Below are 288,358 nucleotides of genomic sequence, written 5' to 3' on the forward strand. Positions count from 1 at the left end.
CTTTGGGAGGCCAAGGCAGGCGGATCACGAGGTCAGGAGTTTGAGACCAGCCTAGCCAATGTGGTGAAACCCCATCTCTACTAAAAAATCCAAAAATTAGCCGGGTGTGGTGGTGGATGCCTGTAATCCTAGCTACTTGGGAGGCTGAGACAGGAGAATTGCTTGAACCGGGGAGGCAGAGGTTGCGGTGAGCTGAGATCGCACCATTGCACTCCAGCATGGGCGACAGAGTAAGACTCCATCAAAAAAAACAAAAAGCAAAAAACAAACAAAAGCCAGGCACTTCTCTGAGGGAAGAAATGATCTGTGCCATGGTAATTCCTGAAGGAGCACTTTATCATATTTATCCAACTGTTTATTGGAAGAGAAAGATATTCTATTAACCCTTCAAGAACAAAGAAAGTGTCTATTAGGCTTCTGTAATCCAGCATGGAGGATACTTAAAAAAAAAATACTGAAAAACCAATTATCTGACTAATTATAACTTTAGATTAAAATGTTTGCTGACCGGCATCCCATGGAGCTGGTTCTCTACATCCCAGCTTTTTGGCTTATCCCCTGTTGTGGGAGGGGTCAAATTAGGGTTTCCAACAGCTCTCTCAGGCAACCTCATAGGCTGGGGAAGAGATAGAGGAGAGGCCTCTCCAGGCTGGCCTCAAAGGGCATTTGCAGCATGGAGGGCATGGAATAGAAGGAGTTCAGGAAAGGCCACTTCAAAATATGACACTTTGGTGTGCTGATTACATTGAACTAAGGGCACTTTGGGAACAGCAGATTCAGACAGAGGCTTTTTCTGAGCTCCCCTTAGCTGCCTAAAGACAATCCTCCAAATAGAACTCAACTGTCCTGAATCCCCTTCATGGGAATCTCATCCACCAGGGAAGATTAACTGGGATCATAGGAGAAAGCCCGGAGGTGGAGACCACGTGATATGGTTTAGCTGTATCCCCCAGCAGATCTCATCTTGAATTGTAGCTCCCATAATCCCCATGTGTCATGGGAGGGACCTGGCTGGAGGTAATTGAATCATGGAGGTGGGACTTTCCTGTGCTGTTCTCATGATAGTGAATAAGTCTCATGAGATCTGATGGTTTTATTTATTTATTATTATTATTATTTTGAGATTGAGTCTCGCTCTGTTGCCAGGCTGGAGTTCAGATCTTGGCTCACTGCAACCTCTGTCTCCCAGGTTCAAGCGATTCTCAGCCTCCCGAGTAGCTGGGACTACAGGCGCATGCCACCATGCCCAGCTAATTTTTATATTTTTAGTAGAGACATGTTGGCCAGGATGGTCTCAATCTCTTGACCTCATGATCCACCAACCTTAGCCTCCCAAAGTGCTAGGATTACAGACGTGAGCAGCTGCACATGGCCTGATCTGATGGTTTCATAAAGGGGAGTTCGCCTGCACAAGCTCTCTTGCCTACTGCCATGTAAGATGTGCCTTTGCTCCTCATTTGCCTACTGCCATGTAAGATGTGACTTTGCTCCTCATTTGCCTCCTGCCATGATTGTGAGGCTTCCCCAGCCATGTGGAACTGTGAGTCAGTTAAACCCCTTTCCTTTGTAAATTACTCAGTTTTGGGTATGTCTTTATTAGCAGCATGAGAACAGACTAATACACCATGCCCAGGAAGATATTCTCCTGAGGGTTTCTCCAGGCAACTTTTATTACCTGGGAGACTTTTATCTGCCTAACGAGAAGACCTTTATTCACCATACATTTCCTCCCCTCACCCTCCCATAACTTGTGTGGCCACCACCTCCCAGAAGCCTCAAGTCCCCATTCCTTTCTGTAGCTCAAAATACTACATAGGTTGCATATCCCTAATCCAAAAACTCGAAATACTCTAAAATCCAAAATTTTTTTGAGTGTTGACATGAGCCTTCATGTCATGAGTGGAAAATTCCACACCTGAACTCATGTGATGTGTCACAGTCAAAACACATTAAAAACTTTGTTTCATGCTCAAAATCATTAAAAATGTTATATAAAATTACCTTCAGTTTGTGTGTATAAGGTGTATATGTAACATAAATGAATTTTGTGTTTATACTTGAGTCTTAGCCCCAAGATCTCTCATTATATATGTGTAAATATTTCAAAATTGGAGAAGATTCCCAATCTGAAACATTTCTGGTCCCAAGCATTTTGGATGAGAGATACTCAATCTGTATAGGCTTCAATCATCTGGCCCTCCTTTGAGTCTTATATTTTGAAGGACTCCTGTGCCTATGTATGTAACTAAAGATGGTTTTTCTCCTGTTAATCTGTCTTATGTCAGTTTAATTTGTAGCCCAGGCAAGGAGCCTAGAAGGGCAAAGGGAAGCCATTTTTCACTCACTTTCAATGTGGAAGACTTGGTCACATGGCTGACCTCAGGACAGTCATATAAGGCAGCTCTCTTGACTGGGGATTGAGAAGAACACAGCCATACTCTGGTTGGTTCCCAGGAGCATTGGCTTCTTTGATGTCACAATAAAGCAAACATTGGACTTTCTCAAAAGTTAGAAGGCAGGTGGCTAGGCACAGGGGCTCACGCCTATAATCCCAGCACCTTGGGAGGCTGAGGCGGGTGGATCACCTGAGGTCAGGAGTTCGAGACCAGCCTGGCCAACATGATGAAAGCCCATCTCTACTAAAAATACAAAAAATTAGCTGGGCATGGTGATGGGCGCATGTAATACCAGCTACTCAGGAGGCTGAGGCAGGAGAATCACTTGAACCAAGGAGGCGGAGGTTGCAGTGAGCCGAGATCGTGCCACTGCACTCCAGCCTGGGGAATAAGAATACAACTCAGCCTCAAAAAAAAAAGAAAAAAAAATATATATAGAGAGAGGCAGGTCCAATTCAGTTTGCTGACCTTGGAAGCCATCTGATTTCTTTGGGATTTGGGTCTGACCATGGAAAGTTCTTAATACTTGTGGTAGCATCTGCGATTGAAGGAGTTTTTCATCACAGCAGCTGTGAAACAGTCCCCTCCCACCACCCCGCCAGTTTGGGAAGGGCGTCTGTGTTGTGTTGGCCGTCGCAACACCCTCAGATCCTACCCTCTGCCTCCTGGACAGATCTCCTGCTGGCACCTAATGTTGAAGCAACCTACTGGCTCCTAGCACTCTCTCTCATTTTTTTCCCTTGAGACAGGGTCTCTGTCACCCAGGCTGGAGTGCAGTGGCGTGATCATGGCTCACTGCAGCCTCCGCCTCCAGGCTCAAGGAATCCTCCCACCTCAGTCTCAGCATTCTGAGTAGCTGGGACTATATCACGTCTTGCTAATTTTTGTATTTTTTGTAAAGATGGGGTCTCACCATGTTGTCCAGGCTGATCTCAAACTCCTGGGATCAAGTTATCTGCCCTCGGCCTCCCAAAGTGCTGGGATTACAGGAGTGACCCACTGTGCCCAACAGGCTCCTAGCACTCTCAATGCCTACGGAGAAGTCTTTTAGGAAAAAAAATAGAAAAGGAAACAATGATTTTATTGTTTTTGTTCAAATAACACATATTTATCATAAAAATTTAAGTAATATAGAAAAGCATAACGAAGAAAGTTAAAAAAAAAAAAATACACACACACACACACTATAAATCCCATTGCTCCGAGATAACCATCCCCCAACATTTGTAAAAAATATGATTCAGGAATCTATAGGTAGGTGAGTAGACAGAACAACAGAAACAATTTTATAAAAATAAAATCATTCTCTGCATACTATTTTAGATGTAAAAAGTTTAATATCATTTAACTTAAATTTAACAGTACAAAAACTGAAGCAAAACTTTTTTTTTTTTTTTTCCTAGATGAGGTTGCTCTGTCACCCAGGCTGGAGTATAGTGGTGTGATCGCAGCTCACTGTGGCCTCCACCTCCCAACCTCTGGAGTACCTGGGACTCTAGGTGCTCACCACCATGCCTGGCTAATTTTTTTTTTTTTTTTTTTTTTTGAGATGGAGTTTCGTTCTTGTTGCCCAGGCTGGAATGCAATGGTGCGAACTCGGCTCACTGCAACCTCTGCCTCCCAGGTTCAAGCAATTCTCCTGCCTCAGCCTCCCGAGTAGCTGGGATTACAGGCATGCGCCACCATGCCCAGCTAATTTTGTATTTTTAATGGAGACAGGGTTTCTCCATGTTGGTCAGGCCGGTCTCGAACTCCCGACCTCAGGTGATCCGCCTGCCTCAGCCTCCCCAAGTGCTGGGATTATAGGTGTGAGCCACTGCACCCGGCCTTTATTTTGTTTTATTTTTTGTAGAAATGAGCCCTGGCTATGTTGCCTGGGCTGATCTGCATCTCCAGGGCTCAAGCAATCCTCCTGCCTGGAATTACAGGCATGAGCCACTGTGTCCAGCCAGCAAAACTTAAAAATTACTAAATTGGCCAGGTGCTGTGGCTCACGCCTATAATCTCAGCACTTTGGGAGGCCGAGGCGGGCGGATCACCTGAAGTCAGGAGTCCAAGACCAGCCTTGCCAACATGGTGAAACATCATCTCTACTAAAAATACAAAAATTAGCTGGGTGTAGTGGCGGGCGCTTGTAATCCTAGCTACTGGGGGACTGAGGCAGGAGAATTGCTTGAACCCGGGAAGCGGAGGTTGCAGTGAGCCAAGATGGCGCCATTGCACTCCAGCCTGGGCAACAAGAGCAAAACTCCATCTCAAAAAAAAAAAAAAAATTACTAAATTGGCTGCTGCTTTATCACAAGATATAATAATTCTTAAGAGATTGATCTAGAAAAAAGACAATGCAAAACATTAGGAGATTAAATTTGCTTTTTTAAAAAAAGCCATGTTTCAATTTTAAGTGGTATCTATTGACTTCCTGCTACAAAAGATGAGGAATTACCCGCAATTGTACTTTAGCCCAATGCCTGACTCTACCTCTTGATTTTTACTACAGTTGACCCTTGAACAACACAGGTGGAAATTTATGAATCCACTTATTCATGGGTTTTCTTGCACCTCTGCCACCCTTGAGACAAGAAGTCTAACCCCTCCTCTTACTCCTCTTCCTCAGACTGCTCAAGGGGAAGATTACGAAGATGGAGACCATTATGATTTACTTCAACTTAATGAATAGTGAATATATTTTCTCTTCCTGATGATTTTCTTTCTGTTTTTTTGAGACAGAGTCTCTCTCTGTCACCCAGGCTGGAGTGCAGTGGCACGATTTTGGCTTACTGCAACCTCCGCCTCCTGGGTTCAAGCAATTCTCCTGCCTCAGCCTCCTGAGTAGCTGGGATTACAGGTGCGGGCCACCACACCCAGCTAATTTTTTATATTTTTGGTAGAGACGAGGTTTCACCATGTTGGCCAGGCTGGTCTCAAACTCCTGACCTCAAGTAATCCGCCCGCCTCGGTGTCCCAAAGTGTTGGGATTACAGGCGTGAACCACCATTCCTGGCCAATGATTTTCTTTTTCTTTTTTTTGAGACAGGGTCTTGCTCTGTCACCAGGCCGGAGTGCAGTGGCATGATGTTGGCTCACTGCAACCTCCGCCTCCCGGGTTCAAGTGATTCCTCTGTCTCAGCCTGCCAAGTAGCTGGGATTACAGGCACGTGCCACCACACCTGGCTAATTTTTTGTATTTTAGTAGACACAGGGTTTCACCATGTTGGTCAAGATGGTCTCTATCTCATGACCTCATGATCCAGCCGCCTCTGCCTCCCAAAGTGCTGGGATTACAGGCATGAGCCACTGCAGATTTTCTTAATAACATTTTCTTTTTCTAGCTTACTTTATTGTAAGAACACATAATATAATACATATAACCTCCAAAATATGTGTTAACCAACTGTTTATGTTATCAGTAAGGCTTCTGGTCAACAGTAGGCTATTAGTAGTTAAGTTTTGGGGGAATCAAAGGCTATATGTAGATTTTCAACTGTGCAGGGAGATCAGCACCCCTAATCCCCCCAATGTGCAAAGGTCGAGTGTATATTCCATTGTCAATGTTCCCCTCATTTCATTTTTTTCTAATTTTTATTAAAAAAATTTTTACAACATGCTATTAGTTACATATTTTATTATTTTTATTTAAAAATATTTTTAAATTATTTAAAAAATTTCTTGTAGGTACATAGTAGTTGTATATATTTAGGGGGTACATGAAAGGTTTTGATACAGGCATGCAATGTGAAATAAGCATATCATGGATAATGGGGTATGTATTCCCTCAGGCATTTATCCTTTGAGTTACAAATAATCCAGTTCCATTCTTTAAATTATTTTAAAAGTATACAATTACATTATTATTATATAGTTCCCATATTGTGCTATCAAGTCGTAGGTCTTATTCATTTTTTCTAATTTTTTTCTTTACCCATTAACCATCCCTGCCTCCCCCTCAACCCCTCACAACCCTTCCCAGACTCTGATAACCATCCTTCTACTCTCTATGTCCATGAGTTCAATTTATTTTGATTTTTAGATCCCACAAATAAATGAGAACATGTGATGTTTGTCTTTCTGTGCCTGACTTATTTCACTTCACATAATGATCTCCAGTTCCATCCATGTTGCAAATGACTGAACCTCATTCTTTTTATGGCTGAATACTACTCCATTGTGTATATGTACCATATTTTCTTTATCCAGTCATTTATTAATGGACACTTAGGTTGCTTCCAAATTTTAGCTATTGTAAACAGTACTGCAACAAACATAGGAGTGCAGATATCCTATGATTTCCTTTCTGTAGCAGTCTCACTGCTGGATCATAGAGTGGCTCAATTTTTAGTTTTTTGAGGAACCTCCAAATTGTTCTCCATAGTGGTTTTAGTAATTTACATTCCCACCAACAGTATACAAGGGTTCCCCTTTCTCCACATCCTGGCCAACATTTGTTATTGCTTGTCTTTTCCCTATAAGCCGTTTTAACTGGGGTGAGATGATATCTCATTGTAATTTTGATTTGCTTTTCTCTGATGATCAGTGATGTTGAGCACCTTTTCCTATGCCTGTTTGCCATTTGTATGTCTTCTTTTGAGAAATGTCTGTTCAAATCTTTTGCCCATTTTGGATCAGATTATTATATTTTTTCTTATGGAGTTGTTTGAGCTCCTTGTATATTCTGGTGATTAATCCCCTGTCTGATGGGTAGTTTGCAAATATTTTCTCCCATTCTGTGGGTTGTCTCTTCACTTTGTTGACTGTATACTTTGCTGTTCAGAAGCTTTTTAACTTGATGTGATCCCATTTGTCCATTTTTGCTTAGGTTGCCTGTGTTTGTGGGGTATTACTCAAGAAATCTTTGCCCAGACCTATGTCCTAGAGATGTTCCCCAATGTTTTGTTGTAGTAGTTTTGTAGTTTGAGGTCTTAGGCTTAGGTCTTTAATCCATTTTGATTTGATTTTTGTATATGATGAGAGATACGGGTCTAGTTTCATTCTTCTGCATATGAATATCCAGTTTTCCCAGCACCATTTATTTAAGAGATTGTCTTTTCCCCAGTGTATGTTATTGGCATCTTTGTCAAAAATGAGTTCGCTGTAGGTGTGTGGATTCGTTTCTCTCATCTCATTTTGTTCCCTACCCACACTTCTCACTGTTGTTTAGTTTTGGCTATATATATATATATTTGTTTTGTTTTTTGAGATGGGGTTTTTGCTCTGTCACCCAGGCTGGAGTGCAGTAGTGTGGTCTCGGCTCACTGCAACCTCCGCCTCCCAGGTTCAAGCAATTCTCCTGCCTCAGTCTCCCAAGTAGCTGGGATTACAGGCACCTGCCACCATGCCTGGGTACTTTTTTGTATTTTTAGTAGAGACAGGGTTTCACCATGTTGGCCAGGCTGGTCTTGAACTCCTGACCTCAGGTGATCCACCCACCTTGGCCTCCCAAATGCTGGGATGATAGGCGTGAGCCACCACACCTGGCTTGGCCCTATGTTTAATGGACTCAGTGCTCACCACCTCTATGTTACCCAGTGGTATGGATTAAATTGTGTGCTGTATCCCCACAACTGAGAAAAAGGTATGTTGAAGTCCTTACCCTCAGTACCTCAGAATAGGACCTTATTTTAGAAACAGGATTTTTACAGAGGTGATCAGATTAAAATGAGCTTAGTAGGGTGGGCCCTAATCTAATATGACTGGAAATTCGAACACAGGCATGCATGGAGGAAAGACTCTGAGAAGAGGCATAGGGAGGACACTGTGTGAAGATTGCAATTATGCTGCTGCAAGCCGAGGCCTGTCTGGGGCTGCAGAATCTGGAAGAGGCAAGAAAGGATTCTCCTTCATGATCCTCAGAGGGAGCGTGTCCCTGCTAACACCTTGATTTCTTACTTCTAGCTCCCAGCACTGTGAGACAATGACTCTGTTGTTCTAAGTCATCCAGTTTGTGGTCTTTTGTTATAGCAGCCCCAGGAAACTAATACACCCAGGTCCTGTACTGTAGAATCCATTTTGACTCATCTCTGGTTGGATAGATTTCATTCATAAGTTGTTTTTCAAGAAACGTTCATGGGTCCTTTATTCCCTGAGGTTTAGCATGCCTGAGAGTGTCTGTTTATTGCCTTTATACTTGAAGGATAACTAGGTGTGTAGAAAATCCTTGTGTCAATCAGAAATGACAAAGGAGATGTTACCACTGACCCCAGAGAAATAAAAATAACCATCAGAGACTACTACGAACACCTCTATGCACACAAACTAGAAAATGTGAAAGAGATGGATCCATTCCTGGGCACAAAAACCCTCCCAAGACTGAACTAGGAAGAAACTGATTCCCTGAACAGACCAATAATGAGCTCCAAAACTGAATCTGTAACAAATAACCTACCAACAAAAAAAATCCTAGGACCAGATAGATTCACAGCCAAATTCTACCAGATGCACAAAGAAAATCTGGTACCATTCCTACTGAAACTATTCCAAAAAACTGAGGAGGGACTCTTCCTCCACTCATTCTGTGAGGCCAGCATTATCCTGATACCAAAACCTGGCAGAGATATAACAACAAATAATAAACTTCAGGCCAGTATCCTTGATGAATATTGAATAAAGATCCTCAATAAAACATTGCACACTGAATCCAGCGGCACATCAAAAAGCTAATCCACAATGATCAGGCAGAAATAAAGCCTACTTGATCATGAATACCCCTACTTGTATACCCCTGTGTTACAAGGTTAGTTCAACATATGCAAATCAATAAATGTGACTCATCACATAAACAGAACTAGAGACAAAAATTACATGATAATCTCAATAGACGCAGAAGAGTCTTTCAATAAAATTCAACATCCCTTCATGTTAAAAACTCCCAATAAACTAGGTAATGAAGGAACATACCTCAAAATAATAAGAGCTATCTATGACAAACCCACAGCCAACATCATACTGAATGGGCAAAACCTGGAAGCATTCCCCTTGAAAACCAGCACAAGACAAGGGTGCCCTCTCTCCCCATTCCTAGTCAACATAGTATTGGAAGTCCTGGTCAGGGCAATCAGGCAAGAGAAAGAAAGAAACTGCATCTAAATAGGAAGAGAGGAAGTCAAACTATCCTCTTTGCAGATGACATGATTCTATATCTAGAAACCCCATAGTTGCAGCCCCAAAACTCCTTCAGCTGATAAATAACTTTAGCAAAGTTTTAGGATACAAGATTCATGTACAAAAATTACTAGCATTGCTATACACTAACAACAGCCAAACCGAGAGCCAAATCAGGAATGCAATCCCATTCACAATTGTGACGAAAATAATAAAATACCTAGGAATACAGCTAACTAGGGAGGTGAAAGATCTCTATAATGAGAACTACAAAACACTGCTCAAAGAAGTCAGAGATGACACAAACAAATGGAAAAACATTCCAGTTCTCATGGATAGGAAGAATCAATATCATTAAAATGGTCATACTGCCCAAAACAATTTATAGATTCAATGCTATTCCTATCAAACTACCAATGACATTTTTCACAAAACTAGAAAAAAACTGTTTTAAAATTCATATGGAACCAAAAAATAGCCCAAATAGCCAAGGCAATCCTAAGCAGAAAGAACGAAGCTGGAGGTATCACATTACCCAACTTCAAACTATACTACTGGTATAAACTATTTCTGGTTAATGGCTACATTAACCAGAAAAACATGGCGCTGATACAAAAACAGACATATAGGCCAATGGAACAGAATAGAGAGCCCAGAAATAAGGCCACACACCTACAACCATCTGATCTTCAACAAAACCGACAAAAGCAACAAGGAAAGGATTTCCTATTCAATAAATGGTGCTGGGATAACTGGTTAGCCATATGCAGAAGATTAAAACTGGCCCCTTCCTTACACCGCATACAAGAATCAACTCAATATCGATTAAAGACTTAAATGTAAAACCCAAAACTATAAAAACCCTGGAAGACAACCTAGGCAATGCCATTCTGGACACAGGAACAGGTAAAGATTTCGTGACAAAGATGCCAAAAGCAATCACAACAAAAGCAAAAATTGATGAATCTAATTAAATTGACGATCTAATTAAATGTAAGAGCTTCCGCACAGCAAAAGAAACTGTCAGCAGAGTAAACGGACAACCTACAGAATAAGAGAAAATTTTTGCCAACTATGCCTCCCACAAAGGTCTAATATCCAGCATCTATAAGGAACTTAAACAAATTTACAAGAAAAAAAACAACCTCATTAAAAAGTAGGCAAAGGACATTAACAGACACTTTTCAAAGGAAGACATACGTGGGGCCAACAAGCATGTGAAAAAAAAGTTCAGTATTACTGATCATTAGAGAAATGCAAATAAAAACGGCAATGAGATACCATCTTACACCAGTCAGAATGGCTGTTATTAAAAAGTTAATGCTGGGCGCAGTGGCTCACACCTGTAATCCCAGTATTTTGGGAGGCCAAGGCGGGTGGATCATGAGGTCAGGAGATCGAGACCATCCTGGCTAACATGGTGAAACCCCATCTCTACTAAAAATACAAAAAATTAGCTGGGCATGGTGGCAAGCGCCTGTAGTCCCAGCTACTTGGGAGGCTGAGGCAGGAGAATAGCTTGAACCTGGGAGGCGGAGGTTGCAGTGAGCTGAGATCTCACCACTGAACTCCAGCCTGGGCAACAGAGCAAGACTCCGTCTCAAAAAAAAAAAAAAGCAAAAAACGGTTAAAAAATAACAGATGCTGTTGAGGTTATGGAGAAAAAGGAACAGTTATACACTGTTAATGGGAATGTAAATTAGTTCAACCATTGTGGAAAGCAGTGTGGTGATTCCACAAAGAGCTAAAAACAGAACTATCATTCGACCCAGCAATCCCATTACTGGGTATACACCCAAAGGAATATAAATGGCTCTACCATAAAAAGACATGCATGCATATGTTCATTGCAGCACCATTCACAATAGCAAAGACATGGAATCAACCTAAATGCTCATTAATGGTAGACTCAATAAAGAAAATGTGGTACATATGCATCATGGAATACTACATAGCCACAAAAAAGAACAAGGTCATGTTCTTTGGAGAAACATGGATGGAGCAGGAGGCCATCATCTTTAGCAAACTAATGCAGGAGCAGAAAACCAAATACTGCATGTTCTCACTTATAAGTGGGAGCTAAATGATGAGAACACGTGGACACATAGAGGGGAACAATACACACTGGGGTCTACTTGAGGGTGAAGGGTGGAGGAGGGAGAGGAACAGAAAAAATAACTATTGGGTACTAGGCTTAGTGCCTGGGTGACAAAATAATCTGTACAGCAAAGCCCCATGACATGAGTTTACCTATATGACAAACTTGCACGTGTACCCCTGAACCTAAAATAAAAAGTTTTTAAAAAAGAAAATTCTTGTGCCATGTTTTCTTTCCTTTGGCACTTTAAAAATGTGGGTCCTCTGTCTTTTGGCATTGTGAAAAAACCTGAGGAAATTTGATCTGGTTTTTCCTTCGGTAAATGCTTTTCTACATGGTTAACCACATGAGATTTTCTTTGTCCTTGATGTTTCATAACTGCAGCAGGATATATCTTGATGTTGAACAGTCTATGTCAATTTTTCTTGGAACATCTATGCCCTTTTGATCAGCAGATTGAAATCATCCTTATTTCAAGAAAGTTTTATTATTTTTGAAATAATTTACACTTAATTTCTTTTATTCTCTTTTTTTCTGGAAGTGTTTATTCTCTGTCAGAAATGCTGGAGATCTCTTTTTTTTTTTTTTTTTTTTTTTGAGATGGAATCTCGCTCTGTCGCCCAGGCTGGAGTGCAGTGGCGTGATCTCAGCTCACTGCAAGCTGCTGGAGATCTCTTTTACCGGGCTCCCATAAGAATAGTAATTTTCTCTAGAATCATTAACAAGTCTTGAGATTTAGCTGTTGTTGTTTTTGTTGTTTTTTTTGTTTTTTTGTTTTTTTGTTTTTTGTTTTTGAGACAAGGTCTTGCCCTGCTACCTAGGCTGGAGTGCAGTAGGATTGACTCCCAAGTAGCTGGGACCACAGGCGTGTGCCTCCATACCCAGCTATTCATTTCGTTTTGTGTGATTTCCTGGTTTCTGCCCAACAGATATTGAACTAGAGTCAGTTTTTTTTTTTTTTTTTTAATTTGACAGTGTTTTGCTCTTGTTGCCCAGGCTGGAGTGCAATAGTGCCATCTCAGCTCACTGCAACCTCAGCCTCCTAGGTTCAAGCAATTCTCCTGCCTCAGCCTCCCGAGTAGCTGGGATTACAGGCATGTGTCACCACACCCGCTAATTTTGTATTTTTAGTAGAGACAGGGTTTCTCCATGTTGGTCAGGCTGGTCTCGAACTCCCGACCTCAAGTGATCTGCCCACCTCAGCTTCCCAAAGTGCTGGGATTACAGGCGTAAGCCACTGCACCTGCTGTCAGTTTTTTTAAATGGTTTTTTTTTTTTTTGTCTTCTAATGTAGCTTCCATCTCTTGTCACATTTTATTCTTCCATTTTTATCCTGAATTTATTAGCTTGCTTTTTATCTTCTGTCATTTTAGAATCTCTTCTTTGAATTCTTATGTCTTGTCTTTGCAGGCTTTTTCTAGAAATAGTGTTGTCTGAAATTTCTTTGAGAACATGGAGAATTTATCTGAACATATTTTCTGTTTCCTTGGGTAATTATTCTTGCGGTGTTTATTTTTTTATCAGCCTTTTGTGTATATTTCCTTCCTCTGCAATTTCTATGTGTAAGTCCAATATGGTTCCCTGTTGGTTATTGTTTGTCTTTGAATGGGATCCACTACTGGCTGAATAGCAGTATGAGGAGTGGAGAAAGAGCTAGGGGTGTTGGAGAGAATCTAGGATCCTTCAGCTTCAATAGGTTTTGTTATCTCAAACACCCTTTCAGTTACTTCCTTTTTCTTGGGGGTCATCTCCCCACAGCTTTTGGTGTTCAGGAAGTCCATGTGACCTAGACTTACAGGTCCATGGGTGCAACCTGGTGGTCCCACCTCCACATCCTCCTTCCCCACTCATCCTTCCCCATGACTGCCTTTCTGGAGGCGAGGTTAGCAAGGTAGTTCCTGCAGGCCCCCCTTCCCTGCCATTCTGCAGTGCCTGTCAGCTCTCTACAGGACTTCCCCAGTCTCTGGGGACCAGCCTGTGCTACCGTATTGCTGAGATATTAATAGATTCCAAGCATTATCAGCGAAGCTTCTATCACAGATTTTTGGAGTAATCTGTGTCCTACCCTGGGTCCAAGGAGGCACCTGGCATCTCTTTCCTGTTACAGTTCCCATCTTACAGTAACAGCAGGTTTGCTTCATGGGCTCTGGTTTGGTGCTGTAGTTATTTGTCTCATTGAAAATGGAGGCCTTGGCCAGGCGCAGTGGCTCACGCCTGTAATCCCAGCACTTTGGGAGGCCGAGGTGGGTGGATCACGAGGTCAGGAGTTCGAGACCAGTCTGGCCAGCATGGTGAAATCCTGTCTCTACTAAAAATACAAAAAATTAGCCGGGCATAGTGATGCACGCCTGTAGTCCCAGCTACTCGGGAGGCTGAGGCAGGAGAATTACTTGAACCCAGCAGGCGGAGGTTGCAGTGAGCCGAGGTCACGCCACTACACTCCAGCCTGGGTGCCAGAGTGAGACTCCATCTCAAAAAAAAAAAAAAAAAGAAAAAGAAAGAAAACGAGGCCTCTTCCCCTATTTTTCATTTGTAGTGCTGTGATCAGTAGGCTTCATAATGGGAGAGTGGAGTAAATATTTTAACAGGAAGTCTTTTGTTTTGAAAGGCTAATTGATATTAATTAATCTATTTATGGCCTGGGAATATTTACCTTTGTTATGTTTTTATGTGAATATACTATAAATTATAAATAGGAACATTATTTTTGTGCTTGTTTATATTCTATTTCTCCTACTTTCTTTCTTTTTTTGTTTTTTTTTTTGAGATGGAGTTTTGCTCTTGTTGCCCAGGCTGGAATACAACGGCACAATCTTGGCTCACTACAACCTCTGCCTCCTGGGTTCAAGCGATTCTCCTACCTCATCCTCCTGAGTAGCTGGGATTACAAGCATGCGCCACCATGCCCAGCTAATTTTGTATTTTTAGTAGTGACGGGGTTTTTCCATGTTGGTCAGGCTGGTCTCAAACTCCCAACCTCAGGTGATCCGCTCACCTCAGCCTCCCAAAGTGCTGGGATTACAGACATGAGCTACCGCACCCAGCCTTCTACTTTAGTTTTAAAAGTGTAGTTGGTCATGAACTGCACTCCTTAGTTTCTGTTTGTTTCTTTTCAAAATAAGAATGTCTTCATAACTTTTTATTTATTTATTTATTTATTTATTTATTTATTTATTTATTTAGTTTTTTGAGACAGGGTCTCACTCTGTCACCCAAGCTGGAGTGCAGTGGCGCGATCTCGGCTCACTGCAACCTCTGCCTCCTGGATTCAAGCGATCCTGCCACCTCAGCCTCCCAAGTAGCTGGGATTACAGGTGCATCCCACCACATCTGGCTAATTTTTGTATGTTTTGGTAGAGACGGGTTTCACCATGTTGGCCACGCTGGTCTTGAACTCTTGACCTCAGGTAATCTGCCTGCCTCCCTAGAATGCTGGGATTACAGGCGTGAGGCATCACCCCTGGCCATAACTTTTTTATTATAAAAATAACACGTGCTCATTATAAAACAGTGAGCAACACTAAAAAGAAAAATCACAGTGAAAGCCATTGAAATGCCACCATCTGTACATAATTGCTATTAAGTTTGTGTGATAATCTTTTGAGACATTTTCTATGTATACAACAATGTGTCAATAATTTGAGAAAATGAAATCATATATGCTTCTTTGTAAAGGTTTTGTTTTATTATATAAGTACTACATGAACACATTAGCATTGAAAAAAATTCAAAGGAGGCAGACAAGCTCTCGCTTAATTTCCCTTCATCCTCTTTCCTTTCTTTGGGAAAATCACTTGTCTCAGATTTCCAGGCCTTTTTTCTATTCATTTACATACACATTTGTAAACACATAGAAACATATACAATTTTTTTTTAACATTTTTGAGACACAGTCTTGCTTTGTCACTCAGGCTGGAGTGCAGTGGCACAATCATGGTTCACCGCTGCCTTGACCTCCCAGGCTTAAGTGATCCTCCCACTTCAGCCTCCTAAGTAACTGGGATCACAGGCACACACCACCATGCCCAACTAATTTTTAAATTTTTTGTAGAAACAGGGGTTTCACTATGTTACCCACGGTGGTCTCGAACTCCTGGGATCAATGTTTCTCCTGCCTAGGCCTCTGAAAGAGCTGGGATTACAGGCATGAGCTACTGTGCCTAACCACATATACAGTTTTTTAAAAAAACATATATTAGATCACTGAATATGATTGAATTTCTTATTCAGTATATTTTTGGTTACTATTGAGAAGGGGATCTAATTTTATTTATTTATTTTTGAGACAGAGTCTCGGTCTGTCGCCCAGGCTGGAGTGCAATGGTGCAATCTCTGCTCACTGCAACCTCCACCTCTCGGGCTCAAGTGATTCTCCTGACTGAGCCTCCCAAGTGTCTGGGATTACAGGCACATGCCACCACACCCAGCTAATTTTTTTTGTATTTTTAGTAGAGATGGGGTTTCACCATGTTGGCCAGTCAGGTCTCAATCTCCTGACTTCAGGTGATCCACCCGCCTCGGCCTCCCAAAGTGCTGGGATTACAGGCATGAGCCACTGGGCCCAGCAGGGATCTTATTTTTAATTAAAATTTCTAATCATTTTAAAGGAATTGAATTGTGTTTTGAGTATACACTATCTTATATTCATCTACTTTGCTCAACTGTTTTATTAATTCATATGAATTACAACCTCTGCCTTGGATTTTTAAAGTTCCCAATTATGCTTTTAATACTGATATTTCTTGCATATTTTGTTCTAATATTTATTTTCCAGCACCATATTTAAGTAACAGGGGTGATGTAGAGATGTGATTTTCAACTTTAAGATGTGAGTGCATCAAACTCACCTGGAGAGCTGGTTTGGGATAAACTTGACCAAAGATGGGCAAGACCTGTACATTGAAAACTACAAAACATTGCTGAGAGAAATTAAAGAACCAATATGTGAAAAAATACTATGAATTCATGGATCAAAAGACTCAGTATTGTTATGATGTCAGTTGTCTCCATATTCATCTGCTGTTTCAGTGCAATCCCAATCAAAATCCCAGAAGTTTCTTTGTAGAAATTGAAAAACTGATGCTAACATTTGTCCGTAAATTCAAAGAACCTGGAATAGCCAAAACAACTTTGGAAAAAAAAAAGTTGGAGGACTAACACTACCTGATTTCAGACTAAAAATCAAGCTACAGAAATCAAGACAGTGTTGTATTGCTGTAAAAACTGACAAATAGATACCACAACAGAACAGAACAGAGTCCAAAAATAGACTCATACATATATGGTCAATTGATTTTCAACAAAGTTGTCAAGGCAATTCAATGAAAAAAAGGATAATTTTTTTAAACAAATGGTGCCAGAAAAATTGAAGAGATATATGCAAAAAACAAATCTCAATCTTTACCCTACACTATACATAAAAATTAAGATGAAAGACAGGATAGACTGGGGAACTGGTTGAAGAAGACTAAGGAGACACAGCAGTGGATGCAATATGAGATCCTGGATTGGCTCTTGGAACAGAAAAGTACATTGTGGGGAAACTGGCAAAATTTAAATTAAGTCTGTAGCTTAGTTAATAAATGTTGATTTCTCGGTTTTGATAATTGTACTATGGTTATATAAGTTGTTAACATTAGGGGAAGCAGGATGAAGGGTATATGTGAATACTTGGTACTGTATTTGTGGCTTCTTTTCAAAGCTAAATTTATTTCAACATAAAGCTTCTTAAAAATTAATTTTAAGGCTGGGCACAGTAGCTCTCACCCATAATCCCAGCATATTGGGAGACCAAAGTGGGTGGATCACCTGAGCTCCGGAGTTCGAGACCAGCCTGGGCAACATGGCAAGACCCTGTCTCTACAAAAAATACAAAAAATTAGCTGAGCATAGTGGCATGTGCCTGTGGTCCCAGCTACTTGAGAGGCTGAGGTGGGAGGACTGCTTGAGCTTAGGAGACAGAGGTGGCAGTGAGCCACGATTGCACCACTGCGCTCCAGCCTGGGTGACAGAGCAAGACCCCATCTCAAAAATAATAATAATAATTAATTTTAAGTGGAAAATAGACCTAAATTCAAAAATTAAAATTTCTAAAATAAAATTTAGTAGAAAATCTTAGTAGCCTTGAGTTTGGCAAGACTTCTTAAATATGATGTACAAGAGGCATAAATTACAAAATAGACAAACTGGACTTCATCAAAATTTAAGACTTTTGCTCTTCAAAACACATGGCTACAAAAATAAAAAGGCAAGCCAATGACTGGGAGAAAATATTTGCCAAGTATATATCTGACAAAAGACTAGAATATTTGAAGAGCTAGAACATATGTATTTTGTTTGGCTCAGACAGTATTTAAAGATTATTTTGAAAAGATTATGAGCTTTCTCTTTTTAAGGATAAGAGCTTTAGCTTTTTATTTTTTATTTATTTAATTTATTTATTTATTTTTATTTTTTTAATTTTTATGTATGTATGTATTTATTTATTCCTGAGATGGGGTCTCCCTTTGTCACCCAGGCTAGCATCTTGGCTCACTGCAACACTTGCCCCCAGGGCTCAAGCAGTCCTCCCACCTCAGCCTCACAAGTAGCTGGGATTATAGGCACGTGCCACCATACCTGGCTAAGTTTTGCATTTTTTGTAGAGATGGAGTTTTGCCCAGGCTGGTCTCAAACTTCTGGACTTAAGCAATCCACCCACCTCAGCCTCCCAAAGTGCTGGGATTGCAGGTGTGAGCCACCACACCTGGCCTATTTATTTATTTTTTTGAGGCAAGGTCTTGCTCTGTTGTCCAGGCTGGAGTGTACTGGTATGATCATGACTCAGTGCAGCCTCCACCTCCTGGGCTGAAACAATCCTCCCACCTCAGCCTCCTAAGTAACTAGGCCTACAGGTGTATGCCACTCACCCAGCTAATAGTTTTATTTTTATTTTGTAGAAATGGAGTCTCACTATGTTGCCCAGGCTGGCTTTAGCTTTTTAGATCCAAATATGAATGTACAGGAAATACAGAAGACAGGAGAGCATGTTAAATGTCACCAGCAAAATCCAGACCGTGGAAAACTCTGTAGGACAAAAGGCCTAGCTTCTTTAACAAATACATTGCAAGGGAAAAAATGGTGGGAGCACAGACCTACAGGTTAAAGAAGACTTAAAAATATACCAGTCACTCTCAAGGTGTGGGCTGGGTTTAGATCCTGTTTCAGACACACTATACAAAGTAAAATAATATTAAATAAACATTTTTTGAGAAAATTATAAATTTTAACACTACAGGCTATTTGATGGTAAGAAATTATTGAAATTTTATTTAGTTATTATATGTGTCATGGTTAGAAATAAGAGTTCTATGCTGGGCGTGGTGGCTCACGCCTGTAATCCCAGCACTTTGGGAGGCTGAGGCGGGTGGATCACCTGAGGTCAGGAGTTTGAGACCAGCCTGGCCAATGTGGTGAAACCCCATCTCTACTAAAAATACAAAAATTAGTTGGGTGTGATGGTGGGTGCCTGTAATCCCAGCTACTCAGGAGGCTGAGGTAGGAGAATTGCTTGAACCCAGGAGGCAGAGGTTGCAGTGAGCCGAGATTGTGCTACCACACTTATGCCTGGACGACAGAGCAAGACTCCATCTCAAAAAAAAAAAAAAAAAAAAAAAAAAAAAAGATAAAGAAAAAGAAAGAAAAGAAAGAAGAGTTCTTTAGCTGGGCATGGTGGCTTGTGGCTCACGTCTGTAAACCCAGCACTTTGGGAGGCCAAGGTAGGCAGATCATGAGGTCAGGAGATTGAGACCATCCTGGCCAACATGGTGAAACTGCATATCTACTAAAAATGCAAAAATTAGCTGGGAGTGGTGGTGCGTGCCTGTAATCCCAGCTACTGAGGAGGCTGAGGCAGGAGAATCACGTGAACCCGGGAGGCGGAGGTTGCAGTGAGCTGAGACCGCACCATTGCACTCCAGCCTGGCAACAGAGAGAGAGACTCCATCTCAAAAAAAAAAAAAAAAAAGAAAAGAAAAAAGAAAAGAAATATGAGTTCTTATCTTTACAAGAAAATGATGAATTGGATTTACTTCAACATAATTCTTAATGAAGGGAAGTAGGTGGGGTTGTAGATGAAACAAAATCGGCCATAGTTGACAATTGTTGAAACTTGGTGGTGGATGCACGGGGATTCATTATATTCTTTTGCTTATTTTTAAATATGTTTGAAGTTTTCATTAATTTTGTTTTTTGTAAGCCTTTAGCAGCTAATAATAACTTATTTTTTAAGGGGAACTTCCTCAAAAAAATTCTGATTTTAGATTCTCTTGAAAAAAATGGAAAGATGTGGTAACGCTAGGCCAGCTTCCACAGTGCAACAACCAGCCAGAGTTGAAAAGGATCACGAGGAAGGCCTGATGCAGCCACAATCCTGACCACTCCCGGGGGCACTTCCACCTGGCCCGCTCCTGTGTCTACACTACCCACCTCAGCCTTTAAGTGTTGGGGTCCCAATCCTGATATGGACTGCCTCACATTCCTCCTAGCACTCTCCTAAACCCAGCCCAAGCCCTGTCGTTCAAGTGGGGCTAGCACAAGGAGGGTTGCCTGCTCTTCCTCAATTTTTCATGCTTTTTCCCAGATCTTTTCTTCTGTGCCATGGATCCTTTTTGGTCCCCCAAGAATCTAGGGTTTTAAAACTCAAAAGCCAGAAAGAAACACTTCTCTCTCCTGCCTCCTGCTCTCTGCCATTATGTGCCTTCCCTGAGGGAGTGAGAACAGAACAGGCTGAGACTTTGGGGAAACAGGCAGGGATGGGAAGGAAAACCAGGAGAGTGTGGTTAAGATGTAGCTGTAGAGCTTATACCTATCAGATTGGCAAATATTAAAAACTTGGATAATATCAAGTACTGCCAAAGGTGAAGGAAAACAGAAACCCTCTGGGAATGTCATCCAGTATAACCTTTCTGGGAAGAAGTTTAGAAATAGTAAGAGAAACTAAATACAGACAGATCTTCCCACCCAGCAGTTCCATCCACTCCTAGATACTGAGCCCAGAGAAACTCTTACAAAACATGTAAGAGGATGTCCATTGCAGAATTGTTTGTAATAGGGACGATTTGAAAATACCTAGAAATTTACTAATAGGAAAATAGATAAAATGTGTTATATGCAAATGATGATAATAATTCAGCAGATAAAAGGAATGCTCTGGTCACATCCACTTGGATCAATCTCAAAAACATAACTTTGACTGGAAAAGGGTGAGAAGCAGAATGAGATGTATACCAAAGACCACTTACACATATTTTTATTTATTTTATTTATTTTATTTTATTTTTTTTTGAGACGGAGTCTCGCTCTGTCACCCAGGCTGGAGTGCAGTGGTGCGATCTTGGCTCACTGCAACCTCTGCCTCCCAGGTTCAAGCGATTCTCCTGCCTCAGCCTTCCGAGTAGCTGGGATTACAGACGTGTGTCACCACGCCTGGCTAATTTTTTGTATTTTTAGTAGGGACGGGGTTTCACCATTTTAGCCAGGATGGTCTCGATCTCCTGACCTCGTGATCTGCCCGCTTTGGCCTCCCAAAGTGCTGGGATTACAGGCATGAGCCACGGTGCCCGGCCCACATATTTTAAAAATATGCGCAAAATAACACCAATCTCAGACCTGCGTGCAAATCAAACTACAGATTGGGAGGGAAGACACACAAAAATCACGGGAATGGGTCCTGTGGTAAGAGGAGAAAAACGAGATTGGGGATGGGCTGAAGGGGGCCAAAAAATAAGGTTAACTAAAATACAATTGAGTCCAGCGCATACCAACAAAGACGCCATGCCTTGAACCAAGAAGTATGGCTAATTCATTTTGGGCACATGAAGTCTTTGCAAGCAGAAAAAAACTAAACCAAAACAATACATCAGTTAATGTTTAACAGAAGTGGAAACAGAACTCAAGGGAGTGGCTGTGGCTACCCAGAGGTCTAATATGCACCCAGAGGTGGCAGAGGTTGGTCACTGTGAGGTTTGGATAGTGAGGGCAGAGGGTGGCCTCAGGCAACTCCAGGGGAAATCAGGTGACCCGGAACCTTCAGTCCCTGGTGATTACTTCTAAAAGACTGATCTCATTCTGGGGTGACCCCATGTCATGGCCTTGAGTCACTTTACTCACAGAAATTCGGTCTTCCTGAGGCACTGCTGACTGCTTTCAGGGAACTTGATGGTCACAAGATTTTCCCACAAAGATTGTTACCATGGGGTGCTTTCCATCTGTTATTAACCTCAGGTTTCTCCAGCAAAGTCAGCATATCCTGGGAACACAGACTCCTCCCGTCCACTTTTGTTGCCTGCTTTCAGTAACCAAAAGCTGTTTCTCAAACGGCATGTTATAGAACTCAGACTAGGACTGTGCAGCTTATTTTTCACATGGCGGGGACGGGGGAAGTGGTTCTAGCTAACAGCTCTGGTAATGCTTGAAGTCCCACTCTTGGGGAATGAAGGGGAGAAAGATAGATGATGAGTTATTTTCTGTCTCCTGAATCCATCCTTCTCTTCCTTCCTCTTCTCCCTCCTTTCCTTCTCAAACATATATTTACTGCTGAGTACACAACAGGCACTGTGCTAGGCACCATGTGATTTGAGTCTGACATTATCACCTGCCCTCAAGGAGGTTAAAATCTAGTGGGGAGGAAGCAATGATATCAAGCATGATGGAAGCGTAAGGATGCTTTGAGACACGGAGGCAGACAGCTGCATCTGATGGGAAGGTGTCAGAGACAGCTTGGAGGTGGAGCACCTTGAGCTGAGTCTGGAGGAACATAATGGAGTCAAGAAGAATGGGAGGAACCGGGAGAGGTATTCCTGCTGGAGAGGACAGCGTGGGCACTGGCTGGGAGCATGAAACAGCGTGAATCACTGGGAGGCTGACTGTAGTTCATCATGTCTAGGTTTGGTGCTCAGGACTGAACTCAGGCCCTATCTTCTCCCTGAAGCCTGCAGCAGGTGCCCCACCCCATCAAGTTCCAGCCCCCACCGCCCCCCAGCTCCACCTACTGACAGTCGCTTGTTTCCCTTCTGTTCTTTCTCTTAGGAATTTTTTTGGTGTGAAGTCTTCCTTTCCCAGTCTTAGAGAGGGTCCCAAGAGGCCAATGCTTCTCCCACCCAGTGCTCAGAGCTCTTATTCCACCATGGGGATGTCTTGCCCGATTCTGAGTGGGTACAGTGTTCACCGAGGAGGCAGGCTGAGGCAGTTGGTAGCAGCACTGAATCCCACCCCAGCCCATTGGGTTTTCAGTCTGAGGGGCTTCTCCAGTGTGTGCCTGAGCCTGGCTGACACCTGGGCCAGTACGCAGGTGAACATTCTTCTGGGAGGGGAACTGAAAGCCTGTTGTAGCCAGTTTCTCAGTGATCCTGATCTCCTGGTTTTCAGGCCCTTGAATGGTCTCCTGCCACATTGCATCAGGGTCGGTCTGCATGGCCCACAAGTACAGCAGAAGTGATGGCATATGCCTTCGAGGCTAGCTTAAGAAAGACACGGTGATTAGCCTGCATTAGTTTCTGCCTTGGGCTGCTCACTATGGAAGCCAGCTGCTGTGTTGTAAGGATGTTCACGCAGCCCTCTCAGAGGTCCCAGAGGTGAGGAACTGACGCCTCCTGCCAACAGCCATGTGAGGACCCATCTTGGACGTGAATCCTCCCGCCTCATATCAAGCCCTCACGTGACAGCAGCTCTGCTTAATATCTTGACCGCAACCTCATGAGAGACCCTGAACCAGAACAACTCACCTTAGTCGCGTCCAAATTCCTGACTCTAAGTTACCATTAGAGATGACACACGTTTTGCTGTTGAGGCTGCTGTTTCAGGGCAATTTGTTACATAGCAATAGATAACTCATGCAAAGCACTTGGCAACTCTAAGTGGTTTTTCCCACTGCGTGTTTGGGGAGGCTTCTGGACTGGGGTTTTGCCTCCTCTGCCAGACAGGAAATATTAGGGTTCCCAAAAGATCACAGCAGCTCACTCAACAGCTCCTTCCCTCGCTCCTTCTCTCTTCCCAGCAAATTGAAGGTACTTCCCTTTAAGCAACCAAAATCCAACAACAGATGCTTCAACAATAGATGCAAAAAGAAATCTGAATTGGGGGAGGGTGAGAAAAGAAAAATAAGAAAAAAGGGAAGAAAAAGATCCATCCCTGTGAGGTCTGAGAATAAAAGAAGGAAAAGGAAAAGAAAAAAAAAAAAAAAGAAATCACCAGTGAACCCCTACCTGGCTAAAACAGAGTTTTCTCCTCATCTCCACCCCCAGAGGTCTCCAGTCAGGGAGGTGACTGGCCTTGGGCACTGGTACATTCCCAAACACTATGTAAACAAGCCCCATCAGACCCTTCCAGCCTCCGAAGCTGTCATTGCCTCCCTTTTGCTAAGTTGGTATTTAAACCTTTACCTCTGGCTGTACAGCAAGGTACTTATTACCGAGTGCTCCCACATATGAATAGACCTCGTCTTTTTTCCCGTTCGTATGTCTATTGTGAGTCATTTCACAAACCCCCTCCTCAAACCTAAGTTGGTAGAGGAAAAGACTTTTCTCCCAGCACCCTCAAGTCAAAGAAATTCCCAGGGGCTGTCAAGTGAGAAGTTCTGGAGCCCACTGCACTGAGTATTCTCTCTGGTCAAAATGAACTTTCCTAAGAACAACCACCTCCAATAGGGGAGATGCTGCAGGGACCCCAGATACACCCACCACACCCAGATACAAATGGCCAGAGGCCCTTGGAAACACAGCTCCTGGACCTTAGGTCATAGCTGAGGCACCCTCTGACATACACAACGCTGCATCATCGCCTGGTCTGCAGCAGCTTCTTTTTGGGTTTTGGCTTCTTTAACAAACACTTAGTGCTTGCTATGAGTCAGGCTCTCTTCTAAGTATGTTAGAAATATGAAGTCATTTAATCCTCACAACAACCTGCCTAGGAAGGTATTTTTACAGATAAGGATCCTGGGGCACAGAGAGGTGAAACAATTTGCCCAAGGCCACACAGTGCATGAGTGGCAGGGCCAGCCTGGCTCCATGCTCTGCCCTGAGATGAGAATGGACCCAGGGTCCATTTAGTGAGCATTCTGTGCCACCAGGGCACTGTTTCTTGGCCAGCACTCCTGGGGCTGGACAGGGTTGTGTATGTTGGTTTGGGCTGGGGGGAATCCAGGGGTCCATGTCCAAGCAGGGCATCAGCTCTTGAGGAAGCAAGGCCATGGCCTTACTAGAGAGAACTTCGTCTTCCAGGGCCAATCTCCACAGTCAGCTGAGGGTCTGCCTGAGCCCTGCCCAGGGTAGGAGGGGCTCTTGTGCGCAGGCTCATACCTGCTTCCTCACCCCTGCCAGGTTTGCCCCTATGTTTCCCACCTTCCTGGACCAGTGCCCCTCAACTAAGGGCAGTTTTGTCCCCCAGAAGACATCTGACAATGTCTAAAGGCATTTTTGATAGTCATGACTAGAAGGCTGCTACTGGCATCTAGTGAACAGAGGCCGGAGATGCTGCGAAACAGCCTACAATGCACAGAACAAAGCCTCACCACAAAGAATGGTCTGTCAGTAGTGCGGCGGTGAGAAGCCATGATCTAGGCCCACCTCACGGCATCCTTAAGGCTGAGAACCCCTCCCGTGTGATCTGTGTCTTGTTACAGCAGGGGTCCAGCGTCCTTGGAGGGCCACACCCATCCTCACTTTGGCGTCTCCCAGAGGCTACAACAGAAAGTGAAGGACTCAGTTTGTACTGCAGCCTCAAGTTCTTGGAAATAAAATAAGGATGTTGAGGTCCTGGTAAATGTGGTGGCCATTATTTTGCATCAGGCTCTGTGCTGAGCACTTTATATATTTTATCTTATGTCATTCTCATAAGCCAGTCTGTGATGCTATTATTATCCTTCTTTTATAGATTGGGAAACTGAGGCTTTAAAAAAGTAGCTTGCTCAAGGTCACACAGCTAATAAACCTGGTGACAGTCTGCTTTCTAGCCTAACCAGGCCCTGGTATACATACTTAGGAAAGTAAACATGGTAAATGCCCAGGGAGAGCCCACTCTTGGCCTGGCTTATGTCCTCCCCTGGGATCAGCACCCCTCACTCCACAGCACAGTTGCAGCTGAAGCTCTCAGGGCCAGCTAATTCTCTTCCCCTCTCTGGTTCTTACAGAAGGAAGGGGAAGAGTACAGAGAAGCAAGAGTAGGGTTAATTTTTGTGCAGGGACAGTTAAGACAGAGAGGAAGGGGCAGGGAAGAGATGGACAAGGGAGGGAGGCCTGGGAGCTTTTTATTATTTATTATAGCAGGGGAAAGAATGGGAGGTTTGTTTCTAAGCCATAAATACTCTCCTTTGATCCCTGTGTCTATCAGAGATAAATTAGTCACTCTTAGGCCTCAGAAATTAATGACTGTCCTAATGATCACCCTAAGTGACCTTGCAGCATTCCTAATTCTCACCACTCCCTGCAAAGTAGCTGTGTCAGGGTTTGGCAAGGTTTGGGGATGAGGCAGGACTGAGCGGGATGAAGGTGTAATTTCATTCCTCAGCCCCAGCCTCACTTTGCAGAGATGAAATTGGCCTCTACTCCTAAGGCCAGAGAACAGTCAGAACCAGATCCCAACTTCTGGGCTCTGCCCTCCCTGGCTTTGCTTCAAGCACAGGGATGGGGAGCACTGCGTAAGGAAGCTTCAGGGCCCTGTGGAATTCTGACCTGGGAGAGGGTGGATCCCCTAGGGGTGTGCAGGCCTGCGAGGGGCACCTGAAAGCAAGAGGGCATTTGGATCAGGTTAACATCTGACCTCTCAGCAGGCCCTGCCCATTCAGACTGGGGAAGAGCTTTGAAGTTTCCTTTGTGTGATGTTTTCATGGCCCTGATCCTACTGTACTGGAATTAGCCCGAGGCCCTGCCCCTTCCCTGGAGATTTGTTCCCCAACTGCAAAAGTCTTAGAAAAATACCGCAAGCTCCACCCACCATCCCCACACCACTGAATGCTTTTTCCTTAGGCTAAAATACCAGGGAGGAAAAGGCCTCAGAACCCCCACCAGGAGACATTCTGTGCGTGTTTACAGTTTCTCAAGTGGAAAGCAAGGACCCCTGGAACCAGATCTGAGGGCAGGTGCTTCCCAGATAAGCATGTTATGGGGTGGGGAGGATGGAGTAAGGGAGGGAGAAGCAAGATTGTCCCTGGAGGCTTCCCAAGCCACGGGCCAGGTCCAGAACAGCAAGGCTGTGGGTTCTGGCCAGAGAGAAGAGGAAGCTGGTGAAGCCAGGCCTTCCGGCCGTGCTCAGTGAGCAAACCATTGTGCCTAGTGTGGCCAAATATCCATCTCGGGGATCTCTCTCTGAGCACCAATGGCTTCTCCTATACTATTGCTCAAGTCCACCATAAAAGCAGTGTTTAAAAACGAAGGGAGAGGAAGACAAAAGAGAGGAAAGCGGAGAGAGAAACGGGAGGAGACGGAGAGAAGCAAGGAATCCCAAACTAGACTGCTAGATTCTGCTAGATTCGGCTTTTCAGAGTAAAGACTCTGAGCAATAGTGCCATCTTGTGGCTATGAGTAGGAATTACAATTAGTTTTCTCTCTCTCTCTCTCTCTCTCTCTCTCTCTCTCTCTCTCTCTCTCTCTCTCTCAATCTCTCTCCCCCCCTCCCTCCCTCCCTCTCTCTCTCTCTCTCTCTCTCTTTCTCTCCCCCTCCCTCCCTCCCTCTCTCTCTCTCTCTCTCTCTCTCTCTGTCGTCTACTCATGGTGTTTGCAACTGCAGGGGCACAAGCCATGGATTTTGTTTCCACCCGAGACAATTGCCTCTCCCCCGACACCTACACCCCAAACTACTCCAGACTCTGCACCCTCTTCTACACACCTCTGGGGTGAGTCCACATTTGCCCAGTAGAAATACCTGCTATCTGATGTTTGACTCAACTCTAAGACTCATTCAACAAATATTTATTGTGCTTTTATTATGTGCCAGGCACTGTCCTAAGATCTGCGGACCTGACTATAAATAAAAATGTCTCCTTTCATGCACTTTACATTTTAACTAGGGAGGCAAATATTAAACACATACATGTAAAATATAATGGGATGTAGTAACAAGTGCAATAAAGGAAAATAAGGCAGGGGATTCAGGGCTATTTCAGATAGGGTAATTGATGAGCTACAACTTTTTTTTTTTTTTTCAGAGATAAGGTCTTGGTGTGTTGCCCAGGCTGGTCTTGAACCCCTAGCCTTAAGCAGTCCTCCTGCCTCAGCCTTCCAAAGTGCTGGGATTACAGGTGTGAGCCACTGTGCCTGGTGCAGTCGCAACTTTTATCAGCACAGATATCTGCTAATATCTGTGCAAAGGCATAGATGAGGTGAGGGAGTAGGGCAGGTGAGTATCTGAGGGAAAAAGGACCTACAAACACAAAGACCAAAGCCGTCTGTCTGGATCTTCCCTGAGATGTGACTCCAGAGTAGCAGCCAAAGAATATGACACTCAGGAAGTCATCTAGGGTTCGAGGTGCTAAAGCCAACTTTTTTCTTTTTCCTTTTTTGAGACAAGGTCTTTCTCTGTTACCCAGGCTGGAATGCAGTGGCGCAAACACGGCTCACTGCAGCCTTGATCTCATGGACTCAATTGATCCTCCCACCTCAGCCTCCCTAGTAGCTGGGACTACAGGTGGGTGACCCCATGCCCGACTAATTTTTGTATTTTTTGTAGAGATGATTTTGCCATGTTGCCCAGCCTGGTCTTGAACTCCTGGACTCAAGTGATTCACCCGCCTTGGCCTCCCAAAGTGCTGGGATTGCAGGTGTGAGCCACCATACCCAGCCTAGAGCCAACATTTCTCTTTTTTTCTATGCTTAGCATCCAAAGCTATCTTTATCAAAATCCACCTGCTAAAGCCCCCGCTAGGACAGCATGTGGGGAGGCTCTAGGCCATTCTGGATTCAGGACCTTCTGGCTCCATTCTGAATACAAAAGCTGACTTTTGACGTGAGAAATCTGACACACTCTTCACTCTCTGAGCCCAGGATTTTCTTTGCCAAAGAGCTGGGCTTCTTTCTGTAGCCAGTGGTGATCCCACAAGCTTGCCTTTGCTTATATCAAAGACTCCAGATCTCCAGTTGAATGTCTCCACCAAGACATCAGAGTTGAAATTAAAAAGAGCATTTCTTTCAGAGAATAAGCCCAAGCTTTGGAGATCTGGTTTGTACCCAGTCCCTGTTCCAGGCCAGCCTGCTCTGTCCCTTGCTCATTTAATTTTCTAGGTTAACAAACAGAGCAAAGTTTCCAGGTGTGCTTGCAGAATATCACCTGGAACATTATTTGGAGGAGAGAGGCAGGGTGCTGAGCTTTTTCTGAAGCTTTTTCTGAAGGCTTATATTCTGTAGGTCAGGGAGCCAGTTACTTACAAGTAAAACTGTCCCCAACAAGATTGCTCTATCAGGGCCCATTTGGGGTTGGCTTTTCTAGCATATGAGTCTAGCATATGAATCAGGCCAGGTGTGGTGGCTCACACCGGTAATCCTAGTGCTTAGGGAGGCTAAAGGGAGCCGGTTGCTTGAGACCAGGGGTTTGAGATCAGCCTGGTCAACATAGTGAGACTCCATTGCTACAAAAAATTAAAAAATTACCCAGGCATGGTGGCACGTGCCTGTAGTCCTAGCTAATTGGGAGGCTGAGGCAGGAGGATTGCTTGAGCCCAGTAGTTCGAGGTTGCAGTGAGCCGTGATTGTGCCACTGTACTCCAGCCTGGGTGACAGAATGAGACCCTGTCTCTAAAAAAAATATAAAAATTAAAAAAAAAGTATGAATCAAGTATAGCCTGAGTGGACTCTGGGTGGACAAGGGGACTGGTTTCATCTGGTTACTTGACTCAGAAAGTCAAAAATAGGCTGGGCATGGTGGCTCACGCCTGTAATCCCAGCACTTTGGGAAGTCAGGGTGGATGGATCACTTGAGGTCAGGAGTTCAAGGCCAGCCTGGCCAACATGGTGAAACCCCATCTCTACTAGAAATACAAAAATTAGCTGGGTGTGGTGGCACGCCCCTGTAATCCCAGCTACTCAGGAGGCTGATGTGGGAGAATTGCTTGAACCTGGGAGGCAGAGGTTGCAGTGAGCCTAGATCGTGCCATTGCACTACAGCTTGGGTGACAGATTGAGACCCTGTCTCAAAAAAAAAAAAAAAAAAAAAGTCAAAGATACCTGAGGTCTTTTCTTCAGTGTCTGCATTCTCAATGTTCATTTCATACCCGAGAAGCAAAGCCAGGCAAGGCAGCCTGGTAAATGGGCCCGGATCTTTTCCCAGAGAGCACTTTGTAACCTTGATAACAAGACTCAAATGACCTCCACCAAAATCAAAAACAAAACTAACAAAAGCCCATTTGAATGTTAGAAAACATCTTCACAATGAATCTAGTCTTTCTGTTTTTGTGGTTTCGGCAGCTGCTTTATTTGGGTGTGTTCTTGACAGTCATGGTTTCAGAGGGTTCTTCTATCCAAGAGGAAGTCAGTCCTCTGAAGACCAAGTTTGCGTACTGGACAATTTGAGCTGACAGCAGCTGCCAACTCATGCTCGGCTCTTCACGGTGGACTGTCTCTTGTGCAGGTCAGCTTGTCCTGGCAGATGCTATCCATGGCAGTGCTTCCCTGCCTGGGCCTGGGGAGAGGCCCTCCTGGGAGATTCCTCTTCTGGCTGAGCCTGTACCTGGGCCTGTGTGCAGGTAAGGAAGGCAGGTCATTGCTGCCTTGAAACTAATCCAGTGGATGTACCTGGATCAGAAGACAAAATGAACTCACCAAATGTCAAATCATTGTTAACCAGGGCAAAGACTTACTTGTCCTCTCCCTGCCATGAGAAACAGCTCTGCCAACCACTGTCACATCTCCAGTGAGGGCTCTCATGGTATTTGCAGTGTGTGTGGTTGTTGTTTTTTGGAAGATGGGATCTAGAGAGTAAGAGGGTGTAGGGGTATAGGACTGGCAGCATTGGCAAGGGCTTAGAGCAAGGACATTTGGTAGCTGCCCGTGGGAGTGTAAACATTTCAGGAGGCCAATCTGGCAATGTGTGTCACGCCCAGAACAGTCCTGGCTTATTGTTATTTATTAATTACTATGGATTTTTAATATTATCTTTTTTCACTCTCAAAGAATCCTGCTTTGTAGAATAAATGATATAATCACCCAACCTTTGGTGTGCCTTTAGGGAATGTATCCTAAGAATATGTACAAAGATGTAGATTTAGGGATGTTTACCACAGGGGTACCAGGCTTAAAGAAAAGCTAGAGATAAGTTATGTGGTTAATAACAGAGAATTAACTAAATTAGTTAAATAAATTATAGTACATTCCACACAGTAGAATGCTAGATAGCCATTAAAATGAAATGTGGAAAAATATATAGTTCCATGGGAATATATGCATATTATTAAGGAAAATTACTAAACATTTTTTATATATAACACTATTATATATAGTGTTTAGTAATATATATAGTGTTTAGTAATTTAATATTAAATACTATATATATTTAGTAATTCACTATATATAGTAATTTAACATTAATGATTATATATTATCATGCAAACCTAGTTTACAAAGAAAAAAACATATGCACTGAACAAAAGACTTGAAGAATATACACTAAGCCATCATCAGTGGTTATCTCCAGGAAGTGGAATTAGAAGTGTCATGTACTTTCTTTTATGCCTTTTCTGTATTCCTACATTTTCTACAAGGAATGTGTATGTTGTAGGCAGAATAATAACATCAAAGATGTCCACCTCGTAATCCTCAGAACCTGTGAATATGCTAGCTTACATGGCAAAAGGGAACTACGTCTACAGATAGAATGAAGGTTGCTGATCAGCTGCCTTTGAGAAGGGGAGTGTATCCTGGATCATCCAGGGGAGTCCAGTGCAATGTCAAAGGTCCTTAAAACAGGGAAGAGGGGCCTGGCATGGTGGCTCACGCCTATAATCCCAGTACTTTGGGAGGCCGAGGCGGGCAGATCACGAGGTCAGGAGATTGAGACAATCCTGGCTAACACGATGAGACCCCGTCTCTACTAAAAATACAAAAAAAAAAAAAAATTAGCTGGATGTGTTGGTGGGCGATTGTGGTCCCAGCTACTCAGGAGGATAAGGCAGGAGAATGGCGTGAATCCGGGAGGTGGAGCTTGCAGTGAGCTGAGATCGCGCCACTGCACTCCAGCCTGGGTGACAGAGCAAGACTTTGTCTCAAAATAAATACATAAATAAATAAAATGGGGAAGAGGGAGGCAGAAGAGTGAATGTCAGAGTGATGTGATATGATGTGAGGAAGGCTTGACCAGCCATGGCTGGCTTTGAAGAAGGGGCCATGAGCCAAGGCATGTGGAAGCCTCTAGGAGGTGCAAAAGGTGAATGGATTCCAAAAGGAATACAGTCCTGTTGCACCTTGATTTTAGCCCAGAGAGACCCATTTTGGACTTCTGACCTCCAGAACTATGAGATAATAAATCTGTGCTGTTTTAAGCCACTAAGTGTATGATAATTTGTTATAGCAGCAATAGGAAACTAACACAAGAAATTTCCTTTTTAGTCAGAAAAAAAAGATAATAAGAAAAGTCATTTTTAAAGAGAGGATTGGGCTGGGCTCGGTGGCTCATGTCTGTAATCCCAGCACTTCGGGAGGCCAAGGCAGATGGATCACTTGAGGTCAGAAGTTTGAGGCCAGTCTGGGCAACACAGCAAGGCCCTGTCTCTACAAAAAAATGAAAAAATTAGCCAGCCATGGTGGAGTGCACCTGTAGTCTCAGCTACTTGGGAAGCTGAGGCAGGAGGATTGCCTGAGCCCAGGAGTTTGAGGCTACAGTGAGCTGTAATGGCACCACTGCACTCCAACCTGTGTGATAGAGCAGCATCTTGTCTCAAAATAATAATAATAATAATAATAATAAAATAGAGGATTAGAAATCATTCTTTGTAATCTAACCCAACAGCCATCCAGGGAGGAGGCCTATAATCTGCATGAGGAGCTTCTAGAACTAGCTGGCTGTTGTTTTGTTATTAGCAGAAAACAATAATATTGTCAATAAGTAAATAATCAAGAACCCCAAGCAGATTTAACCCAAAGAAGACTACCTTAAGGCATTTAATAATCAAACTCCCAAAAGTCAAGGATAAAAAAAAGACTCTAAAAGCAGCAAGAGAAAAGAAACAAATAACATGCAATGGAGCCCAAATATATCTGGCAGCAGGCTTTTCAGTAGAAAACTTTACAGGCCAAGAAAGAGTGGCATGACATATTAAAAATACTGAAGGAAACAAAACTACCCTGGAATAGTATATCCGGTGAAATATCCTTCAAACATGAAGAAGAAATAAAGACTTTCCCAGACAAACAAAAGCTGAAGGATTTAATCAACTCCAGACCTATCCTACCAGAAATGCTAAAGGGAGATTTCAATTGGAAAGAAAAGGACATTAATGAGCAATAAGAAATTATCTGAAGGTACAAAGCTCACTGCCAATAGTAAATACACAGAAAAACACAGAATATGATAACACTGTAACTGTAGTTTGTAAACTACTTTTATCCTAAGTAGAAAGAATAAACGATGAACCAGTCAAAAATAATAACTACAACAACCTTTCAAGACATAGTCAGTAAAATAAGATAAAAATAGGCCAGGTGCAGTGGCACACACATGTAACCCCAGCACTTTGGGAAGCTGAGGCGGGTGGATCACTTGAGGTCAGGAGTTCAAGACCAGCCTGGCCAACATGGTGAAATCCTGTCTCTAGTAAAAATACAAAAATTAGCTGGGTGTGGTGGTGCATTCCTGTAATCCCAGCTACTCAGGAGGCAAGGCAGGAGAATTGCTTTAAGATCATGCCACTGTACTCCAGCCTAGGTGATAGAGCGAGACTCTGTCTCAAAAAAAAAAAAAAAAAAAAAGATATATAAATAGAAACAACAAAAATTTAAAAAGCTGGGGGATGAAGTTAAGCCATAGAGATTTTATTAGTTTTCTTTTTGCTTGTTTGTTTATGCAGAGTGTTAAGTTGTTATCAGGTTAAAATAATGTGTTATGGCCAGGCGCGGTGGCTCACGCCTGTAATCCCAGCACTTTGGGAGGCCAAGGCAGGCAGATCACGAGGTCAGGAGATGGAGACCATCTTGGCTAACACAGTGAAACTCCGTCTCTACTAAATATACAAAAAATTAGCTGGGCGTGGTGGCAGGAGCCCATAGTCCCAGCTACTCAGGAGGCTGAACCAGGAGAATGGCATGAACCCAGGAGGCGGAGCTTGCAGTGAGCCGAGATCATGCCACTGCACTCCATCCTGGGGGACAGAGCGAGACTCCGTCTCAAAAAAAAATGTGCTATAAGATAGCATTTGCAAGCCTCATGGTAACCTCATACAATTAATACACAAAAAATAAAAAGCAAGAAACTAAATCATATCACCAGAGGAAACCATTTTCACTAAAGGGAAACAGGAAGGAGACAAAAAAGACCAGAAAATAAATAACAAAGTGGCAGGAATAAGTCCTTACTTATCAATAATAACATTGAATGTAAATGGACTAAATTCTCCAATCAAAAGACATAGAATGACTGGCTGAATGGATGAAAAAATAAGACCTATTGATCTGTTGCCTACAAGAAACACACTTCACCTATAAAGACACATATACACTGAAAATAAAGGGATGGAAAAAGATATTCCATGCCAACAGAAACCAAAAAAGAGCAGGAGTAGCTATGCTTATATCAGACAAAATATATTTTGAAACAAAAACCTATAAGAAGAGACAAAGATCGCTATATAATGATAAAGGGGTCAATTCAGCAAAAGGATATAACAATGTTAAATATATATGTACCCAACACTGGAATACCCAGATATATAAAGCAAATATTAATTAGAGATAAGGAGAGAGATAGGCCCCAGTGCAATAACAGCTGGAGACTTCAACACCGCACCTTCGGCATTGGACAGATCTTCCAGACAGAAAATCAACAAAGAAACATCAGATTAATCTGCACTATAGGCCAAATGGATCTAATTGGTATTTACAGAACATTTCATCCAATGGCTGCAGAATACACATTCCTTTCCTCAGCACATGGCTCGTTCTCAAGGATAGACCATGTTAGGTCACAAAACAGGTCTTAAAACATCCAAAAAAATCAAAATAATATCCAGCATCTTCTCTGACCACAATGGAATAAAACTAGAAATTAATAACAAGAGGAATTTTGGGAACTATACAAATACATAGAAATTAATATGTTCCTGAATGACCAATGAGTCAATGAAGAAATTGAGAGGGAATTTGAAAAATTTCTTGACATGAATGACAATGGAAACACAACATGCCAAAACCCATGGAATACAGCAAAAGCAGTACTCAGAGGGACATTTATAGCTTTAAGTGCCTACAACAAAAAAGAGGAAAAACTTCAAATAAACAATCAATGATGCGTCTTAAAGAACTAGAAAAGCAAGAGCAAACCAAAACCAAAATTAGTAGAAGAAAAAAAAAATAAAGATCAGAGAAAAAATAAATGACATTGAAATGAAAAAAATTATATAAAAGATCAACAAGACAAAAAGTTAGTGTTTTGAAAAGTTAAACAAAATTGACAAACCTTTAGCTAGACTAAGAAAAAAAGAGAGAAGATCCAAATAAATAAAATCAGAAATGAAAAAGGAGATATTACAACTGATACTGAAGAAATGCAAAGAATCATTAGTAGCTACTATAAGCAATTATATGCCAATAAATTGGAAAATCTAGAAGAAATGGACAAATTCCTAGACACATACAACCTACCAAGATTGAACCATGATGAAATCCAAAACTTGGACAGACCAATAACAAGTAATGAGATTAAAGCTGTAATAAAAAGCCTTCCACTAAAGAAAACCCTGGGACCCTATGACTTCACTGCTAAATTCTACCAAACATTTAAAGAAGAACTAATACCAATCCTAGTCAAACTATTCCAAAAAGTAGAGGAAGAGGGAATACTTCCAAACTCATTCTACGAGGCCAGTACTACCCTGATACCAAAACCAAAGACACATCCGAAAAAGAAAACTACAGGCCAATATCTCTGATTGAAGCAAAAATCAACAACAAAATACTAGCAAACTGAATTCAGTAATACATTAGAAAGACCATTCAGCATGACCAAGTGGGATTTATCTCTGGGATGCAAGGATAGTTTAACATACATAAATCAAACAATGTGATACATCGTATCAACAGAATGAAGGATAAAAACCATATAATCATTTCAATTGATGCTGAAAAAGCATTTGATAAAATTCAACATCTTTTCATGATAAAATCCCTAAAAAAACTGGGTATAGAGGGAACATACCTCAACATAATAAAAGCCATATACAACAGACCCACAACCAGTATCATACTGAATGGGGAAAAACTAAAAACCTCTCCTCTAAGATCTGGACAAGGATGCCCAGTGTCACCACTGTTATTCACCATAGTACTGGAAGTCCTAGCTAGAGCAATCAGACAAGAGAAAGATATAAAGGGCATCCAAATTGGAAAGGAAGAAGTCAAATTATCTTTGTTTGCAGATGACGTGATCTTATATTTGGAAAAACCTAATGACTCCGCCAGAAAACTGTTAGAAGTGATAAACAAATTCAGCAAATTTGCAGGATACCAAGTCAGCATACAAAAATCAGTAGCATTTCTATATGCCAACAGTGAACAATGTGAAAAAGAAATTTAGCAAGTAATCCCATTTATAATAGCCACACAAAAATACCTAGGAATTAGCTTAACCAAAGAAGTGAAATATTTGTATAATGAACACTGTAAAACACTGATGAAAGATTGAAGATGAAAGATGAAAGATTGAAGAGGACATCAAAAATTGAAAAATATTTTGTGTTTATGAATTGGAAGAATTAATATCGATAACATGTCCATACTACTCAAAGCAATCTACAGATTCAGTGCAATCCTTACCAAAATACCAATGACATTTTTCACAGAAATAGAAAAAACTACCGCAAAATTTATATGAAACTACAAAAGGCCCAATTGCCAAAGCTATCCTCAGCAAAAAGAACAAAACTGGAGGAATCCACATTACCTGACTTCGAATTATATTACAGAGCTACAGCAACCAAAACAGCATGGTACTGGCATAAAAACAGACACATAGACCAATGGAACAGAATAGAGAACCCAGAAACAAATCCACACAGCTCCAGTGAACTTATTTTCAACAAAGGTGCCAAGAATATACAGTGGGGAAAAGACGGTCTTCAATAAATGCTGCTGGGAAAACTGGATATTCATATGCAAAAGAATGAAGCTAGGCTGCTACCTCTCATCATATACAAAATTCAAATAAAAATGGATTAAAGATGTAAGTCTAAGACCTCAAACTATGAAACTACTTCAAGAGAACATTGGGGAAAATCTCCAGGACATTGGTCTGGACAAAAATTTCATGAGCAGTACCCCACAAGCACAGGCAACCTAAGCAAAAATGAACAAATGGAATCATATCAAGTTAAAAGGCTGCTGCACAGCAAAGGATACAGTCAACAAAGTGAAGAGACAACTCACAGAATGGGAGAAAATATTTGCAAACTACCCATCTGACAAGGGATTAATCACCAGAATATATAAGGAGCTGAAACAACTATATAGGGAAAAAATAAAATAATCCAATCAAAAAATGAGCAAAAGATTTGAATTGACATTTCTCAAAAGAAGACCTATGGCACACAGGCATATGAGATGGTACTTAACATTATCAATCATCAGAGAAATGCAAATCAAAAGTACAATGAGATATCATCTCACCCCAGTTAAAATGGCTTTTATACAAAAGACAAACAATAACAAATGCTGGCCAGGATGTAGAGAAAAGGGAACCCTTGTACACTGTTGGTGGGAATGTAAATTAGGACAACCACTATGGAGAATAGTTTGGAGGTTCCTCAAAAAACTAAAAATTGAGCTACCCTATGATTCAGCAATTCTACTGGTAGGTATACACCCTAAAGAAAGGAAATCATAGGATATCCGCACTCCTATGTTTGTTGCAGCACTGTTTACAATAGCCAAAATTTGGAAGCAACCTAACTGTCCATTAACAGATGACTGGATAAAGAAAATATGGTACCTATACACAATAGAGTAGTATTCAGCCATAAAAAGAATGAGGTTTAGTCATTTGCAACAACATGGATGGAACTGGAGATCATTATATGAAGTGAAATAAGCCAGGCACAGAAAGACAAACATCACATGTTCTCACTAATTTGTGGGATCTAAAAATCAAAACAATTGAACACATGGACATAGAGAGTAGAAAGATGGTTATCAGAGGCTGGGAAGAGTAGTGGGGGGTTGGGGGAATGGCTAATGGGTACAAAATTAGAAAGAATAAGACCCACTATTTGATGGCAGAACATTATGACTATAGTCAATAATAACTTAATTACACCTTTAAAAATAACTTAAAAGAGTGTATTGGATTGTTTGTAACTGAAAGGATAAATGCTCAAGGGAATGGATTAAAAAATATACAAGTAAATAACCAGAATGGCCCACAGCTGAGAACTGTCCTAAAGCCAGGCACAGTTAATGGGGTGAAAGCAACCTGCGCTATGTGACCAGAAGAGGGAGAACAAGGAGAGTGGCTGCTTTTGAGAGTTCTGGGACTAGGCAAGGACAAGAACCCTTTTCAAGTGAGTGGAAATTACCAGGTCGTCCTACTGGTTTGTGCTGGCGAATCTTGTTCTGGCATCAACAAGTAGAAGGGTGACAAGCACACCCGTGGGGAACTTTCCAACCCCACACAGGGGCATGGAGCTGAGCATGTTTGGAGTCTTTACCTTTCCGGATTGCTCGTTAAAACAACATGTTCAGGGTGGAAAGTTGCAGGAGATTCTCTCAAAATTCTTTTTTATTTGTTTTGAAGGAACTCTTAGGGAAACCTTAGACCCTTAGCATTGGCTGCAGTGAACAAGTTATCTGCAAATGGAAACAGCAGTTTCTTTGCTAGTGGGTCTAAAACTACCTCCTGTTTGGTTTAATCTGTTGTAAGACTCCCCTTCCACAGGATCCAGGGCTCTCTGGAAGCAGGTGCTGAGATGGAGTTTGGTGTGGATGGTATTAATTAGGGGTAAACACCTATGAAGGTCAGGCAGCCGCAGTAGGACTGGGCAGAGAGAGGGGTCACACTGTGATTCAAGCTGGATAAAGCCCATCCCATAGGCATGTATGGCCCATTGGTGTTGTTTATGGGTGGGCAGAAGTGTCCAGGCATTTAGATGCCCTTCCCATGATCAGTCACTGGATGTGGGCATGGTCTTGGTGAGGCAGCTCTCAGCCAACCCTGAGGGAGCTGGAGGTTGTCCACTGGCTGTGGCAAGTCCTTCTTTGAGGGGCAGCTGAGTTGGCATATCTCTGTGTCTACCACACTATCCCCCTAGTGGACCTTGTCCCACTTGCTGGCTTGGACCCACAGACCTGCTAATGTGGTGTGTGCAAGAGGGACTTGGCTCATTTTGCACTGCCCCTGAAAGCAGACATGTGACCATCAGGGAAATGCGCCAAGGAGGCCAACCTCAGCTCAGAACAAAAGGCTTAATCATAAATGTCTCTTTACAATGGGACAGAGCGATAGCAACCAAAACAGCATGGTACTGGCATAAAAACAGACACTTAGACCAATGGAACAGAATAGAGAACCCAGGAACAAATCCACACAGCTACAGTGAACTTATTTTCACTTATATTTTCACTTATTTCACCTTATAAAAAGAGGTGCAGACGTCCTGCACCACTGGAATACTCACACAGAGCTTGGGGACCTGTGTGACAAGATGGAGAAGGGATTTCTACATTGAGCCTGAGAGTGGACTGGTGCCTTCTGGGGCTCCTTATGTCTCTGGGAGTGTGTGGCTAATGGGGCCATCTCAGGCTGTACTTCCAGGTGGCTACTCTTGGCCTCTGGGGCTCTGTCTGCTGTTGTCACCTCTAGAGGTGATGTCCATTTCAGGTGAGTCCATTGGCTACTTCCAGCATCTTGCCACAGGCCAGGTCCCACTTAGCCCAGACAAGGTCCAAATCTGGTTCAGATAATTCTACAGGCTGTCCCTGTCAGATACCCCACCTCAGAGAATTCTACAGGCATCCCTGTCAGATGCCCCACCCATCACACCACTTGCCTGGCTGCCAGTCTTGGTTCCCCTTCCCATTTGGCCACTTTTGGATTTACCAGCTCCAGCATGGGCCCACACACCCCACGGGACACTGCCCCCACTGGCTGGCCCTCAGCCCTCTGCCTGAAGCCTTGGGCGTGCCACACTGTACTTCCTCTCCCGGGCAGGTCCTGGTGACTTCACCAGCTGGTGATGGCACCTCCTGCCCATCCCTGTCCTGGAGGCAAGAACAGACAGTAACGAGTCCTGAACGTTCATAATCCCCTTGGTACATGAGGTTGCCTTTTATTTGCTCAAGCTGTACTTACACAAATTCCAGAGGTTGCCGCCTTTTCCTTGTATTTCAGAAATTGATAAACAGTCATGTTTATTTTATTCATGCTGCTCATTATTTCATATATATGTTTAAAAATCTTAGTGTATCCTACACATAAAATGATATGCGTTATGTACGTGTTACCATGTCTGAGCACCTACCGTCTGGTGTAAGACATGGAAATTTATCAGTACTTTTGAAATTCCCTGCAGTCTTTTCTCTCCCAGAAGTAGAAGGGGGGCCTGTCCTGAATTTCAGGCGCATCATTCCTTTGCCTTCCTTTACAGCCTACCTCCTATAGCATATGCGATTTGCTTTTGCTAATTTAAAAAATTTATATAAATAGATTCTACTATATTATTCTTTGTGATGCGTTTTTCCCTCCTACTCAGTCGTATGTGTTTGAGATCCAGCCATGCTATAGGGGAATGTGGTTTGTGATTTTATACTTCAGTCAGGCACCTCCTTAGTCTTCCTCTTTCCCATGATCCTGTGGGTTGGAGGGTCCTGGGCTTTCGGCTCATCTTTGTACAACAGTCCCGCAGGAGATCGCCTTTCTTTCTTTGCCTCTTTCTTATTATTCCCCTCTTGTCTCCTTTGCATCTTCCACTATAACCTCCTTCAAGTGCTAGACTATCCCTCCCTCACCACACACATGCACATATGCACAGGGTTTCTGGAGACAAATATAAAACCATGGAGTTCATATGGACGTTGAGGATTGCAAATCTTTTACTTTGCTGAAATCTGGACCCTGGGGCAGAAATGAGTTTTCTCTTCCTGCTTTAGCAGAGTGAAGCACGTTGACTTACTGCAACTGGACTGGGCAGGCAATGTTTTGCAAACTTTAGTGAGCACCAGAATTCCTGGGTCTGGGGCTGAGGGCTTGTTAATTAGGCAGATCATGGGACCCCCTTCCCCAGAGGCTCAGAAACAGAAGACGTGGGGTGGGGCCCAGGAATATGCATTTTAACGGATATACTCTTCTCCATCCAGCGATTCTGATGCAGAACGTCCTCCGGCCACTCTTTTAACAGACACCGGCCTCTGCCTGGGCCAGAACAAGAGGCACCTGACCTGAAATGTGGTCAATCTCCAAGCATGTCTCTTGGCCAGACATTAAATGAAAGCCTGTCCCCTGAGCTTTCAACACTAAGTCTGAGTAAAAATAAATCTTCACTGAGGCTTGAAGTCCTGGCAATGACTGTACCCCCGGAGAGAAAGGTCAGGCAGCCTTCAGACCTGGTGCTCTAAAACTTGGCCACTCTGTCCACGGTTGAGTGGAGTGGAGCTTGCTACCTTTCCACACACACAGCTGGGAGAAGGAGCGGATGCTTGCTGCAGGTGTATGAAATGGCTAAGCCCCCAGGCCGACGCCAGCGGTCCACGGGGCTGGCTCATGACTTGGGGAGCCATAGCAGCAGCAGCAACTGCTGGAGGCACAGAGCCTGGCCCGCAGGCACTTGGGAGCCCTCAGATGTGAGTAGGCCCGCTCTGGCGGCAGGCCTTCCTCAGGCATTTTGCAGGCTGGCCAACTTGGTTTGGCTGGGGAGAAGAATTAGCACTAGACATCTTTGGCAGGATCTATTGACATGGGCACCTGTCTGCACTGCCCCCGTGGGACAAAGATCTTAGTGGTCACACTGGGGTCACCAGTCACTGGGGCCACTGGGGCATGTTGGCAGCGATACCCAGGGAAGCAGCTAAACCATTCTTTTTCAGCCTAATGGAATGAAAAACAAACATTTTGAGCCAAGGGCAGTGGAGAGGCACTGGGTGGTACAGGGGAGCCTGGGACATCTGTTCATCCGTGGTCGATGGGGCTGGGGGAGACATGGGGACATCATTCAGTGAGTGAGCCTGGCTCTACATGGTGCTGGCACCTCAGTGATGAACAAGAGACGGGGTCCCTGGCCTCACTGAGCTTTGTCTAGGTCAGTGATCATCACAGATGTTTACAAACTGAAGTATCTGCTAGGTCAGTGGGGACACACAGAGGAGAGATGAACTTGATTTTAGTAGTCAAGGAATGCTCCACAGAGGAAGAGATGGTTACGCCGGGCCCTAAAGGCGTGGTGGGAATCAGAAAGTTAGGAGAGGGCACTCCAGGCGGAGAAAACGTCAAGGACAAAGGCCTGGATGGGATTCAGCGGGTCGCAAACTTTGCTTCTGAGAATTCTCCTAGAATGCACGTTAAGGTGCCTGGGCTCAGGTGCGGCATGGAGTGGGCTCTTTGGAGAACTGTGGGGAGTTCAGTGCAGCTGGGACCTGGTGGAGGGGGCCTGAGACACAGACCTGGGAAAAGGGCAGTGGGCCGTGAGCCAGGCTTTTCATGCCAGGCTAGGGAGTGAGAAAGAAAAGAAACTTTTCAATCTGAGGAACGTCAGCCCTTTTAAAATACCAGGCCCAGAGAGACATTTAAAATGTGGCTGTAGTTATGTCTCACTCTCCGCATGAGATCAATAATTCCCTCTTGAAGCCACTTGCCATGTGGGCTCTAGACTAACTGACACTCAGTAGCTATAAAATGCCACACTCTGGACACCATAACTCATACCCTATAGTTTAACAATGGTCAACAATGTATAGCCAATCACTAATCAGTGTTATTTCTGAAAACCAATGAGAACTGTCAAAGAACTTCATATCATCCCACTCCTTGTTCCCTTTTGCCTTTGAAAATTTGCTTGTAACAAAGGTGGAACGGAACACTCCCCAGGGCAACTTGGAAGTATGTCCTGGGCAGCTGCCCTCACTTTGGCTCAAATAAACTCTTTAAGGCCAGGCATAGTGGCTCATCCTTGTAATCCCAACACTTTGGGTAGGCCAAGGCAGGAGGACTGCTTGAGGTCAGGAGTTCAAGACCAGCTCTGGGCAACATTGCAAGAACCTGTCTCTGCAACAACAACAAAAAATACATAAAAATTTAAAAATCAAGTAAACTCTTTAAAATGGTGTTTCATGCCTTCTTCCTCTAGGTCAATAGGACCTTGGCAGTGGCAGCCAGGGGAGGGTTTAGTAGGGTGTGCCCTTTTCTTGCATCTTGGGAAGATCACATAGGAGCCCTGTGGAGGGGGCAAGGCCAGAATCAGGGTGCTTCTTAGGAGCCTGTCAGTCTCTAAAGATATGTGGTCCTGAGAGCCTGAAGAGAGAAGAATTTTTTAAAAGTTCTTCAGAGATAGAAAGAGAAGATATTGACATTATCTATACAGCCAGAGAGTGATGAGGCCCCAGGCTGTACTCTGATTTGAAAACTGAATAATGATGTGATACACATCAAAAGAAGGTGAGCCACCTCCTTTAACTTACAACAACCCTGAAATGAAAGATAAAAAAGGGGTAGGGGATCCTTTCAGAGTTACCCACAAGAATCTATTCAGAGCCTGGCCAAAATCTGGTCCATAGATGACTGAGAAGCAATTTTCCCCTAAGTAAAGTGTTTCCAAACTTCCACAGTGATAAGATAAAACTGGGGCTGTTAGGCCAGGTGTGGTGGCTCACGTCTGTAATCCCAGCACTTTGGGAGGCCGAGGTGGGCGGATCACGAGGTCAGGAGATCGAGACCATCCTGATTAACATGGTGAAACCCCATCTCTACTAAACATACAAAAAAAATTAGCTGGGCATGGTGGTAGGTGCCTGTAGTCCCAGTTACTGGGGAGACGGAGGCAGGAGAATGGCGTGAACCTGGGAGGTGGAGCTTGTAGTGAGCCGAGATGGCACCACTACACTCCAGTCTGGGCGACAGAGCAAGACTCCTTCTCAAAAAAACAAAACAAAACAAAACAACAACAACAACAAAAAATCTGGGGCTGTTATAATCATGCAGATTACCTGGTCTTTTTCCTGGAAATGCAGATTCAGGGATTGTATGGCCTAGGAATCTGTGTATTTGACAAATGCCCAGGTGGTTCTTATTTTCTGGTAAGTCTGGAAAACTCTCCTCTCTGGGAAAACATCTTTAGGCCCATGAAAATTAAAGATTAAGTACAGTATAGAAATTAGAAAGTATTTCAAATACATTGGATAGTATTAATTCTTTTTTTTTTTTTTTTTTTGAGATGGAGTCTTGCTCTGTCACCCAGTCTGGAGTGCAGTGGTGCGATCTCGGCTCACTGCAACCTCTACCTCCCGGGTTCAAGCAATTCTTCTGCCTCAGCCTCCCGAGTAGCTGGGACTACAGGCATGTGTTACCATGCCCAGCTAATTTTTGTATTTTTAGTAGAGGCGGGGTTTTGGCATATTGGCCAGGCTGGTCTCGAACTCCTGACTTCGTGATCTGCCCACTTTGGCCTCCCAAAGTGCTGAGATTACAGGTGTGAGCCACCGCGCCTGGCCAGTATTAATTCTTTTGTTTTAGGAATACTCTACACATAGTTGGCATTTTAAGTACTTATGATGTTTAAGAGAATTTGGTCTATGAGAGGAACAGCTGAGGCTTATAATTTGAATTTTTTTTTTTTTTTGGAAATAGGGTCTTGCTCTGCCACTCAGGCTGGAGTGCAGCCCCCCAGGTTCAAACAATTCTCCTACCTCAGCCTCCTGGGTAGGTACAGGCATGCATCACTACACCTGGTTAATCTTTTTGTGTTTTTTGTAGAAATGGGGTTTCTCCATGTTGCCCAGGCTGGTTTCAAATTCTGGGACTCAAATGATCTGCCTACCTCGGCCTCCCAAAGTGCTGGGATTACAGGCGTGAGCCACTGTGCCAGGCCTATAATTTGAATTTAAAAGTGTAACTGAAGAAGTTAGACTTGTGATTTTAAGTTGAAAGTTTAATAAATTTCTATGTTGGAAGACTTAGAATAATTTAAGTATTGCTATATTTATCAGTTTATTATATTTAGATTTTCAAAAAGTTATTAAGATTTTGTTTAAGTCAGATAATTGAGGTATTTAAAAAGAAATTGCATATATTAAATTTATAAAAGTAGTTTAAAATGTTTGAATGTATATACATAAGCTTATAAATAGGACCAAATATTAACCAACAACATTCTAAAGATGTTTGCTATAATTTGCTACAGTTATAAATGGGGGGAAAATCTTTCAAAGAACTTAAAATCTAAAGGAAGGTTTTTTACAGATGAATGGATAAACAAAATGTGGTATAGCCATACAGTGGAATATTATGCATCCTTAAAAAGGAAGAAAATTCTGTCACATGCTTCAACATGGATGAACCTGCAGGACACTCTGCTAAGTGAAATAAGCCAGTCATGAAATAACAAATACAATATGATTTTACCTATGTAAGGTTAGATTAGTCAAATTCATAAAGACAGAAGCAGGATGGTGGTGCCAGGGGCTGGGGCAGGGGAAGGAGAATGGGGAGTTAGTGTTTAACGTGTACCGAGTTTCAGTTTTGCAGATGAAAAGAATTCTGTGGATGGATGTTAGCAGTGGTAGAACAACATGAATATACTTAATGTCACTGAACAATGTGCCACTTAAAAATGGTTAAGATGGTAAAAATATATATATATATATATATCGAGGGAGAGAGAGAGACAGAGAAATGACACCTGAAAGTGCTCAATCCTTAGAACTTTAAAAGCTCTACTTACTGAAAATGTTGCCCAGTAAAGTATAATTATAATTATTGGTGATACAGTCAACAAATGTATGCCTAGTTAATTCTTTATAGTAAATTATTACTGTTGGAAAAAAAGCTAAAGGAAGATTTTTTAAATTGATCATGCCAAAAACTTATATATTTTTTTTTAAAAACCAAAGTTATCTTTAATCTTTTCCATGCAGAAAAACCACCTACAAGGACTCCTCAAACTCACAATAAACATAGACTGTTCTCATAGGTAAGTGAGGGTTCTAGGGCTCTAACCAAGGAAGTGGAATGATGGATGGAGAGGAGAGGGGCTTATGTGGCAGGTGTCACCCAAGTAGAATGGTACCACTGATGAAGCTATGGAAGAAGGATCAGATGGCATCTGGGGAAGGGGACACCACATGTTCAGGTAGAAACTGAGCATTCAGTAGCCAGCCTGATCCCAAGGCAGGGCACTCAGAGACACCGGGTAGAGGTAAGGATTTGAGGGCATCGGGAATGGGTGGTGGTGGAAGTCCTGTGTGCTGCAGAGAGGACCCGAGAGAAGTGTGGAGGGACCTTGGCCAAGGACATAACTCTGAGAAGTGCCAACACTTTCGGAGTGGCGGGGCCTGAGATGGCAAGATTCACTTAAATGGTCTAATTTCAGGACCCAGAATTCCTCTGCATCCCTCCTCCACCCCATATCTCTTCCAGGGCTTTGCCATGCCTGGAGTTCTTCAACCCAGGAAAAGTGGCTACAAGACCTTGATGTTCCACTCAGAGGACCAGGGATTATGGTGGGAGAGATGACATAAGGACTGAAATCACACAAAGGTGCAAATGACTAATGCCAGTAGGTTTCTGGAAGCAGGTTCCGTAGACTTGAGGGTGCACTCCGAGGAAAGCTGAGTGATGAGGAAGCACCAGGAAGGAAGTGCTCAGAAAAGGGGAGGCCGGTGGCTGGAGTGACTCCTGGTCTAGCAGTTCTTCATGTCCATCTTGTTTTCATGCCAAGGGAATTTCAGCCTTACCTTTGCCCAGGTTTGGGTGGCAATGATAGGGACAGGAGAAGGGAAATTCTGGGCAGAAGTGGGTGGGTCTCCAGCAAGGGCCTCACCCTCAAGCCTAAAACTATGGCCCAAAGTGAGAACATTCCTGTTTTCCTGCTTGACTGTTGCCTTTTCCAAAACCACCCATGGCCCGCCCCACTCCTAACCTGTGCCCAAGAAAGCCCCAGGCTCCACTAGCAGAGAGAGAAGAGAAGAAGCAGTTGGATGTCAGAGACTATGGTTGAATGTCGGAGAGAAGGGGCTTGACTTCAGAGGGACAGCTTGATGGCATAGCTTTGGAGAGGAGTCTGGCCAGGGATGGCCAGACTCCGGGGGAAGATTACCTACCCACTCCCTCCCCTTCTCAGCTCCCCTTCTCACTGAGAGCCACTTTCATCAGCAATAAAATCCCCTGCATTTATCATCTCCAATTTGTTTGTGTGACCTCATTCCTCCTAGACCTCAGATAAGAATTTGAGTGTGGGTGCAAAGGGCTGTCACACTGACCCTCCACTGAGCTGTTAACACTTAAGCCATCTGCAGATGGCAAAGCTAAAAGAGCATTGACTGAAACACTCCTTCTGGGGCTTTAGGGGTTGTGGGCACCCCCCTAGACACTGCTGCAGGGCCAGTACAGAGTTTGTTCCGGCTGTCACCCAAAAGCGCTCTCTCTGGCTCCTGCACCCGCTCACCTGCATGCTCCATCCCTGGAGGGGTTGAGTGTGGTGGATTCCAGTGAGTGGGGTTTGCCCCAGCTAGCACTGAAGTAGCTAGTTCAAACACCCACACTCCAGTTCCCACCCACAAGGGGTCAGGGAAATTTCCTGCTTCAGCAAGATCCCCTGAGAAATAAGTGAGGAGGAATCTCTTTCAGTCTCTGGTAAGGGCTGGTGGGGTGGAGGTGGGGGGTGAGTGGGAAGAAGCCACTCCATCAGCTTTGTCTTGGCCTTTGGTGTTTTTTGATCTTTAATTCCCCCAGTATTGGTTCCATCCCAGCTGTGGTTGGGCATCCCTGCTTCACTGGTTAATGAAGAACAGGTGCATCATTAGTTAATTACATCCTCAGGCCTCAGAGCTGCCCAAAAGGAGGAGGCAGTGGAAGCTTTGTACCACCTCAGACCACTGCTGCTGGAAGAGGGAAGGGAGCTGTGGTCAGAATGGGGCCCCTGCTCTCCACGAGGCTTTTCTTCCTCCTGGTCTCCTTCTCTTGCCTGATGGCTGGAATGGAAGCTCCCTGAGGGCCAGGCCCAGGCCCACCTCCATGACTAGCTTGCAGGCCTAGCCCCAAGCCTGGCTTGGCTCTCGGGCCCTGAGCCAAAGAGGTGAGTAATCAGGGGCTGCCCAGGCTCCATGCAGAGAGTGCCTGGCCTGCCACCCCGTTGCTCTTGGGGAGCCCTGGGTTGAGGGGACCTTCCAGGAGTGGGTGATGCATGGCTGTGCACCTCAGGCCCCCAAATTGCATATCAGCATATTATTCGAGCCCCTTTGGATGCCCTCGGGCAAGGGGGAGATGTAGAGGGGTAGCTCCTGGGGCCATTTGCTAGATAAATTAGACAGGCGGTAGTTGAGAAAAGGCCTCTGTGCACAACAGGCACCTCCTATTCCTAGAAGGAAGCATGTTTTTTGCCAGACATCAGGTGGACATTGGGATATCGGGCCCTGGGGTAGTGATGAGTGAAGTTCTTGACAACTCCCCCAAGGTGAGCTTTAGCTACCTGCTGCCCACTGTGCCCTTAATCACATTTAATTCTCAAGAGAGCCTGCCCAGGGGGAAGAACAGCTTCCTCTTCTACAAATGTGGCCTCCCATATTTTCTACCAACCAATCAATGCTTTTGGAACCCCTGCATGGGGGCAACCACAGGAGATAGAGACCCATAAAGCTTAGCTCCTGACCTCGGGAAATCCGTCATCTTGGGGGATGCCAGGCAAACGCCTCAGGCCCAGAAACCCAGTGACCCAGGCAGAGGAGCTCTTGAAGAGGTGGATGACACTGTAGGGACACAGACAAGTCAGGTACTCATGTTTGTAAAACGGGTAAAAAATCTACATTATTATCAACATTTTGGGACTTTGGCCTTTGAGGAAATGAGTGAGGAGGGGGTCATCAAATTGTGACACCTCTAAGACCAGGACTACTAATTCTATTCTGGCGTCTTCTTCTTCTTTTTTTTTTTTGGAAATGGAGTCTTGCTCTGTTGCCCAGGCTGGAGTACAGTGGTGCAATCTCGGCTCACTGCAAGCTCCGCCTCCTGGGTTCATTCAAGCAATTCTGCCTCAGCCTCTCGAGTAGCTGCGACTACAGGTGCCTGCCACCACGCTCGGCTAATTTTTTGTATTTTAGTAGAGATGGGGTTTCACCGTGTTGCCCAGGCTGGTCTCGAACTACTGAGCTCAGGCAATCCACCTGCCTTAGCCTCCCAAAGTGCTGGGATTATAGGCGTGAGCCACTGTGCCCAACCATCTGGTGTCATCTTCTATGTTTACTCCAAAACTCTGGAAAATCGAGAGGAAATAGAAGTCAGAGTGCTGCAGGCACTGAAGCTGATTGCTCTGTCCTGAGAGGGGCTCTTGCCAGCCTCCCACAATGTTGCCTCCATCCAGACAATGAGACCAGGGTTATGGCTGAGAGGCACCGCCTTTGGCCTTTGTAGGAACTCAAAACTGACAACACTATTAAGTGGAGAGATGTAACCTTGAGGTTGGGCCTATGGAGAAGGCTTTGCTCTGGCATTTGATTCTGTTTAAGTGTTTCTTGTCCCTGTATGAGGTTATGTCTCAGAGCTGAGTGATATGCAACAGCCAAGAACCAGGATCATCCTAAGGGCCAGAATGAATGATCCACTAAGGTGGACAACACTGCCAAGTCTACACTGGCATTTCTGAGGGCCTGTTGGAAAAAAAACAAAGCAGCTTTTCTCAATTTTGGCTGAACATGAGAATTAACTGAAGATCTTTTAAAATTGTGAGGCCTGAGTCCCACCCCTAGAGAGTCTGACTTAATTGGTTTTGAGTGGAACCCGGCCGTCTGGATGTTTACAAGCTTCCCAACCAGTTCCAATATGCAGCCGGTGCTGAATACCACCACAGTAACACCTGCGTGGGCACCTGGAGTCTCCATGTGGGGCTGAACCCTGTCTGTGCAGGATTCTAGAGCAGGCTGTGCTTTTGACATCTGTTGTATTGGCCAGAGGAGAAGGGACGAAGGAGAAGTCTCCTCCTGGTGTGTTTCTGAGTGGTGTATTTCTGTCAGGCCTGGATTTAGATGCTTTGGAGGTGAAGAATGAATTGAATGAATTTTCTACTATTGTTTCCTCCTGTATCCACCTGTATCTGGTGTGTGTGTGTGTGTGTGTGTGTGTGTGTGTGTGTGTGAGAGAGAGAGAGAGAGAGAGAAAGAAAGAGAGAAAGTCTTGCTCTGTCACTCAGGCTGGAGCATGGTGGTGCAATCACAGCTCACTGCAGCCTTGCCCTCCCAGTCTCAAGTGATCTTCCCACCTCAGCCTCCTGAGTAGCTGGGACCACAGGTGCATGTCACCACACCCAAATGATGTTTAAATTTTTTTGTGGAGATGGAGTCTATGTTGCCCTAGCTGGTCTCAAACTCCTGGGCTCAAGTGATCCTTCTTCCTTGGCCTCCCAAAGTGTTGGGATTACAGGCATCATGGACTAGCGAAGGCAGGGAATGCTCCATAAGGGAAGAAATACTTGATTTTTGGAAGAATTTAGGTAAGAAGGTTTTTCCCTGAAGGTTAGTGACATGAGGATAACAACAGTAAAGATCAGCTATTAGATCCATGTGATACTTGAAGGCCAACATGCCCATACTCTTTCTGAGTCTACTCCCTGGGTTTCTGTCGATGGAAAGGTGATTATATAGTCCAAACTTCTATAACAAATGGCTCTCCAAGTGAGGTCCTCAGACCAATAACGCCCCATCCCTGGGAACTTGTTAGACATGCATAGGCCCCACCTAGACCTAAGGAATCAGAAATTCTGAGCCCAGCAGTTTCTATTTTTGACAAGTCCTCTCTGTGGTTCTGATGCTCACTCAAGTATGAGAACCACTGTCCTGCTTTGCATCCACGTCTGCTAAGTAGACTCTAGTTATTAGGAACAAGAGACATGTTTGTTCTCAGTTACATTTAACTTATATTGGGTTGAAACCTCTCCCTCTAACTACCCCCACTGGTCCTGTGGCCTTATTACTGGACTTATGATTATTTACGTCCATCCAAGTGACACAGTGTCAAATAGCTGACAGGCTCTTATGTGTTCAGCCAACATTTACTGAGTAGCTCTCATTTGCTAGGTACTATACTAAGCCCTGGGAATGTAGCAATGAACAAAATCAAAGTATGTTCTTCCATGCAGCGTATGTTCTAGTGGGGGAGATGGTCCATTGATAGAACTACCATATTTTTATGTTTAGGTGATAGGAAGAAAAACATAAGGTTGGGAGGCTACTTTTGATAGTGGTTAGAGGAGGCTTCTTTGAGGTGATGTTTGAGTAGAAAGCTGGTTGAAATGAGAAAGCCAAATGAAGAGAGCGTATCCTGGGAAGTGGGAACAGTAGTGTCACATCCTAAGGTAGGAATGAGCTTCACGTATTCTTAAGAACAGAAAGGAAGTTAGTATAGCCAGAAGGGAACGAGCAAGGAGGAGAGATGCAGGAAGTAAGGTCCAGGAGGCAGTGGCCAGATCAAGAGAAGCCTTAGAGGTCCTGCATAGGTGTGTAGGGGAAGATAATTGTTTTTTCTACCCTTTTAGGTTCTCCAGCTGGTGTCCTGTAAATGAGACTGGCCAGAGAGACATTAACAGAAGAAAAATAGTTTCCTAACATGTGCATCACACATGCACATATAAGAGCACTCAGTGATAAGTAACCCAAAGGGGTAGTTAGAACTTGGGTTTAAATACCTGTCAACTCAAGAATCATGAGGTCCATACATTTGGAAAAGAGAGCTTTATTTCTTATAAAGGGTTGCAGCCTGCAGGCTGGCCACCCTCAGGCTGGGGCGTACTTCAAAGGAGGAAAGGTGAAATGAGAATTTATGCTGAAGGGTTAGCTAAGTATACATATTCAACAGGTTATCGGAGGAGCTGTGAATATTCAGAAGGGGGATGTATACATACATACTAAGCAAACATGCATGTTACATACATCCCATGTTCACTCTGGGGGTGGAGACTGAACACTTAAATGCATTAGAATCAGGCTCTCTATCAAAGAGTGAAACAGAGGTCACAGAGGCATCCTGTGCACAGCCTCTGTAAACCAGCCACCACCAGTTCCTGGCTGGTGGCCCCCTATCAGGAGGGAATACTGGCTAGTATTTGTATCAAACTGCAAAAGGGGAGAGGAGTCCTGCTAAAATCAGTGGTGGAGCAAGTCTTTTGATAGGGATGGCTTTGGTCAAGGTTGGTAGCCCATGCCTGTAATCCCAGCACTTTGGGAGGCTAAGGGAGGAGGATCACTTGAGGCCAGCAGTTCAAGACCAGTCTGGGCAACATTGTGAGACCTTGTCTCTACTTAAAAAAGAGCTAGTTTCTGTTTAGCCCTTAGGAAACTAGGCCTAATGGCAATTAGGGAGGGAAGAGTATAATGGGGTCTGTCTGACCTCCCATCTGGTCATGGTGGGGAACTCAGGTTTTAAGTTTCCTCTGGGGTATGCTTGGCAAAGAGGGGGTCCATCCAGTCAGTTGGGAGCCTTAAGATTTTAGTTTTATTTCTCTTAACGACAACAACAACAACAACAACAACAACAGGGTTTTAGGCTCTTAGAGAAGGCAGGTTATGGGAAGACGATCCTGAAAAGTACCGTAAGCAAGGGTTGTGTATCAAGGTTTGTTACACAGATTGATGCCTTCTCCATCGAGAAGAGTTAAGAATCCTTCCTTTCCTGGAGGGGGAAACACCTCTACGATGGGAAATTTCCTTTATAAATATAAATTTTCTTTACGATATAAAAACTTGTTTTTAGAGCTTTTTCTGAATCTGCTCGTTCTCAATGACGTTTAGCTGAAAATAATTTATACGCCAATGGTGCACATTTTGGGGTGGCATATTCTGGTACCCCTCAGGTGTCAGTATGGTTTTATGTCACTTTATGACAGGAATATGTTCTGAGAAATGCATCACGTGATTTCTTTCTTGTGTGCATATCATAGACCTACATAAACCTAGATGGTACAGACTACTAGGCACCTCAGCTGTATGGTACAGCCTCTTGTTCCTAGGCTACAAACTTGTATAGCATGTTACTGTACTGAATGCTGTAGGCAACTGTAACACATTGTTCAGTACTTATGTATCAAAGCATACCTAAACATAGAAGAGGTACAGTAAAAATATAGTATAAAAAATTAAAATGGTACACTTGTATAGTGCACTTACCATGAATGAATCTTGTAGGACTAGAAGTTGTTCTGGGTGAGGCAGTGAGTGGTGAGTGAATTTGAAGCCCTAGGACATTACTGTACACTACTGTAGGCTTTATAAACACTGTACACTTAGGCTACACTACATTCAAAATTTTGTTTTCTTCAATTACTAACTTTAGCTTACTAAAACTTTTTTACTTTATAAATTTTTTAGTTTTCTTTTTGATTTTTTGTAATAATACTTAGTTTAAAACAAGTACATACAGCTGTACCAAAATAGCTTGTTTTTTAGAGACAGGTCTTGCTTTGTCACTCAGGCTAGAGTGCAGTGGTGCAATCTAGTCTCACTGCAGCCTTGACATCCTGGGCTCAGGTGATCCTCATGCCTCAGCCTCCTGAGTAGGACAACGGGTGTGTGCCACTATGCCTATTTTTTTTTTTTTCTTTTTGGTAGAGATGGGGCCCAAGCAATCCTCTTGCCTTGGCCTCATAAAGTGTTGGGATGACAGGCATAAGCCCCCACACCCAGCCAATGTTTTCCTTATATTCTTCTATAAGCCTTTTTCTATTAATTTTTGTTTTTTTTTTACTTTGTAAACTTTTTTTGTTGGAAATGTGGACACAAACATATTTGTCTAGGCCTACACGAGGCTAGTTCATCAAGACTTCACTAGGTGATGGGAATCTTTTAGCTCCATTATAATTTTATGGGACTACCATTGTGTATGCGGTTCATCGTTGACCAAGATGTCATTATGACATGCAAGAGTGTATTTCATTTTGAATGATGGGCCAGCTACTAAAAGGTATTGATATGAGCACGGTGGTATCTATCTTTGAACAAAAATCACTTTATATAATGGACCATTCCATGAGTATAAGCAGGGAGATGAGTTAGGGAGATGCCAAGTGTGAGACATGGCAGTATGGAGGTAAGGGTGAAAACTAGTTGGATTCTAGATACTTTGGAGGAGGAGTCAACAGGACATGCTCATGGATTAGTCTGGGGTGGAGAAGAGTTAAGCAACTGACTGGAGCCTTTTTTTTTGTAGTCTAAAGTCTTCCCCAAAGCCCCACGTCAATAGAGAGGATAGGAACAACATGGAGGGATTCACAGGATTCACTCTCCTCTGAGTGCCTCCACTGGCCATCATAGGCTGGCTTGTGTACTTCTCCACAAACATGATTTTGTCCATAACTGGACCATGTCCTCAAGGGCCATATCTTAGGCTTTTCTGAATCTTCCACCCCTACCCACTCCCAATAGAATAAAAACAGTTGTGAGAACATAGGAAAGCATGCTATGGACTAAACCTGGGCTAAAACCCTTTCAGGTAGTGATGACAGCCTTAGAGATGAGGAAACAGACTCGGGGAGTAAAGGTACTTTCCTGATAGTAGCGACCATTTGAGACAACTTCCTGCCTGCCCAACATTGTGCTGGGAATTTGGGCGGCAAATGGCTGATCTGGGTGTTACACCAGCAGCTTCTCAATTTATGTTGCTGCTGAGCAAATGATGCCTCATTGTGATCTGTCTGCTGAAGGAGTTCAGAAAATGCCACCCCAAAATATGCTTTGGTGTGCTGATTGCTTTGAACTGAGGGCATTTTGAGAGACAGTGGATGAAGGCAGAGGCTAGCTTTGAGCTCACCTTATCTGCCTAAAGACAATCCTCCAAAAGGAACTCAACTGTCAAGACTTCCCCAGGAACCTCGTCAACCAAGACCAACTCATAACACAGGAGAGGAGACTGAGGTTTGACTCCGTGCCCAGACAGACTTCGTCATAGGCTGTCACCTTTTCTTCTGAGGGCCCACTCATCTTTCCCAGCATCAAATGAAGAATCACGAGGTTCGTACATTTGGAAAGGAGGGTACCACGACCTGCAGGCAGGACGTGGAGCTACTAGCTGAAACTGAAAAGCAAGTGCTCTGAGGGAAAGAAGGATGAGATGGGAATTTATGCTGAAGGGCTAAATACACATATTCAACAGGTTATGGGAGGAGCTATAAATATTAATGAAGGGGAGTGAGTGCATGTGTAGTAGGCTAACATGTATGTAACGTGCATTCCATGTTCGCTTTGGGGTAAAGACTTAACATTCAGTTAGACTCTACAACAAAAAGTGAAGTAAAGGACAGGAAGGCCCTCAGTGCACAGCCTCTGTAGACTGACCAGAATCACTTCATGATTGGTGGTCTCTATTAGGAAAGAATGCTGGTCTGTTGCTGTGTCAAAACAGCAAAAGGGAGGGACGGCATTAGGTGATTGGTTGAAATTGGTGAAGCAAGTCTGTCGAAAGCTGGTTTCTGTTTAACCCTTAGGGAAGAAGGCCTAATGGGGGTTGGGTGAAGGAAGGGGTAGATGACAAGACCTATCTAACCTCCCAGCCCATCATGGCCTGGAACTCAGGTTTGTTTTTTGGTTCCCTTGGCGAGAGGGGGTCTATTCACACCAAAACTCATTTACAGTTCCCTAAGTTGCTTACATCACCCTCCAGCCTCCCCTATGAAGAGAGTAAATATGCTTCTAGATCTCACCAGGTTTTGGGGGATATACACTTTTCTTTTATGTGATGTCCCCATGCATGTAATAAATTCGTATTCTCATTTTTACTGTGAATCTGTCTACTGCCAGTTTGTTTCATAGACTCAGCCATCAAAGCCTCAGAGGACAGAGGGAAAGCTCTCCTTCCCCATACTATTCTCAGCAGGTGCCAGAGCTACCTTTTCAATGGCTTCCATGAAGATGACTTCCCTCTGTGAGTGACTTCAGGTGGTTGGACACTAAAATATGCCACCACAAAAATATGACTGAAAAGTTACAATTTTAAGAGAAAGTTATATTAATAAAGGAAGTCTCTGCCTGTAAGAGTGTCTCCCTCTCTGTCCCAGGAGGAGAAGGATGGCTAAATCACCAGACACTTAATGGAGGAGGCATGACTTAAACCTGCAGAACAACCTTACCTTTGTCTAAGGTGCTTTTCCTGGTCTTCTGGTCTTAACAGGGTCTTTCCCCATACACTTCTTTCTTCATTTCAGAGAACTGATGGTATTTAAACCTCAAGTTTAAACTTTTTCTTTGAAATCTCATTTCTCTGGGTTATCTCCCATATATACAGGAGATATACACATTATCAAACTTCTTTTTGTGTTTTTGCTTGTTAACCTGTCTTTGTTACAGGGAGTCCTGGTTAAGAATTATGAAGGGTAGAAAGGATTATTTTTCTTCCCCTACAAGGTCCTACCCCATTCCCCCTACTCTTTTGAGGGAGCCGGTCCTAGATGTCAGCTGAAGGGAATACCATATCCTATGAATCACTTGTTATGTCTTTTTGCTCTTATTCTTTAAGCCTCTTTCTTCATACCTTCCCCTCAACAACTTGAACGTGCTTGTTTTCTGGCCCAGGCATAGGAAATGTATGCAAAGGGCAAAACAGAAGCTTTGCTGTTGACAGCACTCATATAAACAGATTTTCTTCCCAGTGCCTCCACCTAGTTCTTTCCTTCCTACAGGACTCAGACTCTCTTGGACAGAAATCTTCGTCCCCGTGAAATGCTGCCATGTCCCGAGAGACAAGGTGGGTGAGTTCTCTAACCTGATGATGTGAAGTTGGTTTCCTCTGAACATCTGGTACAAGGGGACCATCTGGGCCGGCCCCCAAAGCCACGTTGTTATTTATGCCCGTGGACTTAGGGCCACAGGAATCAATGATTATGAGGCAAACCCTGACAAGATCATGTTTCAGGGTGTCTCCCCTGTGATAGAAAGAACATGACCCCATGTTCTTTCCATGCCTGTTGGAACAAGAGAGTACACGTTTCTGCCACCCAGGCTCTGGCTGTGCATGTGGTCTTGCTAGCTGAGAACTATGCTTGACACCGGAGATAAAGCACTGCAGGGGAAGTATCGTGTCTTCTGGGATCCTAGAGCAGATTCAAGGGAAAAGATCATGAAGTCCTGTATTACAAAGTCTCCAGTTCCATTTCAAAGAACCTCCTCCAAACCTGTTAAAAGCATCACTGGTCCAAAAACTGAAATGGAGAAGAGACTTGGGATCTCAGGAACTTCGGTGCCCCACGTGGTTCAGCCAATCTCTCATGTTATTCAGCAAGCACGCACAGAGAGCATCCTGGCCACCAAGTTGCCAGAGACAAGTGAGAAGAATCTTTTGAAAATAGCCTCTTCTTCAACCTCTGTAGAAACATCAGTCTTTGATACAAGGTGGTCAGAAAACTCAGAAAAGAGTACTTTTGCCTGGGCCTCAGCAGAGAGGTCCCTTCCAGCATTGCAAGTTCCATAACAAGTTCCATGGTGACCACCAAACTGGCAGCTTGGTCCTCACTTGTAGGATGGAGAAGGCAGGAGAACACTTCAGAAGATGGGCCAGCCTCTGTGGACTCACCAGGCGTGATGGCAGGTACCTATAATTCTAATTCTAATTCAATTAACCACTCAGATTTGGGCTTATGGGAAAGAATGACATCTTGGGAAAGGGAGCTGCTTTCTCTCAGCCCCTCTCAGGAAGTGGAATGCTTCCCAGAAGGTAAAAGCAGCTTCCTGTACAGGCGAGCATCTTGCCTGGTGACACGCCATGTTTCCTATGGGGAGAGCCTGGGGCAGGCTTGGCCACTGAGGCCTGATTGTCTCTGGAAGGCAGGCCAGATCCTACTTCTGTTACCACACAGCCTTCTCCTATCTCCAGTTCTGCTCTTCCTGTGTTCCCAGCTGAGTGCTTTCTGACTGACTTGGCTTTGGTGAATTCCTACAGACATCCCAAATTCTACCATCAAGGGGCTTGCTTGCTCAAGAGCCAAGCTCATCTGCAGTGAGGCAAGAGTCACCTTGGCAGATGCATCTCTGGGTGGCAAAGTGTTAATACCTCTTGCTCTCTCCCATGGCCTTTGAGTGGCTACCTCTGAGGTGAAGTCATATCTTCTCCCTTGGATGGCCTTATCCTCAGCCTTCCCTGAGCCAGGACAGACAGCTAGCCTGCCCCGTGGTGTGATCTCAGAGGGTGTCTCCTCAAAGCACCATAGGAATTTTACAAGAAGAGACTCAATACACACTTCTTGGAGTCCAAAGGGGCTGGCCACAGAATTGCTGGAGAACCTGGCCAGGGTGATGCTGACAATGGCCCCTCAACAAGCTCCTGTAGCCACAACTGCCCCCCAATATGTTTCCCAACCTACACTGGTGTTCCCACCCTCTGCCTACCACAGAGAACCCGGAACACTAGAGGGGGGACCATGGGAATGTCTACAATAGCTTCGTGGTTGCTGTCAGGTTCACAGTTGCTTTCGGATGTCCTATCTGAGACTAGAGGGGAGGTAGATCCCTCCCTCAGCTCTTTAAGTCCAGCCATGCCCCAGGGCTTGTTCAGTCAAGGAGAGAGAGAGGCTGCTGGCAGCTTTTCTGCTGAACTCCTTGGGAGCTGCGATCCAAGCTTTCTGCAGACTGACATGGAGTGCCTTCTGCAGAGCTCAGTGGCTTCTCTGGCTCACTCCCAAAGCCAGGGTGAAACGGAGCTGGCATCTAGAAGTCTAGTGAGTACCTCCTGCCCTGGGCCCAAGGAAGCTGTTCCTAGTGGGACAATAGCTGGTCCTCACTACTTGAGGTCAAGTGGGAAACTGTTCCCAGCTACTTCATACAGCAGAGGCAGCACAGAAGGAGCAGCCTCCTTGAAGGAGGAAGATTGGGTGATGCACTGCATCCCTTTGCTCCTGGGCTAGTTCCTGGGTTCTGGCTTTCTCACACTCCGGCACCCTCCCCTGGATGTGAAGCTCCTTCAGGGCCAAAGACATGTGCGACCGCATGTGGCTGCTGCATTGGTCTTGGAGCTGTAAACTGGCTGGGCAGTGACCTCCTCTGGAGAGTCCCTTGAAGAGCATACTGACGTGGCCATTCACCCTCCAAAGGGGTTGCTCTAAAGGAAGCTAAGATCTGGAAATCCACCCACTCCCTGGAACAGGTATGGAGAGACTTCACCTGGGATCTGCCAGGTTCCCTTCCTAGCTTTCCAGAGAACCCCCACTGGCAAAAGGACCCAGGGTGTGGGGGCTCCTGCTATTCCACCCACCCGTCCCCTGGGAAGAGAGTGAATCCTCTCTGGAGACTGTGACACCCCAGAACTACACTGGTGGGTACTGCTTTTTTTCTTATCTGTAAAGAAAGCTTAGTATTTTATTTGTCCACATTCTTCTCTATATTTCAAACCATCCTTCTCTAAATGAACTTTAGAAGTTTCATTACAGTTTCTTGAAGGCAGACTCTGATTTTATTTATCTAGTATCTTTCACCCTCTTTCATGATAATTTGTTTCGTTTTGTTTTTTTGAGACAGTCTCACTCTGTCACGCAGGCTGGAGTGCAGTGGCACCATTTCGGCTTACTGCAACCTCCACCTCCCGGGTTCAAGCAATTCTCCTGCCTCAGCTTCCTGAGTAACTAGAATTACAGGTACCTGCCATCATGCTGGCTAATTTTTGTATTTTTAGTAGAGACAGGGTTTTGCCATGTTGACCAGGCTGATCTTGAACTCCTGACCTCAGGTGATCCAACTGCCTTGGCCTCCTAAAGTGTTGGGATTACAGGCATGAACCACCGCACCTAGCCTCATTATAACTGTATTGGGTACATGATTCTAAGTTGAAAACTTTTTCTCTCAACATCTGCCAGAAATTATTCCACTGTCTCTTGTTTCTATTTTGGCTATGGAATCTAACTGACATTTCTTCAAGGTGATCAATCCTGTCTCTGACTTTATTTTAAGATCTTTTTGTCTTTAAAGTTTTGCAATTTCATTATGTCTGTGTCAATTCCTTTTTTATTTTAAATTTTGCTTGAGCATACTAAGTTCTAGGTATTTGTTGGATAGCAAACTGCCCCAAAACTTAGTGGCTTAAAGAAATAACCATTTTATTACCTCTTTTGTGGTTCAGAAATTTAAGCAAGTATCAGCTGGGCAATTCTTCCACCCCACACGAGATTGGCCGCAGTATCTTTGTGGTGTTTCGCTGAAATCTGGGCTGGTCTGGAAGGTCCAAAATAGCTTTGCTCACATGCGTTTACAACATGAACATCAGTGGGGACAGCTGGGAGGCTGGACTCAGACGTGTCCCTCTTCCTTTTTCAAAGTCTTGAGATTTATCTATTCAGATTTCTTACAAGGCCTCTGGCTTTGTAAGAAACAAGAGACAAAGATGGAAACTAAGGCTGGTTCTGACTTAGCTTTGGGAGTCTTAAAGCGTGACTTTTAGGTCCCATTTATTAAGCAAGTTGCTGAGGCCATCCCAGATACAAGGGGAGAAGGATTAGACACTACCCCACAAGGGGTGGTGTAGGGAAATTTTTATGGCCATCTTTAATTACTACATTGTACATCCTGGACCTGTGAATTCATGTTGTTCATCAGTTCTGGAAAACTTGTAGCCATCAGATGTTGCTCTTTCTTCCATTTTTTCTGCTTTTTCTCTCTGGGACTTCAGTTAGATATCTAAGACTTTCTGATTTGAGCCTTCAAATCTCTTCTTTCATGTTTTTATCTCCTTGTCTTTGTGTTAAATTATGGGTGAGTTTGTTGGTTCATGAGTTTTTCTTTTCTCTGACATTTTACCACAAAATTTCAAACGTATGGCTAAGTTGAAAGACCTTTAAAATGAACAACCAATATCTACTACCTACATTCTACCATTAGTATTTTACTATACTTTGTATCTATATATTCATCTTATTTTTGATGTATTTCAAGTAAATTGCTGACATCAGTATCCATTGGGCTTTATTTCAATTTCGCATTTCTAGAAGTTCATTTATTTTCTAATCTGCCTATTCCTAGTAGTGTTTTTTATTTTGATTATGTTCTTTATTTCTTTAAACATTTCCCACATAACCATCTTCTTTATCTTAAAATTCTGGTAAGTTCTTGGATATAAATTGTTTTTTGTTTTTTGCTAAAAATGCTTTGCTTTTGATCTTAATCTATACTCCACTGTGTGTTTGGGAGATATAAAGGAAGAGAGTGAGAGAGAGGAGGCAACTTAGTGGTTTCTGAGAGCACAGTCGTCAAGGTTGTAAAATGGCATCATTATTATTAGTCCTTATACTGTCTACTAGCTATTTAAACGAGAATAGAAATAAAGTTAGAAATTCAGTTTCTCAGTTGCACTAGCCACATATCATGTTCTCAGTAGCCACATGTGTCTAGTGGCTACTGTATTGAGCAGGGCAGATTAGAATAACTTCCATCATTTATATACACAGCATGACTATATTTAAATAAAACTGTAGTTCCAAAAAACAGGCAGCAGCTGGATTTGTTTCATGAGATATAGTTTGCAGATCCCAGCTCTAGGCCTAAACTGTCATGCTTTCCTTTGCAGAGGACTTGCTTTTGCTTGTAGCTTGGTGAGCACCAACCTAGAAGCATACCAGCCCTCCAGGGCTCTCCTCAGGGCAAGAGTCCCAGACTTGTGTCCTAATTTTCCTGCTGTCCCAGGGCTTAGTGTCTGCAAGTACCCTCAGGGCAACGGGGCTGTTAGCAAGTTTTTGCTGTTCTAATCCCATCCTGGTTTTCTCTGGAGGGTAAGGTGGGGAGAGGGTCCATAGAGACCTCTTATTTGCAAATAAAACATTTTGGGTACCAGAGGTAAATGTTCTCTCTTACTTTATTTTCCTTCTCACCTCTGGTGAAACTTGGCAATTATGACTTCTACAGGGGAATTGAATAAAACTTTCAGTCTCTTTAGGAAGTTAAAGCTGTGGGCAGCTTTCTTCATGGTGTTCCAATTCAGCACTGTATCTGATGTCTGGGGATTCCTTCATGGAGTGTTGAGATCTGTAATCACTGGAGGGCAGAGATGAGATCATACAGAGCCTAGATGTGGGCCTTGCCTGTTCTCTCCAAGCTGCCGATGCCAGGATTAGTAGCACTGAAAGCCAAGGTGAGAGGCTTCAGAGAACTCAGATGGGGAAGGGTTAAGAAGGATGGCAAATGATAGATGGATGAGGGGGTCTCTATTGACCCACACGCCACCCTCTGAGAGCTCTGCATCAGGATGGCAGAAGGCCCCTTAAGAGCCTGTTGGGGACCCTGCCATGTGTTCCAAGTGTCATTCATTTTCCTGCTTGCTGACAAGCCATGAGTTGGATTAGCCTTCTCCTCTTATCACCTTCCCAGGTCTGGGTCAGTGAAGGAAATGAGATCTTGGCCCCGAGATCTCTGCCCCTGTGTTCTAGAGCAGAGGCTGGAGATGCTGTAAGATCACTTCCCATCCAGCAGGCACTTGAAAGTGCTTGTTGGCAAGTGGAAGACAAGAGCCGGTCCCTGCCATCAAGAAGTGGAGGGTTAGAGACAAATCAATGACAGCCAAATGTAGCATGACTAATGCCATGTGTGACAACAGTCAGCATACAAGTATTTGCAGGGTACTGAGGGCAATCAGAGAAGGGAGGAATTATGGGGAAGTAGAAGAGAAGCTTCTAGGGCTGGTGACATGAGCTGAGAGCCTTCTGAGAAGCCAGTAGCTCTGTTCCATAAGTGTAACTTAAGGCGAGTCTTATGCTAACTTGGGGTTGAATAGGTGGCATTTATAATGCACTTCTATGACTCAACTGAGTCTTGTACTAACCTGGTTCCTTCATCTTTCTCCTGTCTGTTCCATCCTTCACCCACAGAGGTGAGACAAAACCTCAGGGTAGTGTATATTCCAATCAGAAGGTGCCGTGTGGTTTTGAAGGATCCATTAGAGGAGCTCTCGCTGCCACAGAATCTATCCAGCCACCTGCCAAACATCTGGTACAACTGGGTCATCTGAGATGGGCCGAGAAACATATTGTCATTTATATCCAAGGGTTTGGTGGCCATAAGGACTGTGCCAAGAGCTCATCTTCCATGGGGTTTCCCCGACTGTGGAGAGGAAGGTCTTACATGCATGTGGACACTTGGGAATCAGGTGTTTGCTGCAGGGCCACTGGCTGGCAACGTGGTGCTGCTTTCCAGGAGATTGACCCCAAGACCCACCAGTGCTGCATTCCAAGGCCAGTACTATGCCTTTGCTGAGCCCAAGAGAGAATCCCCCGTGAGCTTTGGTATAAGCAGCTTCTCTCTGCTCTGGCCCCACAGTTTCCATTAGGAACCATCTCAGATCCAAGTGTCGTCCATGTGGGAAACAGAAGGGCAGAGGCTGGGGGGCCCTCTCAAATGGGAAATGAGGAAGCCTCAGAGGATAGAGGGGAGGCCCCCAGCATATGATCCCTCTCTTCCTTCTACCCACTGGAAAAGAAGATCCTTTGTTAATGGATGAAACCTTAGTAGCCCCAAGGCTGCAGCTAAGCAAGACATGGGATGGAGTACAAGGTCTAACAAAAACCCTGCTCGCTACTACTTTCCCCAGACTGAAGGCTAAACCCATGCAGGATGGCTTGGTGAACCATCTGCTGCCAGCCCCTTCAGAATGGCCCTCCATGTCCTCTCTGCTCTTTACACATAAACAGGAGAGAGTGCTGGGGTCCAGAGTTGCCCTTGAAGAGAGGGATGGAAAAGTGGCTCAGACACGGGAAGGGGTGACCAAAAGAGAAAGCCTGGACTCCTCACCTGCCCCATGGGACATCAGTTCTCTCCAAGAGGAGCCTCTGGATTTGGAAAGTGCTCAGGAAGGCAGGATTGAGCACCAGACTGCCCAGAACCCTCCACCTGCTGGCAGCATCTAGGCCAAACTCTTGGGTTTGAAGAGTGAGAGTGCTGAGCACTAGGCTGCTCTCTGGCTTTGGAGCCAACCCACTGGGCCACAGATAATCCCTCAGCAGGTACTGTTGGAGACCATACCCTTGTCCCAGCACCAGAGCTCCAGGAACACCAGGACATGAGACATAAATCCACGGTGCTTCATCTCTCTACTGGGGCACTGAAGATCATGACCATTCATCTCAACCTCAGGTCTCAACCTCAGGTATGGGCAATGGCCAGTGGGAAGGCCTGGACACAAGGAGCTGGCATTCTGTTAAGCATGAATGTGGAAAGGTTACCCAAGTGCATAAGGCTGTTCTTGTGTTGCTATAAAGAAATACATGTCTGGGCACAGTGGCTCACACCTGTAATCCCAGCACTTTGGGAGGCTGAGACAGGAGGATCTTCTGAGAACAGGAGTTCAAGACCAGCCTGGGCAACATAGACTGTCTCTACAAAAAATACAAAAAAGTTAGCCAAGCGTGGTGGCGCATGCCTTTAGTCTCAGTTACTCAGGAGGCTGAGGCAGGAGAGGATCACTTGAGCCCAGAAGTTCAAGGCTGCAGTGAGCTATGATTGTGCCACTGCACTCCAGCCTGGATGACAGAGAGAGACACTGTCTCTTAAAAAACAAACAAAAACACTCCCTGTGCTAAACCTGCATGTGAAAAGTCAGCTTTTTTTCTACAGAGATGAACTAAGAAATTACTTGATGGAAAAGAATCCTGAATTTAAGTAAGCTAAATTAATGAACGCAATAGTCCACAATATAGTTTCCTAACTTTACTGTCTAATCTCAGAATCTTTAAAAACAATGTAACATTTCTTTACCAAGTGGTGTTTAGATTGTTTCCTTCTCCTCCCTTTCAAAACATTCCTAGAAAAGATGCTTGTTTTTTTCTCCTCCCTTCCTAAACATTCCTAGAAAAGATGCTGTGAATGTCACGTATGCTTCCTGGCTACACTCAAGTTCTCAAGGAATGGATGTGCCTGATCCCCTGTCTTACCAGATAAGGGCCCTCACTGAGGATGCTCTAGGAACCCACAAGGTGAAGAAGAGGTGCCCCTTCCTTGAAGGTATGGATAGGTCTCTTGGCTGCTGGTGACCAATGGCACGTGCCACACTTGGATTAGGCATGATTCAGCCAGGATCAAGTTGAACTAGGCAAAGTCTCCCGATGCTAGGCCATGTCATTTCCCATGGAGAGCAGACCCTTTCTCAGTCTGCATCATGGGAATGTTATGCTTGTCCCCCAACCCGAGGAAGAATTGGCTATTAATTCATCCATGTATGCAATATATTGTATTGCATTTTACTATGGGTTAGGCGTTGTTTGGGATACTGGGGATTCAATAGCAAACCTAAAAGGCAAATCCCTTCCCTCGTGTACTTCACAGTCTAATCAGGAGATAGACTGGATAAACTACAGAGTATCTGAGTTGATATGCTCTACGAATAACAATCAGATAAAGGGGATAAATAGGGCTTTGTGTATGCACATGTATGTGATAAGGCTTCAAAAGGTGGTGAAGGAAGGCCTCCTTGAGAAGATGATGAGGGACAGCCATGTAGCCCTCGAGGGAACAGGCTTCTGGATGGTGCTGAGGCCCTGCAGCAGGGTTGTGTGTGGTGTGTTCAAGGAACAGGTGGAGGTCAGCAACAGAGGGGAAGAGCCGCAGAGGAGCCTTTGGGACACCCTGGGAGACTGTCCAGAACAGCCTATTTCTTCTGTCTTTAGATGTGAATGAGTGTGAGACAGGCCTAAAGCTCTGTGGTGATCCTCGCTGCCAAGAGGACTGAAGTCCATGCCCCCACGCAGCCTGGCATGCTGTATGTGCATGCTCCCTGCCCAGGTATCGGTTGCCCAGGCACCCTGCCACTGGCTGTGTTTATCAACTGCTGGGATCTCCTGGAAACCCTGTACCCTGAGCAGGTCAGGGTGGAGCTCTTATTCTGATGCCTTTGGCCACAAATACCAGAGAAAACATTTTCCGAAGGATACGGACAAAGTCCAGGAACTGTTCTAGAACTTGGAACATGTTATAAGGTCGTTTACTATGAGGATGTTCATTGTACTGATTTTTCTTTCGCAACTTTGCCTTTGGAATACTTCCATAGGATGCTATTCCTGACTCTGATCAAAGTAGACGTGAGTAGGAATTAACCTGAACATCCAGTTGTTTCCCCAAGGCTCCTTCGTGACCCTTGCTTTTGTCTTGCTTTTTTTCTTCTTATCAAAGATTATATTGGGCAGGGACTTGCACCGGAAAATCGATGTGAGCTCCTTGTGAGCGGGTCCAGCATAGAGCAGTTGGTAATGAATTAACAGATGCCCTTAGCCTTTTTAAGGACTTACTGCTGGTGATGGTAATTCATTTGGTACAGTTACCTCTGAAATAATGTAACCTGCCTGTGCTGCCACAGGCAGATCAATAGACATGATTTTTATTTCCCATCTTGCTAACTTGCTGTGTGACCTTGGTGCTCAGGTCTTGCATATCCCTGTGAAACAAAGGATTAGACTAGATGTCGAAGGCTTTGTTTAGATCTTTGAATGTTAGATGCTGAAATCCCAGCAAAGATGCCATTTAGCACAATCTTTTTCCACTGAACTCTAAGGGCAGATAGGTAATCTTGCCATGCTATTTGCAAGTTTTTTTCTTGAGGTGGGGGTTTCTTAGTTCGTATATGTCAAGAGAAGATTGAGTTTGGCATAAAATAGAAGCTCAGTATATAGTAATTCAATTTCTTATGGCTAGAAATCTACATGTAACTGACTATTTAAAATATTTCCATGTTTTTTTTCTTCCCCTGCCCTCCCAAGTGTCCAGATAAGACACTTGACAAGAGTTAAGTTGGAACGGGGTCTGTGAGGCGACTAGTCATCTGGAGGTTGCAGTCATCTAGCTTCTGTGGATTTTGCTTTAAAGATAGTTTCTAGTTCTTTGCATCCATATAAGCTATCTGATGGTAGAGTACATTCTGAAATACGACTGGCCCTGTGCTTCTCTGGGTACATGGTCTCAAATGTAACAGAATCTTTTTAAAAATAAACAATTTTTGATATGCATAAAATGAAAAATAATTATCAGCTCTCAGGCAATTTAGATTCAGCATCACAAAGGGATGTTAAGCCTTTTCCAAAGTTAACTCTGTGTGCATGCATAGGGTTCTTGAGGGAGCTATAGAGCAAAAATAGGTGGCGAGCCCTTATATTACCAGGTTCATTTGTTCCAAGTCTGGCTTTGGCTTTTAATCAAATGTTAGCATTTGTTTATTTTCTCAAAAAATACTTACCTATGATGTGCCTGACAATATGCTAGGGATGGGTATAAGAGCATAAATCTCTGAAGGTGCTTTTGAGGGCCCATTAGGAAGGGGCGTGTTACTTAGTTCCCTTTAAAAAAAAAATTCCTTTGTGTTTCAGGAGTTGGATTATCCTTTAACTACCTGGGCCTGCTGATTGGAGTTGCTGTGCTTACTGCAATCTTGCATATGTTAGCATTGGTCTTGTGTGACTCGTAACTAGAACGTACGTGAGGAAGGCAAATTCTCTGGGTCAGAACACAGCATCACTGGAGTTCCCACTTACAGCACCTACTTTTGACCTGAGGAATTTCTTTTTTTTCTCTCTCTGAGACAGCGTCTCGCTCTGTTGCCCAGGCTGGAGTGCAGTGGCAAGACCTCAGCTCACTGCAACCTCCGCCTCCTGGGTTCAAGTGATTCTCCTGCCTCAGCCTTCTGAGTAGCTGGGACTACAGGTGCGCACCACCACACCTGGCTAATTTTTTGTATTTTTAGTAGAGATGGGGTTTCGCCATGTTGGCCAGGCTGGTCTGGAACCCCTGACGTCAGGTGATCCACCTGCCTGGGCCTCCCAAAGTGCTGGGATTCCAGGCATGAGTCAGTATGCCCGGCTGACTTGAGGAACTTCTGTAAGCTCCCTCCCTTCATCTCCTGCCAACCTAAGCTGCATGCCAAGGTTCCAGATGGTGCTCAGGGCAAGAAGGTTCATCAGAGTTAGGAACCACAGGTGTGGAGGGAGCAATCAGAGGCCTGCTGCCTCCCTGATGTCTGTCCATAAAGCAGGGTGGGAGAGAGGACCACCTTGTCTCCTGTTGGAGGTGCCATCAAGTCACATAGATTCTCTGCGAACTTAGGAAGAAGCAGCTTGAGTCCCATCCTGTGCATCATCCTTGTTGTCTGTGATGTAAATTATGCTGGGCTCCTGACTCTTTCCCTGGGAGAAGGCCTGTATGCTGTATGTTCTGCATCAAGACCCAGCCTGTAGTCCCAACAATGGGCTGAGGTAGATCTCTGGTGACTCAGATACTCCAGTGATGAGTGTGGTCTGCAGGAGGTGTCCAGGGGAGCAGGAGGCACACGGCACCAACTTGGAAAGTTAATGAATGAGTTTAGTGATGGACACACAAGGAACTGTTAACATGTTTTAGAAAACTTACTTGGCCTCAGCACTTTCTTCTCCTTTTAGGCTGGGTGCGGGGTGAGACCTCCTCCTCCTTTTTCCTTCACCCTCAGTTGTATTTTATTGGATTACAAGTTTGTATTTATTTTGTATTACAAGATCCTGTCTTCTGTTCCTGTTTTGGCCACTGTCTATGCCAGGCTGCTATTAGAGCCTGACAGCTTCACCCTAAATAAAAGAAAACCTTTTATGTGTAGTTTAAAAAAATAAACAAAAACCTCTGTAGACCTTTTTAAAATCTACCAGCAATGTTTGACTCCTTTACTCTTAAAAGTGGGGCTATTCCCATTCCTCTGTTTTAGGCCTACACTTGTCATTTTGCAGGGGAGACCATTGGAGAGGATGCTAGAGGTCTTAAATATGGTTCTCACCCACGGTTTGCTTGCTTTTATTAGACTGAGCTAAAGGGTGGGGGAATTCACATGCCATGAGAGAATAGATACTTGCCTGTGCTTGCATCTCATGGAGGTAAGAGTGGGAGAAATTTGTAAAGTAGATCAAGAAGAAAAACTTTGAGTTAGGCAGGGTGGGTCCTGAGTTTCTGGAAGCAGGGCCACATTCTCTGCAGTGCCAGGCATGGGCCTGTTTTCTAGAAGGAACTCTTTTACTTAAAGGAAAGCTTCAGGATGAGGGGTGCCTGTAAGCTGGCCTTAGCGTTTTGAGAGATGCAGAGCTAAATGGGATTGGCAGCTCTGATCTTGCTGCAGCAGCCTCCTGGCCCAGCTCCCACATCTTAACCTCCCTGGAGAGCAGCCTAGTCGGCAGAGTGGAGCTGGGGAGAGCTGGATGGGATGAGGTGCAGGACCCTACTGAGAGGAGGGGAATGCAGTGTCTCCACAGACCCAGCTCTGGGGGTGGGAGGAGCAGATTCCATGCCTCCCTCGTGGAAAGCAGAGGCATCAGGCATGGGGTGCTTTTGTGTGAATCGTGGCTGCATGAAGCATGTACTGGCTTCCATGTTGAGCCCTGGTAAAGGTATGAGGCAAACAGTGTGCAGCTCTGTTCCCACTGCTCCCCAGAATGTAAAAGGTGGCACAATATAGCTGCGGTACAGGATGGTAGGGCTGCCCACTGGGATGATCCAGAGAAGTGCTGGGCCATAGTCCCCAGGTGTGGTCTGTCACCAGGCTTTCCATCATACTGTAGGTTTTGAAATCTTTAAGGTCCCGCTCTTAAAATGCAAATACTCCTGTGAGGTTTGAGGTTTTATTATCCTATATCCTAGATTTGCCTTTAATAAAACAAAAAACCCAGCTTTATTTATTTATGTATGTATTTATTTATTTATTTTGAGATGGAGTCTCACTCTGTCGCCCAGGCTGGAGTGCAGTGGCACGATCTCAGCTCACTGCAAGCTCCGCCTCCTGGGTTCACGCCATTCTCCTGCCTCAGCCTCCTGAGTAGCTGGGACTACAGGCACCTGCCACCACGCCTGGATAACTTTTTTGTATTTTTAATGGAGACAGGGTTTCACTGTGTTAGCCCAGGATGGTCTCGATCTCCTGACCTAGTGATTTGCCCGCCTTGGCCTTCCAAAGTGCTGGGATTACAGGCGTGAGCCACTGTGCCCAGCCGAGACCCAGCTTTATTGAAGGTCCAATTTGCATATCATAAAATTCATTTTGAGTTGTGCCACCATCACAATCCAACCTTAAAATGCTATCACTCCAAAGATACTCCTACTTGTAGCATTCCCATTCCCATTCCCACCCTGTCCCTGTCCCAGGCAACCACTAATCTTTCTGTCTCTATGGATTTGCCTCTTGACATTTCATATAAATAATACAATATGTGGTCTTCTGTGTCTTGCTTCTTTTGCTTAGTGTAATGTTCTTGAGACTCCTCCATATTGTAGCATAACAGTAATCTGTTCCTTTATATTGCTGAGTAATATTCCACTGCAAATACCACATTTTCATTCACTGATGGTGAACATTTATTTCTAGGTTTGGGCAGCTATGAATAATGCAGCTATGAACATTCATAGCTTCTGTTCTTATATGCACATATATTTGGAGTATGTGCTTATTTTGGGTAAATTACTTCTAAAAACTGGCCGGGCACAGTGGCTCACGCCTGTAATCCCAGCACTTTGGGAGGCCAAGGCGGGTGGATCACCAGAGGTCAGGAGTTCAAGACCAGCCTGGCCAACATTGTGAAAACCCGTCTTTACTAAAAATACAAAAATTAGCTGGGTGTGGTGGTGGGTGCCTGTAATCCCAGCTACTCGGGAGGCTGAGGCAGGAGAATTGCTTGAACCTGAAAGGCAGAGGTTGCAGTGAGCCGAAATTGCACCACTGCACGCCAGCCTGGCCGACAGAGCAAGACTCCGTCTCAAAAAACCAAACAAACTACCAAACTATTTTCCAAGTCAGTTGTACCATGTTACAATCTCATCAGCAATATATGAAAATTATAGTTCTTCCACACTTTTGACATTTGTTATTGTCTTTTATTATAGCCATCCTAGTGAGTATGAAGTGGTATCTCATTGTGGTTTTAATTTTCATTGCCCTAATGCTAATGATTTTGTGCATTTTCTTTTCATGTGTTTATTGACCATTCATATATCTTTGATAAAATGTCTACGTGGCTGTTCCTTTTTAAAATCCAGAGACAGAGAGATGGTCAATTTCCCTGGGAGGTGTAGAGGTTTATCGGGTTCACTGTTTGATCCCAAGTGCTGAGTACAAGAGTCAGAGAGTAAAGGGTCATGTATTAGCGTCCTGTGGCTGCTGTAACAAATTGCCACAAACTTGGTGGCTGAAAGCAACACACATTTATTCTCTTTCAGTTCTGCAGATCAGAAATCTGAAATCAGTTTCACTGGGCCAAAATTAAGGGGTAAGCAGAGCCTGCAGGGGCTCTACATTTCCTTGCCCTTTCTAGCATCCAGAGCTGCAGTGTTTGCATTCTTTGGCTCTTGGCCTCTTACCCATCTTCAAAGCCAGCAGCATAGCATTTCCAAATCTCTCTCTCTGTCTGCTTCCTTTGTCATATGGCTTTGTTTGTCTTCTGTAGTAAAATCTTCCTCTGCCTCTCTTTTAGAAGGACCCTTGTGATTACATTTAAGATCCATCTGAATAATCCGGGATAATCTCCCCACTCAAGGGCTTTCAGTCACACCAGCAAAGTCCGTTTTGCCATGTAGGGTAATATTCACAGGTTCCAGGGGTTAGGACCTGGCTGTCTTTGGGGGCCATCATTCAGCCCACCCAGTCAGTAACCTGTGAAATGCACGTGGCCCCATCAGCTCATGGTTCGGGGTTGGCTGGTCTTGAGGAAGACATCAGGCTGAAGGAAGTCTTCTGGAGGTAGGCCCTGGAGGGAGACCAGAGCCAGTCATGCTAGAGACCTCTCACCTCTTTCTTCTGACTCATCTCCTTTCTAGAAACTATGATATGAGGCGTTTGATAGCACGTGTGAGCCTGGAGGTGCTGAGGCAGCTAGCACTGTTACCAGGGTGGCGGCGGGGACAGGACCAGAACTTGGGGCCTCGCGCCCAGGTCCTCCCGTCCTTGCCTTCTCCCAGCTCCCCTCCAGGCTAACCACCTCCACGCGGGGGCCGGGTGCTGCTGCTGCCCTGAGAGCTCAGCCCCTTTCCCGGGGCGGGCACCGCTTCCCGGTCCCGGGCCTCTCTGCTCTCCCGAGGCGATAGCCACCCTGCGATCTCTCGCGCGGCCAGCAGGGGCCAGCATCCCCCGCGGAAAGGGTCGCTGGGCTGGGCTGGCCGAGAGCCGGGGATCGGCGACCCCGGGCGCCGCTGCCAAGCCCCCTGCCGTGCGGGCTGCTGCTTCGCCGTCCCAGCCCCGCAGCCTTTTGTGTCTTTCCACTTCTCCCCTGGCCCGCTGCGCTCTCGCTCTAGAGAAGGCAGAGACTGCCTTGGGTGTGGCAGCCAGGAGTGGACGGTTGCGGGCTGGGAGGCTGGCCGGGTTTCCTCCCCGTCGCGGACCTGGAGGAAGGGCTGGGTGCGGCGGGAAGGCCCCGGAGGGAGAGCTGAGCCTGGGTTGGTAGCATGGTGAGGAATAGCGGCCTCAGGGGCAGAGATGTCCGTTTCTTTGTGCACCGAAAGCTCTGAGAAGGACATCCCGATACCAGTGAACTTCTAGATTTGGAATGAGCTTCTTACCGAGCATCTCACATTCCAAAGTGCATCTGATTCGGAAGTCCTCGTGGTTCTACCTTCGGAAGGTGGGGGTGGGGTGGGCTGCCTGGGTGCAGAGGGCTGAGCCAGGCTGGTGGGAACTCCTCAGCGTCCAGCACCTGTGGGGCTGCAGCAAGCTTTTGCTGCTAGGCTCTAAACGAAGCCTGTAATTAAGGCCTTAGTTTAACTGGGTGCGCTCTCACTTTTATCTGTGGCCTGGCCTGAGCGGTTGCCTCCAGCAGCCTCAGCTACCCTCACTGCTTTGCCGCTGAACCCAGGAACGGCTATTCCACTGCAAGGGAGCTAAGACCTTCATTTGTTGCACCAACGTTTTCCTCATGGCTTATGTCTCTAGCCTCAGAGAAATCAGAGATTAGAGCCCAGATCTGGGGTCAGAAAAAGACCCGGGTGTTAGATCTGACTTTGCTACTAGCTGGGTGGCAGAAGATGGGGGAACACTTCGCTCCTTTCTACCTGTTTCCTCCCCTTGTTAAATGCGGAGGCTAATGACACTTACTGCAGATGGGGAAGCTAACAGCACTTACTGCAGAGGGTGTTGTGAGGAATCACTCAGCAAATTCTTGTAAAGGGCCAAGGTTAGAACTCAAGCCTTTTAAAATCCCATCTCTTAGTCTGGGCGGATCCCAGGAAGGTGTCAAGTCCAGCTGATGGGCATAGGTGTGTCCGTGAGGCAAGCCTGCTCTTGATGGAGCACGACAGGAAATGCAGCCTGGCCCAGCTGACAGACCTATCTACAGCGCATGTCCTCACAGGACCAGACCCTTCTGCTCCCCTTGGCTCCAGCTCCTAGATCATTCTCAGCAGTTCATTCCACGTGTAAGTGCACGCCCTCAGTTACTGTAGGAGCCAGACCACGTGGGTTCAATGTCAGCCCAAGATCCACCAGCCATGAGGCTTTGGGAAAGTCACTTCACCTCTGTAGGGACTGATTTCCCCATCTGCAAAATGGGCAGAGCGTGACCCATCTCGAAGCATTGTGGTAACGCATGGGGTGCTGCTGAATGGGACTCATTGCACTCTGCAACCTGGCTCTGGCGATTCAGACCGTGAATGCTTGGATTTTGATGGTAAGGCCAGAAAATGTTTAAAGGAGAGAACCCAGGATAAGTTGGGCCTTCTGGTGAGGTTCTTGCTACTCCTGGACAGCGTGCCCGTGTCTGTAGCAACTCAGGGCGAGGCAATGCTCTGGGGTTCCCAGACATCTGTGAGCGTGACAGCTGGTCCAAAGCTGTCTTGGATGTGTTTGTCCTCTCTAATCAAAAGAGTCCCTCGTGATGCCAAGATGGAACTCTGCAGACAGTTTGAGGAGAAACTAAATTCTGGTTTTGAAGTAAACTTGGCCTCAGTCTTTAAGGCAGATTCACAATCTATTATGAATAAAGCTGCTAGGAACATTTGTGTACGACTTCATATGGACATATGTTTTCACTTCTCTTGGATAAATATCCAGGAGTATAATTTTTGGGTCATGTGGTTTCCTTGCTTGTAGAATTTCTGACTGAAAATTGTAAGATAGTTGGATAATTGTTCCCTGGAGGGAGACATTTCAGATATGACAGGGAGAATGCCACAGGTATTGGGAGTCAGAGGTGGTTTTCATGAATATCAGGCAGCATTTCTGTAGTTGAGGGGTCTGCCTTCCACCTTGACTCAGCTCTTGAGGGCAGCAGCTGCAGCTGCAAAGAGGCAGGCCTTGTTGTGACCCTCAGGGGCCCCTTACTTACGTCACTGAAATCCACATCACTTGTTTCTTCGGAATGTCCTGATTATCAGCATGGTTCAAGGAATAGTTGAGGCCTTTGTCCTCAGGTTGGCCTGGGTCATGGTGACTTGCTGCTCGGGCAGGGCCCATGTTTCTGACCTCCTGACCAAGTTTCTTGACCAACTGATTTGATAGAGCATCAGAATTTTCATTAACTCACTTTCCCGGCTGTCACAACAAGGGATTTTACAAGAAGCTTAACCAGGGCTAATGCTTTTAATCACTACAAACTAACTTATTTTACACACTAACTTATTTTACAAACAAACTGTAATACTTAATTTTCATGTAGTCTGCATAAGCTCCTAACCTGAGAGAAAAAGAGAATGCATACAATCAACCCAAATGCCATTGTATATTGTTTTGAAATATTGTTTTGCTATGATCATTTTAAATGAATTTATATTTATTCTGTAAAAATAGAGATGGGGACTTGCTATGTTGCCCAGGCTGGAGTATGGTTGCTGTTCACAGGTGTGATCATAGCACACTGTAGCCTCTAACTCCTGGACTCAGCTGATCCTCCCACCTTGGCCTCCAAGTAGTTGGGACTGCAGGTGGGCACCACCGTGCCCCACTCATAATCATTTTTGAATACTAGATTTTTCTCAGGTCCTGATGAAATGGTTTTCCTTATGCAAGCAAAGTAAGGTAAACGTTTCATAAAACCAGAACATGATGAAAATAGGGGAGAGTGGGGCTCATGCCTGTTACTGTGAGTAACTGAATAGTGCCTCTGTCTTCTACATCAGCCTGTAGATAGTTACATATAATTAATCAGGCCAAGGTACTGTGTACTCTGGTCTCAGGAAAAGCATCTACCAGCGCTGCTGTGACCTTATTTAATCCTCACAACAAACCAATGGGTAGGAATGACTGCTGCACACATTTTACAGATGATGGAATTGAGGCTCCATGAGTTGATCAGTTTTCCCTCCTCCCTTTGCAGCAGTTGAGTAGCTGAGATGAGCCATCATAGGGAGCCATGGAGCGCCATGCCCACCCAAGCGTGGCTGCTGGGTCTTTGTCTCAGTCATTGAGCTTCTAGTTTTCTTTCTGCCACGGTGCTCCCACGTTTTTGTCATAAATGTCTCAGGGCCATTAGTCACTCTCACCCACAAACCTTTTACTCCCTTTTTAAAATTCAACATTTCACCATTATGTTCCCTCTCCTGGAAGCCAGTTATCAGAGCTGGGCATCCACCTGAATAGCAGACCATATTTGTATTTTTAAAAAAATTTTTATCCACTGTATGTATAAAAGGTTGCTCAGAGGCTATCAGATAAACTTAAGAACAGGCATTTTAGTCCTGAAGGTCGCATTTTTTCCCAGTCATTATTTTTATAAATAGTGAAATAAACTCTGAGATAAAGTCCTTTTAATATGGGCTGCACATGTCCCCTCCTTAGCACTTTTGTCTCCAGACAAAACCTTTTGAACTGGAACCCTTGCCTCATTCAATGCTATTTTCGATTTGATGAACACCTGCTGTGTGCCAGGCACTCCGGAGAACAAAGGTGGAACAGCCCCTACTTCTGTCTAGTGCAGGAGATGGACATTCAAATGGCTGGCTAACAAGGTTGTAGAGGAAAAAGCAGGTGATTGTGGCTGGGGAGATGAGGACAGATTTTGGAGGAAGGAACCCTTGAAAGATGGGGATTTGGAAGGCCCATACCCAGTGAGACAGACTGGGACCCAGAGCTATAACTTACAGAGTGTGTGTGCCTTCCCACAGAGGAACTGAGTCCTGGGCTCTCTGGCCAGCCTCTTGGGCTCCTGTGACGTTTCTTCAACTTGTCCATCTTCTGGAATTTGAGAAAACACAAAGTGCTTTTAGGGTTCAGGTCCTGAACTCTGCTCCCTGATTACCAATATGTTCAAATGAGCTTTGGCTTGGTTGGGATTTAACGTAAACAGGCCAGGCCAAGGAACGGGGGTTGGAGATGAGTGGGACCTCAAAGACCTAAACAGATAGTGCAGCTTGCCCTCAGCCGCAGGCTCTGCACCTCCAGTTCAGTCCCCCCAGTCTTGACTGCCAGGGCTGGTTTTCTGGTTCCCTGCTAGTGTCCTGCTTGGCCATTCCTGCCTGGTCAGTGGAGGATGCCCAGTCTCTTCTCCCACTGGCCCATCCCACACTGACTGGCAGGGGGTACCAGGAAAATAGCTGTCTTCCTCTCCTTGGCCCAAGGTACCTGGTTTTTTGCAGGGAAACTTAAGAGACCCCGGAGATGGCCAAGTTCCTGTTGGTTAAAATGTGGCCCAGGACTAAGGATGGCCCAGAACCCTCTGGGGGCGTCTATTAACAAGGCATGTCCCTGAGCCTCATTCCAGACCCCCTGAACCTGATCTCAGGTGGGCCTGGAATTTACCATCTCATTAGCTGTCCCGGTGATTCAGACTGAAAACCTCGGAAGCAGCCCCACACCTTCATTTTGCATCCAGTGAGTAAACCAGAGCCTGACAGGTGAAGATACTGCCTGTAATGGCCGAGCTGGGCTGAGAGCCCAGGATCACTGCTAATCCAGAGTTAGTCACTCCACTCAACACTGCTGCCCTGCTCTCTTTCCTCTGACTGTGCAGACCAAAGTCTAGGTCCTGGGCATTCGGCCCTGGCAGTCAGGCCAGTGGGCTGGCATTACTGTAGAAGAGGTGAATTCAGGAATTGGAAACTGAAGTCTGCAGCTGGCCCCTGGAGGCTGTTTCTCAGTGTTTTCAGCCTGTGGCTTCCTTGTGAACAATTCTCTCCTCCATCCAGTACCCCTCCGGTAGGCCTAGCTGTCACCCTTAGCCCTGGTCCCAGCCCGTGCCCCAGTCCTGCACTCAAGTGCATCTCCATAAACACCCACATCACACTCTCTGACCTCCCTTTGCCGCCATAGGGGTCTCAGGCCACCCCACCCTCCACTCCCTGCATCAAAAAGTAAGTAAAGATGAATGAGGAACATGTTTGAGCACAGGAAGAGCCCTGAAACCAGCACTGCAGGACCCAAGTTCCAGCCTTGTGTGACTTTGAACAAGTCACTGACCCTCTCTGGACTGTGCACTTGTCCCTTTGGCTTCCCATTCTGGCTTGGTCTACCCCACCCATAGGCCGCAGGGAAGACAGATGAGAAGAAAAATCCACCCCTCCCCACTGGGCTAAGGTGACCTCTGCTTTTGCTTACAATTTCATTCCCAGTACAGTGCTACCCCATGGAAGGTACTCAGTATTTGAATTATAGATAAATGTGAATTTAGAGACACAGAAACACTGGTAATCAGGGGAAGCACTTGAGCTGAAAAGGCCCCTCGAGGCTACATTTCCTACCAATGAGTTGCAGTGAACTCCTTCCCTGAATACTTTCAATAAACCCTACTTTGCACTTGAGGGTCTGATTATAATCAATAAAGCCCTAGAACGTGGTCTTGGCCTCCTCACCTGTAAAATGATAAACTAGATAAGATGGTCCCTCCTCCTTTCTCTACCTTTTCTCTGAAACTTTCTCCCACCCATTCCCACTCGTTATCCAGCTGGTATCTGCCCTCCTGAGCCCTCTGCCCCTCTGCAGAGGCCCTGCCCACATTTTTCCTCTGTCCGGACTTGGGTATGTCCCCACCTCTTTCCTTGTGACCTTGTGGGCTGGGAAAAAGGAAAGAAGCTGGATATTCTTTAGTTTCTACCTCCTCCTCTCAACACAGGTGGCCTTTTCAATCCTTCCAGCTACCAGTCAGTCCACAAGCACTTATGGGACACCAGACCTTGCCTGGAGCAGCCTTGGGGAATCAAATAGGAGCCAGTCCCTGCCCTCCAGAAACTGTGTGTCTGGGGGAGAAGATCACACACAGGAAAATCAAGTGGTGACAAGAGGTGCCATGAGACAGTATATAGTTCATTTCCCCACCGCAAGAGTAAAGGGCTTAGGGTCAGAGGCTTTGGTGCCTGAGTTCTGACTCTGCCAATTATTAGCATTGGGACCTCAGGTAAGTTACAGATCTGAGCTGTAGTATCTTGTCTATAAAGTGGGGAAAACAGGGACCCTCGTAAAATACAAAATCACCATTAGACCAACATTATAGTAATAACTACTGCAGGCAAGATCTGCTGGTGGATCTAAATTCAGTGGACAGGAGTTAGAGAAGAAATAGGCTATTCATAGTCTCAAAGTATCTCCCTCAGGGTGCTTACCAGTTATGAAAAGAAAAACAATAATTTTACTATGGAGAATCCTACCAGATACCACCTTAATCAAGTGATCAAGGTTGACACAACCTGTAGTAAGACAAATCAGCATGAGGTACCTGCTAGTGATAGGGACAGGAGGCAGAGAAATTCTAGGCAGAAAAGAGCGGGTCCCAGCGAAAACCCCACCCTCAAGCTGAAAAGCCTGAAACCATGGCCCAAAGTGAGAATTTCTATTCCTGTTTTCCCACTCAAATGTTGCGTTTTCCTAAATCACCCATGGCCCTGCCCCACCCCATCCTGTGCCTATAAAAACTCCAGACTCAGCTGGCAGAGAGGAGAAGCAGCGGGACATCAGGACTATGGCTGGACGTCAGAGAGAAGCAGCTTAACTTCAGAGGTGCAGCTTGATGGTGTAACTTAGGAGAAGAATCTGACTGGAGACGGCCAGACTTCAGAAGAAGATGACCTACCCCCCCATCCCCTTTTCAGCTTCCCTTCCCGCTGAGAGCCACTTTTATTGGCAATAAAATCCTCCACATTTACCACCTTTCAATGTGTTCATGTGACTTCATTATTCCTGGACACCGGACAAGAGCTCAGGGGCCACAGGTGTGGATATGAAAGGCTGCCACACTGGCCCTTTGCCCTCACTGGTGGAGGGCAGCTGCCCCATGCGACGAGGTAAAGGGCCCACTGAGCTGTTAAAACTTAAGCTGTCTGTGGACAGCAGAGCTAAAAGAGCACTGTAACACGCCCTGTGGGGCTTTTGGGGGTCACAGCCCCCATCTGGATGCTGCTGCAGGGCCCTCCTACTGGCACCAAAGCAGCCGGCAGTTCCAGCACTCGTGCACTCCAGTTCCCACCTCATTCACTTGTGTGCTACCTCCTGTGAGGAGTTGAGCGCAGCGGGCTGAGTAAACAAGGCACCCCTGTCACGAGTCCCACAGAGGGGTCAGGGAAGTATCCTGCTTCATCAGTATGACATACCGAGAAAGACAAAACTTCACTTCTGTGGTATTCTTGCCAAAAGTGCATAACCTCCATCTAACTGTAACTGCCCAATGGGTTCACCTTGCCTGCTGCCTAGACAGAGCCGATTTATCAAGACAGGGAAATTGCAACAGAGAAAGTGTAATTCACGTACAGCCGGCTGTGTGGGAGACTGGAGTTTTATTATTATTCAAATCCGTCTCCCGGAGCATTCAGGGATCGGAGTTTTTAAGGATAATTTGGTGGACAGGGGTCAGTGAGTCAGGAGTGTTAATTGGTTGGGCCAGAGATGAAATCATAGGGAGTTGAAGCTATCTTCTTGTGCTGAGTCAGTTCCTGAGTGGGGTAGATCAAGTGAGGCAGTTTATTGATCTGGGTGGTGCCAGCTGATCCATCAAGGGCAGGGTCTGCAAATATCTCAAGCGCTGATCTTGGGTTTTACAATAGATATGTTATCCCTATGAACAATTTGGGGAGGGTCAGAATCTTGTAGCCTCCAGCTGAATGACTCTTAAGCCATAATTTCTAATCTTTTGGCTAATTTGTTAGTCCTACAAGGGCAGTCTAGTCCCCAGGCAGGGAGGGGATTTGTTTTGGGAAAGGGCTGTTATGGGTCTTTGTTTCAGAGTTAAACTATAAACTAAGTTCCTCCCAAAGTCGGTGAGGCCTACAATTAGGAATGAACAAGGACAGCTTGGAAGTGAGAAGCAAGATGGAGTTGGTTAGGTCAGATCTCTTTCACCGCCTCAGTTATAATTTTGCAATGGCAGTTTCATAATCATGAGAAAAACATCAGAAATTTGTGGAGGTATGAGTTAATAGTATTGTACCAATATTAATTTCCTGGTGTTGATAATTGTGCTATATTTGTGTAAGATGTTAACATTAGGGGAATGGTACACAGAACTCTGTACTATTTTTCCAACTTTTCTGTAAGTCTAAAACTTCAAAATGAAAAGTTTCTTAAAAAGTGACTCAGCAACCGGGTACAGTAGCTCAGGCCTGTAATCCTAGCACTTTGGGAGGCTGAGACAGGAGGATCGCTTGAGCTCAGGATGGGCAGCATAGTGAGACCTTGTCTATATTAAAAAAAAAAAAGACTCAGCATTTTGTGAGGAGTAAAAGAGATGACACATATAAATAAGGTGCTTAGCACTGACACAGTAAGTGCTCAAGAAGTTTGTTTTAAAGCCCCATAAATGCTCAAGAAGTTTGACCCTCTATTATTTTTGTTATTTGACTTGAAAAATAGTAAGGGTGGCAGGTAAAGTAAAGGGCAATCCATTCAAAAACAGGAGGACTAGCAACAGCAGATACTTAGATGTGGAAAGGTACCCAGTACGTTTAGGTGGGTAGGGGGCGTAAGTTGACCAGACAGGCAAAAGCAGAAGTCTTTTAATTTTTTTAAAATAGGGAAATAATGGGACATGAGGCAGGAAAGGCCTCAAATGCCAAACTGGAGAGCCAGTTTTAGTTGGAGAAAGGCAGTAGGAAGTACCTTTGTTCAAAAGGGACAACAGAACTCAAGAAGTTCCTGCCTTTCAGAAAGGCCCAAATCAGGAGGGGTCCCCACTACCCTGCAGAGCTCCCTTGTCATTGATAAAGGACAAAGGATCTGAGAGAGAGGAAACCTTCTGAAAAGTTTTCTAGGAGTTTGGAATGTAAAGTTCTTCACCAATGAGTGAAGGATAAACTCCAGCCAGTAGGGTTTGATTCTGCAGGGTGGTAGTGGTGGGGGAGGGGTTCTGTGGCTGGTGCTCTGGGGTGGGAGGCAGTGAAAGCGGAACCTTCCTGCAGGGGCCCCTGGAAGCTGAGCATCCTTGGTGGAAATCCAAGCTCAGCCTGCTTCCTGCCTGCTGGTCCCAGACGCTGAAGCGCAAAAGGGAGAAAATGGATGTTGGGAAACAGTCCAGGAACATTCAACGTCGGCTGGGAAGTTAAACCAAATGCGATGTGAGTGTGACTTGCTATGTTCAGAGAGGTGGGAGGCCTACTTGGCCACATGAGGAGACAGAAAATGAGGCTAAGTTCAAGCTCACCATATGGGGGAGAGGGACTGGTCCTGTCTGGAACTTTCTGGATGTGCAGATGCCACCCTCCCTGAGCTGGCACACTTGGCCCTGGAAGCCTTAGGAAGCAGCTTATTTGAGGGTTCCACCTTTCCAGGCAGAATAGACCAACTGGAGGACCTGGGACTGCAGCCTGGCAGGGCTTTGCGCTGACCCCGCCCATCATCTCCCCTCTGAGAGGGGGAGCTACAGCAGTAGAAGGTCAAAGCAAGTGGGACCTGAATTTGACTTGCTATGTTTGGTGGAAGGTGTGGGTGGCTCAACTGCTCAGCTGCATGCGGGGCCATGGAGAGTGTTTCGTCCAACATTCTCAGTCCTGGCTGCATATTGGCATCACCTGGGGACTCCTTTTTCGAAACACTAATTCCATGGCCCCGAGCCCTTAGACATTCCATTTTATTTAATTTATTTATTTATTTGAGATGGAGTCTCGCTCTGTTGCCCAGGTTAATAGGTTCCAGGTGAGACCCAGGAATCAGTGGTTTGGTTTTTCTTTTTTTTAAGCTTTTTATTCTGAAAAACAGGGAATGGAATGACCCCACCCTCTTACCCCCAATTTACGTATTATCCCATTTAAACAATTTCAACACTTAGCCAGTCCTGTTGCAGCATTTCCCCCCGCCCACGCCTCCCCACCCCTGCACCTGCCCCTTGTTTACTTTGAAGCTATCACAGACATTCCCTGCCCATGATTGCAGGATCCCCAGGTGGTTCTCTTGTGCAGACAGGATTGAGACCCACGGATCTAGTCCAATCCCTTCATTGTGTAGATAAGCAAACTGCAGCCCAGAAAGGAGAAAGGACTTGCGAAAGTCCCACAAAAAGTCCCTTCCTACTTTAACATTCGATGAACATGTGAACTTGGAAGCACTATAGAGACTTCTGAAGTGTCTTTGTCAAAACACTTCTGGGAAAGTTCACCCAGGAGCCAAGGCCTCATAGAGATAGAGTGGGCTCTGCCTCAGGTGCCAACTGAGCACTTGTCTCTTCTGGTTCAGTCCTGCTTTGTTCTGCTTAGTCTCATTGAAAGACTGAGCAGTAATGACCCTGTTTGAATCCTCCCAAACTGCGTGTCCCTTTGGTTGAAAGTCAGCGGCTCTGTTTTCTGGCTGCAGGGCCAGGTGGAGCTGTGATGATTCAGGGCTGGGAAAGTCAGGGTTTCTGGCCTAAGGAGCTCCTCTAAGCTCCAGAGACATGGAGGCCAAGTAGTCTCAGAGGTTCACACAGTCTGCAAAGGCCAGGTGGCAGGGCCTGGGGTGGTGGGTGAGCTTCCCTGCAGGAGCATGTGGGCATGCCATCTCTCCTTTTTTTTTTTTTTTTTTCTAATCAGAAAACAGATGCGAATTGTGAAACCAAGTGTTTGTTGACTCAGGACTCAGGACGTCTTTCAGAGGAAGCAAATCCTCGGGGTACTCAGCATGCCCTCTGCTGGGTCTGGTTAGGAAGGCTTGGGGTTGAGGAGTTGTTAGTGGTATAACAGTAGCCCCAGAGTTTGATGTGGCTTTGGCAAATGTGCAGGGGGCTGGAGTGATTCCCTTTCCCTCCTCTAGGAAAGCCCCTTTCCACTTCACCCCTGCTGGGTGAGCCCTGTCCTGGTGCTCTTCCACGTGACTCTACAGAGGCAGCCAGCAGCCTTACTGGCTGGCTCTTAAAGAGGCTGCGGTTTGGCCCAGGGCTGAGCAAAGAGAGAAGGCCGTGTGTTCTCTAGCCTCAGGAGAGCTGGGGGCAGGGTATGCCAGCACATCCCTGGACTAGCCTACACCCTGTCAGGTTTTCAAAGCATGGAAAAGACCCTAAAAATTAGAAGATTGGGACCCCACATCTTCGTTTGACATTTAGCCTGAAGTCCAAGGGACAGTCATCTTTGGCCCCTTAAAATATCAGTGACTTCCAGTGGAATTACAGTTGGGGTCCTGACTTGAGCTGTTGATGTTTTTGTCACATCTACGTTTAACCTCTAGATTGCTAGATAGAACTGTGTGTATGTGGGTGCATGTGGGTGTTGGGGGAGAGGGTTGTCACAGTGGACTGAGTGTTCACCATAGAGAGAACTTGGAGACACAGGGGAGAACCAAAGAGTAAAGTCCCAGACTGCAAGACCCTTATGGTTCAGCTGATAAGCAGACAGTCCCATATATGTGCAAGAAACCAAGGATGCTTGTATTTGTGTTTGCCAGCAAGGCCGATTCAGGGGGCTGAAGCCCATCAAGTGTGGCTGTCAGAGAACTGGGGGATGGCTCAGAGGTGGGAGGGGACTAGCTAGAGGCATGGTAGCTAGAGCTAGCAGAGTTTGACAGAGCCAAGTGTTGTCCTTGGAACAAGAACCAAAGGTAACCTAGAAGCCCACATACCCCATTTCTGAATGCAGACCATGGGGTCAATTAGGGTCTATGTCATGTCAGGCCCAGCAATGGCAGCCACCCACCTCTTTTACCCTCTGTCATTGCATCCCCAGATGGCCAAGCCAAACAATACCTTTACTGTTCCAGGAAATGTACAAATGCATTTGATGATATTTCAGGTACACATTTAATTTTTAGTTAGCATAAATGTGTACACTATACAGGCAACACTTAGTACAGAAGAAGGTACATACCTAAATTGGCTAGTGGCATATTCCAACCTCAGGTTCAGGCCAAATAGAACTGGTTGGGCTTGTGGAGATTGCTAACCTCTTCCCTCAAAGAGGACCCAGGATGGGATCAGGGTGGGATGGGACATGTTATGCAAGGCTGGGAGGTCACCTGACCCCGTCACATGTGTGATCTTGGGGAAGTACAAACTTTGCTGAGACTTTTTACCTTCATTTTCAAACTGCATGGGCTCATTTAGCTTCTTGCCAAGATCTTTTCAGCTAATTCTTTTCTTTTTTCTTTAATTAAAAATCCAGAGATTGAATTGCCCTAGAAAATGCAAACATTCAATGGTGTTGCCAAATTAGGATTTCTTCTCCTCACTTTCAGAGCTCTTTCCAAGGAATTTTATTTAAAGAAAACAAACATTTACAGTTGTTGGTTCATCAGTCTGCCTGTTGCCTGTTGCCAGGTGTTGGGAGGCAAACAGCAGTTTGAAGACTATCTGGCTGTTCTTCTGAGTATAGTTGCTGAGGTCAGGAAGATAGAAGGACAGAAGGAGGCACATTCTTGGCTCCTGAGCATAGGAAAGTGTGCAAGGAGGCCCAGGTGGCTTTTCTGTTGGCTGACACTTTGCAGTCTTTGAGAAGACGCAGTGTCTGGTGCTCTAGAAGCAGGCTGTCTCCTGGCCATTGGCTGCCTGGGCAGCCTGGGTCCTGCTGGCTGGCTGCAAGTTTGTCTCAGGTTGTCTGATCTCTTTCCTTTCCGCAGTCCCTGAGAGAGTCCATCCCCACTCCAGTCCCAGGGCCTCTGCCTTTGTATCCCCATGTTCCCCGGGCCTTGATCCACATGTCCAGCATGTCCTCTCATTTTCCTGGCCCCTAAAGAAAAGTTCACCCCTGAGCCAGCAAGCTGCTCCTTCCTTCAGGTCTTGGAGCTCTAAGAAGACACCCATTAGTTGGTTTGTTTCCCTTTGGCATAATTACATCTTGATTAGTCTGCTTCCTCCACTACACTGATTAATCCTTGGCTGGGGGCACCTTTCCTCTGTATTATGAGCACTTCTCTCTCAATCTCTCCACCCCTAGGGTATAATTCCAAGGTCCTAAAGTTCCTCTTCCAAATCACAGGATCCTGGGGCTGGCTCTGGAGAGAGTTAAATGGGACATTGCACTCAAAGACAAATCTACTGTAAGGTTCTGATCTGAATCCCGAAATCTACATGTTCCCATGCAGAGTTCTCAATTCCTGCTTCCTCAATTCCCCTGCCTGGTGTGGCTGCCCTCAGAGGGATAAACATTCATGAGCAGATTTGGGCTCATGCCACAGCCTGTAGTATTTCAGGTGAGTGCAGTGTCGATAGATGAACATTTTCACAAGTGCAGCTGCCTTCAGCTGGATGACAACCAGCCCTCACCTCCTTGGCCAGAGGCCCAGGCACACAGGGTCCTCAGTCACTCACTGTGGCTGGCCCACCACTGGGGGTGGGGTCCACCTTGAAGCAGCCTGCACAATCCCACCAGCTTCTCTTCACCTTCTTGCATTCTCCCAGCAAGACCACAGCCCCTCACAAAGAGCTCCCAAAGAACGGTCCAGGGGAAAATTCAGCTGTCTTTATTATCTCCTGTTCTCCAAATGGCTCATGGGAAAGAGATCAGGTCAACTTCATTTTCTCTCAGGAGGAACACTGCAACCAACACCCTTATTTAACTTAACCACTCCAGTTCCAAGGGCTGCTTACTTGAGCCTGTCTTGAGAACAGAGCCTTTGGAGCAAGCAAAGCCTGTTTGCAAACAGTGAGATGTAGGTCCTCTCCTGGGGGCTACAGGCTGCTGCTTCTCAAAAAGAGGCCACACCAAGGGAATGTGAGCAATGGAGAGGAAGCTCAGCCTCTCTCCAGATGCAGGGTCTGGACTGCGGGTTCCAGGTAGTGCCCTTGGGCCCCGTGACCTGAGGAGCTGAGAGAGGCCCACGAGCAATCAGCAAGTCACTAGTCTTTATTAGGCACTTAATGCGTGTGGAGGGTTGGCAGAAAGGCTGTAGGTAGGGAAGCTAAAATGTCCTGGCCCGTCTTGGGAAGCTTAGAACCAATTGGGGAAGTAAGACCAACACAGAGAGCAGTTAGAGTACATAAAGGCCACTAGCTCACTCTGTGACTCTGGGCAATGCTCTTAACCTCTCAGAGGCTCCATTAACTCGTCTGTAAGTTGGGGATAATATTAACAATAGCCAAGCCAAGGCTGGACCAATCAGGTGAATTTTTTGAGCTTCCTTCTGTTTCTAAGACTGATGACTCTGTGAGATCTACACTGTACTTCAAACTTCTTGTTCAAAGGAGTTCAAAGAACGGTAGCACTTGTGGGCTAAAATGGTCAGAGATTGCTTCCTAGATTGGGAATTCCTTGCAGGTAGGGCTGGGGAGTTTAATCTTTGTGTCTCAATCCCTAGTCCACTCCTGGAATTCAGCAGGTGCTCAATAAATGCACCTATCCTGAAGGAGTGCTGGGGAGGGGGAGGAGCTTGGTCTGAATCTTGAAAGATTAGAATTTGTCCGGTGCCTAGGAGAAGGGAGGGCCTTTTGGGCAGGGGGCAAGGCTGAGGCTGGAAGCCAGGGTAGAAACATGGCATGGATAATGGCTGTGGGCTGGTGTGCCTTGCTGTTTGTTGACAACTTCTGCACAGCAAAGCATTTAATGTCTGAACTCTTCTCCACGGGCTGCTGACTATAGTCGTCTATGGTGTTTCAGCCCATCTGGCAGAGGGACTCTTGGCCCCATTAACGTGCCTTTATCTATATTGGAAGAGCAAGAACTCAGATGCGGAGTCAAGGACCCTGGCTGGAGTGGGGAGCAGCCCAAAGCCCCAGGAGCAGTAGTGCTGAAGCCAACCTTGGCGGGGTTTCAGCCTCGGCAGCAGGTTGCTGAGAGTGTGGGTGGGAATACAGATATTTTGTTCAGGGAAGTGGGAGGAATTTCGAGTTCTTTTTGGAAAATAGGATAGGTTAGCTCATTTATTACTCATCCAGTCTTTTAAAGGATAACACAGACTTAATGCTAATCTAAAAGTATTTTCCAACAAAAGCTCTGAAATGTGAGAGGGACACAAGAAATGTCACAAACAGCTCCCTTTCCAGCAAAAGAAGGGTGGGCATGAAGAACCATAGCAGAGTCTTGGGGCTTTCCCTGCAGCCTGGAATGAGAAGCCCTTCATGGTCCATGTCTATTTGATTACTGCAGACTCTAGGCTTTCCATGCACCACTGAGGAAGTAAAATCGAGGGAGAGAAGGATATTTATTTATTGGCTCTGGCTGGCGTCTCCCCTGTCTGTCTCCCAAATGAAGCTATTTGGGCTCACTCCAAACCTTAGGGAGTGGACAGAGGCTAGTCTGCTGGGGATGGAAGTTTTGCTGGCTGTCATTCCACTCTCCCAACTACCCAAAATCCAAAACAGATGTATTTCCCAACCTTCCTGATCCAGACTCAGATGCTCAAGGTCAAGGGGATCTCCTCAGTATTATTTCTGGTCTCATGGACACTGGGCAATGGGGTGGTAGATTGCTTTTGGGTTCTCCCAGGTTTTAATGTGTCTCTCAACCAATGCCTAGAACTATGTTAGGCATAGTTGGGAGATAAAGAAAATGCACAAGACAGAATTGCTTGCCTCAGGAAGCACATGGAGGTTTAAGATATCAAGATCAACACATTCAAAACAATTAGAAGTAGACTGTGTCAAGGTGGCAATTAAAGGCAACTTTCTTAGAGCTCAGCCGTGGCTGGCCTATTTTGGAGACACAACACACACAGAAAGAAACTCAGGAGTGTCTGGGCTGAGAGATTCTTCAGGAGGCCAGAACTGCCTCTAGCAATAAGAACCAAACTCAGAGATGGGAAAACTTCAGGATGCAGGAATCACAAAAATCAGGTGGCTTCTCACCTAGAGATGATTTACTATCCCCTCCCTCTCCTCCATTAAGAGAATGTTAAATAATAGCCAACATTTATTATGCATCAGGCACTGTTCTAATTGCTTTAACAGAAGTAGGTCAATTGATCCTCTGAATACCAGTGAAGTAGGTACTATTATTAACCCCTATTTCTGGATAAGAAAACTAAGGTACTGGGAGGACCCAACCACACCGCCAAAACCCAGAATCCAGAGTAAGGTTCCTGATCCCAGGCTCAGCTGCTCCCTGTGGGCCAAGCTGAGGATCTGGCCAGGACTTAGGAGGTGAGAACATAGTAGAGACTGCAGCAGAGATGGTAGCCTGAAGCAGAGATGGCCCCTTGGAAGTTCTGGAGGGATGCAGAGATGTCCTTTCCTGGGAAAGTAGCCAAATCAAAGAACTCCCACCCAAGGCCTCTTGGCTGCAGAACCAGCTTTACCCCTCTCCTCCCCACTCCCTGCTTCAGCTGCTGGGAGTGAGGGAAGCAGCAGAGGATTGCAGCTTCCCCAGGCTTCTTGCTGATGAAATATCTCATCTACACACTTTCCTACTGTTTACACATCATGGTGAGCAGGTGGGCAGACCACAGCCATGCAGATTTTCAGACAGCCTCAGGAATACCAGGACTGGGGCTGGTAGGCAGAGACTGTATCAGCAAAGGACATGTTGGTGGAACTAATGACCTGGTAATTTCCACAAGGGATCACAGAGGGATGCTGGACAATGTGGCAGAGACTCTGCTTGCTTTGGAAACTTTCAGAAGAGAAAGGAGGAAGTAGGTCTTCTTGGAGGATCCCAAGCTTGAACTGATCATTGCAGAAAGAGTGGAAGTAAGAGGGGCTGGGTGTGAGTCTCCTGAACAGAGACGAGAAGGACTCTGCACAGCCACAGGACCATCCATGCAGGGACCCAGGGAGGCCACACTGAGGATGGGGAGGGGCCAGAGTGGTGGGGTGGAGAGGCCTTCACTGTGAGCTTCAGGAGGGCCTGCTTGTCAGGCTTTGGGAGTCCTCAAAGAGCCTAAGAAGGGAGCTGCTGCGTTCTCCACAAACCCTTATTTTACTTGTTTTGAATAAAACTGAAGCAAAAAAGGAGAGAGAATCCTGATTTTCCTTTTATAAGAGACAAAACTTCCAAAATAGTTCAGTTTTGCAGTCCAGTTGCTTTGATAGGAAAATTGTGTGGAGAGGGATATTTAAATGAGATCTATATCTGTGGTGAGAATAGCTCCATTTCCCTGAAATGTTTGCAGCCACAGCATTCCATGTCCACAGGCTTGCAAATCTCTCCCAAAGCTCAGCCCACAACCTGCTCTTCAACCCACGCTGAAGCTGCGTCTGTCTCCAGAACAAATAATACTATGTCTTTCTTCAGGCCATGAAAGCACGGTAACGTTCCTACATAAAATAGCAGCAGCTAAGGGGTCTTTGTTGAATTAAACAGGAGGCAGCAAATTCAGGACTAGATAATGAACACCTACTGTATGGCAGCTACTGGGGAATACAAACATGAATAAGACCTTACCCCTTGAAGAGGATCAGAGGGCCGGTGAACCCATGGGAGACACAGCCCAGGGTGCCCTGGGGGCTGGTAGCATGACAGACTTTTCTAGTTTTGGCTCTGAAAATTCCACATCCCAGGAAAACTACCCTAAACCCATATCCCCAGTCCCAGTTAAACTGGGGCTATTATTCATCTTCCGAGGGTCTCTGACTGTTGGAATCTGTTTCCTCATCTCGTTCCTTGCCTCTATCCCACCCCTGCAAATAGGCTTTTGAAATAAGCCAGCATTTAACTTCAGATAATAATAATGATTGATAATGAAACTAAAAACAGCAACAGCAATCTACCCTTGATGATAGTTCACCACCCCGGCTGCCTATTGGAATCACTTGGGACGCTTTTTAAAAAGATCAGCACCCAGGTCCTATCTTAGAACAATTAAACCTGATGTTCTCCAGGTGCTTTCCATGTGCAAGCAGCAGGAGAAACACTGCCTAGGGTTTAGGATGCTGCAGGAGAAGCTCCAGGAGAAGCAGCAGGAAGGGGGCTGCCCAACCCTGGTGTATTTCCTGGGGTGTTTTCAGCTTCTGAGCCAGACCAAGGCCACTCAAGGATGGTGAGGACAGACCCGGCAGGTCCTAGCACAGATGCTAATTTGGGAAGCAGCCTCTGAGCCGCACCACAGGCACTCCACTGTGTCTGTCCTGTCTTGGGGCACAGCGGCAGAGGCATGCCCACGCAGCCGGGCTCAGCGCCTCTTCGAGAGGGACCGCTGAGTGCGGCTGTCCTCTCCAGTGGGCCCGGGAACCTACGAGAGTCCCTGCCCACCCATTTCCAGCCCCCTGGCCTTGCTTCAACAAGTCACGCCTGGGCTGTTTTCTAGGCTGCTGCTCCCTGGCGGTTCTGGGTTTCCCATTTGTCACCTCCGTGAGAGAAATTAACAGTTTTGCCAGACCCCATATAAACAGGAAGGCAAGCTGTTAACAAGAGCCTCCTGCCCTGCTGCCAAGCCCAGAGCTCACGTTTCCTTTCTCAGAGCCTGTCAATTGTAAAGAGGAGAAAAGAAAAGAATGGGCTCTCTCTGGGCACTGTATGGGTTCTCTTGCGGCCACTTGAATGCCAGTGTCGGGCTCGCTGACAGCTGGGTCTGCAGCTGGCTGGTTTTGTCTGTTTTTTGAGGGACAGTCAGGGATAGCCACTGATTAAATCAGGAACAAAACATGACTACACTTGCGGCTGTGCAGACCAATGCTGCTGAACAGCAGAGAACAATTAATTGCCATGTTGTGGAATGTGTGGATGGGGGCGGGGAGGCAGTTGGCAAATGTAAGAATGTGCAGGAAAATGTCAAGCAAATGCTCGTGTTCATTAGAAGCTGAGGGAGAGGGAGCCAGCTCAGTGTGTTCCCAGGACCTACCACGGTGTCAGAGCTCTGGCCACTGCCTGCGTGCCCAGCAAGCAGCCTTCCCACTGGGGGCGGTCAGCCCACTGATGTGCTGCAAGGGGGTCATGCTTTGTCAAATAAGATAGGGAGCCCCTCAGCTCTTGGGGTGGCAGTTGTATCCATTTTCTTGAATATAGGGCACAAAAATGCCCATTTTCTATGTATGTTGTTGCAGAAAAAGGCTGGCTCCCTGCAGGTTTGCTGTGGGCTTCACTCTAGGCACTATGCAGCATCTACTGTGATGCTCTGGAAGCTTGCAGCCTGACTCTTATCCAAAAACCAGACAGGGAGGGCATTGGTGGGAGGCAGCAGTCCCTCAGCCTTCCACTACCACCAGGTAAGAAGATGGCTGCTCTTCAGTGATGCAGATTCACAACAGCTTCTGCAGAAAGACAGGAGCGGGAGGCTATGTGGATACAGGCACTCTTCAGCTTATGATGGAGCTACACCCTGATAAACCCATTGTAAGTAAAAAATATTGAAGTAAAAAATGCATCTGATACCCTGATAAACCCATTGTAAAGTTGAAAAATCCTAAGTTGCACCATCATAAATCAGGGACTATCTGTATGTATTTAAGCTAGGGAAGTGAAATGCATTCATATATTAAAAGAGATGGAAAAGAAGAAGAGCAAGAATGGTATCCAAAGGGGTCTGGAATAGCTGTGAGATGGTTTGGGGCCTGGACAAGGGGAATTTAGAAATTGTTGGATGCTTTTTGACATATCTCTATGAATGTTAAAGACTGAAATTCCTTTTTATAAAAGCTTTATTGCTTGCTGAGCTGTGTATTGGACTTCCTGCTGAGACTGAGCCCCACAAGGCCCTGGCATTTATTGGGGTTACAGAAGAATGTTATCTTTCCTATCCTGTGTCCTCCCTGGAGAGTTGAGCCCCAGATAAGGGATGGTGTGCAGGTGGTTTATTTGGAAGTTCTTTGGGAGGTGATCCTAGGGGGCAGAAGTGAGGGACTGGGGAGAGAGAGGGAAGGAGGGATAGTCAACATACGGTGTGTTATTGAGGCCATTGCCGAGCAACTGCAGCTTAATCCCTCCCAGGACCTTCTCTCACAGCCGGGAGCAGTGGCTCACGCCTGTAATCCCAGCACTTTGGGAGGCTGAGGCGGGAAGATCACCTGAGGTCGGGAGTTTGAGACCAGCCTGGCCAACATAGTGAAACCCCATCTCTACTAAAAATACAAAAATTAGCCTGGCGTAGTGGCAGGCACCTGTAATCCCAGCTACTTGAGAGGCTGAGGCAGGAGAATTGCTTGAACCCAGGAGGCGGAGGTTGCAGTGAGCTAGGATCGCACCACTGTACTCCAGCCTGGGCGACAGAGCGAGACTCCGTCTCAAAACAAACAAAAAAATCTCTCAGGGTTGTCTATCTGATGGTCAACCAGAAGAGGCATTCATCTGCAGCTCCCACTGGCCCCTGTTTGAGGGTTACACTGGAGCCATTAACTCCCTCACAGTCAGAGCTGTACATATGCGAGTGCTAAGTGGGCTCCCATTAGTGTCCACAGCATTGTAGAGATCCCAAAATAGAGAAAGCAAAAGACATGGGCTGGCTCTTAAGGCAAGAGGCTGTCAGGATGAGGCCAGCATAGACTGCAGTTAGAATCAGGGGTGAGGCTGAGATGGGAGGCAGAACACCAGAGGTATCTGATCTATTATCACACAGAATGTGGGCCAGGCCCCTTCCTGACTTGACCCTTGGAATGACTGAGATACAAACACAGGAAGGGTACGTGGCCTTAGGCCAAGCTGTGGCAGAGAAAACTTCAGAGCATCTCTACATTCCTTTATCTGCTGTCTCCTACCTTGAGGGGCCGCCTGACCTGCAGACTTTAAGGCACTCATGTAGTGGCAGCTCCTGGAACTCCCACTGCTTCACCGCCTTTCTGCGGGGCTCCCCTGCCCTACTGCCTGGATCCTACAGCTCCCCAGTAGTCCCACCAATTGCCATTAAACCTCCCAATCTTTACTGGGAGGATCTCTACTTACTGTTTCAAGGCAAAAAGATGATTAAACTATCTCACATGGTTGTAATTTGGGCCTAAAATAAATGACTCTAGTGGTAGCATTTCATGTAGGCAGGTCCAAGGAAGACAGATTTGTAGACAGAGTTGGGAAAAGGGTCAAAGAGCCAATGAGTCTCCCTATCCTGAGGGATGCCTTGACGGAGCCACAGCATGAACTCATGTTTTCCTGAATCCATCTCAGTTCATGTGACAGGATGGAAATGCTTCCTTTCTTAGCCAGTGTTGCTTGTAACGAGTTCCCTGCAGCTCAGGGAAGGGAGCAACATGTACTGCTTTGTTGCTTCCTGTATAGAGAAGGCAGGAATGAGGAAGTTCAGAGAACACTGTCCTGAGCAGCTGCCACAGGAGACCCAGCCCAAGCTCTGCATGCAGAAAGGCACATGGCAAGAAATTCCCATCCTGCACACGTGGATGTGATGGACACCCTCACTCCTTAAATTTTGAGGCAACTAGACTGAAAAGGGCTCTTGCTTGATTTAAACAATTGAACTCTTCCTTTTGGCTCAGGCATCTTGTTGCTTCTTGCACTGGCTTTGCCACTGACCTTGGGTAAGTCTGAGCCAATGCTGGATGAATAACAGAAGATGCTGGTCCCATTTATTTCATGTACTATGCTTCTGGTAGGTTGTGGTTAGTGCTGTGGTATTTTTATTTTTCTAGCTTTCTTTATTTAAAAAAAAAAATTAAAAGATAAGTTTTAAAAATTATTATTTTGAAGTTTACCGTAACTATTAGCTCTAGTTCTATCCTAATTTATGCTTCCTTTGAAACAATTCCCAAAGGGTCTTCTTTCCCAAAAAGGAGCCCAAAAGGGAGATTGGGGGGAGTTTAGAAAACTTAGATTCTGGGCTTTTAAAAAATTGACATATAATGATTATACATATTTCTGGGGTACATAGTGATGTTTTGATACATATAATGTATAGTGATCAGGGTAATTAGCATATGCGTCATCTCAAACATGTATCATTTCTTCGTGTTGGGAACATTCACTATTCTCCTTCTAGCTGTTTGAAACTATATATTATTGTTAACTATAGTCATTCGGCACTGGCAGAGAACACTAGAACTTAGTCCTCCTATCTAGCTGTAATTTTGTATCCTTTAACAAATCTCTGCTTATCACTGTCTTTCCCCTACCCTTCTCAGCCTCTGGTATCCTTCCTTCCACTTTTTACTTCTATGAGATCAACTTTTTCTTAGCTTCCAATATGAAGGGGGACATGCAGGGAGAGTGTTTAACTTTCTGTGCCTGGCTTATTCACTAAACACAATGTCCTCCAGTTCCATCCATGTTGCTGTGAATGACAGAATTTCATTCTTTTTTTTGTAGCTAACTAGTATTCCTGATGTATATATACCACATTTTCTTTACCCATTCATCCGTTGTTGGACACCTAGGTTGATTCCATATCTTCATATCTTGGCTATTGTGAATAGTGCTGCAATAAACATGGGGGTGTGGATGTCTCTGATATACTGATTTCCTTTCCTTTGTATAAATTCCCAGTAGTGGGGCCGGGCACAGTGGCTCATGCCTGTAATCCCTGCAGTTTGGGAGGCCGAGGCCAGCAGACTGCTTGAGCCCAGGAGTTCGAGACCAGCCTGGGCAACATGGCAAAACCCCATCTCTACAAAAAATAAAAATAATTAGCCATGTGTGGTGGCAAATGCCTATAATCCCAGCTACTTGGGAAGCTGAGGTAGGAGTATCGCTTGAGCACAGGCTGTTGAGGCTGTAGTGAGCTGAGGTCATGCCACTGCACTCCACCGTGAGTTAGTGACAGAGTGAGACCTGTCTCAAAAAAAAAAAAAAAAAAAAAAAAGATAAATTTCCAGTAATGGGATGGGATTGCTGGATCATATGATAGTTTTATTTGTAGTTTTTTGAGGAATCTCCATACTATTCTGCATAGTAGTTTTATTAGTTTACCCACTGACAGTGTATAAGGGTTCTCTTTTCTCTGCATCTTTGCCAGCATTTGCTATTTTTTGTCTTTTTGATAATAGCCACTCTAACCGGAGTGAGATGATATCTCATTGTGGTTTTGATTTTTATTTCCCTGATGATTAGTGACGTTGAACATTTTTTTCATGTCTTTCTTTGTTGGCTATTTGTAAGTCTTCTTTTGAGAAATGTCTACTCAGATCATTTGCCCATTTTTTAATGAAAAAAAATTTTTTTTTTCCGTTGAGATATTTGAGTTTCTTGTGTATTCTGGATATTACTTCTCCTCCATTGTGAATAGTTTGGAAATATTTTCTCCCATTCTTTAGATTGTCCTTTCAGTCTGTCGTTTTCTTTGCTGTACAGAAGCCTTTTCAACTTGATGTGATCCCATTTGTTACTTTTTACTTTGGTTATCTGTTCTTTTTGAGGTTTTACTTAAGAAATCTTTGCCCAGATCAATGTTCTAAGTTGTTTCCTCTATGTTTTCTTCTAGTAGTTTTATAGTTTCAGGTTTTAGATTTAGGTCTCAGATCCACTTTTTGATTAAGGGTGAGATGTAGGGGTCTAGTTTCATTCTTCTGCATATGGATATCTGGTTTTACCAGCACATTTTATTGAAAAGACTGTCCTTTCCCCAGTAAGTGTTCTTGGCCCCTTCGTAAAAAAAAATCTACTGGCTATAGATACATGGACTCATTTCTAGGTTCTCTATTCTGTGCCATGGATCTATGTCTGTTTTTATGCCAATACCATTCTGTTTTGGTTACTACAGCTTTGAATATTTGCAGGACTGGTAGTATTATGCTTCCAGCTTTGTTCTTTTTGTTGAGGATTACTTTTCCCTGAGGAGGCTATTCAGGGTTTTTTGTGGCTCCATACAAATTGTAAGATTTTTTTTTCCATTTCTGTGGAGTATGTCATTGGTATTTTGATAGGGATTGCATTGAATCTATAGGTGGCTTGGAGTAGTATGGTCATTTTAACAATATTAATTCCAATATTCTTCTAAACCGTGATCATGAGATGTCTTTTGATTTTTTATTTTTTGTATTCTCTTTAATTTATTTCATCAGTTTTGTAGTTTTCCCTGTAGAAGTCTTTCACCTCCTTGGTTAACTTTATTCCCAGGTTTTGTGTTTTTTTGTTGTTGTTTTTTGTTTTGTAACTATTGTAAATGGATTGCTTTCCTGATTTCTTTTTCAGCTTGTTCATTGCATATAGAAACATTAGTGATTTTTGTATATTTATTTTGTGCCCTGCAACTTTACTGAATTATTTCATCAGTTCTGAGAGGTTTTTGGCAGAGTCTACAGGTTTTTCTATATGTAAGATCACGTTGTCTGCAACTGACTTCCTCCTCTCTAATTTGGATGCCCTTTATTATTTTTTTTCTCTTGACTAATTGCTCAGCTAGGACTTCCAGTACTATGTTGAATAAGAGTGGTGAGAGTAGGCATCCTTGTCTTGTTCTAGTTCTTAGCAAAAAAACTTGCCGCTATTCCTGGTTCAATATAATGTTAGCTGTGGGTTTGTCACACATGGCCTTTATTGTGTTGAGGCACTTTCCCTCTATACATAATTTACTGAGAGTTTCTGTCATGAAGGGATAGGTCTGGTTTTATTAGTCAGAGTCTAATGAGAAAAACAGAACCCCTTAAAGGTGTGTGTGTGTGTGTGTGTGTGTGTGTGTGTGTGTGTAAGGGGGGAGCATTTAACCTTCTACAATTATGGGAGCTGGTTAAAGAGTCTGCGAGGCTATCGTCTTTGTGTCTAGTGATGGAGTTTGAAGTCCTTGGAAAAGATAGTTGGCAAGTGCAGGTGAGAAAAAGGACAAGCTGGAACCTACAAGCATAAAGTGGAACCTATGAGGAAGGATAGAAATCAGTGTCAGTTCCACCACTGCTGACTGGATGGTTTGTGTGTCCTTCAGAAAAGCTGGCATCCTCTGTCATGGAACTAAACACACATTTAGCCTGGAAGTTGGAGAAGCTGAAGAAGGATCCAGGGGAAGGTAGAACTGCTGTAGACTTGACCACTACTCCTTACCAACAAAGTGAACCAGTGGATAAAGGATAACCTTTGTGAGTGACAAAATGGCTGCTGCTTAACTTCCAAATCTCACACACGAGTTTCTCTATTGGCACAGCCTAACCAGAAACATATAGGAAAGGGAATTCTGTGAAATGTAGTTCAGCCTAGCCAAGCTGACATATTACAAAGCCACCACATGTCCTAAACAAAATAATAGTAAATTATTGTTCTGCAAAATATTAGCTACCATCATTTGAGCAGTGTTCCAGATGCCTTTATATAAGTTATTTAATCTCATCCTCATCCTGTGAGAAAAGTATTCTATCCCTGTTTGACAGGTGAGGAAATGGAGACTGAGAAGTTGTAGTGAGCATGTTGTTATGTACCATCTGGAACCCAAAACCCCTTTCCTGTGGGGAACTCATCCAGTGCAGTTTAAATTATTCAGTCTACCCTTAGTCAGAGGGATGAACATGTATCCAGGCTTGGTCAGTCAGAACATCTTATTCTGTTGGTCACAATGAATGGTCCATCGATAGGCCTTGACCCAGGCTGGGTCAAACAGAAACTTCCCTAGAGCTTTTCTACCAGGGAAGATGTGATCCTTGTCTCCTGAAAGTTGTGAGGTAAGTCTGGGGCTTCTGGTGGTCACCATTCTCAACATGTCGAGCACGCTCATCTGAAGGGTAGAAAAGAAAGATCATTTGGGACCCTTGATGCAGCCATGCCTGAAGTTTTCTGTGCTCTTGAATCACCCAGGTTGCATAAGCCTATAAACTTTATATTTGCTGAAGCTAGTTTGGGTTGGAGTTTCGTCAGTTGCTAAAAAGAGACTAATAAACAAATTGGTATCAGAAGAGGAGTATTGTAAGGGATCCCAAAATGTAGATTCCTTATGCATGGGGAGCAGACCCCTTGGGTTTTCCAAGTACATAAACCAATCAACTTTCAATTCTTCTGAAGAAAATGTAACTTGAAATCAAGAGAGTTATGTCTAATACGAAGGTTAAGTGACTTGCCCAAGGTTACCCAGCTAGTTAAGAGGAAGTACTGGAACTCAAATCCAGGGCTGTCTGATTCCAAAGTGTAGGCTCTTAACTGCTGCATCATGCCATAACCATGCTAATTTAGTCAACACATCTGGGCTTACAGCAGGCTCTGTCTCTGGAGCTTCTCAATAAAGATGGAAAAAGCTGCTTGAAGGAAAGTTTGAGGGGAGCTTTTCTAATTCCCTTTGGAAACAAAGGAAATTGTGGGGTGAAGCAAAAGTCGCTAGATTTTGAGGTCAAGAGCGAAGGCTTTGTTTTGGGATTACAGGCTCTGTAGGAAAAGGCAAGCAAAGCAAAAACCTCTGGGATTCATGCAGCAGTCCTTCCTTATTTATGCCTGTCATTTGCATTCTCCGTATGGAGGCCTTGAACAGACAAAGCAAATAGATGATTAAGGTGAAGTTCATTCTAGTCAGTCCCCCAAATCCTAAACCCTAGATATTAAGTTGCTACCTTATTTTTATGTATTTCCCAGGATACATTTTTTTTTTTTTTTTTTTGAGACAAGTTCACTCTTGTCACCCAGGCTAGAATGCAATGGCAGGATCTCAGCTCACTGCAACCTCCGCCTCCTGGGTTCAAGTAATTTTCCTGCCTCAGCCTCCTGAGTAGCTGGGATTACAGGCACGTGCCACCGCGCCCGGCTAATTTTTGTATTTTTAGGAGAGACAGGGGTTTCACCACGTTGGCCAGGCTGGTCTTGATCTCCTGACCTCAGATGATCCACCTGCCTCGGCCTCCCAAAGCACTGGGATTACAGGTGTGAGCCACCACACCCGGCCTACGATACAGATTTGAAAGTGTTCCTTCCCATTCCAGCATCCAGTCACCTCACAAGGAAAGGAGAGTTTCTCTATGACTAAGTTAAAATTTCCTGCCTTAGCTCTTCAAACAAGTGGAAAAAATCTGGTCTTCACTCAACAGTTATCACCATTTTAAAGCCTAAAGCCACTCTTCACCATTTTCCCTTCAAAGCTTAAGAAAGTTAATTTCACTTTTATTGCATTTTTCAAAGTTTCATTTCCCAATGATTTGGTTGGTGTCTTTCCAGACCATCTGCAGGGCCCTCTTTCTCTAGAGCAGCACCATCCATTAGAACTTTCTGCAATGGTGGGAACCTATATCTGCGCTTTCCTGTTCCAGGGGTTAGGGGATGTTCCCATTGAACAGTTGGGATGCATATGAGCCTCCTGTCATTTTTAGCATGGGCCCCTTCTCAGGGTTCCTGGGAGCAGCTCCGATTCCAGCTATGCCACACTCTGATTGGCTGCCATGTTCCTGCTGGACCTACTGTCTTGCTGTCTTTCTCTTATCAGCCACTATCAGCCACAGGAGACTGCTGAGCATTTGAAATGTGGTGTGTGTGACCAAGGAACTGAATTTAAACTTTTATTTACATTTAATTAATTTTTAAATTAAAAATGGTCACATGGAGCTAGCAGCTAACTTCCCCAATTACATGCAGTGCACCCATGTTCTGGTCTTGTTTCTAGCCTCCCAAGGATTATCCTTGCTCTTCTAAGACCTGCTGACTTTCGTTCAGTTTGTGGCCCACTAAGACCCTTTACGTTATGTAAACTCTTCATGGTTTCCAGCTTCTATTTGAGGGTTTTGATATGTTCTCATGGCTTCAAGTCTGTATTTGTCACTACTGAAATCCTGTTTTTACTCCTGTTTTCCATATTGTTTGGAATAGTTCAGCTTTGACCAAAATGGATGGTCATACTATAGAGTGAGCTGGTGGAGAATTACATAAAAATTCCTCAGACAAGCAGAATGAGATATAAATGAAGAGCAGTCATGGCTTTCCCAACTAATTCATAATTTTTTTGTTTTTTGAGACAGGGTTTCACCTGTCACCCAGGCTGGAGAGCAATGGCATGATCTCAGCTTACTGCAACCTCCGCCTCCCAGGCTCAAGGAATCCTCCCACCCTAGCCTCCTGAGTAGCTGGGACTACAGGTGTGTGCCAACACGCCCGGCTAATTTTTTGGGTAATTTTTGTAGAGATGGGGTTTCACCATGTTGTGCAGGCTGGTCTTGAACTCCTGGCTCAAGTGATCCTCCTGCCTTGGCCTCCCAAAGTGCTAGGATTATAGGCATAAGCTACCACGCCCAGCTTGATTCATAATGTCTATTGCATCAGAGGATGCCATTGCTGTAAAAGTGGGGAAATGATAACATTGATTAGACTTCTACATTCCCTTATTTCTTCCCCCACTTCTTTCTCCCGAAAACCTACTTCCCTGATTGTCCTGCTTGTATATGTATTATCTTACTCTAGTCTTTGGAAATATTATCTCAAACTGGCCTTTCTAATTCTCAGAGGAGATGATAAAACTTCAACAAAAATATTCATGCAATGGAAGTAGCTCAAAAGGTCTAATAATGAGTATATTTTCCACCACGACTTTGCCCTTTTATAGTCTTATTGGCCTGTGCTTTTGACCTTGCTTTATACAACAGAAGAGTGGGACGCAGCTTTTAATATAAGATACAGGTTCTAAGACCCAAGAGATCAGGAAGTATACCTTTAATTTGATTAACACAATGTATCCTTTTAGCAGTTTTACTGCTCAAACTTAGTAAAATGTGAAAACCTACTGAAAGTTGATTTTGGAGACACCAACAGAAGACAACTGGTTATTTGCTGTCATTCTTTGGCACCGCTGAATTATGCTTGTCTCATGTTCAGTGTCTGCCCCAATCAGTGAACGGTGCTCCTGAACAGCCCCAAGAATCCTAGTCCCTCCACCCTCTTGTACAGAGCCAGTGCCTGTGTCATTTCAAGAAGATTTGCACGGAATTGACCTTACAAAGTGAATGTTTAATTTTAAAAACTGTGCTTTTTTTTCCCCCATTTCCATTTTAGTAAGCAGACCAGATGCTTTGCCAAATTTACCCTCAGCTAATTGCATAGTTCAATGTCCTGAAATGTGCCCTTGTTTGCTTAAAACCTGCTGATTTGCAAAAGAAATCGTTCCAGGAATGTGGGTCAGAGTGGACGCTCCTGTGGAAGCTGAATTGACCAGGAAAGAATGGTTCAGGCCTGGCTGGGGTGCTGGGTGCCTGTAAATCTGCAGGAATAGGGGACCCTCCAGGGCAGGATTTTCATTCTAATGATAAGGCTGCTGGAGGTGAGGGAGAACTGGGGCCTGAAGATGTGGACAAAAATCAGTTTGGCTCTGATCCACCTTTGGAATTCCCCTCAAGCTTTATATCTTGAGCAGGCTTTGGGTCAAGACTGAAATAGAATGTTAATGCACAGCCAGAGGAAAACAATTTTAAAATCTGGCATTTGCTCTGCCTCTGTCCCTGGAGGCCCTCTGATGAGATGTATGTGAAGTAGGAATGATCTTCCAGCAAGAATAGAATAAGAATGAAGTTGCTCAGTTACTTTTCCCTGTTTGTGAATCTGGAACCTGACTCACAGAGGTGTTCCTGGGCATTTGGCCCTAGGGGATTTGGTAGACTCTTGGCTAGCTCCAACTCCTGCTAACAGGGAAATTAGTTTGGAGAAGCCTGGAGGAGACTGAAAATAGAGGGAATGAAAAGAGACAAAGTGGATGCTGTTCTAGTGGAAGGGACAGGATGCAAGGATCATCTGCCTACTTTGGTAACAGTGGTGGTGTTCCCATCGAATATATGGGACAGATATGAGCTTCCTGTCATTTTTAGCATGGGCCCTTACTCAGGTATCCCAGGGACAGCTCCAATCCCAGCTACATCACTCTCAGGTTGGCTGCTGTGCTCCTGCCGGACCTGCTGTCTTTCTCTTGTGGATGCGCTTTGCTGATCTACAAGGCAGACACTGGGGGGTAAAGGGGGTGATGTGGGGTCGGGGAGCTGCTCAGTGTATTTCACTCAGCTCTCAGAATCCATCTAGAACTTGTTTCAGTCCTTGGAAGTTCAATCATCTTAATAATTGTGTTAGTTTCCAATGGCTATGTAACAAATTACCACAAACTTAGTGGCTTAAAACCATGCATATTTATTATCTTATAGTCCTGGAGGTCAGAAGAACAAAATGGATCTCACTGGTCTAAAATCAAGGTGTCAGCAGGGCTGTGCATCTTTCTGGAGGCTCAAGGAGAATCCATTTTCTTACCTTTTGCCACCACATTCCTTGTTTCATGGCCTGTTCCTTCTTCAAAGCCAGTCATAGCTGGTCGGGCCTTTCTCACATCACATCACTCTGACATTCACTCTTCTGCCTCCCTCTTCCTCATTTCGGTTCTCTTGTGATTGCATCGGATAATCCAAGATACTCTCCTTATTTTAAAGTCAGCTGAATGGCAAGCTCAGTTCCATCTGCAAACTGGATTCCCTTTTGCATGTAACCTATTCACAGTTTCTAGGGATTAGGATGTAGACATCTCTAGGGGATCATTATTCTGCCCACCATGATAATAAGCCCTCACTTTTTTAAAAGCCCTTTTAAATACCTCATTTGACCCTAAAAATGCCTGTGAAACAGGTGAATGGGTGGGATTATCCCCTTTAATGGATAAAGAAGCTAAAGTATGAGTCAAAAAAATTAAAATAAAAAAATAAAACTTGCACAGGCCCCACTCCAAGTTTACTTTGTTTGTTCGAGACGAAGTCTCGCTCTGTCGCCCAGGCTGGAGTGCAGTGGTGCGATCTCGGCTCACTGCAACCTCCACCTCCCAGGTTCAAGCAATCCTCCTGCCTCAGCCTCTGAATAGCTGAGATTACAGGCTCATGCCACCATGCCCGGCTAATTTTTGTATTTTTAGTAGAGACGGAGGTTTCACCATGTTGGCCAGGCTGGTCTCGAACTCCTGACCTGAGGTGATCCGCCTGCCTTGGCCTCCCAAAGTGCTGGGATTACAGGTGTGAGCCACCATTCCTAGCCCAAGTTTACTTTGAAATAGAGGTGGAACGGAGTTAAGCTATGGGCCACGGTGTTCAGTCTATTTCGAGGCTATTGCTCTAGATGACAATGCCTATCAAAGAGGAGGGATGTGGGGAAAGTATGACTTTGTATGGCCAGCTGTCAGACCTGGATTCAGATTGTATGTTCACACAAACTTGATCTACCTTTGGAATTCGTCTCGAGCTTTGTCATTTCCTCTTCTTGAGTCTGTGAGTCCTTGTTTTTGCCTTCCTGGGTGGCTTTGAAAGTGATCAATATGATAATTTTAACACAGATAGCTACTGTAGATAGGTATGACCCAAATGCAAAGTTACTTATATTTATTAAAATGAATGTCATAGAAAGATGCTGAATGGAGAATAAAAACCATGGCCCTGATACTGACATTGTTGAATTTTCCATGAAGGAGGAGTAGACAATTTGTAACAAGCAAGCAATATATGGACAAACTTTTTTTTTAAATAAAGGATGAGTTTTGAAAAAAAAAAAAAAAACTTAGAGAACCTATGATACTTAGGACAATCCTAAAAGCAACTAATAAAGAGGAATTCTGACAGCTGTTATGACTGCCATCCAAACATATAGGACCCAACTATGTGGTTCTCCCAATAAGCTTAATTCCCTCTGCAACTCGACTAGGAAGCTTAGGAATTGGATCTTGAATCTACGGAAATAAAGGAATAAAGAAACAAAAATCTCCAACCTACAAAGAGGCTGGATTTAAAAGGTTTACACTGAGCTGCTGTTTGCTAGCACTTCCTCTCTGTTTTATTCTACTTTTTTTTTTTTTTTTTTTTTGGAGTATAATTAAAAACTTCTCCAACCTTAGCACAGCTTCTCTGCTTAGGGGTCAGATTTAAAAAAAAAGCAAAACAAGACACACACAGGAACACCCTATTGGGGTACTTGATTGACTTTTAGTCAATAATACAGGGATGTAGGCTTTTAAGCCAGGAATTAAACTTGAAAACAATGGTGCCTTCCACGGACACCCTTACCAGGTGACTCAAGGTTGGCAGAACACATCACATATATCCCCTCAGGTATGAAAATGGTAAATGTATCCTGGAGTGGCCCAGCATCTCAGAAAGCAATTATAATAAAATATTCCTAGGATGTGTTTTCCCTGAGGATGAGTGATGACTTTGACTCTTCATCTTCTAACTCCAAAGCACTGCTGTCTCAAATAGTCAAAATGACAAGGGAAGGAATGTTTTCGTTGGAGAGTCTCAACGCTGTTTCCAGCACATTTTTCCATTTGCCTGACTGCTCTTGGCCCTGAATGGAGTCGGAGGTGGAGTTCTTTCTACTGAAATCATAAAAGTCTCTTTATTGGCATGTGTGCATTCAGATATGCTCTTGGTATTGCTCATGTTGTTAGCTGCAGCTGGGTTTGCTGTGAGTGAATTGTTTTTGTCTTTAGTTAGGATCACATGTTGACTCATGACTGCCTGTATCCTGCGATTGGAGTAGGCATTTTAGTAAGGGGCTTAATTATTCTTGTATTTTTGTTTTGTCTTTTTCACTCTTCAATCCATATGCTTATTTGGGCTTGCTTGCAAAAGGAAGAAATATTTGGTTCATTCCATTTTATGCAATAAAGGCAAGAGCTTACTGGGGGCTTGGGAGCTGTTTTTATAACATAGGGGGCTGTTTTCATGACCTAGCAGACTGAAGTTTTCAAAATAAATTGGGCAAGCCTTAGGCGTTACTAAAATGTTGTGAGATAAGGAGTGCACTTGTGCCCCAATTTGAACTCTGTTAAAAAAATTTTTAAAAATCAAAAATAAAACAAAAACCTTGCATCAAAGTGTTAATATGTAAGCCTGTACATTTGAGCTCCACAGTCTTTACACATATTAAATCAACAATCAGTCAGCTGGGCATGGTGGCTCAGGCCTGTAATCTCAGCACTTTGGGAGGTCAAGGTGGGTGGATCACTTGAGGTTAGAAGTTCAAGACTAGCCTAGCCAACACAGTGAAACCCTGTCTCTAGTAAAAATACAAAAAATTAGCTGGGTGTGGTAGTACTTGCCTGTAATCTCAGCTACTCAGGAGGCTAAGGCACAAGAATCACTTGAACCTGGGAGGCAGAGGTTGCAGTGAGCTGAGATGGTGCCACTGCACTCCAGCCTGGGTGACAGAGCGAGATTCTGTCTCAAAAGAAAGAAAAATAATCAATGAGTTCCTTATTATTTCTGTAGGACCAAAAATTGATTTCAGAAAATTAAAGTCTGATGCATGTGTGTATTATTATTATTATTATTTTGCAAGGTCTCGTTTTGTCACCCAGGCTGGAGTGCGGTGGCACAATCCTGGCTGACCGCAGCCTCAACCACCCAGGCTCAAGAGATCCTCCCACCTAAACCTCCTGAATAGCTAGAACTACCAGCATGAGCCACCATGACTGGTTAATATTTTTATTTTTTGTAGACACAGGGTCTCACTATGTTGCCAGGCTGGTCTCTAACTCCTGAAGTCAGGAGATCCTTTCACTTTGGCCTCCCAAAGTGCTGGGATTACAGGCATGAGCAACAAGTCTGATATCTTTTAAAACCTTATTATAAATACTGAAGTATAAATATGGTAATTTCTCATATTTCGAAGCTTAAAATTTTAAAACACTTTGGATCATAGATTCAGAGGGCTGTGAAGGAGTCAAGAAGTTACAAGTTTGTGGCAATGGTTTTCTTACTTTTTAATTTTAATAAACAGGCCCCTTACTAGAGAAACAGAAAAGTATGTGGGTATCTTAACTGGTATAGAGTGAGCAGAGATTCAAATGGCGTGGTGGCTCACGCCTGTAATCCTGTCACTTTGGGAGGCCAAGATGGGCGGATCACCTGAGGCCAGGAGTTTGAGACCAGCCTGACCCACATGGTGAGACCCTGTCTCTACTAAAAATGCAAAAAAATTAGCTGGGCGCAGTGGTGTGTGCCTGTAATCCCAGCTACTAGGGAGGCTGAGGCAGGAGAATTGCTTGTACCCAGGAGGCGGAGGTTGCAGTGAGCTGAGATGGCGCCACTGCACTCCAGCCTGGGCAACAGAGCCAGACTCCGTCTCAAAAAAAAAAAAAAAAAAAAAAAAAAACCTCTTCAGTGCAGGAACAGTATCTTACTCATCATAGAATCCTGTGCCTGCCACGCAATAGAACCTCAATTAGCTGGGCGTGCTGGAGTGTGCCTGTAGTCCCAGCCACTCAGGAGGCTGAGGCAGGAGGATCACTTGAGCCCGGGAGTTCTGGGGCTGTAGTGCACTATGCTAATCTGGTGTCCACACTAAGTTCGGCATCAATATGTTGACCTTCTGGGAGTGGGAGACCACCAGGTTGCCTAAGGAGAGGTGAACCAGCCCAGGTTGGAAATGGAGCAGGTCAAAAACTCCCATGCTGATCAGCAGTGGGATCACACTGCATGCACTCCAGCCCGGGCAACATAGCGAGACCCTGTCTCTATTTAAAAAACAAACAAACAAACAACAACAACAACAAAAAACCCTCAGTTAATTTGTAGAACTGAGCTGTGTAGGAAAGCTTTGGAATTAGACATGCCTCAATTTGAATCCCAGTTCTGCCAATTACCAGCTAGGTGATCTTGGTTAACTTATTAGAATACTCTGTTTTTCTCATTTTCAAAATGGGAAATGGTATTATAATTATAAAGTTAACATAATATACAAGTGTTATAATACCTTAGAGGAGTAAATAAGATAGCACATGAAAGCACGTAGCATTTCACAAGGACCTACTTCAGCAAATGACAATCTTTTAAATTACTCTACCAAAGGGTTTTCCCATTTAAAAAAATTAATCAAATATACATCTCTTTAACTTTCAGTCAGCTTTGACCAACATGAAATGACTGAGGATAATGCTCTGAGTTAGTGAAATTCCAACCACAGGCAAAAAACCAAAAAAAAAAAAAAACTCCAAAAAACAAAAAACAGACTTTTTAGTTAGCTTGCTAAGCCTTTCTATAGGTAAACGTATTATTAGATTTTTAAAAAACAATGAGAGTAGCTTCTGGACCCTTTTTTGCCACTTTCCTTGGCCCCTAGAAGTCGGAGGGTCCAAGGCTGAGCAATGTTCCTGCTTTGGCTTCTAGATCGGACAGGTCTAAATCAACCTTAATATATCTTTGGAGCATGTGTTTAGAGAGAGGGAGCACTGCAGAGTGAAAAAGCATGATCTTTGGAACCAGACAAGGTTAGGTCTAAATTCTGTCTTCTGTTTACTTGCTGTGTGACCCTGAGCAAGTTCCTTAACTTCTCCTGAGTTTTAGTTTTAGCTTCTGTAAAATGGGAATAAGATCTGCCTTACAGAGTTGTCATGAGAATTGAATGAGATATTGATAAAGTCCCAGCACACTGCCTGGCACATTGCAGGCATCCAATTAAATGGTGGTTGTTATTTGCATGAGTTTTGGGGATCCAGCAAAATTTGAGCATTTATCTTAACGTAAAAGTGGTTATTGGTTTTAAGATTAGGATTCATTTTCATGCCACAAAGATTCAAATATGAGTAAATGTGGCATTTCTATTTTGTAGAAAGTTTATGAAAAAAAGCTGCTATGTATTAAGAACAGGAGGCAGGAGCTCTGAGTTCTAACAACTTGCTTATTCCTTCATCTGTGCATTCAGTCAACATTACTAAGTGCATAAGCACTGTCATATGCACTGGAGATATCATGAATAAGAGTGGTGCCTGTCCCCAAGATGCTCAGTGACTGTAGGACTGTGGGAGGAACAAATATTCAGAATTCCATAGAAGATGTGACAGTTGAGCCAGGCATTAAAAAATAAGTAGAGTTTCACCACATAGATAAGATTACTACTTCAGGCAGACAGAGCAGTTTGGAGGGAAAGTCTGCAGGTAAAACCCAGAATGGTGCATGGGAAGAACTGCAGCTTGAAGGAGTGGGGAAGAGCAAGATGAAGTCAGGCAGGTGGAAAGAGGCCTAATATGCCAGGCTAGGGAGTTTGGGTGTTATCCTGCAGGAAATGAGAGTCCTTCGTTTGTTTGTTTGTTTTGTTTTTGATACAGGGTCTTACTCTTGCCCAGGCTGGAGTGCAGTGGTGTGATCACAGCTCACTGTAGTCTCAACTTCCTGGGCTCAAGCAATCCTTCCACCTCAGCCTCCAGAGTGGCTGGGACTAGGGGCACAAACTATGCCTAGCTATTTTTTTCTATTTTTTGTAGAGACAGGGCATCACTATGTTGCCCAGGCTGGTCTCAAACTCCTGGGCTCAAGCAATCCTCCTGCCTTGGCCTTGCAAAGTGCTAAGATTACAGGCATGAGCCACGATGCCCAGCCTGGAAATGAGAGTCTTAACAAATTTTAAGGAGAGTAGTGTCATGATCAGATTTGGTTTTAGATTTCCTGATAAACACAATCATAGGGCTGGTATGGTAAAGTTGAGGAGACATTACTACAACAAGAAAGCGCACAGTGAGATTGCTATCCTACTTGATCTGGGCATTACATTTCTATTAATATGTGCTTATCGTCTCCTAGGACTACCCAGATGTTTTTCCCTGAAAAACAGCACAGAATTATATACTAGTGAACTTTTTGAAAAGTACATGTTGGAGAAGGGTGTGTGTGCGCATGTGTAAAATGTATTTGGATCTGGCATTTCAGCTTGTTAGGAGATTCTTTTGAAATGTGATTGTATCATCAATCAAATTAGTTCTCCCTCTCAGCTTTCTATCATTTTCAAATGTGGCAACAATGACTTATAATGCTGTTTAAATATAGATAGACCATTCATCGCCTACAGCATGAAGTTCAAACTCTTTATAATAATCTATTATTTAAAAGACTGATAACTTCCGACGCCAGTCTTTTCAGCTCATCTCAACCCATTCTCTTCTACACACCTTATATTTTAATGACACAAAACTACTTTTGGTTCTGTTCAGGCCTTATATTTTTAAATGTCTATATCTTTACCCATGCTGTTCCATCTGTTGAAAGCCTATCCTACCCTCTAGGCAGGATTCATCACCTATTTTCATCTTTTACATAGCTGTATTACAGTCTTATCATAAGGAATTGTGGTTACCTTAAATTTGTCTCCTCTGCTAGATGGCTGGAAGGGCAAGGACTTAATCTTATTTATCTTTTTCGTCCTGGAGTGTCAAAGCATAGTGGATGACATATTGTTGTAGCTAATTAAATTGTTGACTTTACAGAACAAAATCATAGCGTACTAAAAATACAGAGCGTATCTTCTGCTGCTCTGCTTTGTAAAGTACTGAACAATCAACAGTTAAATCTCCAGCCTTCTTTAGCAAGGGCTTATTGACCACTGGGAGCAATAGTTTTTAGGATAGCACAAATTTTGACTCTTAATAAGCTCTCATTCTTTTTAGGAAAACTATTGAAGCAAAGTCCTAAAACTTCTACTTTCTCGAGTGGTCATTTTAGTATTTCTAGGTATTAATGAATCAAGCATTTAAAAATAATTTTTAAATGTGCATATAACTTTAATATCAAATATTTTTCTCTTTTAGGCTATAATATTGAGCAGTGTCTCTAATGTACTTTGAATTAGAATATAAATAACTCAAGATCAGGAACTAAAAACCTTTAAAAATGAATCAATAATACTTTTCTGCCAGCCAAATATAGTGCTATTAGAGTTCTGAAAAATTAAAGACAAAGTCATTCTTGGTTGATTATTGTTTTTAAAAGTCTACATTTTTGGCCGGACGCAGTGGCTCACACCTGTAATCCCAGCACTTGGGGAGGCCGAGGCGGGCAGATCATGAGGTCAGGAGATCGAGACCATCCTGGCTAACACAGTGAAACCCCGTCTCTACTAAACACACACACACACAAAAAGAAAAATTAACCGGGCATGGTGGCAGGTGCCTGTAGTCCCAGCTACCGGGAGGCTGAGGCAAGAGAATGGTGTGAACCTAGGGGGCAGAGCTTGCAGTGAGCCAAGATCGTGCCACTGCACTCCAGCCTGGGTGACAGAGCGAGACTCCGTCTCAAAAAAATAAAAAATAAAAAGTCTACCTTTTTAATGTAGCTGAGTGCTAAAGACTTAGGTCTGTGGAACAATATATACATTGTGATTGTACATCTTACTAGATTAAAAAGCTCTTTTCAGACAAGAATGTTCAGCTGTGGAATATGTTTAGATAATGCATGTTGATAAGATAAATTTCCAAATGTCTTTGGCTTTTCATAGAATATATGTTCCATGCTGTCCTACGATTTGTATCTTGTTTTCAGGTGTTCCAGCCTGTCTTGACTTGGGTTAAGATGATGACACACTGATGCCTAGCCTCACTTTCAGAAAGATGTAAATCTGTCAGAATACATTTAAATGTTGAGGTTAAACTTATATTTAAACACATTTTTCTAGGGCTTGAATATTTTTAAGTGCGTAAACACTGGGGAAAAAAGATTTTTAGGATGATTCTTAGAATGGCCTCATAACTATTTAGTTTTGCTTTTTGATTTAAAACCCCCAAATTAACAGTCTCTTAAAACTAGAATAAAGATATATACCCATAACAAGTTAGTGTTAATTACACTTATAAAATACAGTAGTTCAGTCTCCTGATACATCTTTTCTATGACCAAAATCTAACATATTACATGCTAACCAATTTACAAGGTAAACTCTTCTGTTTGCCGCTTTGTTTTCTGCCTCCATGCCTACTTTGCTATGCAAAAGCTTTATGTCAATTTACTTTTTGAGCCGTTTAAGACCAAACCAAATTATTCCTTCAGCACATTTTAAACAATCCCTTAAAGACCTCTTTTTCTTGGCTATGTTTCCAATCTTGGCTTATCACTATAATATTTCATGCTCCATGCTTCTGAAAAAATTCAATATTCAAGAACAAAGTAATCCAGAGCTTTACTTCATTTCAGTCTTTTTATGTCCTAGGGCTGTCCCAACTCAATGACCCAGTTTTTATTGTGTCACATCTCACTGTCTGTTGCTGACTGCGACCAGCTTGCCTAATCCTTTTCCCGTCCCTTATCAGTTTTCCCTTAATTCAAAAATCTTTTTTTTATTCTTTCCAGTTCTCCTTTCACAGCTTTTAGATTTTTTTTTTCTCTTGAGACTCAGTATTCCTGTGGTAACTACTCAGAAATACAAAGACAAATGGGTAACTAAAGTCCACAAATCTGTCCTTGTCAAAATATTCATTGTACTATTTTTAGAATTGTGCGTGGTGAATAGTAGAAAGTGGATGTTTTAATTTGGCAATATGCCCTTAAAAATGTCCATACTCTAGGACCCAGCAATTTCACTTCCAGGAATCTGGCTTATTAATTAAAAGGAATCATCTGAGATATGGAAAAAGCTATATGCATGAGATGTTCGTTACAATGTTATGTATAAAAGAAAAAGGAAATAACACAAATATCTAATGATAGGAGAGAAGTTAAATAAATTATGGCCCATCTACTTGATGAAATAACACACAATCACTTAAGATGATGATTGTGTAACTATGTAGAAACATAGGTAAATACTTTTAATGTTTTCAGAAAAGCAGGGTGCACAATTATAAGTGCTTATGATCACAACTGTGTTTTTAAAAAACTATTTGCAAAGTAAAAACATCAAAGAAACATGACATTTGCTAATAGTTGTTATTTTAAGATGGTGGAATTGTAGATTTTTCTTTACTCTCAAATCTTGTGATCCTATTCCTTTAGAGTTTTTAAAAACTATAATCTTAATTCAAGTAAAGAATCATTAGGTAGGTTATGTCAAATAAAACTTAGATTATTTCAGATAGAGCTCTATTTAAGTCTAATAATCTAATGGCTGGGTGTGGTGGCTCACGCCTGTAATCCCAGTACCTTAGGAGGCTGAGGCAGAATGATCACTTGAGGCTAGGAGTTCAAGACCTATGATTGTGCCACTGCACTCCAGCCTTCGTGACAGAGCAAGACCCAGTCTCTAAAAGACAACAAAAAAATAATAATCTAATAACTGTGGGTGTGGGGGAGATAAGAAAGGCGGTGAGTATTTCATTGTGTTTACTCTTATAGGTCATCTCTGAAAAGATGAATTAGAAAAAAGACCCTCCTAATATCTGTTTTAAAATACAAATTATCTTTAAAACACTATAGTAGGTTCTATTCAAGTTTATTTTATTGCCACTGACTTTATCCAGGCCAGCTTGTTCTCGCCTAACTTACTTAATCACATTCCTCCTGGTATCTCTGCCTCTGGTCCAAACCTTTCAATCCATTTTTCACATTGTCTTCAAAGAGATCTTTCTGAAACCTAATTCTGATTGTGATACTCCACTGTTTAAACGGTTCAGGGATTCAGAATAGAGTTCTGAAAAATTAAAGACAGAATATATTCAAAGCTTTAGCCAGGCTTGCTAGCACCTTCCAAGTTTCTCTGCCTTATTCTGCACCATTTCTTCTCATGTACCCTTCCCACTAGCCTCAACAAACTAGTTGTAGTAGTTGAAACAGAACTCACAGTCACTATTTTTTGTTCTTAACACTGAACTTAATACCCACTCATTCTTTAAATCTCAAGTGTCACTTTCTTTGGGAAGGCTTTCCAGATTCGTCATTCATTTAGATGTCTCTTCTCTGTAATCCTATAGGGCCCCACCACACTGCTATCACTGATTTGCTTATCTGCCTTTTCTACCAGACAGGGAACTTTTTGCTTGCATAGGCAAGTGGGATTGAGTGCGTATTCATTTAACCTGAATACTGCCTACCCCCCTCAGACAATGTGGAGCACAGTGAATGCTAAATGGTGTTGATGTAGGGTTAATGCGCTAATCCTGGGATACTAAGTGCTAGGAACAAAGAGGGAAGATGCGCTGGAAGCCAAGGGCCTGTTACCTGTCAGGTACTTAGCAGGTAGAAACTCAGTGAAACTCATTCAACACACTTCCCTCATAAAGTTACGCTTTTTTACTTTGTCTTAAGGTTGTACAAATGTTTTACCTCCCACATCATATCCCTGAGAACTAGGAGCATGTCTTGTCTATGAACCTTTGACTACTCCTTACATATACTAGTCATTCAAGTGTATGTTAAAGTAATAAGTTTCAATGTTTTAAAACAATTTTGATTTAGGTCAGACTTGGTGGCTCACGCCTGTAATCCCAGCACTTTGGGAGGCTGAGGCGGGTGGATCACTTCAGGTCAGGAATTCAAAACCAGCCTGGCCAACATGGTGAAACCCTGCCTCTACTAAAAATACAAAAAAATTAGCCAGGAATGGTGGCAGGTGCCTGTAATCCCCGCTACTCTGGATGCTGAGGCAGGAGGATCACTTGAACCCAGGAGGCAGAGGCTGCAGTGAGCCGAGATCACGCCACTGCACTCCAGCCTGGGCAACAGAGCAAAACTCCGTCTCAAGAAAAAAGAAAAAAAAAACAGAAATAAATAAAAATAAAATAATTTTGGCCGGGCGCGGTGGCTCACGCCTGTAATCCCAGCACTTTGGGAGGCCGAGGCGGGCGGATCACGAGGTCAGGAGATCGAGACCATCCCGGCTAAAACGGTGAAACCCCGTCTCTACTAAAAATACAAAAAATTAGCCGGGCGTGGTGGCGGGCGCCTGTAGTCCCAGCTACTTGGGAGGCTGAGGCAGGAGAATGGCGTGAACCCGGGAGGCGGAGCTTGCAGTGAGCCGAGATCCCGCCACTGCACTCCAGCCTGGGCGACAGAGCGAGACTCCGTCTCAAAAATAAAATAAAATAAAATAAAATAAAATAAAATAATTTTGATTTATACAAAAAATATGTAAAGGACAAAATGTTTGTGAAGTTCAACATTTTAATTAAAAAATTTTCAGTACAGTGTTGTAAATCCTTAGAAGGATATAATATAAATTAAGGATGGATAAATATATTCAAATAAAATGAAAGACTGCCTAACCCCCAAATGTGCTGACATGTTAATATCTCCTCTACCTTGATTTTCATATACTTATATAGGGAACCAGGTATATTCCAATAGAAAATATTGGTTCAGCCTAACACAAAAAACCATGGTTTTATTGTTCAGATGAAAAACAAACAAATGACTTGGTCATGGTCTCAATTTACTATCTTTTTTCCCCCACTGTTACTATATCTGCATTTTAAGCAATATGTTTATTACAGCAAAATTACTTGAAATTTTTGATAAATCAATTTTCTCAAACTTTTTACAGTTTAAAAATTTTTTTATGGTTATGACTGACATTTTGTTATTAATCTCTTAATTTTAAAGTTTAAATGTACCAGAAGTTCTGCTATTTAAAATAAAACTCTGGAAACAATCTTGAAATAGAAAAGTCTCCATCATCCCCTAATTTATCTGCTTTGTAGATTTAATTTTATTTTATATTTTCTTATAGAATCACCTACCTAGTCCTATCTGGGAAACAAATGCAAACAAATATGTTTTAGACAACTATTCAAACAGAATTCTATTTTAAATTCCAAATTATTAAGAGTAAAACTGGTGACTACTTTGGCATGAGAAAGATTAATCAGCCACTGCATGGAGGGAGAAATATTTGGCTGAACTTTATATATAATCATAAAGAGCAGAAATAATAAAATTAGCATAGTTTGGTCAGGAAGAATCAAGAATGAGTGGGAAGTAAAGACATTTTTTGAAGTTCAGCCAAACAACAATGAATAAGGCAAAACCTGGGAATCCTAAGATAAGCATGAATTGTAGAAAAAGAAAATTGAAAAGAGCAGTTTTTAATGCAGCTACAACTGTCCCTCAGTAAAATACATTATGAAGGCCCATTTCCCTATAGAAAAAAAGAAAACCTGTAATGAACATATCATATCCATTAAGACAGTCCAACAGTCACTTAAATATAATGTTCAGATACACCCAAGCAACTTTGTTCTTAACCAATTCTCCTAAAATAGATTTCTCCTATTAGCAAGGGAGCATGCTCATTTAGGATCATGAGTATAGTCCCTTTGGCCATCTTAGCTCTCATATGTATTAAGAGGCGCTCTGGTTTCCAAATCAAGCCTCACGTGAATTTAATGGGTATGAAGCAGTTCTTTGGTGAACAAGAACCTAGTAGATGCAATCACAAGTGCTAATTTAAAATGCCTACTACAGTGCCCACTACATAGAAAGTTCTCTAGGATTTGTTTTCCTTCCTTCTCTTGCAACTCTGTAATAAAAAACACAAATCTATAGCCCAAAATAATTGCACAAGACAAGGATGATTTGCTGCTGATACCTTAAATATTTAATAATTTATTGTAAAAGCATTTTGTATACCACCATTACAAATACTGAATATGGTTTTATGAAAGTTGTAATTTTATAACAAAAATATTTCCTAAATACCAAGGCAATCCACCTGTTTTCTTCTTCATCTCAGTATAACAGCTAATATTAGGGTTAGAATTTAACCCTAGCAGACATGAAAATTTGGTCTCTTGTTTTATTTTTTATTTATTTATTTTTTTGAGATGGAGTCTTGCTCTGTCACCCAGGATGGAGTACAGTGGCTTGATCTCGGCTCACTGCAAGCTCTGCCTCCTGGGTTCACACCATTCTCCTGCCTCAGCCTCCCAAGTAGCTGGGACTACAGGTGCCTGCAACCACGCCTAGCTAATTTTTTTTTTTTTTGTATTTTTAGTAGAGGCTGGGTTTCACCGTGTTAGCCAGGATGGTCTCGATCTTCTGACCTCATGATCTGCCCACCTCGGCCTCCCAAAGTGCTGGGATTACAGGCGTGAGCCACCACACCCAGCCGGTCTCTTGGTTTACAAATATAGACAAATACATAGGAACACTGACTGGTATTTCCATGTCAAGAAACATGGTCATATGTACAGACAAGACATGGATAACCAACAAGTTTTAAAGAAATGTATACATCTCTAGTTAAAGATTCTAACCAGAAATGCTACGAGAGAGCTGGCAAATGACAACCACCAATACATAGATTTCTACACTCCTGAAAAAGACAACAACATCAAAAAAAATTAAGAAATTTGGCATCAGGTGGACAACATCTAGGTTTTAGGGTTAATATACTGTTTCATATACTGTACAAAGTTTCATCATTGCCCCCAACCTTGGAATTTCAGAGTGAGAGCATATACAATTCAAAACACTTGCTTTGTCCCTTTTCTCAGAGCTCTGATATTTTCCTAACTCTTACAGTCTCTAGAATGATCTGTCAGATTTTCACTCAACAACACTGGATCAGATCTCTTCTATACATGACCTCATCCTTCTCATGTCTCCTCTGTTTGCAGAGAGCCGGTCAAAGTCTTGGAGGTGGAAACGAACTGCCAACTGATTAACCATTTTCCTTAAGGTAAGAAATGCTGCAACAACTTGGAAAGCAAGGAAGAGAGTGAAGATGATATGTATCGCTTTTTCCAAGGGCAGATTTGTTAGGCCTTCATTAAAGAGCAAGAAAAGAATTAAAGGTAACTGCAATAGAAGGCTCAAAAGCCAAAAGCCAGCCAACTCAGGAACCTGCAATGACACATATCAAGAGTAATAAAAATCAGTAAAATACAGTTTCTGTTTATACAGATAAACAAGTACTTATCACTACCGTGAACCTACATTATGGGCTCTGTGAGTGATTCCAAAGGAGGATGACATGGTCCTTGTCCTCAGAGAACTTACAGTCTAGATGAGAAAACTAATTCATGTAAAACAATCCTAGAATACTACACTTTAGTGAACAATTAAGTGCAATATTTAGAAGTACAGACTAAATGCTACAAGAAATAAGGGAGTGATTAGGGTAGGTGAAAGAAAGACCTCAGGGAGGTAGGCTTTTTAAGTTGTGGAGAAGAAGGAAGAGGCAAAAAGGTAAGTAAGCAAACACGTGAAATTAGCATGATTGGGAATCAGCACATCAGCCTGGAATGGATGGCTGAGTGAGAAAACAGCAAAACCTACAGTAAGACAGGCTGGGTGGGGCCTTATTATGAAGGGCCTAGAAAACCACGGGAATCTTTAGGCATTATCCCTATACTCTGGTAACCACAAATGCTTAGGCAGCATGATGATGCAGAAAACATGGGCCTGGCATAGGAAATGAATTCATAATTTTCCCCCATTTTCTTATTCAGGATCCAAATACACATGTTTAAGTAACCATGTATTTTCAAGACTGATAAGAAGAGGGAAAATATCAATTTTAAGTGTTTACTACATTCATATACTTTACATAAATCATTTCACTTAATCACAACAAACCTGTGAAGTAAATATTATTTTCCTCATTTTATATATGAGGAAACCAGGGCTCAAGAGATTAAGCAAACAGACCACAGTGACAGAAGTGGTAAAGCTGGAGTCAGGCTTTAAATTCAGGCCTGTGCTCTTTCTGCCACACCTCACTGCCTTTTACTTGTTATGAAAACTGATTTCATTTATATCTATCACTGAGAGAAAGGAAAAAAGAGCTTACCTTCTCCTGTAGGTTACCCACGTAGCCCAGATACAACCGGATGGCTTCAATTAAGGTTATTAGGATGATAACAGTGATCACAATGAATTTGTAGTAGTCAGGTAAGATTGAATACTAAAAGAAAAGCCAAAACATGTTTGTAAAATCTCATGTATAGTAACATTGATTTAAGATAGAAAAAATTATTAAGAACTTGAATTTTATTGACACTCTAACAACGTCAGGGCAGCAAAAGTATTAAAGCTTAGATTTACCTTCATGTGAAGCATCATAATGCTGCTCACCCACCACAGTGGGAAATAGTAGGTATTAAAATAAAGTGACATCTGCAGTGCCAAACTGGAGACCATTTCATTTTCTACAGAAGGAACAGAAAAGGAACAAATGATGAATCTTGGGTTTATGCCCTATATATATATATCCTATTCCCTAGAATTAATAACTATAATATTGGCTCAGTAAAACACCAAATTTTATGCCTATTTATAATCATTGACAGTAAAAGGAATATTCATCCTAATACCAGTTAGGTCAAATATTGGCTATTTGGGGGTACGTTTCATATTTTTCAATTATTTTACCATTTTGCCATTACAGTCTTCTGACTTTTTGGCATATACTACTGGTATAGATTTAATGTAGAATATCAACATAAATCCTATTCAACAGATAATTATCATTGCCTCTTTTGTAGAATTCTATGTAAATAGCATATAAAATTAATGCATAAAATAAATAAAAATGAATCTCCCACAGATAAACTAATCTTATACAAAAACGGATTACCAAGGTTATAATTAGACACATCTCTCTTTTCAGCATACCCTAATCTTAGCCATTCTTTAAAGTCCAATTCAGTGTCATCTTTTCCATCAATACTTCCTTCATCAGTTCCCCCACCTCAGCAGAAATACCTTTCCCCTTTAGGTACTTACCACTCTAAACTGTCAATAAGAAGTGCTAGCAAAGAACCACACTCCCCTCCCCAAAAAACAGTCTGGTGTACTGAACAGATCATGGGCTTCAGAGTTCAAGCAAATCCGAGCTCCCCAAACCTCTGTGACCCTGGATGTCAGACTTGACATGAATTATTTAAACTCTTTGAGCTTCTATTTCTTCATCTGTAAAATAGTGAAATTAAAACTTCCTCACAGGCTGTTTGTGAGAATTAGAGCCAATATAAATTATTTCATCCTAGCACTGTGCCTGGCACACTTAGTAGGCACTCAACAAATATTAGTCCTCTTTCCTTCTTCTCTTCTACTTATCTACAGGCTCATTGCAAGCACACACCATGTCCTACCCTAATTTGAGACCCTCATAGAATCTAGCATCTTGCTTTCCACGCAGTGAATATCAAATACACATAAGAATGAATTAATGAAAGTATACTGTCATAAGGACATTACTAGCATAGCCATTTGTGATACATGAGTTCCATTTACCTAAGGTTGATTCCATAACACTTTCTGCTTTTATGTAAGAGAGCAGGGTCCTAGATTAAGAATTTGATTTTTAAAATTGAGCCCTACAAAATACATCCTAAATTTGACTAAATTCTTAAGAGCAGACACATATATTGAAATCAGTTGCTGTACACGTAAGATTTTAAAGGCTCTAAAATAAATGTCTTAAAAACATTATTTTCTCCTTTTCTCCATAGCTGAGTGTTTTTATCTGTCACTTAATTATTTTAAAATATAAGAAATAGTCATGGTCTCTCACAGCAAAATAGTTTCTTTTAGCTCCAAGAATATGCCTGATTATTATGATCTACTTTTGCTTGCAACTGTTTATTAAATTACCACTGATAAAGGAATGAATTCTTAAAATCTGTTAAATCTGAAGACAACTCACCAGCCTAGGATCTTTTCGATAGCAACAGTACAAAGCTGCGGACATGGTAATGACATAAACTTGTTATTACAGTACAAATAATCAAACCTACTTCCAATCCACAAAGAAGAAAATTTGGGAAAGAATAATAAATTGGGCAAGCTGAACATTTCAGTACCTTTGAGAAGAAACTGTAGTCAAATTTTGCAAAGAATGGTTTTCATGTTAGAAGTATTGTGTGTTAACATCTTAAAGGTTATGCTATGTCCATATTTCAGCAGATCAAACTTATAATCATGGAAATGAAAATCAAATTAATATGTAAATGAACCTTAAAAGCGTAAGACATAAACTTACTAAATTTTGCAAAAGTTCAAGTTGAGTTCTGTAAATGGAATTTAAATTAAAACATACAATATAAATCAGGGATAGGTAAACAACTGGCCAGCTGCCTGTTTTTGTACAGTCAATGAGCTAAAAATGTTTTTTCACGTTTAAATGGTTAAAAAAGTAATATTTTTTCCACACGTGAAATCCATATGAAATACAAATTTCAGTGTCCATAAAGTTTTATTGGAACACAGCCCTGCCTATTCAATAACTATTGTCAATGGCTGCCGTGGAGACCATATGGCCTACAAAGTCTAAAATATTTACTATCTGGTCCTTTTCAGAAAACGTCTTTTTACCTTGTATTATCAGACGTTAGTGCTCATTAAGCCTCATCCTTGGAACCAGAAACGTGAAAACCTATTTTTTTCACATTTTTCTCTGTACATCCTAAATCATAAAGGCCTACATTTGGGAAATAGGCAAGTGATCAAGGTGACAAAATGCAGCTTTGGGAACTGCCTTTACTTTTCTCTGTCCCTTTTAAAAATTCTCTAAAACCAAGCAGAGGAAAAGATTGATATTTCCCAGCAGAGTTGAATGATGAAAACCACATGGGTTTGGTTGACAGTGTGTTGTCTACCATCATGATGTAGGAGGAGGAAACTGTTCTGGAGGAAACTGTGTTATCACTTGACATCAAGTTAAAGGACGCAGAAGCATCATGGTATTTTGTTACCTTATGATAAGAGTTACATATAGGGGAGGAGGAGAAGGCAGGGAAGGGGTGAGTTTTGTTGAACGCCCGGCTAGTATGGCACATGCCAGTGGGAGTGGATGGTGGTTTGAAAGGACTCATTAACTTTTTTTTTTAATGTCTTCTACGAGAAAATGGCCTTGCTTAGGAACATACTTGTTCTGCTAGGAAAAGGGAAAAGGCAAATTTGTTCCCTGGGGTGGGGGTGGGGACGGGGGAGGTGGGATTGCTTGGGCTATTCCTCGTCATCCTGGACAGAAAAGCCGGGGCGGGCGCCGCAGAGGCAAAACAACTTGGGCCTTCGCTCTCGCGGCGCGCGGGGGACCAGCCTGTGCAGCAAGGGCGGCTTTTATCTTTTTATTTTTGGGGTTTCTCCGGGACAATGATGGGCCTTGCGCGGCACAGAGATCGGCCCCACGTCAGCTGCCGCGCTTGCAACAAGCTGGCCAGGGAGCACCACGCGGAGACCAGGCCCGGCCGGGGGCGGGAGGCCGCCAGCGCCTCAGCTCCCTGTCCGGCCCGGCCCCTCCTCCAAGGCGCTCTCCCGCACTGCGGAGAACTGGCTGAAGGCGACATCGCCATTTTAGGTACGGGCAAATTCTGGACGCTCCAAAATCCACGCCAAGCCCTCGGCAGGCCACACCCCCTGCACCGGGCCTCGGTCACTCACCCGGACCCTCATTGGACTCTGGACCGGTCCGATTGGAATCACTGAACACGGCCCGGCTGAAGTTTCCCAGCCGCTGGCGCACCGGATCCGGCAGCTCCATGCCTGGGCCTCAGTATCCCTCACCCCCTCAGACACGGGCTAGTCTGCGGGCGCTCCGAGGCTCCGTGGTTCCCACGGCAACCGGGCGGCGCGAGGCCGGCGGGACCCGGGAGCGCGCGGGGCTGCCCGGCTGGGCTGGGTCTCGTCCGGAGCCCGCGCAACCTGGAAGGGACCGGCGCGCTCAGAGCGCGTTCCAGGCCCAGGGAGCCGCGCGCCTCGGCCGTGTACAAAACGGCAGATCCCTTAGTTCTGCTTTGAGCTCGACCATCCTAAAAACAAACCTATACTAAGAAATGAGCTGGGGTTGGACTGCGATACAAGGAGCCCTCACATTTGCCAGTGGAACTGTAAATCGGTACAACCTTTCTGGAGAGAAATAGAGAACGAATGCAGAGCTTAAAGAATGTCTAGAGGTGTAGGGGTGTGTGTGAGAGAGAGAGACATCATGTGACTGATTATTTTTTAATAAGAAAACAGCAATGGGCAACTGATTAAATGTACTGGAGCACATACATTCAATGGAGTATGTTTCAGCTGCTTATAAAATGCTTGCAAAGGATATTGAATGGTATAGTTTAACTTTATGTAAAAATACAGCAGAAATAAAACTAAATGAGAATGAACCTAATTTAGCAAAATTTATGTGTATGAGTGGAGGGGAGGAGAGAGCGTGTGCACACTGGCTTGAAAAAAAGAACTGGAAAAAAGTCCAAAATGTTAACAGTCGTTTTCACTGGATAGTGGGATTGTAGGTGATTCAAAAATTTTTAAACGTCTTATTTTCTAGCTTTCTCTCAAGATATATTACTTAAAAAAAACTAAGTGTAATACACATACAGAAAAATTGTACACCTTTTGTAAGTAATATATATTACTTAAGAAATAAGTGTAATATATATACATAGACTGAAATCTGTATGTGTAATCAGCACCCTGTTCAAGAAACTTTACAATATTCCCAGAAACTCCCCCTTCCTATTTCCTTTCAGTCACTAAACCCACTCCTCACTCATAACTGACCTTTCCTGAATTCTAACAGCAAAGGAGAGTTTTGCCTTTTTTTTTTTAAATCAGAACATTTATTGTGTGACTAATCTAAAATTTTTTTTTTTTTTTTTTTTTTTAGACAGAATCTTGCTCTGTCACCCAGGCTGGAGTGCAATGGCACAATCTCGGCTCACTGCAACCTCCGCCTCCTGGGTTCAAGTGATTCTCCTGCCTCAGCCTACCGAGTGGCTGGGATTACAGGTGCCCGCCACCACACTCGGCTAATTATTGTATTTTTAGTAGAGACAGGGTTTCGCCATGTTGGCCAGGCTGGTCTCGAACTCCTGACCTCAAGTGATCCACCCGCCTTGGCCTCCCAAAGTGCTGGGATTACAGGTGTGAGCCACCGTACCTGGCCTGAAATTCTTAAGATGAACTGGATGCTGCAGCAGCTGTCCTCTTGGGTTTAGGTGGCATTCCTTTAAAAAATCCATGCCTTAACCTGCTGTACACAATTTTTAAGTGCCTCATTCGACCAGTCCCACTGGTATATTTTTTAGCCTCGGCACTCCAATTATACTTTATCTTGGCTTGGGAGGGTAGCCGCGTTTGCCACAGGCGGACTTTTGAAGGAGTTAGAGTCACAGGGCAGCACTAGCTGTGCATCTTATCGCACCACTTTCTAGATGATGACACTCCCTTTGTCATCTTGCTTCTGTTTTGCATATTTATATAAAAGCAATCATACTGTAAGTACTTTTTTAAAAAACTGGCTTTGTCTTCAACATTACTTTCATGAAATTCCTTCATGTCATTGAGTGTAGATTCTTTTGCCTTGCTCTTTGTGATCATACCACAATAAGCTTACTCATTCTACTGTTGATGAGTGTCTGTATTTTCTAGTTTGGAGCTGTTGTGTATAGTGCTGCTTTGGGGAAAAGATGCCTCTTGGTGAACATATGCATGCATTTTTGTTGAGTGTATATCGAGAGTGGAATTGCCGTGTCATAGGATACGAAAGACCCAGCTTTAGTAGAGGCTGCCTACAGTTTTCCAAAGTGATCAAACCAATTTCTGCTGCCTCCAGCAATGTGTGAATATTTCCATTACTCCATATACTTCACCAACACTTGTTATTTCTTATCCTTTCCTTTTAGCCCTTCTGATGGGTGTGTGGTAAAAGTATTATTTTTACAATCAAAAGGAAAATTACACATTTATATAAATGCAAGAAGAAGATATGGGTGGAAATAAGTTCATGACTAGAATTTTAAAATAATTACACAAACGTTTATTGCATTCCTACTGCTTATTTGGATATCGTGCTAGGCTAATTAGGGATATGGTCCCTCCTCATCAAGAAGCACAGCTCAGTGAAAGAGAGACATGGAAACAAGTAAGTGCAAACACTGTTATTAGACGTGCTCTATTAAAGGACCACGTCTTTTAATTATTAAAGAAGCAATTAATTCGGGTTGAGGATGTCAGGGAAAAGCTGGTTAACTTCTGCTTCATTTCAAGATGGAGTTCAGACCTGAGAATCTCCAAAAAGGCTTCTAGGACCTTCCTGAAATAGCTTAGGTGCTCTCTTCTGTGTTTCCCAAAGCATCTTCCTCTTGTTTCTTTGGTCACAGTGCTGGTCACTCTATACTAAAATTGTCTGTTTATGTGTCTGTGTCTCTTGCTAGTCCTCAAGCTCTTAGAGGTCAAGAATGGACTTTCATCTTTATATCCCCAACACTAGCACAGTGTGGTACCTGGCCATGAGTAGGAGCTGGATGACTGTTGAGTGAGTAAAAGGAAGAAAAAGCCTAATGACCACTCTCTTGTCTTCCCCTTCTAGTTCAAGGACTTAGCTAGCCCTTTAAAAGGTTCACTTTGTAAAATGGTGAATTGGTGTATTAAAACATAGTGAATCATAACAATTTAAAAAACCTTAGCAACAGAGAATCACTTTTCATTTATCAAATGAACCGAGATTTTTTATAAACGGAACAGTGAAGCAGGAGGCCTCAGGCTCAGCTGTTGAATTATAATTTGGCCAACCGCATTGAGACAAGTAATCGGCAATGTATAGAAATAGCCTTTAAAACGTTCCTGCCTCCTTTAACACGATAAAATCTTAAGGCGTGCTCTATTAAAGGAAAATAATCATAGAAACAAAGTTTTATACACCAAATGCTTCTCCAACATTATTGATAATTGTTTAGAAAAGAGGGGAATGGGCATTTGAAGTGCCCAACCACAGGGCCTCATTAAGCAGATTACGATATTTATGGCAAGGTGTTGGGCTGCAGTAGAAAGAATGTCCTTGGAAGCTGAGAGGGCAGGGTTCAAATACCCTAAAATTCTCGATGTACCACTTAACAGCTGTGTGACTGATTTCAGATACTCGTTTTGTAAAGTAAAAATAATGATATCTTACTGTTGTGGTTGATGTGATATTATATCATTAAGGCTCTCTATACATGATAGCTACCATTTACACATCAATTAAAATGAAGTTTATGAAGAAACAACACCTAGAGTGGAGTCAAATAATGCTGGTATTTAATTTTGTAAATTCAACTGGACCTGCTAGGTAATACCTCTGTTGCTTTCCTAATAAAGACAGTGGAGGCAGTTAAGCATTAAAGCACTCCATTATGTTAACCAAAAACCTATGTGAATTCTTATCAAAAACCTAAGTGAATTATTTTAAAGATATTTTCCCCTGGCATTGAAAAAAGATGCAAGATACCTTCTTCAGATTGTAATTATGTTATCAAAATCCTGGAGGAAAAAAAGTGATAGAATTATGGGTATTTTTCCTTCTAATTTTATTATTCAAATTTCCTATATGAGCGTACATTTTCTAGTTAGAAAAAAATCTTGTTAAAAATAAATTGAGAGGAAGAGGCAATGATGATGCAAAAACATTAGAGAAGATAATTTGAGAGGAAAAAAAATGTGGTTTGGAATGAGTCCTGCCATTATTGATGTATCATAAATGGTCCAAGGGGCTCAAAAAAACTTTCCAAATGTTATCTTATTAGTTGATACTCCCAATATTTATAGGCAATTACATTAGAAATACTAAAGGAGATCCTTCAGTGTTTCACTAATGTGATTGCCTATACAGGTGGGCATCCACATTCATGAAAAATGAAGAATTGTATGATTTGGGTTTCCCATCTTCTAGACCTACTACTTACTTAGGATCTAAAGAAAGAAGTATGGGCCAGGCACGGTGGCTCACACCTGTAATCCCAACACTTTGGGAGGCCAAGGCGGGCTGATCACAAGGTCAGGAGTCCGAAACTAACCTGCCCAATATGGTGAAACCCCGTGTATACTAAAAATACAAAAATTAGCTGGGTGTGGTGGCGGGCCCCTGCAGTCCCAGCTACTCGGGAGGCTGAGGCAGGAGAATTGCTTGAACCTGGGAGACAGAGGTTGCAGTGAGCTGAGATCGTGCCACTGTACTCCAGCCTGGGCGACAGAGTGAGACTCCGTCTCAAGAAAAAAAAAAAGAAGTACGGAATCTCTGTACTTAAAATCACGGGAATCATTTTAGGTTAATGAATAGTCCCATAAAGTTTAAACTGCTTAGTTCTTATACCAGTGTTGATGTTCAGAGTAATAGCTGTTTCTGCAATAGTTGTTTAATGTATTTCTTGGGGTTTAATTACATTTATTGTTTGCTTATTTGTTTTCACAAACATTTTGAGACTGATGCAATGATTAGCTTCCCTTTGATAAGGGACCATGTTGTCTGGTAATAATGTATTACCTTATATGACAAGAAACTGATTTGGGGAGTTATTTATTTATTGAGATAGGGTCTCACTCTGCTGCCCAGGCTGGAGTGTAGTGATGCAGTCATAGCTCACTGTAGCCTCAATCTCCTGGGCTCAAGTGATCCATCCACTTCAGTCTCTCTAATAGCTGGGACTACCGGGGTATACCACTGCACCCAGCTAACTTTTTTTTATTTTGTAGTGACAAGGTCTCCCTATGTTGCCTAGGCTGGTCTCCAACTCCTGGGCTCAAATGATCCTCCCACTTTGGCCTCCCAAAGTGCCAGGATTACAGGCATGAGCCACCACACCTGACCTCAGTTATTTAAATTACTCCTTGGCATAAAAAAAAATTCTTTCCACTTGATACTAATAAAGAGTTTAGAAATATTTTTAAGTAAGTATGTCATTCAGTTTATTGCTTTAAAATGAACTGAGAGACATTTCTCAGAATCTAGATAAATTTAAAAGATAAATTATATATTTGGGTATAATATATAATTATGATGATGATATGATTCCACATCGGCATCCACATTAAAAAAATCTTACTCTAAATTACCTGAAATGTAATCTTAGAATCCTCAAATTGTTAATGGATAAGCAAAGATTTTTTGATACAAGTCCCTGGTACAATATATTCTATTCACAGCACTTCTCAAAGGTTTATAAGAAAGAATCAGGCTGTGAATTATACAGAAAGCAAAATCTCATGAAAGGAATTTTTATACTATATTAAGTGATATTTCAAGGCTGACTTTAATATTTTGTCTTCAGAGACATCTCCATTGAGAATTTTTATTAGAAAATTCTTTCCCCTTTAAAATACTGTTTATATAATAGTTTTTTGGTTCGGTGGCATTTCTTTGTGTTGGTCTACCACACTGCTCACCTGCTATATGAAGCAGCTGCTCCATGCGTCAACCATGTGGGAGATGGGAACGTCAAGCCGAGGGAAGAAAATCAGTAAAGCAAAAACCCGCTTAAGGAAACCTCAGATCTGTCAAGTGAATTATGATACTGATTAGAAGCAGGTGGTCATTTTACGGAATAAGTAACATGTTCCATTTTTAGTAGTGATGTCTTACTAAACTAAAAATATTTTATATATTACACTGTGTAAAGTATAAATTATGTTCCCCTTTCTGGAAGAAAATTGACCTGTTATTGACTGTAATAAAATATTGCTTTCCCCACAGTAAATATTGATACGTTGTTCACTGTTCCCTCTGCCTTACTTTAAATTGTGGTTCTGTGCTTTTAACAAATAATATGCTTTGTTTTCAACAGTATACTTTGCATTGCTTAGCTATGTTCAATTTTGATCCTCAATCACATCAAGATTGTAAGAGTAGAAATGTTATAAATAGACAAGTTAGTACTAAAATGAAAGGTGTACACACAGATAAAGAGTTCAAATACATTTGAATTATTTATTATACTTAGGTAGCTGAATAATAAAATTCTCCAAATTTTCTTGAAGGTGTTTGCTTTGCAAAATAGAAAATCATTGCCATTATTCTTGTATCCCATTTCCTTTCCCACTGCATTTTTAGTTACTACAGAATTGTTCTTATTTTTTTTTCCAACACATGGTGTGAAGATTAATAGACGTTCAAGGTGATTGGAGACAAGTGTAATAAGATGTCAACAGGGATGTTCTCTGATCCCTGACTAAGGTTCAAAGCTGTGCACAGAACGGGGTAAGTTCACATATTCTAAGTTGAGAAACCACCTATAGTTAGGCCAGCCTACTAAGAAATGTTGATACAGGGAAACAGTCGTACCACAAACGTTTCCCAAACTACCCCATTTGTACTCATGGAAGTCTAAAGAAAGGGTGGGTAGAGAGGAGGTTAGCCTTTTGTGAAGTACAATGTTCATAAGGATAATCTCTTCCCTTCCTTCACCCCATTCTCACTGTTAAGGGAGAAGATGGAAGCACTTTTTCCCCTCAAAGTCTAGCAAGGAGCCCTCAGGAAAATTACCTATAACATTTAGAAATGCCCAACCATGCCCCCTCTACAAGGTGGGAGATTGGTGATCATCTCATCTCTGACCTCTTCTGGACCAGCTGACTGCTCTGTGCTTGCAGAGCAAGGAGAGGGGACAGAGAGAGACAGCCTAGCTAAGAGAGGAGGCACCACAATAGCCCATATTCCTACCTCCAAGAGATGCTGCTAGCTGGACCCCTCACGGGAGAGGTCAAGTAGGTGCAAGGTATATATCTCAAGGAACTGGACAGTGGAGAGGACCCCCAATGACCTTTGCCAATGAGGGAGCCAGTACTTGGATTCTCTCCAGTATAGAAGACATTGAAAGTCTGACAGGACTAACTAAAGAAGCAGCAACATCCTACAGAGAAGAAATTGCAACCTTTCTAGGAAGCCGTATGAAATATCTACTTCCCTATTCTTGCCCTAATATCAGAAGGGAAGCAACCGAAAGAAAGAGAGGGAAGGATATAAAGAGCAGAGCATCTGCCACTCCACCTTCACACACACATGCACTCCAAGCCACTAGCAGTAGACGTTGACTTTTGGACAAGTCTGGAGGTAAAGGAGGAAAAGGAAGGGAGGAAAAAACAGTTTTAAATCCTATTTGAAGCTTAACTTGAACAAAACGGAGCTTTACATGCTGGAATGAGATGATCCTAATAACTTGAAGAGGTTAATAAATGGAATCAAGCCAGGGTGTGATTAAAAGAGTTGACACCCAGAAAAAAAAAATGAGGGTGGCATATAGTGGGTGGATTTTTTTTTTTTTTTTTGAGATGGAGTCTCGCTCTGTTGCCCAGGCTGGAGTGCAGTGGCGCGATCTCGGCTCACTGCAAGCTCTGCCTCCCGGGTTCATGCTCTCCTGCTTCAACCTCCGGAGTAGCTGGGACTACAGGTGCCCGCCACCACGCCCGGCTAATTTTTTTGTATTTTCAGTAGAGACAGGGTTTCACCGTGTTAGCTAGGATGGTCTCGATCTCCTGACCTCATGATCCGCCCGCCTCGGCCTCCCAAAGTGCTGGGACTACAGGCGTGAGCCACCGCACCCGACCCATGGTGGGTGGGTTTTAAGAAAATAAAGCTACTTCATATTTATGCCCCCAATGAATTGAGAATTCTCAAGAAAATAGTTACATAATCCATCAGAGTTCTGATTTTTAGAGGGGGATGGCATGATCAATTCTGAATAACAGACAGATGAGATGGATATCAATTCAAGCAAGGAAATAGAATGGTTTTATTTTTTAAGAAAACATTTTTTTCTTTTAATTGAAGTAAGACATGCACACAAAAAAGTGCACAGATCAGAACTGTAGAGGTCCATGAATTTTGCTGAAGCAAACCCACCTGTGTAACCAGCAACCAGATCAGGAAATAGAACACTACCAACGCCTCCAAACCCCCTGCTTATGTTGCCTCTTAGTCATCAGCCCTCTCAACACTCCCAAAGTCATACTATCTTGATTTCTATACCTGTAGATTAATTTTGCCTGATTTTATTTTTCTGTAAATGAAGTCCTACATTATTTGCCTTTCGTGTTTGCTTCTTTCACTCAACATTACATTTGTGAGATTCATCCATGCTGTTATGTGTTGCAGTAGCCTGTTTGTTCCATTGCAGCACAATATTCTGTTTGAATATACCATGAATTTTATTTATACAAATGGTAATGGAAAAAAAATCGTATCCAGTTTGGGCTACTGCAGAGAGTGCTATTGGACTTGCTTGCTTATATTTTACTTATGACTGTCAGGTTACATTCATGAGAGAGATTGACCTGTAATTTTTCTTCCTTGTGATATTCTTGCCAGCTTTGGGCATCAGGGTTGTACTGATCTCATAAAATTGTTGGAAATGATCCCTTTTTTTCTGTTCTCTGGAAGAGTTTGTGGTAAGGTTGATGTTTTTCTTTGTAATGTGTCTGGAAGAATTCACCAGAGAAGCCATCGGTGCCTGGAGCTTTCTTTGTGGGAAGGTTATGAATTTAATTTTTGTTTATAGGTATATAGCTCTTCAGATTTTTTTTACCTTTTTTTCTCCCAATCTGATAAGTTGTACGTTTCTAAGAATTCATCCATTTCGGCCGGGTGTGGTGGCTCACGCCTGTAATCCCAGCATCTTGGGAGGCCAAGGTGGGCGGATCAATTGAGGTCAGGAGTATCAGACCAGCCTGGCCAATATGGTGAAACCCCGTTTCTACTAAAATACAAAAATTAGCTGGGTGTGGTGGCAGGTGCCTGTAGTCCCAGCTACTCAGGAGGCTGAGGCAGGAGAATTGCTTGAATCTGGGAGGTGGAGGTTGTAGTAAGCTGAGATTGTGCCATTGCACTCCAGCCTGGGTGACAGAGTGAGACCCTATCTCAAAAAAAAAAAAAAAATTATTCATTTCACTGGCATGCAGTTGCTTGTAATTTCTTATTGTTATATTCTTAATGCTGATAGGATCTATATTGAGGGCTCCCCTTTCCTTCCTGAAATTGGTTATTTGTACCTTCTCTCTCTCTCTCTTTTTTTTTTTTTCCCTTGGTCAGTGTTGACAGAAGTTTCTTAATTGTATTAGTTTTTTCAAAAAACCAATATTAGGCTTCTTGGTTTTCTCTATTGTATATTTGCTTTCCATTTCATTAATTTCTTTTTTTTAAATTATACTTTAAGTTCTAGGGTACATGTGCACAATATGTAGGTTTGTTACATATGTATACATGTGCCATGTTGGTGTGCTGCACCCATTAACTTGTCATTTACATTAGGTATATCTCCTGATGCTATCCCTCCCCCGTGCTGCCACCCCATGACAGGCCCCGGTGTGTGATGTTCCCCACCCTGTGTCCAAGTGTTCTCATTGTTCAATTCCCACCTATGAGTGAGAACATGCGGTGTTTGGTTTTCTGTCCTTGCAATAGTTTGCTGAGAATGATGGTTTCCAGCTTCATCCATGTCCCAGAAAGGACATGAACTCATCCTTTTTTATGGCTGCATAGTATTCCATGGTGTATATGTGCCACATTTTCTTAATCCAGTCTATCATTGTTGGACATTTGGGTTGGTTCCAAGTCTTTGCTATTGTGAATAATGCCACAATAAACATACGTGTGCGTGTGTCTTTATAGCAGCATGATTTTTAATCCTTTCGGTATATACCCAGTAATGGGATGGCTGGGTCAAATGGTATTTATTGTTCTAGATCCTTGAGGAATCACCACACTGTCTTCCACAATGGTTGAACTAGTTTACAGTCCCACCAACAGTGTAAAAGTGTTCCTGTTTCTCCACATCCTCTCCAGCACCTGTTGTTTCCTGACTTTTTAATGATTGCCATTCTAACTGGTGTGAGATGGTATCTCATTGTGGTTTTGATTTTCATTTCTCTGATGGCCAGTGATAATGAGCATTTTTTCATGTGTCTGTTGGCTGCATAAATGTCTTCTTTTGAGAAGTGTCTGTTCATATCCTTCGCCCACTTTTTGATGGGGTTGTTTGATTTTTTTCTTGTAAATTTGTTTAAGTTCTTTGTAGATTCTGGATATTAGTCCTTTGTCAGATGGGTAGATTGAAAAGTTTTCTCCCATTATGTAGGTTGCCTGTTCACTCTGATGGTAGTTTCATTTGCTGTGCAGAAGCTCTTTAGTTTAATTAGATCCCATTTGTCAATTTTGGCTTTGTTGCCATTGCTTTTGGTGTTTTAGTCATGAAGTCCTTGCACATGCCTATGTCCTGAATGGTATGGCTTAGGTTTTCTTCTAGGGTTTTTATGGTTTTAGGTCTAACATTTAAGTCTTTAATCCATCTTGAATTAATTTTTGTATAAAGTGTAAGGAAGGGATCCAGTTTGAGCTTTCTACATGTAGCTAGTCAGTTTTCCCAGCACCATTTATTAAATAGGGAATCCTTTCCCCAGTTCTTGTTTTTCTCAGGTTTGTCAAAGATCAGATGGTTGTAGATGTGTGACATTATTTCTGAGGGCTCTGTTCTGTTCCATTGGTCTGTATCTCTGTTTTGGTACCAGTACCATGCTGTTTTGGTTACTGTAGCCTTGTAGTATAGTTTGAAGTCAGGTAGCATGATGCCTCCATCTTTGTTCTTTTGGCTTAGGGTTGTCTTGGCAATGCCGGCTCTTTTTTGGTTCCATATGAACTTTAAAGTAGTTTTTTCCAATTCTGTGAAGAAAGTCATTGGTAGCTTGATGGGGATGGCATTGAATCTATAAATTACCTTGGGCAGTATGGCCATTTTCACGATATTCATTCTTCCTATCCATGAGCATGGAATGTTCTTCCATTTGTTTGTGCCCTCTTTTATTTCACTGAGCAGTGGTTTCTAGTTCTCCTTGAAGAGGTCCTTCACATCCTTTGTAAGTTGGATTCCTAGGTATTTTATTCTCTTTGAAGCAATTGTGAATGGGAGTTCACTCATGATTTGGCTCTCTGTTTGTCTGTTATTGGCGTATAGGAATGCTTGTGATTTTTGCACATTGATTTTGTATCCTGAGATTTTGCTGAAGTTGCTTATGAGCTTAAGGAGATTTTGGGCTGAGACGATGGGATTTTCTAAATATACAATCATGTCATCTGCAAACAGGGACAACTTGACTTCCTCTTTTCCTAATTGAATACACTTTCTTTCTTTCTCCTGCCTGATTGCCCTGGCCAGAACTTCCAACACTATGTTGAATAGGAGTGGTGAGAGAGGGCATCCCTGTCTTGTGCCAGTTTTCAAAGGGAATGCTTCCAGTTTTTGCCCATTTAGTATGATATTAGCTGTGGGTTTGTCATAAATAGCTCTTATAATTTTGAGATACGTCCTATCAATACCTAGTTTATTTAGTGTTTTTAACATGAAGTGCTGTTGAATTTTGTCGAAGGCCTTTTCTGCATCTTTTGAGATAATCATGTGGTTTTTGTCTTTGGTTCTGTTTATATGATGGATTACATTTATTGATTTGCATATGTTGAACCATCCTTGCATCCCAGGGATGAAGCCCACTTGATCATGGTGGATAAGCTTTTTGATGTGCTGCTGGATTTGGTTTGCCAGTATTTTATTGAGGATTTTTGCATCAATGTTCATCAGGGATATTGGTCTAAAATTCTCTTTTTTTGTTGTGTCTCTGCCAGGCTTTGGTATCAGGATGATACTGGTCTCATAAAATGAGTTAGGAGAGATTCCCTCTTTTTCTATTTATTGGAAGTTTCAGAAGGAACGGTACCAGCTCCTCTTTGTACCTCCGGTAGAATTTGGCTGTGAATCCATCTGGTCCTGGACTTTTTTTGGTTGGTAGGCTCTGAATTATTGCCTCAATTTCAGAGCCTGTTATTAGTCTATTCAGGGATTCAACTTCTTCCTGGTTTAGTCTTGGGATGGTGTACGTGTCCAGGAATTCATCCATTTCTTCTAGATTTTCTGGTTTATTTGTGTAGAGGTGTTTATAGTATTCTCTGATGGTAGTTTGTATTTCTGTGGCATCAGTAGTGATATCCCCTTTATCATTTTTTATTGCGTCTATTTGATTCTTCTCTCTTTTCTTCTTTATTGGTCTTGCTAGCAGTCTATCAATTTTGTTGATCTTTTCAAAAAACCAGCTCCTGGATTTACTGATTTTTTGAAGGGTTTTTTGCGTCTCTATCTCCTTCAGTTCTGCTCTGATGTTTGTTATTTCTTGCCTTCTGCTAGCTTTTGAATGTGTTTGCTCTTGCTTCTCTAGTTCTTTTAATTGTGATGTTAGGGTGTCAATTTTCGATCTTTCCTGCTTTCTCTTGTGGGCATTCAGTGCTATAAATTTCCCTCTACACACTGCTTTGAATGTGTCCCAGAGATTCTGGTATGTTGTGTCTTTGTTCTCATCGGTTTCATAGAACATCTTTATTTCTGCCTTCATTTCGTTATGTACCCAGTAGTCATTCAGGAGCAGGTTGTTCCAGTTTCCATGTAGTTGAGCGGTTTTGAGTGAGTTTCTTAATCCTGAGTTCTAGTTTGATTGCACTGTGGTCTGAGAGACAGTTTGTTATAATTTCTGTTCTTTTGTATTTGCTGAGTAGTGCTTTACTTCCCACTATGTGGTCAGTTTTGGAATAAGTGCAATTGGTGCTGAGAAGAATGTATATTCTGTTGATTTGGGATGGAGAGTTCTGTAGATGTCTGTTAGGTTCACTTGGTGTAGAGCTGTGTTCAGGTCCTGGATATCCTTGTTAATTTTCTGTCTTGTTGATCTGTCTAATGTTGACAGTGGGGTGTTGAAGTCTCCCATTATTATTGGATGGGAGTCTCAGTCTCTTTGTAGGCCTCTAAGGACTTGTTTTATGAATCTGGGTGCTCCTGTATTGGGTGCATATATATTTAGGATAGTTAGCTCTTCTTGTTGAATTGATCCCTTTACCATTATGTAATGGCCTTCTTTGACTCTTTTGATTGTTGTTGGTTTAAAGTCTGTTTTATCAGAGACTAGGATTGCAACCCCTGCTTTTTTTTGTTTTCCATTTGCTTGGTAGATCTTCCTCCATCCGTTTATTTTGAGCCTATGTGTATGTCTGAAAGTGAGATGGGTCTCCTGAATACAGCACACTGATGAGTCTTGACTCTTTATCCAATTTGCCAGTCTGTGTCTTTTAATTGGAGCATTTAGCCCATTTACATTTAAGGTTAATATTGTTATGTGTGAATTTGATCCTGTCATTATGATGTTAGCTGGTTATTTTGCTTGTTAGTTGATGCAGTTTCTTCCTAGCATCGATGGTCTTTACAATTTGGCATGTTGTTGCAGTGGCTGGTACCAGTTGTTCCTTTCCATGCTTAGTGCTTCCTTCAGGAGCTCTTGTAAGGCAGGCCTGGTGGTGACAAAATCTCTCAGCATTTGTTTGTCTGTAAAGTATTTTATTTCTCCTTCACTTATGAAGCTTAGTTTGGCTGGATATGAAATTCTGGGTTGAACATTCTTTTCTTTAAGGATGTTGAATATTGGCCCCCACTCTCTTCTGGCTTGTAGAGTTTGTGCTGAGAGATCAGCTGTTAGTCTGATGGGCTTCCCTTTGTGGGTAACCTGACCTTTCTCTCTGGCTGCCCTTAACATTTTTTCCTTCATTTCAACTTTGGTGAATCTGATAATTATGTGTCTTGGAGTTGCTCTTCTCGAGGAGTATCTTTATGGCATTCTCTGTATTTCCTGAATTTGAATGTTGGCCTGCCTTGCTAGATTGGGGAAGTTCTCCTGGATAATATCCTGCAGAGTGTTTTCCAACTTGGTTCCATTCTCCCCGTCACTTTCAGGTACACCAATCAGACGTAGATTTGGTCTTTTCACATAGTCCCATATTTCTTGAAGGCTTTGTTTGTTTCTTTTTATTCTTTTTTCTCTAAACTTCTCTTGTCTCTGTATTTCATTCATTTGATCTTCAATCAGTGATACCCTTTCTTCCACTTGATCAAATCGGCTACTGAAGCTTGTGCATTCGTCACATAGTTCTTGTGTCATGGTTTTCAGCTCCATCAGGTCATTTAAGGTCTTCTCTAGGCTGTTTATTCTAGTTAGTCATTCGTCTAATCTTTTTTAAGGTTTTTAGCTTCTTTGTGATGGATTGGAACATCCTCCTTCAGCTCGGAGAAGTTTGTTATTACTGATCGTCTGAAGCCTTCTTCTCTCAACTCGTCAAAGTTATTCGCCATCCAGCTTTGTTCCATTGCTGGTGAGGAGCTGCATTCCTTTGGAGGAGAAGAGGTGCTCTGGTTTTTAGAATTTTCAGCTTTTCTGCTCTGGTTTCTCCCCATCTTTGTGGTTTTATCTACCTTTGGTCTTTGATGATGGTGATGTACAGATGGGGTTTTGGTGTGGATGTCCTTTCTGTTTGTTAGTTTTCCTCCTAACAGTCAGGACCCTCAGCTGCGGGTGTGTTGGAGTTTGCTGGAGGTCCACTCCAGACCCTGTTTGCCTGGGTATCACCAGTGGAGGCTGCAGAACAGCAAATATTGCAGAATGGCAAATGTTGCTGCCTGATCCTTCCTCTGGAAGCTTCGTCTCAGAGGGGCACCCAGCTATATGAGGTGTCAGTCAGCCCCTACTGGGAGGTGTCTGCCAGTTCGGCTACTTGGGGGTCAGGGACCCACTTGAGGAGGCAGTCTGTCTGTTCTAAGATTTCAAACTCCATGCTGGGAGAACCACTACTCTCTTCAAAGCCGTCAGACAGCGACGTTTAAGTCTGCAGAAGTTTCTGCTGCCTTTTGTTCAGCTATGCCCTGCCCCCAGAGGTGGAGTCTGCAGAGGCAGGCAGGCCTCCTTGAGCTGTGGTGGGCTCCACCCAGTTTGAGCTTCCTGGCTGCTTTGTTTACCTACTCAAGCCTCAGCTATGGCGGACGCCCCTCCCCCGCCTCACTGCCACCTTTGGTTGGATTTCAGACTGCTGTGCTAGCAGTGAGTGAGGCTCCGTGGGCATTGGACCCTCGCAGCCAAGCGTGGGATATAATCTCCTGGTGTGCCATTTGCTAAGACCGTTGGAAAAGCGCAGTATTAGGGTGGGAGTGACCCGATTTTCCAGGTACTGTCTGTCACAGCTTCCCTTCGCTAGGAAAGGGAATTCCGCGACCCCTTGTGCTTCCCGGGTGAGGCGATGCCCTGCCCTGCTTCAGCTCACACTCCGTGGGCTATACCCATTGTCCAATAAGCCCCAGTGAGATGAACCTGGTACCTCAGTTGGAAATGCAGAAATCACCATCTTCTGCATTGCCCACTCTGGGAGCTATAGACTGGAGCTGTTCCTATTCAGCCATCTCGGAACATCTATTTTCTTTTCTAATCTTTATTATTTCCTTATTCTTACCTTCTGTGGGTTTAATTTTCTGTCCCCCCCCACCTTTGGATATGACTTTTTATATTTTATTTTATTTTATTTTTGAGACGGGGTCTCACTTTGTCACCTGGGCTGGAGTGCAGTTGCTCAGTCTCAGCTAACCACAACCTTGATCTCCCAGGTTCAAGTGATCCTCCTGCCTCAGCCCCCCAAGTAGCTGGGGCTACAGCCATGTGCTTCCATGCTTGCCTAATTTTTCTATTTCTTGTAAAGACAGTGTTTCACCATGTTGGCCAGGCTAATCTCAAACTCCTGAGCTCAAGCGATCTGCCTGCTTTGGCCTCCCGAAGTGCTGGGATTACAGGAGTGAGCCACCGTGCCTGGCTGGATATGGCTTTTTAGGTAGATATTATGAATCATTAGTTTTTAGATTTTCTTTTTTAAATACATGCATTAAAGATTATAAATTTTCCTTTAAGTTTGGCTTGTTCTTACACTCCATACATTTTAATATGCAGTATTTTCATTATCATTTTGTTTAAAATATGTTTCAATTTCTATTGAGATATCTTCTTTGACTCACAGATTATTTGGAAATGTATTGTTTTTATTTCCAAACACTAGGAAATTTCTAGTTATCTTTTTTGTAATTGATTTCTAACTTAACTCCATTATGGTTGGATAACATACTCTGCATTATTTCAATCCTTTGATATTTGTTGAAACTTTTTGTTGGCCCAGCATTTGATCAATTTTGATAAATGTCCAGGTACACTTGAAAAGAATGTGTTTTCTTCATTTTTTGGGTGTAATTTCTATGTAAATTCAATGGGCCATGCATGTTATGTTGTTCAAATCTTCTACGGCCTGATTTTTTTTTGTCTACTTGTTGTCAAAGATGTCAGAGATGTGTTAAAATCTTCCATTTTGATTGTTAATTTGTTCATTTCTTTTTTTAGTTTTAGTTCTTTATGATATTTTGAAATTATGTTATTAGGAGCTCAGAAATTTAGAATTGTCATATCTTCCTAGTGAATTGACCCTTTTATAATTATGAAATACACTGCTTTATCTCTAGAAATACTTTAAAGTGTCCTCTGGTTTTTAGCTTTAATAAATATTGATAGTATATATATATTCCCATCTTTTTACTTTCAAATTCTGTGTGTTCTTAAGATGTGTATCTTGTAAATGTCAAATAGCTTTTTTTCCAATTATTGTGAAAAATCTTTGTCTTTTAATTGGATATTTTAGTCCATTTACATTTTTAATAATTATTGAAATTGCAGGGTTTAAGGCTATTATTTTGCTACTAGTTTTCTATTTGTCCTACTTTTTCTATATTCCCTTTGCTCTCCTTTCTTGGCTCCCCTTTCTTGCTTTCTTAGGATTTATTTTTAATTATCTTATACCCCATTTTATTGGCTTGTGAATTATACATTATTGTGTTTTTCTTTTTGTAGTTATTCTGGAGATAAAATGCCTCCTTGAATCTAATATAGACTAATCTTATACTACTTCCAAGACAATGTAAGGACTCTGCTTGCCCCTGTTCTGCCTGTTAGTGTTAATGTTGTCACATATTTTAATTCTGCATGCAGTTGAAACCCCACAATATGTTCTTATTATTATTGTTTTACATAGTTAGTATTCATTAGATTTATCCAGATCTTTATACTTTCTGTTGTTCTTTATTCCTTCCTGCACCTCTATGCTTCTCTCTGGGATTATATCTCTTTGTTTCAGTATCAGTCTACTAACAGTAGACCCTCTTGGGTTTGTTTGGGGTTTTACTGTTGTTGTTATTGGTCTGAAATATCTTTATTTTGCTTTTGTTTTTGAAAGCTGTTTATTTTTGAAAGCTGTTTCACTGGGTATCGAATCCTAGGAGGTCAATTATTTCCTTTCACCTCTTTAAAGATGACATATATGAAAAGTCAGTTGTCAGTCTTATTCTTTTTTCTTTGAAGGTAATGTGTCCTTCCCTCTGGCTACTTTGAAGATTTTACTTTGTCTTTGGTTTAAAGTGTTTGACTGTGATATGCCTAAGATGTGAATTTTAATTTTTTTTAAATGCAAATTTCTTGAGGTACATAGCACTTCTTGTGGCTTCATATATTTTGGAATTTTGGAAAATCTTGGCCATTGTCTATTCAAATATTGCTTTTTCTCCCATTTTCTCTTTCTCTCTCTTCATTTCTGAAACTCCAGTTACATCTAAAAGTAGACTTCTTTACATTTGTATTATGTATGTCTCTTATGGTTTTAAAATGTATTTTTTCTTTTTCTTTTTGAGACAGAGTCTGGCTCTGTTGCCTAGGTTGGAGTGTAGTGGTGCAATCTTGGCTCACTGCAACCTCCACTTCCTGGGCTCAAGCCATCCCCCCACCTCAGCCCCCCAAATAGCTGGGACTACAGGCACACGGCACCACACCTGGCTAAGTTTTTTTTTTTTGGAGAGATGGTGTTTCACCATGTTGCCCAGGCTCAAACTCCTGGCTGGCCTCAAAAGAGATCTGCCCACCTTGACGTCCCAAAGTGTTGGGATTACAGGCGTGAGCCACTGCACCCAGCCTTTAAAATCTTTTTCCTTTTTTCTCCCCATGCTTTGATCCATGAGTATATTTAGAAGCAAAATTGGTGATTATTAGGCAGACTGTGTTTACTACGAGCAAATTATATCATTCTAACCTCACTTTTTTCTTTGCTAGAATTACCAGATAATGCCTATCATACCCAGTGTTTCTTTCCAGATGAAAATGCCTCATCCACAGCCCTCTGTTCATGGAAGTAGAGTTGGGATATTCCCTGCACAGCAGTGGCCAATCAGATTAGCTCTCTCTGTGATTTGGAATAGGGCAGTGTAGGAGGGACTGGTGAGTCAGTAACAGAAACAACAAAATAACAAAATAAGATCCTAAAACAGAAGCAGATACTTGAAGGAGGTACCATGTAGGCAATAAACCAGAGATGCAGAGTAGATTTTGTCCAGAACTGCCTTGGCTCCTGGGAGCTATTTAATTCTAGGTATAGTACGTGTAATCTTACGAAAAAAGCCCATTTCTTGAGGTGACCTGAATGAACCTCTCTTCCTTGCAATCGGAAAGGACTAATCTATCCAGGAAATGTGAAAAAAAATGTGTATCTGGGCTTCAGCAAAGTATTTCACTAAGACGTGCAATATCTTATGGACAAAATTCAAAAATTTTCATTAAATGTGAATATATTTAATAAATCAGTTAATTAGAAACTTGTTAAGTGAACATACCCAAAGGATACTAATTAATGAATTGCTTCAGCCTGTAGGGAGGATTTTGTTGTTGTTGTTTTAAATGTAAGTTTCTTGCCTTGACCCTGTTCTATTAAACACTGTTATCACCTTTGTTGAAAACAGGCGCTTATCAAATTCACTAATGGAAAGCATATTATTTAATAGGTGCTTACAAGCTGGAACAATGGCTACTTCTTTTTTTGTTGTTGTTGAGACGGAGTCTCACTCTTTGGCCCAGGCTGGAGTGCAGTGGCAAGATCTCGGCTCACTGCAAGCTCCGCCTGCCGGGTTCATGCCATTCTCCTGCCTCAGCCTCCCCAGTAGCTGGAACTACAGGCACCTGCCACCACGCCTGGCTAATTTTTTGTATTTTTGGTAGAGATGGGGTTCACCATGTTAACCAGGATGGTCTTGATCTCCTGACCTCGTGATCCGCCTGCCTCAGCCTCCCAAAGTGCTGGGATTACAGGCGTGAGCCACCGTGCCCGGCTGAACAATGGCTACTTCTAACAAGAACACATTTAAAAAACAATTTTGATTATAAAAATAACATATTCTTATTGCCAACTATTGATAAAATTGAGAAAATTGTTTTTATGTCATACTCAGACATCCTCAAATTCTATATCTTCTATAATATTTAATATAAATAGATTAAAGACCAGCTCTTAGGTTCAGGATACCAGTTAGATAACCTCTAGATGGAAGAGTTTTGAGGTTGCCAGCTTCAGTGTGCTTTGGCTGCTGAAAAACTACTGGGATTTTGGGCAACATTAATAAAGGTTAAGTTCCAGAACCAGAGAGGCTACAGTCCTACACTACTGTCAAAGGGACCAGGCTTCACAGTATGTTTGATTTAGATATGCTTGAGATTATTTATTTTATTGGTTAATATTTGAACAGTTGTTGGGCAGAGAGTCTGTGTAATAAAAATACTCCCTCATCCTCAAGATATGGCTGAGACAAATTTTCTTAGTGATCAAGGCAGATAAAAAGTACAGCTTCAACTGTTCATTTTTATTTAGACTCCTAAATTTGCTTGAGGTTGTCTGATACAAATATCACAGGCATTAAAGTTAAACATTTCTCAGGAAACTTTTGTGCTTCTTAAAACCACACCTCCATTTCCAATGGACATAGTCCAAGTTTAGCTAGAATTTGCTTGACATAAAGTAGAGCTTGCTGACACAAAATTCAATGTTAGAAGCATTCTTTTTAAAATCAAGAAGACAAGGCTGTCTACTACTGCTCCTTTCTTTTACTCTGTACTGAACCAGGCAAGAAAAGAAAAGTAAAAGGTATAAAGATTGGAAATGAAGATATAAAAACTCATTATCCAGAGTTGAATTTCATGTGCTTTTAACTTTTTAGTAGCTTCCTAGGCTGTTTCACAGCTACATGTATCACACTTATTCCACATGTTGTGAGGAAATAACTAAAAGAGATTTGCAGGAAAATAACTGTGGTGGCAATGAGGGGACTTTAAAAACCATGGTACATGAAGAAAAGATTTAGGAATATTTCACTTGGGGGAAAAAAGACTCACAGGAGGGAAAAAAAGAGTCGAATTAGTTTGCCTTCAACTATTTAAAAGAAGAATTGTTATTCGAAACAGGGATTATCTACACCCTCCCCCACCCCCCCACCCCAACCCGCCAACCCCAAGGCCCCGGGAACCAGTGTCAACAGACAGGCAAGAGGAAGAGAGATATAAACTCTGGCAGAACTTTAAGAGTCAGAGTAATTCAAAACTGTGATGGGGTGCCTTAAGAGGTGAACAGTTCTTTGTCACTAGAGGTTTTCAGCTAAAGGCTAAGTAACCATGTGGTAGGAATGCTGTAGAATCCTCTAAGGCTTTAGGAACTAAAGAGCTCATTGTTCTTTGTTTGTTTGTTTTGAGACAGGGTCTTGCTCTGTCACCCAGGCTGGAGTACAGTGGTGTGATCATGGCTCACTGCAGCCTTGACCTTCTGGGCTCAAGCAATCTTCCTGCCTCACCCTCGTGTAACTAGGATTACAGGCATGCATCTCCATGCCTGGCTATTTTTTTTTTTTAAGTTTTTTTTGTAGAGACGAGTCTTGCTATGTTGTCCAGGCTGGTTTCAAACTCCTGGCCTCAAATAATCCTCCCACGTCTTCCTCCCAAAGCATTAGGATTACAGATGTGAGCCACCATGCCCAGCCACGAGCTCATATTTCTGAACCATGCACTGTCTCATTTAATCATGGCAATCCATTGAGGGACATTATTTCATCCCATTTATCAAATGAAACAGAATGTTTGACAAAAAGAGTTGTCTGGTATAACACCGCGGATAAGTATGAAAACCTGAGTTCAGGCCCGTGCAGTCTGTTTCCAGAGCTTTGACTCTTAACAGAATTTAGTGCACTAAATTGTCTGGAAAGAGTGGCTGGTTTCAATAATCTTCAAGCTTTCTTCAAACCCTGAGACTGTATAATTGTATGGGGGAAAAAGTCATGCCTAAAGGGGTTTGCATTAAAGATAAATTTTGTTGGCAGTGATGTCAGTTCTTGTTTTAGTATCTAAGCTTTAAGTTATGAATAAAATAAAAGTTACTGAAAATCCAATTAATCTAAATTAAAAAAACTATTGGATATTCACACGTCTACCAAGGCACAAATAAGTTGGTAGACAATGGCTGGGATCCCAGTAGATGCTCTTGGGGCTCTGGCAATAAGACTAAGCCTATAAATACCAGATGTAGTATGTCTTACAAAACCAAATATCAGCAGTTTTGAAGCATCATGGTACTGGGTTTTTCTTCTAAAGCCAGCAGTTGATGTTAGGCTACTTTTATATCATCTCTAAACAAAGTTGTTTTATTTGGCATTTTTGAATGTTTTATCACTGAGCTATAGATTATATCATACCATCACAGTCACAGAATGTCGTTTAAAATTTGTAGTTAGGTGCATTCTTCTGTGTACATATGCGACTCCTTCAAATATAAAAACTAGATAAATATACATAGAAGTAATGTGTGTGCAAGAGATAAGTACAGAGATTGGCCATTTGCCATTGTTATTAGGAAGAAAGGCATGCACACTGAGAGTTTTAACAAATTACAAATGCCAGGAAGAAAATAATATGGCTGTGTTTGAAAAGATCATGCTATTTACTTGACAGGCTCTGCCAGGGCAAAGTTACAGCTGTGGCCCTGCTTTGCAGATCATTTAAACAGGCTTTTCTTTATGTCACTGGCACTTTGGTCACATCCACAGAGCTTTGCCATCAGTAAATAATAATTATTATGTGTGAGAAGATAGCCGACAAGCAGCTCCAGTGTCAACACCACCATAAATGAATCAACAGACGCACACATTCGTTTCAATGGGTTTTGTTTAGTTTTTAATTCATGAACACTATCAGCCTTGTTAGAAGAGAAATAGAAGAAAAATCTATAGATTATAAGTTTGAAAAATTATAGTGATGTATATTACACACATATATTTGAGTGTGTGTGTATTCTAAAAAATCAAGACTGTCTTTTAATGTATTCTATCTAATCCTCTTTTTAATCTTTCTATATTCTTTATATTTGAATGTTTCTCATATTAACATTCCTTATGTCATATCGTCTTTATATTCATCTACCTAGGCAAACATGGGATAGTGAAAAGAGTTGGACAGCCTGATTTTAAACGTCACTACTTCCTAGCTGAGTTACTTGAATTCAGACTCAATTTCTCAATCGAAAATACCTACTGAGCAGATGAAAGGAAATTATGAACACAAAGATGTTCTGTAAGCTATGAAGAAAGTATCACACCAAAGTCAGGTCCAAAGGTCCATTTCCTCTAGTTTTGTCTTAGGTGGAAACTCAAAAGATCTATAAACCATCTTTTAAGTAGCTAATGATGGAAATAAGCATGGATATGAATCATGGTACAGCACAATGGAAATATTTCACTGAACTCTTTTCTATTTATCCTTATTTTAGCTGTCATGGTGAACCATGAAGGCTACTGGTTACTGTTATTGTAGTAAAAGTTCCTGTAGTTGTTATCGTAGTCATTTTTCTACTGTTATAAGAAATACTATAATAGAAGCAAATTGTAGTCAGCTAAGAGAAGAAGGGGACAACCTGTGTAGGTGTGGTTGGCATTTAATAAACATTATTTAGTTAACACATGCAAATGTACCCAACATTTCCATCTTATGTTAATCTTTGGAAATTTAAGGGAATGAAAAATGGCTTGGCAATTGTTTTGAGGCTTCATTTCTCAGAGCTTATTTGGCATTTTGGCCCTATAGGAGTAGGTGGGGCAGCAAATCCCAGATTGAATTTCTGAAGCATTCTTCTGCCTGAGCGTTTTGGAAAGTCACACAAGGCATTAGTAGGAGCCTCCTGTGGAAAAAAGCTCTCTTAACTTTTTTCAGGATGTGACTAGAATTTCAAATTTCTTTGCTTATAGCAAGTTAGTTGGGTATTCCTTACTTTGTTTTGTACTTAAATAAAGGAAACATTGATCCTTTAAAAGCTTTGGGGAAGGACAGAGTTTTTTATTTAACAGTCTGCCACTGGGGTGAGAGACGGGTTCAGGTTTGAATGGTACAGTGCTGTCAGGATTTTTCCAGTCTGAAAACTCCAAGGCGAGAGATGTCATCCCGAGTGGCAGACAGTGATCCCTGCAAGATACCGGGGAGGCCGGCAGTACATAATGTATAAGGATGGAGGGGGCAAAAGAGGAGGCTGGAGAAAGAGTGGCTTCATTCCTAGTCGTGGGGTGGATTGTTCACTTTGTGTTACTCTTCTGTGATGACCAAAATGCTTCTTTAACTCAGCAAGAAGCCTATGATTTTTAGGGAAAAGAAGTGCTTCCAATTTTAACCACACAGATTTGTATGAGGAAAGCATTAGTGCTGTTTGGTTTGTGTGTATTATATGGGTTTGGATTACAATAATTCCTCCCTTTTGTATAATGTTTTGCAGTTTTTAAAGCACTTCATGCTCTAAATCATTACCATAAACACTGATAGGAGGGTACAGATGGCTCTTCACTCATAATGGCTCCAATTTAGACCCCTACTTTTATGACCTTTTTTATTGCAAATATGATCCTCCCAGTTTTGGCTAAATCTCACCATGGTGCTTGCTTATGACTCTCACTATAGGTGACAGGAAAAATAAAGCTGCTCTTATGTTGATTGGCTCTAGGAGTAAAGTGGAAAAACTTGATTTTATGGATGCAGCTGTAGATGAAGCAAACCTATATGCACTTGAATTAGGCAACACTCTTGCAAAGCCATTGTCTATCTGTATCTATCTTTCAAAGAGCTGCCCCAAGACATCAAAGGCGGAAATTTTTACTGCAAGCAAAAGCTTTTTAGAGCACTTCTGGAAGATGGCAAAACATTAGCTGTTCAGGGAAGAAGCCATAAGAACCAACAGAGTGGCATCAAATAATTTGCCCACAAAGTCTGCTAAAGATGAAGGCTATTGTATGCTATGAGTATTCAGTAATAATAAAATTGGGTGCAGAGATGGGAAGAGGATGAGGAGTAGTGACAGAAGGAGAAAAGGAAGAGGACACAGCAACATGGAAAACTTGAACATTCAAAGAAATGTCTACCCACTGAATTTATGGTTAGAAATTTTGGACAGATGGCCCTAATTTTGATCACAGTTTGAAAGTCCTTAGAGCACTGAAGCATTTACTTGCTCTGGGGAGATTTATCCGAAAAATAAAATATCGTTAGTTGGAATTTCTTTGGATTTGTGTTTTTGAAAGCGTCAGCCAGTTAGTTGATAAAGAAGTATCTTCCAAAAGATCATGTACAACGTTGACTTTTTCTTTTTAAACTTAGAAAATCATTGTAAAAGCATATCTTTGTTTTTGCATGATTGATTTTGGTATTTTATAGTGTAAAACGGGTCTCCAGGAATACTATCTTCACTAATAACCTTAGAGATAATAAAGGTTTAACTTATGGAAGCTTAGCTTGTGACCAATATCTAGGAATAAATTAGAGCTTAGGTACCCATCATATTAGCCCCAGTTTATAAATGAGAAACAGATCACGAAGAAGTAAAACAATTTGCTGACTTCCCCTAAAAAGGCAGCCGGGGTCATGTAATGCCACATTACCAGGCTGAAATGTAATAATGTTTCCCTTTATCTCCCTACCTGAGAAACATGTTTTTCAGACCATGAAGCAAATACTCATATGACATTTGAAGGACTCAAATTTTCATATGTTGGCAACATCAAGTACATTAGTTGATGAACATATTATACTTGTTATCAACTATTACCAATGTTTAAATACCATTAAATTCTAACAGATAAAGACAATTTAGAGCAAGGTAAGTATAAGCATACAGTTGAAGCGGGAAAAGTTCCCTTGTCCCCCTCGCAGGGCGTGAGATGAGGGTGTGACTTGCTTCTTCAGTGCCCCGCTGCACAAGCCTGTAGGGGAGTCTACAGACGGGCAGGGAGCCCCATGGCAGTGTCTAGGGGTGAATGTTTACAGCTCCTGAAGCCCCAATGGGCGTGTGTTACACGGTGCTCTTTTAGTTTAGCCTTCCATAGGCTGCTTGTGTTAGCTCAATTAAACCCCTGCCTTATCACAAGGGCAGAGGGCTTTCTGTATCCTGGGGTTCTTGGGTTGGTGTACCAGAAGAATTGGATCACACATAGGCTCAGAGAATGAGTGCAAGATTTTATTGAGTTGAAGTAGCTCTCAGCAGATGGGGGAGCCAGAAGGGAGATGGTTTTCCCCTGGAGCTCAGCAGCCTGGGCTCTCCTCAGACTGCCCCAGCCAAACTCCGTGTCATTCTGCAGGGGTGGTCTGTGGCCTGCTGCAGTGGTTGGTGGCCTGCCGGCGTGCTGGTACTTGTCGGTGCATTCCTCTCGACGTCCAGCTGCCCATGTGTTCTTCTGCTGATGCACTCCTCTTGATGTCCAGCTGCCTGGATGTCTGCCTGCTAGGGTCTGGGGTTTTTATAGGCACAGGATGGGAGCGTGGCAGGCCAGGGTGGTCTTGGGAAATGCAACATTTGGGCAGGAAAACAAAAATGCCTGTCCTCACCTAGGTCCATGGGCAGAGGCCATGGGGTAAAGCCCTAGCCAGGGATCACGCACTCCTCCCTTCCATATCATTTAAAGGGACCACACTTCCTTTCCCAGCATTTCCTTTCATGTATCACAGTAATGCTTTGGAATTAACCACCTGCTCATCTTGAAAATAAGTAAGTAACCACTTTATTGTTTCAGTGGAAGGCATGTCCCTTCTTCAGACTCAATCTAATCTACCTGGAATCCATCCTTTCCTGCCTTTTCCAGGAAATCGTTATTGTTCCTCACTCTCCCCTACCTTCAACCTCTTTCTCTGTCCACTGGTGTTTATGAGCCTAAATGGTCAGAAAAGGCTCAAGCCTCTCCCACTTTTACACACACACACATACACACACACACCTCATTCAACCAGCTATCTCTTTATCTTTCTTTTACCTCTTAAAACCAAGCTTCCTAAAAGTGTTTCCCATAGTCACTCACTGTCTTTATATCTCTTTTCCCACTAAACACTCAACTCACTGTAACCTAGTTTTTGCTACTTCATTCTTTTTTTTTTTTTTTACAGCCCAGAGGTCCTTTATTTTCCTTTTTAACACCTATTATGCCATGAATTCCTAGGGAATAGATTCCAGCAGCTCAGGCTCCTTCCCATTGGTTCTCACAAAGTGTGCTTCTCTGGGTGGAGCAGGCTGGTGCTTTAGTTGAACCCAGGTACCTTTCTCTTTGGCTTCTTTCTTTTTCTGATCATTTTCCTTCATGCGTTTCAGGAAGCTATCTCAGCTCTTAGAGTGCTTAATATACTCAATACGTACATTAATTCTCTTGGCAAGAATCTTGCCCTTAATTTGTTTGTTTACAACAATGCCAACAGCATGCTGGGTAACATTGTAGACTCTTCCAGTTTTGCCATGGTAACACTTGTGGGGCATTCCTTTTTGAACAGTACCCATTCCCTTGATGTCTACAATATCACCTTTCTTATAGATTCGCATATACGTGGCCAAAGAACAACTCCATGTTTTCTAAAAGGCCTAGAGAACATATATTGGGTGCCTCTCCTCTTTCCCTTTGTGTTTGTCATTTTGGCAAATTACTGGAAGATGGCGGTTCTGGCCGAAAGGTACTTCATTCTTTTACAGTCCTTTTCTCCAAGTCATAAACTACCTTTATTTGCTACATCTGATGCCTACTTCTTTATACTTTCTTTTACTTTTCAGTAACATTTGACACTATCAGTCATTCCCTCCCTTCCTTTCTCTCTCTTTTTTTTTGAGACAGGGGGTCTCACTCTGTCACCCAGGCTGGAGTGCAGTGGTACGATGTCAACCTCTGCTTCCTGGGCTCAAGTGATCCTCCCACCTCAGCCTCAGCCCCCAAGTAGCTGGGACTACAGGTGTGCACCATCATGCACGGCTAACTTTTGTATTTTTAATAGAGACAGGGTCTCACGATGTTGCCCAGGCTGGTCTAGAACTCCTGAACTCAAGCAATCCGCCTTGACCTCCCAAAATGCTGGGATTACAGGCTTGAGCAACCATTCCCAGCTTCTTTCTCTTTTTTTCCTCCCTTCCTCCTTCTCACCTATCGGGGAACCTGCCCCGATAGTCACATAGGTTCTTTTCTCTTTTCCCTAAGCGTCGGCCGGTTTGATAAATAAAGGGACAGAGTACAAAAGAGAGAAATTTTAAAGCTGGGTGTCTTGGGGAGACATCACATGTCGGTAGGTTCCGTGATGCCCTCCAAGCCACAAAACCAGCAAGTTTTTATTAGGGATTTTCAAAAGGGGAGGGAGTGTGCGAATAGATGTGGGTCACAGACATCAAGTACTTTACAAGGTAATAGAATATCACAAGGCAAGTGGAGGCAGGGTGAGATTACAGGACCACAGGACCAGGGCGAAATTAAAATTGCTAATGAAGTTTCGGGCACCATTGTCATTGATAACATCTTATCAGGAAACAGGATTTTGAGAGCAACCAGTCTGACCAAAATTATTAGGCGGGAATTTCCTCTTCCTAATAAGCCTGGGAGCGCTATGGGAGACTGGGGTCTATTTCACCCCTACAACCTCCACCATAAAAGACGGCCACGCCCAAGGGAGCCAGTTTAGAGACCCACCCCCAGGCGTGTATTCTCTTTCCCAGGGATGTTCCATGCTGAGAAAAAGAATTCAGTGATATTTCTCCCATTTGCCTTTGAAAGAAGAGAAATATGGCTCTGTTCCACCCGGCTCACCGGCGGTCAGAGTTTAAGGTTATCTCTCTTATTCCCTGAACAATTGCTATTATCCTGTTCTTTTTTCAAGGTGCCCAGATTTCATACTGCTCAAACATACATGCTGTACAATTTGTGCATTAATGCAATTATTACAGGGTCCTGAGGTGACATACATCCTCCTCAGCTGACAGGATTAGGAGATTAAAGTAAAGACAGGCATAGGAAATCACAAGGGTATTGATTGGGGAAGTCATAAGTGTCCATGAAATCTGTACAATTTATGTTTAGAGATTGCAGTAAAGACAGGCATAAGAAATTATAAAAGTATTAATTTGAGGAACTAATAAATGTCCATGAAATCTTCACAATCTACGTTCTTCTGCCATGGCTTCAACTGGTCCCTCCATTTGGGGTCCCTGTCTTCCCGCAACACTCACCCACCCTCCCTCTTTTCCCCCCTTCTTTCTCTCTTTTTAAGTATCTTTTACTGGCTGAATAACAATTCCTTTCTTTTTCTTTCTCTCGCCCTCACTTTCATCTACTCCCACTTTCTCTCTCCCTTCCTTCCTTTTTTCCCCCTCTTTCTCTCTTTAAGTATCATTTACTGGCTGAGTAACAATTTCTTTCTTTTTCAGAAGAAAACCCTAAACATACATTTACAGGGGATATTGTAAAGGGTCAATAACAGTAAAGTCGCATTGCTTCCCACACATAAAATAAATGTTGATCATCCTTGGATGCTCCTCCAGACTTTTCCTGTGAAGTTCCTCACTCCCATCTGAGTTTCTTCCCCTGCTAACAAATTTCCTGCCGAACTGGCTGCCACTCCCAATTCTCTTCCCCAGTCTTAGGAAAAGGACATGTGTCACCCAGGCTTCAGGGAGAACTTGCCTTCAACTCTGAGGAGAAGGAATGTATTGCCACTAGCTTTTAAGTCCACTTGTTAAAAGAACTGTGAAATCAATCTAGACTTATCCTTTGCATTGAAGTTTATGGCTGGGCTGAGACTAAAGGGGCCATGAGTGACACTGGAAGATCTTCAGACATTGGAGGCTTGCAGAGCAAGCTGTGGGACAGGGAAGGCCACGTGGCAGCAGGGAAAGGATTTGAATGGGGGGCTCCTTGGACAAATTTGGGGCCAGAAGCTAGAGCAAAGGATGGTTGGGGGTAAAAGGGAGGCTGCCAGCACAGGGCATGGGCAACTTACTGGGGTGATGCCTCTCCATGCCTCAGGAAATGGGGTATCCCACGTCAGGGTGTGTCTGGAGTTGGTTCCTTCTGGTGGGTTCTTGGTCTCGCTGACTTCAAGAATGGAGCTGCGGACTTTTGTGATGAGTGTTACAGCTCTTGAAGATGTCACGGACCCAGAGAGTTAGCACCAGCAAGATTTATTGTGAAGAGCTAAAGAACAAAGCTTCCACACCATGGAAGGGAACCCAAGTGGGTTGCTGCTGCTGGCTGGGGTGGCCAGGTTTTATTCTTTTATTTGTCCCCGCCCACATCCTGCTGATTGGTCCATTTTACAGAGTGCAGATTGGTCCATTTTACAGAGTGCTGATTGGTCCATTTTACAGAGCACTGATTGGTCCATTTTACAAACCTCTAGCTAGCCACAGAACACTGACTGGTGCATTTTACAATCCTAGCTACAGAGTGCTGATTGGTGCATTTTATAATCCTCTTGTAAGACAGAAAAGTTCTCCAAGTCCCCACCCGACCCAGAAGTCCAGCTGGCTTCACCTCTCAAAGGGGGGTCACAGAGGCCATCCCCAGTTTCCCAGAGCCAGGGCAGGGCTGTAAAGGATAAGGGATTCTCATGGACCCAAAGGCTGATGGAGCTGGGAGGAAGCCCAGCTGCCTCAGCTGCCCTGGGGTCTCTGCCAAAGACCCCCACTCCGTGGTCTCAGATGTTGCTGCTGTTGCTGCCACCATCAGGCAGTCACATCCCCGGGGATGTCCACCACAGGATCCACCGTCCCCACACTGGTGGGGGCTGTGGATGCTTGAGAGGCTCCTCGGCTGCAAGATCCGGGAACTGAGTCTGGCTCCAGTGCTGCTCGAGGACAGAGGCCCACCCTGGCTGCTGCTGGGATAGATTCACCTACTCTTTCTTGAAACTTCCTCCTCCCTGGCTTTCCATGTTGCAAACTTTCTTTGTTCTTCTACCTCTCTTGTCGTTTCTGTCTCCTTGACTCTTCTTCTGCCTGTGCCAGAAATGTTGTTGTTCCTCATGGTTCCTCATAGACCCCTTTCTTCTATTACTGGAAAATTTCATCTACTTCTGTGTTGTCAGCTCCCATTAGGAAGAAAACGTAAGTTTATAGTTCTACCCCAAATCTCTTCTCCTGAAAGTCTAACTTGGATCTTTACTTTGAAGTCCTACAGACACTTACTTTAGTTTGGATTCCCCTACCCTCAAGTAGAGCCTAGGACTATGGCTTACCTGAATGAAGTTTTTCTGGGAAGGTAATTCCAGGAAGCAGGAGTGAGGGAGCAGGAATAGTGACATATGGAAGGAGAAAAGCCAGTAAAGGGTACATTGCTGAGCTGATAATCACTGTGGGCATAGACTGGTTATCATCATCCATGTCACTTAGAATTGTTTCTCTGGAGGCTGGGGGGCTGGGGCGTTGTTCACCAATTCCCGGCACCCATTGGTTGAGGACTGCCACCAGGAAATGGTAGCTGAGGCACATTTGAGCTATACTTTTGCCAGGTTGAGGGATTTCCCAATTCTGGAGAAAGCTGTGAGGAGAAAAGCAAAAGTGATGGTGTCAGAGTGCAGGGACATGTTCCCCACAGCTGCACTGGCATCAGAGGTGAGCCAACAGGGTAGAAAGCAGGGCACAAAGTGCATTGCTATACAACATTCCAAAACAGAACCAGCTCCCCAGCATCTGGTTCTCTTTTTGTCACTCTATCTCAAGGGCTGGCACGTCCCCTCAAAACCCTTCAGTGGCCCTCCTTTGTACTTAGAATGGCCAGCTTCTGACTATGGCCTTCTGATAGTTGCAGGAGGCAGATAAGGGTAGGGATTGGTCAGTTAGCGGGGGAAGGTTGTCCCCGGACAATCTCTGACCCACCCCACAAGTGTTTACATCAGATGCTTTTGTGCAGATAAGGGAACCTGTCCAGAGTTTTGTCTGTGCATGCCCGCAACAGACTGGTGACCCACCTGCACACTGAGAGACTGGGGTGGAGCCACAGGAATTTCGCACCTTGTGCAGCGGGGAGGAGCCTGGCCGCTTCAGCTCATGTGTGGTGGCCTGGTATTCAATCAGTGAGGTGGGAGACAGTTAGCATACTCCCTTCTTTTTTCACTGAGAGCTTTCTTTTAATAAATTTCCCTCTCCTCACCTTTCAGTTTATCTGCGTTCCTAATATTTCCTGGTCGTGTTACAAGAACCTGGTTTTAGCTGAACTAAGCAGCAAAAAATACTGTATCACTTCTACCCCCGCTTACCTCACCATCCTCATCTCTCAACATTCCCCACCCCACTGTCTCCATTCCAGCCTTGCTGATCATTCAGTTCTGTGGGTACATTGTGCTTTCTCTCATATCTAGGTTTTTACACACGTTGTCCCTCATCCTGGAACATTCTCTCTCCAGCCCTCTTTTCCCTTAATTCTTATTTGCCACCTGTTTTCAGATTAGCTGCAACTTCTTGATGATCGTCCATATCTAGATTAGGTGCCCCTCTGTCTCTTCCTATACCATCTTACGCTTTCCTGTCAGAACACTTGCATGATATTATAACAGCCTGTTCACTTGTCTGGAGCCCTCTCTAGACTATGAACCCTGTGAGGAAAAGATCTGTCTGCATCCTGTTCACCATTTCATGCCCAATGCTTACCGTAGAGTCCTAGACATAGCTGACCCTCAGTAAATGATTGAATCAATATCTCGAGTGTTAATAGAGCATTAATTCTAACTGTGTGGCGGGGTCTCCCAACACGTCTCAGAAAACTTAAGCATTCAGCTGCGTCTTGAAGAGATGTAAAAGCGCTGAGGCTGGATTGTTCAGGATACGATAAAGTTTGGTCGCCTAGAACACACAGTACTCAGTAGAGCATGGCAAAGATGAGACTGGTCTCTCACTTTATGGCCAGATTGCAAAGGGCCTTGAATGATCTTGGATTTTATGGAGTAGACAGCGGTAGAACCATTGAGGAAGTTTTAAGAAGACAGTACTTAGTCATTTGGGTTGTAGAAAGATAGCTGGGTGTGGTGGCTCATACCTGTAATCTGAGCACTTTGGGAGGCCAAGGCAGGCAAGATCACTTGAGCTCAGGAGTTCAAGACCAGCCTGGGCAATATGGAAAAACCTTGTCACTGCAAAAAATAAGAAAAAAAAACTTTAGCTGGGTGTGGTGGTGCATGCCTGTAGTCCCAGCTACTCAGTGGGCTGAGGTGGGAGGATGGCTTGAGCCCAGGAAGTCGAGGCTGCAGTGACCTGAGATTGCACCACTGCACTCCAGCCTGGGTGACAAAGTGAGACCCTGTCTCAAAAAAAAAAAAAAAAAAAAAAAAAAAAAAAAAGGATAACTCAAGGCAACAGGTTAATGGCCATAGAAAAACAGAGGTAAGAAATTCAGTTAGGTCACAATTATAGTAGATAACAAGATCTGGAAAGCAGTAGCAGTGGGAATAAGGAAGAGGACTGGATTTGAGACCTTTTAGAGGTAGATTAGATAAGGACTCAGTGACTGTTTGGAGACAAAGGGTGAAAAAAGAAGCAGTATATACTGACTTTGCATTTGGATGCTTGGGAAGATGGTGATGTCACTAACAGCTGGTGAATATAGTTCAGTTTTAGATAAAAGTGAGTTTAAAGCGCCTGGGTAATGAGAAAAGTTGAGAAAGAAACTGAAAGTTTGAGTCTGCAGCTGAGGATTGGAGGTTGTAGTAGGCTGAATAATGGCCCCCAAACATACCCAGATTCTAATCCCTGGGACCTGTGGATGTTACCTTACATGGCAAAAGAAACTTTACACATGTGATTAAGTTAGGGAATTTTTTTTTTTTTTGAGATGGGAGTGCAGTGGTGCAAACACAGCTCAATGCAGCCTCAACTTCCTGAGCTCAAGCAATCCTCCTGCCTCAGCCTCCTGAGTAGCTTGGACTACAGGCGTGCACCACCACGCCTGGCTAATTTTTTATTTTTTGTAGAGACAGGGTCTCATTATGTTGTCCAGGCTGGTCTCAAACTCCTGAGCTCAAGCAATTCTCCCACCTAGGCCTCCCAAGGTGCTGGCATTACAGGGATGAGCTACCACACCCAGCCAAGTAAGGCATCTTGAGATAGGGAGATGATCCTGGAGATCCAGGTAGACCCTAAATATAGTCTCGAGTGTCCTCATAAAAGAGAGACAGAGGGAGATTTGACTACAGCAGAGGGAGTAATAGATGTAACAGTGGAAGCAAGAGGAAGGAATGATGTGAGAAGGAATCACAATCCAAGGAAAGCAATAATCTCCCAGAAGCTGGAAGAGGCAGAGAAGGGATTCTCTTCTAGAGCCTCCAGGAGAAACCAGCCCTGCTGATACATTGACTTTAGCCTGTTGGAACTGACTTCAGACTTCTGGCCTTTAGAACTATAAGATAGTACATGGTATTTTTTAACCACCAGATTTGTGATAAAGTTGTTTCAGCAGCTATAGAAAACACACAGAGGTATAGGTCAGGGACTAATTGGTAAGGAGCACCAAAGTAGTGGGAATGAGTAAAACTGTCTAGAGGGAGAGGGCCTGTAGAATGAGAAGAGGGGAGGACCAAGGAAGAAACCCTTGAAATTGACTTTTAAGCCTCAGGCAGCAGCAGAGGGACTTCCATGTCTGGCAGTATGACAGACTACATACCTTGAATGATAGCTCACTGAAAACAACTACAAATAATTAACAAAGTATTTTTTAATCTTTTGAAGTGCATGTTTATGCTGGCAGAAGTAAGGAATACTCAGAGGTCAAGTATTATATGCAAGTGGAAACCCAGGAGAGTTTTCCACAGGAGAGGTTTCCATAGGAGAGGTTTCCATAGGAGAGGTTTCCACAGGAGAAGTTTCCACTTGGAGAGGTTTCTTGGGTTTCCACTTGCATCTAATACTTGACCTCTGAGTATTCCTTACTCCTGAGTATAAGCAGAAACCTGGAGAGGTTTTTGCCTTGAGAGTATCTGCCAAATTCACATGAGTGAATAAGTGAATACAGTGGTCAACGTGTACACAGAGTGAGTCTAACTGTAGTCCCTTCCACCTCTGCTTAGAGCTGGGTCCACAAAAGATTACACTGTTTGTGTAAGGATGGGTTACAAATTAACTTACTGCCTTTCCCCAAGCCCCAGAGTATTGTAAGGAAAATTGCCTGCCTTGAGACTTGACTTTAAATGGAGGGAGAAAAAAACATCTCCCCTGAGAACTCATAACATAGCCAGCACTCACACAGTCTTGCAGCTCAAATTCACACTGTTCTTTAGAGTCCAAAAAATTCAAGTCAAGAATTAAGTTCACAGTAAACCTTAATTTGTAGTTTCCAGGCAACTGACAGAAACAAATGCAAACCTATTCTAGAAGTACCCATCTTCAACACAGGCCTCGATGGCTTCTCATCAATAAATTCTAAAAAAAATACAAGCTCATGGTCAAAATCACAAAATGCAAAAGGAAATAATTGCTCTAGTCAGTTTTGTGTTGCTATAACAGAATACCTGAAACTGGATGATTTAGAAAGAAAAGAAGTTTATTTGGCTGACGATTCTGGTGGCTGGAAAGTCCAGGTTTGAACATCTATATCTGGCAAGGGCCTCAGGCTGTTTCCACTATGGCAGACAGCAGAAGGGGAGGGGATACCTGCAAAGAGATCCCACGGCAAGAGAAGAAGCCAGACATTAACAACCTGGTCTCTCCGAAATAATTCATTCTCACAAAAGCAAAAATTCACCCCAGCAGGAGGGCATTAATCTATGAATGAAGAATCCACCCCCATAATCCTTTAATGAGGACCCAAACACCTCCCACTAGGCTCCCACTCCCAACACTGCCACATTGGGAATGAAATTTCAACATGAGTTTTGGCAGGGACAAACCAAACCATAGCAATAATGTAGCATGAGCAAAGGCCAGCATAAACATGAATAACAGAATCAGACTGCAAAGCTTTAGCTATTGAAATTACTAAACACAGAACATAAAATAAGCCTATTAAATATATTAAAAGAAATAAGAGAAAAAAATGAAAATATGCATAAAACATGACCAGAAGATTTGAAGAAGACCTGAAAGAACTACTAGAAGTTTAACAGGTAATATTTCAAATTAAAAATACAATAGACAGGTTTAACAGCAGAATAATCACAACTGGAGAATAGATTCAGATGGATAGATCCAAGAAAATTTCCAGAATGTAGCCCTAAGAGACAGAAAATATGAATGAAAGGTTATAAAACATGAAGACAGTCTTGTGAAAAATATAACAATTATCTAATTGGAGTTCCAGACAGACAGGAGAGAAGGAGAAGGGCAAAGGTAATAACTGAAGAGGTAATGGCTGAGGATTTTTTAGAAATGACAAACCACAGTTTTTAAAAGCCCAACAATCCCAATAAGGATAAATAAAAGGACATTCACACTTAGACATCATGTAGTTGAACTACAGAATACCATAAACAAAGAAAAAAAGTTGAAAAGCAGCCAGAGAAAGATAAGACAGATTAGCGTACTTTCAACAGGGCAATTAGACTTCTTAACAGTTACAGAAGCCAGAAAAAGTTTAACATTTTCAATGTGTTGAAAGAAAATTACTGTCAACCAGAATTTGAATATTATCTTTCAAAAACAATGACAAAGTCAGACACCTTCAAAGAAACAAAAACAGAGTTTGCCATCAATAGACCCTCACTAAAGGAAATTCTAAAGGCTGCTATTTAGGCAGGAAGAAAGGGAACAAGGAAGGTCAGAGATGAATAAAAGAATGAGGAGCAAGGAGAGTGCTGAATATGTGCTTAATTGTAAATAAATATTGGCTACAAAGATCAATAATTTTTTAAAAAAATATCTTTTTAAAAAATAATATCTTAAGGGGCTGAAAAAACAAGATAGAAATGAAATACACAGCTGTCAATAGCATGTAACTGGGAGGGGAGGATCAGAATTAAAGTGTTTATTGTGTGGTAGGATGGTAAAGATATTAAGTTTCCAAGTTAAAATTTCTAGCATAACTACCAAGAATGTATAACTTTTTAACTATAAAGGGAAAAAGTGGAAAGAGAAGAATAATACAAAGTAGATGAGAATAGAGGAAAAAACAAAATATTGAAGGTTCAAGATACATAAAAAGCACAATATAAGATGGTGAAAATAAATCCAAATGTATCAATAAGTAAAATAGACTACTCAATTTATAAGCAAAGACTGACTGGTAGTATATATTGTGTTTTAAAGAATGCAGGTATATTCTCTTAAGTCACATTTAAAACATAAGGATTCAAAAATGTTAAGAATAAGAGCGTGAAAAAAAATTGTATCACGCAGACACTAACCAAGAGGATGTTGGTGTTGCTATATTAGTATCAGACAAAATAACCCTTAAGGCAAAAACCTTCACGAAAGATAAAGAGAACATTTCATAAAGAGTTTCATAAATAAAAAAGGTTCAGGCCGGGCGTGGTGGCTCATGCCTGTAATCCGCGCACTTTGGGAAGCCAAGGCGGGTGGATCACCTGAGGCCAGGAGTTGGAGATCAGCCTGGCCAACGTGGTGAAACCCTGTCTCTACTAAAAATGCAAAAGATAGCCAGGCATGGTGGTGTGCCACTGTAATCCCAGCTACTCGAGAGGCTGAGGTGGGAGAATTGCTTGAACCCAGGAGGTGGAAGGTTCAGTGAGCAGAGATTCCGCCCCTGCACTCCAGCCTGGGTGACAGAGCGAGACCTTGTCTCAAAAAAATAATAAAAATAATAAAAATAATAAGAAAAAAAATAAAAAAATAAAAAAGGTTCGGTCTTCCAAGAAGATGTAAGAATTCTAAGCTGTTAAATACCTAGATAAAGTTGACCAAATCAGTAAGGAGAAAGATTAGAACAACATAATTAACAAGCCGGTGCTAATTAAGTACAGTACATAGAACACTGCACCTAACAGCTACACAATATAGATTCTTTTCAACCAACATGGAGTATTTTTGAAAACTGACCACATTGCTAGGTTAGAATACAAATCTCAACAATTTAAAATTGGAATCATACAGACCACAGTTTCTGAACCTAATGCAATTAAATTAGAAATCAATAACAAAGGGATAACTAGGAAAGTCCATATTTGAGAAATTAAGATATCCTCTTCTAAATAACATGTGGGCAAAAGAAGGAATTATGATGGAAATTAGAAAATACAATGTGTGAACACAAAGACCCTATAATAAAAATGTATTTAATGTAGATAAAGTAAGATCTAGAGAGAAATTACAGCCTTATATGCTTTTATTAGAAGAGATGAAAGACTAACAATAAGTTAAGAAGTTAGAAAAATAATAATGAAATAAAAATAAGTAAGAGAGTAGAAATAATAAAGATAGTAGAAATTAATAATATGGAAAATAAAAATACAACAGAAAGGATTCACAAGGCCAAAAATTATTTCTTTGGAAAGCCTTTTATAGGTAAATATTAGAACAAAAGAGAGGTTATAATTACAGTTGATGGACACATTAAATGGTTAATTAGGAGGATAATGTACGGCAGGGCTATAAGTTGGAGAACTTAGGAAAATGGATAAATTCATAGAAAAAATAGAATTTACTAAAACTTCCTCAAGAGGAAACAGAAAATAATATTCCAAAACATAGTCAAGAAAATGAATTGGTTTAAAATTGACCCACAAAGTAAATACCAAAACCAGGTAGTTTTTTGTTTTCTTTAAAAATTTTTTTAATTATAGAAATTTTAATCATGCACAAAAGTAGAGAAAATTGTAAAATGAACTATGTACCCACCATTCAGCTTCAATGATTGTCAGCACTTGCCTTTCCTTTTTATTCAATCTCCACCCTCATTTTAAAAAAATTGTTTGCTTTGAAATAATTTTAATGTTACAGAAAAGTTCAATAAATAGTACCAAGCATTCACATATATCATTCATCCAGTTTCCCCTGTTGTTAACGCTTTACATACCTATAGTACAATTAATCATACAGATTTTGATTCTCTCCTAATTGATCCATGGATTTAATGAAGAAGCAAGCATATATACAATTTTACTTATATGAAGTTAACAAAAAAAGTCTTATTTTATTTTATTTTATTTTTTTAATGAGACAAGGTCTCACTATGTTGCCCAGGCTGGTCTCAAACTCCTGGGTTCAGGTGATTCTCCTGCCTCAACCTCCCAATAGCTGGAATTATAGGCATGCCCCACGATGCCCAGCAATGTTGTTTTTTTAAAAAAGAACACAAATATATGTGGTAAAAAAAGAAAAATAAGGAACATTTTAATTTCCTTTTATTTGTCTCAGAGATAAATCCATTTATCTCTGAGTGTGAAGGGCTAGGGCTGGGATCAGGAAGGGGCTTACAGAGAACTTAGAAATGTTTATTTTCCTAAACTAGATAGTTCTTGCTATACCTCTCTTGTGCTGGACATTCTGGGCCTCTGCCCTGGGCCCCAGGCTTTGGAGTGCCTTCCTTGGAATGTTCTAAGTCTCTCTCCGGTGCATGAGATCAGCTGGGGAGTGCAGATCAGTCCTGCACCTGAGCCCAAACCTGATCTCACCTGGGTCCCAGTCCTCAGAAGCGCTTTTCTCAAAAGTTGGTGAGTACTCCAGTGACTAGGACCATTGTGGACTGGGCGTGCTATCTGGGCAATGTACCCAATACTCAGAACGGGACTCATGGTCCTGGACCTCCATTTCTCCCCAGGGCACATTTCTCCTTTGGGGCATTCTCCGACTCTCCACCAACCCACCTCTTCACCACCACGAGGTCAACCAGATGCCCAGAGGAGCTTTGAGACTCTCCCCTATGAGATGGTTCCTGGGTTCTGGAGGGTGGCCTGGTGAGTAGATCACTCCCACTGGCCAGTGAGATATTTCTTTTGCAGGATTGCTGAGCCACCAGAAAGGTGAAGACACGCTGATTTGGAGTGATTCTCATTCGTGCTGGACTAAAGACAAAGTTAGGCCTTTGGAGTACCCATGTTCACGGGTGTTCCCACTGCAGGGTCACTTCCAGCAAACAGCACCCGAGGTCAGCAGGGATGGCAGTGGGCATCCTGTACCCTATGCACATCCCACCCATCACTGGCACCCAGGATGGTCCGCAGGCTCTAGGCCACATGTCAGACCATCCCCATGGGTGGCCTTGCCTGACTTCTTGAGGGATTTAGAGGCTGTTGCTCCTCAGTGCCAATGGGCCTTTCCTATCAATAACATCATGGTCTCTCAGGTCTATCTTAAGCCTTTCGGGACAAGGATCTGACCTTTTTGTGCAAATGGGACCGATTTTTGGTCTCTGCCCTGGCCCCTGACTTATCCTCCCTGCTGGTGGTGGGGTTTGGAAGGCAGAGGTGTGGTCAAGATAGAAAGAGATCACATTGTAGGAATGCAGGAATCACAGAAAATGAGAGATTCAATTGGAAGATATTTTCTAAGTTTTCGCCATACATTTCCTATCAGTAAATTTAACATGATTGGAAAACAAATTACAGTTCACATTTTCCTGTATGTGAACTGTAGCCCAGAACAATCTTTGAGTGTTTGGCAGCCCTGCAGCATAATGTGTGAGACAGAGTCATGAGTAATGATATCATCGGTATTAAATAAATTATAATCAGGGAATTTCAGAGGTAAGAAGATCTACATTGTTTAAATACAAGCAGGTTTAAAGAGCCATGACATTGTGAGAATTAAGAGCAGTGCAACTTTTTTTCTGATGTGAAAGATATGAAATTAACCAGGAACAGTTCTTTCAATAAGGAACTTGAAGAGATGGTTCCTGAATCTGAGTAAGAAGAGATGGTGCCTGGACTCTAGGAAGAATCTTCATCTGTGCTGATTGAACAATAAACAAAGAATGTCTTTTCTATTAATTACTTTAAATCTTCATGCATAAATCACCATTCCTCACATTGGCCCATAAATTTTGTAGGGCAATTTTAAAATCAAATTGTTCATGTAGACAGGGACCTCACAAAAAAATATTTACTTGTGGCCCCACACACCCTAGGGGCAGCAGTGGATACTTGGATGTTTTTGCATTCTTCATTCATTATCTGTATCTTAGAAATGTTGTTTTATATCTACTCAATATTTAATAAAAACTTCTTTCTAAAATAAGAGACACAAGTAGAGGAAGTGGAGCTAGCAAAGAAGGCACAGAATGAGTAGTTAGAGAGATCAGAAGGGAACTGTGGTACCTAGAGGAATATAATAAATGTTTCTAAATTAATAATGGATTCATGAACCAGGAGAAAGTTGAGAGAAGTTTTGGGCAAGAGATGTGGCCATATTTGTAACTCAATTTGTCAAAGCATGTCATATTGGTTATGCACAATATGAAATCTGAACTCATTTAGAAAATCCTGCCCCCTTGGACCCAAAGCATCTAACACCATCTATAATACCAATCCAAGGTGTTATATTCCAAACTATAATGTTCTATAATCTGTTTTAAAAGTGAATTTCTGTGTAAAATAAAGAGCTTATTAAATGTAGGGTAATGAAGAAGTCTAGGGGGACCCTGTTCCATAACATCTCCATCATTTAGGAACTATATACATTTGCATTTACCTTTATGGCTTTTCTTTTGAAATTTTTGTCCTAATTTAAGTGACATCATTAAAACAAAAAAATGATGTCTATATAATATTGCTTCCTTTACTTAGCTATTTCACTTTTGTGGTTGACTGTTAAATTGTCTGCTTATGGATATACTTAATGAATAATTCTGATTATTTTCTCTCTTCAGTAGATTACTAACCCTACTCATCTTTTCTTAAAATGCAAAGAATGCTTAAATGAATGATTTCCTTCATTTACTCCTTGTTATTAGTTCAGGATTTGTTTTTAAGCTTTGCCAAAGGTTGTTTCCACTACAAAGTCCTGGTCTCTCCTATATGAGGGGACCCTCAATACCACTATAATCTTTTTGCATGCTCAATAATCTCCTCCTTCATTATCTTCAGTGGCTGTTTCAAACTTCAAGCTCTCTTCCCCATTAAGTCATTCCTTTCTCCCCTTTACTCACAGTAAATCAGTTTTCCTCCCCCTCTTCCCACTACTAATATTACTATTATACAAACACACACACACACACCCCTTCCTGATAAATCCCCACTCTTTACCATCAAATTGTCTTCTCCCTTGCTTTCTTCCCATTTCACTGTAATTAGTGTTCTTCATTCTATTCATGATTAAATACTCCAGTGTGTGTTGATCAAACCCCTTCTATTCAGAAACCTCATGCTCTCAACCATTCTCTCCCTCTTCCTCTCTCTCTCATGTACACACATACCTCTACAACTTCCTCCACTCTAACTTTTTCCTACCAGTATATAATCAAGTTAAATCTTACTTAATACTAAACAAATGAACAAACAGATTTTCCTTAACTCAGTGTCCCTCTTAAAATTAGGCTATCCCTCCTGTTGTGAACTGCATGTCCCAGCAGCAGCATTCACAGAATCAACACAGTGAGTAAAATCCCCTAGGATTGACCATTACACACCTGAGCATCCACATGCAGTGGGCCTCCTCAAATTACCCATTTGTCTCCTTCCCGTTATAGTTACTGGGGAAAAAACTTATGCTTGTCTCTTTTTTCTTACTCATTCCTTAGCTGACTACAATTGGTGTCTACACCACTAGCTTGATGTAATGTCTGGGGCTAAGGTCAATAGTTCCTTATTGCCAAGTCTGAATATTTGTCTGCCTTTATCTTACCCAACTGTTATTTGAAGTTATAGACCAAACGGTTCTCAAAACTCCTCCTTTAACTTCCTTCTTCTTCTGAGGTTCCTTCCTCCTACCTCGCTGGATAATTCTCTACAGATTCCTTTAAGGACTTTGGTCCTCCAGGCCCTCCTTAGATGTGGTGTTCTCTGAAGTTGCGTCGTAGACTCTCTATCCTCTTCACTTTTTCCAGGTTGTTGAGATGACGTTGCTGAAATACTTGGCATTAGCTATATTGGGATCAAATTTTGAGACAGAGGGTTTTGGGAGTGGGGATGGACAGGAAGGTTGTAAAGTCAAGGGGGCAAAGTATAATATAATCTACCCTTGGAAATCCTTCGAATAGCCCATGGACACAGAATAGCACTTTCTCCTAATAAGTCTGCACAGTTTTCCTCCAGTGTTAGAAGAAAGTATTGAACTTCAGCTAAGCACCAGGTTACATGACTTGACTTAGGTTTAGAACCATGGAATTTTAAGGGGAAAAACAGGCACAGTATCAGCATCATTATTATTATTATGATAATTTTTAGAGACAGAGTCTCATTATGTTGCCCAGGCTGGAGTGCAGTGGCTATTCACAGGAGCAATCATAGCGCCCTGCAGCCTTGAACTCCTGGGCTCAAGCAGTCCTCCCACCTCAACCTCTTGTGTAGCTGGGACTACAGAACCACTGAGCTTGGCTTGGCACAGCATCTTTAAGCACAAGACCAACACCCAGCATAGGGAGATGTTCAGCCCAGGGAATCTGAAACCTGCCTCTCTTCTCATGTTCATTTGGGGACAGACACTGAGAGGAATGGTGGGAAAAAATCATCACATCATTTTAACTATTGATTTTCTTTCTCCCTATTTTTTGTCTTTGTTTTGACAAAAACAAAGATGTGTACTTGGATTTGCATAAACTAAATGTACACGTGCCCTATACTACCTGTATGTAAATAACTCTCCTGTGTCTCCAGTCTGGTCTCCCTTCTGAGACCAGGCCCACATGTTGGAAATCCCTTTTCTAGGCTGATCATCCCTTCATATTAACACTCTGTAGACTAATCTCATCATTTCCCCCTACCTTTATCCCCAGAACTACTCCCCTTCTCCAGTCCAGCCTGGAAGAATGATACCTTTGTTCAATCACCCAAGCCAAATACCTGAGAATCATTCCTGGATCTCCTTTCTGTGAGCATCCACATTCCATCAATAGCTAAATCATATTCATTCTACTCTCTTCAAATTTCTCAAATTCATCTCCTTCTCTACCTCTCCATCCCACTTCTATTGCCTTCACACTCTTGCCATCTGCCATCTCTCCCTAAAATTATTACAGTGACTTTTAACTGGTCTTCCTGCTTCTGTCTTCTTTTTTTTTCTTTTTTTCAGACAGAGTCTCAATCTGTCACCAGGCTGCAGTGCAGCAATGGCACCATCTTGGCTCATGGCAACGTCTGCCTCCTGGGTTCAAGTGATTCTCCTGCCTCAGCCTCCCAAGTAGCTGGGATTACAGGTGCACACCACAACTCCTGGCTAGTTTTTGTATTTTTAGTGGAGACAGGGTTTCACCATGTTGACCAGGCTGGTCTTGAATTCCTGACCTCAAGCGATCCACCCAACTCGACCTTCCAAAGTGCTGGGATTACAGGTGTGAGCCACTGCCCCTGGCCTGTCTTATTCTTGCTGCATTCCACAGTTAAGAATACATGTACAACACTTAGAAATAAGGCCAAGACAGTACAGTAGGTAGGTCCTTTCAATGTGGTGCTGAAGCATTATTAAATAGATCTACTCAATAACTATTTAAAATTGTTAATGTATCTCCATTGAAGTTATTACTGTTGTTATTATTGGAATTTATAAATTAAGGGCTCACACTAGGCAGTTAGTTACATGTTAACTTGTAGATTTTTGCATGGTAGAGATGCAAAGTTTTTTTTCTGATAGAAGAGGTAATCCCAATGTTTTATTTATTTTGTTTATTTTATTTTTATTTCAATAGTTTTGCAAGAACAGGTGGTGTTTCGTTGTATGGAAAAGTTCTTTAATGGTGATTTCTGAGATTTTGGTGCACCCATCACCTGAGCAGTGTACATGGTACTACTCACTGTGTAGTCTTCCCAGTGTTTTACTGCTCTAACACTAGCCACCAGATCTGTCACTAACTTAAAAAAAAATTAAAAGCTGACATTGGGTCCTCTCTTGATGGTGTATATAAACACCCGTTCCTTAAGTCTCTTAGAACCAGCTTAACCAAATTACTAGTTTCTGCACTATTTAATGAATTCAATAAAATCTTTGACAATTCTCCATTTTTAAAAAGTTTTATTCTTAATTGATGAATAATAATTGTGTATTTTTATGGGATACAATGTGATGTTTTGATACATGTTTGTACTATGGAATGACCAAATCAGGCTAATGAACGTATCCATCACTGCAAATGCTTTTCATTTCTTTGTGATGAGAAATGACAAAATCCACTCTTTTAGCTATTTTGAAAGATATGATACATTGTTATTAACTATAGTCATCATGCTATGCAGTAGGTCACCAGAATCCATTCCTCCTCTCTAACTGAGACTTTATACCCTTTGGCCAAAGGCTTCACTTTTCTCCTCTGCCCTTATCTCCACCATTCTACTCTCTACTTCTTTGGAATTCACCTTTTTAAGATTTTGCACGTAAGTGAGATCATGCAGTACTTTTTTTTTTTTTCTGTGCTTGGCTTATTTCCCTTAGCATAATGTCCTCTAGGTTCATCCATGTTGTCACAAATGACAGAATTTCCTGCTTTTTAAAGGCTGAATAGTATTCCATTGTGTATGTATACTTTTTTTTTTTTTTATCCATTCATCTGTTGTATTTTCTTTTAAAGATGTTCTGGGACTTTCATGTTCTTCACATGTTCTACATAAAATATTGACAATAGATAAACAATAAAGGAAAAGACTTTTAAGCAAAAATCTTCCAGAACTCACAGCACTACTCTGGCCACCACAAAGAAAACAGTCAAGTAAACAAAGGATACTGGAGTTTAACAGTGATTTTTAGATTAATGGCACACTTAAAAAACAAAGAACAAGTCAACCAATCAATTTTCTCTTTGCTATTGAAAGGAGAATAAAAGTGAATCATGGAACTAGATCTTTTGTGTGAAGCAGCTTAAAAAGGGGGGTGGGGGGTGCAGAAGAGGAGAACAACTGTTGCAAATGTAGTGCTGTAATGTGCAAGGTCAAGGATTCTAACACATTTCTGAAAGTCTCTAGATATATTACTGAGTATTATTAGAAAATAAATGCATAGGCCAGGTGCAGTGGCTCACGCCTGTAATCCCAGCACTTTGGGAGGCTGAGGCAGGCGGATCATGAGGTCAGGAGATTGAGACCATCCTGGCTCACACAGTGAAACCCCATCTCTACTAAAAATACAAAAAATTAGCTTGGTGTGGTGGTGTGCACCTGTAATCCCAGCTACTCGGGAGGCTGAGGCAGGAGAATCACTTGAACCTGGGAGGTAGAGGTTGCAGTGAGCTGAGATTGCACCACTGCACTCCAGCCTGGCAACAGAGCGGGACTCCGTCTCAAAAAAAAAAGAAAGAAAAAAAATGCATAGAAACATAAACTATATGGCATTGAAACATACCCTGCTATATAAACATACAGTATGTCACTTTTATCTCTTTATGCATATAACTGTATAAAGAAATATCAACAGTTTGACCTTTTGCCTGAAACTCTTAAATACTCACGAAATGGTCAATTTGATCTTAATTATTAGCTGAAGAACCCAGGAGACTCCACTGCTATCTAGAATCTAGAATCTAGATTCACACCTAGAGGGCCCCACCCATTAACTAAGCTGTGTGTTCCTGTGCCTCCAGACACAATTAACTGTAACTTGCATAATTAAGTCAATAGGCAAGTTTGAATACTGAGACCTAGCTAGAAAAAGTAGCAGCAAAGACAAACTAAGCTGGAATTCGTTAGACAAGCAACAGGAAGATTTGAAAATTCTTCCAGTTCAAGTTGGAATTAAGGTGGCTGTTAATTTCCACCGACTTTCCCAAACTAGTGATATTTTGCTGTTCTCTGAAAAAAGAATCTATCATAAGCACATTCATTCGAGAAAAATAGCATGTTTAAGTTTTCATACCTATTCCCAAGTTACTTTTAATTTTGAACATTGTTCAAGGGCAGAATATATATTGGTTAGGATGTATTCATTGCTGGTTCATCTCCAAAATACTTTTTATGAGGGCTGCCAGCTTCTGAACATCTTCACTCTTGATGGTACTGTACAGAGGGGAGATCTGTGCTCTTCCAAGGAGAGCATATTGAGTTCAAGAGCTTTTTCAAGAAATCTTTTTTTTATAAAGCACCATCTCCTTTGACATTGCCAGTATGGAATGGAATATTCATCTTTCTCATAATGGAATATTATGAGGCTCTACTGGATGTTCATAGAATCCTTAAGAATTATTAAAAATATCATAAATTATTATTTTAGATTTGATGGAGCTAAGCTTCTCCACCACTGCTGCAGTGCCATCATTCTTAATCTACACCAGGAACAAGCCCATGACATAGTTGCTGAAATACTGTTGCATGTTGTACAAGAAGTTGTTTCCAACATGCACTTTGTATTCCCGGATGGAGGGCCATTCTCTGAGGGTGACCCCAGCAGTCATTGCAGATGATCACTACTGTCATCCCAAAACAACCAACATGCTTCTGGGCACCAGCAAAAATCACACCAAACCTGGAAGCATCCACTGCCTTCGATAGAAAGTTTGAGGATATGTGGCAAACCAGTAGTGCTTCCTGAGATCAGATATAAAGTCAGACTCCACTCTGTGCCAGTCATTTGTGCAGCATTACACATCGAAGCTGTAAGGGTGAGGTTCCAGGTGTTGAATCTGGAATTTTCATATAACTCCCAAGTTTAGGGTAGCTGATATTCACGATCTCAAACTTCTTGGATGCTTCTGCAGCTTTAGCTGACCAAGCTCCTGTCACCACATAGTTGGCACACCTTCCTGCTTTCAGGCACTTTGGGTTTAAGGGGACAGCACTGAACTGGCCAGACCCACCTTCTTGCACAAAAATGACCTTGTACAGTAGTTGTTTGGAATGGCTAACAATTCCCACACCAGATTCTCTGTGGTATTAATAATTTTAGTGAAATTGGATGACCTGTTGTTCATTTCAAGAACACTAATGCCAATTCCTTTGTGGTCTAATAATTATTGTTCTATCTCTAACAACACTGAGCTCAGCACCTTGGTGGGCCCAGGGCCGAAGTTGACCACCTGCCTTCATGGTGTGATGGAGGGTAGGGAATCAGCTGGGGGGGGGACCTATTGTGTGGGCAGCATGCATCCCCCCACCTGCAGTGGCAGGAGCCTGTTGACCAGTGTCCATTCTCTATTAATATGTGACTCATGTTTTTAAACTCTTTGGAAATTATACTTTGACATCATACTGCTACTAATGAATTGTTTCTAACATGCTTATCTGATCATATTATTTCTCTGCTTAAATTCCTTAATGGCTGCGGGTAGCCTTAATAACTGATGCTCATACTCCTTAGTTTGACACTTACATGTCCTTCATGCCTACTTTTCTAGCCAAATCTCTTCCTATCCCCACACAAACACTATATTCCAACCACACGGCACTATTAAATAAGCAATGTGTTTTTCTTTTTGTACCTGCTGCCTTCTTCATCTAGACCTCCTCCTCCCATTCCCACTGCCCTTTCCCTCCTTTCCCTCCTTTCTGTCTTATTTATCCTTCAAGATTCAGCCCAGGTGTCATCTCCTCTGGAAGCCTCCCCAGATCACCCTTGCTGGATTAAGGTGTTTCTTTCCTCTGCTCTCCTTGTACTTACACACATCATGCTTTCTCCAATTCTTCATTTACTTGCCTGTTTCCGAGACTAAAAGCTAGAGTATAAGCTCTTGAGCTAGGAACTGAATTGACCATCTCTGAAGTACTTATATCCTGAATTTACTGTTACAAAAATGAACTATTTGCCTCATCTGTCTCTGTAAATAATCAATTTATATAGTAAAATTATGTTAAGTGTATTGACTGCCAGCGATGTACTAAACATAAGCAGAGGTACATGTAGCCTCTTCCCAATGGCCCTAGCTCCTAAATTTAACCATTATTAGTTAGGCTCTTTTCCTTGATGCATTCTTAATGTTATAGTCAATGAAAAAAAATAAAATTTCAATCATGCCGTTGTCTAATAGAGGTTGTTCCATCCTTCCCCATCAGATAGTCATTAATATTCTCAGAATTTTAACCATACTTAAAACTTGGCCTACAGTCAAACAGTATTTATGAACATAAAAGTGTTCCCATTTTCCCCAAGAAATATAAAGAAAATTATCACTTGCTGGATTTAAGCTAAGTCATCCCCTGGTAGATTAAGTGTTCATGGCCCTCTGATAATAGCATGTGCCACAGCCTCACCCAGTGTATTGTGTGGGCCCTTGACTGTACTTTCCTCTCAACTACTTCCAACTGTGGGTCATCCACTCAACAGACATTTCATTGTGTGATTTCCTATTGACAAATGTCTTTCTTGTGCTTTTTGTAATGCTGTTCTGTTTGGAGCAAGTTTGTTCCCTTTGGCAGAAAACACTATTCATGAGAAAAATTTTCTAATGAAAAAAATCCTAGACTTTGGTGCTGAGTATCAGCAGCATAAGGAAAAGCACAACTGTGTGAGGATTAGAACTTTATATGTGTAATTGACTTCAGGCTCCAACCAAAGACAGCATCAGGATAAATCCTCTTATGCTTTTACTTGCTCTGAACCACCTCTCAGATGTCCAGGTTCATGGTAAAATGTGTTTCATCTATGCCTGAAGTATCTTGAGGCTCTAAATCTTTGCAAGAGTATTTTATTCCCTCATCCATGTTAGAAAAACATCACCAGGAAGGCAAACATAGTTACCTGATGGTCTCATGTTAGACTTTTTGTTTATTTAGGTAAGCACCTCTTCCTACTAGTGGACTCATCTCAGAAGATTTCAAAAACAAAAGTCTCAAGTGACGTGGATATTTCCACCTGGTTGTAGTGGGATAGGCTGGATTGATGATTTTTCACACTAAGCTCTGAGTGTTCCAATGAGTTCCTTGGAAGTCTCTCAGGATCAACAGGGGTGAGTGGAAGGGGCTCCCCACTCCAGTTTCAATATGAGATACTCTATTTTTGTCCATTTTATATAAGTTGATCTCTAATCTGAATTTCATTTGAAAAAAGTGTTCCACTGCTTAAAGGTAAGTTTAAAAAGAGAACAGAACTAGAATACTTCTAAAAAAATTCAGTAGTTAGCTTACATTGCATACAAATAAAGTAGGCATGGGATATTGATATTGCTGTTAATTCAAAGCAGTAACACATTTAAAAATTCATTTATTCTACAAACATCTATTGAGTTATGATTGCTGCTAAATATGTTCAGTTTGAGATTCTACCCAGTATGATGGGATAGTGTTTTTCACAAGGTACATGGCTCTTTGCAGATGTCCAACACTCTATAAACTACATAGCTGGAAGGGAACCCGGGAATTATCCAGTCTACCCTCTTCCTTTTTAGTCAAAGAAACTAGAGTAGAAAGAAATTAAGTAAGTTGAACAATGATACTTCAGGCACCAAGTGGGCAGCTGAAGTAAATCCACATGCAGCCTGCCCTGTGTGTATAAAAATAATGCATCTTGGGGATGACAGAGGAAACTAAAATATGTTCTGTCTTATTTTATATTACAAGACTAACTCTGTTCATGTCAAGTTGCTAAACCATTAATACATAAAATTAAGAAAAAAAGGTACTTTTGTATGTTTGAGAAACATTGTGAGAACCAGTCTCTAAATATGAATTCTTGTCTTCCCTGTTTCACTGCACTATGTGCAAAAATTTGTTTCCAAAGAGATCAAGGAGGCATACACACTGATTTATCCTATGGTTGTTATGAAATTCTGCCTACCCTCAATCTTGCTCCAAGGTCCTTTCCACTGCAGCAGTCAAGCTCATCTACTATCCCAGTCCCACTAGTGCCAATACCTTGACCTTCCCATGAGACGTTAGGAATCTTTGTGGCTGCTGGGATAGGACTGGCAATGGAACAGGGAAAGACTGAGCCAGGCAAGACCATTAAATCCAGCTGTCCCTGGGCCAGGTTCGTGTAAGAAGAGAAATGGCTTTCTGTGGACAGATGCAAAGCTGAGCTGCCAAGAAGTTTGATGGGATGGTAGAGGAGGTAGTTCTCTAAATATTGGAAATCCCAAGCCTGTGGAAGGTGATGGCACATAAGGAAAGACCTCACACTTTGGAGCCGATGGACTTGGCTTTAGAATCCCAGCTGCACCTCTTACTGGCAATGAGACTTTGCAAATTTATTTTAACTTCTCTAAGCCCTCAGTTTCCATCTCTGTAAAATATGGTTGTAAAAATGCCATGAAATAATGTATGTAAGGAAATTCATTAGCACAGTGCCTAATAAATTTCAGTTTCTCTTTTCTTTGCCTTAAATTCCTTAGTTTTCTCCCATCTCAGGCTCTCTCTCTCTCTACGTCTCTATGAAACAGCTCTGCTAAAGAAAGATGCAAACTTTTGATAATCTACCCTTGAAGAAAAGCTCCTTGGAATTTGGACCTACAGTTTGAAAATTTGGCATGCTACACCAACACTACAGTGACAAGGGAAAAAATTGTTTGTGACAGAGAAAAATTACCTGCAATTTACAATACCCAGCTGCCTCCAAAGGAGGTTCTTTGCTGAACAGAGTGATGGGTATGAGGATGCAGGGTTAAGAGAGTTCACCAAATTGTTCTGCATTAGAAAAATCCTGTTTATTCATTTATTGTAGGAGGTAGGCAGGGGTGAGTCAGGGTGAATGGAAAATGAATGAGATCCAGAAGAACCAGGGAAAATGTGGAGCCTATGTGTGGCAAGATTGAAGGGTGGGAAAGTGGCTAAGGGGAACTTTCTGAGGAGACCCCAGATGTTAAACAGGAATTTTTATTAAAATTTGCTATGTGGTGCTCCATATAATCCTTTCATGCCTTTCTCCATAAAACCTACAATAATATCTATATTTCTTATCACTATGTTGAAGGAAATTGAGTTTGTTCTTGTTGAGAAGTACAAGAACAAATTGAAGTGTTAAGTCCCACTTCAAGGTGTTTGTGACCCCAGGACAGGGCTGCCTATGAGGCCCAGGAACATCTGGGTCCCATTACTTAAAAATCAGCAACCTCTCCTCTGGCTGAAGACATGCATTATTTTTAAAAAGCAGAAAGAAAGAACCAACACCTAGAAACCATTGTCTTGGGGCCCAGGACAATACGACTCAGCTCTGAAGGATAAAGGTAGAGTTTTACCAGCCAAAGGTACACAAAGTCCAAAAGACTGGCCTTAACTCAGTGATGTAGTTTGGATATTTGTCCCTGCCCAACTCTCATGTTGAATTCTAATTCCCAGTGCTGGAGGTGGGGCCTGGTGGGAGGTATTTGGTCATGGGGGTGGATTCCTCATGGCTTGGTTCTGTCTTCATGATAGTGAATGGGTTCGCAAGATATCTGGTCATTTAAAAGTGTGCGGCACTCCCCTACTCTTTCTTTTGCTCTTGCTCTGGCCATGTGACATGCCTGCTCCCCCTTCACCTTCCACCATGATTGTAAGCTTCCTGTGGTCTCTCTAGAAGTCGAGTAGATGCCAGCACCATGCTTCCTGTACAGCCTGTAGAACTGTGAGCAATTAAACCTCTTTTCTTTATAAATTGTCCACTCTCAGATATTTCTTTATAGCAACGCAAGAATGGCCTAACACACTCAGAACTTCTCTATGTACCTCACAAAATGGTTATAAGGCCCTCAACTCTTAATCTTTCTATTGTAAACATTGTTGATATTGAGAATATTTACCTGATGCTGCAAAATTTGTGTGAAAAGTCAAAGAATAAAAGTGTTTAATAAATCCCAAGGCAGAGACTTTCATTTGACTGAGAACTCTTTCCATGGCCAGACAATCAACAGCAGCAGCTTTCTGAGCTCATCTGTGAAGTAATGGGATAATGGATTAGATTTTCAGAGCTTCCAGCAGAGCTTGTGGTCACATTTAGCTCCATTGCTCTACTTCCCTCGTGATTCTCTTTGCTTTTTCACAGTGGAACAGGGCCTATTAGCAAGCAAGAAGTAGCTTTTAAGAAAAAGGTCACATTAAAAAAAAAGAAAGAAAAGAAAAAGGTCACAGAAAAACACATACCTTGAAAAACTGATAGGAGTAGAAATTGGATATGGAGAAAGATGACAGAGTCCAAGAGAGCATCCAGGAAGCTTTTAAGGTTTGAGAGTGTTACATAGTACACTACTTTGAAATAATAGCTATTCAAATGAATAAAGCTAAGGGAATTTGTTGTGGAAGCTTAACTGCTTCAAGTCATTGGTGAAACATCCAGAACAGCAACCATTTTAACTGGAAAATTGGTTTCTACAAAATGATCAACAGGTACAAATGAATGGATGATGCTCTATTGCAAGGACAACATGAAGATAGCCCTGAACATGCTACAGTGAGCTGCCACATAAACCAGCTCTGAGAATTGAGTATCATAATGTAGAGGAAAAAGTGTAAGATTTAGAATTAGATGGCCTAGATGAAAACCCAAGCTCTAATACTTGCTACTTGCCAAATAGTAGGTCACTCAGTTCTTCTGAACCTCAATATCATCTTCTATAAAGAGAGGTGTTGTACCTCACATGGTTGTTAAAAGTTCCAGTGAAGAAAAATGCAGATGAAAGCACTTTTCCATTTTTTTCTAATGATGAAAGTAATATATGTTCAATGCAAGCAACTTACAAAGCAGAAAAATGCTAAAGAAGAAACCATAATCTTACCAATCAAGGAGAACAGATAGTATTTCAATATGTCTTCTCAATTATTTTATATGTATGGGTGTGTGCACGCACACACACATACACACACAAATACACTTCTTTTTAAACAAAAATAACATCTTGAATGTGCATACTATTTTTGTAGCCTGCATTTCTACTTAGCAATAATATACTGCAAAATATTTCCCATGCCAATATTCTTCTACCAAGTGTTTAGGAAAACACTTAAAACTGTAAATGGCCATTCAAATATCAGTAGTTATTATGAAAATATGAATGAATGAATATTCTCATTTTTCCCTCTATACACACCAAACCTGAAGCACCCAAAAAGTCCCCCTGCATCATTTTATTGGCAGTTTTCTAAATAAGCTATAAGGTGAACAGAATCCTTTTCTTCTATCTTTTTTTGTTTCTTTCATGATCTTTTTGATAACTAGGAAGAAAAAAGCTACAAAATGAGATTGCATGCCAGCATATTTTACTTTAAATGCCTTTGATTTATTATCTTCAAATTTGCTTTTCCAACGATGCATGGATTCTGTTGAGATGTGCTACGTGTGCACCCTCATGCTTTCCATTAACATAAGTTACAAATAATTACCCTGAAGTCTGGACCCACTGCCCTTTTGTTTTCCATATCCAAGGTCTTTTGCTCTCATGAAGAATATATACACTTTTTCTATTTACACAAGTAGAAAGTAAATTGCAGCTCTGATTTGGGAGTGGCACAAAAATGATGAGTGGGCAAGTTAATTTGGTATGAGGATGTTTTGCCCATCTCAACTGACCTGGATTGAGATTTGGAGATGTGGGAACTCATTCCGACTCTCATTATTCATGCATCTTGAGCAAACCACTCACCTTTCCTCAACCTTGGTTTCTTCATCTGTAAAATGTCAGGAATAGAGTAGATAATCTCTGAACTTCTAAGATTTTAAGGCCACATTTGGAAAGTCAGGTGTGCATTCTGATGGAACACAGGAGATACAGTGGACAGATATGCCCCAGAAGAGCTCTAACCAGCTGCTTAAATAGTGAAAACTCCTGTGCCACTTTTTTTTAAACCTTTTAAATGGCTTTATGTGCAAATAGTGAACAGATGTTGTACCCATAAATTCTACTTTCCAAAAACAGGAGCTTTTTAAAAGAAAACCACATAATAACTTTTAAAAGGTGCTGGGATTCCTCCACTTCTAGATCATTGCTAGGCTAGAAAAATAAAGTTTGTTCTATCAGGAATCACAAGTTAGAACTGAGTATTCTCCAAAGTGGAAATTCTAGAGTGTAGTGTCACTCCAGGCAAAGATTATTCAGTTCTCATCCCCAACATCCACAGCTACCTATCAGAAGGGTTAAACCAGGTCAAAACAGTCCAGCATAATTAGGCTTCATCCAACAATGTCATTATGCTCTTCTAAGATACAAATAAACCAAAACAGGAAATACTAAAATTAAAATAATATTTGACACTGTCATACAAATTGTTATTTCCTTGTTGTATCCCCCACTTCTATAACATTAATAAAGGGAATATTTTACTGCCAAGAATATTTTATTTTATACATCACTGGCCATGAATTTTTGCCATTAGTTATTATACAAATGCTGCCTAGTGCCATTATCCAAATGGCATAACCATTTTATGTCCACAATTCACTTCTATAGTTATAAGTAGAATTTTCATGATTTACATAAGTACATCTATCAGTGAAGATTTAACACTGAGATGCAATCTAATGTCCGTAATATGTGACGTTTCGTAGATGACAATGTAGGAAAGATATATTTTAATCACTTTTCATTTAAGTGACCTTATGTAAAAAGTAAAGTAATAATTTAGTAGTTCCAAGTCTCCAGAGGGCATTTTCAAATGTACATAAAAGAAATGGTTACAGAGATTTTTTTTAAGAAGCATCTTCCATGTCCACATCCTCTTGTAACTGCTGTACCATTTTCTCTTACAACTGCTTTCCTTTGCCTGCAAGAGGGGCTAGGATAAGATGGATGTTTTGCTTGACTTCTTTGAAGTTTCTGTAGCGCTTTATTTTTCTTCAATCTGTTCACTACAAATTTAGCTTGGCGTTTCTGTTTGATCTCTTCAACTCTCTTTATTGCCTCAATAGTTTTATTCCATAGCTCTCACTGGTATTTGATAGGTTCATTTCTACGTTTTTCAAATTCAAATGAATTATCCACTGTAAGCTCTTTATCAGCTGCTTTCCAGAATGCTTTGGTCCACCCAACTTTGCGAGGATTGCGCTTCTTTTTAAAGTTTTTATGATATTTAGAGTTACAAAATCTGAACACCTTGCAATTGTTCTGGACAAACATCATGCTGTGGCCAGGGTAGATGGACCCCGAACAGAAATAACACTTCTCGATACACATGTTGAACCCACCAAACAAACGTCAAGCTTGAGAGCCCTGTGCCACTTATTAAATGTACCCCTATTGGAGCTTCCCAAGTGCTCTCACTTCCTAATCCCTCCCCCTTCAACTTCCCTGGCTTTCCCCCTGTATCCGCCATTCGTCTAAACTCCAGCGACTTTTCCAGCTGTCATCCATACTGGTTGGTCAGTGCCCAACTATTTAACGGTTTTAAAATATTTTGAATATCACCCCGGATATAAGAAACTCTTTTGCGTCTCCACTGCACAATACATACCTGCTCACCATAGAAGCTAAATCCTTGTGACTGAATCCTCTGGGGCTCACAAAGTTGGAGACTATGTTTAAAACTGGCCATTTTTATGGAGGTTGCAGTGAACCAAGATTGCGCAACTGCACTCCAGCCTGGGTGACAAAAGCAAAACTCCATCTCAAAAAAAAAATAAATAAATAAATTGGCCATTTTTACATGTAATAGGTGAAAGTAAAATGAAAACCTTAACTGGACTGTATGAGTTTTATCAACAAGTGTAAATCAGATATATTTATTTTTCTATGTGTACAGGTGTTTTATTGTTTTAAAAAATAAAGGGAATTTTTGAAAAAACTTTAGTTCTAGACTTTAAAATAACAGAACATACAAATGTGCTCTCTTTTTAAAGCATCTTTATGGAGGTATAAGTCACATACCATAAAATTCATCCATTTAAAACATGCAATTCAATGATATTCAAAGAATTTTACAACTATCATTGCAATCTAATTTTAGAATATTTTTATCCACCCCAAAACCTTAGCAGCCACTCCCTATTCCCTTCTGCCCTCAGCCTCTGGAAACCTCTAATCTACTTTCTGTGTCTATGGATTTGCCTACTCTGTGTATTTCATATAAATGGTGTCATAGAATATGTCAATTTTGTGATTGGTTTCTTTCACTTACCATACTGTATCAAGGTTATGAGTACATTTTTGACATCTGAATCAAGTTGAAACCAGAAGCAATCCTGGGCAAAATTTGAAGGACACAGTAGTAACATTTGGTTTTGGTATCCTCTGACCTCTTCTTCTAGATCCAGCTCTACCTTATCCCCCAGGCCTTTCCTCCCCACGCAGTTTCCCAATTTTGGTATTATCTCCTTCCCTACAAACAAATCTCTTGTGAAATACCTGGACCTATGGAGATCTGTTTTATCTTAAAACTCCCTGAAAGTAAGGAAACATGAGCAGTAAGGACTCAATGTACTATTCTGCCCAATGGTAATTGCCTTTAGAGGATAATTCCTTAATAGCAATAATAGTTTTCATTTTGGAACCCTAACTAATGGCTGGGTTCTGCACTAAACACTTTGTAATACCTCATTCTTGGTAACTAGGAATTAGGTAATAGGTCATTCTTGCTAACCAGGCAGGTGTGTACTAGTATTTTCATTTTACAGGGAAGATGGTATGGATTCAGAGAAGTTACCCACCCAAAGCAACCCATCTATTAAATGGCAGAAGCAGGATGTCCATCAGGTGTATTTGATTTCATGGTTCATGCTCTTCATTGCTTCATTCACATAGCCCAAGACACGGGTTTTTCACATTTTAGTATCTCTGAAATTGGGATGTTTCTTATAATTGATGATGTCTTATTATACTAGGCCTTGGTTTTTCTTTCTTAGTGGTATATAAAACAGTGATGCATCTTACAGAGGTTTATATCTTTGATTTTGATAAAAGCTGGTAGCAAACAATATTGACTTTCTAAAGGAATTAGCCTTTAATAATGGAGTTTTAGGCATTAGTGACAGAGGTAAAGAGAGAAGGAGTTGGGTTTTGAGGGGAAGTTCCTTCCTCAATGTAGCAATGTCTCACATATACAGATGCCTATCTTCTTCTTCTGTGGATAAAAGTGACCCGGTAAGTGCTAACCTCATGATGCCTTAATCACAAACACTGCTCCTTTGAAATATCTAAGTTTTTACATTTCGGTATAGAGAGGTGATGGTCTTGCAACATCAGTTTACCATTGGAGTTATTCAAACAAATTGATTTTAATTGAATTTAATTTTGAAAACATCATGACATTCTTAAATGAGAGGGAGAGAAAAGGACTATCATTCACTTGCAATTATTTTTCTCATCCTTATTTTCTCTGTTTCTAATAGCACATATAGATGATAAAGTTCCAACTCTAAAAAAGTTGAGGAATCACTGACCTACAGCAAAGTGACATTAAAATAGATTCATATTTGCAATGCCTCGTATGTTTCTCCTCATGTATTTTCTTCTCACACTTTCTGCCCACATTTTTGAGAAAACGATTATAAATAAATACAAATTTTTGTGCCCAAATAGTTCCCCTCCTCACATTTTGCTTTCTGCTTTCTAGCGGAGGCATTTGAAGTGTCCTTGCAAGAGCAGAAAGTGAAGTAGAAGGAGGCAGGAGGAAGCACGTATGTAAGTATTCACTTGTAGTTTGGTCAGGTTGCACTCACTTGTGAAGGAAAGAACAGGTGAGTACAACCTGACCAAGCTATAAATCACAGGACTGTTGGTTTTCCTGTTCTATATGGACATTCATCCACCTGAGCTGGAGTCAGGGCTTTCTTTTTCTGGAGCGATTCCAAATAGAAACTGAAAAGGAGGCCAGGCATGGTGGCTCATGCCTATAATCCCAGCTATTTGGGAGGCGAAGGCAGGTGGATCACCTGAGGTCAGGAGTTCCAGACAAGCCTGGCAATATGGCGAAACCCTGTCTCTACTAAAAATACAAAAATTAGCTGGGCATGGTGACATGTGCCTGTAGTCCCAGCTACTGAGGCAGGAGAATCGCTTGGACTTGGGAGGCGGAGGTTGCAGTGAGCCAAGATAGCGCCACTGCACTCCAGCCTGTATGACAGAGAGAGACTCCATCTCAAAAGAAAAAAAAAACTTAAAAAGAGAGACAGAGAGAAAAAGAGGGGCAGGGGGGAAGGGAGATGGAGGAGAAGAGGAGAAGGAGGAAAAGGAGAAGGAATGAGAGAGAAAAGGACTATGATTCACTTGCAATTATTTTTCTCATTCTTATTTTCTCTGTCTCTAAAAACATATGTAGTTCATTCAACAGGCATATTTTCAGTGCTAAGGGTCAGGCATTATGCTGAAATCAGGTAACTCAAAGGAGACAGGGCGGATCCAGTTCTGCTCTCTTGGCACTTTCAGTTTAGTGGAGACGACAGACACCAGAAAAATGATTGTACAAATATATCATTACAAAATGTGACAAGTTCTATGAAGATAAGAACATAAGCATGAGCATAAGTAATAAAGGGACTCAAAATAGCCTGGGAAGGCCTGCCTTCTCTGAGAAAGTGATATGTTGAGCTGAAAGTGAAGGATGCGAAGATACAGTCCTCTCTCCATGGGGAGAGAGGAATCGAGGAGGACCTTGGAGTGGGAGAGGTGGGTCCTGTTCAAGGAACCAGAGCCCAGAAGGGTCTTGGGAGGGCAAGGATGTTCTGAGAGGAGCTGGAGAACTGGGTCAGACCTGCAGGGCCTTGCAGGCCACATGAATGATTCCTCCCTTTATCTTGTGAGCATTGGAAAGCCACTGAAGGGTTCTAAATGGAGGTGGGGAGGGGGCTGGGGGTAACATGATCACACAGTACTTCTAACAGCTCCCTGTGGTTGCTGTCTGAGAGCAGATTGAAGGATTGTTCATGAAGGTAAGGATGAGATGTGGATTCTTGCCCCACTTGCCCAGACACGGGATGACTGAGGCAATGGATTGACGTTATCCAGTTCTTGGTTTCCTAATGAGTTTAATCGTGTCTGTTATACCCAGCTTACACGATTGCTGTGAGATTCAGATAAAATGGTGGATAGGTGTTTTGAAGAAGCTCAAAGTGAGACACAAATACAAAAATTAATTTAGAATGGCAAAGCCCCACATAGCGAAGCTTCTGTGGTAATAATTACAACAAAACAGCTACCACTTATTAAACACATATTTTGCAGTTAGTCCTCACAGTAACAATATGAGAAAGGTATTACTGGGCCTAATTTAGAGCTGAGCAAACAGACTTAGTAAGTTAAACAATTTTCCCAAGGTCGCAGCTGCCTAGCATTAGAACTAGGATTCAAACCCAGCTGTGGCTGACTCTTAACCCACATCTCAAATCACTCTTCTTACATCTTCAATGTTTTTCTCTTAATTGATCACATTTGTTGTGAGAACTACAGAAAGAATAAGTGCTTAAAATGGTAACTCATTTTGCCCTCACATCCTGTTTATGAATATTCCTTAGCTGGACAACTGGAACGATAGCAGATAAGAGCTGAATGTCAACAAGTAAGCAAGTCAAGCTCTTCACTAGACTTGAGAGAGACTGGATAATACTTTAGGAGTGAAACAGATGGTTATGATTATTCTGTGTTATTTACATGGCACCAAGGAAGTTTGATTAAATAAAAAATTTGTTTCATTTGAATGTTTTGGCAAAAATGCTGTCATCCAGACAAGCAGAATAGGACAGATACCCACACACATACACACATACACACACACACACACACACACATTCACAATGGAATTAGTATATACATTATAAATACTAGTTTGGAGAGAGATATATATATATATCCACAGTGGAACTTGGCCTGGTATATATATATCCGCAATGGAATTGGGTCTGGTTTCTGAGCTTTGGACTATTCATGAGCTTAAATTTACAGCAAAGGGTCAAATATCAGAAATTCTAAGTTGTCATATACTCCTGCTTCCTTACACCAAACTAAGCCAGTTTTGATGAAAAAAAAAAATTGTGTGATATGGAGTATAGATAAAAGAGCAAACAGACTTCTTTTAATAACACGAGATTTAGGAATTAAACATAGCAGGCAGAAGATCCTGTAGGAATTTCAAGTGATATTTTACGATGGTTCACTAAAGGATGTTTTAAGCCTTGGTTTACATAGCATGCTACTTTATATAGCACTCTTTATTCTTGGGATCCCTGCAAGAGGAGATATTGTATTGATATAGATAATCATCTCTGCTTCCTTCCTATCTGGCCACGTGGGAAGGGAATAAACAAAAATAATATCTAGCTTATAGGAGAAGTAGGAAAGAAGTTTTAGAAGAGTATAAAGGCCAATATAAAAAAGAAATGTGAGGTAGTGAATATTTTGAGTAGGACAATCTTATATAATGGATCTCCTAAAAGATAAATACAAGTTGAAAATGTATCTGAATGTTTTAACAGAACTTTCTAAGAATTACTAATGTTATGGCCTTTTCAAGGAAATATCTACCACATTTTATAAAATACCCAAAGGTCTTATATTCATTTATCATTTACTCTTCTTTTAATTATATAATTAGTGGTTGTTCTATTCATTACACATTTATGAAGCATATGCCAGAGACTTTGGGCATTTAAAAGCTACAAAAAGACAGAATTCTTGCCCTTGGCTGCTTAACATTTGGTTGGAGGGGCCAGATATCTAATATGATTACAGGACAAAAGCAATACAACAGCTCAAAAACAAATCCCAGCCTTCTCTGAACAAGGAGTTATAATGGTTTAGAGTTTGTTGTAACCAGATCACTTGCTCTCTAACTTTTTAAATGTTTGTTTCTACTTGAGAGGAAGTACTGATATATATACAGCAGGAGGAATTAGTAACAAAACAAACACCATCTCGTCCTGCTAAAATATAGTCTAAAGCTATTCTGTTATTTAACACTACTTGTATTAATGAAAAAAAAGGGTTTTTTTTTTTCCATTTAGTAAGACAGGTGCTATGAAGATATTGGCCATATGACATTGAGGCCACAAGCTGGGGAGAGCTGAACTGCAACATTTCATAGAGTAAATAATTTGAAGTTCTTGGTTCAATCCAGAATAGAGTGGGTGAAGATAAAGAACAGAAGGAGAGAAGAGCCAGTGAGATAAAAGGGAGCTGGTGTTAGACTAAGGCCCCTATGATGCTTACATGCCATCTTGAAATAGTTTGCATCCTTGTGACTCAAATTCTTCTTTCTCTCACTCTTCCCCAGGTGCTGTCTGTAGTATTTTACTCTTTTGAAGGATGCTTTATGCAGAGGAGTAGTTTGTTGTTGTTGTTATTATTGTTTGTGTGTGTAACTGTCAAAGAAGGAGCTGAGTTTTATATAATGGATCTTAAAGAGGGCACCTAAGGGAGCAGGAGGGAGAGGAGGCCCTGAGAACCTATGGCTCAGAGGAGCCCCCAGAAATGTTAGAGGATCATGACTATGAAATTTTATCCAGGTCTCAGAGGAAAGGAGGAGCAGCTGACATCCAGTTTATACAAATAAAGAAGATATGATCCACATTGATGGTGTGTATGCATGTGTGTGTGTGTGCGCATGCATGTGGTGAGGAGGGAGGCTTAGAGAAGAGGCATTTTCATCTAAACCTTGGAGGAAATGGTGTTTTGGGATTGGCTGCAGGATGGCAGGTGGGCAATAGAGAGAGGCCTAGCATGAATGAGAACATCTGCAGACACACACACACTCTCACACACAGTGTATAAATGAGAATATTTTGACTGCAGCTGGAGATTCACTGTTTTAAGATCTCTTCTTTGCCTTGAAGGAATACATTTTTAATTCTTCTTCAATTTGCTGATGGTTCAATAAGAAATAAGGCCCGAGATCTGTGATATTCAAACTTGTTTTTAAGCAACAGAATCTTATCTTCAAACAAAATCTTATTCCAAACTGCAACATGTAAAACAGATCAACTCAGCTGCCCTGGTTAAGAGGTGAAGGTCTTGTCCTTTTGTACTCCCTCACACCCAACCCTCAGCATTCCTGGGGCTCTATGGAGCACAGCCCCAACACCACCACCCTAGAACCAGAAAAATAAGACTGTCTCATTGGTCTCCTTTCTTGATTAAAATATGTTGATCTTGCCAGGAGAAATTCCATCCAGAAGTTTGTGCCAGAAAATGAAAAATGTCCATGATATCTAGTGCTGGCAAGGGAATGGGAAAATGGGCACACTCAGACACTCTTGGTGAGAGTATAAATTCATGCAGTCGTTTTGAAGACAATACATCAAAATTTTAAATATATGAGTGATATGATCTTGTAGTTCCACTTCTAGGGACTGATGGCATAGACATACTTCTACAAAAAAGTATATGTACAAGCATATTCATTGTATATGACTGTAAAATCAGAAACAAAAAGAAGAATGGTTAAATAGATTATGCTACCTCCTTATAATGGAATACTGTAGTCATTAAAATGGAAGAGATTCATATAGGGAGATAGAGAAGGATGTCTTTGATACACCATAAAGTGAAAATGCAAGTTACAAAGAATATAGTTAATATGATCCTTTTTTTAAAGCAAGCAAATAAAACCCAAATTCTATGGAAACTGTGTAAGTACTTTTAATTTCACAGAAAAAAACCCCTCTAGAAATAAATGGTCAGTCTCCGGGGGTAGGCTTTACTTCTGGAAAAGGGGAATAGAGGTATATAGGTAAAGGGGACATACACTTTTTACTCTATAGATATTTGTATTATTTGGATTTTTTACAAAGGACATACAATAACTTTATAATTTAAAAAGCAGTGATGAGAAAGATTAAAAATAGCATCATAAAATAATTTACTTGTTTTCAAAAATGGATAGGTTTCTTCTTTTCTGTCAGCAAAGTGCAAATAATGTACCCCGTTTCCCTTATTGCCTTGGCTGCCAGGAAATCCAGAGTCAACTTTGAAACCTGAACCTTGCAGTGGCATTGACCTTTAGATCTACAATATTCACATTCCTTTTTTTTTTTTTTTTGGTCCTACTTTTCTATTCCCAGTTAACCAACTTTTTTTCCAAAGCTTTCCAGGCTCTTTTTCCAGAAGAGATAGGTTATAGAGAAAGAAATGAACTCTGAACACTTTACTCTCAGCAGCCTACATTTCTCTGTGAGTACCAAACTCTCCAGGGTCAAGTGTGAGCTAAGTAGTCAAGGATTTACTATTTATACTTCATACTGTGGTTATTCTCACATAGGATTTGAGGTGCCTGAGGGCAAGAATCTGTGCTCTTGTAGCGATAGCAAACACTTGGCTCTACTTTTGGGTTTCACTTTGCCTATACTCCAAATTTAAGAGCTACAAAGACAGGCAGGAGCCTCATGTGACAAGTCTTATCTTCACTCTGTAGATGGTAGGAAACCACTGAGGGTTTTTAATTAAAGGAGTAACTGGATCTGAATCATGTTTGAAAAAACAAAAACTGGCAGAGGAGAAAGTAGACTGGCGCATGGAAAGGCAGAGATGCTCATTAAATACCTGTAAAGTGGTTGGATAATTGATGGTTAAATGACCAAGGTAATTTAAAAGTCTGCATTTATTGGAAGGGCGTGTGCAGCATTTGTCAGTACTACCCGGGTGGATCACTTGGTCTGAATATAGGCTAGTAAGGCCCATATCATAAGGCCGGTAAGATTCAAAAAAGGTAAAAAAAAAAACATCTAGTTTCGCAGACTGCAATCTTAAATACAGCAAGCCATTTCATAAAGGAGAGTGTAAACGGCTCAGAGCAGAAGACATATTGTGGTTTGAAAAGAAGTGAAGGCAGCAGCTTCCTAGGTAACTTGGCAGGTCGCATCTTTATTTATATAGACAGGGGCCAGTTCTCTTTGCTAAAAGTGATGAAGACACATCTGCCTCACCTCTGACGGAAATGTGGCACCAACAAAGGACACCAGCTTGGGGTCAGCCTGCTTCAGGCCCTGATTCTGTCACTTATTAACTACATGACCTTGAACAACCCCTCAGAGCCAGTTTCTTCATTTGTAAATGGAGAGGCAAAGACACCCACTTCCGCGGGTGGGAGGGTAAAACAAAGAGAGCATGTTAATCCTCAGGGACAAGCGTGACTTATTTTTTATCTTATTTAAAAAAAAAATAGACTTTGTAACCTCCCTTCCCCTCCCCACCCTCCATTTAAGAATGCGGTTTTTGTTATTTATTAACTCAAATAGCCTGTGGGGGGTGTTTTGGGTCTTCCGCACACTGAACAGCTTGCAGAATTAATAGCTGGTCTGGTTCTCCCTTTAGATCTGGGGGTGGGGGTCAGGCACAGAGACGATAATCACCTGTCCTGGAACTCATACCTCGCAGGGAGTGGGGACATCCCCTTTATTGTCACTGCCCAGCCCAGCCCCTGACTCTTGCCGCGGTCCACAGCTCTGAACCTACCCCCAAAGCATTTGAGGTTGCAGGCCTGGTACCCCTCCCCGCTCCGCCCTGCTCACTCCTGGCCAGCCTTCCTGGGCTGTTGTTGAGGGTAATTCTTGTGCGCTCCGCGGGGGCGGGTCCCCATCCGCCGCTTCAGGCCTGCGGGCTCTGAGGGTCCTGCCCACTGCGGAGCAGGTGTTGCAGGAATCAGTGACTCAAAAAATGTCGCCAAGTTAATATTGATATTACGTATGGATTATATTTTAAATGCATATGAATCAGGGACTTCATGGTTAAAACAAAGTCCATGTTAAACCTCCCTCCACAATGCCTAACAAATATGAGGGTTCTCAGCTCCTTGCTGTCCCTGAGCAGCCCTAGAAGCCCCTTGGCTGGGCGTGGCAAGATGGAGAAGGGAGAAATAATCCAGGTTCTAGTGAAAAATCTTGTCCTTGCGACTGGTAGGTACAGTCGCTGTCAACCCACAGTTCTCCCAAAAGGCGAGGTCCTTCCTTCGGCTCAGCCTGCTCCCTCTCTCCTCGCCTCCCCATCTCTAGGACGCGGGAGGTGGGAGCCACTGCGCTCCCGGAGACGCCGCCCGTGCCGTGTCAGGTTGTCCCCGAGTGCGCTTGCCGTGAGTTTCTGCCGCGTGACTCACCCGTGTCCCTCGCTCTCAGCCATCGGAACAGCAGAAGCGGGTCGGGGAGAGCGCGCTGCCCTGACACCTGCACCCCATCCCCACCTCCAACTCCATCTCCAGAATTTAGCCTTCGCGGAGCCCAGCGGCTCTAGCCAGTCTCTTTACTTGGCGGCAGGTGGTGTGGGGGTGCGAAGGAAGGGGAGATGCGGCGAAATCAAAGTACTTTTTGTAAAGTGTGGTTGTGTAAGTACATATACACACACGCATTTTTCTGGGGCGAGTGTCAAAAGGACCAGTGACTCAAAAATGTTAATAAATTAATATGAATATTATGTGTGAGTTCTATTTCAAATGCATTGAGATCAGGGACTTGATAGTTAAAATAAACATGCCCATCCCCCCACCAAAAAAAAAAGTTCATTTAAACCTCTTTCTGGTGGGGTGTGGTGGGTCATGCTTGTAATCCTAGCACTTTGGGAGGCTAAGGCGGGCAGATCACCTGAGGTCAGTAGTTGGAGACCAGCCTGGCCAATATGGTGAAACCCCGTCTCTACTAAAAATACAAAAAATTAGCTGGGCATGATGGTGGGCGCCTGTAATCCCAACTACTCAGGAGGCTGAGGCAGGAGAATCGCTTGAACCCAGGAGGCAGAGGTTGCAGTGAGCCGAGATCAGGCCACTGCACTCCAGCCCAGGCTACATGGCGAGACTCCGTCTCAAAACAAAACAAAACAACCTCTTTCCACCATGCCTGACAAATATGGGGGTTCTCAGCTACTTTTCCCTTTTCAAATATAAATCTGTAAGGAGTACCCTTCTCAAAGATCCCCGAGGCCTGTAATAGGTCATCTTTGCCTTTGCTGATGTGTCCTGCTTTAACATTCCTGGGAATACGTATTTGCTGTACAGAACAAACTCTATTATCTTATTGCTTTCACTAGCAGATTAGGAAAATGGGGAAGAATGTATATTTATAGGGTTCAACCACATGCCAGGCACATTGTACAGTATCGTTTTTCATCTCTGTATCTTCAATCCCTATTTCACATATGAAGAAATGGAGGCAAAAGAGATCAAATAACCTGCCCCAAGTCACAGTATTTGAATCTGGACCTCAAAACCCTTTGGAGCCAAAGTCAATACCTTTTTTATTCTGCCAAGAGTTCCCTGAGGGGAAAATTTTAATTACTTGTAAAATTCACATTTTAATACTAAAACATTTTTAAGCCCCTCCCCTTTAAAAAGGGTATGTACTGTCTCATAATTCATCAGTATATAGGAGATGGGATCTCGGTACTTCCACTTAAACCCTCTGGTCTCTGGTCTTGCCTCTTCTGGAGATGCCCCTCTTCAGTGGAGCCTGTTCCATGCCAAAGATATGAGACTTGAAGGGTTTTCTACCGCTGCAGGCTGCAGTGGTGGAAAGCAAAGCAGTTTGACATCTCACAGTACCAGATTAACCTCGTCTAGTGTATCCCCTTGCATGTATGCTTAAGTAGCATTATTAAAGGTCCCCTTCTGTCACTTTAGCCTTGACATATGCCAAGTCTCTGGAAGGGGATAGTGGTAAAACAAAATTTGTTTTTGTCAAGTATTTTTTGAAGGAGTGTATGGATATGAGAAAATGGATATAGTGGGAGAGGATGTCCTAACTTTAATCCAAACTCAGAAGCTGGAATTTAGATTTATGTGATGAACTGGTTACGTTGGGTATCTATCCTCATGTGGGAAAAGGGGGTCCTGAGGAAGCCTTTAAGAGATAACATATCTTGAATAAAGAGTGATGCAGGCAAACTTGATCCAGTAACAAAATTTGAGTGGCAGGAAGGGAGGAGAATGCACATCTTAGCATTTGCCACCAGGAGGGACTCCCCTGATGGTCAGTTTGGTTAATATCCAAGAATCTCAGAGAAGAGAGTCATGTCCACCTTGGGTAATAGCTGTCCTACACCAATCAACTCTGACCAAAATATAGGATCATGTAAGAACGTGTCAGCCGTGAGGTGGGCCATGCTGAGGGGCTTCTGGAGAAGAGGAGGAAGTGCTGAGCAGGCAATCTCATAGATGTTTCCCACATTAAGCCCCTAGCAGAAGTCATGCCTGGATCTGAAGGTTAGCTGTCATTGCCATGCCAATGCACTGACTTCATCATCAGCACATTTGAATAAGTATAAAAGAGGTACAGTTGATTCTAAAAAGGCTGTCTAAAAAAGTTAACAGCGTTCTCAGTTAAGATAGTGAATTGAAGGTATGTACAGTAGTCCCCTCTTATCTGCAGTTTTGCTTTTTGTGGTTTTTGTTACCCCAGTTAACCGCAATTTGAAAATATTAAATGGAACATTCCAGAAATAAACAATCATAAGTTTTAAATTGCATGCCTTTCTGAGCAGCATAATGAAATCTTGTGCCATTTCATTCTGTCCAGCATGGAATGTGAATTATCTGTTTGCCCAGCATATCCATGCCATATATGCTACCTGCCTGTTAGTCCTCAACACCCTCTGCTCCTGACATCCAACCATCAACATCTTCATGACTTAATGATCTAGAATCACCTGAAAGCAGATGATTCTCCTTCCTACTGTCAGAAGGTCAATAGCAGCCTAATGCTACATCACAATGCCTACATCACTCACCTCACTTCATCTCATCATGTAGGCTTTTTTTCATCTAGCATCAAAAGAAGGGTGACTACAGTACAATAAGATGTTTTGAGAGAGACATTCACATAACTTTTATAATAGTATATTATTGCAATTATTCTTAGATATTTCTATTAATCTCCTACCTAACATAAATTAAACTTTATCATAGGTATGTATGTATAGGAAAAAATATAGTTCATATAGGGTTTAATACTATCTGCTGGTTTCAGGCATCCACCATGGCTCTTGGAACATATGTCCTACAGATAAGGGAGGACTACTGTATCTAATTTCACTTTCTTCTGACATAACTAAAACCACATTAAATAAATTTTTACAAAAGACAAACATACCAGTATAGGAAAGATGATAAGGAGCAACAAAATTTTGGAAGCTGGAAAGCAGATGGACAAGCCAAAAAAGCTGAGTCCTAAGCTGGCTTCAAACCACAGAATCTTCAAAAAGCTCAGTAATTGGCAGCATCAGGTATACCTGTGACTTAAATAAGGAAGAAAAAACAACTTGAGAAGCAATTGGATTCCTAGCTGCCTATTTACTCTTTATGGTGCCAGGTGACTTCCTCCCCTGTCCCAGCAGAAGTCTGGAGTTTTTGTGTTTATAGGTATGGCTGACAGCAGGACTTCCTACTGAGGGGAAAAACGAGTTCATATATTCTGACTCCCCACCCCTTTTCTTTCACCTGTTTCTCAGTCAAGCCCTCATCTACCAGGCAGGAGATCAGAAAATTCTCTGGGGAATCTGACCAGAACAAGGCGGGGAAAAAAAAGCAAAGACACTCACTTCAGGGGTCTGCCAAGAAACTGTACATCTGGATTATCTTTAAGTTCAAAGTCAACAAGCCCTGCCCACTTGTCTAGTGCTTTTAATCAGCTTTTTTAGTGCAGAAAACCAAGGATTACTAGATGATATGGTTTGGCTGTGTCCCCACCCAAATCTTATGTTGAATTGTAATTCCCATAATCCCCACGTGTGGTGGAAGGGACCAGGTGGAGATAATTGAATCACAGGAGCAGTTTCTCCCATTCTGTTCTCATGATAATGTGTTAGTTCTCACGAGATCTGATGGTTTTATAAGGGGCTTCCCCCACTTCACTGGGCATTTATTCTTCTCCTTTCTGTCTCTGTGTTTGTTTCTCCTTCCGCCATGATTGTAAGTTTCCTGAGGCCTTTCCAGCCCTGCGGAACAGTGAGTCAATTAATCCTCTTTCCTTTATAAATTACCCGGTCTCGGCTATATCCTATAGCAGCAGAAGAATGGACTAATACACCAGATATCTGAGGACAGTCCCCAGTGAAAAAGATAGAGACCTAAATAAGTACAAAAAAAAAAAAAAGCAACATGAAGCAATGGAGACTACGCAGGGAGAAGAAAACAAACAAGATTTCTCATATCCTCAGATAATAGACAAATGCTGCATACATGAAAGAAGAATAGGAATAGAATAGTATATAAAAGGTCATTTAGAGAACAAAATGAGCTCTTAGAAATTAAAAAAAATTAAAAGACTAGGATGTAAGATTAAAAATTTTCTCAAAGTAGAAGGTTAAGGATTTTTCTCAAAAAGTAGAACGAAGAGTAGACAGAGGAGAGAAAGGGTAAGGAAATGAGAGGTCTGTTCTAGAAGGTTTATTATCCAAATTATAAGAGCTCCAGAAAACATAAATGGAGCAGAGAAAATTATCAATGAAATAATTCAATAAAATTTCTCAGAACTGATGAACATGAATTGCTAGAACAAAAGGGCCTGTATGGATGAAAACAGACCCTCACAAAGGCATGTTGTAAATTTTTAGAACTCTGGGGAAAAAAGAAAATTACGTAAGCTTCTAGAAAGGCATAAACAAGTCACACAAAGTTAAGAATCCAAATAATTTCAGACTCTCAGCAATGTACTATAAACAAGACAAGGGAGCAATACCTTTAAAATACTGAAGGAAAATTATTTCAAAGCTAGAACTTTATACCCAGCCAAACCATCAATCAAACAGGGCTACCGAATTGTACAATTCCAGGGAGCAATATTCAGAATGCAGTGTTAAACAATAAAGTGGCTCACATTCAAGAATGAGGACAGAACAATGACATTTTCAGACATTTAAGCCTCAAAAACTTATTTCACATGCACCCTTTCTCAAACTACTGGGGAATGTGTTCCACCAAAAAAAGTAAACTAGGAAAGAGGGAGACATGAGATATAGACAGGGCTGTCTTTGTGGATATCACCCCATATACTCACACAGGATACTGCACATAGAAGGACCCCATACTTGGTTTAATGCTCTGCTGTTGTCATCTTGAAATTCTTATAATTTTTTAACAAGGGACCCCAGGTTTTCATTTTGCACTGGGCCCCACAAATTGTGTGGTCTGATCTTGGATACAATAAGTACATGATCCATCCCAGGTGAAAGGCAAAAGGAATCCTCATAAGGACAGTGAAGAGAGATTCCAGGACAGCTATCAACAGACAGAGGGCAACTGTTTCAGAGAGGAGCATGAGACTCAAGAGACAGACACGTTGGTGACCTTCATAGCCAAGTTTTCACTGCTATTTTACTCTCTTTTTCAACCCCAGGATAGAATGCTTGAGTGAGCTTGTCCAGATTCTTACTGTGTCATGACCTTTTGCTGAAAAAGCTCCAGCTCTCTATTCCATACCCTGCTGCTTGCATCAGTTGAGGACATTCATTGCATCTCACCAAAGATTGTGCTTAAACCTACATCTGAGAGCTGGAGGTGAGTTAGAAAATAGCATCCCCTACCCTCTGACTTTATTTCTGCCTGACTTCAATACCAGGCTCACCTGAGAACATTGCCAGGTGCTCAGACTGCATGGAGCCCTGTGTTTCCTAGGACTGGTGTATGACCTTGGCCACTAACTTCCCCAGAAAGGGCTCCTGTAAATGCTTAAAGAAGCTGATGCCGAGAAATTCTGTTGCATTCATGCCTGAGGTTTCAACTAATAGAACTTTGATATTTTTTTACACAGCTACTAAATTTTCAAAACTAAAGAATATATTGTTTAGGTATGTAAACATAGGTGGTGAAACCATAAAGCAGGGAATGATTAACGTGAAAGTGCCAATTTTTAAAAAGTGCCAATTAATATTAGCCTCTGGATAACCATGGGTGGGAAGTGAACAGAGGAGAGGTTTTGGGGGCAGGTGCATGGGACTCGTTAATGTTTTATTCTTAAACTAGGTTAGGTAGTGAGTACGTGGGTATGGGGTTTTACAGTTTTTTGTTTTTTGGGTTCTTTGTTTGTTTGTTTTTGTTTTTTTTTTGTTGTTGTTTTTTTGATGAGGTCTCACTCTGTCACCCAGCTTGGAGTGCAGTGGTGTGATCTCAGCTCACTTCAGCCTCCACCTTCTGGGCTTAAGTGATCCTCCCTCCTCAGCCTTCCAAGTAGCTGGGATCACAGGCATGCACCACCATGCTTGGCTAACTTTTTGTGTGTGTTTTTGGTAGAGACAGGGTTTTGCCATGTTGTCCAGGCTGATCTCAAACTCCTGAGCTCAAGCAGTCCACCCGCCTCGGCCTCCCAAAGTGCTGGGATTGCAGCCGTGAGCCACCATGCCTGGCCAGTTTTGGGCTTTTAATTCTTCTTTAAATTGTACCTATATTTTAATAAACTCTTCTAAGGGCAGTGAAAAGTAAAATAATGAATTTCAATGCCATTATCATAGGAAAAATTTCATCAACAGCCAATTTGGCCCTTGAGCCACATCAGTCTATATAGTCCTTTTATCATGGAATTTTGAATAAAAGACCTTAGACCAGCCAGTCCAAACTCCTTTTTATTTGTAACCATTATTATTTTAACTGGCTTTTGGTATATGCTCTTACTGTATAAGTTGCAATATAAATTTATAAGTTCATGTTGTTTTAGATGTGTGGTGAGTTATTAGACTCTCCTTGTTTCCTGGTGGTGTTTCTGTATTTTTCCTTCATCTGAGTCCTTTAACTTTTCTAAAGGTATGCTCAAGACTTTCTTCATTGGCCTTGATAATTTCATTCCACTTAAATATGGGGGTGGGACTGTGGAGGTGGAGACTGAAGGAGCCAACTCTGTCTTTTACCACCACAGTTCTCCTTCCTTTACTTCTCCCCCAGAATGTATTCATTTGGGTTTACTCAGTTCAATGCAAAGAGTTTGGGAGCCCAGGATCTTTTTGCCAAATTGGATGTGAGCTGACTCACTGACATATTTCTCAAGTGACCCATTGGTTCAATGAGTAACATCCTGGAAGAAACATGAGTTATTGTTAATCATAATTATTCCTTCACCTTTCCTGGAATGCCTTTGAAGGCACCAGGCATCAGCAATATCTGTCATCAAAAGCTCTTTTGTCTGCAGTTTCTGTGATTGCATTCAGCTTGTTCACAGCAGAGAGAGGTTTTTTTCCTAAGATGATGGCTTCCCTTCTCTCAAAGGTATCCAATATTTAGCCCGCCTGCAGAAAGGAAGTTGGCACAAGTTCTGAAGAGCCAATCAATTCCTTAGCTTGTTCTTCTTGAACAAGTGACCCTTTCTTGGTAGCTCTAGAATTTCACCACAATTGCAGAAGCTGAGTAACTTGTCAGCTGGTCATTTGTAACCAATAAACTGAAAAGATTATCCACCTTACATTTTGGGTAAATAGACAAAATTTGTAATTCTGGAATTGTGTCTTCAGGGCTGACTGTACTGTGGAATCACATCTGGACAAGATTTTGCTGTAGTTCTTGGCATTCCTGAACAGAATAAAAGCATGAAGGAATTAGAAATCTAAGCCAGAACCCATGCCTATTAATGTAGTTGTCTTCGTGTTAAAATGAGTAAAACATAAACTGAAGCACTGAGGTAAGAGGAATATTAGTTGTAACTTCTTTTGGCTGCAAAGGACAGAAACTCTGTGTACAGGCTTAATAGGAAAGGGACTTATAGGGATGCAAGAGAGTCATAGAAGCCAAGGAGAGAAATGTGGTTTGCCCTCAAGATGAGGTTGGAACCAGGAATGAGAAGGACCCAGGGACTCTTTCTTAACTCTGCTCCCCTTTGTGCATGTACATCATCTTTATTCCTCTTTGTAAATCAACTTTTCTTTGCTTCTCAGTGCAACACAGCCACTCCTGTGTTTGTTTTGTTAGTCATGATAGTCTAGGTTATGTTGAAATAAGAAATAAATCCTGGCTGGGTGTGATGGCTCACACCTGTAATCCCAGCGCTTTGGGAGGCCGAAGCTGGCGGATCAATTGAGATCAAGAGTTTGAGACCAGCCTGGCCAACATGGTGACACCCCATCTAAAAATTAGCCAGGCATGGTGGAGCATACCTGTAATTTCAGCTACTTGGGAGGCTGAGTCATGAGAATTGCATGAACCCAGGAAGAAGAGGTTGCAGCTAGCTGAGATCATGCCACTGCACTCAAGCTTGGGTAAGACGGAGTAAGACTCTGTCTCAAAGGAAAAAAAGAAATCCTAAACCATGAAGATGTTCTTCCTAACTCGTGTCACAATTTTCCATGGGCTGAGCAGCACTTCTCCATCCTATCACTATACCATTTGGAACACGTGGCCTCCGAGGTCACTGTGGCAGGGAAACAGAAAGTGAAAAGAGATGAGAAATATTTTCAACAGTTAGGCCTAAAATGATCTCATAATCACTTCTGTCTATTTCCCATTGGCCAGAACTTAGTCACATGGCCTCAACCTAACTGCAAGGAAAACTGGGAAATGAGATGAGCATTGGGAAGTTAGTGAGCACTAACAATCTCAGTCACATCTCCAATCAGCAGAAAACCCAGACCAATTAGTCCAAACTACTTGTTTCCTGAGGTTGTTTCTATGGGTTCAAACTCTGAATTCCTAGGGAAGAGACTCTTGCCCAGCCTTGCTCAGACTCCTGCCCAGCTCTGATCCAATCTGCTCTGTCTTAGAGGCAGGATCATGTTGAACAGAATATCTGCCAGGATCCCATCACTTTTAACATATGGTTCAAATGTGGAAGAGAAGGACAGTACTCAGAAAGGGTAGGCTTCTCAGACAATCGTTAGTGTCCACTACATAGAAGCATGTTTTATTTCTGGAGCCTCTGAGAATCAATCTTACACTATTTATGCTGTTTCTCAATAATGGTTTCTGGGTTTTAGGGAAAACCTTATTTTAAACATGCAAAAATTATAGTGAACCTATTTAGAAGAGTTAGGACTTACTGCTTTTCCCTCTAGAAAACGATTGACAAGACCTACCTTTGGAAATAAGGTACCTGACTTGTGAGGATGGTTACCAGACACACAAATGTGGAAGCCGTTTTTCCTGATCTCAGTTGAGAGCTGCTACTAGAACACAAAGATGGCACTGGAGTCCTCCCAAATGGACACCCCCCTACTGTGGTAGTCATTAGGGTTTTTCCAAAGAGTCTCATTCTTTTCTCCTTCTGGATATAAGATTGCACACCTCTGTCTCCTTTGTAATTAGATGTGGGGATATGACTTACTTTGGCCAATGAAATGGAAACAGAAGGGACATGTGTCACTGGTAGGCAGAGGCTTGAAGAGCCCCTTCATGATTCATCATACTTTCTTCTCCCTGCTTAGGTGATTGTAGAGGCGTATATTGATATGGAATAGCTCGGCCTGGATCTCCCTGCCTACTCATGCTGGACATCTAGCTTGAGCAAACAGTGAACTTTTCGTTGTGTTGAACCACTGAGACTGGGGCTGTTTGTTACTGTAGATAACCTGATCCATTCCAACCACTATATCATCATATGCAGCCATCCATACCACAAGGGACCCCCACCAACATACACAACCATCTGTGGCAATCTTGCTCAATGTAGAGTGCCCTTCCTTCTCTACGCTATCCCTTGGAGGACCAGTTATATGGTTTACACCAGCTTGGCAGTAATTGTCACACTTGAGTTCATTTGCATGGCCCCTTATTGCAAAAGCCATAGGAATGATAGGGCCATGGATATTTTATTTTTTTATATTTCTTATATATATTTTATTTAAGTTCTAGGGTACATGTGCACAACGTGCAGGTTTGTTACATATGTATACATGTGCCATGCTGGTGTGCTGCACCCATTTACTCGTCATTTAACGTTAGGTATATCTCCTAATGCTATCCCTCCCCTCTCCCGCCACCCCACAACAGGCCCCAGTGTGTGATGTTCCCCTTCCTGTGTCCATGTGTTCTCATTGTTCAATTCCCACCTATGAGTGAGAACATGCGGTGTTTGGTTTTTTTGTCCTTGCAATAGTGATAGTTTGCTGAGAATGATGGTTTCCACCTTCATCCATGTCCCTACAAAGGACATGAACTCATCCTTTTTTATGGCTGCATAGTATTCCATGGTGTATATGTGCCACATTTTCTTAATCCAGTCTATCATTGTTGGACATTTGGCTTGGTTCCAAGTCTTTGCTATTGTGAATAGTGCTGCAATAAATATATGTGTGCATGTGTCTTTATAGCAGCATGATTTATAATCCTTTGGGTATATACTCAGTAACGGGATTGCTGGGTCAAATGGTATTTCTAGTTCTAGATCCCTGAGGAATGGCCATACTATCTTCCACAATGGTTGAACTAGTTGACAGTCCCACCAACAGTGTAAAAGTGTTCCTATTTCTCCACATCCTCTCCAGCACCTGTTGTTTCCTGACTTTTTAATGATCGCCATTCTGACTGGTGCGAGATGGTATCTCATTGTGGTTTTGATTTGCATTTCTCTGATGGCCAGTGATGATGAGCATTTTTTCATGTGTCTTTTGGCTACATAAATGTCTTCTTTTGAGAAGTGTCTGTTCATATCCTTCGTCCACTTGTTGACGGGGTTTTTTCTTGTAAATTTGTTTAAGTTCTTTGTAGATTCTGGATATTAGCCCTTTGTCAGATGAGTAGGTTGCAAAAATTTTCTCCCATTCTGTAGGTTGCCTGTTCACTCTGATGGTAGTTTCTTTTACTGTGCAGAAGCTCTTTAGTTTAATTAGATCCCATTTGTCCATTTTGGCTTTTGTTGCCATTGCTTTTGGTGTTTTAGACATGAAGTCCTTGCCCATGCCTATGTCCTGAATGGTATTGCCTAGGTTTTCTTCTAGGGTTTTTATGGTTTCAGGTCTAACATGTAAGTCTTTAATCCATCTTGAATTAATTTTTGTATAATGTGTAAGGAAGGGATCCAGTTTCAGCTTTCTACATATGGCTAGCCAGTTTTCCAAGCACCACTTGTTAAATAAGGAATCCTTTCACCATTTCTTGTTTTTGTCAGGTTTGTCAAAGATCAGATAGTTGTAGAAGTGTGGTATTATTTCTGAGGGCTCTGTTCTGTTCCATTGGTCTATATCTCTGTTTTGGTACCAGTACCATGCGGTTTTGGTTACTGTAGCCTTATAGTATAGTTTGAAGTCAGGTAGCGTGATGCCTCCAGCTTTGTTCTTTTGGCTTAGGATTGACTTGGCAATGCGGGCTCTTTTCTGGTTCCATATGAACTTTAAAGTAGTTTTTTCCAATTCTGTGAAGAAAGTCATTGGTAGCTTGATGGGGATGGCATGGAATCTATAAATTACCTTGGGCAGTATGGCCATTTTCACGATATTAATTCTTCCTATCCATGAGCATGGAGTGTTCTTCCATTTGTTTGTGTCCTGTTTTATTTTGCTGAGCAGCGATTTGTAGTTCTCCTTGAAGAGGTCCTTCACATCCCTTGTAAGTTGGATTCCTAGGTATTTTATTCTCTTTGAAGCAATTGTGAATGGGAGTTCCCTCATGATTTGGCTCTCTGTTTGTCTATTATTGGTGTATAAGAATGCTTGTGATTTTTGGGCTGAGACGATGGGATTTTCTAGATATACAGTCATGTCATCTGCAAACAGGGACAATTTGACTTCCTCTTTTCCTAATTGAATACCTTTTATTTCTTTCTCCTGCCTAATTGCCCTGGCCAGAACTTCCAACACTACGTTGAATAGGAGTGGTGAGAGAGGGCATCCCTGTCTTGTGCCAGTTTTCAAAGGGAATGCTTCCAGTTTTTGCCCATTCAGTATGATATTGGCTGTGGGTTTGTCATAAATAGCTCTTATTATTTTGAGATACGTCCCATCAATACCTAATTTGAGCGTTTTTAGCATGAAGTGTTGTTGAATTTTGTCAAAGGCCTTTTCTGCATCTATTGGGAGAATCATGCGGTTTTTATCATTGGTTCTGTTTATATGCTGGATTATGTTTATTGATTTGCATATGTTGAACCAGCCTTGCATCCCAGGGATGAGGCCCACTTGATCATGGTGGATAAGCTTTTTGATGTGCTGCTGGATTCGGTTTGCCAGTATTTTATTGAGGATTTTTGCATCAATGTTCATCAGGGATATTGGTCTAAAATTCTCTTTTTTTTGTTGTGTCTCTGCTAGGCTTTGGTATCAGGATGATGCTGGCCTCATAAAATGAGTTAGGGAGGATTCCCTCTTTTTCTATTGATTGGAATAGTTTCGGAAGGAATGGTACCAGCTCCTCCTTGTACCTCTGGTAGAATTTGGCTGTGAATCAGTCTTGTCCTGGACTTTTTTTGGTTGGTAAGCTATTAATTATTGCCTCAATTTCAGAGCCTGTCATTGATCTATTCAGAGATTCAACTTCTTCCTGGCTTAGTCTTTGGAGGGTATATGTGTCCAGGAATGTATCCATTTCTTCTAGATTTTCTAGTTTATTTGTGTAGAGGTGTTTATAGTATTCTCTGATGGTAGTTTGTATTTCTGTGGGATCAGTGGTGATATCCCCTTTATCATTTTTTATTGCGTCTATTTGATTCTTCTGTCTTTTCTTCTTTATTGGTCTTGCTAGCAGTCTATCAATTTTGTTGATCTTTTCAAAAAACCAGCTCCTGGATTCATTGATTTTTGGAAGGGTTGTTTGTGTCTCTATTTCCTTCAGTTCTGCTCTGATCTTGGTTATTTCTTGTCTTCTGCTAGCTTTTGAATGTGTTTGCTCTTGCTTCTCTAGTTCTTCTAATTGTGATGTTAGGGTGTCAGTTTTAGATCTTTCCTGCTTTCTCTTGTGGGCATTTAGTGCTATAAATTTCCCTCCTCACACTGCTTTGAATGTGTCCCAGAGATTCTGGTATGTTGTGTCTTTGTTCTCGTTGGTTTCAAAGAACATCTTTATTTCTGCCTTCATTTCGTTATGTACCCAGCAGTCATTCAGGAGCAGGTTGTTCAGTTTCCATGTAGTTGAGTGGTTTTGAGTGAGTTTCTTAATCCTGAGTTCTAGTTTGATTGCACTGTGGTCTGAGAGACAGTTTGTTATAATTTGTGTTCTTTTACATTTGCTGAGGAGTGCTTTACTTCCAACTATGTGGTCAATTTTGGAATAAGTGTGGTGTGGTGCTGAGAAGAATGTATATTCTGTTGATTTGGGATGGAGAGTTCTGTAGATGTCTATTAGGTCCACTTGGTGCAGAGCTGAGTTCAATTCCTGGATATCCTTGTTAACTTTCTGTCTCATTGATCTGTCTAATGTTGACAGTGGGGTGTTGAAGTCTCCCATTATTATTGTGTGGGAGTCTAAGTCTCTTTCTAGGTCTCTATGGACTTGCTTTATGAACCTGCGTGCTCCTGTACTGGGTGCATATACATTTAGGATAGTTAGCACTTCTTGTTGAATTGATCTCTTTACCATTATGTAATGGCCTTCTTTGTCTCTTTTGGTCTTTGTTGGTTTAAAGTCTGTTTTATCAGAGACTAGGATTGCAACCCCTGCCTTTTTTGCTTTTCCATTTGCTTGGTAGATCTTCCTCCATCCCTTTATTTTGAGCCTATGTGTGTCTCTGCATGTGAGATGGGTCTCCTGAATGCAGCATACTGATGGGTCTTGACTTTTTATCAAATTTGCCATCTTGACTTTTTATCAAATTTGCCAGTCTGTGTCTTTTAATTGGAACATTTAGCCCATTTACATTTAAGGTTAATATTGTTATGTGTGAATTTGATCCTGTTATTATGATGTTAGCTGGTTATTTTGCTCGTTAGTTGATGCAGTTTCTTCCTAGCATCGATGGTCTTTATAATTTGGCATGTTTTTGCAGTGGCTGGTACTGGTTGTTCCTTTCCATGTTTAGTGCTTCCTTCAGGAGCTCTTGCAGGGCAGGCCTGGTGGTGACAAAATCTCTCAGCATTTGCTTGTCTGTAAAATATTTTATTTCTCCTTCACTTATGAAGCTTAGTTTGGCTGGATATGAAATTCTGGGTTGAAAATTCTTTCTTTAAGAATGTTGAATATTGGCCCCCACTCTCTTCTGGCTTGTAGAGTTTCTGCCAAGAGATCTGCTGTTAATCTGATGGGCTTCCCTTTGTGTGTAACCCAACCTTTCTCTGTGGTTGCCCTTAACATTTTTTCCTTCATTTCAACTTTGGTGAATCTGACAATTATGTGTCTTGGAGTTGCTCTTCTCGAGGAGTATTTTTGTGGCATTCTCTGTATTTCCTGAATTTGAATGTTGGCCTGCCTTTCTAGGTTGGGGAAATTCTCCTGGATAATATCCTGCAGAGTGTTTTCCAACTTGGTTCCATTCTCCCCATCACTTTCAGGTACACCAATCAGACGTAGATTTGATCTTTTCACATAGTCCCATATTTCTTGGAGGCTTTGTTCATTTCTTTTTATTCTTTTTTCTCTAAACTTCTCTTTTCACTTCATTTCGTTCTTTTGATCTTCAATCACTGATACCCTTTCTTCCAGTTGATTGAATCGGCTACTGAGGCTTGTGCATTCGTCACATAGTTCTAGTGCCATGGTTTTCAGCTCCATCAGGTCCTTTAAGGACTTCTCTGCGTTGGTTATTCTAGTTAGCCATTCATTTAATCTTTTTGCAAGGTTTTTAACTTCTTTGCTATGGGTTCGAACATCCTTCTTTAGCTCGGAGAAGTTTGATCATCTGAAGCCTTCTTCTCTCAACTCATCAAAGTCATTCTCCTTCCAGCTTTGTGTCGTTGCTGATGAGGAGCTGCATTCCTTTGGAGGAGGAGAGGCGCTCTGATTTTTAGAATTTTCAGTTTTTCTGCTCTGTTTTTTCCCCATCTTTGTGGTTTTATCTACCTTTGGTCTTTAATGATGGTGACGTACAGATGGGTTTTTGGTGTGGATGTCCTTTCTGTTTGTTAGTTTTCCTTCTAACAGACAGGACCCTCAGCTGCAGGTCTGTTGGAATTTGCTGGAGGTCCACTCCAGACCCTATTTGCCTGGGTATCAGCAGCAGAGGCTGCAGAACAGCGAATATTGCTGAACAGCAAATGTTGCTGCCTGATCGTTCCTCCGGAAGCTTCGTTTCAGAGGGGTACCCAGCTGTTGAGGTGTCAGTCAGCCCCTACTGGGAGGTGCCTCCCAGATAGGCTACTCGGGGGTAGGGACCCACTTGAGGAGGCAGTCTGTCTGTTCTCAGATCTCAGACTCCATGCTGGGAGAACCACTACTCTCTTCAAAGCTGTCAGACAGGGACATTTAAGTCTTTAGAGGTTTCTGCTGCCTTTTGTTCGGCTATGCCCTGCCCCCAGAGGTGGAGTCTACAGAGGCAGGCAGGCCTCCTTGAGCTGTGGTGGGCTCCACCCAGTTCGAGGTTCTTGGCTGCTTTGTTTGTCTACTTAAGCCTCAGCAATGGTGGGTGCCCCTCCCCCAGCCTCGCTGCCACCTTGCAGTTCGATCTCAGACTGCTGTGCTAGCAGTGAGCGAGGCTCCGTGGGCTTGGGACCCTCTGAGCCAGGCATGGGATATAATCTCCTGGTGTGCCATTGGCTAAGACCATTGGAAAAGCACAGTATTAGGGTGGGAGTGAGCTGATTTTCCAGGTGCCATCTGTCACAACTTTGCTTGGCTAGTAAAGGGAATTCCCTGACCCCTTGCACTTCTGGGGTGAGGTGATGCCTTGCCCTGCTTCGGCTCACGCTCGGTGTGCTACACCCACTGTCCTGCACCCGCTGTCTGACAAGCCCCAGTGAGATGAACCTGGTACCTCAGTTGGAAATGCAGAAATCACCCATCTTCTGTGTCACTCACACTGGGAGCTGTAGACTGGAGCTGTTCCTATTCGGCCATCTTGGAACCGACCCCCTGGCCATGGATATTTTAAATTGGAAAATCTTTGAATGTGGAGGACTACAGGATAGATTATATTTGAAATAAATATTTAGACACTCCTCACTGCTGTCACCTTCCAGAAGGGTAGGCTGATTCACTGTGCTTACCACAGACTGCCTGCCACAGACCATGCTTTGTTAGAGATTAGATGAAGATGAAGTGCTAAATAGAGAACAAGGAAGAGCATGAGACATTGCTGTGGTTCAATGCAAACAAAGCCTGCTTGTCTATTTCCAGCAACTGTAACATCCTTCACAGGCTCCAGACTAAAGAGCCACGCTTTAACTCACTTTCTAACAAGCTTTGCTTAAGATGTTCTCAGGTCAAATCAAGAAACAGGTAAGTATGATTACCTGTTTATTATGATTATTAAAGGACCAAATTTTACTTTAGTCTCTAAAGATAAGAGACTTAAAGAGATGTATAGCAATAAAGGGGAAATCCTAAGGGTTCTTTCAATACAAGTAGGATGTAGCATATGACCAGACAGAATTTCTAAAAATCTTAGGTAAAGTATTAATGGCACAAGCCAAGGAGTGCTTTGAAGATACCAGAGGTGAAGGCATGCAGTGAAAACTGCCTGAGAGCAGCAAAAAAGCAGCCCTTTGACTGAAGTCCTAAACCTACACACTTGATTAAACATCTCCTTCTCAGCATTCCCCATAACGCTTATTCCCCAGCTTGGCTTTAAGACCCCCAAATGATGATATTGGCACTTCTCCAGGAAGGCTTAGGATCTTCTTTGTGCATGCTGTTCCTAACTCTGGCCATCTGTCTCTGGGATCAGCAGCAGGCCTGTCTTCAGCTCAGGGCTCCGGACAACCCATAGCCTGTGTACAAGTGAGAATGGATGTCCCATCTTCCTTGCAGATGCAGCCATGAGTCAAGGTGTTCATTCTGGAGAATGGAACACAGACAAGACTTTAGACTCCATTTACCCTCGTGGCCTGACCTTGAGGTACAGGGTCCAACCCGAGGTACAGAGCCCATCCTGCACACCTATACCCAGAAGCCTTGCTCGTTTGCCTGCTACCTTTGAATTCTTTCATTGCTAAGCCTAAGAGTTGCAGCGTACAATAGTTTGGAACTTGGCACACAGTTTCCCAAAAATGCTTTGAAGATGAGGAGGAGGAGGGGGAAAAGAAGAATGATAATAAAAATTGTTATAATTATTGTTAATCGTTAGTAATATTATTAATCACTATTGCAATTAGGTTTCTAGCATATTCTGTGAAAGGCCAATTTAATGAATAATATTGATGAACTCTCATACTAATAATATAAGTTTAAATTTTTATTCCTGGGTACAAGGGCTGTAAGCTCAAAACTAAAATGGAAAGAGAAGGAGATGAGGAGGAAGAGCGGGCAAGAGGGCAAAATGTTAACGATCTCTTGCTTGGGCCACATGTTAAAATTAGGGATGTTTGCTTTGGGCATTTTTCTACCTCCTTTCTACACCTTTCCTAGGATGTCCTGTGCTCTGATTGTAAACACATACACACACACACACACACACACACACACACACCACCCCTCTTCTAGAAGTATGCCATGCTCTAGAATTATCTACTCTTCTTTCCCCAGCAAACAAAATTCTATCTTCTTGGTACAGCTGGTTTGTAAGAAGGGAAACAATCGTGCTGAACAAAAACCATATTAAGATGAGAATGACTGATGATTACATTGCTCTCCTGGAGGTTTTTTCTTCCTTGTTTTTATGTTTTCTTTGTTATTTGTTTGATTTCAAGGGGATGCTTACCAAAAAGAAGGACCATTCCTACCTGGATATTTGCTCCCGAAAACAGCTCCCCAGAGCTCTTCCTGCTTCCTATAATTTCTTTCCTTTCTTCCTTTATGAACTTCTGATTTTCTCAAGCCTCTTAATTTTTTTCTATAATGATTCCCTTACAGGAGAAGCAGGGACCCTGGTGGTGGGGTGATCTTAGGGAGGGAGAAATGGAATTGAGGTTGTGCTCATTTTTTAGTTAGGGACTACACATACTAGGTATAAGGCAGGTTCTGAGGCCAGCTAGGAGGCCTTTGTGTTTATCATACATCCATACCTGACAGCAGAACACACTCCAGGGGCTCAAAATCCTGGCCAAAAAGGGGTGTTTTCTGTAGTAAGTGGGACATGCGTGATTAGATTCAAGTCAAACATGAATCAATGCAGAAAATGAGAGCAGTACAGCGTGCATAATATTACCGTCAGTGTATCGTTCAACTGACATTGAATTGCCTGAAATTTTACATGAAGGGAAATTAGCTTTCTCATTAAATGACTTTGAGGTGAATAGCATTGTTCTATAGTGAACACTAAGTGAGCTAATGATGTCCCACTTTAAAACAAAGGATGATGTGGGAAGAGAAAGTTGTATTTTAATGGATCCCAATTATGCCTGAGTCACTATTACCAGAGGTTAATAAAGACAGACTCATTCTTAGAATATTGATCCCACAGTTTACAGAAAGCACAAAGATTATGATCTCAAAATGTGAGACAAAAGTGAATACATGATTTTAATTCATATTTCAGGACTTCAGTAGGAAATCATTCAAATTACATATCAAAAGACATTTGCTAGATTTTCCCCAGCAACTTGCCTCCCCTTCATTTGCACAAACATAAAAGGAATGTGCTGTTCTTTTTCTTTTTGGTTTAAAAACAGAAATTGGAAGAACTTGTTGAGATTATATGAGACGAGAAAGCTCAAGAACAGTTAGAGGAATTGTCTCCTTGAAACCAAGTTTAGTATGGGGAAGGGCTTACTCAGCGAGTCCTGCCACCCCGGGTCCTCAGTGCTCTCCAGAGAGACCAATATCTGCAGGCTGCTCAGTGGGAAGGGTGAGCAATGTCACTGGTCTCCAAGTCCAAACAAAGGAGCCCTTCAGTGGCTATTTTGTTTTCTGCTTTGCCAATTAACAAGGCTGAAGAATATGCTACTCATGATTAATTCTGGAGAAAAAAATTTCATGCAACTAGAATTTTTTCCAAGATTTAAAACAAAACAAACAATATTTTCAACCCATATTCAAAATCTTCTTAGGACAGCTGATATTGTGCAGTGTGGAGAGTGCTTAGGAGAATGTGCTATTTGTTTTCACCCTTTTCCAGGCCTAGTCATCATGGTAAAGCTCAAGGCCAACAAAAGACAAATGCAGAGGCGAGGCTGCCACTGGACAAAATGTGAGTGGGCAGCCCAGAGTGGAACACAGAGGGAGCTGAGGGGTGAAGGAGGCAGCTCATCACTTGTGAGCTATGGGATTCTGGACCAGTAGCTTAACCTTGTGGAGCTCAGTCTCTTTATTTGTAAAATGGGAGACTGGACTAGATTAGGGGTCTCACCCTTCCCCATCAGGAAAGGTAATCAGCCTTTCCTGATTACCCCATTTATTGTTCTACTTCCCTGTCAACACTCCATCTTTTACTCCCTAGCCATGACTTTTTATTGGGCATAATTCTTATTCAGTACTTACAGGTTTACATTTTATCAGCAACTGTAGAATTTCTGTCCTGGCGTGTGTACATTGCAGATCATTCCTTCTGTGGATAACTGAGGGGAGAAAAAAGAAATGGAGGTTAAAAATAGAAAAGGAACTAAAACAGAGATGAAGAGATTTTTGAAATGAAAACTTGGGCAGGACCAAGGAAGACAAGCAGTAATAATCCTGGACTTTGAAAGTATTTTCAGTGGCATCTGTGAGGAGGAAAAGGGAGAGATGCATGTTCCTGGCATAGAGTTACCAAAGGCAGATGCAAGCTGCAAAACTCTGGGTATCAGAGGAGATCAATTCTCAGAGGCTTTTCCATCTCAGGCCTCCAACATATCCCTCAGACACAGATATTTAGGAAGCAAGGCCCAGAAGGTGGGAGTCAAAGTGTCTTAGAATGGGGTTCCCCAACACGCAGACTTAAGGATTTTAATGTGAGAATTTTATTTAGACATAATACAAAGAAATAAATGCAGAGTATTAACGCATCATTGCTGTGGTCAACCGGGGCTCAGTCCCTCTAGAGACCCCTGGAACACTTTGAAGCATTCTCTACTGAGTTGGTCCACCTGAGGGGTGAGAGCTGGTACATCCATCCACCAACTCTTTTTTGCTCGTGAAGACATTAACTGTCCAGTGCTTCTAGCCTGTTCCTGACCAAATTTGCTCCTGCAGCTGGAAAAAAGCCTTTAGGCAGAGTCACAGACACTTGCAGTGAGAGGCCCTTGATGTATAAGGGATATGGGCAGGACAATGGTGTGTCTGATGGAAAGCACCAAGTCATAAAATAAGAAAGACCATGAACGTTCAGAGGAAGACCAATCTCATCAAGAACTCTTCTCACTGCGGATATTTTCAGCAATCCTACAGAATCATTTATACATCTCTTATTGACACTATGGAAAAGAAGGTCCTGAAAAGTATCTTTCTAGTGAGTATGAAATGGTAAAGGGTTGAATATCCATGTTGTAGTCATAATTACTGGTTTAAGATGTATGAAACTCATATTTAGTATAAGAAAACACATTTCTAATGGTTTTCAGAAGTGTACTCCAAACATTATTTCCCCTAAGCTGATTCTCACCATATGAGTTTAAATTCTTGAACCACAAATCCCTGGCCTCAGAGTTCTTAAGAACATGATCTCCATAGTTGAAGAGCACTATTGTATAGCCTTTTGTTATTTCGTTTTTTACTTATATTGTTCAACCCCATTAGAGACTGAATTCTTTCTCTATAATGCTGCAGTTCTCTGTCCCCCTCATAGCACCCAGAACAATGCCTTATACATACTAGTTTTTCAATATGCTTGTTGATGCCATCCTAAATTTTTTCAATAGTTGCATAGTTGTATTTCCACAACTATTAAGGAATGAAATACATTTACAGGAAAAATATATTTTGACAAATAGCCAAAGATACGAACAATCCACACAAGAGGAGGAGGTTCACATAAGAGTAGAAAACAGGCCGAGCACAGTGGCTCACGCCTGTAATTCCAGCACTTTGGGAGGCCGAGGCAAGAGTGGATCACGAGGTCAGGAGATTGAGACCATCCTGGCTAACACAGTGAAACCTTGTCTCTATTAAAAATACAAAAAATCAGCGGGGTGTTGTGGCACATGCCTGTAGTCCCAGGTACTCGGGAGGCTGAGGCAGGAGAATGGCTTGAACCCAGGAGGCAGAGGTTGCAGTGAGCTGAGATTGATCCACTGCACTCCAGCCTGGGTGACAGAGCGAGACTTTGTCTCAAAAAAAAAAAAAAAAAAAAAAAAAAAAAGAAAAACAAAACACGGAAAACATACCAAGCCTCTCTAATGTTAATAATTTGATTTGGTGGAATCTATTGTTTGGTCTGTTCAGAGCTTGAGACCAGCCTGGCCAACATGGTGAAACCCCGTCTCTACTGAAAATACAAAAATTAGCCAGGCGTGGTGGTGGGCATCTGTAATCCCAGCAACTTGGGAGGCTGAGGCAGGAGAATCGCTTGAACCCGGGAGGTGGAGGTTGCAGTGAGCCGAGACTGCGCCATTGCACTCCAGCCTGGGTGACAAGAGCAAAATTCTGTCTCAAAAAAAAAAAAAAAAAAGGGTCTCACTTTGTTACCCAGGCTGGAGTGCATTGGTACAATCACAACTTAACTGCAGCCTCGACCTTCAGGGCTCAAGGCAATCCTCCCACCTCAGCCTATTGGGTAGCTGGGATCCACAGGTGCATGCCATCATACCTGACTAATTTTTTGATTTATTTTGTAGAGACGACGTCTTGCTATGTTGCCCAGGCTGGTCTCGAACTCCTAGGCTCAAGCAATCCTCTCTCCTCAGTCTCCCAAAGTGCTGGGATTACAGGCATAAGCCACCGCACTCAGTCTTATTGAGTTCTAGAATGTAATAAATGCTAAGACCTTTATGTAATAGTAGCTTACATTATTGAATGCTTACCATGTGTTATGCCAGTTCTAAGAGTTTACATATAATTAATTCTCATAATCATATGAGGTGGGTACTATTATTCCTATTTTTTAGAGAGGAAACCATGCCGCAGAGGTGGTAACTTTCTGAAGTTCACACGGATGGTAAGTGGCAGAGTCAGGATTTAAACACAGCCAGTCTGCCGGAGCTCACACTCTTAGCCATACATTATGTATTACCTCATTAAACTTTGGAAAATGTAACATAAACCAAGCAGATAATTCAAAGGAAAGAAAAGACACATGGATATGTATAGAAGCACTCATTAGTATTACTAAAAAATAGAAAAAGCTCACATTCACGCCTATAGAAAAATAGGTAGACAGCAAGTATGATACATTGATACAATAAAACATTATATTGCTGGTAACTTATGGGACTATAGAAAACAATAGCAGATGAGAAAAAGTACAATTTAGAATGATAAAATATTGGTTCATAACAACTGTGCAATTGTTTTTTATGCAAGCAGTAGAATGGAAGAAGTCTTTAGGGTTTGTGAAAACATCGGAATTTGAGGGTTTTTTTTTAGTACATGTTGCTATTGCTATTTAGATTTTTTTTCCATTGTAAAGTTGATTAAATACCCAATTAAAAGTAAATTTATTAAATATTTAATATTAAAGGAAGAGAGGCTTGTGAGGTTAAAACAGATTTTTTATTAGGAAAGTTTCATTTGAAGACCATAAATAAAAATAATAAGGTACTGCAGTGATGGTTAATTTTGGATGTCAATTTGACTGGGTTAAGGAATACCCAGATAGCTGGTAAAACATTATTTCTGGGTATGTCTGTGAGAGTGTGCCCAAAAGAGATTAGCATTTGATTCAGTAGATGGAATTAAGAAGATCCGCCCTTAACAGTGTAGGTGGGCACAATTCAATTCATTGAGGGCCCAGATAGAACAAAAATGTGGAGGAAGGGTGAATTCACTCTCTCTTTTTGAGCCGGGATGTCCATTTTCTCCTGTCCTCAGACACTGGAGTTCCTGCATCTCAGGCCTTCCTACTCCAGGACTTAGACCCAGCACAAACCTCCACCCTACCTGGTTCCCAGGCCTTTGGCCTCTGATTGAGAGTTACAACATTGCTTCTCTAGTTCTTAGGCCTTTGGGCTGAATTACACCACCAGCTTCCCTAGTTTTTCAGCATGCAGACAGCATACGATGGGCCTTCTCAGTCTTTATAATCCTGTGAGCCAATTTCCATAATAAATCCCCTCTTGTGTGTCTATACATATCCTTTTGGCTCTGTTTCTCTGGAAAGCCCTGACTAATACATGTACTAATAAGAGAAAAATTATAAATGAAGAAGGTAAACTCACATTTGCTCACGTGTCCTTGATCTGTTGTAATCCTGCCTGCCCCCTAAAGCCTTGCTCCAGTGCCACCATCCTGAAGCTGTCGACCAGAAGCTTCCTCTGGGCCAATGTGATACTTAATTTGTTTCTCTCTCTCAAGGCACTTGCCTGTTTTCACCTTGTTTTATTGCTGTCTGTGTATTTGGCCTCCTCTTAACCATAAGCCCTATAAAGGTAGCTACCATGTGTCTTCATTTTTTATTTTTTTACTGTATTCATTCTGAGGCAGACTCTCTGTTGCCCAGGCTGGAGTGCAGTGGGCCAAGATGGCGCCACCTCCCGAGTTCATGCAATCATTGTGCCTCGGCCTCCCAAGTAGCTGGAACTATAGGTGCGCACCATTATGCCCAGCTAATTTTTGTATGTTTTATAGAGGTGGGGTTTCATCATGTTGGCCAGGCTGGTCTTTATCTGCTGATCTCAAGTGATCTGCCCACCTCAGCCTCCCAAAGTGCTGGGATTGCAGGAGAGGCATGAGCCACTGCATCTGGCTGTGTCTTCAACATCTTTGTAGGCCCCAGTTTTGCCCCACATAATGCCTTACACCTGGTGGATGCCGAACATATGCTTGTCACATGATTTAACTCTTTTCACAAAAGTAAATGAAAGACTTCGAAGACACAGTTTTGAACAATAAGCAACTGTGATCAGGGATATTAGAATGGTTGTCCTTAGGAAAGTTCTTTCTTCTGCAAGATTGAGGAGGTAAGTGGTGCAGCTCTGATGGACCCCAGAAGGACAGCAGGAACATAAGGTGATTTTGATTCCATGAGCTCTGAGGACAACATGTCTGTTTTTTTTTTTTAAAGGCATGTTTCCTTTTCTAGCTCCTTTAATCATAGTTCATTGGAATGAACAAAGTGGATTGGACATTCTTTTTCTATTTTTATTTTAATTTTAGATTCAGGGGGTACATATGCAGGTGTTACAAGGGTATATTGCATGGGGCTGAGGTGTAAGCTTCTATTGATCCATCACCCAGATAGCGAACATAGTATCCAGTAGGAAGCTTTTCAGCCCTTGCTCCCTCCCTCCTTTTGGAGTCCCCAGTGTCTACTACTCTCATCTTTATGAATATTCTTTCTAACTAATAGAAGTTTTCTTGTCATGCCAATGACTATATTGGTCTTTTACCAAGTAGAAAATGACATATGGTGTCAAAAATGAATTTTTCAAGGCCCAAGGATTCTAAACCCTCTTCATGCTGATTGCAACCTTGAAGACAATGTAGCTCTGACTTGGATGGCATATAAAATGTCTGATGGTTCTTCCTTCCCTCTCTGTCTGACGTGCAGGAACACCTTGAAAGTTGGAATTGTAAGCTCTTTGAGTTCAGTAACTAGGTTATAAATTATATACAATATATGAACAATGCCTAGTTAAATTTTAACTGCTATGATTTTATCTACTACCAGTCACAAAGATGTAAATGCCTCCTTTCCCTACTCGTCTGTAAGCAGATAATTCCTCTGTCTTGCTCATTAAAATACATTGAGTCCCCCTTGGAATTTTTCTTTGCGTAGCTTTTAGTTTATTGTCTGTCCTTTCATCACTAGAATTTAAGTTTCATGAGAGCAAAGATATTGTCTGTTTTGTTCAACTGTTGTGTCCTGAAAGCCTACAACAGTGCCTGGTGCTCAATAAATACTGTATGTTGAATAAATGAATGAATAAGTAAGCATAGTTCTGGTTGTGGATTTAGAAGTCTTTTGTATTACCCTGAATATCTTACATGCACACACACAAATATGACTCTGCTGTGACCCTCCCTCCCCTTCTGCCCTTCCCCACCAGCTCATCACATGCACTAAGTAATTGTTGGCTATGCATAAGGATCCATCTGGCTTTCACTGGAGAAAAACTGAAAATAGTTTGCTTTTACGAAAACTCATGTGGGGAACTTACATCTCAAAAAAGATGTTTGTAATACCAAAATGTATTTTGTTTTATTAAATCCAGATTGTTGGGTGGAGTGCCTTAGCTAAAAGTCACTCTCAAGCAAAATGAATTGCTTGTTATTCTCACAAAGAATTTACAGGAAGCAATTTGTAAAGGTTGCCATCAGGCTGAAGTCATTGTTGGCACTTGGAATCACTGTGTCATCAACCTCAGAGCAATCATTTAACCTGGGTCTGCTCAGAGAAATCAACATAATGCAAGGAAAATTGAATTCTACTGCCTCAGATTACAATCACTTTTACATTATTCCAATTTGATCCTGGAGTTTAAAATATTTGGCCTATCAGTTTCTCTTATCTTGCCACCATGTAGAAATGTCTTTTTACATGTGCTTAACACTGGTCCCGTCATTACCAGCTAGTTCACAAATAGCTTTAAAAAACCTACACTTTCCTCTTTGTGCTCTGGAAGTTGCTGTAGGAATAGCTAGGAAACTAATGGTTTGCCATCTATTCAGGCCCATTTCATCCAGTAGCCTGCCTGCTGGTTAAATAGCAAAAATAATTCTACTCCTCTTGAGTGAACTATCCTCCAATCTGACAGATGGGAGAATTATTGTAGGTAGGCCTATGAGGGCATCATTATATCAGGGAAACACTGAATCCCGGCATGAAATGAAGATGGACAGGCCTGTGCTCCCAATTTCTCCCAATGCATTTATTCTCATCACTCTGGGAAAATAGGACTAAAAAGATGGGAACACAGATTCATATCATTAGCAAATGTTAGATCAGTTCCCTATATTTCTAAAACCAGTTTCCAGCACCAAATTGGAAAACAAGGTTTTGACAAAACCACAATGATCATTTTTAAACCTTATCCAAAAAAATGATAATTCATTTACTGATTCTGCAAAAATATATGGAATGCTGTGAGCAATCACCACAAAGTAGACTCTGAAAATAACATAGAAACATCGTACTGCACAGATTCCTCAACTAAGTGATTTTGAATGAGTGTTTTCCTTGCTATGTACATTGAGAATAGTCATATACTGACTTTTAGATCCCTTGACTGCCTCAGATGGAAGCTGCAGAACCATCAGGTGTAAGTGCTTCAGGATGTTGCAATTATTCTAGAAGAAGACTGAAGAGAGAAGTATGTGGTTCTCTCTCTCTCCTCTCCAAACACAACCACAGCCTTCGTTTAGCAGCTGAGATTGCTGTTTAGAAGTCTTGTCATCCAGCCAGTCTGCTTTTTGGACCTCCCAAGTTGAATAAGATTTCTTAATTGAGTCAAGCCATACATCTGCTGACTGTCTTAGACCAGTGTGGCCTGTTGGCTGTTTTCACCCTCCAACAGCTAATGCTTGTGGCGGGACTTGATGTGGCCCGATAACACTTCCATAGCCAACCTGTTGTTCCTATCACTTCTCCATTCCACAGCTGATTAGACAGCTTCCTGTCCATGGTTCTTATGCATCTGGGCCAAAGAAATTAATTTGCACTCATTATTCATAGTTGCAGCTGACTAACTGGACTCGGGTCACTTTTTTTGTCTCATCAGATAATGAAAGTCTACTTAGTTAATTATTGCAATATTTGGTCAACAGATACCTATTGGAAACTTACTATGTACCCAGTACTGTGCAAGGTGAGTAGGATACAACAGACCATACAAGTTCTAGTAGCCTAAAGAAATTAATATACTTCTCTAATTTCTTCCTAGTTTTGCAATTTTTTAATTTTTTTTTGAGACAGGGTTTCACTCTGTCATGCAGGCTGGAGCGCAGTGACACAATCGTGGCGCACTGCAGCCTCAACCTCCTGGGCTCAAGCGATCCTCCCACCTCAGCCTCCTATGTAGCTGAGACTACAGGCACTCATCACCATGCCCAGGTAATTTTTCTGTTTTTTGTAGAGATGGGTTTTGCCATGTTGCCCAGGCTGGTCTTGAACTCCTGAGATCAAGAGATCTGCCCACTTTGGCTTCCCAAAGTGATGGGATTACAAGTGTGTGCCACCATGCCCAGCAGCTATTTTTAATTTGAATAAATGTTTTAAAAATTATGTATGAAACCATAACTCCTTCCATAAGCTAATACTTTAAGCTTAAGCAAATTGTCATCTCTCTAGAGGTTTCATTAACACTTACTCACTGTTGTTGTTGTTGTTTTTTTTACTTACTCATTTATGAGTTTAAGAATATTTACTACCTTAGACATCTGAGATATATTTTGGGATAAGGTATGAAGTATTTGATTTAAAGTAATTTTTTTTTTCTTGAGATGGAGCCTCGATCTGTCACCCAGGCTGGAGTGCAGTGGTGCGATCTCAGCTCACTGCAACCTCTGCCTCCCGGGTTTAAGCGATACTCCCACCTCAGCCTCCAGAGTAGCTAGGAGTACAGGTATGCATCACCGGGCCTGGCTAATTTTTGTATTTTTAGTAGAGATGGGGTTTCACCATGTGGGCCAGGCTGGTCTTGAACTCCTGACCTCAAGTGATCTGCCCGCCTCAGCTTCCCAAAGTGTTGGGATTACAGGCGTAAGCCACCACTCCGGCCATCTAAAATAATTTAATTCCAAGTTCTAATGAATGTCTCCCATAAATGTGTATTTTCAAATCTTCATTATTTTATGTTGTATTTTGTCATTTATTTAATCCTTATGTATAACAGTCTATTTCTGGGGTTTCTCTTCTGTTTCCGTGACATATTGTTATTTCACTTCCTCATTTTCCTTTCTCTTTTTTAGAATATTTTTATCTTCATCTCTTTATTTTCCTAGATGAATATTATAACATTCTTCTAAATTCTAAAAAGAATCTCATTGTGATTTTGTTTGGGATTGAATTCATTTTTTTAAATAACATTGAGTTGACATATTTGCAATATTTTATTCTTCCTGGGTATTATGACCCAACAAGTTTTATTATTTTGTTTATATAGCCAAACAATTATTAAGTCTACTTCTCTCTTTACATATTTTATTGCTATTGTAAATTATACCTTTTTAAAATTAGGTTTTTCTAGATTGTAATTGTTGATATTTAGGAATATTAATGACTTTTCTATATTTTATATTTTATCTGGCTATTTACTGTTCTATTAAGCCTAAAAATGTTAGCTGATTCCTTGGGCATTTTGTTAGATACATAATGGTTTTCAAATAATAAGGTTTTTGTTTCTACCATTACTTATTTCTCTTGGGTTTATATTATCTCTTTTCTTACATTGGCTTGAACTCCCAGAATAATATTAAATTGAAATGATGCTAGATGGCACATCTCTAATTATTTTTCTTTTTAAAAAAATTATAATTTTTTTTCTTCTAAAAAAAAAAAACCAGGATATATGTGCAGAATGTGCAGGTTTGTTACATAGGTATATGTATGCCATGGTGGCTTGCTACACCTATTGACCCGTCCTTTAAGTTCCCTCCCCTCACCCCACCATGCCCCAACAGGCCCTGGTATGTGTTGTTCCCCTCTCTGTATCCATGTGTTCTCATTGTTCAACTCCCACTTATGAGTGAGAACATGTGGTATTTGGTTTTCTGTTCCTGTTTTAGTTTGCTAAGGATGATGGCTTCCAGCTTCATGCACGTCCCTGCAAAGGACTTGATCTCATTCCTTTTTATGGCTGCATAGTATTCCATGGTGTATATGTACCACATTTTCTTTATCTAGTCTATCATTGATGGGCATTTGGGTTGGTTCCGTGTCTTTGCTATTGCAAGTAGTGCTGCAATAAACATACACGTCCATGTGTCTTTATAGTAGAATGACTTATATTCCTTTGGGTATATACCCAGTAATGGGATGGCTGGGTCAAATGGTATTTCTTGTTCTAGATCCTTGAGGAATGGCCATACTGTCTTCCACAATGGTTGAACTAATTTACATTCCCACCAACAGTGTAAAAGCGTTCCTATTTCTCCACATCCTCTCCAGCATCTGTTGTTTCCTGACTTTTTAATAATTGCTATTCTGACTGACGTGAGATGGTATCTCACTGTGGTTTTGATTTGCATTTCTCTGATGATCAGTGATGTTGAGCTTTTTTTCATATGTTTGTTGGACGTGTAAATGTCTTCTTTTGAGAAGTGTCTGTTCACATTCTTTGCCCACTTTTTGTTGGGGTTGTTTGTTTTTCTCTTGTAAATTTGTTTAAGTTCTTGTAGATTCTAGATATTAGCCCTTTGTCAGATGGATAGATTGCAAAATTTTTCTCCTATTCTGTAGCTTGCCTGTTCACTCTGATGATAGTTTCTTTTGTTGTGCAGAAGCTCTTTAGTTTAATTAGATCCCATTTGTCAATTTTGGCTTTTGTTGCAATCGCTTTTGGCATTTTTGTCACGAAGTCTTTGCCCATGCCTATGTCCTGAATGGTATTGGCTAGGCTTTCTTCCAGGGTTTTTATCTTTTGGGTTTTACATTTAAATCTTTAATCCATCTTGAGTTAATTTTTGTATAAGGTGTAAGGAATGGGTCCATTTTGAGTTTTCTGCATATGGCTAGCCAGTTTTCCCAGCACCATTTACTGAATAGGAGAGCCTTTCCCTATTGCTTGTTTTTGTCAGGTTTGTCAAAGATCAGATGGTTGTAGATGTGCGGTGTTATTTCTGAGGTCTCTGTTCTGCTCCATTGGTCTATATATCTGTTTTGATACCAGTACAATGCTGCTTTGGTTACTGTAGCCTAGTAGTATAGTTTAAGTCAGGTAGCATGATGCCTCCAGCTTTGTTCTTTTTGCTTAGGATTGTCTTGGCTGTACGGGGTCTTCTTTGATTCCATGTGAAATTTAAAATAGTTTTTTCCAATTCTTTGAAGAATGTCAATGGTAGTTTGATGGGAATAGCACTGAATCTATAAATTTGGGCAGTATGGCCATTTTCACGATATTGAGAAGGCAAATCTCTATAACATCATCTCAGATACTTCCTCTCATGCCTTAAGCTAATCAGAAACAGTGAGGAAAGAAGAGTAGCACAAAGTTTGGGATAAAACATTGCTATATGGAAAAGTTGGCCTTTCATAAATTTCATAGCTATGACTAAATTTTCCTTCTTAGTGTTTTGGCTAAGATCTAGTAATTGTGGTACTATTATTAAAATTGAATTAGAAACTGGAAATGTATTTGTCATAAGGCTTATTCTAAAACCTCAGGTTGACATTGCTATAACTGTCACAAAATTATAGTTTGAATGTCAGGTTTCCTCCAAAAATAGTATTTCATGCTGATTTAAAAGGCAATGTAGCTAGTAAGGAATAAATTATGATTTTGAATAACAATATCAAGAATGTTCATTCTTCTAATGTGCTAGCTTCTAGAAAAGCTACCGGAAGTCAACATTATATGAGAAGCTGACTTTTTCCATAAATATGATGGCATAATAAATTCAGAATTGAATTTATAACTATGGATCAAATATCCAAATTTCCCTAGCAATGACTACAAACACCATATTAAATAAAATATATAAATGTTATATAATATAAAGCTTTGTTAAGGTTATGTGTAAACTAACCTATTAATTTACTAACTAGGGCAACACAGTAACACATCATGTGACTTTAGATTTCCTAGAGTATCATTATGTTTTATAAACATTTCCCATTGTCATTTCTTCCTATTTTAAATGAAGTAAATTAAAATGTGAAGGAACACATTTATCAAGGTCATAAATTGCAGAAGGGCTTCTTTGGAGTGTTGGTTTAGAGCAAGGGCTTAGAGTAGAGGTTTTGGAGTAAGGCATACTGGGGTACAAAGCCTGGTTCTGCCCGTCATTCATTTAAAAGCATTTCGTGGCCAGGTGTGGTGGTCACACCTGTAATCCCAGCACTTTGAGAGGTCAAGATGGGAGAATCACTTGAGGCCAGGAGTTTGAGACCAGCCCGGGCAACATAATGAGGCTCTGTCTCTACAAAAAAATTTTTAAAAATTAGCTGGGCATGATGGAATGCACCTATGGTCACAGCTACTTGTAGGCTAAGGCGGGAGGATTCTTGAGCTTGAGAGGTTGAGGTTGCAGTGACCTGGGTGACAGAGCGAGACCTTGTCTCAAAAAAAAAATGTAGTGAGTTATAGATGCTGGGGATATAACAATACACAAAACAGAAAATATCCCTGATCTCATGGAGTTTACATTTTAGTACCATTTATTAGTCACTATGTTTAGAAAGACTTTTTTTTATATCTAGGAGCTTCAACTTCCTCATTTGTAAAGTGAGAATAATAGTATTTGCCTCATAGAATCATTTTAAAAATGAAATGAGACAACGTATGTAAAGCATCTAGCTCATGTAAGAACTCAATAACTGGTAGCTGGTTTTTGTATTTTAAACATCTGCTTTTTAGAAAAATTGTTAGAGATACTCATGGTAGAAAAGGATAACATTTAAATAATTTATAATCTTATTATCTAGAGATAACTGCTATCTTATTAGTATTTTAATATTTACTTCTAGATTTTCTACTATGCATATATTTTTAAAGAGACAATCCTATATCCATTTCACTCAATTGCCCTTTAGGAGGGTTGAACCAGTGTATACTCCCACCAGTCATATGTGGAAGTGCCTGTCTCTCTCTGGGGAGATTTAACATCAATTGAAAACTTTTTGAAAGAATGCTGCCCTTATTATACCATGCAAATTTTGCTATAGCTATTGACTATCACTTCCAAGTAAAAAAGACCACCAGGTCTATGCATAAGTAGAGAACTTGACATAGTGTCCTCCTCCTCCTTTTCCTCTTTCTTCCTCCTCCTCCTCCTTCTTTCTTCTTCTTCTTTTAAGAGAGATAAAGTCTGTATCTCTCTGTCACCCAGGTTGGAGTACAGTGGCATGATCATAGCTCACTGCAGCCTCAAACTCCTGGGCTCAAGCGATCCTAAAAACAGAGTGTCTTCTAAAGCTATGTATGGACTAGAATCATAACCAGAGCCAGAAAACCATCAGGGCACCAAGAAATTATTCTCTCTGCCTCCCTCTCACAACCCTCATCAGCAGACTCATGGCATTTCTGCTTCTCTCAGTGCACCTGCTGACCCCATCTTCCAGAGCCTGGTTTCCAGCTTGCACAAGGCCTGTAGTGGCCGCTTCATGACATTTCAGTCCAGCTCTTATGGTTATTTAACCTCACTTCAGTTTTTTCAATTCCAAATTCCTGAACAAGGAGTGTAATTGACCCAGCCTATCTTCTTCTGAATTAGTACATCCAAGTCTGGAGTCACTGAACAGCCTCGGCTCAAGTGCCTATCCTTTAATCTGATCAGCTGTGGCCAGGGGACAGAGTCATGTGATATAGAGCATGACCATTAGAGCATCTGGGGGTGTGGGCAGGGAAGGGCATATGAGAAGTGAGGCATATCTGGAACATTCTAACCAAGGATCTTTGCCAGGATAAGGGGTAGTCTAATAGAAATAATTTTGATGGTCAAATATTTGGAGGATATTTTAATGGTTTCTTCAGGTAATATTTAGAATATTTGATATGTAAACTGCCCCCTCAAATTGAGAATGTATAATCACCATTTCTAGAGTAAGCAAGGTGTACTAGAAAAAATCATAGACTCTTAAATCAGATGATTTTATAGTAACGTATAGCAAATACTCAATAAGTATTACATACAAATGATAGAAGGTTTAAAGATCAGGTTATCTGTCATTCTGCTGCCTTGAAAATAGATTTTCTGCTTTCTTGAACTACCCATTTCATCAGCAGTAAGAGCTTTCCTTTGTAATCTGAAGTTATGGAGATGACATTTGTCTTTAAAATGTAGGAACTAATCCTAACTAGTGGTGATTTTTCATCTTTTGATTCTGCTTAGCGTACTGGGTCATCACTGTATCAAAGAGCTTCTGAATGTGGGCTAAAATAATGGCTAAACTCAAAGTCACATAGCCTTGAATATAATCCTCTATCTACAAAATCAAATATCTTCTTATCTCAGGGCCTAGTTCTGATTTTTGTCTTATACAAATGAATTGGTGGGAGAAAATTATTTGCAAACCACATATTCAGTAAAGGCTTTACGTCAAGAATATATATAAATAGCTCAAAACTCAACAGTAAAAACCAAACAGTTCAATTTTTAAATGAGCAAAAAGCATAGAGAAAAATTTCACAGAAGACAGTGTAGGAGAGGCAAATAAGCACATCCCAACACGATCAAGATCATTAGTCATTAGAGAAGTGCAAACTGAAACCACAACAAGGCATCACTACACACATTTTGGAATGGATAAAGGGAAAACATAGTGATAATAACGGAAACTGGCAAGGATCCAGAGAAGATGGGTCATACATTGCAGGTGAGATTGTAAAATGGTACAGCCTCTCTGGAAAGGAGACATTTTCTAACAAAACTAAACATGTGACTCAGCAGTTGAGCACTCTTGGGCATGTATTCCAGAAAAATGAAAACTTATGTTCACACAAAAATCTGAATGTGGATGTTTACTACAGCATTATTTGTGCTAGCAAAATACTCAGAATAACCCAAATGCCCTTTAATGGTTGAATGATTGAACAAACCCTGGTACATTCATACCATGGAATACCACTCAGCAATCAAAAGGAATGAATTATTGATACATGAAACAACCTGCATAAACCTCAGAGGTGTTATGCTTAGTGAAAAAAGTCAATCTCAAAAGGTTCCATGCAGTAAGACTCCATGTAAATAACGTGTTTGAAGTAAAAGCAATTAGAGATTGAGAACAGATTAGCAGTTGCCAAGTGACAAGGAGACAGGTTAGGTAGGGGGTACAAATACAGGCAGATAGCATGAAAGATTTCTTTTGCAATGATTGAACAGCTGTATCTTGATTGTAATGGTGGTTATACAAATTTATATAGGGGATAAAATTGCATAGAATTAGGCACACATGCACACACCCATGTACATGCAAATGAATGCAGGTTAAACAATGGTGACAACTGAGTAACATAGCAACTGTGATGGGTACATTAACAGTAATGTGCCTGGGGTGGAGCCAAGATGGCCGAATAGGAACAGCTCCAGTCTACAGCTCCCATCGTGAGCAACGCAGAAGATGGGTGATTTCTGCATTTCCAACTAAGGTACCGGGCTCATCTCACTGGGGAGTGTCAAAAAGTAGGTGCAGGACAGTGGGTGCAGTGCACCGAGCGTGAGCCAAAGCAGGGCAAGGCATCGCTTCACCTGGGAAGCTCAAGAGGTCAGGGAATTCCCTTTCCTAGTCAAAGAAAGGGGTGACAGATGGCACCTGGAAAATCGGGTCACTCCCACGCTAATACTGCTCTTTTCCAATGGTCTTAGCAAACGGCACACCAGGAGATTATATCCCGCACCTGGCTCAGAGGGTCCCACGCCCGCGGAGCCTCGCTCATTGCTAGCACAGCAGTCTGAGATCACACTGCAAGGTGGCAGCAAGGCTGGGGGAGGGGCGCCCGCCACTGCCGAGGCTTGAGTAGGTAAACAAAGCTGCCAGGAAGCTCGAACTGGGTGGAGCCCACCGCAGCTCAAGGAGGCCTGCCTGCCTCTGTAGACTCCACCTCTGGGGGCAGGGAATAGCCAAACAAAAGGGAGCAGAATCCTCTGCAGACTTAAATGTCCCTGTCTGACAGCTTTGAAGAGAGTAGTGGTTCTCCCAGCATGCAGCTGGAGATCTGAGAACAGACAGACTGCCTCCTCAAGTGGGTCCCTGACCCCCGAGTTGCCTATCTGGGAGGCAGCCCCCAGAAGGGGCAGACTGACACCTCACACGGCCAGGTACCCCTCTGAGACGAAGCTTCCAGAAGAATGATCAGGCAGCAACATTTGCTGTTCAGCAATATTCACTGTTCTGCAGCCTCCGCTGCTGATACCCAGGCAAACAGGGTCTGGAGTGGACCTCCAGCAAACTCCAACACACCTGCAGCTGAGGGTCCTGTCTGTTAGAAGGAAAACTAACAAACAGAAAGGACATCCACACCAAAACCCCATCTGTACGTCACCATCATCAAAGACCAAAGGTAGATAAAACCACAAAGATGGGGAAAAAACAGAGCAGAAAAACTGGAAACTCTAAAAATCAGAGTGCATCTCCTCCTCCAAAGGAATGCAGCTCCTCACCAGCAATGGAACAAAGCTGGATGGAGAGTGACTTTGACGAGTTGAGAGAAGAAGGCTTCAGACGATCAAACTACTCCGAGCTAAAGGAGGAAGTTCGAACCCCTAGCAAAGAAGTTAAAAACATTGAAAAAAAAATTAGATGAATGGCTAACTAGAATAACCAATGCAGAGAAGTCCTTAAAGGACCTGATGGAGCTGAAAACCATGGCACCAGAACTATGTGACGAATGCACAAGCCTCAGTAGCTGATTCAATCAACTGGAAGAAAGGGTATCAGTGATGGAAGATCAAATGAATGAAATAAAATGAGAGGAGAAGTTTAGAGAAAAAAGAATAAAAAGAAACGAACAAAGCCTCCAAGAAATATGGGACTATGTGAAAAGGCCAAATCTACATCTGATTGGTGTACCTGAAAGTGACGGGGAGAATGGAACCAAGTTGGAAAACACTCTGCAGGATATTATCCAGGAGAACTTCCCCAATCTAGCAAGGCAGGCCAACATTCAAATTCAGGAAAAACAGAGAAAGCCACAAAGATACTCCTTGAGAAGAGCAACTCCAAGACACATAATTGTCAGATTCACCAAAGTTGAAATGAAGGAAAAAGTGTTAAGGGCAGCTAGAGACAAAGGTCGGGTTACTCACAAAGGGAAGCCCATCAGACTAACAGCGGATCCCTCGGCAGAAACTACAAGCCAGAAGAGAGTGGGGGCCAATATTCAACATTCTTAAAGGAAAGAATTTTCAACCCAGAATTTCATATCCAGCCAAACTAAGCTTCATAAGTGAAGGAGAAATAAAATACTTTACAGAAAAGCAAACGTTGAGAGATTTTGTCACCACCAGGACTGCCCTAAAAGAGCTCCTGAAGGAAGCACTGAACATGGAAAGGAACAACCGGTACCAGCCACTGCAAAAACATGCCAAATCGTAAAGACCATCGATGCTAGGAAGAAACTGCATCTACTAACGAGCAACATAACCAGCTAACATCATAATGACAGGATCAAATTCACACATAACAATATTAACCTTAAATGTAAATGGGCTAAAGGTGCCAATTAAAAGACACAGACTGGCAAATTGGATAAAGAATCAAGAACCATCAGTGTGCTGTATTCAGGAAACCCATCTCACGTGCAGAGACACAGATAGGCTCAAAATAAAGGGATGCAGGAAGATCTACCAAGCAAATGGAAAACAAAAAATGGCAGGGGTTGCAATCCTAGTCTCTGATAAAACAGACTTTAAACCAACAATGATCAAAAGAGACAAAGAAGGTCATTACATAATGGTAAAGGGATCAATTCAACAAGAAGAGCTAACCTAAATATACATGCACCCAATGCAGGAGCATCCAGATTCATAAAGCAAGTCCTTAGAGACCTAGAAAGAGACTTAGACTGCCACCCAATAATAATGGGAGACTTTAACACCCCACTGTCAACATTAGACAGATCAATGAGACAGAAAGTCAACAAGGATACCCAGGAATTGAACTCAGCTCTGCACCAAGCGGACCTAATAGACATCTACAGAACTCTCCATCCCAAATCAACAGAATATACATTCTTCTCAGCACCACACCGCACTTATTCCAAAATTGACCACATAGTTGGAAGTAAAGCACTTCTCAGCAAATGTAAAAGAACAGAAATTATAGCAAACTATCTCTCAGACCACAGTGCAATCAAACTAGAACTCAGGATTAAGAATCTCACTCAAAACCGCTCAACTACATGGAAACTGAACAACCTGCTCCTGAATGACTACTGGATACATAACGAAATGAAGGCAGAAATAAAGATGTTCTTTGAAACCAACGAGAACAAAGACACAACATACCAGAATCTCTGGGACACATTCAAAGCAGTGTGTAGAGGGAAATTTATAGCACTAAATGCCCACAAGAGAAAGCAGGAAAGATCTAAAATTGACACCCTAACATCACAATTAGAAGAACTAGAGAAGCAAGAGCAAACACATTCAAAAGCTAGCAGAAGGCAAGAAATAACAAAGATCAGAGCAGAACTGAAGGAGATAGAGACACAAAAAGCCCTTCAAAAATCCAATGAATCCAGGAGCTGGTTTTTTGAAAGGATCATCAAAATTGATAGACTGCTAGCAAGACCAATAAAGAAGAAAAGAGAGAAGAATCAAATAGATGCAATAAAAAATGATAAAGGAGATATTACCACTGATTCCACAGAAATACAAACTACCATCAGAGAATACTATAAACACCTCTACGCAAATAAACTAGAAAATCTACAAGAAATGGATAAATTCCTCGACACATACACTCTCCCAAAACTAAACCAGGAAGAAGTTGAATCTCTGAATAGACCAATAACAGGCTCTGAAATTGAGGCAATAATTAATAGCTTACCAACCAAAAAAAGTCCAGGACCAGATGGATTCACAGCCGATTTCTACCAGAGGTAGAAGGAGGAGCTGGTACCATTCCTTCTGAAACTATTCCAATCAATAGAAAAGGAGGGATTCCTCCCTAACTCATTTTATGAGGCCAGCATCATCCTGATACCAAAGCCTGGCAGAGACACAACAAAAAAAGAGAATTTTAGACCAATATCCCTGATGAACATCGATGCAAAAATCCTCAGTAAAATACTGGCAAACTGAATCCAGTAGCACATCAAAAAGCTTATCCACCATGATCAAGTGGGCTTCATCCCTGGGATGCAAGGCTGGTTCAACATATGCAAATCAATAAACGTAGTGCAGCATGTAAACAGAACCAAAGACAAAAACCGCATGATTATCTCAATAGATGCAGAAAAGACCTTTGACAAAATTCAGCAACACTTCATACTAAAAACTCTCAATAAATTAGGTATTGATGGGACGTATCTCAAAATAATAAGAGCTATCTATGACAAACCCACAACCAATATCATACTGAATGGGCAAAAACTGGAAGCATTCCCTTTGAAAACTGGCACAAGACAGGGATGCCCTCTCTCACCACTCCTATTCAACATAGTGTTGGAAGTTCTGGCCAGGGCAATCAGGCAGGAGAAGGAAATAAAGGGCATTGAATTAGGAAAAGAGGAAGTCAAATTGTCCCTGTTTGCAGATGACATGATTGTATATCTAGAAAACCCCATCGTCTCAGCCCAAAATCTCCTTAAGCTGATAGGCGACTTCAGCAACGTCTCAGGATACAAAATCAATATGCAAAAATCAAAGCATTCTTATACACCAATAACAGACAGAAAGCCAAATCATGAGTGAACTCCCATTCACAATTGCTCCAAAGAGAATAAAATACCTAGGAATACAGCTTACAAGGGACATGAAGGACCTCTTCAAGGAGAACTACAAACCACTGCTCAGTAAAGTAAAAGAGGATACAAACAAATGGAAAAACATTCCATGCTCATGGGTGGGAAGAATCAATATCATGAAAATGGCCATACTGCCCAAGGTAATTTATAGATTGAATGCCATCCCCATGAAGCTACCAATGACTTTCTTCACAGAATTGGAAAAGACTACTTTAAAGTTCTTATGGAACCAAACAAGAGCCCACATTGTAAAGTCAATCCTAAGCCAAAAGAACAAAGCTAGAGGCATCACGCTACCTGACTTCAAACTATACTACAAGGCTACAGTAACCAAAACAGCATGGTACTGGTACCAAAACAGAGATATAGATCAATGGAACAGAACAGAGCCCTCAGAAATAATGCTGTGTATCTACAACTATCTGATCTTTGACAAACCTGAGAAAAACAAGCAATGGGGAAAGGATTCCCTGTTTAATAAATGTTGCTGGGAAAACTGGCTAGCCATATGTAGAAAGCTGAAACTGGATCCCTTCCTTACACCTTGTACAAAAATTAATTCAAGATGGATTAAAGACTTAAATGTTAGACCTGAAAACATAAAAACCCTAGAAGAAAACCTAGGCAATACCATTCAGGACATAGGCATGGGCAAGGACTTCATGTCTAAAACACTGAAAGCAATGGCAACAAAAGCCAAAATTGACAAATGGGATCTAATTAAACTAAAGAGCTTCTGCACAGCAAAAGAAGCTACCATCAGAGTGAACAGGCAACCTACAGAATGGGAGAAAATTTTTGCAATCTACTCATCTGACAAAGGGCTAATATCCAGAATCTACAATGAACTCAAACAAATTTACAAGAAAAAAACAAACAACCCCATCAAAAAGTGGGCGAAGGATATGAACAGACACTTCTCAAGAGAAGACATTTATGCAGCCAGCAGACACATGAAAATATGCTCATCATCACTGGCCATCAGAGAAATGCAAATCAAAACCACAATGAGATACCATCTCACACCAGTTAGAATGGCAATCATTAAAAAGTCAGGAAACAACAGGTGCTGGAAAAGATGTGGAGAAATAGGAACACTTTTACACTGTTGGTGGGACTGTAAACTCGTTCAACCATTGTGGAATTCAGTGTGGCGATTCCTCAGGGATCTAGAACTAGAAATACCATTTGACCCAGCCGTCCCATTACTGGGTATATACCCAAAGCATTATAAATCATGCTGCTATAAAGACACATGCACATGTATGTTTATTGTGGCACTATTCACAATAGCAAAGACTTGGAACCAAGCCAAATGTCCAACAATGATAGACTGGATTAAGAAAATGTGGCACATATACCCCATGGAATACTATGCAGCCATAAAAAATGATGAGTTCATGTCCTTTGTAGGGACATGGATGAAGCTGGAAACCATCATTCTCAGCAAACTATCGCAAGGACAAAAAAACCAAACACCGCATGTTCTCACTCATAGGTGGGAATTGAACAATGAGAACACATGGACACAGGAAGGGGAACATCACACACTGGGGCCTGTTGTGGGGTGGGGGGAGGGGGGAGGGATAGCATTAGGAGATATACCTAATATTAAATGACGAGTTAATGGGTGCAGCACACCAGCATGGCACATGTATGCATATGTAAGAAACCTGCACGTTGTGCACACGTACTCTAAAACTTAAAGTATAATAAAAAAATAACAGTAATGTGCCAATGTCAATTTCTTGGTTTTGATATTATACTATCCCTTTATAAGATGTCATCATGTAGGGCACATGGGACTCCTTATACTATATTTGCAACTTTCTGTGATTCTAAAATTATTTCAAAATAAGAGGTTTTAAAAAATGCAGTGCAACCATTATATAGTTCTGATACCTTCTTTCTTTTATCAACTATTTTAAAGGATATTTAAGAATTGGATTTGCCAAAGTTAATGATGCTGCTATTTTAAAAACAAGCTTGTCCAAAAGGAGTATTATATTTTTAAGTTGTCATCTTGAAAGTTTGACCACTTATGCAAATGTCTGGGCCATTGCATATAAAATGTTTCAGAAATCCTCTTTTGTAACCACCTTCAGAGATTAGCTATAGGCAAGTATGAAACCTTTTATTTTATAGGACACTCTTTTAAGCTAAGATGTTTTCTTCCCACCTCCCTTTACACAAATCGGGCACTATAAGAAAAAGGAGAAGAAAGTCCATCTGTTTATTCAAATCCAAAGAAGGTCTTTCCTTTCTTTCAGTAACCAGAAATCTGTGCTGTGAACTTTTCAAATGTGGGACATTGTTCGATGTGATGAAAGATTGTAAATTTTCTTCATGTTAATTCCTTTCGTTGTTGCCAAGATGTGGGGTATTTGAAAGAACTTGAAGCAGCATTCATTCATTTTAAAGCAGTTAAATAGCTAAGTCATGGAAACATTTGATTTTTTTAAATTGACATTCTCTTTGCTCTTTGGTCTCTTGGGAATCAAATGCCCCTAAGAGATGCAGCTCCATCATTGCTCATAAGACTGTATTTTCTTACTAATGGGATCAGAAGCTGAGAAAGGAAAAAGAAATACATCATTTATTTGTTCAAGGAAGTACAGATATTGAGACTTAAACTGACCATGTGGATTTTACAGCATTTACCTGAAGCACTCATTCATTTCCTGTTGAAGAGCTACTCTTGGCTTCATGGAATCACAGATTTTGAAGTATCATATGACTGTAGTAGAAATAAAGTCACAACTTCAAAAGAGATTTACAAATTTTGATGACATGATTCATACTATGAGTTTCTTCAATTGCGCTTATATTATAAACTCTAAATTAATAAGTTTTCTCTAGCCAAGTTGCTCAATTTTAAGAGAAACTCATTAAACTAACAGCAATACCAAATCTCTGAAATTTTAGAGGCAAGCATATGAATCCGAGTATTATACTAAATTTTATGGCTATGGGACCAATTCTGGCTAACATTTGGATTTATCTGATTGTAAAAAAGTATATCTTTTTTTAAAAAAAACTACTGAAATAAAAGGAAAAAAGTGGCCAGGCACGGTGGCTCATGCCTGTAATCCCAGCACTTTGGGAGGCTGAGGCAGGCGGATCACCTGAGGTCAGGAGTTCGAGACTAGCTTGGACAACGTGATGAAATCATGTCTCTACCAAAAATACAAAAATTAGCCAGGTGTAGTGGTGTGTGCCTGTAATCCTAGCTACTACGGAGGTTGAGGTAGGAGTATCTCCTGAACCTGGGCAGCGGAGGTTGCAGTGAGCTGAGATCCTGCCACTGCGTTCCAGCCTGGGCGACAAGAGTGAAACTCCATCTCAAAAAAAAAAAAAAAAAGCTTGATGTTAATCTGGAATCCAAATTGAAACCAAATATACTTGTAATTTTAGACTAGATCTGTAGGCTTATACCTGTGTACTTTGGAAGAATAAATTGTTATTCGGATTTAGAACTATGTTTATATTACTGGTCAAAACTCTTCTTTATTCTCTTCTTCCTTCTCTTTCTCCTCGTCCTCCTCCTTTTCCTCCTTTTTCTTATAGCTGTAATCCCAGCACTTTCTTATAGCTAGTGAGAAGCTCAGATACCCTTGGATAAGATGATTGATCTCTATGCATTCTTCTAATTTGAAAGTTTTAAATTCTGGACCACAGACTGATATATTTCAAAGTCAACTAAGCAAACCAGATCAGGAACATTTATTAACCAATGATTCAAGAGTAGAGATTTGGAAATTGCAATTTTCCATTGGAATATGTCACATCACAACTTTTAAATGTTTAAAACTGGTCAAAAAACGATATAGTTTAAGCAGCAAATGATGTTTGTACTGTAATTATTCATAAGGTAGTGCTGGGTTATACTGGTTTCTTAAACAAAGTTTATGCTCTCTTCAAGAGTTTCATGCTTAAGTAAGAGAACTCTACCATGGACCCATATATGAAGTCAGGTGAAGAGAATCATGTGCTTTTCTGTCATTAGGTCACAGAGAGAGATGAGGTAGCTGAGGGCAGGTCCAGCTGGCTGGAGGGAAAAAAATACCAGAAGTGTTATCCTGGAAGAGGTCACAGAAAAGAAAACATGAACATTGATTCAGAAGAAGAGATGAATGGTTGGGAACCAAGACAGGGTGAAATCAAGGATGGCTGAGGAAACAGGTAAGCTGAGAATGAGAAGTAACTTTCTTGGAGTGAAAAGGTGGATGAACTCCAGGAAAGGCACTGATGTCTGTGGTGTTGTCCATTTGTGTGGGTGGGCCCAGATCCAAAACAGAATGTGCATCATATCTGAAGTCTCCACTGTTGTTTTGTTCTAGAAAATATACAGCTTTGGCTCTGGTACCAATTAAATCCCTACATTTTGTAACTTTTTTTGCAGTTCACACAAATCCATAAACAAAGTTAGGGTTCAAAATTCCTTGTTTAAGATATGGGGGAGTCACAGTTTATTTCAGTTCTGCTCAGCTTTAAATGGCAAATTCCCATAAAATATATTTTGTACAATTGACCTAGTCTGTTATATTCCTTTGTATATGTTCATTTTATTTTTGTTGCAAACTAACTCTGTGAATATGGAATTATTTATAGAATATATACATAAACAATTTATAAAGTAGAAAGTGAAAATCTTCAACTACTCACATACATCCCACACCCCACTACAATTTACATACCCATTCTCAAAAGGTAGGCACCGTCAAAGTTTTGACATCTTTCTAGACATTTTTCAAAGAACATTCAGGCACATACGTTATTTCTTTTCACAAAAATAAAATCATATTTTACATATTGATCCATAACTTTATACTTAATAATTCATCAGACTTACCTTTAATCTTTAAACCTCTATAGAAGTTTTCATTTTATGACTATTTCAGCATCCATTAAATCATTGCCCTATTGTTGGACATTTAGATTGTCTTATATTTTTAGCGATTACAAATAAAGTTCCTTACATATATATCTTTACACATTTGTGCAAATATTTCTATAGGATGTAAATCTAAAACTACGAGTTGAAAATATTTTAATTTTGATAGTTATTGTCACATTGTAATAATAGTTATTTGCCAGTTATTTGTCACTCCAAATTGCTTGTCCCAATTCACTCTGTACCAGAAGTATATGAGTTCTGTTCCTGCATATTCTAGGCAAACCTGGACTTTTTTAATGTTTAATATTTGGTAATTTGACAGAGAAAGATGGAATCTCATTTTTAATTTGCATCTTCCTAATCGCCAGTGAAGATGAACATCTTTTCATATGCTTATTAGGTATTAGCATTTTATTCTTTTGTGAACTACTTCTTCATATTCTTTGCTTTTGTTCCTACTGGGTGTTTGCCATTTATTTATTTGTTTGTTTGTTTTGTTTATATTCATTGGAGTTGTTTTATACCAGGTGTAGTAATACTTCTGTTATAAACATCTATTACAGAAGTTTTATATCTTTATATAGTCATCTGTATGTTTTTTTCTTTGTGGTTTCTGAATTTTGTCTTATTTAGGAAGACCTTTCCACCCCAAGATTGTAAAAAATATTTCCTGTATTTTATTCTAGAACTTTTATAGTTTTGCCTTTTTACATTTAGCTATTTAATACCTTGAATTTAGTTTTTAAAATGTGTCATATGAAGAGAACTCTAATTTTTTTCTTGTAAATAAAAATCCATTCATCCCCAAACAATTTATTAGTCTATTCTTTCCACAAGGCTTGAAGTGACATATTTTTCATATACTAAATATTGAATTTATTTGGATCTGTTTCTGAATCCTCTATTATATTTAATTGCTCTGTTTCTGTACCAATACTACACTATTTTGACTACAACCTTATAGTAAGTTTTGATACCTGAGGAATTCAGTTTCTTTATTTTTATTCTTGTAACTTGCTTCTAATTGTTACTAATTTACTCATCCAAATGAACTTGAGAATTAGTTTGCCAAGTTTCATTTAAAAAATTCGAGACCAGCCTGGCCAACATGGAGCAACTCCATCTCTACTAAAAATATGAAAATTAGTCGGGCGTGGTGGCACGTGCCTTTAATCCCAGCTGCTCTGGGGGCTGAAGCAGGAGAATCAGTTAAACCCAGGAGGTGGAGGTTGCAGTGAGCCAAGATCTCGCCTCTGCACTCCAATCACTTAAACCCAGGAGGCGGAGGTTGCAGTGAGCCAAGGTCGCACCACTGCACTCCAGCCTGGGCTACAAGAATGAAACTCCCTCAAATAAATAAATAAATAAATAGGAGCTTTTGAATTTGAGGTGACTTAGCTTTACAAATTGAACCCTGCCATTTATAATCATGGCATGTTTTCCTCTTTATCTGGGTTTTTTTTCTGTTTTTGTTTTGTTTTGTTTTTGGGTTTTTTTTGAGACAGAGTCTCTCTCTGTCACCCAAACTGGAGGGCAGTGGCCTGATCACAGCTCATTGCAACTTCCGCCTCCTGGGTTCAGGAGTTCCTCCCATCTCAGCCTCCCTAGTAGCTGGGACTACAGGTGTGCACCACCACATATCTGGGTCTTTTAAAATACTTTCTAGAAAGTTTTATAGTTTATCTCTTGCATATTTTTGGGTAAGATTGTTCCATTGATAGTTTCATTGTTAATATAAATGTGGTCTCTTTATTTCTTATTGGTTACTATTAGTATCTATTAGTAATTTGTATATTGATATTACACATCTCCTTCTTACTGAAATCTCTTATTAGTTCTAATACTTTGTTGATAAATTCTTTGTATCTTTTTTATTATACTTTAAGTTCTAGGGTACATGTGCAGAATGTGCAGGTTTGTTACATAGGTATACACATGCCATGGTGGTTTGCTGTACCCATCAACCCATCACCTACATTAGGTATTTCTCCTAATGCTATCCCTCCATTAGCCCCCAACCCCTGACAGGCCCCCGTGTGTGACGTTCCTCTCCCTGTGTCCATGTATCCTCATTATTCAACTCCCACTTATGAGTGAGAACATGGGGTGTTTGGTTTTCTGTTCCTGTGTTAGTTTGCTCAGAAAAATGGTTTCCAGCTTCATCCATGTCCCTGCAAAGGACATGAACTCATCCTTTTTTATGGCTGCATAGTATTCCATGGTGTATATGTGCCACATTTTCTTCATCCATTCTATCATTGATGGGCATTTGGATTGGTTCCAAGGCTTTGCTATTGTGAACAGTGCTGCAATAAACATACATGTCCATGTGTCTTTATAGTGGAATGATTTATAATCCTTTGGGTAAATACCCAGTAATGGGATTGCTGGGTTAAATGGTATTTCTGGTTCTAGATCCTTGAGGAATCACCACACTGTCTTCCACAAGGTTGAAGTAATTTACACTCCCACCAACAGTGTAAAAGCATTCCTATTTCTCCACATCCTCTCCAGCATCTGTTGTTTCCTGACTTTTAATGATTGCCACTTGAACTGCCGTGAGATGGTAACTCATTGTGGTTTTGGTTTGCATTTCTCTAATGAGCAGTGATGATGAGCTTTTTTTCATATGTTTGTTGGCTGCATAAATATCTTCTTTTAAGAAGTGTCTGTTCATATTCTTTGCCCACTTTTTGGTGGGGTTGTTTGTTTTTTTCTTGTAAATTTGTTTAAGTTCTTTGTAGGTTCTGGATATTAGCCCTTTGTCAGATGGATAGATTGCAAAAATTTTCTCCCATTCTGAAGCTTGCCTGTTCACTCTCATGATAGTTTCTTTTGCTGTGCCGAAGCTCTTTAGTTTAATTAGATCCCATTTGTCAATTTTGGCTTTTGTTGCCATTGCTTTTGGTGTTTTAGTCATGAAGTTTCTGCCCATGCCTATCTCCTGAATTGTGTTGCCTAGGTTTTCTTCTAGGGTTTTTATGGTTTTAGGTCTTATGTTTCAGTCTTTAATCCATCTTGAGTTAATTTTCATGTAAGGTGTAAGGAAGGGGTCCAGTTTGTTTTCTGCATATGGCTAGCCAGTTTTCCCAACACCATTTATTCAATAGGGAGGCCTTTCCCTATTGCTTGTTTATGTCAGGTTTGTCAAAGATCAGATCGTTGTAGATGTGTGGTGTTATTTCTGAGGCCTGTATTCTGTTCCATTGGTCTATATCTCTGTTTTGGTACCAGTACCATGCTGTTTTGGTTACTGCAGCTTTGTAGTGTAGTTTGAAGTCAGGTAGCATGATGCCTCCAGCTTTGTTCTTTTTGCTTAGGATTGTCTTGGCTATGTGGGCTCTTTGTTGGTTCTATATGAAATTTAAAGTAGATTTTTCTAATTCTGTGAAGAAAGGCAATGGTAGCTTGATGGAGATAGCATTGAATCTATAAATTACTTTGGGCAGTATGGCCATTTTCACGATGTTGATTCTTCCTATCCATGAGCATGGCATGTTTTTCCATTTGTTTGTGTCCTTTCTTATGTCCTTGAGCAGTGGTTTGTAGTTCTCCTTGAAGAGATTCTTCACATCCCTTGTAAGTTGTATTCCTAGCTATTTTATTCTCTTCGTGGCAATTGTGAATGGGAGTTCACCAGGATTTGGCTCTCTGTTTGTCTATTATTGGTGTATTGGAATGCTTGTGATTTTTGCACATTGATTTTGTATCCTGAGGCTTTGCTGTAGTTGCTTATCAGCTTGAGGAGATTTTGGGCTCACACAATGGGGTTTTCTAAATATACGATCATGTCATCTGCAAACAGAGACAATTTGACTTCCTCGCTTCCTATTTGAATACCTTTATTTATTTCTCTTACCTGATTGCCCTGGCCAGAACTTCCAATACTATGTTGAGTAGAAGTGGTAAGAGAGGGCATCCTTGTCTTGTGCAGGTTTTCAATGGGAATGCTTCCAGTTTTTGCCCATTTAGTGTGATATTGGCTGTGTGTTTGTCATAAATAGCTCTTATTATTTTGAGATATGTTCTATCAATACCTAATTCATTGAGAGTTTTTGCATGAAGGGGTGTTGAATTTTTTTGAAGGCCTTTTCTGCATCTATTGAGGTAATCATGTGGTTTTTGTCATTGGTTGTGTTTATGTGATCGATTACGTTTATTAATTTGCGTATGTTGAACAAGCTGCGCATCCCAGGGATGAAACCAACTTGATTGTGGTAGATAAGCTTTTTGATGTGCTGCTGGATTCGGTTTGCCTGTATTTTATTAAGGATTTTTGCATCAATGTTCATCAGGTATATTGGCCTGAAATTTTCTTTTTTAGTTTTGTCTCTGCTAGGTTTTGGTATCAGGATGATGCTAGCCTCGTAAAATGAGTTAGGGACGAGTCCCTTTTTTTTCCAATGTTTGGAATAGTTTCAGAAGGAATGGTACCAGCTCCTCCTTGTACCTCTGGTAGAATTTGGCTGTGAATCCATCCAGTCCTGGAATTTTTTTGGTTGGTAGGCTATTAATTACTGCCTCAATTTCAGAACTTGATATTGGTCTATTCAGGCATTTGACTTCTTCCTGCTTTAAACTTGGGAGGGTGTATGTTTCCAAGAATGTATCCATTTCTTCTAGATTTTCTAGTTTATTTGCATAGAGGTGTTTATAGTATTCTCTGATGGTAGTTTGTATTTCTGTGGGATCAGTGGTGATATCCCCTTTATCATTTTTTATTGTATCTATTTGGTTCTTCTCTCTTTTCTTCTTTATTTGTCTGGCTAGCGGTCTATCTATTTTGTTGATCTATTCAAAAAACCAGCTCCTGGATTCACTGATTTTTTTGAAGGGTTTTTTGCGTCTCTCTCTCCTTCAATTCTGCTCTAATCTTAGTTATTTCTTGTCTTCTGCTAGCTTTTGAATGTGTTGGCTCTTGCTTCTCTAGTTCTTTTAATTGTGATGTTAGGGTGTCGATTTTAGATCTTTCCTGCTTTCTCTTGTGGGCATTTAGTGCTATAAATTTCCTTCTAAACACTGCTTTAGCTGTGTCCCAGAGATTCTAGTATGTTGTGTCTTTGTTCTCATTGGTTTCAAAGAAGTTATTTATTTCCGCCTTAATTTCGTTATTTACCCTGTAGTCATTCAGGAGCAGGTCATTCATTTTCCATGTAGTTGTGCGGTTTTGAGTGACTTTCTTAATCCTGAGTTCTAGTTTGATTGCACTGTGTTCTGAGAGACTGTTTGTTATGATTTCTGTTCTTTTGCTTTTGCTGAGGAGTGTTTTACTTCCAATTACGTGGTGGCTTTTAGAATAAATGCAATATGGTGCTGAGAAGAATGTATATTCTGTTGATTTGGGATGGAGAGTTCTATAGATGTCTATTAGGTCTGCTTGGTCCAGAGCTGAGTTCAAGTCCTGAATATCCCTGCTAATTTTTTGTCTCACTGATCTGTCTAATGTTGACAGTGGGGTGTTAAAGTCTCCCACCATTATTGTGTTGGAGTCTAAGTCTCTTCGTAGGTCTCTAAGAACTTGCTTTATGAATCTGGGTGCTCCTGTATTGGGTGCATATATATTTAGGATAGTTAGCTCTTCTTGTTGCATTGATCCCTTTACCATTATGTAATGCCCTTCATTGTCTCTTTTGATCTTTGTTGGTTTAAAGTCTGTTCTATCAGAGATTAGGATTACAATTCCTGCTGTTTTTTTGCTTTCCATTTGCTTGGTAAATATTCCTCCATCCTTTTATTTTGAGCCTATGTGTGTCTTTGCACATGAGATGGTCTCCTGAATACAGCATGGTAATGGGTCTTGACTCTTTATCCAATTTGCCAGTCTGTGTCTTTTAATTGGGGCATTTATCCCATTTACATTTAAGGTTAATATTGTTACGTGTGAATTTGACCCTGTTGTTATGATGCTAGCTAGTTATTTTGTCCATTAGTTGATGCAGTTACTTCATAGTGTTGATGATCTTTACAATTTGGTATGTTTTTGCAGTGACTGGGAATGGTTTTTCTTTTCCATATTTAGTGCTTCCTTCAGGAGCTCTTGTTAGGCAGGCCTGGTGGTGACAAAATCTCTTAGCATTTGCTTGTCTGTAAAGTATTTCATTTCTCCTTTGCTTATGAAGCTTAATTTGGCTGGATATAAAATTCTGGGTTGAAAATTTTTTTAAGAATGTGGAATATTGGCCCCCACTCTCTTCTGGCTTGTAGGGTTTCTGCTGAGAGATCTGCTTTTAGTCTGATGGCTTCCCTTTGTGGGTAACCCGACCTTTCTCTCTGGCTGCCATAAACATTTTTTCCTTTATTTCAACCTTGGTGAATCTGACGATTATGTGTCTCGGGGTTGCTCTTCTCGAGGAGTATCTTTGTGGTGTTCTCTGTATTTCCTGAATTTGAATGTTGGCCTATCTTGATTTGTTGGGGATGTTCTCCTGGATAATATCCTGAGGAGTGTTTTCCAACTTGTTTCCATTCTCCTTGTCACTTTCAGGTACACCAGTCAGATGTAGGTTTGGTCTTTTCACATAGTCCCATATTTCTTGGAGGCTTTGTTTGTTTCTTTTCATTCTTTTTTCTCTACTCTTGGTTTCACACTTTATTTCATTAAGTTGATCTTCCTAATCTCTGATATCCTTTCTTCCACTTGTGTATGCTTCACAAAGTTCTCATGCTGTGTTTTTCAGCTTCATCAGGTCATTTATGTTCTCCTCTAAACTGATTATTCTAGTTAGCAATCCTCTAACCTTTTATCAAGGTTCTTAGGTTCCTTGCATTGGGTTAAAACATGCTCCTTTAGCTTGGAGCAGTTTGTTATTACCCACCTTCTGAAGGCTACTTCTGTCAATTAATCAAACTCATTATCCATCCAGTTTTGTTCCCTTGCTGGCGAGGAGTTGTGATTCTTTAGAGTAGAAGAGGCATTCTGGTTTTTGGAATTTTCAGCCTTTTTGCGCTGGTTTCTCCCCACCTTCATGGATTTATCTACCTTTGGTCTTTGATGTTGGTGACCTTCGGATGGGGTTTCTGAGTGGACATCCTTTTTGTTGATGTTGATGCTATTCCTTTCTGTTTGTTAGTTTTCCTTCTAACAGTCAGGCCCCTCTTCTGCCGGTCTGCTGGAGCTTGCTGGGGGTCCACTCCAGACCCTGTTTGCCTGGGTATCACCAGCAGGGGCTACAGAACAGCAAAGATTGCTGCTGTTCCTTCCTCTGGAAGCTTCATCCCAGAGGGGCACCCGCCAGATGCCAGCCAGAGCTCTCCTGTATGAGGTGTCTGTCAGCCCCTGCTGGGAGGTGTCTCCCAGTCAGGAGACATGGGGGTCAGGGACCTGCTTGAGGTGGCGGTCTGATCCTTAGCAGAGCTCAAACACTGTGATGGGAGATAAGCTGCTCTCTGCAGAGCCGGCAGGCAGGGATGTTTAAGTCTGCTGAAGCTGCGCCCACAGCCGCCCCTTCCCACAGGTGCTCTGTCCCAAGGAGATGGGGGTTTTATCTATAAGCCCCTGACTGGGGCTGTTTCCACTGTGAGAAGAAAACGGCCTACTCAAGCCTCAGTAATGGTGGACAACCCTCCCACCACCAAGCTTGAGCATCCCAGGTGGACTTCAGACTGCTGTGCTGACAGCGAGAGTTTCAAGCCAGTGGATCTTAGCTTGCTGGGCCCCTGGGGGTAGGATCCACTGAGCTAGACCACTTGGCTACCTCACTTCAGCCCCCTTCCAGGGGAGTGAACAGTTCTTTAGTGCTGGCATTCCAGGCGCCACTGGGGTATGAAGAAAAAAAAGTAACTCCTGCAGCTAGCTCGGTGTCTGCCCAAATGGCCACCCAGTTTTGTTTTTGAAACCCAGGGCCCTGGTGGCATAGGCACCCAAGGGAATCTCCTGGTCTGTGGGTGGTAAAGACTGTGGGAAAAGCATAGTATCTGGGCCAGAGTCCATCATTCCTCATGGCACAGTCTCTCACGGCTTCCCTTGGCTGGTGGAGGGAGTTCCCTGACCCCTTGCGCTTCCCAGGTGAGGCAACATCCCACCCTGCTTTGGCTCACACTCCATGGGCCGCACCCACTGTCAAACCAGTCCCGATGAGATGAGCCGGGTACCTCAGTTGGAAATGCAGAAATCATCTGCCTTCTGTGTTGATCTCTCTGGAAGCTACAGACCAGAGCTGCTCCTATTCAGCCATCTTGCCAGTCTCTAAACATAACATCTGTATCTTTTTTTAGAATATAATCATGGCAGTTTGTTTCCTCTATTCTAATATTCCCTCTCCTTTTATGTATTAACTGTCTGCAGACAGAGAGAGAGAATTATTTTTCTTTGCTTCATTAGTTAGGGTTTCTAGGACACTGTTGAAAAATATTAAGATGATGCATTTTTGTGTTATACCTGACTCAAACAGGAATATCTCTCTAGTGCTTTAAGATTTAATGCAAAGTTTGCTATTGACATCAGATACATACTCTTTATCAAATTAAGCAAGTTTTATTCTCTTCATAGCTTATGAAAATTCAAGAATTGGTGTTGCCTTTTCTGAATCTATCAAAAGTAGTAAATGACCTGTAATATATTAATATATATATATTTTTAGACAGAGTTTCAGTCCTGTTGCCCAGGCTGGAGTGCAATGTCTGGATCTCAGTTCACTGCAACCTCCTCCTCCCAGGTTCAAGTGATTCTCCTGCCTAAGCCCCCTGAATAGCTGGGATTACAGGTGCGCACCACTATGCCCAGCTAATTTAATTGTATTTTTAGTAGAGATGGGATTTCACTATGTTGGCCAGACTGGTCTTGAACTCCTGACCTCAGGCGATCCACCCGCCTCAGCCTCCTAAAGTGCTGGGATTACAGGCATGAGCCACCACACCTGGCCTATATTAATACATTGAATTAAAGTAATAAATGTGCTGATGTTGAACCATTCTTCCATTTCTAATTTTATATTGAATTAAAGTAATAAATGTGCTGATGTTGAACCATTCTTCCATTTCTAAATTCTATTTGATGATGATGTATTGTTTTTCATATACTGCTATATTTAGATTTACTAATATTTAATTTACTAATATTTAATTTAGATTCTTTGTATCTATATTTATGAATGAGACAGGGCTACAATTTTTTCTTTGTTTTTTTCTTTTGTTTTATTTTTGCTTGTTTTTAGTCTAAATATTATGTTAACCTCATAGAAGGGATTTGACAGATTTCTATCTCTTTCTAGTCTCTAAACCAGTTTAAATAACATAAGAAGTTTCTCAAATCTTCAAGGTTTGAGAAAATTTACCCACAAAATCACCTAGACCTGGAACTTTGTGGGGAAGAATATGTTTGACTATCTTAAAAAAAAAAACCTAAGAATATTGATCTATTTTTTTTTTACCTTTTATTGCATATAATTTGACAGTTTTATATTTTCTTAAAAACTCTTCAAGCTGAGCATGGTGGCTCATGCCTGTAATCCCAGCACTTTGGGAGACTGAGGTGGGAGGATTGCTTGATTCCAGGAGTTCAAGACCACTCTAGGCAACAAAGAGAGACCTCATTTCTACAAAAAAATAACAAAAATTAGCAAGGTGTGGTAGCATGCACCTGTGGTCCCAGCTACATGGGAGGCTGAGGCAGGACGATCCCTTGAGCCTAGGAGGTTGAGGCTGCAGTGAGCTGTGATTGTACATACCACTGCCCGTCAGCCTGGGTGACACAGTAAAACCCTGTCTCCAAAAAACAAAAGACAAAAAACAAACAAACAAACAAACAAACAAAACCTTCTATTTCATCTAGTTTCTCAATATATTGTTATAAAGTTGCATATACTATTCTAATATTTTTCACATCTCCTGACTATAGTTATGCCACTATTCTATTATCAGTGCAGATATTGTGCTTTTTTTTAATTAGAATTAGTAGAGGTTTGTTTATTAAATTGCTCTTTTTAAAGAACCAGTTATTTGGTCCCTAGTTTTATTTATATCAAATTTCTGTTTCTATCTTTACTTTCTTCTTTCTAATTTTGTTTTTTTTTTTCCATTTTCTCATATTGAATGCTCTGTTCATCTATAGTCAGATTTTTTCCAATAAATGCATTTTAAAGACTATACATACTACTGAGTAACATTTTCGCCATATCCTACAGCTTTTTTCTTCTTATCCACCTTATGGAAGTATAATTTACATGGCATAAAACTCATTCTAAGTGGAAAATTCAGTTATTTACAGTAATTATTCTAATAAATTTATAGAGTTGTACAACCATCATCATAATCTAATTTTAGACCATTTGCATCATACTAAAAGGAAAACTTCTACCCTTTTGCAGTCACTAGTCATTCCCAAACACTTGATCATTTTTTAAAACACAAGTGTTCAAATTCCACTGCAATGTAAATCAGGATGTGTAAGGATATCGTTCTCACCTGTGTATGTTCTAAAAGATCCTCAGGTGATTCAACTTTGACCCAGGTTTGATAACCACCTTGATACAGGCAGAAAGAATTTAAACTGCTTGGTGAGAGAGGAATTAAGGAGAGCTACCAAGTTAAATAATTCATTGCGACACAGTTTAAGGAATCAGAAATTCTTGAAATTACCTTGGTAACACAGGATCCTTGAGTCCAGGGATTGAAGCAATTCATTTTTATATTTCTCACGAAGCCAAGTACAGTGATTTACATAAAGATGATGCTTCAAATATGTTTTAAATATAGAGTAGACTTTATTATATACAGATGTCAAAACTACACAGATTATTCCCTAAAAGTTATCTTTTGACTTAACATTAAAACTTATTTAGAAAACTGTTCTTCTATAAAGTTTTAAAGTTTATGAAGTCTAACATAACAAAATATCATAAGTACTGTACTTCCTAAACCAACACATTTCCTATTAGAAAAAGCCAAATTAGTTTATCATAATGAACGCTATATTGCAAACCCTGTACAATAATTAACGACAAATTAATTGCTATTAATATAAAAATGCTTTGGATTTAATTCACTTGCAAAAGTATTATCTGTATATTATAAAGTGAGTGACTGCTATTCTTTGTATAATTATTCTTCAGCAGGAAGTGTCTTTTTTAAAAAGTATTTTAATATATTATTACCTCAATAATATTAAAGCAGCACACTGACAATTTAGTTTCAATATTCCTTTTGAATTAAACATTTGACCTCTTTGAATTATCTGAAATTCTCAAATTAGAAATTGATTTGTAGTTTTGCCATTTATAGATTCAGTATAACAACTCTAAAGCTTTTTCATTGTGGTCAAAAACACAAAATTTACCATCTTAACCATTTTGAGTGTATGGTACATTAGTGTTAACTATATGTATGTTGTTATATAACAGATCTCCAGAATTTTTCATCTTGTAAAACTGAAAATCTACATCCTTTGAACAATAACTCCCCTTTTCTCCCTCCCCTGGACCCTAGCAATCACCATTCTACTTTCTGTTTTGTTTTCTTTTTCTTTTTTTTTGAGACAAGGTCTCACTCTGTCACCCAGGCTGGAGTCCAGTGGCACAAACACGACTCACTGCAGCCTCAACCTCCCAGCCTCAAGCAATCCTTATGCCTCAGTTTCCAGAGTAGCCGGGACTACAGGCACATGCCACTATCCCCAGCTAATTTTTAAATTTTTTGTAGAGTCAAGTCTGGCCGGGTTGTCCAGGTTAGTCTTGAACTCCTTAGGCTCAAATAGTCCTCCCACCTCAGCCTCCCAAAGTGCTGGGATTACAGGTATGAGCCACCATGCCTGACCTACTTTGTGTTTTTGAGAATTTGACTATTTTAGATATCTCATATAAGCAGAATCACTCAGTATTTGTCTTTTTGTGATTGATGTAGTTCAGTTAGCATAATGCCCTCAAGGTTCTTCCATGTTATTGCATTTGACAGGATTTCCTGCTTTTTATAGCTGAATAATATTCCATTGTATATATACCACATTTCCTTTATCCATTCATCTATTGATGGACATTTAAGTTGCTTCCACCTTTTAGCTACTGTGAATAATGCTGCAATGAACATCGGTGTGCAAGTATCTCTTTGAGATCCTGGTTTCAATAATTTTAAATATATGTACCCAGAAGTGGGATTGCTAGATCGTATGATAATTCCATTTTTCCACAGAAACACACAGAACTGTTTCCCATAGTGGACACATCATTTTACATTTCCACTAACAATGCCAATTTTTATATAACCTTGTCAACACTTGTTATTTTCTGTGTGTGCATGTGTTTATAGTGGGCATCCTAAAAGATGTGAGGTGATAGTTCATTGTGATTTTGGATTGCATTACCCTAATGATTAGTGACATTAAGCATTTTTTCACATGCTAATTGGCCATTTGTATATCTTCTTTGGAGAAATGACTTTTCAAGTTCTTTGCCATTTTTAAATTGAATTATTTGTTTTGTTGTTGTGTTGTTGAGTTGTAGGAGTTCTTTATGCATTCTGGATATTAACACCTTATCAGATATATGGATTGTGAATATTTTCTCCCATTTTATAGGTTGCCATTTTAACTCTGGTGATTGTTTCCTTTGCTGCACAGAATTTTTGAGTTTGATGTGGTTTCCTTTGTAGATTTTTGCTTTTGTTGTCTGTGCTTTTGGTATCATATTCAAGAAATCACTGCCAAATCCAATGCCATGAAGATTTCTCTATGTATTTTCTTCTAGGAGTTTTATAGTTTTGGGCCTTACATTTAACATTTTAATGCATTTTGAGTTAATGTTTTTATATGATGTAAGACAAAGGTCTAGCTTCCTTCTTTTGCATGTAGATATAGTTTTTTCCAGCACCATTTGTTGAAGGAACTATCCTTTCCCACCTTGGCACCTTTGTCAAAGATTATCTGACCATATATGTCAGTGTTTATTTTTAGGTTTTCTATTCTGTTCCATTGGTCTGTATGTGCCTCCTTGTGCATGTACCAGACTGTTATGGTTACTGTATGTAGAAGATTGGTGAGAGTGGTGGGAGAAGCTATAGGGAAAGGAGCAGGCTTTCTGAAAGGTCAGAAGGCTCCACATAGCTTCGGGGGAGAATAAGCTGAAGGCAGCTGTTCTCTTACCCTGAGGCAGAGGGCAAGGAGTAGGTACAAGAAAGTGTAGGAGAATTTATCGTAAACAGGCTTGTTTACCTATGTTGTCCAGAAACCAAACTTTGATAATCGGCTGTGACCTGTTCCCTAAAAGGGGAACAATAATGTTAATTACCTGCAGATTGTGTTTGCTCCAGGCTTTTGGCATTATGTTTGTACCGAATAAAAGCAAGCAGCTCCAGCTGTTCGAGGCTGCTCTCTTTTTCAGCCACTAGAGCTGGCAGCCCTAACTGCTCTTTCACTGCATACCTATGTCTGAGTACTCCTTTCATCTGTTGCTCGGCCAAGGTCTATGGGGCAGACCTGGCAACTATAGCTTTGTAATATGTTTTGAAATCATGACATGTGAGGCACCCAACTTTGTTTTTCTTATTCAAGATTATTTTGGCTTTTCAAGGTCCTTTGAGGTTCCATATGAATTTTAGGATTTTTCTATTTCTGCCAAAAAATAATGCCATTGGGATTTTAATAGGGATTGCATTTAATCTTGTGAATCTTGTGCGTTGTGGATCTCCCATGTTTGTGTAGTATGAACATTTTAACAATATTGTCTTCCGCTCCATGAACCAAATGTCTTTCCATTTATTTGTGTTTTCTTTAATTACTTTCAGCAATGTTTTGCAGTTTTTAGTGTATAAGTCTTTTGCCTACTTTGTTAAGTTTATTCCTATTTTATTCTTTTTGATGCTATTATAAATGGGATTGTTTTCTTAATCTCCTTTTCAAATTCGTCATTGTTAGTGTATAGAAATGCAACTGGTTTTTATGTATTTATTTTGTTTCCTGTAACTGCTGAATTCAGCTATTGGTTCTAACCGCTTTTTTTTTTGGTGACATCTTCAGGGTTTTTACATACAAGAACATGCCATATGTAACAGATAATTTTACTTCTTCCTTTCCCATTTGGATGCCTTTTATTTCTTTTTCTTGCTTGATTGCTTCAGCAAGGATTTCAGTACTATGTTGAATATAAGTGGTAAGAGTGAGCATCCTTGTCTTATGCCTTAGAGGAAAAACTTTCAGTTTTTCACCATTTACCTCTAAAGTTTTATCGTTTTGATATCTAATGGACATGTATAATCAAAGATTCCCAGTTTATTAGCACCAGTTCCATGAGAGTGAGGACTAGCCAAGATCTTAATCAAGGACATGAGAAAAAATACAAGAGCTGATACACTAGGCAACAGCTCAAATTCAACAAGCTTGTGTTTTACTCCAAGTCAGTCACTAATTTGCAATGTTCCTGTAGGCAAGCTTTTATTCTCCTCCAAGAATCTGTTTTATCTTCTATGAAAAGAAATAATATTGGAAGACAAATTTTACCTCCTAAAGGTACTATGATACTATACAAGCCTAAAATTTGTATGTAAATTACATTATGCTAATTGGTGATAAAAATAACTTTAGCAAAATGTGGGATTACAGCATAATCTTTTTATGGGAAAAGATTATTGAGAGCCTCATTTTTATTCTGAAAAGAAAATTAAACTTTATAAAGATGATAATTTTGGGATTTGCATTTATACTGATCTTTAAAAATCATAATGGCAACTACTAGCTATATATAAATAACATAACTGTATATTTAAGCACAGTGCTTTGAAAAAGTAAGCATGCAAGAAAGTCTGTTGAATATCTGTTAAATAAAAAGATAATTTTTAAATTGTAGGCTTTATTATATTTTCCTTATATATTATATTACCTTTTCTATTACTCATCATCTAAGTATCTAAATCAGGTATGAATGGATGAGGCTCTGGGTATAATCCTTGCTGGGGCACAATTTTTCTTCATCTGTGGACATGTGAAACTAGAAAACAAGTTATCTGCTCCCAGTACAATGGTGGGCACAGAATGACAATGAAAGATATTCCAGTTCAAAAAATAAGAAAATGGCTCTCCCTCTCCCTCTCCCTCTCCCTCTCCCCATGGTCTCCCTCTCCCTCTCCCTCTCCCCACGGTCTCCCTCTCCCTCTCCCCACGGTCTCCCTCTCCCTCTCCCCACGGTCTCCCTCTCCCTCTCCCCACGGTCTCCCTCTCCCTCTCCCCACGGTCTCCCTCTCCCTCTCTTTCCACGGTCTCCCTCTGATGCCGAGCGGAAGCTGGACTGTAGTGCCGCCATCTCTGCTCACTGCAACCTCCCTGCCTGATTCTCCTGCCTCAGCCTGCCGAGTGCCTGCGATTGCAGGTGCGCGCCGCCATGCCTGACTGGTTTTCGTATTTTTTTGGTGGAGACGGGGTTTTGCTGTGTTGGCCGGGCTGGTCTCCAGCTCCTAACCGCGAGTGATCTGCCAACCTCGGCCTCCCGAGGTGCCAGGATTGCAGATGGAGTCTCGTTCACTCAGTGCTCAATGTTGCCCAGGCTGGAGTGCAGTGGCGTGATCTCCGCTCGCTACAACCTCCACCTCCCAGCTGCCTGCCTTGGCCTCCCAAAGTGCCGAGATTGCAGCCTCTGCCCGGCTGCCACCCCGTCTGGGAAGTGAGGAGTGTCTCTGCCTGTCCGCCCATCGTCTGGGATGTGAGGAGCCCCTCTGCCCGGCTGCCCAGTCTGGGAAGTGAGGAGCGCCTCTTCCCGGCCACCATCCCATCTAGGAAGCGAGGAGCGTCTCTGCCTGGCCGCCCATCGTCTGAGCTGTGGGGAGTGCCTCTGCCCCGCCACCCCGTCTGGGATGTGAGGAGCGCCTCTGCCTGGCAGCCACCCCGTCTGGGAAGTGAGGAGCGTCTCCGCCCGGCAGCCGCCCCCTCCTGGAGGTGGGGGGCAGCCCCCACCCGGCCAGGTGCCCCATCCGGGAGGGAGGTGGGGGGCAGCCCCCGCCCGGCCAGCCGCCCCATCCGGGAGGGAGGTGGGGGGCAGCGCCCCCCCGGCCAGCCGCCCCGTCTGGGAGGGAGGTGGGGGCCAGCCCCCGGCCAGCCAGCCGCCCCGTCAGGGAGGGAGGTGGGGGGCAGCCCCCGCCCGGCCAGCCGCCCCGTCCGGGAGGTGGGCGGCACCTCTGCCCGGCCGCCCCTTCTGGGAAGTGAGGAGCCCCTCTGCCCAGCCGCCACCCCATCTGGGAGGTGTACCCAACAGCTCATTGAGAGCAGGCCATGATGACGATGGCGGTTTTGTCGAATAGAGAGGTCGGAAATGTGGGGAAGGGATAGAGAAATCAGATTGTTGCTGTGTCTGTGTGGAAGGAAGTAGACATGGGAGACTCCATTTTGTTCTGTGCTAAGAAAAATTCTTCTGCCTTGGGATGCTGTTGATCTATGACCTTACCCCCAACCTGGTGCTCTCTGAAACATGTGCTGTGTCCACTCAGGGTTAAATGGATTAAGGGCTGTGCAAGATGTGCTTTGTTAAACAGATGCTTGAAGGCAGCATGCTGGTTAAGAGTCATCACCACTCCCTAATCTCAAGTACCCAGGGACACAAACACTGCAGAAGGCCCCAGGGTCCTCTGCCTAGGAAAACCAGAGACCTTTGTTCACTTGTTTATCTGCTGACCTTCCCTCCACTATTGTCTTATGACCCTGCCAAATCCCCCTCTGCGAGAAACACCCAAGAATGATAAAAAAAAAAAAAAAAAAAAAACTCAAATAGCTCTAGCAGGAGCTGTGCCTCCTTGTTTGTGGTAGGAGATTCCAGATGCAGCAATTTGCCTTTCACTTTGAAGTGGTTATCTTGGCATGCCCTCCATCACTGGACCTCTCAAAATGTCATTGAAGCAGCCAGTCCCTGAGTCATCATAGCATTTACTTCCCACGAGCTTACCAAGACTTCTAGTATACGAGCCTCTCATCTGTCCTGTGCAATCAGCACAACGTCACTGATAGAATGGGTCAGTGTCATGTTCTGTTTGATGTCTGCGTGGTCCAGGTTCTCTTTGGACTATATCATGACAGAAGTTGGGAAACTTAATATAGTCCTGAAATAAACTGTAAATGAATAAAAAAAAAAAAAAAAAAGAAAATGAAGAAAAATAAGGGGTTACTGGTCCCAAGCAATTTTGAAATTCAGCTGGAGAAACTCCACTAAGTTTCAAGGTCTGGGAATTATCCTCAATGGTACAGAACATTTCTAAAAAACACTTTAAAAATATTTTTTAATGAAAGGAAGCACATGTTTACAGCTGTATAATCTTATCAGCCTGTTTCCTGCTTGTATAATTTTTGAAATCTGATCACCTGCTTTCTTTCATACTCTATTTCTTTTGGTCCAGGTTGACAGTGTTTCTGCAGATATAAAATTCTCAAGAACCCTGTGGATCTCCCATGTATGTCACAGGAAAGAGCCTCATCCACAGATTTCCTAGATAATCTCATCTCTATCTTTAGCTTTTGCTAAAAGATGTCTGAAAGACAAAGTCTTTAAGCTTCCTAGAAGCTCTCTAGTTTGAGATCTATGACTAATACCCTTAATCTTTTTTTTTTTTTTTTTGAGATGGAGTCTTGCTCTGTTGCCAGGCTGGAGTGCAGTGGCACGATCTCAGATCACTGCAACCTCCACCTCCTGGGTTCAAGCAATTCTCTTGCCTCAGCCTCCTGAGTAGCTGGGACTACAGACATGTGCCACCATGTCTTTAGTAATTTTTCTTTTTAGTAGAGATAGGGTTTTACCATGATGGCCAGGATGGTCTTGATCTCTTACCCTTGGGATCTGCCCACCTTGACCTCCCAAAGTGCTGGGATTACAGGCGTGAGCCACCATGCCTGGCCCTTAATCTTTTAAAATAACATTTTGTGTGATTGAATTCTCTGACCTTTTGATCTTTCTGAGATATTAATAAAAGATACTCTAGCCACACCCTTAGCTTTTTCTCTAGCATACACTTCCCTGACAGTGAATCTCTTAATTTTCATGTCTTTTATAATCTGGATCATCTGAGAATTTCCCAAATCATCAAATCCTGGATTCTATTTGTTTAATTATTCTTTCCTCAATTTATTTCTTTCCTCTTCATTTCACTATAAGCACAGTAAGAAGAAACCAAGTTGTACTTCAAAATACTTTACTTGGAAATCACCTCAGCTAAATGTCCACTTTCATTGTTTCTAAGTTCTGATTGCCACATAACTGCAGGACACAATTTCTTAAAGTCAATCTTTCTACTAACAGTCTGTTCAATGCATTATAGACTTTTTAAAAATCATGATCTTCAGTATTCTTCCAGCTTCCACCAACCAATTCCAAAGTCACTTCCACATATTTAGTTATTTGTTACAGCAGCATCCAATTTCAGCTCCCCCAATCTATACTAGTTTTCTATTTTTGCCCTAATAAAGCACCACAAATTTATTGGCTTAGACAACAAGCATTTGTACTTTTATAGTTCTCTGAGTTAGAAGTTCAACATGGGGTGGCTGGCGGGATGGCCGAATAGGAACAGCTCCGGTCTGCAGCTCCAAGTGAGATTAACGCAGAAGGCAGGTGATATCTGCATTTCCAACGGAGGTACCCGGCTCATCTCACTGGGACTGGTTAGACAGTGGGTGCAGCCAATGGAGGGTGAGCCAAAGCAGGGTGGGGCGTCATCTCACCCAGGAAGCACAAGGGGTTAGGGAACTCCCTCCCCTAGGCAAGGGAAGTCATGAGGGACTGTGCCATAAGGAACGGTGCACTCCAGCCAGATACTACACTTTTCCCATGGTCTTTGCCACCCACAGACCAGGAGATTCCCTTGGGTGCCTACTCCACCAGGGCCCTGGGTTTCAAGCACAAAACTGGGCAGCCATTTGGGCAGACACTGAGCTAGCTGCAGGAGTTTTTTTTCATACCCCAGTGGCACCTGGGATGCCAGCAAGATAGAACCGTTCACTCCCCTGGAAGGGGGCTGAAGCCAGGGAGCCAAGTGGTCTAGCTTAGTGGATCCCCACCCCATGGAGCCCAGCAAGCTAAGATCCACTGGCTTGAAATTCTCGCTGTCAGCACTGCAGTCTGAAGTTGACCAGGGACACTCGCGCTTGATGTAGGGAGGGGTGTCTGCCATTACTGAGGCTTGAATAGGCAGTTTTCTTCTCACAGTGGAAACAAAGCTGCAGGGAAATCCCAGCTGGGCAGAGCCCACTGCCTCTTGGCAAAGCCACTGTAGCCAGACTGCCTCTCTAGATTCCTACTCGCTGGGCAGGGCATCTCCGAAAGAAAGGCAGCAGCCCCAGTCAGGGGCTTATAGATTAAACTCCCTGGGACAGAGCACATTGGGGAAGGGGTGGCTGTGGGCGCAGCTTCAGCAGAATTAAACATTCCTGCCTGCCAGCTCTGAAGAGAGTGGAGGATCTCCCAGCACAGCACTTGAGCTCTGCTAAAGGACAGACTGCCACCTCAAGTGGGTCCCTGAACCCTGTGCCTCCTCACTGGGGGGCACCTCCCAGAGGGGTTGAGAGACACCTCATACAGGAGAGCTCTGGCTAGCATCTGGTGGGTGTCCCTCTGGGACAAACCTTCCAGAGGAAGAACAGGAAGCAATCTTTGCTGTTCTGCAGCCTCCGCTAGTGATACCCAGGAAAACAGGGTCTAGAGTAGCCCTCCAGCAAGCTCCAGCAGACCTGCAGAGGAGGGGCCTGTTAGAAGGAAAACTAACAAACAGAAAGGAATAGCATCAACATCAACAAAAAGAACGTTCACTCAGAAACCCCATCCAAAGGTCACCAACATCAAAGACCAAAGGTAGATAAATCTACGAAGATGGGGAGAAACCAGTGCAAAAAGTCTGAAAATTCCAAAAACCAGAATACCTATTCTCCTCCAAAGGATCACAACTCCTCACCAGCAAAGGGACAAAACTGGACGGATAATGAGTTTGACTAATTGACAGAAGTAGGCTTCAGAAGGTGGGTAATAAATTCCTCCAAGCTGAAGAAGCATGTTCTAACCCAATGCAAGGAAACTACGAACCTGAAAAAAGGTTAGAGGAATTGCTAACTGAATAACCAGTTTAGAGAAGAACATAAATGACCTGATGGAGCTGAAAAACACAGCATGAGAACTTTGTGAAGCATACACAAGTACCAGTAGCCAAATCGATCAAGTGGAAGAAAGGATATTGGAGTTTGAAGATCAACTTAATGAAATAAAGTGTGAAACCAAGAGTAGAGAAAAAAGAATGAAAAGAAACAAACAAAGCCTCCAAGAAATATGGGACTATGTGAAAAGACCAAACCTACGTCTGATTAGTATACTTGAAAGTGACGGGGAGAATAGAGTCAAGTTGGAAAATGCTCTTCAGGATATTATCCAGGAGAACTTCCCCAACGAAGCAAGGCAGACCAACATTCAAATTCAGGAAATACAGAGAACACCACAAAGATACTCCTCAAGAAGAGCAACCCTGAGACACATAATTGTCAGATTCATGAAGGTTGAAATAAAGGAAGAAAAGGTTTAGGGCAGCCAGAGAGAAAGGTCAGGTTACTCACAAAGGGAAGCACATCAGACTAACAGCAGATCTCTCAGCAGAAACCCTACAAGCCAGAAGGGAGTGGGGGCCAATATTCCACATTCTTAAAAAAATTTTCAACCCAGAATTTCATATCCAGCCAAACTAAGCTTCGTAAGCGAAGGAGAAATGAAATCCTTTACAGACAAGCAAATGCTAAGAGATTTTGTCACCACCAGGCCTGCCTTACAAGAGCTCCTGAAGGAAGCACTAAATATGGAAAAGAGAAACCGGTCCCAGCCACTGTAAAAACATGCCAAATTGTAAAGATCATCAACACTATGAAGTAACTGCATCAACTAGTGGGCAAAATAACCAGCTAGCATCGTAACGACAGAGTCAAATTCACACATAAAAATATTAACCTTAAATGTAAATGGGCTAAATGCTGCAATTAAAAGACACAGACTGGCAAATTGGATAAAGAGTCAAGACCCATTACCATGCTGTATTCAGTAGACCCATCTCACATGCAAAGACACACATAGGCTCAAAATAAAGGGACGGAGGAATATTTACCAAGCAAATCGAAAGAAAAAAAAAAGCAGGGATTGCAATCCTAATCTCTGATAGAACAGACTTTAAACCAACAAAGATCAAAAGAGACAAAGAAGGGCATTACATAATGGTAAAGGGATCAATGCAACAAGAAGAGCTAACTATCCTAAATATATATTCATCCAATACGGTGGCATCCAGATTCATAAAGCAAGTTCTTAGAGACCTACAAAGAGTCTTAGACTCTCGCACAATAATGATGGGAGACTTTAACACCTCACTGTCAATATTAGATCAATGAGACAGAAAATTAACAAGGATATTCAGGACTTGAACTCAGCTCTGGACCAAGCAGACCTAATCGACATCTATAGAACTCTCCATCCCAAATCAACAGAATATACATTCTTATCAGCACCACATAACACTTACTCTAAAATTGACCACACAACTGGAAGTAATACACTCCTCAGCAAATGCAAAAGAATGGAAATCATAACAAACAGTCTCTCGGACCACACTGCAATCAAATTAGAATTCAGGATTAAGAAGGTCACTCAAAACTGCACAACTACATGGAAACTGAACAACCTGCTCTTGAATGACTACCGGGTAAATAACAAAATTAAGGCATAAATAAATAAGTTATTTGAACCAATAGGAACAAAGACACAATGTACCAGAATCTCTGGGACACAGCCAAAGCAGTGTTTAGAGAGAAATTTGTAGCACTAAATGCCCACCAGAGAAAGCGGGAAAGATCTAAAATCAACACCCTAACATCACAATTAAAAGAACTAGAGAACCAAGAGCAAACAAATTCGAAAGATAGCAGAAGACAAGAAATAACAAAGATCAGAGCAGAACTGAAGGAGATAGAGACATGAACAACCCTTCAAAAAATCAATGAATCCAGGAGCTGGTTTTTTGAAGAGATCAACAAAATAGATGGACCACTAGCCAGACAAATAAAGAAGAAAAGAGAGAAGAATCAAATAGATACAATAAAAAATGAGAAAGGGGATATCACCACTGATCCCACAGAAATACAAACTACCATCAGAGAATGCTATGAATACCTCTACACAAATAAACCAAAAATCTAGAAGAAATTGATACATTCCTGGACACATACACCCTCCCAAGACTAAACCAGGAAGAAATTGAATGCCTGAATAGACCAATAACAAGTTCTGAAATTGAAGCAATAATTAATAGCCTACCAACCAAAAAAAGCCAAGGACCAGATGGATTCACAGCCAAATTCTACCAGACGTACAAAGAAGAGTTGATACCATTCCTTCTGAAACTATTCCAAACAATAGAAAAAGAGGGACTCCTCCCTAACTCATTTTATGAGGCCAACATCATCCCGATACCAAACCTGGAAGAGACACAACAAAAAAAGAAAATTTCAGGCCAATATCCCTGATGACCATCGATACGAAAATCATCAGTAAAATACTGGCAAACTGAATCCAGCAGCACATCAAAAAGCTTATCCAACAAGATCAAGTTGGCTTCATCCCGGGGATGCACGGCTCATTCAACATGTGCAAATTAATAAACGTAATCCATCACATAAGTAGAACCAATGACAATAACTTCATGATTATCTCAATAGATGCAGAAAAGGCCTTCAATAAAATTCAACACCCTGTTCATGCTAAAAACTCTCAATAAACTAGGTATTGATGGAACATATCTCAAAATAATAAGAACTATTAATGACAAACCCACAGCCAGTATCATATTGAATAGGCAAAAGCTGGAAGCATTCCCTTTGAAAACCTGCACAAGACAAGGATGACCTCTCTCAACACTCCTATTCAACATAGTATTGGAAGTTCTGGCCAAGACAATCAGGCAAGAGAAAGAAATAAAGGTATTCAAATAGGAAGCGAGGAAGTCATATTGTCTCTGTTTGCAGATGACATGATTGTATATTTGGAAGACCCTATCATCGGCTGGGCGTGGTGGCTCATGCCTGTAATTCCAGGACTTTGGGAGGCTGAGGCGGGCAGATCACAAGGTAAGGAATCGAGACCATCCTGGCTCCCTGTCTCTACTAAAAGTACAAAAAAAATTAGCTGGACATGGTGGCGGGCACCTGTAGTCCCAGCTACTCAGGAGGCTGAGGCAGAAGAACGGCGTGAACCTGGGAGGCGGAGCTTGCAGTGAGCCGAGATCGCACCATTGCACTCCAGCCTGGGCGACAGAGTGAGACTCTGTCTCAGAAAAAAACAAACAAACAAACAAACAAACAAAGAAAAAACATCATCTCGGCCCCAAATCTCCTTAAGCTGATAAGCAACTTCAGCAAAGTCTCAGGATACAAAATCAATGTGCAAAAGTCACAAGCATTCCTATACATCAATAATAGACAAACAGTCAAATCATGAGTGAACTCCCATTCACAATTGCTACAAAGAGAATAAAATAGCTAAGAATACAACTTACAAGGGATGTGAAGGACCTCTTCAAGGAGAACAAACCACTGCTCAAGGAAATAAGAGAGGACACAAACATATGAAAAAACATTCCATGCTCATGGATAGGAAGAATCAATATCATGAAAATGACCATACTGCCCAAAGTAACTGATAGATTCAATGCTCTCCCCATCAAACTCAATGACTTTCTTCACAGAATTAGAAAAAAAACTACTTTAAATTTCACATGGAACCAAAAAAGAGCTCATATAGCCAAGACAATCCTAAGCAAAAAGAACAAAGCTGGAGGCATCACACTACCTGACTTCAAACTATACTACAAAGTTGCAGTAACCAAAAGAGTATGGTGCTGGTACCAAAACAGAGATGTAGACCAATGGAACAGAACAGAGACCTTGGAAATAATGCCACACATCTACAACCATCTGATCTTTGACAAACCTGACATAAGCAATTGGGAAAGGATTCCCTAGTTAATAAATGGTGTTGGGAAAAATGGCTAGCCATATGCAGAAAACTGAAACTGGACTCCTTGAGTTAATACAGAAGTTAACTCAAGATGGATTAAAGACTGAAACATAAGACCTAAAACCATAAAAATGCTAGAAGAAAACCTAGGCAGTACCATTCAGGACCTAGTCATAGGCACAGACTTCATGACTAAAACACCAAAAGCAATGGCAACAAAAGCCAAAATTGACAAATGGGATCTAATTAAAGAGCTTCTGCACAGTAAAAGAAACTATCATGAGAGTGAACAGGCAAGCTTCAGAATGGGAGAAAATTTTTGCAATCTATCCATCTGACAAAGGGCTAATATCCAGAATCTACAAGGAACTTAAATTTACAAGAAAAAAAAACCCATCAAAAATGAGCTAAGGATATGAACAGAAACATCTCAAAAGAAGACATTTATGCAGCCAAGGAACATATGAAAAAAAAGCTCATCATCTCTGGTCATTAGAGAAATGCAAATCAATATCACAGTGAGATACCATCTCATGCCACTTAGAATGGCAATCATTAAAAAGTCAGGAAACAGCAGATGCTGGAGAGGAGGTGGAGAAGTAGGAATGTAGGAATGCTTTTACACTGTTGGTAGGAATGTTATTAGTTCAACCATTGTGGAAGACAGTGTGGTGATTCCTCAAGGATCTAGAACCAGAAATACCATTTAACCCAGCAATCCCATTACTGGGTACATACCCAAAGGATTATAAATCATTCTATTATAAAGACACATGGACATGTATGTTTATTGCAGCACTTTTCACAATAACAAAGACTTGGAACCAACCCAAATGCCCATCAGTGATAGACTGGATAAAGGAAATGTGGCACGTGTACACCATGGAATACTATGCAGCCATAAAAAAGGATGAGTTCATGTCCTTTGCAGGGACATGGATGAAGCTGGAAACCATCATTCTCAGCAAACTAACACAGGAACAGAAAACCAAACACTGCATGTTCTCACTCATAAGTGGGAGTTGAACAATGAGAACACATGGGCACAGGGAGGAGCACATCACACACCAGGCCCTGTCGGGGGTGGGGGCTAGTGGAGGCATAGCATTAGAAGAAATACCTAATGTAGATGACAGGTTGATGGGTGCTGCTAACCACCATGGCACGTGTATACCTATGTAACAAACCTGCATGTTCTGCACATGTATCCCAGAACTTAAAGTATAATAATTAAAAAAAAGTAATGCTTTTTATGGCAAAAACCACACAAAAAAAGAAGTTCAACATGGGTCTCACTGAGTTAAAATCAAAGCATCTGCAAGGATGTGTTCCTTTCTGGAGGCTCTAGGGGGGAATCCATTTTGTGCTCACCCAGGTTGTTGGTAGAATCCAGTTCCTTGCATTTGTATGACTAGGGTCTCCATTTTCTTGTTAGCTGTAAATTGAGGGTTTTTCCAAGCTTCTAGAGGCTGGTGCATTTCTTGGCTCATGGCCCTCTTGCTGTATCTTCAGAGCTTGCAATGGCAGATTTTCAGGTCACATTCCTCTGATTCTCTGATTTCTTATATGTAAAGATGCCATAGTCACTCATTTCCAATATTCAATGATCTCATCATTTTTCTTTCTTTTTAATCCATGGGGAAATTTGAAGCCTGTTTTTAAATTTTTCAAATGGTTGGACTTGGGAGCATGTGTGTGTATGTGTGCGTGTGTGTGTTTTAATTGCAATATGGTCAGAGAATGTATCACATGGTTTCAACTTTGAGAATTTTATTGAGATTGTCTTTGTAGCTTAATATATGATCAGTTTTTATAAAAGTTCCATAGATATTTGAAAAAACTATATACTTTCTGTTTATTGGCTATAAAGTTTTATATATATATGAGATTTAGTTTTTGAACTGTATTCAAATTCTCTATGTCTTCATTTATTTTCATTGGTTTAATCTGTCCATTTTTGAGAAAGCTGTAGTAAAGTGTGCCTTCTATTTTAATTGTGAATTATGCTACACTTTTCTGAGAAAGAAGAAACACTATATAGACCTAAACTGTGTTCTATTTAACCAATGTTTCTGAGTTGACATATAACTAGTGAAATCTGGAGAAATTTATTTACATAGGATCACAGAAGCATCCTATGAGGTTTCTGCCATTTTCTCTTTTGGCATGGAATGCAATCAGTTGCATCGACCCACTGACACCCAAGAACTAAGTTTGTTCTTCTTTATTTCTCATCAGTTTTCCTAATCATGGGGTACTTGTTGCTTCCAGAGGTCTACAGCCTAGAAATTTGGAAAGAATAATGGCAATTCAGGAAACTGGTTAATCATTCTGAGAGTAATGTGGGATTCTATCGCCAATTTAGTCCCCACATCCCAAGTGAGGAAAGGTTAGAGACAGAAAAGCTTCCAGGGGTTATGTCTCTATTGTGCTTGCAAACTTTAATATGGAATAGACTTTCTATTGACTTGTGTCTTGAGTTTGGACAGTAGTTCAGTACTGACCTGATGAATTAATTTTCTATATTTGTTGGCTGATTTTTGTTTTAACTTTAAATCTTTTAGCTTAGTCTAGTGACCACCACCACAAAGAACTATGGAATATAATTTTCTTAATGTAAATTAATATCTCAAGTGCCACCTTTAAAAAACTAAATTTAAAAAAATCACATAATCCTTTTCCTAAATGTTGAGCACTCTACCTTCCTATGTCAAGACATATTCTGAAGACCTAATGAGGGTACACCCACAAAGAATAGCTCCCTTTTTCTTTTAAAGAAAAAACATCCTATAAAATTTGTGGGTTTCCATTATAAAAGTATTTTTTCTTAACTTAATCTTAAGGACCTTAAGTGTCCTATACTTAAATATGCTTAGTTTGGAGAGTTAAGAAAATGTAAAACCTATTTTAAGAACCACACTTTGCTAACTGACTTTTTAGGGAAACAAATTCAGCAGGGTTTTATGTGATAATAGGCCAGTGAAGATTTACTGTCTTCGCTGTTTCAAGGACCAAACCTCTTGGTTTTCTGTGCCTTACTAAGCTAGTTACTGTGCTGAACTTTGAACTAAAATAAAAACCATCAGCAGCACAAAAGGAAAGCTGCTGCAATATCCTCTTATCAGAAAAAAGAGACAAGGCATAAAATCTTCAGCCTTAGGAACAAATAGTAAATCATTTATGCAAGAGAGATTTGGGAGAGGAAATGTGGCATCAGGACAAATAAATAAAATACTGACAGTGCAGTATTCAAATGAATTTAGCTGGCATTTAACCAAAGAGTGAAAATAGCCTGCTTTTAGCTTCAGGCTGTTTGAAGAGCACAAACTTCTTAGTCTGCATACACTGACCTGCAGACAGAATTTTTCTGTCAATTCACATTTCACAGGCTTTCCCGAGAAAAGCAATGTCAAATTTTAGATGCTTCAAGATTGTGGTTCAAGATTGTGGTGATACACATTTCTTCACAGGAAGATATAAAAAAGGTTGCAGTAAAAGTTCAATGTAAACAGTGAGATTTATCTGTCCATGTCCTTTCTTGTCAGCTGCTCATTAGTAGTCGAGCTGTAAAATATCTTGTCTTTCTTTTCCTTTTCTGAACTAGAACTCTGGAGACCCCACAAAAGCTCAAGTGCAAACCTTCAACTTTCCCTGACTAATTAATAAGCCTGAAAAGTGCCCCTGACCTTTCTAGCTGGAAGTGGTCTTTCTCTCCCGCTTTTGAATTTTTGTCCAATTAGTACCCATGCATTTACCCACGTAATCATGTGCTGGCTTGTGATTTTTCTTCTACCGTTTTTGAAAACAATTCTTTACTTCTGTTATGAACTTTTAATATCTATATTTAATCATTCATACTCATTTGTAAATTTCTTGAAGTCACAGTCCATGTATTATTTGATCAAGATGGGAAGGAAGGGGATTGAAAACATGTTTTACCTCTACCTGCATTAGGGCTCTCAGCTACTGCAAATCCATGATGCCAAAGAAATACATTCTTTTTAAAATGACAATGTATAGCCAGGCTGTATGGGACAGCATGGTCATTATCATGATTACTACTATCTTGGAGATAACCACCAGTGGTCTAGCAGTCATGTCCTGTCAAATACACCTTGTTCGGGAAGCTAAGGGACAGTAAATAAAAAAGGATAAGGGAAAGGTCAGTAAGGTAGAGTACAGGGGCTCAAAGCCTCAAGCAGAGTCCAGGGGATGGGAAGCAGGGCCAGAGAATAGCTAGTCAAGTGAACAAATAGGAAGTGAGCCTAGGGAACATCAAAGATAAGAATGAGGACAGGGTCTGTTCCCTGCACAGTGATGTGTAACTGGATCAACTTAGATGAAAGAACTAGGGACAAAGCAGACATATCCAACCAACAAAAGCAAGTTCAAGGCTTCAAAAAAAAAAACTGTTTCTTCCTATCTACAGAACTTCTATGCTTTAGTTGAGAATAAAATCTGTTCCAGAACATATGACTCTCTCAGTTCAGGTACCATTCAGGCTACTAAGAAAGGTCCCTTTTGCTCTTTCTATTCTTTCTGTACTTTCTGCCATCCTTGTACTTCCTCGTGTCCCTGGAATGGTCCAAACTTGTTCCCATCAACTTCATCTTTCACACCATGTCATTTATTTATATGCTCAGCCTTATTTGAATGCTTCTTCCTGTCTCCTCCACATTCAGGCTGCCAAAACGAATTCCCTACTGCAGAGAACTATATTCTCGGGCACTGGTGTGTTGCACTGTAAGGCTCCCAGCTTTTGGTTGCCTTAGCCTGTGTTTGCAATATCAGCGCCTAGAGTGGCTATAAAGCCCTATTCACAGAAGATGCCTTGTCAGACTCCTACACTGACTTCTTTTATTCCAATCCTTTGGGCTATGTTAAAGAGCTTTATCTGTTTCTCCCACTTTCCCTAGCGTTAGCCATGTGCCCATTTCTCCTGGCTATTTGTTTAAGTAGAGTGTACCTGTTTGGTCTGTCTGAACAGGAGTTACGAAGTCCTGTTGATGGTGGCTTACAGGGTTACTTGGGACCTGTACAGACTTACTATTTCTCAAATTATTTATACAGTTTATTTGTCTACATTCTCTTACCTCTGTATCTCTAAAATCCATCTTAATGCAATAAAGCCCTTAGTCCCAAACCAATTTTTTCTAATATATGTTTCCCCTAAAGCCCCAATACCTTCATTCCTTTATTCTGATTTATTGCTGCTGCCTAACCACAGCTACAAGGCAAATATTATAATAATAATAATAATAATTTAAAACCCTAGTAACAAACACATCGGGATTAACATACTAGGTCTACATTAAACCACCCAACAATGAACTAACTCATCTTTAATTTATTAGCTTGATTCTGATATAAATTCTGAATGAAAAGTAAAAGGTTGTGTAGATTAATAATATTAAAGTTGCAAAACAAACCCCTGAAAAATAGGAAACATTAAACAAAGAGAGCTGTGCCATCTTTAATTCATTGCCCTGTTTCTAGGTAATTCCTTGCATGCAGGAGGCAGACTCATGATTGTGTTTTAAAAAAGAACATGCAGTACCAAAACCATCCGTGAAAGGTATAAATCATCACAGCATACTACTCCAAACTTTAGGGCCTAACTCACATGTATTCTGTGTGATATTGGCCTAAAAAACATATCATTGTGACCTTTAATTAAGTATCACCTGCTTCTATAAGTTCTACACAGATAGGTCTATCATTCTAGAGACAAAAATTATAAGTCCTGAGACTTTGCTGAAGTTGCTTATCAGCTTAAGGAGATTTTGGGCTCAGACGATGGGGTTTTCTAGATATACAATCATGTCATCTGCAAACAGGGACAATTTGACTTCCTCTTTTCCTAATTGAATGCCCTTTATTTCCTTCTCCTGCCTGATTGCCCTGGCCAGAAATTCCAACACTATGTTGAATAGGAGTGGTGAGACAGGGCATCCCTGTCTTGTGCCAGTTTTCAAAGGGAATGCATCCAGTTTTTGTCAATTCAGTATGATATTGGTTGTGGGTTTGTCATAGATAGCTCTTATTATTTTGAGATACTTCCCATCAATACCTAATTTATTGAGAGTTTTTAGCATGAAGGGTTGTTGAATTTTGTCAAAGGCCTTTTCTGCATCTATTGAGATAATCATGTGGTTTTTGTCTTTTGCTCTGTTTATATGCTGGATTATGTTTATTGATTTTCCTATGTTGAACCAGCCTTGCATCCCAGGGATGAAGCCCACTTGATCATGGTGGATAAGCTTTTTGATGTGTTGCTGGATTCAGTTTGCCAGTATTTTACTGAGGATTTTTGCATCAATGTTCATCAAGGATATTGGTCTAAAATTCTCTTTTTTTTGTTGTGTCTCTGCCAGGCTTTGGTATCAGGATGATGCTGGCCTCATAAAATGAGTTAGGGAGGATTCCCTCTTTTTCTGTTGATTGGAATAGTTTCAGAAGGAATGGTACCAGCTCCTCCTTGTACCTCTGGTAGAATTCGGCTGTGAATCCATCTGGTCCTGGACTTCTTTTGGTTGGTAAGCTATTAATTATTGCCTCAATTTCAGAGCCTGTTATTGGTCTATTCAGAGATTCAACTTCTTCCTGGTTTAGTCTCGGAAGGGTGTATGTGTCCAGGAATTTATGCATTTCTTCTAGATTTTCTAGTTTATTTGCGTAGACGTGTTTATAGTATTCTCTGATGGTAGTTTGTATCTGTGGGAATCGGTGGTGATATCCCCTTTATCATTTGTTATTGCATCTATTTGATTCTTCTGTCTTTTCTTCTTTATTAGTCTTGCTAGCAGTCTATCAATTTTGTTGATCTTTTCAAAAAACCAGCTCCTGGATTCATTAATTTTTTGGAGGGTTTTCTCTGTCTCTATTTCCTTCAGTTATTCTCTGATCTTAGTTATTTCTTGCCTTCTGCTAGCTTTTGAATGTGTTTGCTCTTGCTTCTCTAGTTCTTTTAATTGTGATGTTAGGGTGTCAATTTTCGATCTTTCCTGCTTTCTCTTGTGGGCATTCAGTGCTATAAATTTCCCTCTACACACTGCTTTGAATGTGTCCCAGAGATTCTGGTATGTTGTGTGTTTGGTCTCATTGGTTTCAAAGAACACCTTTATTTCTGCCTTCATTTCGTTACGTACCCAGTAGTCATTCAGGAGCAGGTTGTTCAGTTTCCAGGTAGTTGAGCGGTTTTGAGTGAGTTTCTTTTTCTTTTTTCTTTTTTTTTAATTATTATTATTATACTTTAAGTTTTAGGGTACATGTGCACAATGTGCAGGTTAGCTACATATGTATACATGTGCCGTGCTGGTGCGCTGCACCCACTAACTCGTCATCTAGCATTAGGTATATCTCCCAATGCTATCCCTCCCCCATTCCCCCATCCCACAACAGTCCCCAGAGTATGATGTTCCCCTCCCTGTGTCCATGTGTTCTCATTGTTCAGTTCCCACCTATGAGTGAGAATATGCGGTGTTTGGTTTTTTGTTTTTATGATAGTGTACTGAGAATGATGATTTCCAATTTCATCCATGTCCCTACAAAGGACGTAAACTCATCATTTTTTATGGCTGCATAGTATTCCATGGTGTATATGTGCCACATTTTCTTAATCCAGTCTATCATTGTTGGACATTTGGCTTGGTTCCAAGTCTTTGCTATTGTGAATAATGCCACAATAAACATACGTGTGCATGTGTCTTTATAGCAGCATGATTTATAATCCTTTGGGTATATACCCAGTAATGGGATGGCTGGGTCAAATGGTATTTCTAGTTCTAGATCCCTGAGGAATGGCCACACTGACTTCCACAATGGTTGAACTAGTTTACAGTCCCACCAATGGTGTAAAAGTGTTCCTATTTCTCTACATCCTCTCCAGCACCTGTTGTTTCCTGACTTTTTAATGATCGCCATTCTAACTGGTGTGAGATGGTAGCTCATTGTGGTTTTGATTTGCATTTCTCTGATGGCCAGTGATGGTGAGCATTTTTTCATGTGTTTTTTGGCTGCATAAATGTCTTCTTTTGAGAAGTGTCTGTTCGTGTCCTTCGCCCACTTTTTCATGGGATTGTTTGTTTTTTTCTTGTAAATTTGTTTGAGTTGATTGTAGATTCTGGATATTAGCCCTTTGTCAGATGAGTAGGTTGCAAAAATTTTCTCCCATTCTGTAGGTTGCCTATTCACTCTCATGGTGGTTTCTTTTGCTGTGCAGAAGCTCTTTAATTTAATTAGACCCCATTTGTCAATTTTGGCTTTTGTTGCCATTGCTTTCAGTGTTTTAGACATGAAGTCCTTGTCCATGCCTATGTCCTGAATGGTAATGCCTAGGTTTTCTTCTAGGGTTTTTATGGTTTTAGGTCAAACGTTTAAGTCTTTAATCCATATTGAATTGATTTTTGTATAAAGTGTAAGGAAGGGATCCAGTTTCAGCTTTCTACATATGGCTAGCCAGTTTTCCAAGCACCATTTATTAAATAGGGAATCGTTTCCCCATTGCTTGTTTTTCTCAGGTTTGTCAAAGATCAGATAGTTGTAAATATGCGGCGTTATTTCTGAGGGCTCTGTTCTGTTCCATTGATCTATATCTCTGTTTTGGTACCAGTACCATGCTGTTTTGGTTACTGTAGCCTTGTAGTATAGTTTGAAGTCAGGTAGTGTGATGCCTCCAGCTTTGTTCTTTTGGCTTAGGATTGACTTGGCGATGCGGGCTCTTTTTTGGTTCCATATGAACTTTAAAGTAGTTTTTTCCAATTCTGTGAAGAAAGTCATTGGTAGCTTGATGGGGATGGCATTGAATCTGTAAATTACCTTGGGCAGTATGGCCATTTTCATGATACTGATTCTTCCTACCCATGAGCATGGAATGTTCTTCCGTTTGTTTGTATCCTCTTTTATTTCCTTGAGCAGTGGTTTGTAGTTCTCCTTGAAGAGGTCCTTCACATCCCTTGTAAGTTGGATTCCTAGGTATTTTATTCTCTTTGAAGCAATTGTGAACGGGAGTTCACTCATGATTTGGCTCTCTGTTTGTCTGTTGTTGGTGTATAAGAATGCTTGTGATTTTTGTACATTGATTTTGCATCCTGAGACTTTGCTGAAGTTGCTTATCAGCTTAAGGAGATTTTGGGCTGAGACAATGGGGTTTTCTAGATATACAATCATGTCGTCTGCAAACAGGGACAATTTGACTTCCTCTTTTCCTAATTGAATACCGTTTATTTCCTTCTCCTGCCTAATTGCCCTGGCCAGAACTTCCAACACTATGTTGAATAGGAGTGGTGAGAGAGGGCATCCCTGTCTTGTGCCAGTTTTCAAAGGGAATGCTTCCAGTTTTTGCCCATTCAGTATGATATTGGCTGTGGGTTTGTCATAGATAGCTCTTATTATTTTGAAATACGTCCCATCAATACCTAATTTATTGAGAGTTTTTAGCATGAAGCGTTGTTGAATTTTGTCAAAGGCCTTTTCTGCATCTATTGAGATAATCATGTGGTTTTTGTCTTTGGTTCTGTTTATATGCTGGATTACATTTATTGATTTGCATATATTGAACCAGCCTTGCATCCCAGGGATGAAGTCCACTTGATCATGGTGGACAAGCTTTTTGATGTGTTGCTGGATTCAGTTTGCCAGTATTTTATTGAGGATTTTTGCATCAATGTTCATCAAGGATATTGGTCTAAAATTCTCTTTTTTGGTTGTGTTTCTGCCAGGCTTTGGTATCAGGATGATGCTGGCCTCATAAAATGAGTTAGGGAGGATTCCCGCTTTTTCTATTGATTGGAATAGTTTCAGAAGGAATGGTACCAGTTCCTCCTTGTACCTGTGGTAGAATTTGGCTGTGAATCCATCTGGTCCTGGATTCTTTTTGGTTGGTAAGCTATTGATTATTGCCACAATTTCAGATCCTGTTATTGGTCTATTCAGAGATTCAACTTCTTCCTAGTTTAGTCTTGGGAGAGTGTATGTGTCGAGGAATTTATGCATTTCTTCTAGATTTTCTAGTTTATTTGCGTAGAGGTGTTTGTAGTATTCTCTGATGGTAGTTTGTATTTCTGTGGGAATCAGTGGTGATATCCCCTTTATCATTTTTTATTGCATCTATTTGATTCTTCTCTCTTTTTTTCTTTAGTAGTCTTGCTAGCGGTCTATCAATTTTGTTGATCTTTTCAAAAAACCAGCTCCTGGATTCATTAATTTTTTGGAGGGTTTTTTGTGTCTCTGTTTCCTTCAGTTCTGCTCTGATTTTAGTTATTTCTTGCCTTCTGTTAGCTTTTGCATGTGTTTGCTCTTGCTTCTCTAGTTCTTTTAATTGTCATGTTAGGGTGTCAACTTTAGATCTTTCCTGCTTTCTCTTGTGGGCATTTAGTGCTATAAATTTCCCTCTACACACTGCTTTGAATGTGTCCCAGAGATTCTGGTATGTTGTGTCTTTGTTCTCGTTGGTTTCAAAGAACATCTTTATTTCTGCCTTCATTTCGTTATGTATCCAGTAGTCATTCAGGAGCAGGTTGTTCAGTTTCCATGTAGTTGAGCGGTTTTGAGTGAGATTCTTAATCCTGAGTTCTAGTTTGATTGCACTGTGGTCTGAGAGATAGTTTGTTATAATTTCTGTAAAACATTTGCTGAGGATAGCTTTACTTCCAAGTATGTGGTCAATTTTGGAATAGGTGTGGTGTGGTGCTGAAAAAAATGTATATTCTGTTGATTTGGGGTGGAGAGTTCTATAGATGTCTATTAGGTCCGCTTGGTGCAGAGCTGAGTTCAATTCCTGGGTATCCTTGTTGACTTTCTGTCTCATTGATCTGTCTAATGTTGACAGTGGCGTGTTAAAGTCTCCCATTATTATTGTGTGGGAGTCTAAGTCTCTTTGTAGGTCACTCAGGACTTGCTTTATGAATCTGGGTGCTCCTGTATTGGGTGCATATATATTTAGGATAGTTAGCTCTTCTTGTTGAATTGATCCCTTTACCATTATGTAATGGCCTTCTTTGTCTCTTCTGATCTTTGTTGGTTTAAAGTCTGTTTTATCAGAGACTGGGATTGCAACCCCTGCCTTTTTTTGTTTTCCATTTGCTTGGTAGATCTTCCTCCATCCTTTTATTTTGAGCCTATGTGTGTCTCTGCATGTGAGATGGGTTTCCTGAATACAGCACACTGATGGGTCTTGACTCTTTATCCAATTTGCCAGTCTGTGTCTTTTAATTGGAGCATTTAGTCCATTTACATTTAAAGTTAATATTGTTATGTGTGAATTTGATCCTGTCATTATGATGTTAGCTGGTGATTTTGCTCGTTAGTTGATGCAGTTTCTTCCTAGTCTCGATGGTCTGTACATTTTGGCATGATTTTGCAGCGGCTGATATCGGTTGTTCCTTTCCATGTTTAGCGCTTCTTTCAGGAGCTCTTTTAGGGCAGGCCTGGTGGTGACAAAATCTCTCAGCATTTGCTTGTCTGTAAAGTATTTTATTTCTCCTTCACTTATGAAGCTTAGTTTGGCTGGATATGAAATTCTGGGTTGAAAATTCTTTTCTTTAAGAATGTTGAATATTGGCCCCCACTCTCTTCTGGCTTGTAGAGTTTCTGCTGAGAGATCCACTGTTAGTCTGATGGGCTTCCCTTTTTGGGTAACCCAACCTTTCTCTCTGGCTGCCCTTAACATTTTTTCCTTCATTTCAACTTTGGTGAATCTGGCAATTATGTGTCTTGCAGTTGCTCTTCTCAAGGAGTATCTTTGTGGCGTTCTCTGTATTTCCTGAATCCGAATGTTGGCCTGCCTTGCTAGATTGGGGAAGTTCTCCTGGATAATATCCTGCAGAGTGTTTTCCAACTTGGTTCCATTCTCCCCATCACTTTCAGGTACACCAATCAGACATACATTTGGTCTTTTCACATAGTCCTATATTTCTTGGAGGCTTTGCTCGTTTCTTTTTATTCTTTTTTCTCTAAGCTTCCCTTCTCACTTCATTTCATTCACTTCATCTTCCATCACTGATACCCTTTCTTCCAGTTGATCGCATCGGCTCCTGAGGCTTCTGCATTCTTCACGTAGTTCTCGAACCTTGGTTTTCAGCTCCATCAGCTCCTTTAAGCACTTCTCTGTATTGGTTATTCTAGTTATACATTCTTCTAAACTTTTTTCAAAGTTTTCAACTTCTCTGCCTTTCGTTTGAATTTCCTCCCATAGCTCGGAGTAATTTGATCGTCTGAAGCCTTCTTCTCTCAGCTTGTCAAAGTCATTCTCCGTCCAGCTTTGTTCCATTGCTGGTGAGGAACTGCGTTTCTTTGGAGGAGGAGAGGTGCTCTGCTCTTTAAAGTTTCCAGTTTTTCTGCTCTGTTTTTTCCCCATCTTTGTGGTTCTATCTACTTTTGGTCTTTGATGATGGTGATGTACAGTTGGGTTTTTGGTGTGGATGTCCTTTCTGTTTGTTAGTTTTCCTTCTAACAGACAGGACCCTCAGCTGCAGGTCTGTTGGAGTACCCGGCCGTGTGAGGTGTCAGTCTGCCCCTGCTGGGGGATGCCTCCCAGTTAGGCTGCTCGGGGGTCAGGGGTCAGGGACCCACTTGAGGAGGCAGTCTGCTCATTCTCAGATCTCCAGCTGCATGCCGGGAGAACCACTGCTCTCTTCAAAGCTGTCAGACAGGGACATTTAAGTCTGCAGAGGTTACTGCTGTCTTTTTGTTTGTCTGTGCCCTGCCCCCAGAGGTGGAGCCTACAGAGGCAGGCAGGCCTCCTTGAGCTGTGGTGGGCTGCACCCAGTTCGAGCTTCCCAGCTGCTTTGTTCACCTAAGCAAGCCTGGGCAATGGCGGGCGCCCCTCCCCCAGCCTCGCTGCCACCTTGCAGTTTGATCTCAGACTGCTGTGCTAGCAATCAGCGAGACTCCGTGGGCATAGAACCCTCCGAGCCAGGTGCAGGATATAATCTCCTGGTGCTCCGTTTTTTAAGCCAGTCGGAAAAGTGCAGTATTCGGGTGGGAGTGACCCGATTTTCCAGGTGCCGTCTGTCACCCCTTTCTTTGACTAGGAAAGGGAACTCCCTGACCCCTTGCACTTCCCGAGTGAGGCAATGCCTCGTCCTGCTTCGGCTCACGCACCCGCTGACCTGTGCCCACTGTCTGGCACTCCCTAGCGAGATGAACCCGGTATCTCAGATGGAAATGCAGAAATCACCCGTCCTCTGCATGGCTCATGCTGGGAGCTGTAGACCGGAGCTGTTCCTATTCAGCCATCTTGGCTCCAACCCACCCCAGGAATATTTTCTTGAGTGAGTTTCTTAATCCTGAGTTCTAGTTTGATTGCACTGTGGTCTGAGAGACAGTTTGTTATAATTTCTGTACACCAATAACAGACAAACAGAGAGCCAAATCATGAGTGAACTCCCATTCACAATTGCTTCAAAGAGAATAAAATACCTAGGAATCCAACTTACAAGGGATATGAAGGACCTCTTCAAGGAGAACTAGAAACCACTGCTCAAGGAAATAAAAGAGGATACAAACAAATGGAAGAACATTCCATGCTCATGAATAGGAAGAATCAATATCGTGAAAATGGCCATACAGCCCAAGGTAATTTATTGATTCAATGCCATCCCCATCAAGCTACCAATGACTTTCCTCACAGAATTGGAAAAAACTACTTTAAAGTTCATATGGAACCAGAAAAGAGCCTGCATCACCAAGTCAATCCTAAGCCAAAAGAACAAAGCTGGAGGCGTCACGCTACCTGACTTCAAACTATACTATAAGGCTACATTAACCAAAACAGCATGGTAATGGTACCAAAACAGAGATATAGATCAATGGAACAGAACAGAGCCCTCAGAAATAATGCTGCATATCTACAACTATCTGATCTTTGACAAACCTGAGAAAAACAAGCAATGGGGAAACAATTCCCTATTTAATAAATGGTGCTTGGAAAACTGGCTAGCCATATGTAGAAAGCTGAAACTGGATCCCTTCCTTACACCTTATACAAAAATTAATTCAAGATGGATTAAAGACTTAAACGTTTGACCTAAAACCATAAAAACCCTAGAAGAAAACCTAGGCAATACCATTCAGGACATAGGTATGGACAAGGCCTTCATGTCTAAAACACTGAAAGCAATGGCAACAAAAGCCAAAATTGACAAATGGGATCTAATTAAATTAAAGAGCTTCTGCACAGCAAAAGAAACCACCATGAGAGTGAATAGGCAACCTACAGAATGGGAGAAAATTTTTGCAACCTACTCATCTGACAAAGGGCTAATATCCAGAATCTACAATCAACTCAAACAAATTTACAAGAAAAAAACAAACAACCCCATCAAAAAGTGAGTGAAGGATATGAACAGACACTTCTCAAAAGAAGACATTTATGCAGCCAAAAAACACATGAAAAAATGCTCACCATCACTGGCCATCAGAGAAATGCAAATCAAAACCACAATGAGCTACCATCTCACACCAGTTAGAATGGCGATCATTAAAAAGTCAGGAAACAACAGGTGCTGGAGAGGATGTGGAGAAATAGGAACACTTTTACACCATTGGTGGGACTGTAAACTAGTTCAACCATTGTGGAAGTCAGTGTGGCCATTCCTCAGGGATCTAGAACTAGAAATACCATTTGACCCAGCCATCCCATTACTGGGTATATACCCAAAGGATTATAAATCATGCTACTATAAAGACACATGCACACGTATGTTTATTGTGGCACTATTCACAATAGCAAAGACTTGGAACCAAGCCAAATGTCCAACAATGATAGACTGGATTAAGAAAATGTGGCACATAAATACCATGGGATACTATGTGGCCATAAAAAAGGATGAGTTCATGTCCTTTGAAGGGACATGGATGAAGCTGGAAACCATCATTGTCAGCAAACTATCGCAAGGACAAAAAACCAAACACCGCATGTTCTCACTCATGGGTGGTAATTGAACAATGAGAACACATGGACACAGGAAGGGGAACATTACACACTGGGGACTGTTGTGGGGTGGGGGGAGCGGGGAGGGATAGCATTAGGAGGTTTACCTAATGCTAAATGATGAGTTAATGGGTGCAGCACACCAACATGGCACATGTATACATATGTAACAAACCTGCACATTGTGCACATGCATCCTAAAACTTAAAGTATAATGATAATAATTTAAAAATTATAAGTCAAGTACTAAATAAGTCCCCAGGTGGCCTAAGTAAGGCATTCCCTGGCATCCATAGTATTCAACCTGCAGCCAGGGATGGAGTTCTGTGGAGTTGAGGAATCTAAATCAATAATCTTAGAATGAAAAGGGCATCACTGTCAATTGACTTGGGCTTTCTCCAGTCTTTTAGTATTCAGCAAAACATTGTTTATTTAACTTGATTAGAAAGGTCAGCCCAAATCTACGAGGAGGGACCAAGACAAATGAACAAGTTCTTGATAATGGAAGTGATTTATTGGTTTCCAGTATGGACTCCAATTCAAGTTCTCAGTAATAGCAGATTGGGTTTCTGTTCCTCCTACTGAAACTGACAAGAAAGAGTGAAATTGGTAGGTTAATTCCACAAACACCAGAAAATTCTTATAAACAACTTAGGTAATAATTAGCTCAAACATTCTTCCTTCAATATTTACATCTGCAGGTCTCAACAGGACACACCGATATGTTGCAAGCAACTTCATACCAATCATAGTAGAAGTATCAAAGTTCGCAAGTGATTCACTTTTAACAATAAATCCGAGAACATTTAAGGTTATCACAATAATATCACAGTCACACGTTTGCATTTCCATGTGCTTCTTAAGAGAAAAGGCAGGGGTGGGTTACAGAGATGGAGTCAGGAAATGCACATGGGTCTGTGTTGCTCATGCCAACACTGTTCTTGTATTGTCACAGAAAAAAAAAAAACAGAGAAGGAGAGAACTGCCTTACATCATCAATTTTCTTAAAACCTTTTATCATATGAAGGTAAAACTAAACCTTGCTCGCTCAACTTCCTAATTTTAGGCAATGATTGGAATTCAGTTTAACTTACTGTCTAACCCTCATATAGCAAGGAATGTGGACCTTGAAGACTTATTCACCGCTAAGGTTTTATGAGTATTGTGGTGAAATGAGGCATGGCATGGAAGAATAGTATAATCTGGACAAACTGTGGCATTCCTGGTAAACCCCAAAGGGTGGCACCACCTTGGTGAGGTCACCTCAGGCCAGTCTTGCAGACTGAGAAACTCACCATTGCTAGGGCTCTGACTCTTTTCAGACTGAGACAACTGACTTGAGCTGCTGTCGAAACTTTCAAGAAGTTGCTGTATAATGTTATTCACTTACAGATGTTATTCACTTAAAATGGAGGATACTTCTTTCCAATTACTAAAGCTGCTTCTTTCCTGATCTCATAATACCCGGAGAATTGAATTTATGATTGTAAGTTTGGGTGGGAAACACGGAGTCAGAGAAAAAAGTGGAGAATGATCTTAAGAATATCGTCCAGGCCATGATGAGGTATGTAGAATTATCCTTGACCCACAAGAGACTTCTTCAGTTACCAGACTGAGTGAGTTCCCAGAAGCTGAGCACACTCTCCTCTGAAAAGTGCTGGACAAACTTTGCCAATTTCTTACTCTTAGGGTCTCCTTTTTTTGTGCTCTGAGCTTCCTGAGTCCCTTCCATTCAAACAATTGGTTCAGTTTCAGGAAATTACTGTAACAGTTAGGGTTCTGTGGTTATGTATAATAGAAAGTGACTTCAGCTAACTTGAGCACAAAAGTGGAATTTATTGGAAGAAGCTGAGAACTATTACAAAATTGAATGAAAAGCTGAAGTCCCAGATCTTTAAAAGAATCCATGGAGCTGCTCTGAGGATGCTTGCTACTTGGTAGGGGGAAGCAGACACTTAAATAAAAAGAAGTGCCAGGTAGGTGAGTGCAGTGGCTCACGCCTATAATCCCAACACTCCCGGAGGCTGCTGTGGGAGAGTCAGTTGAGACCAGGAGTTTGAGACAAGCGTGGGCAACGTATTGAAACCTCATCTCTAGAAAATTTTTAAAAATTAGCTAGGTGTGGTGGTGGAGCTATGATTGTACCACTGGACTCCAGCACTCTAGCCTGGGTGACAGAACAAGATCTCATCTCTTAAAAAAAAAAAAAAAGCAATTAAATGTGGCAGTATCACTATAGAAATATGCTAAAAATAAAAGGAATTACAAAGGAGGGATTGGTCAATTGTCCCTGGTAAGGGGTAGGGATAAGTTTCAAGGTAAAGAAAGGCTTCATAGTGGAGGTAATATTTGAGTCAACTCTTAAAAGTAGATTACTTTTAAGTAATCTTATTAGTAGAGTTGATGTTTGCTTGATGGCCAAAGAAAGAAAAGGTATTCAAGGCGCAAAGACACAGAGTTGTGAAAGAGTATGGCATATTCAAAAACATGAATGTCATTCCATATACCTTCAGCGTGGCTTGGTGATGTGGAGTTTCATGAGAAAAATGAGACTGGAGAGGGAGCAGAAGACTGACTGATCACAAAGAACCATGTAGCAATAAACTGTGGTCGTAGAAGAGCAGTATCAGATCCAAAAAATAAGTTTTATGTATAAAACTTCTACAAACAAGAAACTTAAAAAAAAAAAGGACTCATAGAGATTATTTTTCCCTTCTTCCTTCTTCCTTCTTCCTTCCTTCCTTCTTCTTCTTCACTCTGACAACTGATTCCCTCCCCACCAACCTTCCTGTTCCCCATACACACAAATCTACAATCATCCATGATATTTCATGCCCACAGTTGTTTTTAAAATCTTAGAATAAGGCCATCCGTACAAAGTAATCTCATCAAGACTGATCAGACTTCATCTCCTTGAGAACAATTCTCTGAAAATCTTACCCTGGTAGCAGAAGATTGTGACAGTAATAATTTGAGCAATTTCCAGTAGCTAATTTCCCTTGGTAAGAAAAAATATTAAACCTGCTTCTCTAATCCATACTTGGCCTCCAGATGTGTTCAAACTAGTTCTTCCAGCTGGAGCTACAGAGGGTAATTCATAGAGCCAAAACTAAGTCTCAGACTATTCTGGACTCTTTTTCCATCATCCTCATGGATATGGTAATGTAACATGTGGCACATCCAGACATAAATAAAACTTGGGAAGGAAGAATTCTGAAGGATTTTGTCCATTCTGGGCACAAGAATCTTGACCATAATAGTGAGTGTGCATTCAGCTCAGGTACCTATGAAATTTTAGAGTCTTTTAATTTTGGAATTTATGAAGACAACCAATGGATTTGTTGAGAACAACTAAGTCTTCTTTCCGAAATGAGAGTTTAATACTTACATATTTTCTCATATACAGTTAAATGTAGTAAAGGGTGTTTTGTATTTAATATATTATTTATTGTGTATTCCGCAGTCTTTGTCCTTTCCTTACTAAGGAACTAGAGAAAGCCCCTAATTAGTATGGCCTAAGAACTGTTCTTGTTCTTGTAGGTTTTAGAAATCCTCTTGTCCCAGCTCTCTGTGCTAGTATTCCACTTCTCTTTTTGAGGCCTTCACTTCTTTTTATTTTTTCTCTTTTATAAAAAGAGACAGGGTCTTGCTGTATTGCCCAGGCTGGTCTCGAACTCTTGGCCTGAAGGGATCCTCCTGCCTCAGCCTCCCAAAGTGTGGGGATTACAGGGATGAGCCACTGTGCCCAGCCCAGGACTTTAGTTCCAATGGCAGGTTTATAGGTTTTGTTTATGGGTTCTTCAAAGTGCAGTCTTTAAGTTTTTGCTGGTTGCTTTCTACAGAAGGCTTTGCTTTCTTTCAAAATGCTCTGCAAAATGCCAGCTGCCTGCTTTATTGATTGGCAGGAATGGTTACATGTTGCAGCAGCTTTCTTTCTATCTGTCTCTCTAACCTGAATGTTCTGGGGTCACATTGTGTCTGTACCAGTTGTGTTCTCTGATATAGAAAATAGGGAGTAGGAGGACTGACTGTCTTTCAACACCGTTGATGTCCCTATTTCCCTTTTTCACATTGCCTCCCTTCCCCCAATAAATAGCAGCTCATAACATTTTGCCCAATAGGATATAACATTAATATCTCTGCTAATAGAGAAAATAAATAAAACCAAACACTACTTTTAATTTTGTACATGATTATAATTAAAATCTCTAATAAGGACGGGATTTTTAAGAAGACCCTATGATTGTTTGTAAATTTTGATTCTCCACACTATTTCAGATCCTTATTACCATAGTGCTTTTCAACTGTGGCAGATGGCATTTTCCAAGCATGGCTGCAACAATATCTCCCATCCCACATGTTCTTCTGTAATGTGGCACTGCTACCTTCCATCAAGAGGTGGCTATTTCTCCACCCCCTTGAACCTGGAAGGCCCCATGCTTTCTTTGACAACAGAATACAATGGAAGTTGTGGTGTACAGGTTCTGTGCATAGCCATGAATTGGCCTGGCAGTTTCAATTCCTGTCTCTTAGAAGACAGCTGCTGTGTAAGAAATGTGACTACCCAGAGATCACCATGCTGTGAGAATCACAAACCACACTAAAAGGCCCTGGAGGATGAGATGCCACATGGAGACAGAAAGAATCCAAGGATACCTGAAGTGCTGGACAAGGGAATGAAGAGGCCATCTTGGACATCCAGCCCAACAAAGCCTTCAGATGGCATCATGACTGTTACTGCATGAAAGACCCCAAGCAGGAACTTCCTGGCTAGGCCTAGTCAACCAACAGGACCAAGAGAGATAATAAAGTGTTGCTTTTAGCCGCTAAGTTCTGGGGTGGTGTGTTAAGCAGCAGTTAATGGCTGGAACGCAACCAATGTTGTCTACAGTGGAGTCTAAGGGGAATCTTCTTCCCAAAGTTTAAATGGAGTAGCTCTGTTTTTAATCTATTTCACATTTTGGGGTTCTTCATAAGAAATTATTTATAAAAAAGTAGCTCCATGTCTCAAAAAGTTTGACTATCACTCCATAGATAATTGAGAGTTGGCTAAATAAATATGGGCCACCCTTGCAGACCATAAAAAGCATATTGTGACAGCAAATATTTCCTGACTAGATTGCTTCAGACAAATATATTTAGGCCATTCTGAGTGGATGTGTATTTTTATGTGATTTCTAAAGCCCTATCAAAGGATTCCAATTCCGGTTTCTAACACTCCTCACCATTAGGAAATCCTTTTTCAGAGACTCATAGACTCTCGACTATGCTCTACTCCAACCCCTGCCCTTGTTTGAGTTAAAAAAAAAAAAAAAAAAAAAAAAAAAAAGAAACTCATGGCATCTCTCTTAGTGATCTGGACTGTAGCTCTTGGAAGAGAGCAAAAACTACTTTCTTTGGTGTCAATGTCTTGTGTTAGGCATAAGATGATGAGAAAATGTGTCTTAATATTATTTTAATTGGAAATAATTTCTTGTAAAATTGTACACCTATGGCCCTGAGCTTTGCCTAAAGCATTTGAAGTGCCCTTGCCAATCAACACCATTTTTACTTCAACACTTAACAATGCTATTTGTAGAAAGATTTCCTTAAAGGCTTTCAGCGTGCTCAGCTAAGAGCGGTGTTTTTAGTCTTGCTACACTAGTGTACTGGTTCCTTTTATCATTCAGACCATCTGTGATGAAGTCTATTTTGTTAACTCAGAAAACCTCAATTTCTGTGAGACTTTAAAATGAGGCATTAACATATTTTTATGGATTGTGCTACCATTATGGTTTTGGAGACTTCTCATCTCTGTTATTAAAAAGAAAAATCCTGCCATCTAAGCTTCTCATAAGAAACTATTTTTACATTCATAATCTTTAAAGATGCTTATGGAAAGAAGTGCTTTGAACTCTTTCAGTAAGATTTTAGTTCAGCCTAAAGCTTAACAATAATGTAATTTGAGTGAGGGTGGCTGATCCCCACCTGTCAGTGATGCTTCAGGAAGATACATAAATCACAGCCAGCATCTCAACTGAAACCAGTTTAAAAATTCATGCGGCTAACAGTCATTCCTGTGTGATCTGGTTTCTTAATACCTTATTACACCCTGCATACTGGGATTTTAGGCCTGGAATGTACCTTTAAAATTATCTTATTACACCCCTTTCTTCTATAGATGAGTAAACTGAGGTCACAGATTGTGACTGGAAAGCATACTTTCTTTCCACTATCCCTTTGCTGGTCAAAGTGTGCTTGGACCGGTAGCACCACCTAGGAGCTTGTGAGAAATGCAGGGTCTTGGGCATCCCACCAGACCAATTGCATCAGAATCTCCATTTTTATAAGGTCTCTACATGATTCCTATAAGTACATTCATGTCTGAGAAACCCTGCTTGATACCACATCTGTTTCCCAAAAGCAGTGCAAGGCTCTGTAATCCAATCAATCCAGATTCAAAATCCAGATTTTCCACTTTCCAACTAAGTGAACAAATTACACAACCTCTCTGGTCCTGCTTCCTCGGTAGTTAAATGTGGGTATTAATACCTACTCTGAAAGGTCATCATGGGTTTAAATGAAACAGTCTTTATATAGTTCCTATTCAAGTGTCTGAGGATAGACTGCTCAATAAATGGAAACTGCTGCTATTGCTGCTACTATGGCTACAACTATCGCTGCTTTGCTACTATTGCTGCTGCTGCTGCTGCTCCTGCTGCTATTACTACTTCTACTGCTACTACTGCTATTGCTACTAGTACTACTGCTGCTACTACCACGGCTCTTTGTATCATTGCTGCTACCACTGCTGCTTCTGCTTCTATCACTAATTCTACTGCTATTACTGCTAATAGCTGCTGCTGCCACCACCATGGTTATTAATATCTCAAAAAGGGAAAGTAACCTTTCAGACATTGACAAGTGTCCAAAGTGAAACTGAAGCCCAGGTACACTTCCTAATTTCCCGTCTGCTTTAAGTATAGCTAAATACTAGAGCCAACATTCTTGTTTAAGGCCTTTTCAATCCTTGGAGTAAAATGTAGAAAAAGGAGACAGCTTTTTAAAGATTTCTATTTAAACCTCCTGGAACAGTAAAGTCAATTTGCTCAATTCTGTGTCTTCTCAAACCATTATAGCTTCAGTGGGTCTGAGTTTCTTCTAGGTGGCAGCTTCTGTTTCCTTTAACTATGGAATACTGCCTTTCTCTAATTTTGCTTCTGGCTTCCAAAATATTTTCCACAGAAAGTTTTACTGGATCTGATAGTACATTTGTTTTCTTAGAAAACAGGATATATGTTAAACTCTGAGGTGACCTACTAATTTCAGTCTTTGTCCTTTCAGCACTCAGCCCTATGCTTAGATGTACTCACTTTTCCTTGCTTACGTGACCCCATTTTGAATAATTGTAAAGGGGGAAACACCCTCATTACATACAAATAGAATTTTGCCATTTTGCAAACTGAGATAGATGTTGATTTTCTTTGAGGTCCCAGAATGACTTCTAATCCTTGTTCTTAGAACTGAACATATGTGACTCAATTTGAAAACAATGGCTAAAATGTTAACCTCTTAGCTCCAGCTAGACTGGATTCCAAAAAGTTATAGATCCTCTGGGTAGTGGAATAGCATATTTGTTTGGAATGCACCCAAATATCCTAACAAGATTTGTGAAAGCATTTTGCAACCATTGACACCTAACCACAAAATGTCTTCACATACTCAACTAGTGACGTGTAAACAGAAGAACAGGATTGTGTAGCAGAGCCAGTTTCAGGCAGCCCCACAACAGAAGATAATGCATTTCCACACTTTGTAAGAAATGGCATGGCCTAATATGAATGGATACCATGAAAATTGTGCATCTGAGCACATGAGTGGGCTCTTCAGTACCAGTGGAAATCTAGGATGAAATGGAAAGCCCTTGAACAAGCCATGCTAGAAATGATACAACCCAACCTGTTACGGAGGTGAAAAAGTGCTGGGCTTTCCATCCCTCGGAGGCTGAGACTGCTTGGCTACTGCTAGGAGAGTACAGCGATGGGTATCTCAGCATGGGGTGGCATCTTGTGCTTGCTCAGTTTAGCAAGCACTGTGCCTTGTGCTTGTAATGAACACTTAAGCATTTGAAGGATCTAAATGAATCAGAAGATCTAGTATATATTTCTCAAAGCCCTCCCCCTTGCTCACTTACAAATTGGCTAAATTCACAAACAAGCTGCTTTATCAATTCAAGGAGCCTTGCATGACTCCAAGTGAGTTACAAGTCTTAGATGTAAATAAGAAGTTTAACATTTTCTGAGTGGGAATATAGATATAGAAATATACTGTGCTGTCCTGAATTCCAAAGGTGGCATTTCCCACTATCAAAAAAGGTTTAAATTATTTAAAAAATAATTTTAAATTATTTATGTATTTACTTATTTATTTTTAAGCACTTACATGATACTAACCAAACACTATTTTAAGCACTTTACAAATATAAATTCACTTAATACTCACAGTCATCTTCACTAGGAAGGTATTACTCTTGTCATCATTCTATAGAGGGGAAATAAAGTCATAGACAGTTTAAGTAACTTGCCCAAAATTACACAGCTAATAAATGCCAGGATTGGAACTCAAGCAGTTTGGCTCTAAAGTCTATGCTATCACTTACTATGCTACATTATGAGGTTATTATTTTGGAATTTTCTTTATACTTAACTAGTAGATAAAATTTTTAGCTTGCAATACTAATGAAACCGTGATGGTGAATTCAACAGTTGAATGTGCTAATTATTGGAGCTCTGCATATATAATATATAAGCTATAGGCTATATTTTTAATATCAAAGTCTTTATTCGCTAACTTTTTCAGTTTACAAGATTATGATAGCTTTTCCTTTTAGGATCATGTGTTATTATAAACTAAAAATATAAAAAGCAAGCTAAGCACTATTTTAAAAAACATCCTAAAGGTACAATGCAAGGGACCAGTTACAAATGCCCAGAACCTGCTAGAGATTTGTAAGAAATCATTTAAAAGAGACTGGAAATACATTATTTGCCTGTTGAACACCTCAGTTCTTCCTTTCCATGCTGCTATTTGCATGAAAATTTGCTGCTTAGGTCAGGGCTTATGATAGGTTAGAAAAGTTTCCAATAGCCGAACACAAACCCAGGAATCAAAGTCCCCCAAATATACACAAAGGAAAAAACACACACACAACCTACCTAATCTGTAGCTAGAGTGCTTCTGGGCCATGGAACCACCCCATTGTGCCTTGGCCACTCCAGCTCAGAAACCAGAGTGTTGCCATGGTGGCAGGGACCCAACCGTGAGGGCTGGTTTCAATACCCAGCAGCTGTTCACTTCAGAAAAAGCAGGATGGCAGCCCACTTCTGAATGCGCATTTTTCTCTAGGCTTTGACCTGACCTGAATATTGTTTCTCATTGAATTTCCTTTTATTTATTTCTTTTTAGATATCAACTTTCCTTGAACTTTTCCTGTCATTTGTGTTGCAGTTGGCAGAACTACAGAACTTCTCCCTTCTGCAAAAAATGTGTTTTTTTTCTTTAACCATTTCTAAGTTTTTCCCTGTGTTGTCTTTATCTCCCCCACTTCTATATTTTACACACACACCTGTGCCTCATTATATGACGACCCAGGACAAATTCATCAGGTTTGTTTATTCCAAGAAGTGTGAAGGCCTCAGGTAGCCCCCTAAAAAATCCCTCCATGACTCACCTGACAGCAGAAATTTGTCCTATGAAACTTTGGAGCTGGATTAGAAAATATGACCCTTTACTCTCTTCATTCTGGCCATGGTCATAGAATCTGTGTTTAATCCTAAACACATTCTCAATTCACACTTGATTCATAACCTGCTTTTTTCTTCTCTTTGTTTACATGTTGGCAAAACATAAGGAATGTAAAAATATAAAAACTATTATGAATTATGAGCCCTGCTCACAAGGATTGTAGAAAAACTGTTCTTGATGCAAAAAGGAGCTGCACTATATTTAAGGTGAATTTATCCCTCTCCAGCTCTAAAGGAGTTTGGAATAATTTATAAATGAGGTTGTACTGCTGTTGAATATTTTTTTTAACTAGAAACAGTTTGTTTACAAGTTGTTACTAAAGACTGTCAGAAAAAAATGCTTGTGGACATGGTATCCAAAAGGCTGACAGAACCCAGAACTTGCTTGGTATTCATTTGAGAGCTCATCCAACATTATCCTGCACAGTGTATAATTACTTGCATGTTGGGAGCCAAAAAAGGGAATGTAACCCTGTGAGTGTGTGTTTATACTGAAAAGTTGGAGAAGCAAAACAATTCAGCAGCATTCTTCATCCCAACATCTGGGAATAATTAATTTGCTAGCTATGATGTATAACATGAAGTTGATAAAGTTGCCTGAAGCTCTGCATTTAGACCATTTGCCTTATTTAAAGCTTTCTGCTTTAGGGTTTAACACTGTGGCTAATTTTAGTAAATCTTTTTCTTTTTATTCCTGAAATGCTGTGATGAGGAGGAACCTTCTGCTTATAGTTTCTTGATCATTTTCTTTTTGCTCTTATTGTCAAAGTGTTCAGGAAGCTGACACTCACAAACTTTGCCTCCTTCTTCCTCTGCAGTGCAATGCTGCAAGAAAAAGTTCTAGAAACTGAGGCCCTGGAAAATGTCATTGGGTTTTTACATCTCTCTCTCTTCTCTCTTCTCTCTCTCTCTCTCTCTCTCTCTGTCTCTCTTTCTCTCTTTCTCTCTTCTCTCTCTCTCTCTCTCTCTCTCTCTCCTAAACACATATTTGAGCTCTGAAGAGTTTCTCTGGAATAGAGAATGTGTTTTTGTTCCATTTTACAAATCTTAGGCTAGGATACTGGAGACTGTCATGTGAGACTCTCAGTATATTACATATGGAAGGTATTGTGACAAGTTCTGATGGTTTATGTTAGGTGCTACATTCCCTTGATTGTGACTTTTAGAAAGAAAGCACAATATAAATACAATGTCATCTTATTGAATCTAACAGTTCAAGGTGGTACAGGGGGCTTTTCAGTCCCAGGGCTGTCTCCTCCAGTTTCTCACTGAGGCATGCTAGAGTGAAACACAGTTGTTACTCTGACCTTAGTTTGTTTAATTTGGGATTTCAGAATAAGAGCAAGTATCTTATTTTTATTGGCTGAGTGCTCCCAGCTTTGAACAGTGCTAAAAGTTTTCTATAGCACTTTTGAAAGCTCATATTTCACAACATCCAGCTATTTTCTTTGGAATCCTGGTGAGAAACAAACTGAGGAACTCCCAATATAGTCAGGCTGAGACTATCTCATTCCCCTCTGTCTTTTCTTAAGACTTATCTCCACACTTTGACAACTGTTTCACATCACTTGTGCCCTGTATTTTGGGATTCTTTGGACTAAATTATATGTTGTTGTCCTTCATGGTGAAAAATGATAACTTCTAGAAAAATGATAATTTTCTATTTATATAGATAGGGGTTGTACTCACAAAGAGTAATGGCCTGAGGGCTTGTCCTCAGCCCAGCACACGCTCACTGGCCCGAGGGAGAAGATGCTTGGGCAGGGTTGCTGCTTTTGCTCATCTGCCTCTACACTCACAGTCTCTGCATGTTGTGACAGCTTCCTGCTTCCTCCTTCAGAGCTTAGAAGCAGGGACTGGACCTTCTTATCAGTGTCTAAGTAGTCATGCCATAGCTTCCAGATGCCTGTGCATGGGCCAGTGACTGGGTTGACACTGGTTGGTTATGAGGTTTCCATGACCTGTTTTCTGATACAAAAGAAAGAAAGAAAGAAAGAAAGAGAGAGAGAGAGAGAGAGAGAGAGAGAGAGAGAGAGAGAGAGAGAGAGAGAGAGAAAGAAAGAAAGAAAGAAAGAAAGAAAGAAAGAAAGAAAGAAAGAAAGAAAGAAAGAAAGCAAGCTCCCTGAATACAGGGACCTTCCCTGTCATGTTTACCACCTAGAAAAATTTCTGGTGCCTATCACTTAATAAATATTTGGCTAATGAATGAAAAAACAGATAAGTGGAAGAGTAAGGTGAGTTTTTCCTGATACTGAATGTATTCATTTTCAGAATATAAACTTCTGATACTGTGTCCTTCCTACCTTTTTGCTTTTACAATTTATTTATTTTTGTTAACAAAATGATATAAGTCTAAAGAGTTACTAGGAAGATTTTGGGCAAAAAGGAAGTATTAAGCAACCTGATGTCAGTTTCCAAAATTCTTGCACTGGCCTATAAAATTCAAAATTTGGAAATCACTGCCCCATGCATGCTTTTTCTTGCTATTGCCTTGTCTTTCACAATGTACGTTTTCTTCATAACATTTGCCTATGAAGGGGAAATAAAAGGTTAATGCCTATGAACCAAAATGAAAAACATAATTCTAAATCCATATCACTAACATTGAGCATCCACTTTGTGCCAGGCCCTGAGGTATGCACATTCACACGCTGTCCCACAAAAGTCCTGAGAGGCATGTGTTATTACTTCCCTTTTACAGATGAAGTGACAAGTGAGCCAGATTTTGGATGATCCAAGGAAGTTATGGGTGGCGGAGGAGATCCAGGAGAGGTTAATGGAAGATGTGGGACTGAATTGAGTCTTGCTAGTCAAAGATAATTTGGCTGAAGAAGAGGATGGCATTCTGGCAAGAATAAAGATGAGGAGAAGGAATGCGCACCACATAATTTGGAACAGAGTCCAGACTGACCTGAATGGAAAGCAAGCTGCAGATAGGAAGACTGTGTGCACATAGATAATTGGACAAGATCCTCATTTTGCAGGTATTTGGTTGGTGTCTTAGTCCGTTCAGGCTGCTATAAGAGAATACTATTGATTGGGTGGCTTATAAACAATGAAATTGTATTTTTCACAGCTCTGGAGGCTAGGAAGCCCAAGATCAAGGCACCACCAGATTCAGTGTCTGGTTCATAGACAGCTTTGTTGTGTTCTTACATAGCAGAAGGTGGTGAGGGTGCTCTCTGGAGCCTCTGTTATAAGAGCGCTAATCTCATTTATGACAGCTCCAGTGTCATGACCTAATAACCTCCCAAAGGCCTTATCTCTAAATGCCATCACACTGGGCATTAGGATTTAACATATGAATTTTGAGGGGACAAAAACATTTAGTCTATTTGTCTAAAACTTGCTGACAATTTGGCTTCCCATTCAACGAGTCAGTGTCCTTAAAGACATATTTGTCTCTTTGAATTTGTTTACTTGACTGTTTTGGGCTCCAGTGATGCTGCCTGGGAATATTCAGAAGCTGGGTGATTGTGCTCTTAACTGCCAAGCATGTTTTCCTATAAGGAAGATTCTCTTCAGACCTTAGTACACAATCTGAGGGTCTTTAAGCATAATCAGTCAATAGCTCTGTTGCTGAGTGTGCAATGTGTTCTTAGTTTTCTACAAGAGCTCAGAACTTTCCCAAAGGAGCAGAAGCCTAGCCTATTACAAGTTTCAACCCCACTAATGCATGCATAAGCTTAATATAAATATTGTATGAGGCCGGGTGCAGTGGCTCACCCCTGTAATCCCAGCACTAGTACTTTGGGAGGCCAAGGCGGGCAAATCACCTGAGGTCAGGAGATCAAGACGAGACTGGCCAACATGGCAAAACCCTGTCTCTACTAAAAATACAAAAATTAGATGGACATGGCTGCAGGCACCTGTAATCTAACTATTCAGGAGGCTGAGGCACAAGAATCGCTTGAACCCAGGAGGCGGAGGTTGCAGTGAGCTGAGATTGTGCCATTGCACTCCAGCCTGGGCGACAGAGCCAGACTCCATCTCAATAAATAAATAAATAAATATTGTGTGACACTAATCTTACTAGAAAGTCCTATTTTTTTCAATGGTGATAGCCTATGCATTTAAGGATATGCTCACCATATTAACTCTATGTCATCTCACTCATTGAAGAATGAAAAGTTGGTAAACTTGGCAAGATATGTATTTGTAAAGCACCTAGCTCAAAGCCACGTGGTAGGTGTTGAAGCTACAATAGATTCCTATTATTCATGGATTTCATATTTAGGGATTTGCCTACACACTAAAAGTTATTTGTGGGCCAGGCGTGGTGGCTCACGCCTGTAATCCCAGCACTGTGGGAGGCCGAGTAGGGGGTGGATCACGAGGTCAGGAGATCGAGACCATCCAGGCTAAGAAGGTGAAACCCCATCTCTACTAAAAACACACAAAAAATATTAGCTGGGCATGGTGGTGGGCACCTGTAGTCCTAGCTGCTCAGGAGGCTGAGGCAGGAGAATGGTGTGAACCCGGGAGGCGAAGGTTGCAGTGAGCGGAGATCGTGCGCCACTGCACTCCAGCCTGGATGACAGAGCGAGACTCTGTCTCAGAAAAAAAAAAAAAGTTATTTGTAACCCCAAAATGAACACTCATGGTGCTTTCATTGTCATTCATGGACATGCACAGAGCAGTGAAAAATTTTAGTCATCTGACATACACATCCCCAGCTGAGGTTAAACAAGGTGATGCTGTGCATTCTTGTTCCAGCTCTCATACTGTAAACAAGTGTCCTTTTTGCAGTCTATTTAATGCCATGTTTTTCACATTTGTGTTTTTCTTGATAGTTTTGATTCTTTTTTTTTGAAATGGACTCTTGCTCTGTTTCCCAGACTGGAGTGCAGTGGCACAGTCTTGGCTCACTACAACCTCTGCCTCCCAGGTTCAAGTGATTCTCCTGCCTCAGCCTCCCGAGTAGCTGAGATTACAAGTGTGTGCCACCACGCCTGGCTAATTTTTGTATTTTCAGTAGAGATGGGGTTTCACCATGTTGGCCAGGCTGGTTTCGAACTCCTGACCTCAAGTGATCCACCCACCTCGGCCTCCCGAAGTGCTGGGATTACAGGCGTAAGCCACTGAGCCCAGCCGATTTTGCTTTTTAAGATGGACCCCAAGTGTAGTGCTAAAGTGCTATCTAGTGTTCCTAAGCACAAAAATCACCTTACAGAGAAAATATGTGTTAGATAAGCTTTGTTCAGGCATGAGTTACAGTGTTGTTGGCCATGAGTTCAATGTTAATCAACAATATATATTAAAGTAAACAAGGCATCTTTAAACAGAAACACACATAAAACATAATTATGTATTGATTGGTTAACAAAAATGTGACAAGAGGCTTGCAGGAATCTACTCCTCTATATTCCCTAGGGGTGTTGGCTCACTATTTGCTAATCAGTGTTGTCAGTGACTTTATAGAACATAACTATTATGAATAGTAAGAATCTACTGCATTTATTATTATAGTAGTTCAAGAAAGCCAAACTGTGTGATTGCTCCCTAAGCCTAATCTAGAAAGCGTGTTGATGATATTGTAAGGTTATGGCCAGGTGTGGTGGCTCATGCCTATAATCCTAGCACTTTGGGAGGCTGAGGTGGGCAGATCACTTGAGGTCAGGAGTTCGAGACCAGCCTGGCCCACATGGTGAAACCCCGTCTCTACTGAAAATATAAAAATTAGCCAGGCATGGTGGCAGGCACCTGTATTCCCAGCTACTCAGGTGGCTGAGGCAGGAGAATCACTTGAACCTGGGAGGCAGAGGTTGCAGTGAGCCAAGATTGTGCCACTGCACTCCAGCCTGGGTGACAGAGCAAGACTCCATCTCAAAAAAAAAAAAAAAAATTATATCAGGTCCTACCGTCTTTCTTCTGCTTCTGCCTTACCTGTTTCTCAAAGTAATGTCTCTTCACAGTTCCCATTCAATGTAATATTTCTTCAGTTCTTGAGCTAATCTTGACTAGGGCAGAAAGTTAATAATTCCTTGGGCCTACCGTTCGTTAAGCTTGTCATGAAGTCAGAACCTCCAGCCCCACTCTTGTCAGACCTAGAGGCCCACCTCAGTGATGAAGCTGTCAGGCCAGAACTTTCAGGTGTACATCACAGTCCATCATACTGGGGATCTGTGTCCAAAGATGATCCCTGAATGTCCACATCATCATTGAATCTCATTACCTCAGCATTTCCTACAACTGAGCACCCACTGTCTAACCGGTATCAACCTAGTCAAGTTTGTACTCTCACAGGGGAGACAGACCAATAATCAGATGCACTATAATGTGTTCATTCATGTGCAGATGATGCCGTGAGAGTATGAAGGAGCGGTATTAAATCCAGCAGGAAACCTCAGTAAAGGTGGTTTTAGAACATAGTCTGGAAGAATAGGAGTTGGCCAGGCAAAGAAGAGAGTGAAGGGTATATAAAGACGTCTCAGATAAATGGAACAGCATGAACAAAGGCATGGAAGCGTGAAACAACATGGATTATTCTGGAAATCACAAACATGTGAGTATTACTGGTTATAAAATGGAAGGAGATGAGAGATGGGAGATGAGGCTGGCTGGGGAGAAGCCCTGTCATGTGGCACTATTCATCATGCCACTGTCAGGAAGCCAACAAAGCAGGGTAACCCAAGATACATGATTAGATTTGAATTATACAAGGACCATTCTAGTGTGTCTGGAGAATGAGTTCGAGGAATGTCAAACTGGAGATGAGGAGACTGTTTTAAAACTTTTCCACTAGTCCTGGTGGGAGATGTTGAGGTCCTGAGCTACAGCAGCAGAGATACTGTAGAGGAGAAGTTGATTCAAATAATATGAGGTAGTAAAATCAACAGGATTTCGTGATTGTACTAGTCAGGATGAACTGGATTATGCTATGGTAGTAAATGATCCCATCTGAGTGGCTTAACACAAAAGTTTATTTCTTAATCATGCAGCATCTGCTGCAGGTCTAAGCATCTCTCCAAGGCAGCCACCCTCCATGACTGCTATCCAGGCTTCTTTGATTCGGTGATTCTACCACCTCAACATAACATCTCTGCATTCAACACAACAGTAGAAGAGAAAAGTCTCAGATAAAGAGAATCAAGAAAGAGCTTTTCACTGCCTTAGACCAGTAATAATAAATGAATTTCCATTCACATTTCATTGGCCCAAACTAGTCTTATGGCTCTGCCTAACTGGAAGTGGGTCAGGAAGTAGAGTCTCTTGTGTGCCCAGGAAGAAACGAAGAATTGGATATAGGTAGGCACTGGTGATGTCTACCACAGCCCAAGAGCATCGTGGAATAGAGATGGGCTAATCACCAGAGTGATAATGCACATGGTGGATAGAGAGGTACGATGAGACTATGATAACCCTCAGCTCTCTAGCTTCAGTGTCAGTCAGTAAAACAGGGAAGACTGGAGGAGCAGTAGATTTGAGGGGGAAATGATGGGTTTAGGGCACATGAAACATCCTAGAGTAAACGTTATATCCAGAGATGAGAAGCAAAAGTAGAGTGGGGTGGAGGGTAGTTGTCAGGCAAAGCTGAAGGCAGGTACAGGGTTTGAATATTTTAGGAGGGGCAGCAAACAAATCATGGTCATGAGTGGCAGGCAAAGCAGACAAATAATCAGGAGAGGGTGTATGGGAAGAAATGTAGACTGATGCTCAAGCTACTCTCAGCATCAGGTATACATTTGCCTGATGCTGTATTTTAAAATGTGTTGTTGAATGCCTGACCCTGCTCACAACTTTAGCTAGTAATGGGAGCCCTAGTGTTCTGTCTCTCTTCACCTATTCAGCCTGGATCCTGCTCCCATAAACAATCCTTCTGTCTGGAGCCTGGCCACATGTAGGCAACCTGCATTCATCCCTTATCCCCAATCTAATCATACCTTGGAATATCTTCTGCCTTTCACTAGCAAAGACCACACCATAAGACAACTGGCTGCATCCTTTAGACTCTGCTTTAGACCCTTGTCCCAGGTCCAGATTCTCATACAGGAAAGTTCCTCCAAACTCCATCCTGAGCCCCTACACACATGACTGGGCCTGGCCCTCACTCACTAGCCTCCCTGCCAACTCAAGAGAGCTGTGGTCCCAGCTTGTCATGCCGTTAGAAATTCAAGAAGGTCAATAAAAGCAATGGTTTCATGTGTTTTCCCCCCGAAAAACAATGTGTCCTTACTACCAATAAAGGATGAAATTTCTCTTAGACTTACAGAGTGGGAGGTAAATGGCATATAGGAACCACCCTAGAAGCATTAAGGCAGTCAGTGTAGGATTAAGTTTGCTCCCAGCTAGACATGAGGCTCCGTGTCCAGAGTCCGTGGCTGATATTACAGAGGGACCTAGAGTGGGGAAGAAAGAGTTTCCAGGAAACTCATAGTGGCTTTAGGCAGTAGGTCAGAACTGCATCCTCATCCCCACTAGGAGGAAGCTGAAAATCCAAGATCAAGTCTATAGAAAGACTCAATAGGTCCCATCAGGGTCCAGGGAGGTGAAGCAGTGCCATGACCCCAGGAATGCCAAGCGTCATGGTCACACTGACGAACAACACTGTTCCAGGAGTTCTTGTCTGAACAAGAAAGTGTTAAGATAGATAGAGTCCTGCCTCCCCAACCCTTTTTCCGGGAAGATTGGCAGAAGCAAAGCAGCAGGCAAGGAAAACCCTGTTAGGGGCATGGTGCAGGGCAGATCTTCTCCAACGCATGTGAAACTTTGAGACCCAGGCTTGAGGGGATCAGATAGGCAGGCTGGCTGTTCCAGAGGCTGCCTAAGGGCAACCCTACCTGACAGAACCCCTGAAGTCTTTGAGCCTCTCTCTGACCTCTAAGAACAACTTATTCCAAGCTCCCACTATTGTCTGGGTGAGAGTGGCTACACTGGTTCAATGCCAGTGTGCTTGAGAAAAGCAGCCTGCCTGTGACTGGCAGCTCCCTGAAAAAACCGTGACAGGGGCAAGGTGTGGGTAAGAGCTAAGATGAGGCCCTGTGATAACTGCCAAAGCTGACATCTAATTATTTGTTCCAAAAGAGTAACATATCTACAAACCATCCCAAGAGTGTTCAAGTTTATACCATTGCTTAATGCAATTAAAAAAAGGTAACAAATATGAAAACACATTGTATACTATAACACTTTGAATAAATGCAGGGTATCAAGACTCTTTAAAAGTTAGTCATGTAAAAGTAGGCTTTATAGCCCAACATTATGGAGAGGCACTGCGAGAAGTATTTTATGTACATTATTTTATTCAATTTGCCCACAACCATAGGAAGTAGGTACTGTTATTAGCACAGAGTATCCAACCCTAGTCATGCAGCTAATTGGCAGATGGCAGAGCCCATGTTCAAGCCCATATATGTGTTGATCTAAAAAATCCTCTGCAATAAAAAAAATCCTCTGCCATGTACCATGACCATGTACTTTCCCCAAAGACTAAAAACACTGCCGTTCTTTGTTTCAAACATCCAGCTGAGCTGTCTCTTCACTTACTGGCTGCAGAGGTTATTCCTGCATCACCAGCTCTGGCCTCCACTCTCAGCCTAAGAGCAGCCTCTTGGGGGTGTTGAGGAGGGCCTGATTCTAGAGGAGGGCTCTTTCCAGTACTAAGTCCACAGTCCCCTGCTCTGACTGCTTCAAGTGCTGGGGCTTATCTGGCAGCCCTCACATTCCTTCTAAGTTCCCTAGGCAGGACACATTCCTGACTGGGTGGAAGGAAGAATTCCTAGCATTCTTCAGCCACTGTCCTCTTGGAGCTCTGAAACTCAAGTGGGATGAAGGAAAAGAAAAAAGAAAAAACCAACCTTCATTTCTAATGTTTGGAATTAATCTGAATTAAGTCCTGCTCTCCAAGCCATGAGAAGGAAAAAAAGAAAGGGATTCAGGATCACTGAGACATGTACTTGCGGAATCAGGAATTCTCAACTCTTTCTCAGTAGTTTGTAGGGCCTGTGCGGTCTTTGAATTTGACCTTCATGGTTGACAGTTCGGATTGTTTGTCATTATTATAAACGATTGCAACCCTAATTTCAGGCATACTTTGTAAACAGAACAGTCAAGATGCTTGTGTGAACATTTCCTCTCTGCGACAATAACATAATACTTTTATAAATGGATTTATTTATTTATCACTTACATTATCTCATTTGATCTTCACAAGAAATCTATGAGGTTGGTATTGTTATAGTCATGCTTTGCTTATCATTGTGGATAAGTCCTGAGAAATACATCATTAGGCCATTTGTCATTTTATAAACATCATAGAGGGTACTCACACAAACCTACTACCCACCTTGGCTATGTG

At 41.6% G+C, this 288,358-nt stretch overlaps 1 protein-coding gene, 1 long non-coding RNA gene and 5 pseudogenes across 7 annotated transcripts, besides 19 other annotated features; 2 read left to right on the forward strand and 5 right to left on the reverse strand.

The window, feature by feature from the left end:
* Positions 22,974–23,023: an enhancer, noted in NCBI's record as "active region_15861". NCBI's record gives its function as "activates an Ori minimal core promoter by ATAC-STARR-seq in GM12878 lymphoblastoid cells {active_cell/tissue: GM12878}" and the evidence as "EXISTENCE:reporter gene assay evidence [ECO:0000049][PMID:35858748]".
* Positions 24,499–24,588: an enhancer, noted in NCBI's record as "active region_15862". NCBI's record gives its function as "activates an Ori minimal core promoter by ATAC-STARR-seq in GM12878 lymphoblastoid cells {active_cell/tissue: GM12878}" and the evidence as "EXISTENCE:reporter gene assay evidence [ECO:0000049][PMID:35858748]".
* Positions 24,829–24,908: an enhancer, noted in NCBI's record as "active region_15863". NCBI's record gives its function as "activates an Ori minimal core promoter by ATAC-STARR-seq in GM12878 lymphoblastoid cells {active_cell/tissue: GM12878}" and the evidence as "EXISTENCE:reporter gene assay evidence [ECO:0000049][PMID:35858748]".
* Positions 25,840–26,599: an enhancer, noted in NCBI's record as "NANOG-H3K27ac hESC enhancer chr2:62638109-62638868 (GRCh37/hg19 assembly coordinates)". NCBI's record gives its function as "activates a minimal SCP1, AML or CMV promoter by ChIP-STARR-seq in naive H9 embryonic stem cells {active_cell/tissue: H9 hESC(naive)}" and the evidence as "EXISTENCE:reporter gene assay evidence [ECO:0000049][PMID:30033119]".
* Positions 26,871–27,060: an enhancer, noted in NCBI's record as "active region_15864". NCBI's record gives its function as "activates an Ori minimal core promoter by ATAC-STARR-seq in GM12878 lymphoblastoid cells {active_cell/tissue: GM12878}" and the evidence as "EXISTENCE:reporter gene assay evidence [ECO:0000049][PMID:35858748]".
* On the forward strand, positions 30,059–78,933 carry LOC105374764 (uncharacterized). 2 transcript variants are annotated; one of them, XR_002959390.2, is made up of 6 exons: positions 30,059–30,295; positions 45,864–45,919; positions 56,600–57,504; positions 64,735–64,886; positions 77,903–78,184; positions 78,705–78,933. It is a non-coding gene; the product is annotated as an uncharacterized LOC105374764 (long non-coding RNA). The 2 variants fall into 2 exon arrangements; XR_001739095.1 differs by lacking the exons at positions 30,059–30,295; positions 45,864–45,919; positions 56,600–57,504 and adding an exon at positions 64,387–64,544 and having other exon boundaries at positions 77,903–78,933.
* Positions 30,221–30,290: an enhancer, noted in NCBI's record as "active region_15865". NCBI's record gives its function as "activates an Ori minimal core promoter by ATAC-STARR-seq in GM12878 lymphoblastoid cells {active_cell/tissue: GM12878}" and the evidence as "EXISTENCE:reporter gene assay evidence [ECO:0000049][PMID:35858748]".
* Positions 55,592–55,641: an enhancer, noted in NCBI's record as "active region_15866". NCBI's record gives its function as "activates an Ori minimal core promoter by ATAC-STARR-seq in GM12878 lymphoblastoid cells {active_cell/tissue: GM12878}" and the evidence as "EXISTENCE:reporter gene assay evidence [ECO:0000049][PMID:35858748]".
* On the reverse strand, positions 68,397–121,061 carry TMEM17 (transmembrane protein 17). 5 transcript variants are annotated; one of them, XM_024452749.2, is made up of 6 exons: positions 120,896–121,061; positions 117,557–117,660; positions 117,303–117,416; positions 75,937–76,029; positions 74,186–74,346; positions 70,727–71,617 (listed from the first exon to the last, which is right to left on the reverse strand). In XM_024452749.2, exons 1-6 carry the CDS (start codon positions 120,993–120,995, stop codon positions 71,551–71,553), a joined length of 639 nt encoding a protein of 212 aa, XP_024308517.1. In that variant the 5' UTR covers positions 120,996–121,061; the 3' UTR covers positions 70,727–71,550. The 5 variants fall into 5 exon arrangements, with proteins under 5 accessions (XP_011530996.1, XP_024308517.1, XP_047299664.1 ...); XM_011532694.3 differs by lacking the exons at positions 70,727–71,617; positions 74,186–74,346 and adding an exon at positions 68,397–68,464; XM_047443708.1 differs by lacking the exons at positions 117,303–117,416; positions 117,557–117,660; positions 120,896–121,061 and adding an exon at positions 76,650–78,086.
* Positions 71,695–72,254: a silencer, noted in NCBI's record as "silent region_11537". NCBI's record gives its function as "represses an Ori minimal core promoter by ATAC-STARR-seq in GM12878 lymphoblastoid cells {active_cell/tissue: GM12878}" and the evidence as "EXISTENCE:reporter gene assay evidence [ECO:0000049][PMID:35858748]".
* Positions 90,482–91,214: an enhancer, noted in NCBI's record as "H3K27ac-H3K4me1 hESC enhancer chr2:62702751-62703483 (GRCh37/hg19 assembly coordinates)". NCBI's record gives its function as "activates a minimal SCP1, AML or CMV promoter by ChIP-STARR-seq in primed H9 embryonic stem cells {active_cell/tissue: H9 hESC(primed)}" and the evidence as "EXISTENCE:reporter gene assay evidence [ECO:0000049][PMID:30033119]".
* On the forward strand, positions 106,044–106,334 carry RN7SL18P (RNA, 7SL, cytoplasmic 18, pseudogene; annotated as a pseudogene).
* Positions 115,948–117,147: an enhancer, noted in NCBI's record as "MED14-independent group 3 enhancer chr2:62728217-62729416 (GRCh37/hg19 assembly coordinates)". NCBI's record gives its function as "activates an origin of replication core promoter dependent on BRD2, BRD4, P300/CBP and CDK7 cofactors, and independent of MED14, by STARR-seq in HCT116 cells {active_cell/tissue: HCT116}" and the evidence as "EXISTENCE:reporter gene assay evidence [ECO:0000049][PMID:35650434]".
* Positions 119,960–120,254: a silencer, noted in NCBI's record as "tiled region #12243; K562 Repressive DNase matched - State 5:Enh". NCBI's record gives its function as "represses a minimal TATA promoter and a strong SV40 promoter by Sharpr-MPRA in K562 cells {active_cell/tissue: K562}" and the evidence as "EXISTENCE:reporter gene assay evidence [ECO:0000049][PMID:27701403]".
* Positions 120,592–120,761: a silencer, noted in NCBI's record as "silent region_11538". NCBI's record gives its function as "represses an Ori minimal core promoter by ATAC-STARR-seq in GM12878 lymphoblastoid cells {active_cell/tissue: GM12878}" and the evidence as "EXISTENCE:reporter gene assay evidence [ECO:0000049][PMID:35858748]".
* Positions 120,972–121,241: a silencer, noted in NCBI's record as "silent region_11539". NCBI's record gives its function as "represses an Ori minimal core promoter by ATAC-STARR-seq in GM12878 lymphoblastoid cells {active_cell/tissue: GM12878}" and the evidence as "EXISTENCE:reporter gene assay evidence [ECO:0000049][PMID:35858748]".
* Positions 122,408–122,689, reverse strand: RPL37P13 (ribosomal protein L37 pseudogene 13; annotated as a pseudogene).
* RPL21P37 (ribosomal protein L21 pseudogene 37) lies at positions 147,408–147,965 on the reverse strand (annotated as a pseudogene).
* On the reverse strand, positions 167,136–168,391 carry PSAT1P2 (phosphoserine aminotransferase 1 pseudogene 2; annotated as a pseudogene).
* Positions 174,979–176,315, reverse strand: RSL24D1P2 (ribosomal L24 domain containing 1 pseudogene 2; annotated as a pseudogene).
* Positions 192,644–193,843: an enhancer, noted in NCBI's record as "P300/CBP strongly-dependent group 1 enhancer chr2:62804913-62806112 (GRCh37/hg19 assembly coordinates)". NCBI's record gives its function as "activates an origin of replication core promoter dependent on BRD2, BRD4, P300/CBP, MED14 and CDK7 cofactors, with strong dependence on P300/CBP, by STARR-seq in HCT116 cells {active_cell/tissue: HCT116}" and the evidence as "EXISTENCE:reporter gene assay evidence [ECO:0000049][PMID:35650434]".
* Positions 261,839–262,340: an enhancer, noted in NCBI's record as "NANOG hESC enhancer chr2:62874108-62874609 (GRCh37/hg19 assembly coordinates)". NCBI's record gives its function as "activates a minimal SCP1, AML or CMV promoter by ChIP-STARR-seq in primed H9 embryonic stem cells {active_cell/tissue: H9 hESC(primed)}" and the evidence as "EXISTENCE:reporter gene assay evidence [ECO:0000049][PMID:30033119]".
* Positions 274,909–275,008: an enhancer, noted in NCBI's record as "active region_15867". NCBI's record gives its function as "activates an Ori minimal core promoter by ATAC-STARR-seq in GM12878 lymphoblastoid cells {active_cell/tissue: GM12878}" and the evidence as "EXISTENCE:reporter gene assay evidence [ECO:0000049][PMID:35858748]".
* Positions 275,059–275,168: an enhancer, noted in NCBI's record as "active region_15868". NCBI's record gives its function as "activates an Ori minimal core promoter by ATAC-STARR-seq in GM12878 lymphoblastoid cells {active_cell/tissue: GM12878}" and the evidence as "EXISTENCE:reporter gene assay evidence [ECO:0000049][PMID:35858748]".
* Positions 277,449–277,498: an enhancer, noted in NCBI's record as "active region_15869". NCBI's record gives its function as "activates an Ori minimal core promoter by ATAC-STARR-seq in GM12878 lymphoblastoid cells {active_cell/tissue: GM12878}" and the evidence as "EXISTENCE:reporter gene assay evidence [ECO:0000049][PMID:35858748]".
* Positions 286,212–286,713: an enhancer, noted in NCBI's record as "H3K27ac hESC enhancer chr2:62898481-62898982 (GRCh37/hg19 assembly coordinates)". NCBI's record gives its function as "activates a minimal SCP1, AML or CMV promoter by ChIP-STARR-seq in naive H9 embryonic stem cells {active_cell/tissue: H9 hESC(naive)}" and the evidence as "EXISTENCE:reporter gene assay evidence [ECO:0000049][PMID:30033119]".

The sequence above is a fragment of the Homo sapiens genome, chromosome 2 (genome assembly GCF_000001405.40).
Source record: "Homo sapiens chromosome 2, GRCh38.p14 Primary Assembly".
In the NCBI taxonomy this organism is placed as follows: Eukaryota; Metazoa; Chordata; class Mammalia; order Primates; family Hominidae; genus Homo; species Homo sapiens.

Bases quoted from the DNA above. Each gene is read 5' to 3' on its own strand.
- TMEM17 (XM_024452749.2), bottom strand. From the start codon at position 120,995: ATGGAGCTGCCGGATCCGGTGCGCCAGCGGCTGGGAAACTTCAGCCGG. The intron at 74,347-75,936 runs GTAAGTTATAGC...CTATCAAATCAG, and splicing joins TGGGAAGGCACACACACTCT to TTGGTCAAGAAACTTGGTCA. The intron at 71,618-74,185 runs GTAAGTAAGGGG...GTCTCCCTCCAG, and splicing joins GTGATGTGGATTTCAGTGAC to GGCCTACCTCCAGAAGACTT.